Below are 288,358 nucleotides of genomic sequence, written 5' to 3' on the forward strand. Positions count from 1 at the left end.
TTGCCTTCCCTCTGCATCCTCATTTTTTCCATGCCAATCAAGAGACATCACATACTTTCAAATCCCCCAGTTTTCTGTGTAGGATTTATTTTGTGAGAATAAGCCTATTGATATTACCTATCGAGCGATCAGTTGCTCCCTCATGTGGGGATCTGCTAATACCATGTATAGTTCATATAAACTTTCATTTACATACCATGAGTAAAATCAAGAGTTTAGAAGCTGAGGATCCATTTTAAATGCAAATATGTGAGTAACTTGGTCTCATAAATGTTATTGCTTATTCCCCTCAAGTGAGCCACCCTGTTCCACAGCAGAACAGATGCTTTGCAGTACTGATAGGTCTGAGAAGTCTGCAAACCAAGAAGTAACCAGAGTGTTACTGTCACTGCATACTGTACTTGGGATCACTGTGTGGCTACTCTTGCTGTGTTTACAAATGGATGTTTTCTGTAGATCTAGCACTGAATTGTGGGTGTCACAGTAAAAGTTCCTGGTCTCATCATTCCATCCCATGCACATATCTGATAATGAACAATATATTTTGAACTGGCATTTTTTTTTGTATTCCAGGTTTCTTATTGCAATATATATGAAAGAGATTGTCAAATTCCAAAGGAAAAAAAATGCTGGGACTGTAAAACTTGCTTAAAACTATAATAGCATGTCTAGTGAGAAGTTAGGATAAAACAGCTGGTATGACAGGCCAGACATGAGTATAATTTAGTTGTTATTTCTGACTAGTGTTGCCCTGGGCCCATCACATCAACTTCTTCCTCTCAGAGGCACCTTTGATTGCTAGCACTGATCCACCCTGCATCATACTCCTGTATCCTAAGCATGCAAAAATTCTGCCATTGCTGATGATCATATCATAGAATGTTTGGAGTTGGAAGGGACATAAAAGATCATCTCATTCCAAATCCCCTGCCATGGGCAGGCATGCCACCCGCTAGACCAGGCTGCTCAAAGCCCTGTCAACCTGTTCCTGAACACTTCCAGCAATGGGGCACCTACAGTCTCTCTGGGCAGCCTATGCCACATCACCCTCACAGCAGAGAGTTTTTCAATAATACCTAATTTAAACCTTTTCAGTATAAAGCCATTCACAAATTTCCTATTACTACATGCCCTTGTAAAAAGACCCTCTCCAGCTCTTCCCTCATCCACCAGTGCTGTAGCCCCATCATGGAACATAAAATTTTTTGGGCACAATTTTCCATTAGAAAAGTCATGTCACCAATAATTTTGTTATTTTCCATGTGTCTTTGAATAATTTCCAGAAGCATGTGCCCCATGATCTTTAACTTCGTAAAAATGGGTATTATATTTGCATATTTCCAGTTTGTGGTAACTTCATTGCTACATCTTCTCAAATATGATGAATAGTAGCTTAGGCACTTCATATGCCAGTCCCTACAGGACCCACAGACACATTTCATTATGCCCAATGGATTTGTGCACCTTTAATTTCCTTAGAAGGTTCCTCTTCTGCAACTTCAAAAGGTCTGGCTTCAGTCTTGCCTGACAGGTCAAAACTTTTGCTTTGCATCAAAATAAGCAATATAAGTGATTTCAAGAATACTTTTAAAAGGCCATTTACATTTTTGCTTTTTACTCCTTTCAAATGTCTTTAGATTTGGATTTTTATTTTAGTCACTAGGTAGATCTCCAATTTGTAGACTCAGTCTCTCTAGGGTTTTACTTTCCTATAAGTGGTATTTATTTACAGAAGATTAGAGAAAAAATTAATGAAGGCATTTTATGCACAGCGTAATCCCATTGTTTTAATAAGGCAAGCCTGGTGAGAGATTAGATAACAAAACCTTGATTATTGAGGTGAACTCCCATGAGTATAGAAAACATACAAAAAATTGGCTTATAGTTAAGGTTATTGAGAGGAGACTATGTCCTATACAAGGATATATTTGATAGAGCTGTATTCCTATACATCTCAGTGTCCTGAATGCACTGGCATACAATCAGTAACTTATATATGCTGGTAAATTATATGTATTACTTTACATATAAAGACATAAAGGGAACTAGATATTTTGGTTATATTAAATAATCTTGATTCTGCTATTTGCCAACGTTATAAAAAAGAAAAAAAATTAAAATCTGATCTTTACTTTTTCCATCTGGCAAGATATGCAACATTGACATGCTGCATGGGACATTTCAGCTTTATTTATGTGGTGGACAGCTTGTATGAAAATTTCTCTCATAGATTGAATCTGAATTGAATTTTATTGCTCAAGTAGGAAGAAGAAAACTCAGAATGACCTTTGAGTATCATATCTTCTTTTAAAGTCAGATTGATGCCTTTGCTTCTTTTCACTCTCCTGTGCCTTTTTCTCAGTAAGGCATAAAAGCATGGAATAAAATCTCCAGTGTGTAATGCATAACTAATTTTATTTTTTTACTCCAAACTCTAGCAATTCAAAGCCAAGTAAACACCAGCAGGCTGCATTCACTTACTCTATGCATGTTGATGCTAATTGCAGTTCCCTAAACATTTTACATTGTTTGCACAAAATAGCATTGCTCTGCCTTCAAACAGTCAGTTCAGTGACAGCTGGAATGAGTTTATCTCATACTGCTTAGTGTCAGGTGCATTCTTACAGCTTTCCTGTCTCCTTTTGAGGGCTAATTAAGGCATTCTTCTCTCTTGTTTAACATTTACATTTAAACAGCTGCATCTCATTTGGATATAATGCAAAGATGGGCACCTGGCATTCTTTCCCTGAGATAATTCTGGGAGCTTTTTTTTTTTTTTGCTCCCCCTCCCCCTCCAAAATGGTTATTTTTGTGCTTATGTAGGGAAATGAACCGAAGTGGCTCATGGAAAGAGCTGCTCTTCATTCACAACCAGGGCGCATCTTCCCGGGATCCTTCACAGCTAGTCTCTGTAGGATACTCGGATGAGAGCAGAATGCAAAGCAGAGTCCTTGAGCCTTTCATCAGCCTTATGCCTTTGACAGGCTCTGGTCACCTCAGGGGCTCCTTCCTTGTTACAGTCCTTTTTGCATCTTGGGTTGTTTGGTCGTTTCTTCCCACATGAACAAAGAGTTTACAGGAAAAAGGAAAAAAAGGAACCAATTCTAAACATTATTCCAGCAGAAAAACATGGCAAATGTAACCATACCAGTTCCAAAAAACCTCTTGTTCCATGTTAGCAGCAAGGGCTGCAGAGGTCCACACAGGCCCGAGTTCTCCAAGGAGCACGCCAATATACAGAGAAGTGGCCAGGACTGCAGCCCAGCTCTCAGGCACTGAGCATATTGACAGAGTCAGCAGCACCTTTCACAACAATCTTGGTGAAGGTACAAGCCTGTCAGATTCAGCACCTTTTGTCGTTCCCTCCATACCTGCAGATCTCCATCTTCAATGAGGTGACTTAAGATTATGAAAAAAAGAAAGAAAAATGCTTCCAAGAAGTTATGGAAGCTCCAATGGCAAAGATCTATCTCCATAAATCTCTGAGGAACAAACACCATCATCTTTGCTCAACTTTTTATTAATTTTTCTTGTCAGTAAAAAATTACTAGGGACATTATATATTAATTCTGTGCTTTAAAGAAACAGTGTATTAGGCTGCAATAGTCCAGATAATAATAATAGTATATATATACACAAGAGAACTAATGAAATAGGAAAACTAGACTGTGATCATAAGTTTAAGGGCAATATCTTTATTGATACAAGTTAGTGATGTCATGTTCTTATTTCTATGCAATTGATCTTCATTTCTCAAAAGGAACAGGGCAGGAAAAGCCTTCACTTCTTGGGAAACACTCTAATGGGAAGCAAAGGAAGGCAGGAGGTGTGTCACAGGGTGCTGCCTGGGGCCAGCAGGACTGCCGTGCTGATGCTGCAGCCTTGCCCACTTGGGGACCCAGGATAACTGAGGGATCAGCAGGCTGGGACTCCAGCTGTATAGGACTGCACACAGAGATGACTTTTCACAAGACTTAATTGTGAAGCTATAGCAAGTATCAGCATGTGTAAATTGTATTTTTTCCCAAATGGTTTGTTACTGGGCAGGTTATTGAAAATTACAAATGGCACATCTGGTTTGGAAGCTAGAGACCTCCAATAAAATTTTCAAGTCTGTATATGCAATTATGGGACACTAGAGCATCTAAAGATGAAGAGTAGCCAGGAAATATTCATCTTACTACATATGAATGTCTTTATCTGAGCTTGCAGTCACTGAGCATTCAAAGTACTATAGAAAGAAAGAAAGAGGCATGTCTGCAACAGACTACTAAAGTAGTACAAGCATTCATTATAAATGTGTCCTAGGAGAATTATCTCACATACAAAACTCTAAAGTATAGATATCTGAAATAAGGTGAAATTGATATCAAAATTCAACTTGAGCATCCTCCTTTCCAACCTCCTACTTAAAAACACCCAATGGATATTTACTGAACCACCCTGTGCAGAGCAATGTGAGTCCTGAATATAAAACATTACTGAAGCATTGCATATGGAATGCACCAAGCAATCCTGAGAAGACAAGCTGCTTCTTATAGCATAGAATTTTATTATTCATTTTTTTACCTAAAAAAATCAACCTTTTATGTTACAGCAGAAGTACACTGTCTCTGAGGAACAGGACTGCACTGAAGACAGATTGTTCCTTCTCATAACCCATTTCTGCATACATAAGTTTTCTTTTTCTCAAATATATTAATGATAAAACCACAGGGAAACTATCTACATTGATTGCTGTGTAAAAACTGAAGCTTTTTAAACAGTCTATCCTTGCACAAAGGCTAATTATCAGCTTGGACAGTAGTGCAAAACTTGGAACAAGGACCTGGGTTTATTGCCAGATTTTATCATTAAAAAAAATTAAGACTAGATGAGCTGGTTGTCACTTTGTTCTGGTTTTAATAGAATATTCTTTCACTGGAAGAGTCAGCTCCTTCAGAACCTAAACTTGCCTCAGGAATTTATTGATTTTAACAAATAAGTATCAAAAGGCAGGTTTTAAATCTCTCAGTATAATTCAAGTGATGTTAAAGTGCTTCATGGAGACTTGAATAATTTCATTAAATTTCAGTAATTGCATTCAATGAAGAAGTATTTTACTTGGGCTTGTAATTTTTTTTTTTTTCAGTTCAAATTCTAAATTACAGCTTTCATATTGTGGCTGTGCTTTACATTTTCCTCTATCCAGCCTGGTTGATGTCTTTCACTGTAAGTCCTTTTTTTATTATTAATAATGGATCCTGACCTTGTCTCTTTTTGATAAACAGTTCAACCTGCATTAAGGCTAAACCTGGGAGAAATAATACATGATAATGTGTGATCCATGTTAAAAGACCATGGTAGTGTTTTCTTTGAGCCACAGTAAAGCCACTCTATGGGGCAAGAGATTACATCCCAGTGAAATTTTAACCAACTAGAAGTTTTTCAAATTTGTTTTTCACATGCACTAAAAGACACATTCTTGAATCTGTTTCAGCTTCTGAAACAGCTTCTGATGTCATCTGAGCCATACATCACTTCCCCACCCAGCACAGTTGTTCATGCCTCTCACCAGTACAGGGCACAAGGATGTCAGTTCTGTGACCAGAGATCAGATGAACACGTGCATACCAGAAGGAAATTGGCACTGAATTTGAGAGGTATTTTGTCCTTTTTGTGAATGTCTCTCAGGCACCAGTGTTCTTCAGATGAAGAAGCTGGTTTTGAGAACACAGAAAAGCAAAAGTGAGATGGGGAAAAATGTAGAAAGTGGGAGGATATTCAAGTGTGAAAAGAAACACAGATTTGGGCAGAAAATAAACTACTTTTAGGCATTACAGAAGAGGAAATTGGTCAGAGGGAGGAATAAGTATTGGACATGCAAACTGGGACTAAAAGCACTGGAGTGATTATATGACTAGCAGCTGATGAAGGTAACAGGATACCTATGTGGTAGGGAGAAACCAACCAATCTTTGGCAGTTCATGCCCATAAAACACATGGAAAAATGGTCAGAGAATGCCAAGGAGGTCAATAACGCCCCAAAGAACCAAGGGAGAAAATGAGGTGAGTGTGATGGAGTAGGACAAATATAGGGCTTGGGCTGTGCACAGGGGAGAAAAGATTAATGTCAGTAAAACACTGACAAGAGCAGTCTGAGAGGAACATGAAGGTTTCTTGAGTCAGGAGACCTATGCAAAGATTAGGAACTTCTGTGGGGTTCTATAATGACAGCTTGTAAGGATGATAGATTCTGTGGCGGCAAGTCCCTCATCTGAAGTCATGTGTTGAGTTCTGGTTTTTAATGCAGCAAAACCAGTACAACAACAAAAATGTGGTTCCAGAGAAAATGGCTTTCAGGAACCAAAAAAAAACCAAGAAAAAAATAAATGTGACACTTTATTTTACTGAAAGATAAAGAGAAGATAAATAAGAAGGTATAAAATAGAGACATGTAAACTAATGAGAAGCATTCAGGTGGTAAATTGAATGCTGCTCTGTACTTTCTTCATTATTTCCCTATAAAAAGGGGACATCTGGGGAAAGGCACAAGATGTAAAACCAGTAAAAGGAAGTGTGTTTTTCCTGCTTGGGTTCTAGAACACCTGCTCATGAGGCAGTAACACAGCCAGGAGCTCCGCATGACTGAAAAAGGGATTGAACATTTGCATGGATGAGGCAAAGTTACAGGCTTATAAACTGTAAACAAATTTTAAAAATTTGGAAAAGATAGAAGCCTCCTGCCTCTGGTTGTTTCCCAGCTTTTAAGAAAACAATGAGAAAGATGTTTCTTCCCTAGGGGCAGTTGTTTAGATTTCCAGTCTCATATAACTCAAGACAAGTTTATAATATAATAACATTAAAATACTCTTCTCTGATGTTGGTGATTCTCTATTGTCAGTAATTACCTACTCTTGCAGCTGTCTGTCGGTCACATGCACATTTCTGGCTATGTTTGGGCAGTCCCCATGATGTGCCAGTCACTGACTGATAACTCTTGTCTAAATGTGTGTTTACAGAGCCTACTACCTGTGGAAACCCAGCGCTCCGGGAATATTTCTGTTTGCTCTGGGGTGTCCTGACCCCCAGGGGGGGCACTGACTTTGACCCTCATTCATGGAGAAAGTTTCCTAGACTTCAAGATAGACTAGAATCCACAAAAGTGTGAAACAGATTATAGAGAGTAGTGTAGGTGTATCACTTGGTGAGAAATTTAGGTTTTGAGATTTTGAGTATGTTGTAGATAGAAGCAAAATGGAGGGCACAGGGTGTCATCCTGGGTTTCTTCTTCATGCTTCTTCTTCTTCTTGGGTTTGAGTGGCATTTTGTAATTGGGCAGAAAAATCTGCATTGTGGGCTCTGTGGGATTGGTTATTGGGTTAAAAGGGAAAATAATCGGGGTGTCAGTTGTTAATTGGACAGTTTAGTCTTAAAAGACCTCCTAACGAGAGATTGTTAGCCATTTTGTGCTTTGCTAATGAAAAGCAGCTGAACTCACAGCTGTGAGACTGTTTCAGTGATAAGAAATAATAAACACCTGGGTCCAAACACGAACTACTGTCTCAAGTGCCTTCAATCCTGACCCAGAGAAACCAACAACTGGCACTGCCACAACTACCCCTGGTCACTCGTGCTAGGGAGGGCATTTAACATTCCATTCGAACCTGGCTTGTACCCAGAGGGAGAACTGCTGTTGTTGGCACCCTGGAACAGGTGTCAGTCATGCATTAGTTGCAAATGTGATCTCTCTCACTGAAGTTAGGATTGGTGGTCTCATGCCGGGGGCAGACGGTTGCAGAGCCATCTACTGCAGGGGCTGCTCTGCCTCGCTCTGGGGAAGGCTCAACACCACTGCAGACAGCACGTGGGCCCAGCAGGCTCCCTGTTGGTATCCATACCTCAACATGTGGCCAAATTCACAGTAGGGAACAGATAGGTGAGGACCACCACAGAAAAGCATTATTGTAGATGCCCCAGCCTTTAAAAGTCTGAACTTTCCATGAGCACAGATTCAGCAAAAAAACTAAATAATGCGAGTTCTAGGAACTGTATATCCTTAGGTATGTTATTAAATCAATGTCTTTCATTCCAGCTCTCCCATCTCTATTTCTAGCTGCTACTTGCAAACCATAATGAAATAAGAATATTCCTTGCTGCTAAAAACAAGCCATTCAGTGCTTCAAAATGATATATGAGCTCCTCAGTGTGTGCCAGTACAGGATCTTCTGTTGAGTTAGAAACAGTACATTCCATCCAAGTCCCAGAGGGGTGCCTATTTTGGTGTTTCAATTTAAAGGAAGAGTGAGATTTTGAAACAAATTGCCTATTGTCTCTTTTTGTTGTGCTTTGATTTGCACCACAAAATGTTCTCGGAGCGAATGACCTGGATTCCTTCTGGATGGGACTAAATTGGAAGATGTGCTCCTGGGAGTGTACTTAATGCACTCCAGCTGTAAAGGACACTCAGGTCATGGGACCAGTTTAGTCCTAATATAAATGTGCATATTGCAGATGCAAGGCCCTAAACATCAACATTACTTCTACAGTCTTACTTGTCCACGTTACTTAATAATATAGACTAAGCAAAAGTCATCAAATAACACAGACAAATATAAGAGAAATGGCTACATAAAAACTATTGTCTTGCTCTCTTTCAGATTCAATATTCAGGAAAAATTACCATATACTGATGATCTACTTTTCCTCAGAGGTACCAAGGCATTTATCAACATGATATCTAAGCACTGTAAAAGACAAAAAAATGTTGTCAGCACTATTTTAAGACTCTAGTTTTCCTATTTCTTTTTTCCATCCTTTTTCTCCTCTCAATTTTTAAAAAGTTTTTTTTTAAATTACAGACACCTGCAATTAGGATTTCTATAGCACTCCCTTAGCAGGTGTACACCTAACTACTAAAAAGGATTCTCAATTTAGGTACAGTGCTTAGGGAATGTAAAGCATTATGTGACTGCTAAGTATTATTAAGATGAAGAGAAGGCAGATTAATGAGGAAGGCATTCTGCTCTGAGATGAAAGGGGCTGTATTAGCTTTTCATACAAAACCTTGTCAGGAAATCCTGTTTTTGTGAACACCACAAGCTCCTGATAATTTGTTTGTGTAATGCCATCAGAAACAAAACACCTTCCCTGTTCATCTTTAAGTGATTAAGCAGGTTACAACAAGATGCTGAGGTAGATGGATGGCATAGTACTTCATAAGACAAACAGAACAGGAACTACTGATTCTCTGGAAAATAAAGAGGAGAGCCTTGACTTGATTTTATTTCAGTATTGATGACACTTAGGATTATCACTGAAGTTTTGAAATGCTTGAAATGTTGACATTTTTCTTAAATTTATATTTCTTTATGTTCTGCTTTATTAAGAACAAATTTTAATAGTCCTGTTTGCAAATGCAGTTCTTTCAAAAGATGAAAAATTTACCAGCATATAAAAACCAAACCAATTAAAAAAAAAACAAAAAAAAAAAAAAAAAAAACCAACAAACATTTCCTTTAAAACTTTGCCATGACCACCCAAAGATATTTTGGATCAAACTGCTTGTGAAAAACACTGTACAATTGGACAGCTATAAGAAAAGCATTTGAATTAACTTCTTACATTCTGATTTATCTTTGAATTTCTAGAAATCAAAGCTCTGCTGTAGCTCAGTGCTCAGCCACTTCTCATCATCTTTACAAAGATACAGCTGGGCACTGTCTCAGTTAGCAGGTCAGAACCAGACCCATGGGGCACTCTTTCAGTTTGACCCCAATATTCTCACTGGCACTGTGGAACCTGGCATAGACTGAAAATGCCAGGGAGGACCAGAGATGGGCTATTCTAAATAATGGCTATTCTTCACTGAAAGAAGAATTCTCCAGAACATATGAATAAGTGCCTAAAATACATCAATATTTAGAGATAATGCCAAATATTAAACTGAAGTAAAGCATTTTTCAGATATATCGGTAAACAGAGTTTATTATTAATAAGTTACCCAATGTGCAAACGTTCTTTTTCAGCAGGGAATACACCACAGGGGAGATTTTATTCCGAAGTACCTTCATGTAAGCAAGAATTAAATGAAAACAAGATGGAAGTCTCTGAAAGATGGAAGTATCTGAAAAGCAGAAAATAACAGTGTCTGATTTTAATGATGACTCTATTTCAACTCAGTGGTACTGAGTCTGAAAAAATGAATCAAAATAATTTTTTTCCATAAAGGTCAACAACACATCTGTTAATTGAAATGTGAGGGGAGGTGGGGAGAAGAATATAGGCATATGTTGTAAGGCCAGAAAAAAAAAGCCTTGCATGTTATAAGGCTTTTTTCACACAGTCCTGCAGTACCTCAAGGTCTTCCAAATGTACCTTTGACTTCCAATGTTCTCTTATCTTTAATGCTAAGAATGGATTAAATAATCTCACTCTGAACAGATCTGACTTCACTCCAATGGAAACACTTGCATTCTGTTATCAAGTTGCTCTTAAAATTTCTCTCAGGTTGTCTAAATTGGATGAGTATATTATGACTCTGACTGTAGAAGGAGCCTCACTGGAATTACGCTGTAGGTCATTCAGGGAGCCCTTAACTCGGTGCACTTCTTGCAGTTCTTGGCCACAAAGTGGACCCTGGGCTCCCGTTCCTCATTTCTTCCCTACAGAGCAGCAGTACCAGATCTGTGCTCCTCCTCAGTCATACTTTCCCTGTGCATGTTAACTCCCTCAGCCATAACTGGCTGCTCCTTATTCAGCTGACTCTTTCCAGGCTGCTGCTTTCCACAGCACGGTCTTCCCACACTGCCAGTACAGTCTGTGCTGCTTGCAGATGTGTGATCTAGCACTAAACTGTTACAAGTTTTCAAAACTAATAAAAGTTTCCTAGCAAAGGTTTTTATATCATCTTCTAGAAGGTATCTCTGTGAATATTTACTGGGTGTAAATTTTAAAAAAGAAATTTAATTTTCTTTTCCTGAAAAACATTCCATGTAATCTCTGACCTAAAACTTTTTATTGTTACATTGTACAAATGAACCTGAAAGTAAGTAATTTGTGGTAATGTCCTGCTGATGCTGCCAAGATATATATCCTTAAACAAATACAGATTTCATTCCAAACCTTACTTTGGGATTTCAGACAGTCATGAGTTGGATTTTCCATACTGCTAACACCCAGGCTGTTCCAGTGGTTCAAACCTTGGACACAGCTATGCTGCCCAAGGACCAAGTCATAAAGTTTACATTTCTCAACTGGACTGGTGCTATACCATATCCTATAATCACTGTCCATCTGACAGGCCTCCTACCTGCCATAATGCTGGTATGGGCTTTGCCTCATTGTTGATATGCTTTTTCAAGAGAAAAATAGTCTTGCTACACAGCATAGCTTCTGATTATTCAGGCTTGATAAAACTCAATATTGTGTACTACAAATGGCTGCTTCTGACAGCTGCTATCAGTTCTTAAAAGTGCTGGCATTAGATGGGAAAATAGGCAATATTCCTATTTTCCTCTCACCCACATTAACATAGCAATGTATTACAGCAGTGGGAAGTTCTTTTTGGCCTTACAAATGATATTACAGAAGAAATATTAGCAATTTTCTTTGAGCATTAATTGAATTGATCTAGATCTGATTACCACAATCTGCAAGCAGCTTCCCCAATGTACAGAAGATCTAATTACTCCCAGAAGAAATGTCCTGTAAATCTGAGGTATAGTAAGTATGTGAGTGGACTAAATATTCTTGTAGTTCATAGCCCTGTTGGTATCTCCTTACATGGCAGAAAAGCAAACAGAAACATTAGAGGCACAAAAAAAGGGGCTGTATCTAGCAGACAAATGTACACCATGTAGCCCCATGTGCTTCTCTTTGAACTCTAAAGATGCTTGAGGATTTCAGAGCTTTGTAAGGAGAGTCAGAAAAGGACACCAGGGTACCTCACAAGGCTTCAGCAAAGAACAGATTGTTAAAAAAGTGGTTCGAGATTATTTCCTGCTTGACAAAGACAAGACTGTTTTGTAAAGGCAGCATCTAATGCCATGTGGCTGAGGATAAAAGAGCAGCAAGAGTCATCACCACAAGCAGCACATCGTCAGCTTTCTCAATATGCGTGTTCAATCCTTTAATTGTTTACCATACACTTGTATCTTAATGGGAATTCTGCCGAAGTATAAACTGTTAGATTAACTGCTACAAAATCTTGAAAAATTAGAACAAATGGTCTGTGCAGGAATGGTAATGCACAAAAAATATCAATAACTTTTGCATTGGCAGCTGAGCCAGAAAAGCCATAAGCAAGAAAAAAATAGGAAAGCCACTTGATCATGCCATTTACTTCATTAATATGCTCACTTTTTGCATGGACTATTTTCTGAGATGCTCCTACCATATTACCTGCTAAAACAAACCCACCCTAAATGTCCTGGGCACAATATCAGGTCTAAAAAGGAACAGTTTCCTGAACTTATCAGAATTCGATTAGGCAGAAAAAAATTATCTTTGTTTCATGATTTAATAGCATGCTACAGATATTGTGTATGTGGTAGAACTTATGTAAACCAGCATGGCATTTCTGAATTCATTTGCATACTCTGTAGTGCAGGAGTGACTACCATTGCTCACAAACATCATGTCAAAACCTGAGGTGTCTGGGATTCACACCTCCAAGGTCTGAGAGGAAGAGACATCAAGAGTAGCATTTGATAGGTGGACAATGACAATAGATTCCCAACTCTGTGTTGCAGAATAAGAACTGGCTGAACACTGATCTGAAATCCCATCAGCATCCACCTCATCACATCTTCTAGCCTACTACTTCCCATATTTGGAGATTTAGATTTCCTTCCATGTCAGCAAGGCCCCAGACCTCTCCTAACTTAGTGAGCCAACAAAATGATAAACAAAACAATATATAGGATCTTCCCCACTAAGCTTAAAACAAATTATACCAGTACTTCAACTAATTACCTTCCAAAGGGACTAGGATCTCGTAGAATCTCTAAAATGCCAAGAAGCAATTCTGCTGTGAGCACATTCATCTATGCTTTTGTATGCTAGATTATTCCGGTCAACAGCAAAGAGAACATTCCTGAGGCATGTGGAGGGAGAATCTAATCTAGACAGTCTATTTCTAGACATCTGGCCTTGCCTCATAACCAGTGAACCAACAAACAATTTTAGGGACTAATTGGTAGAATTCTGGCTATTAGTATAAACCTAAAGTATTTCACTGTAGAAGGGGCTATTTCTATCTGCTGTCTTGACTTTGGAATAGTGCCCTGGAGCAGCACCTTGCCTTCCTCCCCTTATGCAATGATGGGCTGTTTTGAACCTGTCACAGTCTCATTCTCACTTCCAAACGAGTTAGAAGAGGACATTAGATGCGCTGACTGCTGATTGTCTTGGTAAGCTTGAAATACAGTTAGAGGCCAGTTTAGGTAATCTTTGCTCACAGCTGTAACTCCTTACAGCCTGCTCTCCCATGATCCAAAAATATCAGCCAAGTGTTTGCTTAGAGCTTAATAACTAACCTTAAAATAATATATAGAAAGGATCACTGGCTGAGGAAGGGCATTAAATAATTTCACCCAGGGGATTTTGGTAGTTCGTTTTTCTATACAAAAGCAGAGTTTATAAACAAACTATAAAGAATTTCCTGTGCTGTAGCAAAGTGTCTACTTAGTTCTGTGAATAGGGACTTCTGGCAGTGATGACAATTGTTTCAACAGGATTTCCTCAAACAGTGAGAGCTTTCAGAACCATCTCTTATTGGTAAACTCCTGACTTCAGTTTGGTTACAACTGATGCCTTCCCACCTAATCATTCATAGGCTGATAGAAAGACAATTCTTTTTTTCTTTGCCTCCCCTGAAGCCAAAGTATGGTCATGTGTGTTATTTTAAAAACTTTTTTAAAAAAACAGAACACACTCTTCACTTGAGCATTAACGCAGTAGTATGATTGGTACATTTTTTCCCATTTCTAATGCTTTGCTTTTCATTCACCTCTGTTCTGTAGTCCCAGTAGTCCCAGCCTTTCGCAGGCTTCCAATAGGTAAATTTAAATGGCTAAGCTATATATCTGAGAGATGCAAAACCAACTTGGTATACTTTCTCTCAAAACTCTTTTTAATGGACAAAGGCAATCTATTTCAAAGGAAAACAAAAAAAATTCTTCCTTTGTAGGTGTTTGTCCGATATATTGAATAAACAAAGTTCAAATCAATGATTTCTTACAAATATATATCCATAAAATTGGTAAAAGAAATAAGTTACTTGTATTTTTTTTTCTGAAAACAGCACAAGTGGAATGAAAATCCAAGTCAAAATGGGACAAAAATAGAGTACTGAAACTGGTAGCCCAGATTTCATCCTTTATGCATTGAAAAGAAAAAGCCAACTCATCCAGAAGGAACAGGAAGGGAAGAGAGGATTGGAGGGGCAGACACTTGTGATTTGTGCCATTGTAAAAGAGACTCTGAAGTGTCTGATCCACTTATAGCACCTCACATTAAAGGAGACAAAGAATCCCTCCTGATATGTTGTCTCATCTCTCAAGAAAGCAGGAACCAAACCTTTTGCAGAAAAATCTTACACCAGGTTCTGGGCAATAGAAAGAATCTGGGGCTACCTTTGCTCACATCTCAGCTGGAAACAGCCCCCTGGGCTGGAGGGACTGAACTGCTGTCACCTCTGATGGCCCAGGGACACCAGTTTTTCCCCCAGGCTTCTGGTCTTGAGCTCTTGCCTCCTTCTCTTGGAGAACTCTCCTGTGTTCAGGGAGAGTATTTTCAGTATTTTCCTAACATGTGTCCCTCATTCTGCCTTGCTTTCTCTTCTGCAAGCCCTGCAGCACAGGTGTGGGTGGGAGCATGGCCTCTGCCAGCAGCACCAAGGATGAGCAGTCCTGACTCCTTGCAAATAGGAAGTCAAAGACAACATCAAGGCCTTGTTCACAGCACGAGACCTTTCTCACCCAAGAAGAGCACAAACACATTATTTATGCACATATGGAATTCCTGGATGGGTTCAGATTTTCTTCCTCTGCATCACTGAAAAATCTACTTTTTTCTAATATCATGTCCAGACAGTAATTGCCATTTGGTGTCCAGACAGAGGTAGGTTCTCTAATTCTTAACATTCTCAAATTCTTCTTTCTGCAGTGCCAACATTAAAGATCAGAAGATTAGCTCAAATACTAAGAGTAGCATAAAGGGCAAATGAATATCCAGAGGTACAAGGAGAGGCAGAGGGAAAAAGAAAGAAGGAATGTCTTGGTTCATGGTAGCTTGGTTGAAGTGTTTATCTTTAAAGAGTTCGAAAGAATATAATGGTGATCTAATGAAATTTCAGTCTTACCTTTCAAGTCCTCAAATATACCCTGAAGCAGAGTCAACTTTCTTTGTTGTTAAGTATCAAAATAAATGTTGCATGGTTTTGTTGGATTTTTTGGAGTTTTTTTACTTTTTTTTTTTCTTTTTTTTCCGGGATTTTTTCCCTCTTAAATGAACATTAGTTGTCAGTGTGCAAAAATTTTTCAGACAAGGGCTCATAACTGTGCTACTGAAATATTTTTTTAGAACTGTGTTCTCCAGATTAATTTTCAAAGGTTGACTTGACCTTCAAAAGACTATGTTATCTGTCCTTTTTCTTGTCATTTGATCAAAGAGGCTTTGCCTCTGTCTGGACAAGCAGAAATCACATACATGTTCCTTTCCTCTTTTCTTTTTTTTTTTTTTTTTTTTTTGTGGGTGTTTTTTCTGGGAGGTTCCACCTTAAATTTTGCTTTCTTGCCTTGCTGGACAAAAATTGGTGTCTGCATTCTAACTGCTGACACCAGCTTTCACATCCCTCCTGAAATTTATTCAGCTAATCATGCTTTTTCAGTTAATACACTTACATGGAACTAATAATATAATCAAAACACTGAGAGGTTCCTTGTAATAAAATATACCCTGCCTCACTATGTTTCTAGTCTGACCTTGACAGTGAGCTTTTTCTCTTGCTTAAAGTAATTAGTTAGATGGCTACTACTCCCTCCAGAAATTCCATTGCCTTTTGTGATCTGAGGGGTGTATGAAATAATTGCTTCAGTGTTTTGTGAGTTTTTCAAATCCTTGCCCAGCTGGGCTTTTTCTTTTCTTCATGGACACTAGTGTAAGGACTAATTTCTAACACAGATGGATGAGGATCCTGGATGAGGTGAGCAGGATCCATGGCAGTGGTCACCAATAAACTAAACTCATAAAAACCGAGGACATTCGAACCCCAAAATGGCACACATGCACCCAAATAACAAGAACCTGAGACATGACTAAGAATGAAAAAATAGAACTTTTTCCATGCAACTTTTCATCTATCTAAAAGTAAAAAAAAGTGTTGGTTAGAAAACCAACTGATACGTATTAATTTATAAGGTTGATTTTTTTTTTTTTTTTTATGGCTACTCAAGGCCATCACAGGGTAATGAGTTACAGTCCCATTTTCTTCTACAGTCTGGACCCCCAAATAGGACCACACTTTCCATGAAGCACTGTGGGAGAAGACAGTTCCTCACAGCTTCAGAGCTCAGAGCTGGTGAGGCTGTCAAGGAATGCAGATAGGGATAACCAAACCTCTACCCTGAGGTTCTGTGGCCACAAAATATTTCAAATTATCTATGCTCTTCTATCAAGGATTTTTTTCCCCAAAGGAAAACAGTGATATTTTCTGTGGAAAATCTATTTTACTGTATAAACAGTTTCATAATATTTTTTTCCCTACCTTAGTACTTTTCCCCTTTCTCAAATTCCTCAGGGAAAAAGAGCCTTGAAAATGGATAAGATGAGCAAGACTCCCTGATCATATTCTTTTTTTTTTTTTCTTTTGTACAAGAAAACTTGAATTTTCTTCAGCAGCTGCTATTACTTCCATCTGAGGGTCTTTTAGAAATATATTAGCCCTCAAGGAAACTGTATGTCCACATACAAGTTAAACATAGAGAAATTGTAGAGAAATTTGCAAAATAGTCATTGTCTGAAAGGACATCCTCTAGAAAACCAGATTTATGAAACATCAAGCTTTAAGCTAAAGCATCAAAATGTGATATTTTAGAAAATTTTGTCAGGTTGGACTAAGAAAAACAGTACCCTTAGCTCGCATAACTTAGGACCAGGAAAGAACATCTCATTCTTTCTTCTTTATAAACTTTTTTATTTTTAGAATAGTTCCTAATGTGTGACCCCATCATCTAATGTTTCATAACCTGAAACGATCTCTTTTTTATATTGATCATCTCTAGCCAAAGACTTGAACAGTATTCTCTGCTGTTGGATCTGCAATGTAAATGACCTTTTTTCTTTTCCTGTGCTAAATTTCTGATACAGCTGGTGCAAATTCTGTGCAGACAGGAGAATAGCAATCTGTTCTTACAGAAAAAAAATGCTGAGAAATGGAGAATATTTTCCTTATCATTATTTTACATGAAAATGCTACAGTACTAACAACAGGATAAGTTAGCATGCACAAAGACACCAACCCCTTTAAAATTTTCCCTTTACAAAAACATTTTTTGAAAGATGTTTTCCACCACTGAGCCTTTTTTGAAAGGATCTTTAGAAAGGAAATCTAAAAGACAGTTTGATCATCCATTTCAGAGAATATAAGGCTGAAAATATTCCATATGCTGCATTTTCAAAATGGCAATAAAATCCAGTTCATATTTAATTTTTCATTAAAGATATATAGAAATGAGTAACACTAGAGAGTTATATAAAGGTTGTGCCAGTAAAGCTTTCTTTCTGCCTTTATCACTTATTCTATGTAGGTCATATAATTTACAAAAATCTCAACTCAACTTTCAAAATGTGTCATCTCTCAAAATACTTATCAAAGCTTTTAATATCCTTCTTCATTTACAGACATACCTAGTACCCTAGGTCTGCCTAAGCAGACTTCTGGGAGACAGAGAAGAAAACCAAAATATAAGTTATATGCTTTAAAAATTGTGAACATCCATCCAAATCTTGGGTTATCCAAGTAATATATGTGTTTAACTTTATTACAAGCTTTTATGGGATAATTGTACCATTGGGAAGCTTTTGAGATGTTTAGTTAAACAGAAAACAACTTTAAAATCTCTGATACTGGCAAATGTTGATTATTGTTGAAGTGCTCACAACATGCAATAATGCTTATACTTCACATTTCTGTGATTAATTTGGACCAGAGTGACTGAATAAAGCAGCCTAAAACGAAAGCTAAGGATAACACTATGTGAGAACTCTAGAAAGGCCAACATGGCAAAATTTTATGAAAGATAGGATACCCCAAACTATTGCTCTCAAAGAAGATTTCAGTTTGTTTCAGAATTTGCTCAACTTAATAAATATGCTTCATGGAGTTTAAGTGATTGATTTCCTAGCTTTATGCACAGTTTTTCAGCCTGCCAATCTAGGATCATCACATACAGTACTAACCATCTATTTGTTTTTTAGTGTAGCTACTGCTGATAACTCCTTACTGAAAATGCTCCTGCTGTTCCACTTGGCATATAAAGAGAGAAACTTACCCAGTCCCAGGAACACCTAAGAAATTCACAATATCTTACACGGGGACTGTATCTCACAGATCTTACAAATAATTTGAACATCAAGAAATTAAAAAAAAAAATTAATTCTAAACCTTACAGAAGAAACTCTGAAGACAAGCTGACACTTTCTTTTTTATAGAGGATATTGCCTTTGTACTAGCTGTAAATCAGTCATTTCTTCTGTTGTACATGATGTGTAATTATTTATATTACAGAAAGATAAAGTCCAAAAAGTAATTCTGCATTGAGCTAAGCATTCACCTATTTAAAAGGTAATCATGCTTCTCCCTCCACCGCAAAAACCCCAATTTCAAATTTTAATTATTAACATTGACAGCTTGATCAATCTGAAATTCTATTCCCAGAAGAATTGAAGCAGAACTGAGTGAACAAAGTTAGGAGTCAAAATCATCTGTCTTTTAGCACAGGCTTATTCCTGAATGACAAAACTATCTTTCCTCTCTGACACTGGATGTGAGGTGAAGTGGACTCTGCTTTGTTGTCAAGCTCTGAATAATTAGTTTGTGAATTTTGCAATTCCAGAGGCTCAAGCACATCTGTGTAATTTGCACATAGCATACATAGTAAATAGATGGTACACTGAGCTCATCGGCAGGCTCCTGTTATTGTTGCATAAAGCTGTCTAAATAGAGGGGTTTTTTTCAGTGCAGCATTATTAATTCCTTCCCTATTATTGTGTAACATGAGGAACAGAAGGTCTTTATCTCCTTTGTTGGCTGCAGGCTTTCAGCAGAGTTTAAACATGTACTTTTTGTTCTGCAAGTACAATCTGGTTCAAACCTAATGCAAACAAATGCAGGTTGAAAAATGTTTTTCAAAAGAAACTTTCTCTAACAACCATCCTTCCCCATAACAATCAGATCCTAATTAGGACTGACTAGTCTTCACTCTTCTTTATGGATTTTGGAGTCTCATCTTCCTCAGCCTCATATTTTCTCTCTCTGCAGATATGCCAAGCTTTCTTTTTCAGACACATCCTAGTACTGCTCTCCTCCGACTAAAACTGGTGTAAGGCATGCAGAAGCCCCATGCCCCCAGCCCTTCCCACCAATCCAGGCAGCTCTGGTCCCAGTGTCCCTGTCCCTGTCCCCAGCAGGCTGCCTCCATTACTGGAGAAGCAGTACTATGGGACAGAGCACCAGTAAGGCTGGAGTTCTTTGGACACCCACCCAGCACTGGCCTGCCACACACGTACAGACTTGAGGGAAACCTCTCTGTACTGCTGAGAAAAGGATGAAAGGGAGTAATCCTGCCACCACAGCAAAACAAAAAGGGAGGAAGATACAAAAATTATTTAAGGGAATAAAAAATAGACAATAAAAAAATTTCCTCTTCTACATAATCCCTTTCTGGAGGCTTTACTTCTGAACATCTGGATTCAAAGCTATATTCCAGGTGTTTTTTCAGTCATTTGACCTTTGTGCATCTCATCCAGCATCTTGCTCGGTGAAGGCCCTTGTGTTTGTCTGATGGGTAAATAGAAGTAAGTGGTATTGGCATGAACCTGAAATAACTGCAGATACCACCAGTACATGTGAGAAACCACATTAAACTAATTTTAATCTGTGATCCTGCCCTTTCTCAATGGAAGTTCTCTCACTGCTTAATGAGGTGTGTGTCTAGAGAAATCTGCAACAAACTACTTATCTGATTAACCAGGCAAAAGGTATGGGAATTAAATACCAACAGACATTTCTTCTCATGCCTCAAGCTTAAACATCCTACTCCCCACCCTGAAATATACACTTTAATTCTGTATCTGGTGAGAACAGATGACAGCCTCTGCTGTAAGACTGAGAATCTTGTTAGTAGCATAATGCTTTCAAATAGCCAGGAAGCTGCCTTCTGTTCTGTGCTGGTGAGTAGAGGACTCAGTAGGCTGACATACATTTCACAGCTCTGCATATTAGAACTTCAGATTTCAATTACCACTTCAGGTACACATGAATGAGAAAAGAGGGCAGAATTGTAGTAAAAAGCTCTTGCAGGCATAATTTGTGCTTCTTAATGTGCTTGGTTATGAAAGAGAAGTACAAATGACCTAGACAACCCTATTTAGCAAATAAGAGACTAAAATGTTGGTGTGATGATTAGCCCTTGGTTTTCTAGCAAAGAAAAGTCTCCATTACTGTATTCTTTTATATTTTTTCCCCAAAAATTTCAGACTGTACCAGAGGTTCAGGTCAACAATCATAAACATGTACTAACCCTCTGTCACGGATGACTACCAGATTTCACCTCGATGACCATCAAAATCAAAGCTCAATCTTGTGAAAGAAAAGTGAGTACAGAATGAGGCCTAAAGAATTTTCAGCATTACTTCCTTTAAATTACTAATACTCTGAGCCATAGATATGCTGAAATCACTGGTCAAAGTTTGTCAGACTTCACCTTTGATATCAAGGGTATGGATTTTCTAATTTTCATTTTGGAGTGTAACAGAGCTTACACTCAAAAAGTCTCATAGGTGAGACGTGTAACTATATGTGTTTTTCAAAGGGAGGGAAAAGTTTGAATATATCTTTTGAAAATTAGTAGTTTGCCTAATGGTGAGTTTAGATTTCTTATTTATTTCCATGTGATTGCTGGCATACCATAATACAAGAATTCTAGACTAATTTTCTGTGCTTTGTTGTCTGTAAAAAAAAAAATTTAAAAATTGATTAAAAATTTATTTCTTTCCCCCTTTGTTTCTACTTCATCCTATACATACTTTGAACTGAAATCCTTAAAGAGGCAACTGTTGAACAGTTTCATCTTACCATGTAGGCTGCCAGAACAAATAAGCAAATCAAATGAGGAAAAAAATAATATAAACACCTACTGTTCAAAAATGTTGGCATACCTTATTGTTTTCCACCAGCTGGACATAATTTTTTTGGTGCTACACATCTTCATTTTTCATGTTAACAACAGTTATGTGTCTGGCTCCCCATCCTCTAGCAAATGAACTGAGAGCAGCCGTGATTTTCCTGACTCATTCTGGATGCCCATGGTGCAGGCCTGCACCTCTGAATGGAAATCATGGATATTTTAGTGTCAATAGAAATTGAGTTAATGCAGTCAGTGGAGTATAAATGCAATTCATTGTCTGCCAAGGTAGTCAATAAAGTTTGTTTGATTAGACCTTCACAGGATGATTACTTCAGATACAGATCCCCAGCGAACAACTTCAGTTACCTAAGTATAGATGTCTCATGTCATGTTACATCTCCTGGTGCTTCACAGAGCCATTTCAGAGAGGAGCAGATCTATTGGAACCCTTGGCTCAAACAAACCATCATTATTTAGAATTTCATGACAGTGTACAACAGCTTCAAACAGGCCTAGATGCTGCAGATTATAAAACTGCATCAGGCACCAAAAGTAAGATGAATCCCAATTGTGAGGATAGGAGAGCAAGTGAAAATACACAGGGCTTCTTCAGCTTAGCTCCAAGCCCTATAACAGAGTTTTCATGTGTCACACAATGGCAGTCAGACCTGAGCCCATGTCATACTACTGGCTTTTGGGAATTTTCCTACAAAATGTAGAAGAAACGCTTTTCTGTTGGGTGCTGTTGTTGTTGCTGTTGCTGTATTTTCATACTGTCTAATCAAAATAGCCAAGTATTAGATCAGCAGAAATCACAAGAGCAGAGTCTGGCTTTCTAAAATCTGATCTGAAGCCCAGACTTCGGGCCACATGGATTTTGTTCCAAGTTCTTCCCTCCAGTTTCCTATTCTTATTCTTTTCCTGAACACCACAGCAATGAAACAGCAACAGGGAATTAGACCCATTCTCTATTTTTTCTGACTTTCTTTCCTGACCCTAGATGAGCACACTTCTTGATTCCAGACTGGGACACATTTTTTGTGAAGTCGACCAGCTCTCCCTCTCCACTGAGCCCTTCCTGTCTGCCTGCTGCTGTGTTTGCCTGTAAAACACACTCTCCCCTGCTGACCCTAGCAGGCTAACTGCTGGCATAAATTTTCACATTTTCTCTATTGGATAATTACACAGAAGGACTCCATGCAACTAAAATTACCTGTCTCTAAAGATTTTCATTTTCCTGGGGTGCTGAAGCTAAAGCTGGACTTCCATCCATGATCCCACAGAATGAATGCCAGCTTTTTTTCCAGTCCCTGCCCTTGTGCAATCCAGGCTTCTCTTGCTGCATGCAGGTTCTAGATCATTCCATGGCACACTGGCTAAAGGCAACCTCAGACAGGCTCTGCTTCATTTCTACAAGAAACATAGTTTCTTGAATAAAATTGAAAAAATCACCCCAGAATTGAAAACATTAATTGGAAGTCCCTAGGAGCACGTACAGGGAACTACATACCTCCCTCGCTCCCAATTTAGACATCACTCACTGTCATAACTAATCTCATTGCTAGTTATGCACACAATGAGCATATCCTTGGAATCATGGTGGTAAAATATGGAAAACATTGATGGAGTGACAGAAAAATATCTTAATTGGTGTCATATTCCTAGATTTACCAGTGCCCCCTAATCTGCACAGTCACTGTGATGTACAGAAGGTTCATGGAAAGTAAGGAGAAATAAATGTTGGGGTAGGGTTGCTCTGAAGAATTTCCAATTTCAGAAAGGAAGCTGAAGCATTTAGATACTAAATTGAGAGGAGCTGTTGACTCCCTTGAAGGCTGAGAGGCCCTGAAGAAACACCTTGACAAATTAGGGAGCTGGGCAATTACCAGCCACATGAAGTTTCACAAAGAGAAGAGCCAGATTCTGCACCTGGTTGTGTGCATGGACTGGGGAATGAGATGCTGCAGAGCAGTGCCACACAAAGGGACCTGGGGGTCCTCGTTGATGACAAGTTGAACATGATCCAGCAGTGCCCTGGCAGCCAGGAGGGCCAACCCTGTCCTGGGGGCATCAGGCACAGCACGGCCAGCCGGGCAGGGGAGGGGATTGTCCTGCTCTGCTCTGCACTGGGGCAGCCTCACCTGCAGTGCTGGGGCAGTTCTGTGTGCCACCATATAAGACAGATATAAAACTCTTAGGAGGGTCAGGAAGATGGCAAAAGGCCATGACGGGAAGCCATGTGAGGAGTGGCTGAGGTCACTTGGTCTATTCAGCCTGGAGACGGGGAGAGAGGGGAGACCTCAATTTGTCACAACAGAATAAACACAAAATCCAAGTTGTGCTCTGTGTGGTGCAATCATGTCAAAAGGTCACTGGACTGATAAGTTTTTAAGATTCTCCTGCTAAATAATCCTCTCATGAGTTCTCCTTAATAGAAGAGATTTACACTTCATGTATGGAACAATGACAATAAAATGGTGGTCAGATAGAGAAAGTGTCAGGAATATGCTGATATTTTTATAACAAACATCAAATAAATCAATCCACCTACCCTTCTCTTGAGATGCCTCGGATAACTACCTTCAATATGTCAGTTGTTTAAAAGAAGTTGTGTGACATTGAGATATAGTAATCCAAGCATTCCACAGTTTCCACCCTCTCTCCCCCTGCTTTTTGCAGCACTGTGTTTGACCATGCCTGGCTGTCAGATCAGTGCAGGGCAGAAGGCCTGAGCTAAAGTTACTAAAGCTGGCACATTTGGCTAGAGCTTCTCTACTTCAGTGTATCTGTATGTGTTATATAGGCCTGTCACTAAAAAATAAATATACTGGATATCACGGTAATAATAACTCTGATACAATGTGACATTAGGCACAATCAGAATCATGATATGGTGTCTGCTCTGACCACATTACTCAGCGTCATATGAGGCTTTCACTCCTTACCTATCAAAGTATTAAATATTGATCAAGAAGCATCCCTGTTAGACCCAAACGCTCCACAGCCTCTGAATAAGGATACACTAGAATCTCTTTACTCCAAAATCTATTAGGCAAACTGAGAACATCAATACCAGCATCTCAGTCTTGTGAAAATTTCAATTACAGATCTTTTTGTTTTGAGGGGTCTTTTGGGTGATTTTTTTTAATCTTCTCCAGCTACACTTTTCTTCACCCACCTTGAACTAATTTCTGTATATGTTCATGGCAAAACAAATTTCAATTTCATGTGTCTAGAGTTGCTTCTGTAGCTATTTATTTGATAGCTGCTGACATGCTTATCCAATCAGAGAACAAATATAATTTCTTTTCAGTCTATGAAATTAAATGGTGGGGCCTAAATACCCAAAATGAACTAGTTTCAGATCCTTTTGAATCAGGTACATTAAAGTGAAAAATTAATACAGTGAAATAAGATATCCAGAGATGATGTGAGATTAAAAAAATTACTGTTGGCTAACATAATACAAAGTGAGTATAAATGACCTGGTACTTTTTAATAACAGCTACTGCTATTCACAGACACCGCAGAATCACTGTGATACCACACAGACAAGGCTGAACTACCTAGCAACCCATCATGGATGTTTCAGTCAATACAGATTACAGTACAGATGCAATGCAAAAGAGGTCCTTTATATATCAGCTGCTGGTGACTTGAAAAACACACACAAAAAAAAAAATCATGTCAACATAAGAAAATACTCTAAAGAATTAGAATAACATCATGCCTCTTTGCTTAATGTTTTTGACAATGTGTTAAAAGTGTGGCTAATTAGAGACAGAATAATGTAATCCATAAAATTTTTAGCTCTGCATTGGAAAACAGTCTTCTAATTTAGACTGAAGACACTGTTTGCAGAGAAAATTGAAAAGAAATGCAGTAAAGCATATTGAATCATCATCAGCTTCTTAGACATTTTAATAAAAGGAATTTTAGCTGGTTACAACTAATCTCTTGCTTTACAGACTAGTAATATTACTAGTAATGACTACCTGTTTTTACAGCAGTAAATTCACTTTTTCTTTTTAGAAGTTCCTACACTTTAAAAGACATCCTTCTGACTGGCATTCTTGGAAGAAAGTTTATTCAATATTTTGGATTTTATAACTGCACATGTAGATTATTCGGCACTGTTAGATATTTTGCAAGTACCTCTGAATCCAAATTCCCAAGGTGTACTGGATACAAAAACGTAAGGGAAGTACCAGAATTTCATATACAGTCATTGGGGACAGCCAGACATCAAAAGGACTTCCAATGTCAGCTTTGTGTGTACTAACAGGAAATGAGAGAAAATATTTTCTTTTTCTACTTCTTTCAATGCCTACGAGAAAAAATCATAGCCTGAAAACCCTTCCTGAATTTCTGCATTCCTTCCCCTTCCTCTCTCTCACAGCCTACTAGCCACAAACGTAGCAGGAGCGAGCAGTTTACTGCCGGAGATCAAGCCTGTATCTCCTCATCAACACTCTTGCAGAAGAGCTGAAGGCAAAGCCTAACCCATCCATTCTCCATTCAAAAGTGGAGCCAGAGACCAGAAAAGAAGGAGCCTGATTTCCTAACTTTGCAAGGATGACACCATCTTCCTACAAAGGAACGCTCTCTACTCCTGTACTACTTCAGAATATAAAGTTCTGATCCCATTAGTCTAAGAAATGCTGCAGTCCCTCATCATCAAACAGCAGTTTCAACATTCCTTCCACCTTCAAGGAGATTTGTAAGGTCACTCACTGCCATGTCAGATGCTAGGGGAAAACACAGGGAGCGGCAGGAAAGGAGGCAAATTGAGGGACATCATTTGTAATGTAAGATTTTTTTACCACGATGCTGATGAAGCAGATAAAGCTGGAAGTGGTGTAAAAGAAACACAAAATGAGGAGTGTCTTTGCACATTTACAGGGCTGGAAGCTTATTTTCTCAATAAAGAAAGGGCTGCAAGAATTTCTCAGGAATTGTGACCAAGTCTGTCACAGAGGTGCTCGAGAAAGCACTTATAATTTCCAAGAAACTGCAATTATTCTTTGGGCTATTGGGAGCTGGACCATTATTCTTTTCCAGAATAATTTTCTTCAACTCTCCAAATTCTGCAGAGTGCTTTTGTGAGTGGTCAAGGCTGGATGACAATTGTGATACACAGTGGCCTTGAAATCTGTGAGGTTCAGCCTCTCTATCATCAGTTTCGTAGATGAGCAGATGCTGTTTTCAGCCTTATCTGTATTTGGTCAACACTTGCATTTTCACTTGTGATGGCACTTCTAATACAGCATTCTTCTCTACAGCAGCTGATCCTCAGCTCATTTCAAACATTTCCAATATAGTGCTGTGATGAATGACTAAGCTGAAATGGTTCCAACTCTTTGAATGAGGGTCTTTAACTGGAACCAACTGGAATTTGGTACTTTCAGCAAAATTTGACCTGAGTATATTCGTAAAGAAAGATATTTTACAACCTGGTGTCATGATCAAGGAGTCAGAAGGTAGCCTGACTTATGCTTGGTTGATTTTGGCACACGACTCTCTGTCATGGTCTTCTGTCAATAGAAAGGATAGCAATCAATGTCTCCAGAGAAAAACAATATTGCAGTATGAAGTATTGAAGGCTCTAGCTGAGACCTACAAAAACACCTAGAATATGTTGCTAAGAAAAAACTTCCTTATAAGAAAAAAGTAGTTTTCATTAATTCTTTCCTAATGTCCAAGTCAACTCCGAGATTATATAGACATAAGGAAAACCTAGTCAAGAGTATTAGCAGTGTTTATCTGGAGCAATCTAACAAAAGTCTCAGAAAGAGAATTTAGTGTTATTTGTTATCTAAAGTCAATTAAGTTCTGTAGAGATAATATCTTTCATTAAATGAAAGTGTATAGTTTTTGAAAGGTAAAGATATTTGATTTTGGGCACCTGAGATGCTGAGATGTTCTCACATGCAAAAAAAAAAAAAAAAAATGCAGCATAAGACTTCACAGCTGTGGAGTGGAAGAACAACTTCTCTAATTGTTGCAAGTATGTCAATCAATCAGATAGGGCATCTGAGGGAAATAAAAATTGATACTTGCTTGAGAAATTACAGGAAGATGAGACGTGATTATGGCCACTCCCATAAAAAGCTGCTGATAGAAGACTTCTAGACTCTTTAAAGGAGCATTCAAATATGGAAAACCAAAATTCTTGTTCCATACATTGTTTCTCAAACATAATATCAAAGGAAGCTTTTCTGCACTTACCAGCTATGTTTGCAGGCTTAAAGAAGAGGGATTAAAATATTCTCATTACTCTCAGACACAACTTCTTATTTTATGTATGAAATCTGAAACATCATATTTTGTAAGTTATAGAATGTGACTTAGAAACCAAGCAGTAGTTTGTGAATTTGGGATTGGAAGCTAAAACCACTTTTATCCATATTTTCCTTGATATGATCATATTGGAAATCACAAAAAAAAAAATCATTGAGATGTCAAATTACATCTTTATTAACTAATATTAATTAGCCCAAGAATCTGCTTCAGAATTAGTATGCTAATTTCACACAAACTGCTAAAATTACTTTTTTAAAAGCTGTGCAAAAGATTGGATTTTGTTTTGCTTATCTGTAAAGGGCTCACATTTTCCCTTTCTTACTGGCTTGTTCACAGTTGGAATGCCACTGTTTTGTAAACATCCATCTCCATAACGTGTTATTACCACCCTGTCTTTCATTGTCATCTCATAGCACAAGATCCTCTAACTCCCAAACATACCAATAAAGAGTCCTTCCCCTTAGTGCAATTCAACAATAAAAGTTACTGAAATAAGAGGATGTTTCCCAAGCAAATGATTATAACAGTCTGGGTCAGGTAAGTAAATCTAGTTACTACAGCAAGTATCAGCACAAAGTAAAAGCACATTTGTATATCAGGGAACCAGATCTGAAGAAGACAGAGCAATGTTACACGTGCATAACTCCAGTCCGTGCCAAAAGTGTAGGAAACCACTGTATAAGTAAGGAGGAAAAGACTTTACTGAAAAGCATTATGAAGGTGAGAGATTTTATGATTTTACTAACATATACTCTTGCACATCCAAAGGCAACTCCTACCTTCAAAGTAATCTCAAAATCTATTGAGCATTCTTCCCTTGTGCTCTTTTAAGAAGCCTAACATGGTTTCTGTCTGGCCTATTTTGCCTGTTCCAATAGACTTACACACTGTGTTGTCACACCTGTATTGATGGAGGTAATATCTGAGCCCTACTAGTATTCTGCATCATTTATAATGATTTTGACAGGCAAAATGAGAAGAGTTCATATTTGTAGAAAACATTGGTTATAGTCAGCTGGCCTTGATTTTCTTATTCAGAAGGTTCTATTTTTCTCTTCTGCCTCCCTGAGCTTAGTGAGACAAATTGGATGTAACTAAATTGTGTTATCAGGTCAAACAGACTAGATATGATTATTCATGGGCCAGACAATTGTTCTGAGAAAATTTTATTGACATCTAAGCCTAGGAGCTTTTACATTTCATTTCATTTCATTTACTTCTGTTCTGCATAGAAGAGAATGAATATTTCTTATTGACAGAAAGAACCATTAAAACACCGTGGACACAGAACTTTCTTTCACACAACTGTCAGAAGAGACACGAGGTAACTGGTAGCCCTACCTACCCAGGACATCATCTCTCTGAAGCCAGCAGGATACAAGTCAGGATGCAATGCAACCTGGGGAGGCAGAAATGAGGTAAAACTGTCTTGCCCAACTCTGGCAGCTACTGCAGCAGGATGCAAACTGGAAGAAAGCAGAAAGCCCCTAAACTTCATTGTATGTCCATGCCTAGTGGTGAAACAGCTATGAAGAAGGGGAAGAAGCACAATCTGTAAGTCTGCACAGTAAGAGAGGGAAGATTTCAAGCATCTCTATTCTTCCTTCAGTTGTCAGATACAAATGCATTGCTTGCTCATGCGAAGCCACAGTTCTCTGTACCCAGACCCCTCCCACAGTACATTATTGTTCCTAAGCACAAATGTATTGAGTACACATCAGAAATTGCATTATCTTGAAGTAGCTACACTTTTCATCATCCTCCCTTCTCCCATCTTATGTCTGCCTTAATTGCTTCAATCTAAACAGCTCTTAGAAAGAAGCATAAGCTAGACTTAAGGTACTTAGCAAGATTTAGGTCCTTCTGTGTCCTCCCACATAATGTAAGCGGAAGAAAATAGATGGCCCTCTACAAACAGATGATCTCTGTGTTACCTGACATCATATTCCACTTTGTGACCAGAATGGGGCTGTTTGGGGCTTTTTATTCCCAAAATTTTAAAGAATGCTCCTTTTTCCTGAATCTTGCATTTTACGAGTGAGCTACCGTTCCCTTAGGTCAGAAAAAGGAAGCTTTGATAGCCAGAGACAGATGCAGCATAGCTGATATAGTATATCCATTATGAGTTTGGTTTAGTCACACATAAAAGTTCTGTTGATTTAAGTATTCACGTGTGTCTAATTCTGCTCCATGAGACAGAGTTTTCAGGCATCTGTGTGCAATATATCTTTCTATTTGCCTTCCATGTGAAATGAGGGAACAGTTTGTTGGTTTTGATCCTGATTTTTTTCCTCTGTAGTGTTCCACTTTGCCTTTTTCCATGCATGCATCCCTGCATCCCACTTTTCAATGCAATTTTATTTTGGCAAAGAAATCACCTCAATTGTCATTTACAGATGGTAAGAGGACAACTGGCAAGGAAATTTTTCAATTTGTATCACGCAGGTGCTCCTGGAAGCTTTACAGTTACTTTGTAACTTTAACTTTTTCCAACTTACTTTGAATCACCTTTCCTAGAGATCAAGTAAAATTGCATACTAATTAAGGGGGTTTCCCAGCTCCTTCTAAGCCCATGCATCTCCGATAAATCAAACAAGCTTCCCGAAGTTTAAAACAGCTGAAGCCCTGGTCCTGACTTTTTCTACTACAAAAAGCTAAGAAATGGGATAAAAGGCATATAAGAACAGATTTCTTGCACAAAGAGATGGAATTTTTAACCTCTAATCTGTCCAGGTGTTGAGTAAATCCTCCTTACCTCATATATTGCACCTATTTAAGTAGAAGAAGGGGCTGGAAGTAACACCACTGATATTGCAAAGCACACTACAGGATTCACCACATCATCTAGCTGTATCTTGGGCACTTGGGAAAAAATGAACTTATCCACACGCCTAAGATTTCACACTAAATTTCATTATATTCCCCATAAAATCAGTGCAGTTATTGGCTTTGATAACTGCAGAGTGGGCATTTATATAAACAATGGTTGTAGCTTGGTAGCACAAATACAAACAGGTCTCTCAGAGATCTGTTGGCTGAATGATACCTGTTGATATCCCAATAATTGCTAATTAATTGCAATATATTTAACACAGCATCTTACATAGCAATAGGTCAGAGGCATATAGCAAGGCTGTGGAAACTGAGCAATGAATTAAGCAAAACATTAATAAAATAATATAATATATAACTCCGTACATGTTAGAGAGGAGCTTCAGACAATGGGAATAAATGTAAAAATAAATGTAAAAATATGAAAAAGACAAGGAAAAAGAGAAGGCAGCAATTATCCTAATTAACATTGGTTTTGTTAAAAATAGGATTTCTTGGTACAGCAGGAATTGAAGAGAAAAAGAAAATTACACCATATTTGCTTTAGAACAGGCTATACAGGAAAATCCTGAGGTAGGTGTTAGACATACAAAATGAAGTGAGAACAAGTGTATATGGCACCTGGTACTTCCTTAAACACATTGCAGTTGAACCTTCTCTAGGCAAAGTAATATCTTACCATGGATGCTAAATATAGACTTCAAAGAGGCAATCATGGGACAAGAGCTCTTCTCTTACACAGCCTTTACTTCTTTTTAATAACATTTTTAATTAATTTTGACTTTGTACTGTCTGCAACTTCCATGCCTTGGGTGATTTTTTCTAAAACTGGTTTAGCAAAAATATACGATTTGTTAAAAAATATTTTAAAATTACAGAATGGCATCCCAAGAATCACCATTACATGAAAAGATCAGTGCCTTTTTAAGGAGGCAGTCCCTTCAACAAGGGCTTGATTTTTTTCTCTTTTTCTCTTTTATGGAATGAAAGTACTAAAGGACCACTAAAACACATTGCTGTATGAGAAGTGGCTGCTTTACAGAGTATGCAATGGTGCTCCACTTAGTCGTGAGATGCCTTGGACACTCTGCTAAAGCAAACCAGTAATACAGGACTGGGTTCATATGATGCAAGAGTCTGCAGAACTGCCTTGCACCCCACCATGCTCTTAAACTTATGGATACCACAGTCCATAGGGATATTTTGTCCACAATTTAAAAAGCTTGAGAAAACCTTCCAAAAGTCAGGGGCTGTATTTTGATTGATAGAAATAAATAATAGAAGAAGTAGAAAAAAATCAAAACTGTACCATTAATAGAAATGCAATAAAATTTTTTTAACCCTAAAAAAAAAAGTTTATTTGAAAGTTACTGTAGGAAGTATTTTCCCTTGTTCAAGAGAAAGTCACGTAAGCACAGCTGTGAGTGAATGGGATTGCACATAGCTCAATCCTGTCAGCCCAGTAACATACAGGAATTGTTTTCCACAGGCTTGGAACTTGGAAAGGGAATTATAGCTTCTGCCCTTATATTCTCTTAACAACTGCTACACCAGAAGACAAAGCCTTGGGTCAGTCTTGTCCCAGGGATAGATCTTCATCCCTTGAATGAACAAAGGGCTTTAATGAATCAAGTTCTTGAGTGGAAGTTTCAAAAAAGCATTAGACTTTCATTAATTTATTAAAATTTCTGTCTGCCTGATTTCTTACATGCAAGACTGTAGAGAGACATATATGCGATCTGGTAACATGTTATACTGCGTTTGCCTTTTATAATGTTCTCCAACAGAGATTATGGCCTACATACAAATCATGAGGTCAATGTCTAAATCATGGGGTCATGATATATCTATATATTTAATTAATGCAATTTATAGGCTTTAAAGTTAAGATGTATGCAGACTATTTGTTGTGGCCAGTAGAATTTTATGCATCCATCCACAAGAGCTGTAAATTGATTTTCTACTTGAACTCCCAAGGTTGCTCAGTAATTTGAAAGTATTATAGAAAGATAATTTTCATTATATTTTCAAGGATCTCATTAAAGAAGAAATTTGGGATTAACATCTTCTTGCTCTTCATTTTCACTAAGCATTTCTGTGAATCTTCTGTTGCACTTTTTAAAATGTAAAGAATATGCACACTGATTTATAATTTTTGTGCATATTGTCCATATGTATGCAACTGTGTGTGGAAAGGAAAAAATTAATTACTCCAAAGCTATAGTTTATCTGTTAAATATATTAGTTACATATGGATCACAGAACCAGGATCATAATTTTGTGTGAATTTTGTCTCAGTGTTTTGCAACCCCAGCAGGTGGCTGACATTGTTAACATTCTGTCAATTTGCACCTTCTGTTTTCAATGCTCTTTTTTTTATTATTATTTGTTTCAATCAAAATAGCATTAGACAATCTTTTACCTATCTTCCTTGCAGCCTCTCCAGGAAAACGCGCAGACTCCCACACTCTTATAATCAAAGCACAACTTAATCAAACTGTTTTTCAGATGAGAAAGCAGCAGAGATTGTCAGGGCAAATGCGTTACTAAACTATTGCAAAGCCGTGGGGAGAGTATGGTGAGTTATGCCAAGCCATTGTTGTTTAGGTCAGAGAGTGGGCGCAGATACCAAGGCAATCCTGAATTCAGGACTGCAGTCCTAAATCCTGTTAGCAAACAACTCATTGCAGCACAGATCTCTGTGCTTTTCACTGGTATTAATCAGCCTGGACAGACCCTTACGCTGCTCAGCCAGACTGCCTCCAGCTAGCCAGAGTAGTTTAGTCTGATGCTCACACACCTCTTGCCTGTGCAGCAATGTGTGCTACAGTCTATCTTTAGAGGAGCCAGAAAGAATGAAAATCAAGCCGAGTCATGAGATGAATTTATTTCAGTGATTTTTAAAAGCTCACCACAATTAAATTACTGTATGAATTTCTTCAGCATATAAATGAAATGCAGCTACGCAACTGAGGTTTTATTCTTTAAACTTCCAAGGAAAAATGTTATTTACATTCAGAGATATCTGCAATTATTTCTGTGCTGAAATTATGAATCTATTATTAAAAAAGAAAAAAAAAAAGATAAATATCATCAGTAAACAGACTACACCCTGTAATGATCATTTTATCATTTAGATGACTCCAAAGTAAAACCTATATATTTTCTTGCCTTCCCCCAGCTTTTTATATAATCCTTCTGTCACGATAACTTTCCTTAAAATCTGAAATACATATCAAGGTTTTATTTGCAAAGGTAGGAAAAAAAATTTCTTTGCACAGGAAAATTACCTTCCTAGCATAGATTAACAGATAATAAATGTTTCTACTTAAGAATTGCCTTTATGTCTATTAATCAGTATTTTCTACCTTTTTTTCCCCTCCTTTTGCTTTTAATATATTTTTTATTGCTACTAAATGGTTTAAAATACTGTTCTGCGTGCAAGCTTGTGCATGTGAAGCATTGATCCTGCAAGTGATACCAAATAATTGAAGCATGTACTGCCAAAGTCCTGAGTAATTTGTATGCAATGCAAATCCATACAATCACTTGCAGGAGTCTGTCATGGGAAAAAGCAGAAGTCTAGAAGCTATTCAGAAGCTTTTTTTATCAATCCATCTACCTATCTGTCTGCTTCAACACTTTAGCTTGCAGCAGTGCTCAAAATGATTGCAATAGTTAAATCTGTATCTTTGCTCTTACTTTAAATCCCAGTCTTAAAAGGATGAGAACTCAGAAAAATTCCCTCCAGGCTGGTTTGACATATGGTTTCTGACAACATTGCCAGTGCAGCATGGTAGAAGAAAGACCAGTTAAAATAATTTTCAGGAGGAATCTTGTACGCACCTAATCCCACCCAGGGACTCCACCCAGACAAGCTTGAAACCTGGGCTCATGGGAGTCTCCTCGTGTGCTTTAAACAAGGCCAACTACAAGGTGCTTCACCTGGGTCAGGGCAAGCCTCAGTGTAGCAGCACCGGCTGGGGGATGAACAGATCAGAGCAGCCCTGCTGAGAAGGGCTTGGGGGGGCTGGTGAATGAGAGGCTGGACACGACCCAGCAATGCACACTCATATCCTGGAAAGCCACTGGTATCCTGGGCTGCATCCAGAGCAGCGTGGGCAGCAGGGCCAGGGAGGGGATTCTGCCCCTCTGCTCTGCTCAGACCCCACCTGCAGGGCTGCTTCAGATCTGGGGTCCCAGCACAGGGAGGACAGGGACCTGCTGGAGTGAGTCCCTGCTGGAGCAAGTACAGAGGAGCCCACCAAGTTGATTAGAGGGATGGAGCACCTCTCACACAAGGAAAGATTGAGATAGTTGGCATTGTTCAGTCTGGGAAAGAGAAGGCTCTGGGGCTACCTAGTTGCAGCCTTACAGTACCTGAAGGGAACTACAAGAAAGATGGAGACAGACTATTTACAGGGGAATGTAGTGACAGGACAAGGGGGAATGGATTCAAACTGAAAAAGAGAGTAGGTTAGATTAGATATCAGGAAGAAATATTTTAGTGTGAGGGTGTTGAGGCACTGGAAAATGTTGTGGATGCCTATTCCTGGAAATGCTCAGGGTGACGTTGGATGGGGCTCTAAGCAACCTGGTCTAAGTGTCCCAGCCTTTTCTCTCTATTGCATCAAGCATTCTGTTTCCTTTTCCTGATGTCCAAGACTATTTCTCACTTTATTTTCACAGAAGCATTTTCATGCCTTCTCCATGACTGCTGTTCCTTTTAGAAAGAGTTTCCTGTGATTGTCAAAGCTACTTCCTTATCCTTCAAAGTTTCAAAATCATGCCTAGGTATCTTCTGGCTCTATCATTGTAAAATGTCACTGCTTTCTTGCACCCTCACACTTTGACTGTGTATTACAATATTATGAGATAGAGCTCTTTGGAGCAGGAGCCAGCCCTCTGCTGTGGTGGCACTGCAGCTGGGATCTAGAACTATCAGCAGGTGTTTAGGTGATACCGCCAGCAAAAATATTCTCACTGTGCTGAGCCATTATGGTGGAGTTTCTAAGGCTCCCAGAAACTAGCATGACATGCTCTAAGCCTTCAAAGGCACAGAAATGTCACTGAAAATTTAACTGAACTGCCAATCCTACTCAGGGTAGACATGGGTTTTGCTCCCCGTATCTCACTGAGTTTACCTTGGTCTGAATACATGACTTACTCTGTGTACTTAATGCATTAAGAAAAGAAGCCTGGTTTAGCCAGAATAAACTACAGGAGGTTGAAATGCAATGGATAAATCATCAGTAATTCCAACTTCATATCTCATTTCCCCTAGAATAACAAATGATTCTTCATTCTCATGTGGCCTAAGAAGCCTTCAAGTTGACTCCCTATGAGCCAAACTATGACTTTCTTTCCAGTACAATTACTAATTTGTTTCTTTGCATTGTGCCTAGAACATCACCAAATTCTGATTTTAGCAATCAGAATACTGTAGTCATAAGTATTTACTTACTATATCACTTTAAAATTTCATTGAGACACTGAGTCCTTACTACACTCTAAAATTAATGAGATCACCTCCCTGCCCTAAACAACTTTCAAGGAAAGAAAGAAGATACAAGCTGCAGCAAAACAAATTGAACAAAAAAAATGTTAGAAGCCCTCTTACCCACTGTTTTGAACAACACATTTTAAAAGGTTGACAAGGCTTCACAGAGGTAGATCAAGTCAGGAAATAAATAAGATACTGTTGGATATTTCACACCCAACCTTTTCTTTGTTTTTTGAACTGTCATGGTTCAACCCCAGCTGGCAACAAAGCACCAACCAGCCATGAACTCAATTCTTTCTCAGTGGGATAGGGCACAGGATTAGAAAAGTGAGAAAACTGGTGGATTGATATAAAGACAGCTTAATAGGCAAAGCATGGTGTGCAGCCATCCCCAGGAAATCAGGACTCCATCACACATAAAAGTTTCTTAGGAAGACAAATGCCATCATCCCAAACATCGTTCCATTCTTACTTCAGCCAGCTTTTTATTACCAAGCAAAACACCATATGGTCCTGAGTATCCCTTAGGTCAATTGGGTTCTGCTGTCCCAGCTGTGCGCCCTCCAAATTCCGTGTGCACCCCCAGCCTCCTCACTGGTAGGGTGGGGTGAGTCCTTAGCTCTGTGTAAGCCCTGCTCAGCAGTAACTAAAACTTCCCTGTGTTATCAGCTCTGTTTTCAGCACAAATCAAAAATGCAGCCCTGTAGTAGGTACCATGAAGAAAAATACCTACTTCAGCGAAAACCAGCATATTAACCTAAGGAAATAATTTCTCTTTCGCACTTGGCAACCAGTAGGAAAAACTAAATACAATTACAATTAACCCTCCACTCCTTTCCATATTTAACCATAAAAAAAATTAATGTTGTAGCTATGAGAAGCCATTCCATGCAGCATAATGCTACTAAGTTGCTCTCCACACATCAAAAAAAAAGTTTAAAATCACATGGGTCTGATTGCCATTTGCACAAAAGCCACTAATCGCCACTTTGGCAGTATAAAGGAGCTTTGAAGTGGGTACAAATTCTTGTTCTGCATTCTTATTAAGGCTCCTTTCATCTGTCAGAAAAATCTGAAAAAAGACAATGGTCATGTCTGTAAAATCTTCCTATCTCATTGTAAAGCACACTCAATCTCATAGTAGCTGTTTATCACAGTGTAAAATTCTGGGAACATACAACTCAAGAAACTTCATCAAAAGTGGCTGTGTCTTGTCTCCTCTAACACTTTACACTGAACTGTCTGTCTATAAAAGCAGTGCTAATAGAGTTTTCAGATAAGGATATAAAATCCTGAATCTTGTTAGATTCTATTAGATTTGAATAGGGTGCCAAGTTGTTATCTCTGGGTCTGGCAGTAATGATCACTTCACTATACAAAGGCAGGCTTTTTAATAGGAAAGGGCTCTGCTATTTCATCCTCATTTTAATCTTCCTGTCCCATTTCAGAAAAAACAGATATCTGTTTTGAAGAGGAACATGTGATTAAATCTTTATTAAGAAGTCCTGAATCAGAAATATCAGTAGAGGGATTCTTGTTCTATAAAAGATATTGGTGAGATGCTTGTGTGGATATATCTGTAGATATGAGGCACGCACCCATATAAGTCAAAACACTTTCAAATTATGTTGGGCATACAGGTGAATAACAGCTGATGTCACTGGGAACAGTCTGAGTGTACAAGCACAAATAAATGCTCTTTCAAGAAGCACAGGACTGACTGTGCTCTGACTTTTCTCTCATCTACCTTCACGACCTTTCCTTGGCCGGTGTTCTCTAATCATCCTGTAAAGTCTACAGGTCACAAAGCTCAGTGCTGCTTCCAAAGGTGTATTACCATCCACACTAAGTTTTTCTAGTTGTACTGCAACCCCCTTCCCCTGGTCATTCATGGCTGAGACAACACCAAAACAAGAAAATATTAAATGGGGGAAAAATGGTTTAGTTTCATTTGTCTTGTACTTGAGCAGTGAGATTGGTTCAGAAAACAATCTGCAAAGCTCCAGCCTGACATTGTACCAGGAAACTGCATGGCAAAACCCACACGAAACAGCTGAATTTCCGAGCATCACTTATCAAAAACAAAAAATCAATCCATTAATTTAAAGAGACATCAAAGAAACCAAGAAAACCAAGAATCCCCAATGACAACAAGAAAATCCAAACACCAAAAAACAAAACTGAAAGAAACCAGATGTAAATTTGAGTAGCAGTCATATTTGAATGAACCCTGACACCACTACAGTGTTTGAGAGAGAGCTCTTTGTGTTTGTGTTCTTACATGATGAATGAATGGTTTTAACAAGCCTGTTTCAGACAGTAGAGTGGGGTGAATAAACTCCAACAGTAGACTGGGGAGAATGCCACCAGCCAATGGGGTGTAGGGACAAACAAACAAGTTACTCAACTGAGAAAATTCAGGAAATTATTGCCTACATCCTGGATTAGTCTGTCTTGCTGTGTTTCTCCCAATTCTTAGCTATAGTTCCTTTGGCTAACATTAACATTTGCAGATGATTCTTCCCTAAGTGATTATGGATTACTACTTTGAGTATCATCCACTCATAGGTGACTACTTGCTGTGCCTGCCTAGCCATGTGCTGTTGCAATGGATGGGTTTCAATCCTAAGGGCTTTTTATGCTGATTTTTAGCTGTTGCCAATACAAGGAAGGCATCTAGGCACACAAATGGTATGCTCCATTTGTAGGAATACTCTGATATGAATATTCTATGAACTTGCTTGTCAAGGAAATTGGTTTTGCATGAATCTTAATTTTAAGTGACTAAAGGGATCACAAATATTATCTTGGTGATTGGTTTTGTATCATTCTTGCAGCTATATTTCTAGTTATATAGAAAGTTTTCTAGTCCCTGGATAACAGTGAACAATTCATCTCCATCCAAGGACCATATGCTTCTCAAATAATACCTGTAGATCATTATTAAAGGCAGAGTAATTGTAATTTAACCAATCAATATGTATCAAGTTATTTTAATCTTTTCTCATAAATCACTTATCCTAGCCATTTAATCAATTAGGTAGAACTCCACTAAAGGCCTGCTAATTTGAGAAAAATCTGCTGGTACAGAGACTTACAGTAGTTCAAAGTGTCCTCTAGACATTATTTTAGGAGTGGCAGATTGAAAAAAAGGTCTTTCCCCCAAGTAAGTGAGCTGCTCTGCACTGCTTTCTAGAGAATTTGGTTGACTAGCCCATAGCTATATCACAGCAAATGAAATTGAGGGGAACCAGAACACCGTAAAACTATGAATTTTGGTCTTCCAATGCTCACCAGTAACACAGACAATATACCCAAACAGTACCTCACTAGCCATATGCACTGCAAATTACATTTCCTTATCCCAAATTAGATAAATGTGCTCTGACTGTATATGAATGTTCTTCTACTGGTTAGCAAGCATATAATCTTATTCTTGGAGAATAGTTTATCAAGATAGACTGAATAAAATTGAATGAATATTTAAACTATTCAGTCATTTTTTTTTCTAAATTTTGGCAGGCTATTCTTTACTTAGAGATTTAGTAGTGCAACATGACAAGTCTTACCGTAGTGAGGGTAAGTTGCTTTTAACAGCAGTGTTGAGTTATTCAGGAGAGAAAACTTTCGCCTATAATTAGGGTAATAGAATTCTTTGCTGTCATAGCAGCATTGGAACATCTCACATGTTTTGTTTAAACAAATGTGTGCCACTTACATCATAGGAAATCTACCTTTCAGTTTGATCCTTCTGGATGTTTGCCAGCATAGAACCTGAGGGTTTGAAAAGTGAATATTTTAATGGTATATAATCCTGGCACCTAGTGTCTTTAAAACCATTGCCTGTCAAACCAGCAAGAACAGATGTTCCTGTCTGTTTGGCAGTGCTGTTGCAGGAGGTTAAACTGTCTGTATCTATCTTTATAAGGAAGAAAACCTTTATAATTTTTCTGATCACTATTTTTCTAAGAATCATTAATCTCCTTTGCAGTTTATATAATATGGAAAATACATGAGCCCTTCTTTTTGGCCATCCACATCTTATAATAAATGTGGTAAAAATTCCTTACAGTAATTATCCTGGGTTCTTGTAAGGAGAACTGACTTCAAATGATCTGCCACTCTTTACCTCATTCTCTTTTTATATTTTTTTTTTCATGGAGCGTGGATGGACTTAGTACAACTTGCAGGTTCAGCCAATGTTATCAGTCTAAACTATAGTATCAATCAATCCAGATGGTAAAATGCATAAATTTTCACCTCTGGCTCATCAAAAGCAGCTATCCTAAGAGGAGTATTGGCTATAACCATGGTGACCTACAAACACAAAACCTCTGCACTGTCTTATAACTGTGGTATTACAGTTATCTGTCATATCAACAGCAATCTGTCTCCCTTTCGCATTTATATTGTCAAGAAAAAGAAGCTTTAACCATAAACTCCTGTTAGAAGGATGTTCCATTCCCCTGATCATATCAGTAACTTTTCCCAGTATATGGCACTGAATAAGGAGAATTTCACAGGAGCTATGAGGGCAGCCACAGCTTTAATGTTTCCTTCTTTACAAAAAGAGCAACACTGAACCTGTTCCACTATGTTCTAAATGCATGATTGCATTTTTGTAGTGTCTTCACTTAGGAATACACACTCGTCCTGGTATCAACTTCTGAAATCCACTAACTCCAACACCACCCACCCGCTACTAAAGTTTTGTATCAAATGCACATTCATTGGGTCTAATAAAATTAATTCAACAGCACCTAAAGAAACAGCTGAAGCAGTATTAGAGCCATTAATGTTTCTATCTGAGAAATGACAGAGTGAAAAGGCAGCAAAATACTTGGAATGTGAAAAAAGACTGAATATTGTGCTGTTTTTAAAATAAGGAGCAAAATAAGAGATGATGGACTATACACTGACAATTTTGACTTAAATTCCCAGCAGATTTTGTAATAAATAAATAATCTAGACATTGGCAAACAGCTTGCAAAAGACATGCACAATGGCTACCATGTACTTCTCAATAACACCTTGTGTTAAATCAGTCTAATTGTCTTCTACAAACAAGAATACACAGATACCAAATAATCAAGTCTGGACATGAGCTATCTGATTTGACTCCAGGTAGCTCAAATGATGCTTTCACAATCAAGTTATGAGCATATGATCTAGATTTAAATATCATATTTTTGTTCATTTTTTTTCAAGAATATATTTTACCAGCAATCAAATAGAAGCATGTCTAGCATAAAGTTTCACCTGGGTTTGCATTTATCTTTCCCTTCATGACACAGATTTTGAAATAGAGTTTATGTTTATGAAATCTGCAAGAAATGTGAAAGTGGGAGTGGAGGACAGGATTCAAAGTAATCTTGACAAATTGGACACGGGGAGCAGAAATAATAAATAAAATTCAAAGGGCAATAAGGGGCAAGTTGTACACTTGTGCAGGAACAATCCATTTAAACAGAATACAGAACAACTGCTTAGGAAACACACTTCAGAGTAGGGTTTGAGATTACAGCAGATGACAGCTGAATATGAGTCAACAGTGCCACACTTGTGAAAAAAAGTAGCAGTCTGCAGGTCATACTGAAAGAATAAGAATCTGCAATTCTTGAAGAAATTTCATGCTGAGGTAGCTACAGCGTTTGTATCATTTTTGATCAAAACTTTCCAAATAAGAAATTCCAAGAGAGAATTAGCAGAATGATGAGAGGACAGGGAATTCACCTGTCATTTGTTTAGTTCATGGTGTGAGTTAAAATCAGGAAGACTGAAAAAAATGAAATTATTTTGTCTAAAGAGAAAAAGATTGAGGAGGGAGCTGATAACTAAGTATGGCTGTCAAACAGAGAGAATTTCATTTTAATGAGAGCTAGGATAGCTAGATAGGATATTGAAATTGTACTAAGGAAAATTCAAGAAGGACTTTAAAGACATCTAAAGATGATAAGATAGTGGTAAAGATAGTGAACTGCTGAAACAAACTGCAAAGAGGAAAGGGAGAAGTGGTTTAAGAATAAGTTAACTGAGTATTTGTCAAGACATGTCTTAGAAGATACAGTGGACTACCCTCTCCCCCTCCCTCCACCAAAATTATCTTCTAGCCTTATTTTTCTGTTATACTTTTTCCTCATTCTCTTACATTTCCTTTGTCTGGATAGAGACTGGACTATTTTTTCATTTGCTGTATAAGTGTTTTATGATATTAGCCAAATCCCATTAAATCATCCCTTGGGATGAGTTATCAATAATAGTATCAGCTTCTAAAAAGTTAATAAAATGTCCATTTCTTTGAGATATATAATTTCAGCTTTGCAGTTAACCATCCTGCATTTCAGCACTGCTGAGCTGTTTAATGTTGTATCTTTGGGATTTGACAGTTTTTATTTGATAGATGGTGATTTATTCTTTCAGCATATCAACATTATCCATTTAACTAAATAAATAATACTACAGATGAGTATTAAAGTATCAATGCCTTACACTGCTGCATGAATGAAACAATACTTTCTAGCAGGCCACATTCTTGATATAAAAAGAATAAATCATTATCATCAGTTCCAAAATTCCTAATAATTTACAAAATATATTCTGTGTTATCATTTACAGGGGTAACTTGAACAAAGTTTTGCTATTTTATTACCTGAACGCAAAAAGTAAACTACTAAATATAGTTCATATTGTACAATAGAAATGCCAATGAAAAATACCTACCTCAAAGAAGAATATTAAAATCAAATCTCCCATTTGAACAAGAGTTTGTGATTTAGAATAATAAGAGATGCAGTATTGCTTCTTGTGCAGATCACTTCTTTCAATATCAGTTGTCTACTTTATTGACACAATCACAAATCAGTGCAGAAAGGCAATGATGCCATCAGTTATTTATGCCTATAAAAACATTGCTGTAAGAACTTTAAAAAGAGCTAAGTACTGGTATTTAGGGAAAGCTGTAGTGCTTGTAGTCCAGCCAGTAAATGTAGGCATGAGTGGCACTTAGATGACCCAAAAGTCTGCTTGCTGGTGTTTGCATCACTTATCACACACAACATTAAACTCCCTTCTGAAGGCTCTCTTGATGTGGAAAAATTGTTCATGTGTGGAATTGATCGTCACTCTTTACTCCCAAAAATGGGGTGGCCAGAGCCAATTAAGCCAATTCTCACTGAGGGTGATCCTCAGCTCTTGTGAACCCCAAAATCATTCTTGCTCTCTGTCTGGAAGATTTTTGTTGGGCCTAGGCCCGGGCTATAATGGAGTCCAGACTGACAGACTTGGAACAGTGCCCTGTGGCTGGCGCTGGTAGCTTGCCTGTTGCAGGCTATACCCAACTCCTGTGGCACCAGTCAGGATTGGACTTGGTGTCTGATTTCAGATCTCCAGACTGAATCCAGTTTTACTGAGGCATTCAAAGGAAAACAGGAAACGGACAAAGATGCTTTATGTGCAGCCATTTGCAGTCACATATACTCCAGAACATGAGAGTCCAGACATCACTGTAGTGCCATCACTTCCTTTTATTTACCTGAAGAAAGCCTCAAAACACATATGGGGCTCCACTGAAAACTTCCATTGTTCACCACTGACTGCAAAATAAGGTTAGGGCGGTTTTATAGATCCTCTATATCATCTTGCAATGCCGTGTCCAAGTTAGAGGCTCTTGAGAAAACACTTTAGGTCTTTCTTAGACAAATGATAGAAGAACAGTTATTCCATAGTTCTGAAGCAACAGAGGAGAATTTGCTTTCAGGATTACTCTATAGAGTTATGACTTCTTTCCTGTGAGGGTAGTGTAACACTGGAGCAGGTTGCCCAGAGAAATTGTGGGTACCCAGTTCCTGGAGGTGTTCAAGGCCAGATTGGATGGGACTCTGAGAAAACTGATCTAGTGAAAGGTGTCCCTACCCCCATCAGGGGGGTTGGAACTAAATGATCTTTAAGGTCCCTTCCAAACCCTTCTATGATCCAATTTGAACAGAAGATACCTGAGAAACTTGAATAAATCTTCCCTGGATGTCTTTCCCTGTTTGCAATAACTACTGAAGGGGACTACAAAACTTCATGTAGCTTTTAAATTACAATATAAGGTTACATCAATTCCAATACATCCAACAGAACAAATAAATTTAACTACTACATTAAGGCCTTTTTCTCCCTACAGTCTCTCTGTACAAACCTCCTTTGACATGCTTGGCAGATGTGCTATCAACTCAAAGGAATACAAAGAACAGAGATACAACCTGTTCTGAATTAGTGTGAACCCCCTGCATTAATGCCATAGTTCCAGTTTCCCCCCAAAGTACTGTGACTTTTCCCAACTGATTTCCCTGAAGTTTTCCTGAGAACCTTCAGAACTTGAGAAAAAAAGAGCTCTCTCTGAGCACTTCATAGTACTGCTTCAGTACTGCAAACCTCACACTTGCCATTCCAATCTTAATTTGCATATTGATGAATATCACATTTCATGACCCAACTACTAATAATCCACAAAGAATTGCTTGCCATTGCTTTGTTTTCAAAATGAAAATATTCTTTTAAATTTGGTTTTTCTTTGTATGCCTCCCCTTTAGTCAACACTCATATACAGGTGATATTAAAGCAAACTATGTAATCCTTTAAGACTGCATTACCCATGGGTATGCACAAAGGAAAAGTAGTGTATTATGAAAAATGAATGTAATATACAGTAGAAATAACCTCTGAATCTCAATTAACTTGTCTTCTGAAGGATTACAGAGCAAAAATCAAAATTTATTTTATTTACTAATTTATTGACTCCAGTTAGCATGTGCTGTTCCAAGAGGCCTTGGAATTGCTGTCAATAAGAATTGAAAAAATCTGTCTGCATGTTGGGCCAGACTTTTTTTCCAGAAAAGATTGTCATACTGGAAGTCAAATCGTTTAGCCTTCTGAGTGTTCATTCAAATCATAAAAAATATTCGGGAGAAACTGATAACCTGACAATATCCATTCACAATATCCATTCCTCCTATCCCTGACACTGCTGCAAGTTCCCACTCGTTCCCACTTCTTTGGAAAGTCCATGAATCAGAGTGGCTCAAGATCATATTTGCAGAAATACGACAATTACCTAGGTATAGGTTTATTCAAGGAATGAAACCCTCATTAAGAATGTATAAGGCTCTAACGATACAACAGACACCATCACTAATATTTAAATGCACAACATCAATTTGATATGGCACGAAACAGCTTTGTAGAGAAGATGCACTTCTGAGTGGCTCTATATGTCTTTTTACCACCATGTTTGAAAATAGGCCTGGATGCAGTACCAGCAGCTTTTTGGTTTCATTCTTTGCAAGATGAAGTCTGAGGATGACAGCAGTAACTCTGAAATGCAAATTCCTAATAGCCACATGGGAACAATATAAACTGTATTCTAATGTGTTAAAGATATCTTAACTCACTTAAGTGAATACTCTACCAAACTTCTGACATACTGCTGGGAGTTGGAAGATCATATGATAAGCAGTGCAGTAGTCTTTTATTGCCCTGTTAATCCATCCTCATCCTCACCATTGTTTTCCATTTATTCAGTTGTCTCAGTGAGTCCCTGTAAGCCTTTTCATAAAATGGAATCCAGGGATTTTTCAGGCTCAGTTTATCCAGTAGAGTTTGAAACAGCATATCTTCCCCAGTAATTTATTGCTGTGTGACTAATAACTTTTTTTCAATGTCAGTGCAAACCCAGCCAAGATAGAAATATCACTAAGTTATGACCACTTGTCTAGGATACAAAACTTCCAAAAATGAGTTGATGGTTTCCGTAGATCACTGTTCTCAGCAAGACCCATTACAATAGACACTAATAACTCAAAGGTTAGACTGGGCTAGCAAAACTATATTCCTTAGTCTTCCTATGATTTCACATCACAGACATGCCACACCAGTTCTATCAATTTGACAGAATAAACAATTCAGGCTTCATGGAAGTGTGATGAAGATGTGGTCTTTCAAACACTGTTTTTTTTTCAGGAGACATAATTTTCAAAGACAAGATGCTAAAGCAAATGTTATATTAATGGTTTTAATACTGATGTTAATTGTATGCATAGAGGCAGAATTTTTATGTATTTCTATGGCCAGATATAATATATAATATTCATGTATTTCATGCATTTCTATGGCCAGATATAATCATCACATATAATTTCCTTGACTAACTAGGTGTGTGGCACACTGAATATGTATACTTTATGTGCTTGATGTCTGCAGTATTGCATGCATTGTTACAGGTGGTATTGTGGTTTCACCTGCTAAACATTTTTTGTGCAGTATTCAGCGCTTGTATAGTCCTTCACTGTGCAAAACCACTTCATGTTAACTGTAAATACCAACCAGGTTAATTAAACCTGATATGCAGCATACTGAATATCGACTTGCAATACAATTAGTAAATAGCACTTACATCTAGGAAACATTGGTTTTACTCCTGATTGCTCTGGATTCTGTGGTTCTTGGCAATGTCTCTTAATGTTTAGTCTTCCTGAGTGACATAATTACAGATTTATAACAGCCTACATAGGTCTTAATTTTAAGGGTCAGTTGGTTCAGCTGGTTACAAGTTCTTCTAGTCATAGATGCTCCCTGAGATGGAATCATGTTGCCAGAAAAACTCACTGTATCCCATTGGAGTTAAAGTAGTCAGTAAGAAAAATTAAATTGCCTAAAGCTCCAAGGAGAAATAGGATAAGCAAAGGCGACTGGTAAACACAGAGAGCGGACACTTAATTTTTTACCAGTAATTGCATCCTTAAAAGATATATTATTTAATGTAATTTAATCATTTTAGTGAATTTTATCTTCTTAAAACCTATTTATATTTCTTGTGGAAACTTTTCAGTTTTATAGATTAAAAATTGCTTGATATATGTTTTGTTCTTAAAAAAACTAAGAATAGTCACTTTTTCCTTCCTTCAGTCTCACTCACTAGATAAAGTGTTTTACAGAAAACCTGCATGAAATGTAAAGAAGCACTAATTTGTCCAAAGTGCAGGCATTAATGGCTTCTGCAAAAGTTTGACAACTTTTCCCATGCCTCCTACATACAGTTTATTTGTTTATGGCTTATCAGGAAACTGAACCTTCTGAAGGTGCTTGAAGTTGTGTTACTGAAGACAGGCAACAGCTGACAGCAAGCAAGCTGACAGATTCTTTGCTCAGAGTGCAAGAGACAGCTTTTCAGCTGAATGATGAAGGTATCTGGTTCCACTGTTAGCCTAGAACTTTCCACCTCAGCAAAATGCTTTAGTTTGACCCTCTGCTGTGAAGTAGAATGTGTCATTCCATCCAGGAAATTCAGGGATCAAGCCTACATACATATTGCCAGAAAATGCTCTAATTGAAGAGCTCTGCTGCAAAAAGCAGGCAGTGGCTTGTTCTCCCATTGAGTGTGCTTTTTACACTCATGTTCCTAGCTGTAGTGGCATGGAAGTCAAGGAGAAAGGTGGTTTTACTGGATACAGCCCCTTTGGCACTCCCTCTTTGCTTGTTCAGCCATTCCCTGTTTAGTGGAACACCGCCGCAAGACTCATTTTTGACATCCACCTTTCCCCATTCACTGTCCTTCAGCTTTGTCTCAAATGTATTCTTGAAGCCAGGCAACAACAGCTTTGTGCTGTCATCCTGGCTGCCAGGGCAGGAAAGGCATTTGGGGGCCCTTATGCATGTGCATTGTCCCTGTTTGTATTTTTCTCTTTTTTTTCACAATTTGTTTTTCTGTTCACTGACTAGTTTCAAAACCTGCTTTATGGAAAGGTGAACACCTGAACAACATCTGTATATACAACACTTGGAGTAGTGATCAAGCAGATCGTCAAGCATTTGATGAAGCAGAGAAGAAAGAACCCATTAACATTCCAAATAAATGGTATGGTGATACAGGAACTAAAGATGTCATTGGTGTTAGAAAACATAAGGGGGATGAAGTTCCTCCTTTCTCCTCTCCTTTCCTCGACGTACTAACCATGAGAAAGCTTCACTCGGATCTCACAAAGAGACACACCAAAATCAAACAGTCATGGGGCACAAATCTGCACGAAGCCAAGATTTTTAGTTTCCTATATTCAAAACACTACTTGGACCACTCTACTCCTGATAACACTTTCACACAAGAGTATCAGAAGCAGCCATCATGTAGGCACAAGGACTAATTGTCAACAGAAAATTTATGGGAAAGGTTTTGATTTGTTCTGCTCACATGTTGTCAGTTCACAGCCAGATTCCTACTAATGAGGTAATTCGCCAGGTATTTTTCACTGTTTAAGGGTGGATAGGATATTCACACATTCACACTAGAAAAGAGTAAATGGTTTTATCTTTTATCCCACAGTTGACTGTAGCAGTTCCTTTGGATAGAAAAAAATCAATCAATCCCACATGTTTTCACAGGAGGCATAAAAAGTTTCCAAACTTGTAGTGAAGAACTTGAAAATGCCTCACTGAATATTTTCACTTTTTCTGTCTCTAGGGCTAGTCAAGCAGGATGTTCTGGCATACAGCTGGCAGGATGATGGCCAACACTTGTACTATTGTGCTCTGGCCCCTAAAAGCATGTGTTCTAAAAAGACAAATGCACTTTATAGACACAGAGGTTATCAGGGTTATTGGAAAGCAACAAATGTTAAGAAAAGTTGTAGCTTGTATAACAACAGCTTCGGTTTTCTATCTGGAAGAAAAAGAAGTAGACCCATTACTGAATTTCAGAACAAGATCAAAATGAAGAATGTTACTTAGATCCCACAGCAAAAAAAGAAAAAGAAGTAGACCCATTACTGAATTTCAGAACAAGATCAAAATGGGATTTTTGACAGCAAAATCTGAAAGAATGTTACTTAGATCCCGCAGCAAAAATAAAAATAAAATAAATAAAAAAAAAAAAAAAGAAAGAAGACATAAGAAGCCACCACATGAAATACCAGAAAAAAAAGAGGTAGTGTTTCAGTTTGTTGCAGGCATAGAATCATAGTATCATAGAATGGTTTGGCTTGGAAGGGACCCTTAATATCATCTGGTTCCAGCCCTCTTGCCGTGGGAAGGGAACCTTTCACAAGACTAGGTTACTCAGAGCCTCATCCAGCCTTGAACACTGCCAGGGATGGAAAGTTCACAAAATCTGTTGATTTATAGATTTTTATTTTTTTGTTGAGTACAGGTGCACAGTAGAGGATGAACAGAGAGGACACTAAGAAAAAAGGAACTGTCTAAAAGTCATGCAGCTATCACTAAATGTCCAGAGGCTTGACTAGACCTCTTCTTTTTAGGTTGGCCAGAAAAATGAACTAATGAAGGCAAAACTGAAGCAACAGATGTACTGAATGTATACCCTAACAAGCTTGTTTACAAATAAATTTAAAATTTGCTTTTAGCTTTGAGTGGTGGAAAGCAAAAGTTTAATAAAGAATGATGCTTTGTCATTGCCTTGCTTTGCTCATGACTGAGTGTAGGAATTACATACTCTGCCTCAGATTCACATGGAGTATTTTCATTTTATTTTCTCAGCCATGAAAAGAAATATTTATGAAAAGCAATATAATGTTTGTCTTCAGTACTTAGGATTTTTTCACCTCTATGCAATAACTGATACCATGTAGAAACTCATCAGTGTACCCCTGCTAAGACAGGAAACAAGGCCTTATAACTCACTATATTGAATTTTCCAAAAGACACCAGTGACAGGCTGATTTTTCATTAAAGTGGAGTAGTATAAAAAACTAAGGAATTGCTCTTCCCACTGAGGTCCTACCCATGCAGTGCAACAGTTGCCTGTAGTGCTTTGTTTAAAGATGCATATTTGCAAAGGCTTCCAAACATTCAAAATACAACTTCTTTTTCAATCATTTCAATTTCAGTAGAATCTGCAGTGCTATTTTTTCTTCCAAAGTCAGAAGAAATCATGGTTCTGCCTATAAGAAATCTAAACAAGCCAACAAGACAAGATTCCTCTGATGCTGAATTACATTGCACTGGTGAAGTTATTACTCACTCTGAAGGACCAGGCAGACTCAGGAGTGGATAATGTGATGATCATTCATGATGCTCATGCAGGGGGATGAGAAAAGCCAGTAGCTTGCTTGTTGGTGAGCTACTCCCAGAGGTCAGCGGCCAGCTGGATCTAGTGCCCATCTGAAAAGTTCTGGGCATTGGCTCAGACTGTGAAGCCAGCAAGTCCAAGCAGCTCAACCCAACAGCGCTTAGCACCAGCCCTCTCTACTTACCTAAGAGCAAAGCAATGTCCCAGTGCTTCAAATAATTTTCTGGCTTGCTTGTTTTGTGCTTGAATTACCTTGACAGACACACTGCACAACACTTTGATCTCTCTATCCCTGTAACCTCCTACAATGAAAGCAAAACTGAGAGATCATACAGCACATTGATTATGAGCAGAGGCTGGAAACACAGGAGTCACACTTTTTTCAACATGCATGCTGAGAATCACCAGTTCTTGACACCAGCAAGAGCAGATGTATGACAAAATATTGCTCCTTAAGGTTGAGTTACTATTGAAAAAAAAATGTTTGTTTGTTTTCCCCAAGGCTTCTTCTAAAGGAGTTAGGCCTACCTATTTCCTGGAAGAAAGGACTGCAGTTTCACTCGCCTTTGACAACTAACCGGCCTACTGAGAGAATGAAAATAATAGAGAGGAACCTGGTTTCCATTTCTCTTTTACCAATTTACAGACACTATAAATTCCAATTTGCAGCCACAGCTGCAGAATAAAAAGATGCCTGTTTTCTGTATCAGGCATCCTTCACCCCTAAATTGTTCCAAAGCTAAACTCAGTAACCACAAAATGAAAGGAAAGGTGCAACACGAGGATTTCATACTCATTAATTTAATGTGAAAAGTATCAACCCCATTGCACTTATACTACGAATTGGGGGCCCCAAAGTAAAGCTCTGCCAAGGGAAGAGCCCTCACCTCAAAATTTCTGGGAAAGCCCAGGTCTTTCTTGAGATCATCTGTACAACACTGAGGTCATTTAAGCTCTCCATCTAAAATAACATACAAATAAAAGTACTACAGGAACTCATAAGGGCAGCAGAAAGAAAAGGCCCTCTGAAGCATCCAGATCCTACCAGATCCTATGTGATCATACAGAGAAAGAAGGAGAATAAATTTTGGATTTTTTTGTCAAAAAAAGCTAGAAGAGAGTAGAACTGGGTTTTCTGTTTTTAGTTTTTGGGTTTGGGCTTTTTTTCTTTTTTTGAGAGTTTGTTGGGTTTTTTTGTTTTGTTTTTTTTTTGTTTTGTTTTGTTTGTTTGTTTGTTTTCTTTACCAAGCATAAAGCTTTTTCTAAGTTCTTAGGGAAACAAAGCAAAGAAAAAGTCTTTCCAATCTCAAACTAGGTAAAAATGTCAACCAATGTAAAAATTAACTAAGTCCTTTCTCGAGTACAGTTTCACAATGAAACACATCATGCAGGCAGTGACCTCACTGAAAACCACATATTTTTGACTGTTGAATATATAACATTTTAACATTCAGTTTAAAATATCTTCTTACTGGTCTACCATTTTTTTCCATCTTTTAGGTTTTCTTTTGGTGGGGGGGTGCAGGAGCAAAAAAACCCTAAACATTAGAGCTGCCGATGGCTTACTGAAGCAGAGTCAGGTGAACTCAGCTGAATTTGTGGAAAAGCAATCCCCTTATGGGCATCACAGAATGACTGAAAACTACCACTGGTCTTATAGCTCAAATGCAGCTTCTCAGCATGTCTTTCTCCCTGTGCATACTAATGTCAGAGACCAATTTTTTTCATGCCAGAAGCCCATAACTCACCAAGAGCTATTTTCAAATTTTCTTTATGGGGTGAAGAAAGGGGTGATGAAAATGTGAGTTAATCATTGGAGGAGTAAGCAAAACAAACAAAAAAAATGGAAGGGAGGTTTGGGCTAAATTATTTCTGAATATTTCTAAATAAGTTACAATTAGCATCTTAGATAGTTTTCATTTTATGTGCTGTGCCACTGATTAGACATAACTTCACTGAAATAAAATCAAACCAGAAATGTAGCCTATTGTAACAGATCTTGTCATTCTCAAAGGACATTTTCCAATGTTTCCAGCCTATTTGATGTTCAAGTTTATTTTGTCATTCAGTATAGGATGACCTTGGCTACCAGTTAACAAGGGACCTTGTCTACTTAATAGAGCTGACAAAAGGCACATAAAAGACAGCGGAATATACATAATACTTACTAACTGTGACTAAATCCCACATGGCACAACTTTAAGAAAGAACACTTGTGTAGTGTAATCTTTCGTTATGACTGGGGGGTTTTATTTCTACTATAGTGTCACCAAAAAAAACCCAAAAAACTGGCATGCAAAGTCTTGGCCTCGATGAAGTGTATAAATCTAAATGAAATTTCCTTATATACCAAGATTACAAGCTAGGAAAAAAAAATGGACAAAACAGCCAACTAACATAATGGAAATTTAAAAGCTAGACAAGCTAAGAAAATGAAGAATGTAACTCTTGGCAGTATTTGAGAGAAGTCACCTAAAAAAATGGTGAGGAAAATAGACTAGCAGAAGAAACTTGGCTGCACCACAAATTCTGGCCTTGCAAAGGCAGACATCACTTCTCAGTTTCACCATAATAAATTGTGTGATAAATGTGGTTTATACATATAAAAGATTGTTCAACAAGAAGGAAAATAATCTGCTTTGTGAAAGGAAGGGTTAAAGGATTTCTCTTCCCGTTACTTCACATTATTTGTCCTGTGTGAAGAAGCTCACTTGAGTATTCCATGGACTACATTTACGAAGGGAAAATAAATATTTTGGATGTAATCCCAAACAGAGAAGGAAACAAGAAGGTGAGCTGGCAGTATGTGACCTGGCTTCTGAATGTAGAATGGGGGACAATAACTCAGAGACACCACAGTCTTCAAAACCCACATTGTTATTGCTGAAGATATGATTTTTGATAATTCAAATTTTGGTATATCTTCTGTGTGTCCAGGGAGATCCAAAGGAGTCCCACTGTGATATTTTATAACTTGAAAGGTAGGTGCAATCTCCAGAGGTGCTGATGGCATTATCTGACATAAGAGCTGCAGAAGCTTGTTTTCCAAAAACTGTGCATAATTTAACCTACTATTTTCCTGCAGTCTGTTTTCTAGATGGGAGATTTTTTAAGCTTCAGACAGAAAGAGAACAAAAGTGTTTATTATATCTGAGAGAGATAAATCCTTTTCTACCAGATGACATTTACACTCGTGTGTATGTATTGCCCAAAAATTCAAGTGGGAAAATACAAATTATTTAAGCTGCAGTACAACCAATATAATTTATTTCCCTTCCATAAGAGTTGTTGTCAATACTACAGAAACTTGAAGCAGGTTCAGAAATTAAATTAATGTTAACAATGATTCTATGGCTCAAGTGAGTAAGTTATCACATTCTTATAGGCCCAAACTCTCCTCTTTTTAAACAGAGTTTAAATTTTCTGAATTCTACTTCCAGTTCCATGAAGGCTGATGCATGCATAAAAATTAAATAGTTGAACAATTATTTGCATATCTAAAGCCTAAAATGTAGCCTAAGTGAAGGCTGACATTACACTCAAAAGGACATTGCAGTCAACACCTTTTAAATGCCTGTTTTCAACAATCTAGACTTTGATAGTGTTTAAGACCCTCTTGTAGAGCAAAAGAAAGCAGAGATTTTAAAAAAGCATTTTTAAAAAATTCATTCCTATGCAATCCTTGTTTTTTAGTATGTTTAGCTATGCACATGAAAACATGCAACTCATTTTTTTCCAGCTTGCTCTTCAAGACTGGCACAGTTACAGGTTTAACTACCTCTCCTAGACCAAGACAAATTGCTCTATCATTACTATTTTATTTTTATAGTCATTCCAACCTAAAATTTTGTCTCAGCAGTGTGGATTTTTATTAGCCTTTTGAAAACACTGGGTCAGAAAATTCAAACTATAAAGCAGCCATTACTAGGTTATTGATGCTAACTCTTTGATAGGTCTGAGGAAGTCAGGTACATTACATCTGGGCCTTTGAGCATTTTTTTTTCCTTTTCATTTCAGCAAGCATTAACATCAGAGACACCAAGCTAATCCTTTCAGTTTCTAATCAGTGTAGTGGACACTTTTATTTCAGCAACTGAGCCTCTCTTCAGATACGGAGAATTTCAAGTTGAAATGTTAATGATTCTAAAAATGTCACTGAGATGGCATAGTGTCCCTTCTTGCTGCCTACAGTTTTGTAGGAAAACAAAGTTACTAGAAGTAGCACTTGTTGGTGCTGGGGAAGTACAACACTACTGCAACCATCCTACATGTGTAAACTGACTTTATAGAAAAGACACTATCCTAAACTACTGCTGTTGCTAGTCAGCATAGATCTGCTTGCTCTGGTCAGTGCCCTCTTTCCATATCTTCCAGGAAGTGTGTGTACCTTCTGGTGTTCAATGGTTTCACTAACCATGTCCTTTCTGGTGAGCTTCCCTAATGACCTCAGCGAGATTCCCTGAGAATCTCAGACCTCAAGACTAGATTTTTCCTATGGTGTTATTTTTACCTCCTATAGAAGATACCTGTGTTGTCCACCAGAGAGATGCCACAGAGAAGTCAGAGTGAAAGAGTTATTTTCTGACGGAACATGTTGAAAGTTAGCATTTGTTCTTAAATAATCAAGTTCAGCTCTGCTTTCTGTTCTTCCTCTCTTGTGACCAAACAGCACGAAATAAAAGTGAAGAGAGTGCTTTTAATTTCTTTTTGAGCAAGATGGAATTGCTATAGATCACACTTTAAACCCCCAGGAAAAGAAAAGGAAAAAAAAAAAAAAACCAAAAACAAAAGAAAAACAAACACAAAACCAAAACAAAAATTCCTTTGGTATAAGCCAGGATTTTCATATAAGTTCCAAAGTCCCAGATCTCAAAATCCAAAGTGAATATTAAAGCTTATTATGATTAACTCCCCCTAAAATTTACAAAAATCACAAGACTTGACAATACTAAAAAATTTAAAACTTTTGTCCATTATAGAAGTGCACTAAAGATCTTTAAAAGTTTTCTTATTTTTGCAGGGGAATAAACTCTTTATCTTCTATCTGCAAAAAAAACTTTGATTCAGAGTGAAGGGAGAGACAGCTACTGATGCTTGCTAACTAAATGAGGCAGAGAAATTACTCATTTTTCCTACTCATAAAGGCACAGACACTGCTAGAAAGAATATCAAAATAATAATTGTTCAAGATTTCTAAAGCCATTAACAAATTTCAAAATGTTATTGTATTCAAACATTGGTCAAATCTTTTTTGCTTACTAACTCTTTTCTTATAACAACTCCAGAATACTTCAGTACCAGTGGAATATTTTGACCAACCTGACTGAAAGTATATATGCAAAACACTTAATGCAGAATTATGGAACCCAGAAACCATTATAAACCCAGGATTTTCATCTCTAATCTGTGCTGCTAAATATTTTTAAAAGGCTTTGATAATAATGTCTGCACTCAAAATCAGCAGCAAATCCATTTTTTACAATTCTAATTGGTGTAACATCTGCAAAATCTTATCAGCGCTCAGTCTTGCTAAGACTGAGCACTGATAAGCAACACCACTATCCCTCCATCACACTTTTTCATACAGAATCAATGTTTAGCAAAAAGGAGTGGGGTTAGTGATCGTTATCTGCCATATTACAGGCCATTTTGATATATAATCATAGGTCAAGCTCTTAAAATAGACATCGTGCTTCAGAGTTTAGAAACTTCTAAATTTTATGACATTGATACACTTTAATTGATACATTTCTAAAGAACCAAGTCCCCTTTCATATCACTGATTTTCTTATATGAACAGTTGGGCCTGCAACTCAGATTCTGGATGGGCAAGGCAGGTACATCCCTACTAAAACAAGTGGGCACTGGTGTTTCATTCCCTTCCACTGTACACTGTATATGGTCTACAGCAGAAACTGTCTTCATTTTGCCTGCATCTTTCTAGATGGGTGGTTGTGGTTATTTAATGACTGAATTTGGACTTGCTTATAATTTATGTACTTCACAGTTCTCAACAAAATACTAAATTTTATTTCCAAGCATTTCTTGGAGTAATTCCAAAGGAATATGGGTGCACAACTCACAGAATTATGTTGATTCTTAAGTGACATTTGTCATTGGTAAAAGAGTGTTTTGGATTTATTCACAAGTTCCTCTCTAAGTAGGGGCAGGCCTGGTTTCACAAACCTCCTTGGTAAAACATAAGACACACAGACTGGATCTTTCTGGATTCATGTTTGAATTTTCTTGAATTGTCACTATTCTGACTTAAAGACGGACCCTGTATTTTTCCCAAGATGGATAAAGTTGGATAGCTTTTTTTCTGCCATTTTTTAATGCACCTTGGTCCTCTGCTTATGAAACACTCTATTTCAATTAGGTAAATATGTGCATACAATGACCAGTTTTGTCTTCAAAGCATTTTGAGGATATTCCAGCCTTTTAGAGCATTAGCCTTTTCTTGATTAATTTGGAATTCCAGTATTAACATTTGGTTTATTCTTTTTTAAATAAGGAAAAAAATCCTCAATGATCTCTATTGACTGAAATTTCCAAAATAATGTTTACTTTCTCATCTTTGCAGTTAAATTAAAAGTCAGCACTAACACAAGCAATAGTTTGTCAATACATGCAAACTACTGTGGCCTTTCCTGGGTCCTTCTAAGACAGCTGAATCCTAGAATAAATGACAGTAGCATTTTCAAAGCTGCTAAATTATTCCAATCCTACTGAAGCAGATACTGTCTGGCATGAAAGATCCTAAGACTGGTGAATCTGAACAGACAGGAGTAACTGAGTGAGCAGGATTCACTGTTAAAACTGTGATAAAGAGCTTAAGATAAAAGGAGAGATTTATATTGAAATAGCAGCTTACAGTAGCAGATCAGTTTAATTTACACCACCATGTAGTAAGCAAAAAGCGTGTAAAAGGTGGGTAGACAGATTTGACTTGTGGATCAATATTCTGTTGATCTCTGGCCACAAAACAATTAATCTCTGCAGTGCAGGACAAAAGTAAAGGGGAATTTAATGTCAAATCAGTTAACCACAATCTGAAATTGAAAAAGCAGTATTGATAATGATGGTTAGCACAAGTTCCTCCTATTAAGTGATATCATCCAGTGCATTCATGGCAATGTATTAATTACACAGTGCAGCCAGCTGGATCTCCTAGGCTAACATCATAGCAATCAATTCCAGCAGTGTCTCCACCATTCTGGTAAGAACTACATTTCCTTAACTGATTCTGAACTTCTTCGAAAAAAATTTAATTTCAGCTATCTGCCATAAGCTCTCTTTATCTACATAGCTCATGTTTTGGAGGGAACACAAATCTTTGGAAAATAAATTTAGACACAATACCATCATTATTTTAATATATGTGGAAATTCCATTTGGAGACCAGCTGTATGTGTCAGGTGAGACTTTAAGAAACACAAATAGATTCAGTCTCCTTGAAAAAGAAAAAAAAAAAAAAAAAGCATGCAGGGATTGATAGCACAGGGGATGATAGTAAAAAAGAGAAAAGGAGAGGAAACAGATAATTTAGCTCTCCCAAGAACAGGATCATTTTTAAGGAACAGACACAAACACAGTGTGCATATTAAATTACTAATGGCGATGAAGAACCAGAACCAGTTCCACTTGGGTGTACTTGGAACAGAGCACCTTCCCTTTGTCAGAGCCACTGCTCTAAAACTAAGCCAGGTAACATCAAAACTCATGTCGTGGGACACCTCAGTAATGTCTGCCCTGAAACTAGTCACTCAAGGATCTCCCTGTAAATAAACAGAAAATGGGTTTTTTTTAAGGTTTGGTTCATCTGATCTATTTTAGCTGTCTACAAGCTAAATCTCAGAAGCTCCTGTTTCTCTCCACTGACTACAAAACAAGCTTCAACAGCCACCTGAGGTGTAAGAAACCACAAGAAATATGAATTTGGTCAGATTGTCTCCTCCTTTCACTGGCTCTTCACGTATCATCCTATATCCTACTGCAACTTCTCAAAAAAGCATTCTTCCCTATCATGTACTCTTTTTTTTTTTTTTTTTTTTTTTTTTAGAACCAGTTATTTACCTCCAACCTCTGCTGTTACTGATCCTTGAAATGAACAGGATAGAAACAAAAATATTTCAGAAAGACTTTTTTGCATGAGTTAAATGTATTTGTTTTGAAACTGCTCAGCTGCATCAATTACATCAGTCATTAGGGATTAAAGAAATGTTCTTAACCCACTGTAATTTATTGTCTGCATCTATAATCTACCTTGAAGAAGAGACATGAACCAGAGCTACAAATGCTTGAAAGTTGCAGTGGAAGACCAAAAGACGTAAAGGGGAAGTACAGTCAATTAGAACTAATTTTTCAACGAAAACCTCTTTCAGTGTAAATATTCACACTACAAAGTATGTACATACTCTATTAAAGAGAGTATGTACATATTTGTAGATTCACTGGGGGAGGTAGAGAAAAAGAATTGTTGATCCTTCATCATGATCTGCCATTATTGACTACACTAAAAATGAATTACAGCATTTTAAGATACTTACTGATATTGGCAAAACTCTTCCTGAATGAATAACTGCACTAGAAACCAGGGAAGAACTATTTAATCAAGATCAGTGGTTCAAATGCAGGTAAAGCCCAAATGAGTAATTTCTAAACTGAAGCATATTGGTAAGCCAAAAAATTAATTACTCCTGAATGAATTACAACTTAAATTAAAGTAACGCTACTGAGTACCTGCAAGACATGAACATTCTTAAGTGCATCTTGTTAGCATGGCAATGTCACGACCCTATTCCCACTTCAGAGGCACTCACAGCTCAGCTCTGCAGGGCATCTTTTTTCCCCCAGTTGCCTCAAAATGTCAAAGGAGGTGTCAAACATATAAGTACCTCCTCCAAAGTGCCAAAGGAAATGTTACAAGGGTGTCTCTAGAGTCGAACAGTGATATCAGAGAAGTAACCAGGTTAACTCAGGCAGCTCTCAGCAGAGAGCAATGCTTAACAAACTCTTTTACACCAGCTACTGATGTATAGTCAGTGGTGATTAGCTTATCAGTGGTTACAGGCAATGTAGGCTTCAAAACAGCTACGCCCATACCTCTGCCAAAGGGGCTCGAGTCAGATGTACAAAGGGGATGCCCACAGAAGAAACAGACAAAGCAAACAGTTAAAATTCAAACCTATCTCCAGTGCTTCAGTTTTAGACTAGATCTCATTGTTTATATTCCAGGTGTTTTCCTTTGTTGTCACAATGTGAGCTGGAGACATCGGAAAACATGTAGATGGTTCAAATATTCTATAAAGTTAATTGATGGACGTAGACTTGTTTTCTCTGAACTGTGTATCAAACCATTAAACATTTGATGTTACATTCTCTGCTGCTGTAAAGACAAGTAGTTCTACTTAATCCCAGAGAATTGCACCCACTCAGACCTGTAAAACAACCTAACCTCCTTCAGCGATGAGTTTGCCTGCACATCGCTCAGGTCAGAAGCACTTGTCTGTGTTTTCTCGGTTTTTACCTTTTAATGGCTGCACTTTGCCCTTTTTGCCAAGAGGGAGCTAGCAAGTGAACTCAGAGCAAGATATTATTTTTGAGTATGAATAATGTTTATATCCCACCAGTCCAGCAACCCTTCCTTTTACACTAATGAGCCATTACAATCTGTGTTAGAGGATCACTAATCTTTCAGGAGGTTAACATGTAGCTCATCCAATTCTAACACTTTGATCACAGAAGCAGGAATTTGGGAACAGAGCATGTTTTATTAAAAAGAAAAGGAAACACATGGAAAGAGAAATGCATTGTTAAGACTTAGGAGTGTCTGTGTTATTTCAGATATTTATACAGGAATAAAAGCTTTGACTTTGACCCCATTTTTTCCACTGTTTTGTCCTGCAATGACATCAGCCTTCTGACATGATTATAGTCTAGAAAATGCGCAGTAGTATAAGGCCAAAGATGGGGCAGAGAAGCAAACATTAATAGCAGTGATCCATCATGACAGCACCTCCTAAGAGGCATCTGCAGTGCATCTTCAAGACAACAAGCATGGACTGAGAGAGGCCCCCTTTGGCACAAAGGAGGTCACCAAGAGGCTCCCAAGTATGGGGGCTCACCAAAAGCCCAGGTCACCAAGTGAAGCATGGTAGACATAGATGGTGAAACTGGTACTTAAGACTCTGTAACCTGAGTTTTAGCCACCAGGAAGAAAAATATCTCCAGTGCAAACATGAAGCTCAGAGGGCTCATACAGTGCAGTGGGTAGAATGCGTATGTTCTCAGCAATTCTCAGCAGTATGCAGTTCAGAAATCAAATCTTCTGCAGAGATAAAGGCGGGATGTGCCCTTTTTTCAGCAGGAAAAAGAGGGGTGGTTTGGTCTCCTGCCCTCTCCTGGTGTTAATACATGTTTGTGCCCTTGGTGGCCTCAGCAGACATATTTATCAACAGCCAGTGAAAAAATAGCCTCCAGATCACAACATCCCACAGTCATATGCACTAAAACCTCCTTTCTCAAATGCAATCATTCCTTCTTCAGTTACATCTCATCCTTTGAGATGGATCTTTACATTTTAATTCATCTATGAAATTCACTGGAATTATTCACAATATAGAAGAGAGTGCAGGGTACCCAGCTACGCTGCACGTAGTACAAGAAAATTGAAAATCAAACAGGCTTACCAACAGCTCTCTGCTCTCTACAGTAACCTGTCAGCGCCGCTTCTCTGCAGCAAGTGACAGCAACAGGAAATGATGGGATGCTGACTGCTCTCTGCACTGCTGGGACACAATAATATAATATTTCCTTTGTGGTACCAGAGGAGCTACCTAGACCTCAGAGATTAATTCTCTAAGGAACTTGCAAAATATTAGCAGCCTCTTTCTGAGACATTTGGAAAAACACTGAAAAAATAATTGAGTGATCTCCTGCTGCCTGTAGCTGATGCACAATTTTGTGAGCTCTGCAGAACTATGCTAAACAGAAGCATCTGTACATTTCCTGCTACTGCTATTCTAGCTTGGCTGTTTCACTGTAGCAATGTAACAAAACACATACCAAACAGGAAATCTGACTGTGGGCTGTTATGGAGATCGCTTTATATCATATCTTCACAAATTATCACAAATTATTATTAGCAGATCATGGAGTTTTTTTCAGTGGTCCAGTCACTATTCAAAGCTCTTTGTTAGATAATTTCCAATTACCTATTCTGAATGTCAATTAGGAGTGTTCAAAATAGGATTGGTTTTGGCTGAGTAGTGAGCACACTGTCTCAGTTCCCAAACAATCCAAATTCAACTCATTGCAGGCACTCATCAGAAAAAACATTGATCTTTAACTTCTCAAATTTTTTATGGCACAGTGTCTTGGTTTGAAAGACCGGTGTCTGCTAAGGAAGGCAGGAGCTCCCCTTGGAATGGAAAAATATGATCCCCTTCCGAATTATTATAATTTTGAAATTAAGGGGCTTTCAGGCAAATTTATGGGAATAGGAATAACAGTTCTTTACCAGCATGTATAACAAGGCAAACCAACAACAACAACTACGGCATTAACACCAAACAGACCCGGCAGCCCACCGACATCCTTCCGCCTGGGGTACCTTTCCCGTCGGTGCAGTTCCCGTCACGGCCGGCAGGGGCGCTGGCGGCTCCCGGTGGGCGGGGCAGGTGCTGTGATTCCCCCGGGGCTGCAGGGGGCGCTGTGGCGCGGGGAGCACGCGGTGATGGCGGAAGCAGCCGGCGGGAAGGGATGGAGAAGGGGTTTCTTTTGCGGATCTCCAGAGGGCACTGGGATCACCCACCCCTCTGGATAGCAAAAGAAGCTGTAGCAGGAAACCTCTGGAGAAGCAAGCTGGAATGGCAGGGTGCCCGGCAGGCAGAGGGTGAAAAGCTGCAGTGCAGCACAAATCCAGAGCAATGGCTACGGTGCGGGTTGGGCAGTAGCAGTCCAGCTCTGGGATGCAGTAAAGGCTCCTCGGGCTTTTCTCACCTGTGCTGGAGGTCCCAGGTCCTGCTGGGGCATCCACTGGCTCTGGGCTCCCTGAAAGAAAAACAGCAAAAGAAGCCAAGCAGGCAGTCACAGTGTTGAAGCAAAAAACAAAAACCAACCACAACCAAAAAAAAAAAAAACCCACACACATAAAGACCCCCCCCCAAACAACAACAACAAAGCCACACCAAAAAAAAAAACCAAAAACGAACAACAACAACAACAAAAAACAAAAACAAAAAGAAGCAGACAAAACTCAAAGAAACAGCAGGATCCCTGGTCAGAGATACCAGCCACGTGTGTCCAGTCAAATCACCTGCTGGAAGAGAGCAGACTGCCTCTTCCCAAAAACCCCAGCTCAGCTTCCATTTGTCACGACAGCCCAGAACCAGGGAGGATGGGGAGTGAGGCAGGGACAGCTGCCACCCCTGAGCACACAACCAAGCAAAAGAGATCAGAGACACCAAAAACAGGATGGGATAATAAACAATCCCCAAGACACATAGCTTGATTTATGCATAAGAAAACCAAATCTCTTTATGTTGCAGAATAGAGAGAAAAAAGAATCAGTTCAAAAGCCACTCTATGCACTTTCCATATGGATATGGCAGTGAACAGTGTGGTAGAAAGAAACCTCTGTTCTGCTGTCTCTTGGTTTCTACAAGGAAGGAGAGGCAAAACACAAGAACAGCAAATAGATCAAAAGTCCCAGAAACTCACAAAGAAGGATGAGTAGATTTAGCTCAGAGGAAAAAAAGAAACAAGAGGTGTTCTAGTAATGCCGTGCAATCAAGGAGGGTTAAGATTGGGTGGATTACACTTTCTCTTTTGTAAACAAATGTGTGAAAACCAAGTTTTTCCTTGTTGTGCTCAGTGTCACCTGGGAGAACACACCAGGGCTTCAGAAGCCCCTTTTGGTCCATGTGCAGGACATAGCAACAGCACCCTGCTCTTGCCTCTGCTTCCAAGTAAAACCATGTCATTGTTTCTGCAAATGCTCTAGCAAAGGGCTATGAAAAGAATGCATATTAATGTCCAGACTAGGCCTTGTCCAGTAGTTGCCCAGTTGCTCTGACAGCATTATTTTGCTGTTAAACAGCTCTAGCAAATCTTTGAGATTTGCCCACAACAATGCAAAAAATTTTAAAAGCACCAATAAAATAAAATAAAATAAACCTTCAGCACTGAGCAGGTGACTAGAATATTTTTTATATATTTATTTGATAAGAGATAAACAAGACTACTTTGTAGGCAGAAACACCTTCTGTTTCTGTTTCTTCAGAAATATTTTCTACAAAGCAGGAAGGAGTTTCAGCCATTTCTTATCCATAACTGAAGCTAAATTGCACAAAGAACATCTGTTTTAAAAATACCCTACATCATATCATAGACTTCAGTGAAAAAAAAAATTTAAAAATCACTTGCAACTGGATGTCTAAGAGATTATAAATCTAAGGATACACACACAAGGAGAGATAACTGGCTGTGGTTTAATACTGTAGTTAATTTTGTCAAACTGCCCATTTCGACACACATTTTACTAGTCATTGAGTTACAGCTTGTTCAGCATTTTTATTGATAAGAATCAAATGATCATTTAAGTTCACTCTTAACTGGCATTACTGTTGAAAGACTGTGAACTTCAGTATGACTGAAACAATGATAAATTATTAAACTATTTGCTCCTTATTACATAAACGTTCAGATGCTATTTTTACTCCCAGACTTCAAAAATTTTAGGAAAAGTCAGCCAAAAAATCTTTAAAAGTGGAGTATGGAGAAGGAGGGGGGTGGGGTGGTGGGAAAGGCAACCTAAGTGTAATCTGTCTAGCACATCTAGAATACAGACAAATGCAGTGAGCTGGTAGCAGTTTATAGTGCAACTCCATAAACAGTTGGCATGTAGATGGCATAACAGTACCACTAGTCAAGTAAATCTATGTGCACTATGTTCTGACTGCAGCTAAGAAACTTTAACTATCAAGACTACAATGGAACAATGAGTAGCTTTACTGAAATATAAGCATCAAAACCCTCTTTTTCCCCATGAAGAAAAAAAAAAAAATCCTGATCCTTGTATTATATTTCATATGGCTTAGAATGCCTATAGTAGTTTTTCTGTGATTCCAGCAAATGCACTAAAGAAGACTCATGGCTGTTTTAAGCCCATACACCTTGATATACTAACCCACCTCACTTACTGGGACTGTTACAGAAAAGTCTGCATCTATATTTGATATCTTGGCAGAAAATACTCCAGTTCACAAAAAGTCATTAGCTGTTTATCAGAAGCATGTGTCAAGCAGACTTGAGAGGCATGCAGTAAATGAGCAGTTGTTACATGTGAATTAAGTGAAGCCAGAACAAGATACATGATCCCTTATTCCAACCTTTTCTATAGTTCTTCCTATGATTCTCCTTCCCATTATTTACCTGAAATAAAGTATACAGACTTTCAATATCCAAAAAGGTGAAAAATCCATCACTCCTCATGGAAGCCACTCACCAGTTTTTGTCAGAAAAAAGTTTTAAACAAAGTTGTCTTCCCCTCACAGCCTTTGGCTTTTTCCTCTTCCCTACATCACTGATACACCTTAAAGGTGTCTCCCTGTCACTGCTTCAAAACCATGAGTAAAATTCTGTCATCACCTGCTTAGCTCCTGCAACCTGACTGACATTGTAATTTAACAGTAGGTACAGGTGTTGGGTGTTACTGAAGAACAAGGCACTGGGAGGCAGGCAGACATTCAAAGCTCTGGCCACAAAAACCATCAGGCATTTATGAGGAAAGGAACTCTGAAACCCTCAAGCTGTGTCCCCCCAGGCTGTGCTTTCAGCAGCCAACAGGCTGTGTTCTCCCTGGGGCTCCTTCCTGTAGACTCCTGGATTTTGCTGAAGAACAACCATCCGAGTTTCATGGCGTGATTACTTACTGGCTCACTATCAGAAATGGTAAAAGGTAAATGTGGCTTTGGGCAACACTGCTACTTGGAAGTATGTATTTTGTCAAATTTTCCTGCTTTTAATGGAAAAGTTACCAACAAGGTATCTGAAGAGATAACAGCAACTCTACTGGACTGCAGAGAAACTTCCAAAATGCTATACAGAGTCTGAACCCATCTACTTTCAAATTCATGATGTTTATGCCTTCTTCAGTAATAATTACTCTCATAGTTATCTAATATTCCTCCTAGAACACCTTTAAGTTATACTGGTTTTAAGTCTGGACACTCCAGGTACTTCATCTTACTGTAATTCTTACTTCTATACTTCTTTTAAAAAATAGTAATTATTTTCTTAAAATGCATTGAGAACAGATGTTTCTAGTTTAAAAATTCAGCTAGTAACTGCATTTGGTAGAAGGAGAGAAGTGGGGGAAAGACCCACCTAAAGGCACAGGGAAGGAGGAAAAATGCTCATTTTTGTAGCAATCTTAAACAGCACTTGCATGTTTTCAGACTTCTAGTCTTGACATGTTAACAAATGTTAATGGGTTCAATTGCAGACAATTTTTTAAATTCTTTTTGTGTTTTTAAAGGGGGTGTCTGTGTCAGGCAGAGTGAGTGTAGTCTGAAATATGTCTGAGAAAAAATAGCAGCACCATTAAATTCAGTCTGAGGTGCATTTGAAGAAAGAAAGTTAGGGGGTGGGTTTGATGATATTCTGTATGGCTAGCAGTATTTTGATAACATAGCTTGTCTTTTCATAAGATGTATCATGAGCTCTTAGCAGGCAAAAATAGTCAAAGTCTCTTGCAGTCACTGAGGCAGGCAGATTATATTCAAGAGATACATCACAGCTTTCCTCAACACAGCCCAGGATCATGGTATTGTACACATGCAGCTGACTATGGACATGGAAAAAAACTTCCTTTAACCAAGGTAAAAGGAAAATTTAAAATACTGTGTGTTCGTTCATAGTAAGAAAACAGCAGTTACTACATGAACAGCACACAAAAAGCCTGACATGAAGCCAATTAAGAGGTAATATGAAAATTTCTGCTGTCATAAACAAGTTTCAGATCTCACTTAAAGTGTTTTTGAAGTTCTTGATGAGACTTATCCCTGAAATTCTAACATAAAGAGAACAACTGTAGTTTTTATAAACATATATAAAAAAGCATAAGCTCTTCAAATTTTTTGCCAAATTTTGTGATTACTCTCTTGTAAAAATTACAGTGTTTCTAAAGTGCTTATAAAAAACCCAGAAATTCTGTCAAAGTCTCCTATAGACATGTTCCAAAGAAAGGCACCATTAAAATAAAATAAACTGCAGCTATACTGGTAAGACTCACTAGGAGCAGTCATTCTCCATACTCACATGATTCCTGGACTCCTCAAAGGTCATCAGTAAAGAGATACATAATTCATACAGGGAAGTCATGTAGTACATTCTGTCCCTGAGCACAATTATTTCTGCCTAAATCACTCCTGACCTATGTTTATTTACCCTAATCCTAAAAAAGGGAATGAAATCTTGTGATTTCAAGGAGGATCTAATGGGCAAGCTCTGGCCCATTTCCCTGCTCTTCATGTCATCCCATTGGCTTTTCTTGTTTTCTTTTTGTTTAGTATTTTTTCTTTCTATCAGTGGTATTTCATTTCTTCAGGTTTTTTTTCTCTGTCTCTTTGTTTGGATTTCTTCCCTAACTTCTGGATTTCAGTGGGAATTAATTTGGCAAGTTTTGGTCCTTTTCACTGCACCTTGTTTCATCTCAGTGCAATTGCTTTTGGTCTCTACATTTCAAATTTTCTGGTTTTTTACAATTGTATTTTTATTTGAGCATATCTCCTTTTCAGAGTGTTTTCCCCCCTTTTTTCCTGTGATTTAAGAAGAATTTTCTTTCAGGAAAGATAATGAAATCTTGCGATTTCAATAAGCATCAGCTGGGCAAACTTTGGTCTGTTTCTCTGCTCTTCACATCATCCCGTTGGCTTTTCTTGTTTTCACTTCATTTAAGAAATTTTTTTTTTTGTTGGTGGTGGTATTTAATTTCTTCAGGTTTTTTTCTTTCTCTTTGATTGGATTTCTTCCCGGATTTTTGTATTTCAATGGGAATAATTTTGGCAAATTTTGGTCTTTTTCACTGCACTGCATTTCCTCTCAAGACATTCATTTGATGTCACTTCATTTTAAATTTTCTTGGTTTTTTAAAAGTTTATTTTAATTTTATCATATCTCCTTTCCAGATTGTTTGTTCCCCTTTTTCCTGTGATTTCAAGATTTCATTCCCTTTCCTGAAAGGAAGAAATTTCTTTCAGGAAAGGTAATGTAATCTTGTGATTTCAATGAGGATCAATTGGGCAAGCATTAGTCCAGTTCCCTGCTCTTCATGTCATCCCATTGGCTTTTCTTGTTTTCACTTCATTCACTAATTTTTATTTTTTAATTTCTGTGGTATCTCATTTCTTCAGATTCTTCTTTGTCTCTTTGTTTACGTTCTTCAAGTTTTGGTCCTTTTCACTGCATGTCATTTCATCTCGGTACATTTGGTCATAATCACTGCATTTCAAATTTTCTGGTTTTTTCAATTGCATTTTAATTTGATCATATCTCCCTACCAGAGTGTTTGTTTTGCATGGTTGTCTGATTTCAGGATTTCAATTATTTTCCTGATAGGAATTATTTTACCATTTTAGTTATTTTCATAGGTACTTTAGGCGCATCGCAGAGCTGTTAACATTTTAAAGTGAGATGTTTGCTCTTGCCTCATCTCATGTCCCTAAGAATTTCTTTCTGTGTGGCTTAGGATCAGTATGTGCCATGTCTGGTTCTGTCCTTTTTTGTACCTGGATTTGTAAAATGCAGAACGGGCAATATTGCACCCATACTTCCTGGCCTTTGGCAACCAATTCCTATGGCTTTGCAAGTCTCTCCTTAACTTGGTGTCTGTGTCGTAAGAGAAGGTAGGGAACCTGTGGCTGTGTGGCTAAGGACTTAGGGCCAGAGCCTTGTGTGTGCCTCTGGCTCTGGAGAAGAGGGGCAGCTGCCATCTGTCACACCATGGGCAGCCCCTGAGCGCTGCATGGGCTCAGCCAGCCTGCCCTCCCCTCCCTCTCCTCTTGCCTCATGCACTGATTTCTTCACCTGCCCTCTGGGCCAGCACTCACACAGCCTTTTCTATACTCATCCCGAGCCCCTCTGTCATGGCAACCACCAGCATTCTCCCTGCTGCCACCATATCAATTTAAGGAGCCACAGCCAGAGGGAATGCCCATGCCTTGGCTGCCTGGAGGAAATGTGCTGTCGCTCTTCAGCCTTGTTAAATGCTGTGAGGTGGATAAGCCCCACAGCTCTGGCCCGTGGGGAAATGGCCAACATGCTGAGCTGCTGTCTCTTCTGTCTCTGTGGACAGCCTCTTGAGCCAGTGCTGTGGTCACCTCACAGTAGTTTAGCACTAGCAATGACCCTTTATTCTCTAAATAGAGCATTTCATCTCACAAGTCATAATTATATGAATGGGTGTTCAATCATTTATTACGGAATTCCTATATTTTAGTAAATACTGAAAACCTAATTACTGCCATGTTGGCTGTTACTGCACAGGATGAATTATACTCAGTTGGAGAATGATGACAAAATGTTATTCAGTTCACAGCCCTATAAGTTGTTTCTTGGCCAGGTACTTTTGTCCTGATCCAAAGCTAAGTGCACATTATTTCTTCTCTGGTCTACCTGTGACTATTGTTAAAATTACACAGATTTACAGACTTTATAACTGCCTTTCAAGGTAAATCAGCACTAATTTTATTCACAGGGATAGAAAAAATCTTTAGGAAGAGAAAGTTGAAAGCGTCTGCACTTTCACTGCCCAACCTCAAAATCTTGCGGCCTGGTTTTGCAGGTCTCCTAGCACAATATTTATCATTCATCTCATACTGACTCTGTTTTTGTAACATCTGTGTACCACCAAAATCCCTAGGGATTGGTATTTGTCTCCTTTGACCACTGGAAAATACACAACTGACATATATAGAGATGTCTGTCTCTATAGGTAGAGAGAAATTGAGTCAATGGAGAGTGATCAGTACATCCACAGCAGATGACCCCTTTGATGAAGATGAATAGCAACATTAAATGTTCCTGTTTCTCTCCACTGACTGTAACAAGAGTCTAACACAATCAGTCCTAAGGACAAAGGATGCCTCTTCAGCATCACAGACTGGTGGTTGTGGAGCAAGTCCTCTAACTGCATGAACTGTTCTTCTTCCTAAAGCCTTGATTCTGTGTGGTAATATTTTTAAACACTCACACAAGAGGGGAAGTTCTGGGTGTCACCAGGGCTATTTATGCAGTCTGCATGGGACATTTATTGAATAATACATATAAACAGTAGCATCAAAAGCCTTTTTTCTTCTAATTTATTATTTCTTATTCTACTCTAACATGACTAAGGGTCTCAAACAGCAAAAAATACTTCAGTACTATGTTTATAGCTCCCATGTAGCAACACCCTTTATTAGGGATAAAATCTGAGCAGGAAGGGAATAAGTCAGGACTTTATTATTAACAGATTTTCTCTCTGTATAATACTGAAAAATATTCTTTCAGCAGCAAGATGAATGCAAAGGTCAACAAAAATAAGCAATAGATTGTTTCTCAGACTTGCCAAATCTACTGTTCTGCCCTTACCATTCCCTTACCTTAAGAACAAGAGACCCTATTCCGGGTTTTTGAAGCCAAATTTCGCACAAAGAGATTTAACAGAAAAGATGTTTTAGTTTTGGGTTTTTTTCTAGTAGCTTTGGTCCCAGAAAATTTGACTTTTATTTTCCTGTGATCTCTTTTCAAACACCACCATTTAGATTATCCAAATGCAAGTTTCTTAGATTGTCCTACACATGTCAACAAAAAGTGTTTTTTCTCCCCAGGTATGTATAGCGTGTCATTCCCCAGACACCAAGCAACTCAGTATCCCTTCCACCCATTGAATGGCACAAAGTATGTTACAAAGTATGTGCATGCTGCAGGTCTTACCTGTTCCCACCTTTGCAAATCTTGGCAGAGATTATGCAGATTCTGCTTCCCTGCTGCTGGCATCCATCCCCTTGCACAAGAACATCAGCCCAGCAGTCATTGTCTGTATCCTCTGTCAAAAGTATGTTTGATCCCAAACAGCTTTGAAGCTAAATACAAGGCACATTAAGAGATGGTGTGTGGGAAATGATATCCCTCTCACTTTACAGAAGTCCACTTTTCTGCTGTACCCTATTTGAATGCAGTTCAACATAGGTCACAAATATTTCTTGTCTTCTCACTTCCCATAGTTTTTCCTTCCCTTCAGGAAAAACACCATGTGGTAGGAAACAGAAGAGTTATATGAAACCCAATAGATGTCACAGCCTTCTGACCTGGAGTAAGCCATTTCCCAGCACCTACAGTTCTGATCTTGCCATTTAATTAATACACATCAGCAGAACAAAACAGTCCTCTTCACCATTAATTGCAAACAGTTTGTGACCAGTTACTTGCAACTTATTTCAGGCAAGCTTATGAGAGGATGTTGGCAGATATAATTTGGTGGTAGACCTCAATATGGAGGACCTGACCCTGCACAGAATACCCGAAGAATCGCTCCATGTGCCTGAGACATTGTCCAAACACTCAGACAGGCTGGGTGCTATAACCACTTAACCACTTCCCTGGGAAGCCTGATTCCAGTGCTCAGCTACCTTCTGGGTGGAAAACCTTTTCCCAAAATCTAACTTACACCTCCTCTGATTCAGCTTCATGCTGTTTCCTCAAGTCCTGTCACTAGTCACGAGAGTGAAGAGACCAGTGCCTATCCCCCTCTTCTTGCCCTCACAAGGAACCTGCAGACTGCAATGTGGTCTCACCTCAGTTTTCTCCAGGTTGAAGACACCAACTGACCTCAGCTGTTCCTCAAACAGCTTCCCCTCAAGGCCCTTCACCATCTTTGTTGCCCTCCTTTGGACACTCTCTCTATTTTAATGTCTTTTTTCTATTGTGGTACCCAGAACTGCCCCAGCACTGGAGGTGAGGCTGCCCCAGAGCAGAGCAGAGCAGGACAATCCCCTCCCTTGCCCAGCTGGCCATGCTGTGCCTGATGCCCCCAGGACACGGTTGGCCCTCCTGGCTGCCAGGGCACTGCTGGCTCATGTTCCTTTCCATGGCATTTTTCTCCAGCTTCTCACTCCCCAGTCTATACACACATCCAGGGTTGCTCTGTCCCAGGTGCAGAATCCAGCACTTTCCCTTGCTGAACTTCATACAGTTGGTGATTGCCCATCTTTCTGATTTGTTGAGGTCTCTCTGCGGGGCCTTTCTTCCTTTGAGGCAGTCAACAGCTCCTCCCTATTTAGTGTCACTGACAAACTCAGTATTCCTTCAAGGCCTTCCTTCAAGATTTTCATGAAGATGTTGAAAAGAACTGGGCTGAGGATGAAGCCCTGTGGAATCCTCCTAGTGACTGGATGCCAGCCTGATGTCACCCCGTTTACTGTAACTCTTTGTGCCTCACCCATGTGACAGCTGCTCATCTATTACAAGAAACTAGGGTCATTCTTTTTTCATACCCTTACCCCTCAGATGCATTTCCTTCTTCTTAGACTAATACAAGACAGTCCATTAAAAGCTTCTAGCAACAGAAATAATTAATAATTTCTACTTCCCTAATATATAATTTCCTCTTGTTCACTATTCCTCCCTATTCCCTAGTGAGTTTGCACATCACTGCAGGACAGAAATTTATAGACAATCAGAAATACTGTGTTCTTCCTCTGTTTAAGTTCTTTAGGCATACTTATATTCTCTTTCATTCAGTTTCTTGCTCTTTCCTGATGGAAGATTTGGACTTATTAAGGGGAAAAACAGGAAAAACTCAATGCTATTTCATTGAATTAGTAACATCCAAAAATAATTTAATTTTTAACAATTAGTCTGTTCCCCTCCCTGGAATATTTCTGGATTGTTTTTTTGTCCTGGCTTTACTAGAAATAGTGCCCTGAAAAGCAGGCTGTGATAGATGGGGTTGTTCAGCGGGGAGAAGTCTCTGGGGTACCTTATTCTGCCCTTTCAAAATGTAAAGGGGACTAACAAGAAAGATGGAGAGAGACTTTTGGACAGGACCTGTAGTGACAGGACAAAGGGCTGGTTTTAGAGAAGGTAGGTTTATATTGGACATAAAGAAGAAATTTCCTATGATGGTGGTGAGACACTGGAATAGGCTGCTGAGAGAAGTTGTGGATGCCCCATCACTTTAAACATTAAAAGTCAGGTTGGATGCAGCTTTGAGCAGCCTAAACTAGTTGAAGGTATCTCTTCCTATGGCAAGGGAGTTGGACTAAGTTGTCTGTGATAGTCCCCTCTAGTCCAAACTATGAAATCTACAACTCCATCTACAACAACATATTTTATGGATTCACCTGTGTAATGAAAAGTACAGTGTACCAATGCAAAATCTGTCTCTCTTTGAGCACATCTCCACATCTGGAGACCTATTTATAAATTTTAGTACAAAAACTATGCACAATGTTGAAGAGACTAATTGCTAAAAATTAAAATTATAGAAGATGTAAATGTCACTACTGCCATGGCCAGCATAAATTTAGTCCTGAAAGTACCAAACAACATTTTGGAAAAAGCCTGTGCTTTCTCAGATTCTCAAACTAGTTCTTCAGCTCATCTCACTGTGAGAGTTTGAACTGGCAGAAGTGGGAGGTCTTGAGTACACATGCTGAACTAAATTTCACACAAAGTAAAAAAAAGTCCCAGAATGTTTAAGGGAAAGATTAGTGCTGTTATCTAACACAAAGATCTGGAAAACTGTTCATACTCTAATAATTCTTTTAGTAAAACAATAAAACTCTGGCTCTTCTATTTATATTTGGCTTTTGTTACCTCTATGCATATTCCATGTCCTGCCCAGAATTTACCTGCCTATCTCAGACAACATGAAACAGCTTCACTGAAATATCTGGCTGAGTACCCCATTCAGGAATATCTCTAATTTACATAGGTAAGACACTGTTACAATTCCCTCATATGGAAAAAAAAACTGAAGCTGTGTTTTACACATGTTGGATGAGTACAATAATCTAAGAATCTTTGAATAAAGTATGTTGAGTAGTTCTTTAGCCATGTTTTGTGAAATAAATTTGAGAGAAGCACTTCATTTGATGAATTTTTTTAAGATTATAAGTTTCTCCCAGACGAAGAAGGTTTCCTAGATCCTTGGGGAAGAAGAGTACAGTTTAAAGAAAACATCTGTTTAGGGAAGAAAATAATATTCTTGCTTTCTATAGGCAAGCTGCTGATCAGATATGGGCTTTTTCCAATCCCTTTCTTTTCCACCGATCGCTACATCTGAGTATTGTTCTTCAATGGTCATCTACAATCTTGGCAACTAAAATTCATAACTAGTGGAGTCATAGACTGAATAGGAACATAAGTTCACAACCCTTTACAATTTTCCAGTCTCTTCTTCCCTCCACCCACAGTCTGTTTTTTCTCTGGTGTTAAAATTATATCCATCTTAATTAATCACAGTTGCAATTTACTTTGATACTTACTGTGTTAGTCCTAGTGAAAAGCTTGTTCCTCTGAAAGCTTGTCTCCCTTTAGATACATATATATAGATATATATGTGTATACTCAAAAGCCAGACAAATACAAATATTCCTCATTCCCACAAACTTTTTACTAAGTGCTTTTCTGTCTTTTTGCTAGACAAATGAAACAAAGGCTTTATTACTCAGTGATTGTTTCAGATTATGGTTGTCAGCATGATTCATTGTCAAACTGACCCTGCATCAGGCTGTAATTTTTTTTTCCTTTGGACTGCTGGTTTCTGCACAAAATGGACATTGCTTGGTGTAGACAGGAATGCTCTAGCTCTGAATTGCAACTCTGTGGATTCAGCATGAGGGTGATCCATGAATTTATACATTTATATAGTTTTGTTTTCTCTTTTATACCAAATAATTTTCTTGTAGGTTCTGGGATGTGATCTGTTGATTTTGGTTTGGTGTTTCTTTTGCTTCTGTTGATTGGTTGTTCTGTCAGGTACTGAGTGCATTTTTCCACTGATCTATCTGTCATAACCTCAAGTCTTACTTTTATAGCATTAATGGTCACCTCAGACCCCGTCATTTTATACAGGAAACTGAGTGCCTTTCTCCTCACATACAACACTTCACATCTATCTACACCAAATTTCATCTTTCATTTTATCGCGCAGTCACTCAATCTCATAAGCGCCCTACATAGTTCTTCATAGTGATCTCCTGTCTTTTTTATTTTGAATAGATTCATGTCATCAGCAGATTTTGTGACCTCAGAGCTCACACTCTTCAGCTCATACTCTTTATGAGTATGTCTGGAGAACAAATGTATATTGCACAGAGAAGAGCTGTCAGTGGAAGGTACTGTGAACCTTCAACACTTTGGTAAAAAATGTGTCCACCTTGAAATTTTGTAGGACTTTCAAATGCCAGTGGTTGGAGGATTCCACAAATTGCCATTTGGATGTTCCCTATGGAGATGGGGGCACTAGGCTGCAGTGATGCAGGCAAGAGAAAGGATTTCTACTCACACATCAGAGGAGGTAAGGAAATAGTAATTCCCAGATAACATGGGAAGGTTTGTGCAATATGATGACTACATATAGGTTTTTTAAGTGCTGTAGTTATAATTTGTTAGAGTGAGGAAGATATAAACTAATACTGATGCTTGAAGTCAAGTAAAAGACTGTTGGGTCAAGTGGACTGTATTATTTAAAATATTTTGGTTGTGAGTTGGTATTTTTATACAATGATGATCTCACTGAAACAAGACACATTCCTGTTATGAAAGCTGGTTTGCATTTGATATTGCCTTTGTCATGCTTAGGGTTTTAAAATAGACAGAGGTATAGACTCAGCTTCAGACACAGTAGTAACTGCATCTGAGCTAATGTTTATGGAGAAGAGTTCAAAATATACATATACATAAAATTATATATATGAAATTTTTATTTCTAATTCTATATATATAAAATTATGCTGGATACACATACTTTATAAAGAGTCAGGATGTTCACAGACCCTTATTTCTACATCTCTGTGGCCAAACTGCAAAGTCATCACAATTGCGTGAAGCTTTCTATCCATTTCAATCACTTATTTGGTAAATAGTTCCATATTAGAATGAACCTCCATACCAGAATTTTAATGTCTAAGAATAATTTTATGCACAGTGTTAACTCTCTGGTACGCTTCACGCCAGAAATATCTTGGATATAACAAAGCAATCATTAGTGGGGTTTTATTCTGCTCTCAATTTAGGATCCAGTTTTTACATCTGAGCAGAAGGCAAGATACAGTTGTTGGTCTTACTGTAATGACTTATCTGAACAATAACTGAGACCCTCATATCTAATTATTCCTTAACTTTTCACTATTTTGTAGACCTAAATAAACCTCTTTCTGATGGGTCAGCTTGTACCCAACAGTCCCAGAACCAACACTGCAGTATCTTTCCAGATGATCTCATTTGAAAGACTTGTTCCATCAAACTACTTAATCATTACAGCTTTAAATGCTTTGGTAAAGTTTCATAATTTCATAATTACTCCATTAACTCCTTTGTTATATGATGTACTTCTTCTGTGAAAACTTTAATCCTAAGGGATTTTGATATTTGTATTAATATAATGGAAGCATGCACAATTTTGTCCTTGTCTTTAGTATTCCATTGACAAGTGTCATTTTGGAATGGATTGATTAGGTTTAATCACAGACACAGATTACGAAATATTACACATCCAGCATAAACAATTATTTTGCTCCCTGCTGTTTTATGCTGGCCATGAATAATGAATTATTTGTCACTATTTGTGGCACCAAAGGTAATGTTTTTTTTCACACAAAGACAGCTGACCACATTTTTCTTTGCTCTTATTAGTACCTGCAGCAACTTTCCATTTCTTACTTTTGCTTGTGAGTTTTAATGTGTCATATCTACTGTGCTAGGTCATCATGATGGCTTTTTTTTTTTTTTTTTGATCCCACAAAATAATCCTGCACATGACTAAAGCTGTGTGCCTGTGTTCTTAATGCTTCTGGGCATCCAAGGGCTCTGTCACACTTACCACAACATTACTTTTTAGTGACTACATTTCACTTGCAGGTCTAGGCATTGTTAAACCACAACCTTTTTTCCTGTGTGAATTATTGTCTTTCCAGAGATAGAACTAGTCTAGTTAAACTAGCACAGCTCTACTTATTTCAGTGAAAAAATTCTTTTTATTGCCATTCTTTCTTACTGTTAAAGCTTACTAAGGTCATCTAGTGAAGAAGATCCCACATAGGAATCGCTTGTCCAGCACAGTTATCAAAAACTAGGGGAATAAAACCCCAGCCACATAAAAGAATTCTGGTAGACTCCAGCTGTTTGCAAAATCATTTGTTATAGTTTGATTATGTGTTATTCCCAGGTGACATTTATGAGCCTCATGTTATTTTTTAATGTCTGTAATAATCCAACAGAAAGTGCACTTGAATAAATTCCACACTGCATTTTAGATGATGTTGCTTTCCTAGGAAAATTGCACCATTCCTCATAGTTTAAAATTTTTCTGATGTCTGACTTTTCCATTTTCTTGTTCTAAACTGATACCTGTGAACTTCATGCCTTTTTTCCCACCCACACATTTTCTCTGCTTCTTTTCTGCACTGGATCACAAAACCAATGGTACAAAGATCATGGCAGTGTTACTTGTGCTTTGGGAAGGGCTACCAACTGTCATAGGCAGTGATCAAATTAAATATTGTTTCAAATAGTCTTTTTTCCACTCTGTAGAAGCCAGGCTACCTAGGATATGATTCAGTAATGGGTGGTGTTGCAGTCACAGAAAGGCCTTTTCCCTTCTTCTTTGGATGTGAATTCCTCTCCTGTGTCCATTTTCCAGTGAATCCTAAATAGACATACTTTAAGGACATGCCCTGCTCCTGTAAATAAATGTAATTTTGAAGTATAAGAAAGTGAGTACTTCCCATGAAACATATAAATTACACTAATAAAGGAGAACCAGAACAGAGGATATAAGGGAATTTGTCTGTTTTATCTATTGGTTTTTCAGAACTGTGTACCAAAAGTACCCTAATAGACAGTCTTTTAAATACTGAGATCCTCTAACAGTAATTCCCAACAAGTTATGGTACTTATAATAAAAATTAAATTCAAAAAATATAATACAGCGTGATTTCATGAGAATATATTGTGTCTAAAAAAAGAAAACATTCAACCTCTGTGTGCAACAGTGATCAGAATGAAACTCCTATGTGATTTGCCAGGAAGTAATTTACATGGATATTGTAACAACTTAGAATTGTTAGAGGGTTTTTGGTTTTATTATGAGAGTAAGTTTGATCAAAGACAGTAAGTTTGTGATGATTTAAATCTGCTTTAAAATGACTGATTGGATGTTTTGCCCCAAAATCTGTCCTGTGGGAGTGGTGTTTTAGTGAGCCTGTGAACTTTGTGCCTTTTTTTCCACCCACCCCTTTTCAAGCCAGTGGGGCTTGTTTTCTAGAGGATTTGGTGCCATTTGAAATTCCTTCTGTATCCTGTTGGGCCCTCAGATGCTACTGCAGATGGGAACAGACTTCTACAAGCCCTGAGAGGTACCAGTAAGCTGCAATGAATTCTCTACCATGTTTCTAATCTTACATACATTTTAGATAACCAAATCATACTATGTATGCTCCAAATAAATAAAAAGAATTGGTGTGACCTCCAGAACAGTTTCTGCATCATTGCCATTTCTGTGCTACCAGGTTGTTAAGAGCATGAGGTCAGCTGGGTGCTAAGGAGAGCCTCAGACCACTTCAATAAACTTCTCCAGCCTCTGCATCTCAGTCTACTTGCAGACCTATAGAAGAGGTGCCACAATGATTGCTCTGTCAGCGGGGCAAGTTGCAGATTTGAGAGCTATAGAACTGCACAAAGTACTCCATAACATAGCCACAGAATGATTTGGATTGGAAAGCAACTTAATGAACACCTAGTCCAACATACCTGCCATAGGCAGGGACAGGTTTCACTGGATCATACTGCTCAAAGCCTCATACAACCTGACTTTTAACATTTCCAGTGGTGAGGCATCCACAAAGTCTCTCAGCAAACTGTTCCAGTGTCTCACCACCCTCATGGAAAAAAAAAAAAATCTTCACTACATCCATTCTAAACCACCCTTCTTTTGTTTTAAAATCACTGCCCCTTTTCCTGTCACTACAGGCCCTGTTGAAAATTCTCAATTTTTCTTATAAAACCCCTATACATTTCAAAGGACCACAATAAAATTCCACCTGAAGCCTTCTCCAGGCTGAAAAATCCCTGGACACATTACTTCAGGTGCTGTCTCACGAAATGAGAGATGAGTGTTAAAATTCTGTACATACTCTGTTCTTCCCTTTCTGCAGTAGCATCAATGAAGGAGTTGTTCTGTAAAACACTTTCCACTACTTAAAAAACTTCTCTTTTGCCCTTTACTTGATAACTTCTCCATTCCTAAGAAATCTTGTTCTTTTGCTTGTAGAGGACGATAATTCAGAATTGGTCAAGTAATTAAACCTCCAACCTCTTTGTTTTCTAAGTATTTTCTTATATTTTTATTTTAGAGGGTATAGTATACTTCTATAAATATAGCTAAATCAGTAGATTACATATTCTCAAGTCTTGTTGTGTGAACACAGAGATCATTTGTTCTGGTGCTGTGCTGATTCTGTAGATCCTCTTAAGAGAAGTGAAAGGCTCCCCTGCTGAGCTGGGCTGCTCCATGAGTATGGACTGTGGGAATTCCTGCTCTCTGGAAAGGGATTCTTACTGAGTCAGGAGCCAAACACTTCAGCCCCCATCAAAGACTGACATGTGTCTGGTCTTACCCAGGACAAGAACACAAAGCATCTGCTGAACTTTACCATTAGAGGGATGGGATTAGTACCTGCATTTCTGCACTGGAATGTTTAAATTTCATGCAGCCCTGGGAAGGTGTCCAAGACTTCCATAATTTGACCATAAATATTTCCATATATCAGTTCCACCTGAAAAATACTCGGGTTCTTCACTTAGAACCCTCATGTTCCAAAGCTGTACAGGAGGTACAATATTGACATGAGGAAATTCATAAAAAAAGATAACAGGGATGGATTTTTTCCTCTCATATCAGTGAGGCAGCCCAAAAACTTGGATCTTGACAGTGGTATCAATCAACCACCAAAAAAAAAAGTTATCACTTTTTAATCACATATCAAATTTCATAAAAAATCTATAGGAAGACTAAAATGAAAACAAGCAGAGAGATACACTTGGCACATCTAAAAGAGCACCTGGTAGATTTTCAGAGGAATTTGGAATTAGCTTAGCTCTTTTAAAATAATCAATTTTTAGTCACTACACCTTTTTTATTTTAATAGCACTTGAAATACATTTTAAATACCTTCATATTTCTCAAGACAATTATGTTTCACATAACATATCTGAAAACTAAAAAATATTTATTTATACATATTTTAAGCACTTTTCTTTGTAGAAACTGTGTATTTTTCTGTTTTGTTTTGTTTTGTTTGGTGGGGTTGGGGGGTTTGTTGCGCTGCATCCTTGGTGTTACAATATGCTGAGAAGCTGGGACACAGAGCAAAGCTGTATTAAAAGCTTTCAGTAAGATTTTTCTCTCTACTACTTCTGTGGTTCATCAGCATTCCCATTCCACAAAATAATTAAGTGGGTGCTTATACTTAGGCTTGTAAAGTAGTTCAATTTGAAGATGGATGCTGCAAGGTTTAAAATAAGGCTCAAGACATTTTTCAGACTCAGGGCCTCATTATTTTCCTTATATCTCAGGCGTGCTGAATCAAAGGGCCATGGAAAATCATCCAGCAGTAACGTAATCATAGCTGCCTGAGAAGACAGGCATGGAAAGGTCTGTACATAATGGCAAAGCTTTTCTTTAGTTGAAATAGTACAGCTGGAAAAGCCTTTACATAGAGTCTCTTACAATTTTATGGCTTGCCAGTGCTGTGGGATTTCTGCCTCCCTTGAGTGGATATGCAGTGAGAAAGCGAAGGTGACTTAGCTATCACTTACTGGAATGCAAGCTACTACAGCTGAACAGTATGCATTAACTTCTTTTACAAACTACGTATGGCTTTTCTTTGCCTACACAGAAAGTTCAAATAAAAATGCTTTATTTCTGAAATTGTCTTATGCATCTTGTATAATTTATACAGTTCAGAATGCCATTTAGCATTCAATGATAAGGTACTTTGCAATTGAGCTAATTTGTAATATCTCTTATAGAGTGAAAAAATAGAATTTTGTATCTTTTCTATTTTATTTTGTATCAAATAAAGTAAATTTTGCCATGTCTAAGCTTTGTCAGTGTCTTCCTGCTGTGATCCATAAAGCAAAAAAATCTGCACAGACCAGCTCCATATTCTCTGACAATAAGGATTAATAAATCATTGCACAAAAGACTGAGAAATAGCCCCAATAACTGAAAAGTCACAATAAACTTCGGCAGCAAGATGAACTTTGGAAAAATCCCATTTACTTATGCCTTAGGAAGTCATACTGAAACTCATATTTTTATTTCATTTGCTTTGACATCTAGGAAACCATCTATGTATTGAATCTCAAGTACAAGAGAATACTACAGAGAAATACACTAGAGATTAGTGACTACAAGAAATTTTATAAAAGTGCACATTTTTGGGGCTTTATATCTCATATATACAGGCAACTCCAGAAAGAAATGTTGACTGCAGAGGACTAGAATTTAAGTCTGATAGGTACTTGACACAGTGCTTCCACTGATGTGCCTCATCATCAAATTTAACACCTTTGAACGTGCATGTACTGGTCTTTAAAACAGCTTTCTAAAGTCTGCCAAACTCACAGGCCCTGAGAATTTTATAAATAGTATTTGCAAAGTAGATTCCTATCTTAGTGTTGGAATTGTTTGATAGATTATTGTGACTTGATTAGGAAAGATACTGGAGGACACAAGGGTAGAAATTAGGCACCCAAATATTTTCTAGAATCAGTCCCCTGCACTATATGCGTATCTTAATATAGATGTTTACATAGTGACTGAGACTGGGACAGTGATTGTTATACCAAGTGTGAAAATGTAATTTCTCAGAAAAATCACTCATGCTAAACTGCACCAAAGGAATAAGGAACGTCTACTTCATGAACAGCAATTTGGTTTTTGTGTTCTTACATTGTTCTACTTTAAATTATACTATAAATCTGATATTAAATCTGAGCTACTTTTAATTAGGAATATTTTCTGAAATACCAGTTCCAACCACTAGCTTTTTATCCCATTTCACAGCAAGAACTAATTTTATATAATAATTCAGTCTAACAGATCTTTTGCAGTCCTTTTCCACAATATTTGGGACACTTATCCTATCTTCATAGAATTTTTGCTTCAGTTTTGTGTACTAATAACAGATCAATTGATTAATGAACCGAATCAACCATTTTTGACTCAAAAGAGAGCCAAATTTCTCACCCTTTTAAATCTTGAATAGAAAGCAAAGTCCAGAGCAAATTTCTTAATGGAAAATACTGTTGAAAGCTATGTTGTGAGAAATAAATAACACTAATGCTCAGGGGGTCTTACAGAGCTTGCAATAGTAGTCTCTTTCAATGGTGGCTTGAGATAATATTATGCATTAAACTTCACGGTGGATCACACTGCTTTTCTGTGACTTATCAGTCAAGAATCACAAAATCACTGATTAATTTAGGCTGGAAAAGACTTCTAAGATCATCCAGTCCAACTGTTAACCAAGCACTTTCAAATTCCCACTGAACCATATCCCCAGAACCACATCTAACCTGGCCTTGAACACTTCCAGGCATGGGACATCCACAGCTTCTCCGGACTACTCATTCCAGTGCCTCACCACCTTCAGAGTAAAGATTTCTTCTAATATCTGATCTTACCTTGACATCTTTCAGTTTAAAGCTATTCCCCTATGTGCTGTCACTACATGTCCTTTTAAAAATCCCTCTCCAGTTTCCATCTAGGTTGTTTTTAGGTGCTACGAGGCTGCTGTATGCTTACTCACGAATCATCCAGTATTTTCTGTTTCCTCTTGAACTCTTAGCTTCACTACATTTTGTAGCAATGAGTAATACTGGTAGTTCGCTTGCTTATCTGCCTTTTTTTTTTTTTAATGTCAGCTTCACTCATGTTCATGTGTCAGCAGGTACACTTACTTCAACATCTCTTCAAGTCCTGTAAATTTGGAGTCGAACTCTGAAAGTTCTCCCCAGGGTATGGGATTAGCTTGGGGAAAGAATAAATTATGCACAAAAGCATTACATTCTTCTCCTGTGCATAATGATGCTAGCATGAGAGAAAAATTAGCTTATTAATGTCATATGAAGTCTAAGACTTTTAAGAGATAGTCCAACCTGGTATCACATTCTTTTCCTTTTTTATGCTGAAGAAGTGGTGTTCTCCGATGTAATGCTGCCAATCTGCCCTTTCAATTTTCTGTTACAGCCAGACTAATTTTTATGTATCTCATGCCCTTTGGGTCTAAAATCTGCTTAGTAGTACTAAGAAGCCAAGTTTCTAGGTGCCTTTGAAATGCTAGAGAAGAGAAAGCCAGAAAGATTGTCCAGGGTTCCATTTACCTTGTACCTATTTTAAAAGCACATTAAATCAAGAGCTTAAAGCACCCTTGCTAATTACTACTCGCTATAGTTAATCATAGGACAAGATGGTAAAATAGCCTACTGAATCATTTGGATAGACTGCACAAGGTTTTGATCTTCCATGGTACTATGTCTTGAATTTCAAATTGCTCAGAAAATTCAAATCCATGATCTAAATCAGCTAAACACTGCAGCCTTTGGGTTCAGAGCTAATACCTGTGTACAGAGGATAATAATCTCCTGCCTTCCTAAAATTTTTGAACACTAGCTGGCAAGTATAAGTTGCTTCAGTTATAGGACAGAAAGCCGAATATCTACAATATTACAATGGGATATGGTATCTACCTTGTAAGCAGTTAGAATGAGGACTGACTAAAAATTCCACTCTCCCTTTTAAATGGTAAATCAGTACCTTCTAAGAAATTTGTTCCCTCTTGCATGCATGATATTAGTCCTGTGATGCCACTGCAATGGTGGGCAAGAAATATGAGCACAGCCAGGGAAACAACATTCTGCTGCGGTGGATCTGAGGTCACAGCAGATAACAGTGCCTTTGGATGTACTTTAAAATGCAGGAGGTACTAGAAATTTTCCTACTGTGTAGAGAAGCTGGCTTACCCTAAACCTAGCCTTTGGATCACTCCTCATGAATAACAAGGGCAATTAGTGGATCTATTCTCAAAGAACAGCATACACAGAACCTCTGTTTTCCAGTTCTTCTGTAAAACAATGGCAAGTTATAATTAATAATGCATAGCAGAGGTATTATGGAAATGAACATATTTTGGAAATGGCTCAGATACTATTTTAGATGGGGAATTCCTGTAATTGCATCAGTTCCACGTAGTATATTACATAAATTGTATTAGAGATGTGGTAATTCATTATTATTTTTAGTACTACTAAGAGAACCCATACACAGTAACAAGGTGTTATCTGAATTTGCATAAGGACACCAAAGGAAATCTAATACTCCAGAAATGCATCCAAGTAGTGTAATCTCTAAATAATTCAGGTAAAAATCTTTATATTTGCTGGAATAAGATCTCAAACTTCTATGCCTATGTTCTTTGGTATTTACAACCTTAAAACCATAGACATGAAAATCATAATTTTGCTTACAAAAAGAACTTTAACTAAAAGTCTTTTTCACTTGCTGACTTTCTTACTCAAATACCTAGGGTCCAGCTGGGTTCATCCATGAAAACTTTTCCATATGCAAAAAAATTGGGTCTTCGAGTAGTAAAAAATGAATCACTGATGATGTCATAAACTGAACACAGGAGAGGATGGCTACAAGGTCTTCATTAAGTTGGTGATAGGCATCTGGCTGATAATAAGGTCAAAAAAAAAAAAAGTTTGTGAAGACCTCTTCTCCAACAAATACCTAATTTATCAATGTCAACATGACATACAGCCTACTAATCATATTAGTTCAACTGACTGAATTAGCCACACGTTTTTGGCTAAGGGAATGATAATGCACTGTGCTGAATAAGGTTGCTCTATTAGCTAAGGTTTAATGGTCTGAAATGACAAATGGTTTGGTTGGAATTTGGATTAAAAACTTAAAAAATATGTATTGAGGATGTTGGTTATATGTGATTTTCTCTTGGCCCACAATTAAACTGAATTTAACATTTTTTTCCTCTGCAGATTGCTGCTGAAAATTCATACCAAGATAACGAGGAACTGGTTTTCTTCTATATTATCTAGACCAGACCTCATTTTGCAACAGATGACACATGAAGAAAGAGCTGGACCATGCAAAAAATCAAATATAAACAACATGGGAATTTTCTTTTGTCTAGGAATAGCTTCTTTCCTTTAATAAAAAAAAAAAGTCATATATATTATGAGCTTTGAACTCATATATATTATGAGCCTTATAATGATGATGAAAACACAATGATCCCCAGTACAAAACCAAGATGATTTTCCATTACATTAAAGCTCATGAAAAAGCTATCTATTTTAAAACATGTTTTACAGAAATCATAGAATTGTTTAAGTTGGAAAAGATCTCTAAGATAATCAAGTTTAACCCAGCACTGCCAAGTGCTCCACTAAGCCATGTCCCTGTATGCGACATCTACACATCTTTTAAATACTTCCAGGAATGGTGACTCCACTACTGCTGTGGGGAGCCTGCTCCAGTGCTTGGCAACCCATTTAGTGAGAAATTTTTTTCCTAATATCCCATTGAAACCTCCAATGGCACAATTTGAGGCAATTTCCTCTTGTCTTGTCACCTGTTACCTTGGAGAAGAGACTGACACACACCCCACTGAAAACTCCATCCACCTCCACAGACTTATGCATGTCTGAGGAGTGCAGCAGTTGCTGACCATTTCCCCCTGGGTTACAGGGACTTCACTCTGCTCCTCATCCCTGTCTTCCAGCTCAGAGGACTGGGTACCGGGGAAACAACCAATCTTAGTGTTACAGACTGAGGCAAAGAAGGCATTAAGTACCTCAGCCTTTGTTGCTAAGTGTTCCTCTGCATCCAATAAAGGATGCAGACTCTTCTTGGCCCGACATTTTTTTTGCCAATGTATTTGAAAAAGCATTCTTTGTTGTCTTTTATGGCAGTAGAGAGATTAACTTCTAGTTGGGCTTTTGATCTTCTAATTTTCCCCTTCATAACCTCTCAACATCCTCACAGTTCTTGTGAGTTTGCCTGCCCCTTTTCCCAAAGTATTCCATAAACTCTCCTTTTCTTCCTGAGTTCCAGATAAATCTCCCTGTTTAGCCAGCCCCTCTGGCTTATCTTTTGGCACATGGGGACAGCCTTCCCCTGTGGCTTTTTAGATCTTCTTGAAGAATGTCCAGTCTTCCTGCACTACTTTGCCCTTCAGGTCTGCCTCCCAAGGGACTCTATCAACTGAACTCTGGAAAAGTCTGTGCTCTATCATGCCAGGGCACACAGTGGGTAGAGCAGTAATAGAGGAGCTGCCTTATGAGAGACCTATATGGAAACACGATGAGAGTACAATGTTCTGATTATGTATCACATCCTTTTCTTTAATGAATCAAATATAGGGTGGGAAATACAAAATAAAATGCTTTTTTTTCAAGAAAAAAAAAATAAGGCAATGAAAACAAGTTCACCAAAGCACTAAATCAGAATAAAATTAATGAAACCTTTAAATGTCATTTTTGTAACTACGTGCAACAATGGCCTTAACCAAAAAGAGTAGAGAAAAATATTAGAAAGGCCAAGCATGGGGATCTCAATATTTGGAGTTTGTCCTTTGTACCCTGTACACTGCAAATTAGAGGAAAGAAGGGGCAACACTCAAAGGCTAAAAATATGGTCTCTCAGCACAAAAAGAGCAAAAGGATAAAGAGAATGCAAAAGATGACAGCATTTGGATAAAAGCCAGTCATATAAAGATATCAGCACAGAATAATAAAAGAGACTGGCACACATCCCAAATCAATTACAGAAGATTAGTGCAGCATAGGCCAATATACCTGCCTTCAGAAAGACTAAGATGTGCATAACAAAGTTCAAGAATAGCTACAAAAAAGGGAAGAAAAAGTGAATTTTGGAGATAGCAGGAAAATGAAGGCAATGTTAATTATAAATCAAAGGAAAGCACAAATGTATTATTATTTCACTAGAACTGTTTGTCACCTCTGTATGAACTACACAGATCTGAATTTACTCATCACAGACTCTTCCTAAGACAGTAATTCAGTGGGTATGGAACATATTGAGACACCTCATCCTGTTACCAGGTAGATTGTCACTTGATATTCGGTACTTCTGAAAAGATACAGGTTGGTATAAGATCCCAAAGGCTTAATTTACCCAAAATGTGATATATTCTTACCAAACCAAGCATGTCTAATATGATATATTTCCATTTTTAAAATTAATGAAGTTTTATGGAGACTAGCAAAAAACTTCAAATAGACTACTGCTCACGAATCAGTACTGCTTGTAAATAAGCCCACGACCATTTCCATCACTTCCTCAGAAAGGGAAACATGATCACCTTGGGTACCTTAAAACTCAGGGTAAAGGTAAAGTAACACACAAATGCTGTGCAAGGTAGTTCAACATACATTAATAATTGGCTAGTGGGGCTACAACTAACAATTACTTGGACTACAGCTCAGCTGTCAATCACATTGAGACTGTCATTGAAAATACCGACAGGAAACCAAGCATTAAAATCACCTACTGTTCAACTTTTATGAACTACCATTGCTGATTTACTTCATTAAGCTATAGCTCCTTCCTCTGCAATTATGTACTGAATTCCAAGCTAAGTATGCTCATCTTCCTTGGATTCATTTTTTTTTTTTCCTTCATGCTTCTCAAACACCTAACATAAGAGCAAGCCTTCTAATTTTTCATCTAAATCTCTCTTTACACTATTTAAAGCATAACAGACCTTGAAGGGCATTTTCAGACAAACAGAAAATTCCACCTCATTTGGTTTTTCTTCTGTGTGTTCAGCAACAGAATTTAGAAGAATGCATTATTATTGCTTCTGTAGAGTTATTATTGTTATTTTGTTATGAAAACACTAAGAAAACATGATCGAAAAATAGTTAGATGGTAAATCATAGACTGGTCACTGTCACAAAGCTACATTACTAGAACTGAGGTCCTTTTCATTAGTGATTAGATCCAATGAGGAACATAAAATAGGATCTTTCTCATGCAAATATATGACTCTGTGTGTGTTTGTGCAGGTGTGAAGAGGTAAAAGTGTCACCTGTAAGAATAAAATAAAAATAGGCACATAGCTTCCATTTCAATTACCTAAACAAATTCCTTCTCTGTTAAAACTGTGAGATTTGATCAGAAAACATTGTTTGAATGCTTTTGTAAAACCTGCAGTAAGCCTTCTTTATCTTTTAATCCAAGAAAGAGACTGATCATTTTTCCTTTTACAAATTGCTCTTTTCAGATCTCAGTGACTCAGCTGATTTTGCTCCAGATTAGTTTACTTTGACACCTGACTGAAGACCAGAGCTGCAGATTCTGTAGTTCAAAGCAGGGATATTTCTTTCATCAGTAAATATCTGTAGATGACTTTGTTGAAGTTTTTTCTTAGTTTTGTCTTACATCTGCACCAGAACCATGATGTGCTCAGTCTAAAACAGCTGTCTGTGTATAGCATCACTATGTGACTTTTTGTCTTGTAGATCTGCATAGCGTAAATTCAGATATCAAATTGATAAATACAATTCATTCCCACCTCCAGTGACTTTTGATATAAACTAGCTGCCAGTATAGCCGCACAAAAAACAGTTCTCAAAAAAAACTTGGTTATTCAGTGAGTAGTCCTGTAGTCCTTATTTAAACAGTGGGTGGAGAATAGTAGTAATGCAAATACATCTAATAATGTGCAGATTTGGTCAGTGTTAATAGAATGACTAAAAAGTTCACAGTCCGTTTCTCTTTTTCTTTCCCAAGTAAATCTGCAACAGCAATAGAGATACAATTGTAATGGCTGAATATCTACTGTGGCTGAAGATGATGCACTCTTCTGAAAATCAGATTTCCAAAATAAGTAGGCAGTTTTGGAAGTTTGACCTTTATTTAAAGGTCAAAATCAGTTTTCTGTTGTCCTGTGGTAAACTAAATCAAGTCAGACTCAGAACTGATGTCTCCAAAGTCCTTTTACAATGTTAGATGTTTATGCCCTGCCTAGGAAGGTCACAACTTCTCATACACTGTTTAGTGGGTTCACAATGGCTAATAAGGAGCTCACATGGCCTACCCCTGCTTAAAGTAAGTTTGCAACACAGCCAGAGTGACCCTACAGCAGAGCCTATAATGCCTGATCTTACTTACTTCCCCCATCCAAGGCAGTTTCTAGTCAAGCAAAGTGCAGATGAAAAACTTAGGAAGGAAGTACAATGGTATCTAGTGCTGCTTGGTGAGATTGAAAGACTTTTCAATGCTCATAAAATATCCACAAGACTTACACCAGGAAGACACATGAAAGATGACTGGTAAGCTTAACATAAACTGTGTCTGAGGAACTGTGAATCAAGCTGTACAATCACCTCCCGCCAGACACTGTAATCCCTGAGCTGTTTTAAATGATCATATCACACAGTTTTCAGGGCTTAGTCAAGGTCCTTCTCCTTTTAGAGAAGCCTGTAACATCAGCATGCAAAGTCATTCCCCACATGCAATGGGACAGTGCAGCCTTGCCAGGAAGAAACAGAGAGAAAACTTTGTAAGGCATGTTAGCCTAATGAATTAAACACTGACTCGTACTTCCATTTGTTACCCAATAATTTCGTGCAATGTGACCCTGGACAAACAATTGCAGTCCATGTTTTCCCTATTTTTACAGTGTGAACGTTAGCAAACACCTAGATAATTTCCAGTTCCTGAGGATTAGGCCATTTTTGTGAAAACTCTTGGAAATTAAATGTCCTTACTAACCTTAGAGGAATGCTGAACATAATACTAGAGCTGAAACATGCACAGGCCTACAGGGCTGCCCTGCAAGCTCTGTTGCATGTCACAGGACTGAAAAATGATGGAAGTTTCTCAGGGAGAGCTGGTAAAATTGCCTATTATGAATTTGTTCTCTTTTCCTACTGTTCAACTCTCTTTTCAAACTTTAACTGTTTGAACAGAAATGCAACATTCCAAGTGTCTGCCTCAGGCTGATGTCTTTTCATTCCCACTGAATAACTATTATACTGCTATTAAGATTGCCACGCCAGACTTTCAGAAAACATTCTGTGCAAACTTAGTTTGGTCCCTTGTGCACAGCTATTACAAAGACAACTAACAAATAACATGATCTGAGACTATTTTTTCTTATCGTCTCTGCCTCATTCAGTGCCCAAAATGGAGGTCAGCACAGAAGGCAGGATTCACCTGTACTGCCTCCAGATACATGCAGCCCTGATGTCTACAGCTGAAGTAGACAGTTTGTTTCCCTTAGTTTCATGGGGGAAAAAAAAAAAAAAAAAGGTACTTCCAGGGTGCAACTCAGTTTATTCTTAGACAGACACATTAACCCTGTTCAAAAACTTTCAATTTTTGTCTGTGTTACAGACACATCTATGGTTAGATGCAGGATTTTATTTGGTAGATCATATACCAGTCATTAATTTGGGTGTTAGAGTGTATAGTGAAGTACACTATCCCTTTTCTCAAATGGGATTGAGGTGCAGAAAGATTAAGTTTCTGTTAGTTCTAGACACTGAGATTTATAATGTTTGGTATTATATAGCACTACACATATTCAAGAAACAGCGAACAGCAACTGTTAACTTCAAATATAGTTATGCATGCTCTGAACTTTTTCTAATGAGACTCTACTGTCTCCAGCTGGGCATCCAGAAAATGAGAAACATAGAGCTGAAGACCAGCTGTGAGAAATCTGGTTTGTGTCATCTGTGTAACAACACACAGGTGGGTGTAGAAACCCTTCCACGTCACTCAACTGCCTCAGGGATTCAGCTTTCTTTTCCATCTACCTCCTGCCCCATTCACTTCATGACTTTAAGCACAGCAACAAATGAAGTAAAGATTCTACAGACTATCTCCCTTTGTACTGCAAAGTCATGATTTATCTCCATTAGGTGTATTTAACCCTCTGAAAAAGGTAGTTTTCACACGTAGTAATTACAACATATGCCAAAAGGTGGCTGAATTAAGTTTCATAAAGTGTTTTATTTCAGAAATGTTCTAAGTCCTGATTGGTAACTTAGGTTTTCTTAAGATAAACATTTAAGTCTGTACTAATAATCTGCATTTGTCTTACTGGGCAAAAAGAAAGCCATTGGAGCTAGGGGAAGGGCAAGGGGAACTCAAAACTTCCTCAGTTAATTATAAAAATGGCATATTAGATCAAGCACCCTCTGGTGGCACCTGCAAATGGAATATACCATGTCTACATCAGATTTAGCCCTCAAAGTTTTGTTTACCCTTCTAAGTTTTGTTTTTAAAATCTGTTTAGAGCAGATTATTCCAGCATTTATTGATTTAATCAGTATTTTAAAATGTCCACCATTGCTGTAGGTGTGCACAAATCTTTATTTTCCTTGTAGTTTTCTACTGCATGTTTTTATCTTTTTCTGCCATTCCAGAGGTCTCTGGAGAGGCCTTGATATTTAATTTAATACTTGAATTAAAAATCGAGCTCAATAAATGACAAAATATATTTTAATGTACATATTACTTCCTAGGAATGCATTGAATTAGTATGCCTTGTTGGGTTCTCCCCCAGGAGACTGATTTAGTCTAATGATAGTGCAAGGTCATTAGCACAGTATCAGCATAAATTCTGCTTAACCAATGCCAGGTGATTAACTAGTTTGTGCTAATGTGTTGTGTGCATAAAACTGTGAACTCAACTCCTCTGAATGGCAATGTGATCTCAAGAAAGATTTGGGCAGCCTGAATGTGTTCCCACTAATCTGGAACCAGAGATAAGTCATTCTCACCGGTGCCCCTAAGAAAATGAAGACTCTCATTGCCATCCAAGGCAGATTCAAAATATTTTTTCTTAGCAAGCTGATTTAAAAACTGCATATATTTAAAAGAAAATCTTAAGCATGCTTGTCCTGGTTTAGGGTGAATTTGGGAGAAAACCTCCAAAGGGGATCCCCCCCAGAAAGCAAACCCACACAGCCCCTCCCCACAACCGGTTCAGGAAGGATTCCTTGAAGAGAAGTGGAAAGGACCTGTTTATTTAACAGGCAGAGCACTCCCCAGCACACAAAATTAACAATACCGGATGACAACACACTTTCACCACTGAAAAAGATGACAAATTCAGAAAGTCTTTCCTGGGAGTGGTCTCTCTGTTGTCGGTCCCTCCGGTGCTGGGAATGGCTGCTGCAGGACACAAGGTGCAAACTCTCGGTGTTTCCCAGGTCCCAGTCCAGAGGAGGCTCAAGTGGTTCCAAGAAAGGGGAAGAAAAACAGTCCAGGAAAAATTCGGACTGCTTAGCTAAACTAACTAATGAGAAGAAGCATAAGCAAGAGCAAAGCAGGAGCAAGAGCAAAGCAAAAGCAAATCAAAAAGCAAAAGCCGCACTATGTACTGCCCCATCTCTCCGTCCTGATGACCCTTGGGGGAGTGAGCAGGCTGATAACAAAACAAAACAAAACTTTGCTCTTCAGAGCCAGTCTTGAAAGCACAGAACATAATATCCAGCATAAACAGAACACATGACTGGGGATACAAGCATGACTCTAGGACAATGCTTCATGTGCTTTCTCCAATATTTATAAATCAATTCCATTTGAAAATCTGGTTGCTTGTATATTTTTATCAGTTATATAGGGTTCCGGGGGTTTTTTTATGATCTAAAACAATCTTCATTAAAGAAACCAAACCCAAATTGTAAGTGCAGAGGTATATTTTACAACAAGGATGACTGGAAGGCTCTGCACATGGGTCAGGGAAATGCACAGTATCAGTATGGACTGGAGGAATAAATGGATTGAGAGCAACCCTGGGAAGAAGGACTTTCATCGGTGGATGAAAAAATGGACACGACCTGTCAATGTGCGCTCATGGCCCAAAAAGCCAAACGCATCCTCAGCTGCATCAAAAGAAGCATAGCCAGCAAGGCAAGGGAGGTGTTTTCCCCCACAATTCCCCATTTGTGAGACCCTACCTGAAGTGTTGCATCCAGCTCTGGAGGTTCCAGTGCAAAAATAAAAAAGCAACCTATTAGAGCAGGTCAAGAAATGGACCCTGAAAATGGCCCAAGGGCTGGTATATATGCCTCTCCTATGGACAAAGGATTACAGAGATGGCAATATTTAGCCTGGAAAAGTCTCAGGGAGGACTTTATTGAATTCCTGCAATAACCAAACAGGGCTTGTAGAAAAGGTGAGGGAGACTTTTTATCAGGACCTGTAATGACAGGACAAGGGACAATGGTTTTAAAGCAAAAGAGGGGACGTTCAGAGTGGCTGAAGGAATAATTGTTTTGGTTTTTTCCATTGTGAGTGTGGTGAAGTACTGGAACAGGTCACTGATAGAAGTTCTGGTAGTCCCACTACAGTAGATGTTGAAAGTCAGGCAGATGAGGCTTTGAGCAACCTGATCTAGTGAGAGATGTCCCTGCTCATAGCAGGGAGGTTTCCCTATGTGATCATTATTGTTCTTTCCAACTCAAACCCTTCTATGATTCTATAATAAAAGCTCTGAATTTTGAGCATCGGAGTTTTACATTTTTTATTTTTATATTCTGGATTTTTCCATTTAATGATGTCAAGTTATTGATTGTGAAATTACTGAAAAGGCTTCATTTTGCTATGTCTATGAAATACAGGCAAATCAAGAGAAATATGAGAAGTTTGCTTTTCCAAAAACAGAACTAAATTCAGTACCAAGAGGGTCAGCAATGGAAAAATGGTTCTCCATTCTGCATTGCACATTTCTCACTGCAAGACAGAATCTTCCCTATTTATGAAGTGGTGTTGGAAAATTCTTGAGTGGGAAAGAAAAACAGAAAAAAAAATGGGCTGAGGTTCTTGGATGATCAAGTTTAGGAAGTATGTCCACTGAACATATGTGTCCAGACCTCAAAAAGGAATGAAATTACCCATGAAGGAATGAAAAAATATAAAAAAAAGCCCAGCATCATGGCTTGGAGGTTTTGGAACACTGTCAACAATATGAGTCAGTGATGTTCTGTTGAACTTAACAAAGGATTAAAGGCAAGCTGTAACTCAGGAGGACAATAAAGAATTTTGCATAACTAGAAGATTCAGTCCTTATAAAATCCTTAAAATAGTTCAATAAACTTCTGATTATCTAGGTGTAGAGGAATTTACATAGGACCGATATGTATGATGGCTGCTCAGAACTCCAGCCTTGGGAAATTGAGGGGAAATCTTCAATCACCAAAGGAAGGTGTTTCATCTCTTACACATATTCTGAATTGAACACAAACTGCAACACTGCAGATGAGAAGTTGTTCACGTGCCATCTTTGTTGTGCCAAGACATGAGTTACTACTCTCAGGCTTCAGCATCAAGATGCATTTCAGTCTTTACAACAATGCTTGGGTGATACCTCCTAAGTTGTTTACAAGATAAGTTACAGAATTTGAAAAATGTTCCCATGGTGAAAACATGCTGAAGAAAACATGCTGAAGTCAAAAGAAGGCAAATACATCCTACCGCAGAGAAGACAACACAGAGCAATCCAGAAGGAATGTCTGGGAAGTACTACACACAGAGAACCTACACCATTACTGTTCTTACTAAAACTTGTTGCTTTATTTGTAAAGTAGTATCTGCAACTTGCACACACAAAGCATGAATTATCATGAAAAATTCGGAGTCTGAAACCTCAGATCCTAGAAATCTCATACTAGCAGTTGTAAAATATTCCTAGAATTTCTCTAAAATTTTAGATGTCAGTTTTCTAACTCAAATGTATTTGAAGACAACATCTGACATCATTTTGACAGGAGCAAAGAAATTGATCACAGAAATAACACAAGTGGTTAGGTAGAAGATACAAGGGTTTGAGGACAGCTCTTTTACTAAATCCAAACTAATCATTCCAGCTTACTTACATCCAAATATTTAAGACCAAGCACAGGATCCTGATAAACCATTACTGTTCATTCACAACACAAGATCCAGAGAAAAAAAACCAACCAAATTAAACAGTCATTAATCACTTGAATTACCTAACACTGATGGTGGGCGATTCTGTGTCTTGAGATACTGTAAAATTGATTTCCTGTTTTAAAATCAAGTTTTGATCTTTTCTTTTTCTAAAAGATACCACACTTTTAAGCAAACAAAACAGGAGGTCAGACAGCAAAACAGTTTGGCTTATTAATGCAAGAAGTCAAACTATATCACGCCAGAAAGGTCTCTTCAGCTTTAAATCTAGAAACCTGGGAAGAAGGGCTACAGAAGAAATGCAGTCTTTTTGAAGTTGTTACTTTCTTATTATGAAAAATGTATGAGAAAACATAGCCCAGTATTTTTAAACCTGAATTTATGTCTAAATGCTGCTTTCACTGATATCAATGGGGGGTAAAAACCCTACTTGACCTCAGGAGGGCAACATTTCTTATTTCATTGTGGATTATATTCAGTTTTTGAAAGCATGACTCTGAATATTGCATGCACACTAGATACCAATTGATATTGTCACTAAGTATGAGGGCAACATGAGTGATATGGCACTTTCTCAAAATTTAATATTATCAGCATGTTCAGCTTGGGATAATTTTTTTCCCTTCCTATGTGCATATTAGTGCAATATTTGTTTCAACATTTGCAGTGGAAAACTATCCAAAAGTTACATAAAGCCAGCAAAAGTAATTTAAGAGCTGGGACCAGAAGCAGGTATACAAAAGGGAGGAGGGCACAGCACCTTGTAGCAGTGCAGGCACGAAAAGGAAAATCAGAAGACTGGATAAATCAAAGCTGCCTGCAGCTGTTCTCAAGAATGGGCCAGACAAGTGATCTTGCACAGCTGGTAGCTGGAGGAGGACAAACAGCAGCACCACTTGCAGGTCTGTGGCCCAGATCTAGTGTTCAGCGTTTTAACGTGAGGTTCCACAAATCAATGCTATGTTTGTAGTGATACCAGGCAGCAGTGCTTGAGCTTGTGTTTGATAGGTCTGGTCACCTAAAGTGACCAGTTTCACTGGGGTTTTTCTGCATGTGTTGTTGAATCACTGCCTGTAGGCTCAGGCAGTAAATCTGGCCATACATCCCTGTGATGCACTTTTTTCTTGAAGTCATGGTGCCTGGGGCAATTTTCTTAGTAACACTTGACTCCGCCTGTGTTTTCCAGATCCAGACATATAATGGCTTTGGTCTAATTTTCCTTACATTCTTTTGGTCTTCCATCATGGTTATAGTTGTTTACTTAAGACATATTTCAGCAATTTTGAGATGTTTCTCCATCCTGTTTTATGTACCTCTGCTCATTCTTACATCTTTGTCACAGATTATAAACTAGGGGATGAGGTCATTGCCCTCTCTTGACTGCCCTCCTATATAACAAAAATCACAGTGCCTGGAATTAATCCTTGGAGTTTTATTTTTTTAGTTGTTGTTTTCTAAGAAACTGCAAAATCACTTAAAAATTTATCTGTGGCTTGTAGTATAGAGCATATGAACATGCTTTCTTCTGTTGCCTTTACAGACTTTCTAGAAGTGATCAATAGATCCCAAGAATTCCTAAGCACAGCTTGAAACCACTTGAGTGGTTTTACGAAAACATCAAATCTTGCCTTTCAGATTTTCAGCGGTGAAGAACTTTGATAGTTCCATAGCTTTCCGCAGAGAAAAATGTGCCTTTTACTTCTAACCTTAATTTGTCTATCTCCAGCCTTCACCTTGATATGTCATTGTCCACTAGACAAAATAGCCTTCTCGAATCAATACCCTACCTCCGGGAGGAAGCTGTGACCCCTCTGATTTTCTCCTTGACAAGCTAAACGGCTTGTGATTTTTTAAGTTTTTCCCTGAGTGGCACGTTTCTCAACCTCCAGCTAACCCTGTGGTTTTCCTCTCACTGTTTCTCGCTTTATTATGATCCTTTCTTTATTCCTGACTTTATTCATAGGAACTTGAGGCAGCAGTGTAATAATAACGTAAGAAGGCACAATGCCCTTACTCTGTTATTCTCCTCTTTAAATAAGGAGTCAAGGATCCCAGAGAAAACTCACAGAGATCTTGGATTTTGCTACTTAATCAACATAGATCAAATGTTCTGGACAAACAGTGCATTTGTGCTCCATAGACAAACTGCATGACTCTGGAGCATCGCCCAGTCAACAAATGATAACAGAGATGGCTACAGCCCATTGACTTTCTTGATAATCCACCCCCATAATTTTTTTCCTGCATCAGTGCTTTCTAGAATTAAACACTCTATCCTATATCTATGGATGCATTTTTTCCTCTGTACTCTCTCCATAGTGGAGAGAAACTGGACCTTCCAAACCACCCCAGCATGACTGCCTAAAACCTCTGGGCTAGAGGATCCTCTGATGGGAACCCAATTCTCTCCATAAACAATGAGGACCTGTGTGACTAACACCAGGCACTTTCAGAGGACTAAAACAAGCTGAGGTGAATGCCACAGGCACTGGGAAGTGCTGCCAGTGTCTATTTTGATGCATAAGCTGGGCCAGGGCTCAGCTTTACACTTATATCCAGTAACTACACATCTGCCTCAATATATCACCAATGCTATAAGTCATCCTATTGTTACTCCCCCAAAGTTTTTGTCATCTTCAATACTCATCTATAATAGCTGCAATTTTACAGGTCATTGTTAGAAATGTATGTTGCAGCATATGAGACAGCCACAATACACAGAACATTACAATTTCAGAAAGCATCAACCCATACAGAGCAACACCATGCCACACCTGAAGGCTTCCAGGGCTGCTCTTCAGCCCCTTTTACACCCCTAATTGTTCATGCATTGCACCTGTACGCCCTCTGTTCCCTTTGTGATTGCTCAGTGCACCTCAGCACTCTGTATCTCATTACCGTCAATGCTGCTCCCCTGCCCTGCACAGCTGCAGCCCACTGGGGATGAGGCTCGGCCGCAGCCCCACTCCCAATTATCACAAACTGTGTGCCTACAAATGTAAACCAATGCAAAAGTAAAAAATTAGCCTAAGTAGCACTTTCTCAAAGAGATTCCATGTAACGATGTTTCCCTTTCTCATAAACATTTTTAAGCCTGTCATTTAAGAAGTTTTGAAAACCTTTAGTATGCATGGCTTTCAATTCAAATGATTCAAATCATGCAGTACCAATTGGTATGTTATGACAGCTACAATGGGATGCTATTCTGCTTGTCAGCCAGATTTCCAAGTTGGCATGGTAAGATTTTCCAGGTTGATAGAAAACAATTATGTTATTTTCTTTTTAATTTCTATTAATTGACTTTTATGTGAAGACTTTTTTATTAGGGTCCCAGTTGAGCTGACAAATCTATAATTACCTAGGTTATCACACTTATACATCAGTGTGTCCTTTTATGCAGCAACCTTTTGTGATTTAGTATCGGTCTTCCTGTAGAAGCCACCTGATGCTTTATATTATTCCAAGCACTTAGAATGCAGATTAGCCAATGTGCTAGAATTTTTGCCAGAAAGTAAATACCCAGTGATATGCTTATTAAACTGTCTGAGTATAATCCAGACTTCTCTCTCTTTGATGGGAGTTCTATGACACCTTATTATAGAGATACTTTTCTCGCTTTTAGTGGGTCTAGTGGTTTTAAAAGTGAACTAAGCTGTAGCAACAGTCATTAGAATGCAGGCTTTTCCTCTAATACTCTACCAATGCATGTTAGTTTTGCTTCTCTGTCCCAAAATCTTTCTGTCCACCTGTACATCGAATTGGAAAATCTGGGGGTTTTTTGATACTAGGGCTAAAATAAATATTTGATAATTCATAGATCTAGGCCTCTGTTTTGGACCCCACAATGTTATTCCCTGTTTTCTGACCTGAGAAAGAGACTTGTCTGCTACAGAAATAATTTTTGCTTTAAGAACAAAGAGTGGCACTATCCCATGCTTTGTACAGGGAGAAACAGAAATGTACCGTGAGCATATGATATGAGTGATACAGGGCTCCTCTTAGTATGTATCAAAGCCACAGGTGGTGGAATCCACTTGCCTATGTCCATCATCGTCTAGTTGATGAGGCCTCATGCTGTTTTGCTTGAGAATTCTCTAAGCAACCAGGTATCTCTGCTACATAAACAGAAATTTCATCTTATGTACCAAAACAGTATGTACTCTTAAAAAAAAAATAAAATAAAAAGAAGTGCTGAGGAAACCTCACTTCTGTGCCCTGGTCAGCTCGAGGAAGTTTAAACTTATAGTCCCTATCAAGCCAGGGAGCATGTCAGCCAAACAGCTGTGGAGTGTTAAAGACAAAAGGCTCTTTTACTCTTCTGTTAACGTTGGACCTTTGTAGCCAGGGAGGCATGGGGCCAGAGAGACTCTGTTTCTATACGCAGGTCTTGGGAAGATGTATGAATTTTATATAAGCAAATGTATATGGATGAATTTCAATACAGAAAGAGAAACAGCCTGGGAAATACTGCCATTTCTTGACTGAATTGTGCAATTGCTCAGATACTTTCAAAACATTTTTTGTCTGACTTTTTGCTGGAAGGTAATCTGTCCTTCTTTCTCTTTCGGTTTAAAATGGCCACTTCCCCAAAGAGAACCAATTACAGGTTCCAGCACCCTGAATCTAAAAGAGAAGGAGGTCCTGAACGCACTAAGAAAGGCAAGACTTCACCACGAGTTGTGCTAAAGGTCAGAAGAGAGCTGGGGAGCAGGGATTCTATTGGCATTTTCTGGTAGTTCCTTGCAAGGTAACTGGAGAGAGGCAGACACATTGACTGGCTGAAGAGAGAACATCTCCCAAGATCCCCCATACTCATTAATTCTGTGTCCTCTATTTGACATTCTGCTTCTATTAGGATGATTGAATTGGCCACCTTCCCTCTCTTCACCCAGCTCCCCCCCTGAAATGGGCACCTAAAATATAGTCACATCTGCTCACAAATGAAGCACTGTTGGAGCCTTTCCATTATCTACCACATGGGAGCAGGATTAGGTTCACTGTCAGTTTTGGGGAACATGAAAGGGATAAAGGAGCATGAATTATGCATAACAGAATTGCACCCTACTGGTTTCCTAAGACATACAAGATGTTTCAGTCCCATTGTCATCCTAGCATGCTCTTGGAGAAAATGCTTCACACAGCCAGAGGCAGAACTCACAGTGTAGCAGGACTCGTCCAAGACTCCTGATACAGCACCATATTGACATTCTTCTGCTAATGACGTATGTTTCATGTTGTTAAAGATCTGGCAGCAAGTTTGTTAGACTGGCTAAGACTGCATAAAATGTTGTAAGAAATAAACTGAGTAGGGAAAAATTTATTAGAGAACTGTTAAAACCTGAGTGTTTGTTTTTTGGTTTTTTTTTTTTTTTTTTAAAAAAATTTTAAAACCTGAGTTTTTTTTTTTTGTTTTTTTTTTTTTTTTTTTTTTGGTTGGGTTTTTTTTTTATCTTCCTTTTGATTATTTTCATTGCAACTAATGGAAAGAAAAAGAATATTAAACTAGCAATCTGATTACAACCCTCACATACCTTTGGTTTAGACCTAAACTCTTCCAGGTAGTAATACAATCTTTTAAAACCAGACCAATTTATTGAGGGTCTAAATTAATAAGAACGAACTTTTTATGAAAAGCTTTGGACAGTGCTTGGCATGACAAGAGGAGCCCATATATTTCTCCTAGGGACAACTGCGGATTATTCACCAGTTGTCCCACTAAGTTTTTTCACCCGCCCTGGCACAGCTCGGAGATTTGAGGCATTCGGCCCAGCGATGACTTTTACGTGGCCAACGCGAGCCCGAGTGTGACGGGACGGCCGGGTGCGTGGCCCCTGTGCAGGCGGAGAGCTCTTAGCACACGACTCCCGTCCTATCCAGTCGCCAGGAGACCGGCGTCCACTCCGCACCGCACCGGGGACAGCCCCCTCCTCGCACCATCCCTCCTGCCACTTTTTGTCCGGAGTGGAGACGGCGCGGCCGGTAGCTCAGGGAGGGCCTGGGCACCGCTCCCGCCCCCTTTCCTCCCCCGGCGCGGAGAGCGGGGCGCTCCCGGCGCTGCAGACCCCGGCGGCGGCTGCCTGGGCTCCCGCGGCGGGCGGGGGCGGTGCGAGGCGCGGTGCAGCGCGGCGGCGGCCGCGGGGGAGCGCGGCTGCGGCAGCCCCCGCCTGCTGCTGGGGCACGGCCGTGCTGGACGAGGGGAGCGGGCGGCGGTCCCGGCCCGGGCGCTCCGCACCTCTGCCGAGTTCGGCCGGCCCAGAAGGGCAGCCGAGAGTTCAGCATGCAGGAAGTTTTGAGGCAGCTCGGAGAGTAGCGCGGCGGCGGTGACCGCTGCTTCGCGTGCTCTGGGGTTTTGCGCTTTTTTTTTGCGGGGATTGTGCCTTTTTTGCCCCCTCCCCTCCCCTCCCGACCCCCGCCTACAACTCCCCCAAACACACAAGCAACCCGCAACAATCAAAAAGTCCGGTAAGGGGGAAGAGAACACGAGCGAGGGAAGCACCCTCGTCGGGAGAGGAGAGCCCGTTTCTTCGCAGAGACACGGTCCCGCTCTCAGCTGGTCCCAATGCAACTGCTCATCCTCCTCCTGCTCTACGCCGTCGTCTGTGCGAACTTCTGCAGCCGTCAGGGCACCACCGCCCCTGCCCAGAGCGGATCTATAAAAGCCCTGCGGGCTTCCAACATCAGGCGAGATGGTACGTGTCCTGCTGCTTTATTTATTCCCAAGGGCTACTTGTGCGGGGGGTAGCCCTTAAGCGCGCCTCGGGGCTACCGCTCTCCTGTCCCGGGAGCGAGGGCCGCGCACCCAGAGGGCGACTGGGGTCGGTCCGGGTGGGGTCCCGTCCCGGGGGGCTCAGCCAGGTCGTGGGGTCGGTCTCCGGGGTCCCGTTCCGGCGGCCGATCCGGGAGCGTATGGCCAGGTGGCAGGAGGGAGGTGTGGGCTGAGGGGGCTACTCTGCCCGGCGGCTGCACCTCCGGGCCGTCCCAAACTTCTCGGGGCAACTTCGGGGAGGTACCCCCAGCGTCCCGTCTGGGCTTCGGGGAGCACCTCGCCCCTGACAAGGCGGAGTGCTCGGTCCCGGCTGCCCAGGCGGGTCCCGCCGGGCATCCCTGGGCACCCCCGGGCCCGTGTCCCCCGTGTGCCTGCGATGTGCCGGCGGCGGGGCAGAGCGGGGCGAGCGGCGGCTTCGTGGCGTCTCCGGCCGCACGGCGGCCGCGGAGCGGGCTCTCATGGGCGGTGTGTCGGGGGCGCTGCCGTCGCCCCAGAGCTCCTTGGCCGGGAGCGGGATCGTCTCCCGGCCCTGCCACAGCCTCGCCGCCTTCGAGTCCTGTCGAAGGGCTGTCGGCGTGCTGCTCGGCGGGTTAGGGGACTTCCTCGAGCGGAGGATCTGAGCCCAGGGCTTGGTGTTCCCCTGGATCGGCTGGGCACTGCCCCACCAGGACTGGCCTCGTCCCTTGTGATGGCCGGGGACGCTGCGCACCCCTCAGGGCGGCAGCAGGCTCTCGGACACCGCCCGCCCCTGAGGCAGGGTGTTCTCCGCCTGAGCTCCGGTGCTGTTCCCTCCGGGCGCTGCGGCAGAGGATGTCCTGGACAGCCGAGGTGCTGCCCAGGGTCTGCAGCGCAGCAGTGCGGGACGCAGGTGCCTCCAGTGAACGTGGTCGTGTGCCGTGGCCCCACGGGCAGTGAACGGGGAGACTGCATGGAAATAGCGCTGCTGAAATTCACCTCTAGAATCCACGACTTTCAGTTTGGGAAGAGTGATGGGCCTTTGGCCAGGGAGCAGCCTGGAATGTTCCAGCCTCACGTGGGAGAGCTTGCTTTTGCACGGTGCCCTGTACCTGCTTAGACGACGAAATGCAGGATGTTCTCCTTGCAAATGAACAGAGTTAACATCAGTCTTCAAGTTAACATCTTCCAGTTGACAGCAGTTGTATATTTTATAAACCCTTTTCAAAAACCCAGGCCCTTGAGCCATTTCCAAGACTGTATTTGCCAGTGTTTATTTTCCAGCATGTATACAATGCATGTAATGGGTATACAGTTGATTTAGGAAGATGTTTTTGTTTAAAGTTTGGAGCCATATTGAACTTAATAATATTTTTTATGCCTTTCTAGTCACTGAAAGAGGACTTAGAGAAGGTGGAAGATTTTTTCATATAATGGAAATGTTGAGTGAGGAAGCAGGACAGAATTGCAGTTCTTTCTGACAGAAGTCAAATTTAATCTCATTAAAGAAAAAAAAAAGTTTGTGTTTGGAATAAAAGTACATATTTGTTATTTCTATTTCCTTCTTTAAAATGATTCTGTGTTCTATCAAGCTTCATGACTTGTTAGCCTGCCATCTTCATAGAAGAACTGAGACCATCTCTGAATAAGGCTAAGCAAGCTTCCATCCAGCTCAAACTTCAAACAAGCTTTTTCATTGAAAACTTACATACTTAGAACATCAAAATGTCTACTACTCTGATCATCTCTGTATAGACAATGAAGAAATCATTAACCCCTAATATAAATAAAGTTTTTATATTAGTGGAAGTATGATGGGTGTTTTACTCCTCAGAAGCCTTCCTGTGGTGAAATTGATTCTAGGACTGAAGAAGAGAACAAGCCTCTGAAATTATTACTTAATTGCTGTCTTCCTAGTTGTGATAATTTAACAATTTGATTAAGCTTTGCACCTTTAAAATTACCTGAGGCAGCTTGTAGTAGTTGATCTTTGTGGGTACCAGGTGGACTAACACTGGGGTTGTTGGAAGGTCTATGTGTAATTGCATCCTACCTTTCATCTTTGCTGGGACATGTGCTGGTGAGCCTTGCAGCCTACAGTGAATGTGCCCGTGCTAAAGTCAGACGCTTCTGCAATTCTTGAGTGGATGTTCCGAATGTACTGAAGAGGTCACAGGCTTTGATGGAGAGTACATGCAGACCCCTAGCATGCTGCAGCCTTGCTCTCTCCCTGTGCTTGGGAATCATGTTGCTTTTTCTCTGCAAAGGATGGTGTGTTCTGGTGTGGGGTTTCAATATTTAAAGCAGATCAGCTGCTGATCTCCCTGATTTTACACAAATGAAACTGTTGCTTGAGTTCCTTGACTGAGGGTCTCTATTTCTACAGCCAAAGGTTTTGAGCAGTATTCCAAATGTTGCATGCATGTGACAGACTCACAAGCAAATGCTTAGACCACAGTTGGCTGTAGGCCACTAATAGTATTTCTGTCTTTTGTAATTCGCAGTGGTGTTTTTGTGTTGTTTTGGTCTGAGGCAATTATATGGAACAGCATGAAAGACATGTGAGTTGTGTTGCTGAGTCAGACAGTACTTTTTGCTTTGTAAATATTTGCAGACATGACAATACAGAATGGGATCTGAGAGCATGCAGTACATTGGGGTAAATGTGTTACAACAGTCTCTCTCAAAACACACAGCAAAGATAAAAAGTAGTTTAATGTTATGTTCTGGGTTGATGATCATGATTATTAGGTTTTGAAATTAAAAGAGAAGAGGAAAAAAGGCCTATTCAGCTTCAAAAAAATATCTTGGTAAGTTCAAGACCACCTGCACATTTTATTAAAAAAAAGCAACCCTTTGAGTTCCAATTCCAAGCAGGATAGCCTAGTGGTACTGCATACACAGAGTTTAATATGGAGGCTTGGTCTTGCTTCTGGCCAGAACAAACCTTTGCAGTGTGCATGATTCAGTATTGCCTTTCTTCTTTCAGACTAAAAGAAGTTGGCCTATTTGTAATTGCTCTTACTTAAGACTGAAGTTGATCTGATAAGAAATCTATGGAGGAGGGCAGCTCATACAAAAATTGCCATTTAATGACTACCAAACCTAACCAGACTGTACTTTCTGCTGAAGATATTAAGAATATAAATAACTTGCTTCCAAGACATCCTCTTGTCCTAGTTGAAGGACGGTCATTGGTGACTCAGCAGTCCAGTGTAGCACTAATCAATTTTTTAGTGTCCTGGAGGTGCCAGAGACATTTATAGCACAAGTACTGGTATTCACTTAGAGTGTTTATTAATGCTATTAAGTTAAGTACTTTGAAGTCCATCAGAATAACACAGAGGTCTTCCAGATGCTTCCATTGTTCTATTTTGACTCAGTTTCCCAGTTTGCAGTATGCAGGTAATACGGCCTAATTACAAGAAGTATGATATTTTGCTTCTTCTGTTTTGATTGTTTATGTGTACTTGGAGATGAACAGTGGAAGATAAAAAGTGCTAAATAATATTATTTACTATATAATGTCTAACTGAAACATCACATGGTTTTTCTTATCAGTTATTGAACAAACATCTGCTTAGTATAGGGAAGTATGCCTAGGCTGTATCTTCAGACTAAGCATCACCATACATACTTTAAACTTGAAACTCCAGAGTTCAAAGAAAAAACAGAACAGACAGCATAGTGTCAGGTCATTTCAGTATGTAAACAACTGAAAGCCATGGAATCAGTATCTTCTGATGTGGGTTTGAAACCATAACATCAGATGACTCATGATAAGATTCTACACTCTTGTGGTTTTCATTATGAATCCAAAAAAACCTGGAATTTTCAAACTTTGCTTTGCTTGTGCACCACCAAAATACAAGGAAAATACTGTACTTTATAATTCTGGAGAACTGCCAATAGCTTTTAGCTCTTTAAGGCCTGGTCCAAATGGATGTATGCCATTAACTCTACCCTCTTCTTCCCTGTGTTGGCTGATGCCTAATCACAGGGAAAAGTATATGGTGATTTGGGCAGTATTCTCTCACCAAACAAATGTTAAGTGCCTGTTTTGGGGAGAAAATTGTGTTCTTTTCTGTTTTTTGGTTGTTTGGTTGGTTTTATAAAGAGGATAGATTTAGATTAGATGCTTTAAGGTCCCTTCCAACCCAAGCCATCTTACGATTTTATGGTATTAGGAGGAATTCTTTACTGTGGATGTGGTGAGGCCCTGGCACAGGTTACCCAGAGAGGTCTGTTCAAGGGGTTTCATCAGGCTGGTCTAGTGCAAAGTGTCCCTGCTCATGGCAGAGGGATTGGAACTAGATGACCCTCAAGGTTCCTTTCAACCTAAACCATTCCATGACTCTGTGATTTTATGTTTCTGTGATTCTATGAAATGTCTCTGGTATCACTAGTGATTTAGAACATCACTTTTGGAATGCACTTGCTGAGTTCTTTTATAATAGGCTTGTATACATTTTTAGAGGACTCTGGTAACATAAAATTGTGTCAACTGTAAAATGGCCAAAATAAATTGTTTTTTACAGGCTTTATTTCCTTGTTTTCTATATTTTGTATAGCAATATGTATTTCAGGCTTCATCAGTTAAAAAAAAAAAGCCTTACTAATTTCCCTGCAGTAATGCACTTTGGTCTACAATTATGTGACTTTGATGGTGTTTCTTATCTGTATAATTAACAGTTTGGACTGAAATATCAAAGCATATTGCATGAGAATTCCAACCCTGACTCAGCAGCAAGCAGCACAGAGGAATTCTCTAAAGGAACTTGAAATATGTTTTATCAGGTAGATGTATACCATAGTGTAAGTCACTATAAATTCTTCAGACAGTCTCTTGAAACTTCTTGGTTTTCATTCTGGGCTTTTTAAAGTATTACTGTGAAGCTGAATTAGGCCAGCTAATTCTTAAAGGGCTGGAAGAGAAAACTTAGTTGTATTGCTTTGATTTGTGGAAACTGGACAGTGCAGAAAATCTAAAATAATAATGGGAGTTCTTTTCCACTGTTGTGCCAGCCACATAGATGTTGTGTTTCATAAAACATCTAGGAATAGGCGTAAATAGAAAATTCACAGAGGATCATTAGTGCAGTAATATTCATCATGTGCTTAACTTTGACCATCTTCATAATTCTGCTAAAGTCAAGGGGTTCAAGTCATACAGGACAGTGTAATAAGAAAGCTCAAATAGCTTTTATGTAAATGAGGTGAGTCAAAATAACTATATATTTTTTATGAATCAAGTGTACCAAGGATTTGCAAAATTAGGAATCATAGAATTGTTTCGGTCGGAAAAGACCTCCAAGATCATCAAGCCCAGCTGTTTACTGAGCACTCACACAATTGGCCTTGGGCCCTCGATCCAGCCTGTCCAGATCCCTCTGCAGTGCCTTCCTACCCTGCAGCAAACCAACACTCCTGCCCAGCTTGCTTTTGTCTGCAGGCTTGCTGAGGGTGCACTCACTCATCCAGGGCATCAATAAAGATACTGAACAGGACTGGCCCCAGTACCGAGCTTGTAACTCCATTCAGCACCACTCTCTGGACTTGGACAATAGGATAGTCTTCTATACAGGAAATAATGCACCTCTCCTAGCCGTTTTTGCAGGATAATTCTGTGAGATATGGTGTCAGAAGCTTTACTAAAGTGTCTTGGCTGAGATGGAGTTAAATTTTCCCCACATCAGCCCTCAGTGCTGTGCTCTACTTTGGTAGTTAGGAAGGTGTGAATGAAACAGCAGTGTTGTGGCTACTGCTGAGCAGTGCTGGCACAGCACCAGGGCTGTCTCTCTAACATTCTGCCCCTCTCAAGTGGCTGGGAGTGGGAAAGGTCCTGGGATGGGGAACAACCGGGCCCAAATGACCCAAACGGGTATTCCATACCATATGACATCAGCTCAGATATAAAAGCTAAAGGAGGGAGCAGGAATGGGGGATATTTGTTATTTTACAGTGTTTGCCTTCTGGAGCAATCATTACATGTGCTGCAACTTTGGGAAGTGGCTGGATATCACTCCCTGATGAAAAGTAGAGAATAAGCTTTTTTTCTCTTTGTTTATATGCACCAAATTTTTGCCTTTGTTTTTTGTTTAGTGAAATGCCTTACATCAAGCTACAAGTTGTTTTCCATCTTACTTTCTCTCCCTTGCCCCACTGAGAAGGGGAGTGATAGAGAGGCTTGATGGGCACTTGGTGTCCAGTCAAGGTAAACCCACTACATAAAGTCCAGGCAGACCACATCCACAGCCTTTCCCTCATCCATTGAGCGGATCACCAGACCTTCTTCTGGTCGCAGAAGGAGATCAGGTTGGTCAATCAGGACCTTCCTTTCCTACAGCCATGCTGACTGGGCCTGATCCCCTGGCTGTCATGCATGTTCTGTGTGATGATACTCTGTTGACAAGCTGTGCTATGACTTTCCCCTGCACTGAGCTCAGGCTGATAGGCTGGTATTTCCCTGTATCCTTCTGGCCATTCTTATACATGGGTGCCACATTTGCTGACCTCCAGTTAACTGGACCTTTCAGATTTGCTAGGACTGTTGGTAAAGGGTGGAATGTGGTTTGGTGAGGACTTCTGCCAGCTCTCAAGACCCTTGGGTGGATCCCATCTGTCCCCATAGACTAATGTCTAAGTGGTGTAGCAAGTCACTGATAATTTCCTTTTGGATTGTGGGGGCTTTGTTCTGCTCCCTGTCCCTCTCTTCCAGCACAGGAGGCTGGATACCCAAAGCAAATTAATCTTACTATCAAAGTCTGAGGCAAAGAAGGCATGTGTAACTTCGGCTTTTCTACAGGCGTTGTTGCTATGTGTTTGTCAGTTGTATTTAGTCTATCAGAATAAAAAAGTATGTGTATATATATATATATGTCATAGGCATCAGTCTTTTTTACATGCATTTGCAGATTAAATAAAATTTTTATCTTTAGAATATCATCAAATGTCGCAAAATATTCACCTATCACAGAATCACAAAATATGTTTAGATGGAAGGGACCAAGAATGATCATTGAGTCCAGCTCAATGATTTTAATTCTTAAAAGTTTTTAGCATGATCCCAACCCCAAAGAAGGGGCTACCTGGCCTTCTCTGACTTTTGTGCACCTGCAGGGATTTGACATCAGGATACTAAAAGAGTCCTATGAAATACCATGAAGGCTCTGTGTTGGCATTCTCTGTAGTATGACTTTGCCTACTAATGCAGAGAAATTTAGTAGTAATCTTTTTAGTCATTTGATTCAAGCTATATTCAATAATTGCCTCCAAAATTCCACTATTGTATTTATGAGGTTGATTACATAATACCACATTTTGGATAAAAGAGAGCGCTTCTGGTGAGGTTCTCTTGGCTGAAATACTGGATTGCATAGAGTTGTTTGGCAGTTTGTTTCAAATCAGTCTCCTGTTTACAAAGCTAAGGAAGTGTCCTGTTTAGTGTGAAACTGGAGATACTTTCTCTTGGGAGTTTGGGTTTGGCTCTAATATTTTTGGTAGTGAATAAATCCTCCATGATCTTGAGCTTCCTATTGAACTTAAGTAATCTTCAGTTTCATGTTTCCTTTTTGATCTGTATCCCACACTGTGAAGGCCAACATCCCATGTTCCTGCTTTGTTAATTAGAGCTCTACATATTTGGAGATGGTGCAGGAGGACACACTTAACCTTCTGTTCAAACTTCATGCCAGTGTGTTTTAACCCTGCTGTGCCTTGGAACTTGATGTTGAGACTCTGTAAAACTATTTATTAAGCAGTTAGTCCTTGAAAAATAGCCATCTTGAATTTTGTTCCACTAAAATCAATGACAAAAATTCCATTAGCCTGGCACACAGTTCACATGAATTAGTACAGGATAAAATAAAATGTGTAGGAATTCAGTGATGAGTTTGTAATACAATCACTCTTAGAAATATTTAATTTGAAAAAGACCCTAAGATTGAGTGGTTACACCCTCCTTTCAGGGAGTTGTAGAGGGTGATAAGATCCCCCTGAGCTTCCTGTTCTCTAGGCTGAAAATCCCCAGTTCCCTCGGCCACTCCTCATCAGACTTGTGCTCCAGACCCTTCCTGAGCTTTCCCTTTGTTTCTCTTTGGATGTGCCTCAGCACCTCATTGTCTTTCTTGTAGTGAGGGGCTTGTATATAGTACTCAAAGTTAGGATGTTTGGTTAGTGTCCATGCACTGAGACAAACCAAACAAATCCTTTGCACTGATAGAGATGGAGGGGTAACTGACGTAGTTACAGATTGTGTAGCAAAAATACAGAACAAAGCCTTGTATTCAAATGTCCAGTTTCTTTTTCTCCTACTTTACGTGTCACCCACAGGATATCCTACAAGTGACTTCAGCTGCGGTACATTTCTAAACAAGACCATAAGGAAACCTGTCCATATTTTTTAGTGTCTTGCATTGTTTCTGCTTGTTTTTTAAAGAGGCTCCAAATGTAATATGCGGGGGTTTCTGTTATTGTTTCTTTTTGGATCAGTTGCAAAAGATTTTTCTCATAGTTGAATGCATTTCTAATCTGATGTGACTCACGAAAAAAGTGGATTGAGGATGAAGCAGAGACCCAGACTGGCTAGAGAGAAGGAATAAAAATAGATACACAGAAGGTTGATCACTGGATGTACTGTGAGATCTAGAAACCCTTTATGTACTGTTCTGCCCTTAATTTTTCAGCCAGTTTTCTTGAAAGATAAATCCTTTGCCTTAGCAAACCAGTGGCAGTAATGCTGAGTGAGAACAGCAAATAGGTGGTGATAGTGCCTTGGCATTCTTCGTGGAGATGGACCAACACAGCTTCTTAATCATGATTCCACAGCAGGGATAATCACTGATAGGAGTGATTTCACTCACACATCCAGATGTCAGTAAAAGGATTTAAGACCTCCTTGTAGAAGCCTACGGGGAATTTTCTCCTTTGAAATTGATAGAAAGCCCCAAAGTTATGGCACTGTTTCCCTTTGTAGATCAAGTTGTAAGCCTGTTCCCTTGCTCCATTAGCCACATTCATATTGCTTTGTTAGGTTTCTGAATGTTTGGCAGTTCACACAGGAAGATGCTGGATTGCTTCGTCGCTGACCATATGGTGTGACCTGGGGTTCCCAAACCCCCAGGTATGCATGTATCACTGCTACTCTAGTAAGATGTCTTTGAAATTGTGAGAAGGGGAAAGGGATTCTTTGGGTTTTTTTCATCCTCCTAATGGAAGAAAACTGTTCTGTACCTGAATAGGCTTGGCTTTATTTTTGTTTGGAATTAATACTTGTCACCCAGGAGAGCTTATTGACATGATATGCATTTCTCACCAGTTCCTGGCATTTATAAGATCCTGGAAAATTAAACTCTTCTTTGAAGCAAAATACAAAATTCTACCATCATATATAGTAGTGATCTGGCTGCTCCTAGTATGTGTGTGGACTGCTGCTACATAATTAGCCTGTGCAAACGTTTGAACCTCTAGAGTCAGTTCAGTGCAGATGCCCTGTTTACAGTATACTCAGGGTGTCTTGAGTGGTGCCTCCGAGAAATGGCTGCAGTGACATCCCCATCTTTGCAGAACCCTTGTGTAGTGTTAAGGTGAGTCTGTTCTGGGACCTGCATGGCAAAGCCTGATCTCCATACATACAGCCTTGCCTCCCAACAGACTTCAAGAAATGAGGAATTCTCTTGGCCATGTGACAACATAGAAACAAACATCACTCCAGAAATAAACTTACTTGCACCACAGAGGAACCTCATGCTATACTTTAGCATGCATCTGAGGACTGATCCTCTACCTGTGTTGCTCCCACACTGGCAAGCAAAGGAGGATGAGATGTGGATCAGTATGGCTGATCTTGCTCTTTCCCCAGTCTCCTCACCAGTCACAGCATACACAGTAAGCCTTTCCTGGGCAGTGCACATGCGTTTGACAATATTTTCCTGCAGGCAATATCACTGTATGTAAATTCCTTTAGTTTCAATGTCAGTGTTGAGCCCTGGCAGCTTGGAGAGGCAGAAGTGCCACCCACAGCCAAAGTGGCACATGGGCAAAGACTGGAGATCCTTATCAGGGTGCATCTGTCCTTAAAATGCTGTGGCCTTGCTATCTGTGCTGTTCTACCTCGTGTCTGCTTTCCTGCTCAGAGCTGCCACTGTTTTTGCAGACTGAGAGCCATATGCCATGCATAAGGTAAAATTACAGGCCACATGAATAGTCAGTTTTGGGGAACAAAGAATTACACAAAGTGACAGTGTGATGTCCTGTATAAAAATCAAATATCTTGGTTTTCACATGCTTGCCTGAATATGACTTCAGTGGCGTGGTAGTTAAATAGCAGTCTCTTCTCTAAAGAAACCCTGGAACAAAACAGGGAAAGCTATTATTCTGGTTTTGTTACTTTGCACTTTTGTTCCCTGGGTTTGGTTTCATCTAGTGCATAAGGATATAGAGGAAGGTCACGAAGAAGAAATCACAATGACTGGATATGTCAGTTCAGTTTATTTTTTTGAAGAATGAATTTAAAGGTCTTTTTATCAATGTGTGCAGGATATTTTTCAAGGCTTGCAGGAGCTCCCTTTTATTTTTGTACAGGGATCTTCTCTCAGGATTTGTCTCCAATGACTGTGCCATTTCCTGATTCTCCTGCTATCTTTTGTGCCATCACCAACCTTTGCAGGATCTAAAGTTAAACCTTGTCAAGCAGATTGCTTTTAAAGCTTACCTTAGGCAAGGGAAAAAGTGTCACCTGTTTTTCTTTCAGAAGTCAGACAAAATGTATTTCTATATATGCTTTTACAGTGAAGTGATTGCAAATTTACGTACATGTCATTGCAGTTTTGACAATGAATTGCTAGCACATCAATTTCAAAAAGGTATTTGAAGGTAGCTTCAAAGGTATTTGGCCAAACCAGAACAAAAATACTGTAAGCTGCCTTGTTTCATTCTAGGAAAATACTCAGCCTTGTCACCTAATGCAGCTTCTCCTTCCCTTCTCTTACCAAAGCTGGGATAGAAGCATTTCCTTCAGTTATTTATTATAAATCAGTATTTTAGAATTTTTTAAATTTTTATTTTACAGTTACTGTGGCTAACGCGAAACCTGTTCTTAAAAGACAAACCACTATGAACTACATTATTGAACAGTATTATCATTATCTTGCTGACTTGACGTTCTTTCCAGTTAAAAGTTGCTTAAAATTGCCAGACAAAATAGAGGATCTGATGCCAGCACGTGAAGCCAGTTCTCTAAATTGGTTTTGACAGAGGTTCTGTGTGTGCAGCAGCAGCTGGCAGAGCTTTTCACAGAGCATGAGTGGGCCTGGTGAAGGAGCTGACTTGTGGAAACCCAGCGAGCTCCCACTGGGGGCTTGGCTGAGCCTCTGTCAGAGAGCTACCTGAGACATACACCGTACTTGCTTATGATGGACACTAACAAAGAGTTCTTACCCATAATGGTTGCTGAATAGTTTCACATGGAATGTCCACTTTTTCCTGCACGTATGCACAGCATTTCTGTTAAAAAGCTGGTAAATTTTGACCAGCTGGTGCTGGCATCTGAGGTTCAGAAAAAGAAATTTGAGAGTAGACTGGCAATACTTGAAGCTAAAGATTCCTAGAACCTGTCAAATCCCCACATTTACTGCATTCAAAACAAAGCACTGCTCTCACAAACTTTTCACTAAATATTTCCTTTTAAAATAAAGCAAAGGAAAGCAGCCAGAAAGAAAGAAAGCATCAGAGACATTTTCATTTTGCTTTTTGCCAGGAGACAAAAAAACCCAAAAAAATAAAAGCACTGTCAGATCGCTGAACATGTGGGTTTAGCCTGAAACATACTTTTTAAAAAAAGAAATTCAAAATCACATTAGGTATAAAGTTGAATTGACTACACAGCCTTGTTAAATGTTCAAAATAAAGAAAACAAATGAACTAAAAGTCTTGAAGTTTTTTTTGTGGTGGTGGCAGTTTTTATGTCTTGGGTTTTTTTGTTAGATGCATTGTAGGGCCAGACACAACAGGAGTAAAGGGTGAAATCATGCATGTTCAGCCAGGTGCATTACCAGCCATGTAGTGAGTGTCATAGGGAAGATGAAGGATCTTCAGCCCTGCCTCGCTTTCCCAAATAGTCTTCCCTTTGGGTACCAGCACAGTGCGGTAGAAGGGGGAGGGATGATTGTAAATGACTGGTAAGGCAGAGGGGTCAGAAGAAGTTGGATAGTGTGCCAAGACTCCTCCTTACTTCCTGCTGGAAGTAACTGCTCCATCTCTTGCTGGTGAATGTGGAAGGGCATCTTCTTGTTCCAGTATGCACTGGATGGGGCTCGCTCCTGCCTCCCCCTCTGTCTGTATAACTGAAGCCCCATCTTAGCCCTGTGTCAGCAAGCAATCTTATATATTGCCAGATTTGTCTTTTCCCAGTTCCTCCCTGTGGTACTGCAACTCTTGCTAAGAAAAAATGTCCCTGATCATTGCAGGGTGATTGGACTAGATGACATTCAGAAGTCCATTCCAACCAATTTACGCTTAGATGATTCTATGAAAAACAAATGATGTGTTCAGACTCTGTATTCCTCAATGAGCTGTGTGGGAGAGACTGTCCGTGTGCACCTCATGTGAGATATATGTATATTTTATGCATTTGTTTGTCAGTGCATGCCATTTTTACTTCCTGTGTAAAATGGGCACTAGGTGTAGATCCTATCTTCACTTTTTTCCCACGACTGGGAGTAATGCAATTTTAAGTATTGTGTGATTGTGTTCAGTTTGCAAAAAAGTAATTTATGTAATTGTGACCTTATTAATGCAGTGTGATTTCAGCTGCAACTCACCTCTTAATAATGAACGGTAAATAAAATGCTAATCTCTTTTACAGTTTTTGTGTTGCGAAAGTTCAGGTACTCAGATAACTTAATTAGCACTAATTTCTCCAGTACACTGATTAGTTTCTCAAATTTGTCAATTTTTAGACATCTTAGCTAAAAGTAGTCAAATTATAATGACACTGGTATTGCCACTATGGCTTGAGGTCTGTCTCTTCAGTATTAACTGGTATCATCTTTACATTCATACTCTATGAATCCATATTTGACTTTCAGTAGAGAAGGGAAGGAATAGTATATTATAACAATTATGGCTTTTCTCCCTTGTGGTTGACAGAGGAGAAAGGAACATTACAGAAAACATGAGAGGGAATGTCTTTATGTGTGCTCCCCTCTAGATTTATGTGTGTATGCAAAGAAACATTTGACTGAGGAATACAGTGTCTAGCATTGTACCTCGTAAATCCATCAGGATCACTCAGTCAATACTGGGGCAGCAGCTGATTCTGTCTAATTTTAAGTATGTAAATGATGAGTTACTCTTTTATTATCCTTTAGTGATTACTGTCTCTGTCCTCATGATTATTCTGGTAACTTCTAAACTGAAAAAGGAATACCTCAGACAGCTCCTCATAAAGAAATCCTCTGCTGCAATATGATTCAGGCTTGCATTCATCATGCCAGTTCTGGGGATGTCAAGTGGAACTCTTAGCAATTCTCTGGAGTTCTCTGGTTTCTAGTGCTCTAAAGGATCTGGTTTTAAGACCTTAACCATATTCTGCCACCTTCTCCCACGTCCTGTTTGTCTCGGAGAGGTGGTTCCTGTGCCCATGTGCATAGCAGCTAGTCTGTCTGTGGAAAGGTAATCAAACAGTGTGCAGTCTTGCTTGATTCTAGTGCAAATACCTGTTTCCACAGAGCATTACAAAGATAATAGGCAGTATCTATGCTGTAACATTTTAGTTTTTTCTTTTGGCTCTTCATGCCAGAACAATTTCAGAATAATCCTTTTCCGTTTGCCTCTGTTTTGCAAAGAATTCCTGATGGACCGAGTGACATTGTCAACCAGTGAGAAAGTTTATATGTCACATATAGTTAGGATTTCTCTCAAATAAGTGCAAAGTTTTAAAGATTCATTTCGTTTCACAATCCTTGGTAGTATGCAAGGTCTTAAGCTGATGCTGTTCTCTCAGTACCTGAGACCTAGCTCTGAATTCAGGTGTCAAAATGGTACAATTTTGTTAAGGCCCTACAACCTTCTATTTAAAATCTATGCAGGACTTCTTATTGTTCTGATAGATATTGAAAAGCAGCTCATGCTTTTTTTGCTTTGACAGTTTTGGACTTATCTGGACATAAAACTTTAATGCTACAATCCTAAATGTGTTGTTCTTAGATATAATATTGGTTTATATTTCAGTGAAAATCTTTCTAATTCTATGTTGTTTTGAAGAATTGGTATCATATGGTATTGATGAAATTTGTAGCTTTTTGAAGGTCTGTTTACTTTTCCTGTATTGTTTACATCTGTTGCATTGCAAACTGAATGCTGGTGGTGCTGCTACTCTCCGCATATTATTCTTCACAAATCTCCATAAAATCTGTAAAATTTTCTTTGTGATTATAGATATTTTTCTTTAACTTAGAGCTCCATTGTGTAATAAAAACATTCTTAATAAAAAATGTATGCTATCTAGCTTGAAAAAGAAACCCATTTGAAATCATGACAGCTTATTTGAAGATGTGAGCGAAATGTAATACTTTGCAAAATGTAAGACACATACACTGCAAAAAGCTTTCATTGGAATCTGTTAAATTCTACTTGAAATATTGCTGTTTTCGTAATTATGTATGGAATTGAAGAACTATTTTTATCTCTTGAGGTCAGCCCAAGTTTTTCAACTATAGCACTGTGAGATGCAGTTCATTACATTTCAGTATGGACCACATTTACAGTAGGTTGAATAATAGTTTTGGCAAAGTAGGTTTAAAAAAAATTTTTGGTTTTTTTTTTTTTTTTTTTTTTTTTTTTTTTTTTTCCCAAGATCTGCAATCTTCAATTGCTACTGTATAGAAATTTTGCTTTCATCATACCTGTTAGCAATTTACCTGACAATTGTAGAGTGAATATTCGTTTTTCATTTTGTTCTCTTCACTCAAAATTGAGAAGTTAGTTTGGGCATAAGAAAGTGCCTGAACCAAACAGATCACAAACAGAACATCTGGCTTTCTCTTTCAGTCAATAAGTAAAAACCAAATGTACAAAGTCAGCACTGCAGAGAAAAACATCCAGAATAAAAATAGGAACACACCTGCACAGATGCTTTCAAAAAGATTTAAATTTTCATTTTATTTTGGGGCCCATGAATAATTTCAGAAATATGGCTGTTATTGGTGAGTAGAAGCAGTTGGAGTTGATTAATCGGCAAATTTTCTTTCTAAGTCAAACATGTTATGGTAATTCTTTTTCTGATATTTTCAACACAATTAGGTGCTTTTTCTTCACTAAGAACTATTTAAAATGCTGAGATATACACATTTTAATTGAATTCTGATTCCTGTCTAAATGGAGCTTACCATAGTCAAAACAACTTTATTATGAATATGTTCTCTGACATCTTAAAAAATCATAAAATTCAGGCTGCACAATGTATGTATGATGAGACAAAATAGATTTAAATATTATTAAACATAGCTAATCTTCCTGGGGAGCAGAACTACTTGATCTTGTGCTAGTTATATTTAATTGTAGACAGTGTGTTCTTGATGGTGGTGTCTTTAAATATTCTTTTAAAACAAGCAATCTCGAAAAGTAAAAATGAAAACTCAGAATAAAATAAAGATATACAGCTAGGTTTCCTACCTGTACCTTTAGAACCGAGCTGAAATCTCAGATGTGATTTGATCCATCTGCCTATCTGCACAATAGATCAGAAAATCTGTCATGAAGTCAGTCACTTCATCTCAGGTCCTGGCTGCAGGCCTTTGCAAAGTGTGTGTGTATCTATGTACAGCCATCTGTATCTATGTGTTGGTTTGCTGTGTGCTTAAAGGGATTCATACACATTTACATTTATATTGTGTGCCTTACCTTTTAAATGAGGCTGAAATGCAATTGGTAGAGAAAAAAAAAAGTTCATTTTAAAAAACTTTGGTGGTTTGAAAAATGGGATCTCTTGCTAAAGCTTTGCTTATAATTGAGGGGGAGAGAAAGACACCTGCAGAGAACTGCTCATTCCATTTGTTTTAGATGTCTGCCTTCAGGTGGGATGAATTACCTTCTGCATGTGTCTTGTTTTTGCACTCAGAGCAAGTCTAGGGCAAGTAGGTCACTAGCACAGCAAGCTCACAAAATTACCTAAAAATATTTCTGTTTTTATTGCTGTCTGAGAAACATGGTTTGAATCTTCTAGATCTCTTCAAAATGCTGCATTTATAGGATAAGATTAAAGATTTCTTTAGAGTGATGAGCAATGACATTATAGTAGTTATTTCTGACTAGCAAGTCGTAACAGTCCATTACTCTGCAAAATTATGCTTCAAGAATAAACATTCACTACCACTGCTTCTGGGATAAAATGTGGAGGGTTGACACTACTGTTGGAGTATGAGAAGATTTAGGATTAGATTTGGCTTCCTTTTTTTTTTTTTTTTTTTCCCCCAGGATCTCAGGCAGTTATTAAATAGACTAAGACCAGCATATACTTCACAAGATCTTATGTTAGCAATTTTTTATGTGTACAGAGGTCAACTGAGATTAATACATCTCATTCCTGTCAGCTGGTTTAGACCTTATAATGGTATTAGTGTCTGACTCATGGAGAATGAATTTATCAGAGGTTTCTGGCAAGGTCGAAAATCACTGCTTGTAAGAAAGCAGCTCTTGGCCACACCTGGTTGAAGGTACATAGTCACAAAAATAGAGCCAGGGGTTGCTGCAGAGTTGCAAGTGCTGGAGGGAAAAGGGATTGATTGAATACTGCAAAGAACATAATAAATCTTGTTTGGGTAACATTCGTAGGAATATACTTTGGGTGTGGGTTGGTTGCATGAGCATGTAAGTGCAAACATGAATTTACATATTTTGAGCCCAGTAGCTTTCTACCTTCTGAATCTTTTCAATTGTCTTTGTCTCATTGCTCAGCCAGCTCTTTTCCTTTTCTCTTTCCCCCTCCTAACTCATCCTGACCAAACCCACTCAGGCATAGTGCTGACTGACAGATCTGCACCTGCAGACCTCCTCTCTGGAGCAGCTGTAGTGCATGTAATCATTGACTCCTACATGTGTTCCTGCACCTCAGACTGTGTAGTGGGAGATATTTGGTACTTATCTGCTGCTCACATGTTGTAAGATACTGTTTTCCCTTGTTGATCAGAAGGTATGAAGCAAATAAAAATAAATAATCCCAAATGTATTTTATGTTTTAGCAATTTCTTCCTTAAATTACCTAAATGCAGATGCAAAATGTCTAAATCTTGCTGTGTTAAGGCTCAAACATAATTTATTTAGTTCAAATCAAGTGTAATTCTTTGTACATTTGAAGTGTTGCAAACTTAAGGCTTTTTACCTCATTGGTAGGCTGCCTTACAGAGTTCCAGGAGTGTTTGGACAATATTTTGAGGCACATGCTCTGGCTCTTGAGGATGGTCCTGTGCTGGGAGTTGTACTCCTTGATCTTGGTCTTCCAACTCAGCTGATTCTGTGATTCCATTATTCTGTGATTCCGTGAATGTGAGCTGCATTCTAAACTTCTCCCAGTGTTGAGGCATACTGTAATGTTCTCCCTCTGGATTGACTGCTGAACAGTGAGGATGAGGCTCTTCCCAGCTCCCTGGGAGACATTAATACAGTCTCTCTTCTCTCTCTTTTCCTGCTAGCCTTCAGAAGGCTTACAGAATTGAAATACGTTTGAGGCTTTATCCTCAATTTAGCCAACAGGTTCAAGTTATTAGAGAAACTCACAAGTGGGAATATAGGCATAGAGCAAATCCACACTGGTGATGTTATTGAGTGCTTATGGATTAAAAATAGATTTTGTGTATACCTAGAAGTCCATTTATGGAAACATTACAGCATGAAATCAGGCTTCAGTGCTGCCTAAGCTCTCATTTCACAGGAGTGTGGAATAAACTAGCAGTGACTTCAATGGGAATAGAGTATTGGGAGCTTTCAGAAATCCCCATCCAGTCATATTTTTATTTCTCAGAGAGTTATGAGTATTTCAGATACTAGAATTTAAACACATAAAGGAACAAAGTCAGAGTCATAGAAGTAGGGAATTTCTCTTGTTCAAGCAGAGAAAATGAATGTCTCTTTAAAATGGTAAGTCAAAAGAAATGAAAGCAAGAGCCTGGAGAGATTCTGTTCCATTAAGAATGAACATAAGGTTGTATATCTAAACTTGCCAGTGAAGGTAATTAATGTATAATTCCTATCTAAAAGTAGAACAGATGCATAATATAAATGGCTGTTTGCATGGGAGAAGTAGTAGAGAGGTAAATCACATTTTGGATATTAGACTGAGATTTATATTGTGTTAGGAACACTATGAGTCTCTAAGGTTTGTTTAGCACTGTGCAATAGTTCTGAAACCAAAATAATTGCATCTAGAAACTGAGTATTCTCTGACCATCCAAATACTGTTTCTGGTTCACACATACAGAATTTACAACACAACTAAAATTTTATAACTCAGCATGCTCCATTTCTTTCTTTTCAAGAAAAGACATGGGCAGTTCTTACCCACCCCTTTACATTATTTTCTTTCAGCTACTCATATTAAAAACAACTTATTTGCAACTTGGATGTTTGTCTCCACAAATAATTTGTAGTATTTGTAGTTTAAATAGTATAAATGGTGTGTGTATATATATATATATATATATAAATACATAAATACATATATATAAATGGTTTAAATGGTATATTTGTCTAGTTGTCTTCTCAAACTTAAGCATGAAAAGCTGATATACAGAAACATTCAGTAGGGACTTTGAATGCTGCTTTTTGTGTCTTACTGCATTTATCTGGTTAAACGAACTGCACCAAAAAGAAAAAAAAAATTTTGTGTGTGTATATATATATATATATAATAATAATAATAATAGTAAAAGACCTAGTAAGTAGAAATGCAGAAGTGAGAGGATGTATAAATGGCACAATACTGAAAAGCTAACATGGGGTTCTTTCTTTGACTCTCTTTGGGAATATGGTGGAACCCTATTTAAATGAAAAACAGTAATTCTATAGAGGTCTCATAAGGATTTATTTACTTAATAAATTCACTCACAGAAGTTCATGTGGTAGAAGGCTTGATTCAGAATATTTCTAGAGAGTATTTGATTGCATCTAGTGTGAGAGAAATGGTTTAATATGTTTTGAGCAATGCTAAGACACTTCTGGACTTGACCGTATGCCCTGTGTGTGTATATCTATATATAAAATACATAAATACATATATATAAATGGTTTAAATGGTATATTTGTCTAGTTGTCTTCTCAAACTTAAGCATGAAAAGCTGATATACAGAAACATTCAGTAGGGACTTTGAATGCTGCTTTTTGTGTCTTACTGCATTTATCTGGTTAAACGAACTGCACCAAAAAGAAAAAAAAAATTTTGTGTGTGTATATATATATATATATAATAATAATAATAATAGTAAAAGACCTAGTAAGTAGAAATGCAGAAGTGAGAGGATGTATAAATGGCACAATACTGAAAAGCTAACATGGGGTTCTTTCTTTGACTCTCTTTGGGAATATGGTGGAACCCTATTTAAATGAAAAACAGTAATTCTATAGAGGTCTCATAAGGATTTATTTACTTAATAAATTCACTCACAGAAGTTCATGTGGTAGAAGGCTTGATTCAGAATATTTCTAGAGAGTATTTGATTGCATCTAGTGTGAGAGAAATGGTTTAATATGTTTTGAGCAATGCTAAGACACTTCTGGACTTGACCGTATGCCCTGGAAGATAAAGACATTGCTATCTTTTTTTCCAAAGTTCAGTACTGGACCCTGAATGAAATTGTATAGAAACTGTCATTAAATTAAACAAATGTTTATAGGGCTAGGAGTCCAAATAGAATTTAAAAAAAAATAAAGCCATGAACTACAAGATGTTTTTCTTTGTTATCTAATATTACAGAATTGCTTATTCCTGTTGTTGTTTTAAGTTGCCCTTTGAGGAACTTGGCACAAGGACTATCAGTAGAGAGTTATCAGACTGAGTGACTGATTTGACCTGTTTCATCAGAGTTCCTTCTTGGCTTCTATTATTATTGTGCTTAGATTAAACAGAAAAGCAAAGGCAGATGTATGTAATATATTGGAGATAATGGTTTCGACAAGCTGTGGCTGGTTTTCCTCTCATCAGGTTACTATCCATTGACATACTGAAAAATTCACTTGGGAGTGATCAGAACCAAAGGATTTTAGCATCAGTCCTCTCTTGGACTGAATAGCTGTCCACTGGGGGAAAGGCTAGTTCAGAATGAAGGAACTGAAGAGAATAATAGCATTTCATATCTAAATTTTAGTCTGCAAATTGAAGGCTTTCAACATGAATTAAAAGTAAAGCTAAGGTACTCCTTTCTCTTCCTGCAGCTCTTCATCTTTTCAGTGACATCTTCATGAGGTTCACAATTATTAGGTGGCTTTTTCCTCCTCCTTTCTGGCTTGATCTTAAAAATGCTGAGAGTTCTGGCTCAGATATAACAACAAATTTAAATGTGTTGAATCCTGGGTGCAGATTACTTGGTGTCCTTCACATTTTGCAAACCTGTGGTCTCTCTACCCTAAGCAGTAGTCCACTTTCAGAGACTTGTTTTGCCTTACGTCTGGAGTTTCCTCATCTTGATTGTCCTCTCCCATTCTTTGACGGAACTATTTCTGTCCTTCATTTTCCTGTGCCACTCATTCCACTTTGTATCCTTCAGCAGGGATAAGTATCACCTCACACTACCTACAGGTTGTCTTTCTCTTCTCTTGCCTTTTTTATTATGCTGTATTAAACTAATTTTTCTAGGGTATGAGGTTTTGCCCATTAACAAAGCTGCATCTGTCTTCCTGCTAGGCAGTATTCTTGAGGTTTTCTCCTGCTCTTCACACTTTCTATAAAATCCTTTGCTAAAATTTACATACTTCATTTGTGCCAGTACTTCACCTTTGTCCCTTTTTTTGCTGACACAGCATCTGAAAGGGTTGCCTCAGTCCAAGTATCTGTGTACAGGTCAAGTGAGCTCCATCTTAAAAATAGTATATTCTTTACTACTGCTGGTACTACTTGGGGGCTGTAACAAAGCTGTTCAGCAGCCTTCGTACCATTCTGGCCATGACTTGTATGTGCCAAGTTTTCATCTGTTTGCTCCCAGATGAACTCTTCCCTCCATGTTGGGTGTTTCTCTTTCTTTGAAATTAACACCATGGTGTATTTATAGAAAATGAGCATGTTGTATACTGATAAACTGACCCTTGCTAATGGGAAGATGTTCTGAGTAGTTTTGTTTCCTAGTCCCTTCTGGAATGCAGAACTAGCACCCTGGTCTCCAGTTTTAGCACATGAAAGCTATTCTGCTGTTCAAGTACTGGTCAGCATATTAAAAGTGGCTGAAGACTTATAGAGATGACAGATGAATTAGGTTTTGGGTGCTAAACTATTAAAATTCTTTCCTGAATGACAATAAGTAGTTTTATGAGCAGTGAACCAGTAAAGATTGGTTTCTTTAGGGTTTTCAGCCTTTATGGTGGGAGCCAGTGTGGATTTCCTGATACCTGGTAAGGGTCCTCTGATTGTGCAGCCTTTTCCTGAACCATTGTCATTAGCAGAACCCCTGTTGCTAGCTGGCATCCTGTTTTCTCTTAACTTGCAGAAATACTGTACTTTGCAGCCTCTTTTCCTACCTCACATTGGTTCCAATGGTACTGAAGGTTAAAAATCCAGTAGTGAGTATTGATAAGGAGGCATGGAGACTTAGTATGCTTCCATGGGTAACCAGCTCTAAAATTCTGCATGTAAATGTCTGCCTTGTACAGGATCCCTTTGGCTATTGAATGCTATTGTGCATGCTTCAATCGAAGTGTAATTACTAAATAATAGCTCACCAAGTGAATGTGTCACATACTTAAAAGTAGTAAGGTAGTTTGACAATAAATATATACAACTAAAGAGTTTTTGTGGAAACAGTCTGAAGGCTCGTCTCCTATCTCTGTCTGTTTATCACAGTTCTTGGTGGAAGGTGGAGATAATGTTTATACTCTTGAAATACCAGGCATACACACCCCATTGAGGTGGTGTTAGAGCCCTAAAGCTTTACACCTCGGGGATTTTCTTTTGGCTTAAGTGGAAGAAACTGAGCAAGAGCCTTTGATGCTCATTATTTACTGGATGTTAAATACTTAGAATAATTCTCCATCAGAGTGAGTCTCAACTTCCAATCCATTTTTTGAACCTCGTGTTTTCAAGAGGCCTATTTTTTGGCCCTGAATTGAGATAATACTCAAGCACATACTTCCATCCCATTGACTTCAGTAGCATTAAGCTTCTTTGTGTCCATGTGCGTACATCCTAAACAAAGGGCTAATTGCAGAAGTTATATGAACTAGTAGCCTAAAAGTGAAAATCTCCTTCTGAGATGCACTGTCAAATCCTCATACTTGGGATATCACAGTGCTGCTGTGTGCCAGCAGCTAGAACTAGAGGGACTCTTGGCAAAAGTTTCATGTTACTGCAGGGTGAAATATGCTCAATGCTTGCATTTTTTTCAGAATTACCGAATATATTTGATATTATTAGGTGGTGGGTTGGTTTGTTTTTTTTTTTTCTGTGGAGGGGTGATAATGCGTTTTAAGAATGAATGAGGTTAACATAAACAGTATAATAAAAGAAACTTGAATACTGTTTTAGGGTAGAAAGACTGACAAATTTTTCTCTTACACTGAAATCTCTTTCCACACCATCTGTGTATTATTGTAATTTCCATTGTGGTTGCTGATCACCATGTGGATGTTGAATTGAAACACTGATCTCACCATCTCTCTGATTTCTAAACAAAGGCTAAGTTTTTTTGAGTCTTGGAGACCTTTTTCTTATTTCACACCACTGTAGCTTGAACGATTTCAGCAGAAGTAGGGTACTACAAAGGAGAGGCCTGATGCATTACAGCTGTAATGATGACAGTGGCCTTTCAAATAATGCCATTGTGGTGGGCTCACATGATTGGTATAAATGCAGGGGGTTTTATCCCAGGGTAGTTATTCTACAAGAAGAGTTCTTGCAGAACTGGTAAGCAAGTTATAGACCAGAAAAAACCACTAGATTGATTCTGGCATTCTTCATTAAACAGAGTGCAGTATTTCAGCAAATGGTTACTTCATTGCAATGACATATTTCTGAAGAGGGTTAGAGGAATTTTTTTGTTTCATTACTTAAAAATTCTTTTTAAAAACATTTAAACTTGCTAGAATCCGTTGTTATGTTATTCCACTGGTTTGGAGTTAATTTAATCTCATTCTCAGTCTGAATTTGTCTAGGCTTGTCTGAACTGCAGCAGCTTGCTGTGCCTCAAATATAAATATTTGTGATAATGGTAATGAGAATAGAAGATGTGTACTGGCTAAGAAAATTTTCAGTCTGTGAATTTGCTCTAGTGTGAGAGACTATTCTCAGCATTTTAAAGCAATAAAAAAAGTTGTTCTTAATGTCCATTTTATACAGTTTTGTCACTTAAGAGACTGACTGGAATTCAGATTTTTCACGATAGCTTTACATTTTATTACTAAACTTTAAAATAAGATGTGACATGAAGTCAAATAGCCCTTCTATACTTATGTGAGGTATGTGTCAGAATGATTTCCAGACTCAGAGCAACTTATGATCTACCAGTGAAAATCATGGTTGTAACACAGCTGGTTTGCCAAAAATACATACCTTGCTTTATATCCTGGATCCTCCATGAAGGTTGTTGTTTTGAGAAGAATTTTTTCCCCCACGAAGTTGTGTCTGTTCTTTTCCATATGGGAGAACTCTGCAATTAACTATTTTTCAGCTGATAAAAGAGGACCTCTATCTCCTGTCTCCTACCTGTTAGGGCATGTTGTGTTCCCTCTGACGTCTGCTGCCCTCTGCCCTCCTTACTGCTGAAGAAAGTCTCACATAAAACTTTAAAAGGCAGACATGGTTTTATGTGTAAAATTGTCTTCCTTTTTTTTTTTCCTATCATAAAGAGAGAGGTTTAAGTTTTGTTTGGGAAATACTTGAATCCAACCACTGTCTCCAGTGGTGGTAACCTTTCAGATTTGGTGTAGCTTTATGATACTTCATTAGCTCCATTCATTAGTCTGAGCTGTTACCTCTTGCTTAACAGAAGCATGGGATTGTGGTTTAGAGTGTCATTATGAAAAAAGGAAGTAGTGAAGTTCACTGGAAATTATATTAATCTATTAATTGTTGTAATGAAGCTTTCAAAAACCAAGGTAATACTCCAGAGAGTGTGAGAGTCTTGCAGAGTCAGGAAAGAGTGAATATCAAGTAGTTTTCCAGAGGAAAAAAAAGAGTAGTTTGTGGAAGTGGCAGGCTTCCTGGTTGGAGAATATTTCTAGCATTATCTAGCATGCCAATAAGACAGTGAAACTTTGGCAGAGATCTCTCTGCATACAGTGTTAAATATTGTGCTAAAAATGCTAACATGTGTTGTCAGTTAGTGATTACAGGAGAAATGCTGATGAAATAGTTTGCCAGAGAGGATGAAAATAGAAAGTGATATCATCTTGTTTACAGGGAGATGCAGTGGAACACAGACTTGCAGTGGGTTCAGAGTCACACACTTGCACAGGTGTTCCCTGAGGTCACCTTACAGATAGATTTTTTTCCTCACTGAAGAACATCCCGCTGAAATGGGGCAGAGTTGGTGACACCTTTCAATTCATCTCACTCAATGATTTAAACAATGTGCATGTGAAGTTGTTCATCTGGGTTCTGTCTGCAGGCAGTGAACAGTGGCAGGCTCATCCTGAGAGGTCTTTACCACACCTCAGACTGATGTTAAGGCAAGATGATACTAATCCCCTCATCTTTCCTTTTTTTCTTTTTCCCTAACATTCTGACTGTCCTGTGGGACTGGTTTTGCGCAACAGAAGTCTGTGTCCCACTGTTAGCATTTCAAAGCATGCTAGCTGTTTCTGACTTTCCATTCAATTAAAAACTTTGGTTAGGGTATTTCTTTGATCTGTGACCTGTCTTCTTCCTTCTTTTCCTCATTTTATTTGCCCTAGTCCCCAGGGAAAATATATTAGTTCACATTATTTTTTCAACTTCCTTTCTTTCTCTTTGTAAATGAATAGGCTAGGCCTTGTGTTGCTCTGAAGAGCACATGAAAGCTGTTGCACAACTAGGACCAAAAATTGCTGGAAAAACTTAAAGCTGTGTTAAGCTGCCAATTGCTGTGTTTGTGTCTTGTTGCTAGAGAGAAGTTAATACATTTAATATATGGTAAAAAAATTTGTGAAAAGACGCAGAGTAGAGAATAAATGAAAAATCACTGTGAATGTAGAATGTTTACTGAGAGTCCGTCCCTCATAATTTTAGCAACTTAGGTTAAATTGGACTTTCCATGTAATTTAGCAGAAGCAACTCTGGTGACATAACTCTTGCACAGCACAGGCTGGAGAAAATTGTGCAGCAAAAGTGGGTTAATATGAGCGGTAGCAGAAGTTGCAGAGTGGAATGAAGGGATTTCAGTAGGTGTGATCATGAGTGACCTCGCTCCTTCACATCCTCAGGAGAGCCACACTATAACCAGAATGGATGCTAGATAGTTGCATAAAAGTAATTATTAATGGGGTTTTTTTTCGCCCCCCAAGGAGAGTGAACTGACCTTTCATTCAGGGGTCTGTTATTTGCTGGACTACTACTATTCTGTAGTACATATGTATTTCTTTCTAAGTATACCAATGATAATAGCAAGTAGCAACGTTCAGCAAAAGGTCCTGAAGGTCAGGAAGCTATGAGCTGGGGAGGGAAGAATGGCCTGTGCTGTAGCTGGGCTTGGTGAGAGGAAAGCAGGAGTAGGAGCAGAGCAGGAGGGGAGCGGAGCTCCTTTCCAAGCACTTGCACAGGAGATGGGTGTTAGACCTGACTGTCAGCATCTTGAGGTGCCAGCTGCAGTCAGTGTCCGGCTGGGGAGAGCTCTGCTGGACAGAGGATGTGCTTCTGCACCCCATTTGCTACCATGTGATGCTTGTCTGCTAGGAAATTCCCTGAATTTAAAATATTCAAAGTTCGCTAAATGGCTGCGGTGGCGACACTTCCCTGTGAGTAATAGCTGTGCCTTTTGACATCATTCAGTAACACTGCAGTCATTCAATTCTCTCCTTCTCTTTTGCATAAAGGAGAGGAGATTGCAGTGCCTTGGGGATGAATGTGGACATTTCTCTTTCTTACCCTTATTGATTTCCTGTTATAACTTGTAGCATAATAGTGGTAATAGCTTGAATGCACTGTTTTTCTCAGCAATAAATGATGTGATAAAGTACTGGTCCTTTTGTCTCTTAATTTGCTCTGGCAGCCACATTAAGGCTTTTTACATAGCACCGTGAGACTTTTATTACTTTATTCAATTAGAACAGCAGACAACCTGAATGAAGTATGGAGGTACAAAGGTAGTTCACATTTGGTACCCAGAAAATCTCATGTCCAGAACTGGATATTTATTATTACACACAAAATGTCAGCTTTAGTCCGTGCTTGGACATTCCAGCTCTTTTGACTATGGAGGAAACCCAAACATTGAATTAGGTGGGGTAGGAAGCTTCAGATGGCTTATCCCACCTAGTAAGTTCTTTGACTGTAGGAACTGCATTTGTGTATACCCAGTGTAACATTGGACTACCTTGATTATGTTTTGCCATCAGCATATGTATAGAGCTCTGGATAGATGGGGAAGCTTTCCAAAGGAACTGGGCAAATGCCTTGCACTGTTATTTCACCTTAAGCTTTATGGTGCTGCACCTGTGCTGTTATAGGTATCCAGACTTAGGTGTAGTTTGAAAGATAACGCAGGGGTTTCCATGAATTACTATCGCATCAGACTGTGGCATAGTCATGTCTGTGTTCTGCAGTCTCTGAGACAAGATTGATCTGGAAGATACTGCTTATGTAGTGTCTCATCTCCACAAATTTCTGGCGAGATCCATGTAAACTTAGTACTGTGACTTTGAAGCTAGTACTGTGTAACAATTGAGAAGTGGCTATGTCACCTACATCTCACCCTCAAAGCTGTACAACTTTAATACAATATTTTATTATACTGATGATTTTTGTTTTTTTTTTCATGTCAGGTTGCTGTACTAGAAGCTGTAACTAGAAGCTACTAGTTCAGGTTGCTGTACTAGAAGCTACTTCTTTGTACAAGTTCCTAAAGAAAATGAACTTTTAATAAATATTTTTCTTTGGGGTTTGTAAAATGAGATTAACTGCTGATATGTAGAATATGATATGTAGGATCTTTGCAGGCACATTATCAGGGCTCATTGAGTGACCTTTAAACTAGATTTGAAGGGGAAAAGATTAAAGCCTGGGGACATCACACTGATGTTTGAGAGATGGTGTGCTAGCAAGGTAATTCTGTCTGCCATCTCAGTGGAAGTTGTGGAGGGACATCCAATCAGCAGCAAAGATGGAAGGGTTGATGATGGTCACATTGGAGTTAGGACTTCTCCCCCCAGAAATGCAGTGGGATCAGTAGCCTGTGAAGTGCATCAACAGCAATGCACACACCATGGGCAACAAGCAGGAGGAAATGGAAACTGTGGCCTAGCAGGAAAACTCTGACATTGCCTTCACAGAAATGCGGCATGACTCACACAACTGGTGTGGTGCAGTGGACAGCTACAAGTTCTTGAGAAGGGATAGGCCAGGAGTGAGAGATGGTGGGGTAGCCCTGTATGTTGGGAGTGTCTCCATTGTCTGGAGCATAACGATAGTGACCCTAGGGTTGAGCATTTGTGGCTAAGAACCAGGGGGAAGGCCAGGAGGGCAGCTATCCTGGTGGAAGTCTTTTACAGGTCACCCAGCCAGGATGAGGGAGCACGTAAAATATTCTGGGAGAATATTTTCTGGGAGAAAAATATTCTGGGAGAATAAGCTGGGAGAAATTTCACAATCACTAGTCCTTGTTCTTGTGGGGGATTTCAACTTAACAGATAAGTAAGTTGGAAGTACAACACAGCAGAGAGGAAACTGTCCAGGGTGTTCCTGGAATCTGTGGAAAAGACTTTCCTGAAATAGCTGGTGAGGGAGCAAACTAGGGAAGGTGTCCCCCTGGACCACGTGTTTGTGAGCAGAGAGGGACTGGTGGGTGGTGTAGTGGTTGGAGGCTGTCCAAGGCACAGCAGTCATGTTTTTGGTTCCAGGAGAATTTGGACTTCAGAGGGCAGACTTTGATCCATTTTAGAAGCCCAGCCGAAAGAGTTGTTGGGAGTGACTCATAAAGACCATAGGAATCTAAAAAGGGTGGATGTGCTTTGAGAAGGAAATCTTAAAGATGCAGGAGCAGGCTGCCCCAGATATCAAAAAACAGACCAGTGGGGAATGGTGATTATTGGATGGCTGAATGGAGAGATCTGGATGGAACTTGGGAAGAAAAGGAGAGTTTGTTGTAACCCTTAGGAGAAGAGGAAAACAGCTCAAGAGGACTACAAGTAAGTACCACGAGGTTATGCAGGGAGAAAGTGAAAAGAGCCAAAGCCCAGCTAGAACTTAGGCTAGTGCCATAAAAGACAACAAAAAAATATGTTTTCAAATACCTTAGCAGCAGAAGAAAGGGTCAAGGAGAATCTCTGTCATCTACCAGATATCGGGGGGAAATACAAGCTCTCCAGGGAAATGGTGGAGTCACCACCCCAGGAGGTATTAGAAAGACATGGTGCTTAGGGACATGATTTATAGTGGTGAACTTGGGAGTGCGGGGTTGATGGTTGAACTTGATGATCTTAAAGCTATTTTAAAATCTAAATGATTCTATAATTCTGTTTCATGGTTAAGACATATCAACATTAGCTAACTATTTGTTGACAAACTATTTGCACTTTGGTGATGGCAGAACGACAGCTGAGGTCACATGTCTTCCCAGGGGCCATAAAGGCATTCAGTGCCTAATATAAGGTAGTTTCTGGCTTTCTTGGTGTAGCCTCTTGCATGCAGAGAGGCTCTTTACAGTTGTGCAAAGACTGCAATAACACAAGGTCGAGCCAAGGAATATAAAATCAGAGGAAAGCTGGAGACATTTCCTCTGCTACACTCTCCCAACTTGCAGTAATCAATATCACTATGGAGGCTTGCTGAGCCATAGTTTGCATCCAAACCATCATATTTTACAGCTTATGATGGATCCATACTCTACAAATGTCTAATATTTTTTAAATTCATGTAAACCTTTTCCATTTCTGTTACAGTGAGGTGTACAAGGTAATTATGTGCTGCATGGAAGCTATTTGATTTTGCTGCCTGTAAATGTTCTGCTTATATTGCACAATATCCATTTTTCTCACTGTGATGTGATTTTCATCCTGTCCCTGTGCAGAGGGTAAGAGGTTTTGGAGAGTGTGGCTCAGAGTACCTGGCTGAGCATGGGCACATGGTGACCATCCTTTTGCCTCTTCTCCTGTGTGTGACTGGAGTGATTGGCTTCTTTACATGACATTCCTTGGCTATAGGAAAGCAAAGGAATATCCTTTTCATTTTAAGTCCAACCCAACCATTTCTTGGTCTGCTTTCTTTTGGCAGAAAAAGGTGTCAGTGGCACTTTTGCTCACTTCCTGGAAAGAGACCAAAGTGAAGTTATATTCAGTGAAGTGTCTGACCTTCTCCACACCCTCTGTGTTGCTAACATGCTGTCCCATTTTCAGCCTAGGAATAGAAAAGCATTCAATTCTTAAAACCACCAGCCAATTATTTCAGTTAGTTTTAGTTAAGCCTCCTAAACACACTTACTCCTGCTAATTAAAAAAGAGAAACTTAAAAGTCACATGTAAAGTATTTTTTAATACACAACCAATTGTATTTTAAATGGTGGATAGCAGTAGTATATAAGGTGAAAATTAATATCCGTTTAGATCTGAGTGGTTTCTATTGTTTCTTTTCAATGCAAAGTTGAGGGGAAGGGGTGTGTGTTTGGTATTGTGTTTGAATGCTGGACTGGTTTCTTAGCTTCCACAAGAGAAAGGAGCAGGGAGGAGGCGGCATTCTCTCTTAAACCCACTGTGACTGTGGTGCTCCTTGCAGAGCTGGTGCAGGTCTTTGTGCAGTAACAGGTCCCTCCAGCAGGAGAGGGACCCTACAAGTGCAGCAGCATCACCTTTGCAGTACAACATCTTCCCAGGTCTGCCAGCATTGCTCAGAAATGTTCAAAAGCCCTAAATGCAACTTTTCAAGGTCTTTCTGAGTTGTTCACTTTTTAGGTGGAATTCCCTTTTGCCTGAGGATGGCACTTTTCCTGATTCCTTTTGATTGTTCATTGGAGACCTTCCCACATGTCTTCCCACAGCAGCCATCCACAATAGCACATCTATGCAGCTCAGCTCATGCTCTTTAGGAAAGCTTTCCTTTTCTCTTCTCCTTAAAGAAATAGGAGGGGAGGTGGCAGGTGCTTCATCTCTTTCCTGTGCTGGGCAGCTAGCCAGCAGTTTGTGGAGAATGTGTCACCTTTTGCAGAGATCTGACAGTAGAGAGAAAAATGTCATTGAGAAACCTTTCAAGTGCTTTTGGACCACCACTGGACTAACAGATAAGGATCTCAAACTCTATAGGAATAAAATGCTTGCTGAAAGCTCATGAAACCTTTAATAGAAAATAAGAAAAAAAAAAGTTATATTGGGAACATGCTCTCAAAAGCTGCATACCTATAGTATTATTTTATATGTGATAGGTCAAAATGCTAACAGAAAGTTTAACACCTAATAAATCCTGTGGCTCTTTAGAGTAATTCCTCTTGAACTCCTAACATTTCTGTAGGTCCTAGATGTAGAATACCTGTTCTGCAGGACTGCTCTGCTACAGCCTGTCTTGCTTTGTAGTGTTTTTTTTTTTATTTTATTTTTTTATGGTGCACCGATTATCCATGGTGCTGTCTCCTGGTATCTCCCCAAGTAACTTTTTTCCCCACCTCAGAGACTAAATCCTGTCTTAAGTTGATGATTCTCAATGAGATAATTGATGATCTTGTAGGATAGAGCTTGGCCTTGGGGGATACTGATTTTTCAAGTTCAGCTGGGCGGAGCAGCTTGGGTGTTGGCGAGGAATGGCTCCACACCCACCAGAAATACTCTCGCAGGCGCAGGAACATTGTCTGTGTTTGTGCAACTCCTTGTGCTCAAGACACACCACACAGGGCCACCCGGGCAGAAGCCAAGAAAATAAACTAAACAGCTAACTCCTGCTTTGTCCTGGGAAGCCAAGATGCTTTGGCAGCTTCTGTTTCCTCACTGAGGACTCGGAAATAAATTAAGGATCCTTGAGTTCAGACCTCCTGTGTTGTGTGGGTAACATTGCAGCAATCGTGATGCTGCAGATCATGAGAGCAGCGAGGGGTCTGTGGCAGGTATCTGGAAGTGCCTGTGGTGGCAGCATGGGGAGTCAGGTGGAATCAGGGTTGCCCAAGATTCCCAGTTTTGGGGTTGCAACTCTCTCTGCACTGGGAGCTGGAGTTGATTGATGAACCACTTGTTCTCCTTCTGACCCCCAAAATGCAGCTGGGCAGCTCAGTGTGTGGAGAGTGGTGGGGTATGTGGGCACTGTTCCTCTCCTCTCCAGAGTCTCAGGAATAGCAAAGTCGTGTTGTAGCCGTATGCTGTGAAGTAAACCCTCTTGTTTTACTTTTTTGGTATGAAGCATTGAAATAGGTTGTTTATACAGGTATGGTGATGGATAATCGCTGGTTTCTGCTAGTGGAAATAAAGCAGGCCAGCATTGTTTTAGCTTTTGTGACCCACTGCTGACGAATTCTTCTTGGTGTTTCTCTCCTTGCAGTACAGAAAGGGGTTGGGATTTTTCTACTGCCAAACCATGCAATTCAGGCAGACTTTCTTGTCTGTCACAACAGCAGTCTTTTTCTTGTGCCCAAACAGTGTTTGACATGACCAGACTTCATTTGTATATTGAAGTTTTAATGAAGTGATCTCTTTGAAGAAAACTGCTTAGTCTTTCCAGCAATTGAATCTTTGCATATAGTGGCCAGGCACTCCTGGAGTCTGCTAGCCCTTCATTTCCAGCACAACTTTGGGGGAAGCTGTTGCAGAGCTGTTCAAGGACAAGCACCCAGGAGGCTGTTCGCTACATTGAAGCATTCAAAGCTTCAGCAGTGATGGTATTTTATCTCTTTTATGCAGTAATACAGCAGAGCTAAGAAAAGACTGCGTGACTGAGTGTCAGGTGAAGCTTTTTTGCCTTCATTTCTTCTGGATAAAAAATTAAGCAGTGTAAATTTGTCTTCTCAGAGTGATAAAGGACCTGTGATATTTTAAATTCACAGTTTGAAGAATTTTAACAGAAAACAAATACTTCAACAACATAATCTCTGAAAGAGGAATTCTTCACATTGACTTTCTTAATTTTGTTCTTTTTTGCACTTAGTTATAGTAATTGTTTACAGGTTTGAATCTGCTTCTACAGGAACAAGAAGTGGTTTTGAACACCTTCTTTTTCTGGTTTATTTAAGTACAATTTCTTCAGTCAATTAAAGTATACGATGTACATGTTTATCTATTTTTTATGCAAGTTTTATAATTTATAACAAAGTGATTAAACAAAAGAACATTTTAATTATTGATTTGATGTGTTTATTTCTAGTAGCTGCATTCAAGGCTTCAGAACTGCAGTGCTCATCCTCTCACCCTGTGCTTTTATGCACAAGATGAAGTTAGAAAGCAAGTTATCTCTGAAGCTTTTTGTTTTGGTTCTTATTTCCTCAACTCTTTGCTGGTTTCAGCTTTTAATGAATTATTCAGTGAACCAAAAATACTTAAATAAACTGTCAAGAAAGATACATTATCTGTATTTGCTGAAGAGACTAGTGCTGTCAGAATCAGTTTCAGCACTTTGTATTCTAGGTGCTTAACCACTGTCTTCCATTTAACTTGTTACTAATAAACCACTTTAGGTATTTGACTTTGAAACTTTAGCAACAAGCACGTATTATTTCAATTGTCCAGTGAAAGTAAAACAGTATTAATGTTATATGTTTTAATAGACATAATTGTTCTCATTTTGAGTTTAAATAGGGTTAATAGAGACAGGTGAATTCAAATGCAATAGCATATTTCAAAAATACAGTGTTTATGTTCTCCTTGGTCCTTTCTTAATTGACCTTTACTCACCTGTAGTTGGACAAGAGGCACCCTGGAGACCCAAGTTCAGTCTAGTTCTTGGGTCAGAGACAGCTGAAGCTTGTGCAGGGTCTTGAGAACCCTAAGCACCCACTCATGGAATCATAGAGCCCTTTAGATTGGAAAAGAGCCTCCTTTTCTCCAGGCTGAGCACCCCCAGCTCCCTCAGCTGCTCCTCACAGCACTTGTGCTCCAGACCCTTCCCCAGCTCCGCTGCCCTTCCCTGGACACGCTCCAGCCCCTCAATGTCTTTCCTGCAGTGAGGGGCCCAGAGCTGAGCACAGGATTGGAGCTGTGGCCTCAGCAGTGCTGAGTACAGGGGGACGGTCACTGCCCTGCTCCTGCTGCCACACCAGGGCTGATCCAGGCCAGGATGCCATCGGCCTTCTTGGATCACCTTCTTGGTGCGTTGCTGGCTCATGCTCTGCTGCTGCCGACTAACACTGTCAGGTTCTTTTCTGCTAGACAGCTTTTCAGTGACTCTTCCCAGTTCAGTTACTGTTGATTTTTTATTTTAATGAGTTAGTGTTTTCTGTTTAGATCTCCTCTTCATTGTAGCCTTTCCTATCCTTTATGAGGCTTTAAAATTGTTCTGTTTCAGGGATCATGTATCAACTCCAGCTCACTTTTTATTATGATACATAAAAACTGCTCTCGAAGTATCTTGATGTGTATTCTACATTCAAGGTACCATTTTAGTCTTCCTTCTTCACTTCCGTTCATGGAAAAGGGAAGGTTCTGAATCTTGTGGTCTACAGTTCAGGTGAAGCCACGTCTTTTTCCAGTTTTTGCTCTTTTCTTCTGTATTATTTGTCATTCTTTCTTCTGCAGTACTTTGCTGGGGATCCCGGAAGTTCATCAGGAATGGTTGTGTTGTGAGAGTCCCTGCAAAACAACCAATCTGGGAAAACAATAGTTGATTAAATTTGATAGATTGTGCAAACATTTAATGAGGACCAAGGGAGCAGAGGAGTGAGGCTGCAAGGAATATCTAAAGTAGTGCATTTCCCCTCTGTCTCACTTCTCCATCACTTCACTTGGCATGAAAGAGCTGAAGCCAGCTGCCTTCTAACATCTAAACACAGCAAATTATAGTGGATGATTCTCGTCCCAGTCTGTGTATGCTCTCCTGCCAGCATAGAAGTGCCACAAACACACTGCAGTGGGGTTAGGAGAGCAATCCTATGACACAGAAACATCTTGGTAGCTTGGTCACAAGACCACAGATCTCACTGTGAAATCCAGAGAGCGCCAATTCACTGCTACAGAAATTTCATCATCTTAGGCCTCATCTGAAGCTGGGATTAGCCTGAACTGATGCGGACCACTTCTATTTCAGTATTATTTTGGCAACGATTTCTCTTCTCACAGTTGTCTTATTCTTGTGTAGGAAAGAAGGTACCTGAAAAATGGCACACTTAGTCTAATGGAAATTTGTTATCCAGTTTTGTCCATTTAAGAAAAAAAGTAAAATGGACACCTGTAAGTAAATGGACACCTGTTCTAAGGTGTGTGGAGGTTGAGCTCCTTTCCAAGGCAGCCTCTCTTGGGCTCCAGCTACAGAAAAAGCCTTGAGGTGACAGAGATACCTTTGCTTTAGATGACTGTACTTGGATGAACCCCACCTTGGGTAACATAACATGCATTTATTTTCTACTGCTTAGAGGTAGAGAGGAGAGAAAATTACCTGTGTGGGTTCAAGCTGGTAAGTATCTTGGACTCAAAGCGGGAAGAGGGTGGGAGTGGTCCATTGCCCTCTGGGAGCCATTTGAGCCAGGGATAGTTGCATGACATAAAGAACCAAGTTCAATCTTTGTGTTCAGAAAGCATCAGCAACCAAGTAAGTGTCAGCTTTGCCTTCTTTTTGTGGAATTTTTTACTTAGAAATCCTGGATCTTTGTAAAGGCCTGCATTCCTCTCTATTGCAATGTTGATTTCATTGTGGCTTTTCTTGTTGAGAAACTTTATTGATGATCTTTCCGTTTCCAAACATCTGAGCAAAGAGTGGCCAGAATATCTGTTTCAAATCTTGTTTAATGGCAGAACTGCCACATTTCTCACTGGGGTTGCTCTGAAAGCTCCAGCCTTTCCACCTCTGTCATAGGTCCCAGCTGTCACGCCTGCTGCCGAGGTCTCTGCTGGGGTCTGTGCCAGACCTGAGCTTTGCTGAGGGCTGGCAGCCTCTGCTCTGACCTGGAGCCAATCTCTGCCTCCAGCTCAAGCCCAGTGAGACCAAGAATGAGGAGAGCTCAGCTCAAGGGTAGACAGTGAATTTCATTTGGCCCGAAGCAGGCTTTTGGGTTTGGTATTTTTTTTTTTTTTTTTTTTTTCACAAGCAGCATACTATTTGCACATTTCAATCCCCGGATAATACCAGATAGTTGCAGTGAGTGAAACCACAGAAGTGGCCAGAGTTAAGAAAAGCCTGTCAAAAGCAAAACAGTATCAAGTTGTGGTACTTTGCCAAAATGTGTTAGGCCCAGATTGTATCTAAGTCAATATAAAAGATTAAAGTAGGGGTCAGGGACAGGGTCAGGCATCAGGCTGAAGGTTCGCTTTAGCTAAGAGGCAGCAATTACAGCCTGTCAATAGGCAGAAAGGATTTGCCAGACAATTCAAAAGCTTTATGAACAACCATGGCTTGTTTTCAGAGGAATATGTGCTACAACTGTTGCTTGTTTTTATGTTCATGAGACGAGAATTACTCACATCTTGGTGAGTAATTGGAGTGAATAGTGTGTCTTGGGTTTCTCTTCTTGCTTAAATATATAGAGCTAAACACTCTGTCAGATATGAGAAAGTTGGCACTGATGCAAAGGCACTTTCCAGTCCTCTAATAAACTAATCATAGGGCTCTCACAGCCTCAGACAGCTGAAATTGCTGTGCTACTCTTGTAGACATCTTTTGCATTTGGGATCAAGGAAGTGACATTTATTTGTGTGAGCAACTCCTACTGGAAGGAGTGGCCTCACAGTGGCCTCACTGACATGATGTGAGTTCAGGTTATTTGGAGGGAACAACACAAGAAACTGCAGCAGGATTGTGTTGGTGCCATTGACATCCATTACCCAAAGAAATTGGTGTCAGTAGCATCTGGGGAGTCAAGTGCATTGTTCAGTTATATATTAGCATGTGGGAGGGGAAAACAGATTGCAAAGAGGACAGATGGTAAAACGATTTTGGATAGTCAGGGAATGATGAAACTGACTTGATGTGTAAGGGTTGTTTTTTTTAAGGATCATACACACCTTTTTATTGAGTGTCTGTTGTACCCCACATCCTTCTGTGGCTTCCCTTAAGTTATTATGGAGTTGTGTTGAACAGCCAGTATTTCTGAGAAGTCAGAGCTGTAAATGTCCCAGTAGGGCTGGTCCTTGCCCCAGGAAGTGTAGCCCAGTGACTGTCCTGGGCCTTCTACCCGCCAGCCCTGGGTGACTGCTGTGCTCTGACATTCCTCTGTGACAAGTGCCAGATCTCTTTCCTGGTCATACTGGTATCCATCTGGTTTGGGAGATTTTAAAATTGCACATCAAACCTAGGGAAGGCTTTATCAGTCTTTCTCCACAATGGATGGAAAGAGTTATCCACCTCTGTAAGGGGGTCCATCCAGTCCTAGCATCAATATCTCTGGTGAGTGGTGTGAACCATCCTCTGTGTATTTCTGGTACTCTGGTGGCAACAAGGGAAGCTTCAGTCTGATTTCATAGGAGTAAGGTTTAGCCTTCATTCTCTTTGAGATGACAAGAATAAAGCTGGGTTCTAGCAAGGGCATAAGAGTATGGCTGTGTGGGTGGTGTGGAGCAATGATTTAGATACTGCCTTGCATGGAAAGAAAACAAAGCACAGTCATATTCAAAACCTGTTGGTTTCAGAGGTAGAGATACAGGTTTCCTCTGCATTTCATCAAGTGCGAAGTAAATAAATTTTAAATATATTCAGTTTTCTTTTCAGTTTTTGAGTAAGATTTTCATTGTTAAAGAAACTAAAAGCTTAAATGGTTTTATTTTTAATTTAGTCTTTTAATAGGAATAGGTAGAGATACTATCATTACATTTTGTTTGCTGCAAGGTTTTTTTAAGTCCCATTTTTAAATAGGAAATACTCTTAAGTTCTTTACCATTTTTGTACTAAAATTTAATACTACTTTAATAGTTAGCTGTGATCAAGAAGAAATTGTACCCACTGTGCAAGAATTGTTAATCCGAAGCAAAAGACCAGGGTACTTAACACCTTTTGACAAAGCTGTTTTAAACATAAGGTAGTAAAAGCTGACTCTGTTATTGGAGTCCTCCTGAAGTTCTATAGCTGCATGTAAAAATGTGTGTTAGAACTGTGTCATTGCCTCAGGCAGAGGCATCCCTCTGCTTTGTGACTGATGAATGTCGTCTTTGCCTGTGACATCCTGTCCTTCAGCCCCATAAATGCACTGCTCAGACATAGTGAATTTTCAAAAGTATTGTGATTGTACAAAAAGCATAAATGTTTGAAATATTTGAAATATCTGAATTAGATTGTAGTGGAAATAACTGTGTGTTATAACTGAGACTCTGCCAATGTCTCTGCTGCAAGTGTGTTCTGTTTTACATTCCCGAACGCATGCCAGACTTCAACCACAATACATTTTTCTTTTATCCTTAACATAACCATGCTATTTAGATATGTACTTTTTTTTTTTTTAATGGCCTAGCTTTTGCCGTAGTTTTTGACACTTCGCACAAATTATCCTTAATGCATTTAGGCAGTAGACTGTAACTGAGGTATCTTCTCTTTTAGTGTAGAAACACTCATTATAAGGCAAAAGATGCCAGACATAAACTGGAAATCAAAATGCAGTTCCACATTAATTTCCTAGGTTCTTTCTCCTTCCTCATTAAAAACTTAAAAGAGGCTTGAGTTCCTGATACAAGTTCCCCTTTCTCTTCTTAAACTAATAATTATGGGGGAACAGTAGTTCTCTAATAACAGTTTGCTGTGAAGTCCTCTATGCAGATGGCAAATACAGGTAGCTCAGAGGAGGTTTGAAGGTAGTAAATACTAGATCTGCATAAGTAGGGTGGGAGAGGAGTATGGCTGCTTTAAAAGGGATTGTCTGGATGGTTGCATTCAAGGAGTTATGGTCAGTGGCTCAGTGTCCAAGAGGAGACAGTGGGATTTAGTGCGCTCTCAGAAAGCTTGCCATCGACACCAAGCTGTGTGATGCTGTTGAAAAACTGGAGATTTATTTTCTTGTAGTTTTGTATAATGACCTAACTACAACTGCCATTTAAAAATTAATACTGTGTTTGGTGTCAAGAGTAAATGTACATTGTAGGTTGAGATAATGTCAGTGTCTGATCTGTGGTGTATTGTTGTTTTGAAACAGAATGAATTGCAACAGATCAGACTAGTTTTATGCCATCAAAATAGCTCTACTGATAAATTTATCTGCAAGGTTTTGTTGTGAACTAACCAAATTATACAAGAAGGTTATGCAATTTAGAAGCTCCAAGATTTCTGTTTGGAGCTTGAAAGTAGATGAAGCAGTGCAAGCAAAATCATTCCTGTGTTGTACTTTATCACGTCATTGATCTCAGTTTAGTTGGTAATTGCTTTTAATGCACTGAAGATTCCCTCATATTTTTTCCTTCAGTCTTATACAATGTTCAGTATTACAGTGTTCATCACCCAAAAATTCAGTGATATTCTTGTGGGGCATTATAGTGGAGCATCTTATTGAACTAGTATATAATTTCATCATAGATAATATTTTTAGAAATTGAAGCTCTTAATTTAGTTTTCTCCGATCACAATCACAAAACATTTTGCAATTTTAAAAATGTCTCGAAACCAGTAGATATTATGGCTTTTATTTCAGAAGAAGCTTTTGCAATGTTAAAGGGACAATGCAAGTTTAAAGTTTTTGTTGTAGTAAAGTAGTTCACCTTTTACTGTGGGTAGACATTTCAATCCTGTAGAAATGTGGTTTGTAAGTTGGTTACATTCTGCAAATGTACTGAGGGTGAAAGGATCAATGACAAGGATCAGTCCCTGTTCAAAGTCTGGCCTCTGGTTCCTGCACAAGCGAATAATGTTGCTGTGCTCATGTTCGTGATACAATAGAAAAAAGGTTAATAGGGTGCAGAATTTCTCAGTAAGAAAAAATAAAAGCTGTTTTACTGAAGTGTGTGGAACAAGCTGACATGAAAATGTACCCAGGTTTTATAAAACCTTCTCAACTTCAAATATACCTACAAATAGACCTTCTAGTTTTACTATGACGAGTGAGTGCTCTTGGGCTCAGATTTGTATACTACATGACATGTCTGGAGGAGTTACAAGCTCTTGAAATGGGAATGGTTTGCTGTTTGTTCTGTGTGTATGTATTGAGGGGTGTAGGTAATTGCACATTGACCTTTTGATATAGCAGCCCTAACTATTGCTGCTATAATAATCATCCTCCTTTCAATTCCATGGGAGAATGGAAATTGCAGTTCTACAGATGGCTTCCAATTTTATATATGAGTTTGTTTAGGGTCATCTATCATTGAAGAACATGCTGTCTCCTCATTGTGGCTTTTAAAAAGTCTGTATTTGACTGACTGTATTTGATGACATACTGTCAATGCTGGATACAGGCAGATCAAGTCATCATCACATGTGCATCCTGGCAGCAGCCAAATTGAGTTGCTTGACTCCTCTGCCCATGATGAGGGGTGCTGGTGAACACTACTGCTTTTCCAAGTGAGGGTGAGTGATGGCCCTGCCCTATGTGCTGGCCAGGTGTGCAGTGGGGCTTCCTTCTGTAAGGATTGTTCCCTGCAACCTTTCTTTCAACGTTCCAGTCGCTGTGGTGACTGGAAATAAATTAGCTCCTGCTGATGTGATGTGGCTCGATGTTGCTCAAAAGGTATGGTATTACCTTTAGGGGCAGAGATGTCTTTGAGAACAGTTCTTGACTTTTCAAAGGTCTGCTTTGGTTTGGTTTGATTTTGGTTGGGTTGAGTTTTTTTGCTTGTTTGGGTTTTGAGTTTGGAGTAAGGAGAGAGTGTAATCTGGTTGTCTGTGGTGACAAGAGAAGTCGGTGCCCTTCTGTGACACTAATTCAAGAAATACCTTTTATCCACGTATCAGTTTTAGTGTTCTGGCACTGTGCCTAAATCCATGAGCTGGTTTCTGCTGGAGGTGTGTAATCTCAATGAGCCAAATCCAGAGCTTCTGGCAAAGCTCATATTCAAGTAATAGTCCCATGGCTTTTCTGTAAATGTTAATGGTGTTAAACCAACAGAATGACTTCAGAAGAGTTCAAAGTGCCAGGAGGCTGGAATGGGGGTCCATGGAGCTGAAGGAACGCTTGACACTGGGACTGTGCTGTTTGGAAACATGAAGGCAGAATTGTTAACATGGTGGGGAGAGAAAGTCATGGGCAGATTTTGAGGGGGATCAAAGACAAGGTGAGAGAGTCAACCATGTGAGAGAACTTCCTGCAGATGTTAGTGATAGGCTAGAAAAAAAGTAATGAATATTTTATAAGACAGAAAATAACAGGAAAGGTACTACATCATGATCAGGGAATAGTCATGCTGACGTCGCCATGTGCCTCACTTCAGAGGCCTCAACATGAATGATTACAGACATTGAGTTATCTTTGTGCTCTATGCTCCTAGAATTGACTCCAGTGGATCCAGGAGGTAGTGTATTCTGAGTGTGGAGAATGTTTGCATTGTGTGCATGCATATTGCCAGTTTAAATACAACAAAAGCAGTTAATAAGATTTTACAGGTTATTGTTTTGAATTTCTTTCTTTTCTCAGCTTTTCAAAGTCTTCATCTTTCCCTATATCCACCTTAGGACTCCTGAATTAAGATGTGCAAAAGTGGTCTTTGTTTCCCTGGTATATAATGAGTGTTTTTGTAAAAAAGAAATAGGTACTGCTAAGAAGAATCCAAGAGAACAGCTTTTTCCACACCTTAAAAAAACTACAGCAAATTCATTCCAAAAAAGAGGCTAAAAGAAATGTGGAGGACTCAGAGGAACTAATTGAAATTTGGCTTCAGTTATATTAATGGTAAAACTTCTCAGATAGCCATGGAGCCAGTGTTGCAGCTTTGGATTTAGTTTCCATTACTGCCATTAGAAGTACTGCTGTTCCCCTGATGTAAAATGAACACTGTGGCACTTTCCCATCATTGTACAATACTGCAAGGGTCACTGGAAAGAAAGCCCACACTAAATCCAGGTATTTGCTTCGTTTACAAAGCGTAGTTTTATTGCTGATTTATCATGGGGTAGAAAGTGTGGGGAGGTTTCCCAGCTGTTTCCAGACACCTCCTGTAGGGACTCTCCCCTTCCTGACAGCTGAGGCCATATCCCCCCTGTCTGGCATAACAGTTGTACTGGCAAACAAGAAAGATAGCCACACAAAACTCAGTGTCTTTAGTGTGTGGCTTTAATTCCCCATCTGTCTAGCATCCTGCAGCTATTAGAAATGGATAATCTTTCTGCAGGGTAGAAAACATTCCCTGGAGCTATGGATCATAAGGGATTAGGGGTGCCATTAGAGGGCCACTACCTAGAGAGGGTCTTTACATCTCAGGCAGGCCCTTTGGTTTGTTATCAGAAATGCCTGGGGTTTTGTAGTGACTTTTCTGATATAACTTGTCTTAATTTATACTGTTCTCAGTTACTGTCTCAAAAAGTTTTTCTAGCAGCTGTTTTATCATTGTGGAAGTGTATCTCCAGTGGAGAGCAGCAGATGGGCACCTCACTTCAGACTCTCTGGGGAATTAGCTTTGTGAGTCTGTCTTATAAGCAAGTTGGCTTTAGAATTTGCCTTTGTTTTGAAAGCAGACTTAGGCATTTGGCCGGAGTAGTACCCTGCCTAGGAGTGATGAGGTTAGCATGGGCCCAGTAAGTGTGTAGAATTTGAGCTTCAAATACATTTTCCTCTTGATTGTCCCTGTCCAACACATTCTCTCTTGGGTTAATCAAGTTACTAACTATATTTTAATACGAATTCTGATGCTGATACTTCTGCTTCTGTCTGATACTTCGTATGTCCATGTATCTAGATAAGTTCGTATGCACTGGTGGAAAATTACCTCATAATTTTGCATAGCTGTAGTAAACTAAACTTAAGCTGAAAAATTGACTTGAGAGGAACAGGAAACTGCTAGTAAAAGTTACTAATTGGTAGAGAAAAAGCTAATGCCTCTTCTTCATATTTACAGGAATCTTCCTGTTTACAGGCTTCGGGCAAAGCACCGAAGGTGCTTAAGCAATATCATGTCAAAGAAGTGAGTATATAAGGAAGGAATGTGCAGGTTTGGAAGAGTCTTGCCAGACTGGTAGCTCCATCCTTGTGATCTTGCATGCATGGTTGCTTGGCAGAGTGGCTGCAGTTGTGAGTGTAGCAGAGAAGCTGGGCATCGACCAGGGCAGGGCAGTGATGTGTGCACACCCGAGTGGGAAGGTGGAAATTGCATAGCGTAGGACTGTGATACTAGAAACAAAGCATTTCATCGCTAGTGCTGTTAGAAGGAATTTATGGAGATGCACTTGTGCAGAGTGATCTTGACAGCTGGATCCGTTCTGTGTTATCCCAGAGAGGGCCACTCCCTGTTTCTCCACCTGAAACACCTGCCACTCTTTTAAACAGTATCTTCCCATATCCACACTTCCTGCACAAGATCCTGCCTTCCCCATCACCCCAAGGCAGCAGACATCAGCTGCGACCCACTTGCACCTTTCCCTCCTTAGATATGCTTCCCACCTCATGGGCAACCAGAGATTATTCCTTCTCTCTCTCACCCCCAGAAACAGAAACTCTTCCCATCTGCTCCCTCAGAGCCAGGCAGAGGAGCCCAGAGGCCTGTGAGCTGGCGTGGGAGGAGGGTTGGCTGCTCAGCCAGCTATTCTTTGTGCTGCCCTGGGAAAAGGCAGCCAGCTGAATGTAGGCACTGGGTTTGACACTCCAGCTGCCAATTGGGCCATGCTGCTGCAGCACATTCCAGCCATGAGCAGTGTAAAATGATACACCAGGAGTACAGATGTGGTTTGATGGCTGGCGCTTGCTTCCCAGCATTCCTGATCTGTGCAGCATGCTCATCACACTTTCTCTCTTTTCATTTGATTGAAAAATGATGAATACACTGCTTTTCTGCTGTGTAGAAATTTGGGTCAGTTCTCTCTCTTGGCACTAGAACAGAGGTTGTGGTACAACTTCCACACAGCACTGCAAGCCTGTAAAGGCATTTGCTATTCTGTTTGTGTAGACTGCTTGTGTGCGTGCAAACATTTACGCACTTGGTGCGTTTGTGGTCTTAAAATGCTGTGGAAGGCAACTATCAGGATACTAGGAGAAACAGAATTGCAGTCACAGGATAGTTGAGGTCAGAAGGCACCTCTGAAAATCATCAAGACCATTCAAAGCAAGGTCAGCTGGACCAGATAACCTAGGGCTGTGACCAGCTGCATTTTGAATATATATAAAGATAAAACTCTGCACTTTCTTTGGGCAGCCCTTTATAAAATTTGACCATTCCTGAGACTAAGTTGTTTTTTTTTTATGATGTCTAAATGAAGTTGCATGCATTTCAGTTTGTGATCATTACCTCTTTTTTTTTGGTAGTGCACCAGTAACAAGATTCTAGCTTCATCTTCTTTACACCCCCATCAGGTATTTAGATTCATAGATAAGAGCCTTTCCTTCTCTAGGCTGAGCAGAACCAGCTCTTACAGCCTCTCATGATATGACAGGTGCTTCAAGACCGCAGTCACCTTTGTGTACCTTTGCTGGATTCTCTCAGTATGTCCATGTCTCCCTTGAACTAAGAACCCCAGCACAGGGCACAGCACTCCAGGTGTGTCTCAGCAGTGCTGTGCAGCGGGGCAAGGCCTCCTGCTGGCAGTGCTCTGCTGATGGAGCTGTTGGCCTTTGTCACAGGGACACATTGCTGGCTTATGTTGAACTAGGTGCTTACCAGGACCTTCTCTGAAGAGCTGCTTTTCAGTTGTTTGATCAGTCTCTCCTGGTCTTTGGCATTATTCCCTCGCAGATTCTTTGTTGAACTTCATGGGGTCCTAGTCAGCTGATTTCTCCTTTTTTTTGAGGTGTCTCAGAATAGCAGCAAATCCATCGGATGTATCAGCCACTCCTCCCAATTTTGTATCATCTGCAAACTTTCTGGTGCCCTCTCCTTCATCATCCAAGTGATTAATGAAAATACTAGGAAGTATTCAGTAGATGCCAATATGAACTGTAGGGTCAACCACTGGTGGCTTGTCTGGATTTCATGTTACTGACCACAGCCCTGTGAGCTTAACAGTTTTCAGTCACACTCACTGTCCACTTACCTAGCTATGCTTCATCTGTTTATAGATAGAAAATGCAGCTGTTTCCTTGTCCTTTGTCAGCAGATCTCAACTCCTATTCAGCAGTAGGCTTACATTTTCCTTAACTTTTCTGTTGTGGATATACTTTTGGAAGCTTTTGCTGTTGCCTATAATCACATTAAACTCCAGTTTGGGCTTTAGTTTTTCACAACCCCATTCCTGCACGTTCAAGCTGTTTCGGCATTTCTTCTGTCCCTGTTTCTACGTCTTATACTCTTCCTTTTTATGTTTGAGCAGGACCTTAATCGTCCATGGAGGCTGCCTGCCACCTGCACTTGACTTCCTGCATTTTAGGAATGGACTAATTTTGAGTTTGAAGGAGGTGATCCTTGGAAGTCAACAAGCTCTTGGACACCTTTTTGCTTCGGGATGATACCCCATGAAGTTCTTCCAAGCAGATCTCCTAACAGGCCAAAGTTGATTCTCTCGAAGTCCAGGGTTATGATCCTGCTGTTTGCCATGATCCATCTTCTCAGGAGCCTGACTTGTACCATTTCATGGTCCTGCAGCCAAGGCTGCCCCCAGCCTTCACATTTCTGGTCAGTCCTTGTTGATGAAGACCTGGTCCAGCAGTGCTGGACATAACTAAATAACCCTCAGACACAGGGGTTTTAAAGTTTGCCTGTGAAATTAGTTACATTTTATTGAGCCATTGGTATCTTGTATTTGATACTTTTTATTAAGTATTATCCTGTATTTCTATGCAGTGGCACTTACGGAAGCAGAGCCACAGTATGGTTATTCCTGGCCAAAATTTTTAACATTATTTGGAGACAATGTGGCCTTGAACTAGAGCATGTGAGCACCGTTCTTTTTAAAGATAAGCCAAAATTAAAGACATAAGGAAAATCATGTCTTTGTTCCCTCACATTGCAGAGAAGTTAAGTTGGTTCTGTTGTCTTTTGTGTGTGCTTGTCACATTGATCTCTTCCTGGCCTGTTGCCTGTGCCAGTATGGACATGTTTTCCTGAAACTGGGCTTTGGGAAGAGACATTAGTACACAAATACCTCAAGTCTTTCATCTGACACTGCTTTTACCAGGTTTAGTTTGACTTTTTTCTTAGGCTTGAATTCTTGCCCAAGGACAAGCCAATGTTTGGCTCTTGATTTTTTTAGAAAGTGCTGGTGGTGATATAATCACTTCCTTACTGTCAGTGTGTCACTTTTCAGTTGGCTAGCACACCAATAGATTGAAAACTTAAGTGGATGGAAAACCAGCTTTAATTAATTAAGATGGTTCATAATTATTTCTAATGTTGCTGTTCTCTGAGGACATAGTCACCCATGAATATGCTGCATTAGTTTAAAAAAGACTAATTTCTCCAAAAGAGAAAGATAATTTTATATTAAAAAGCTAACCACTAACAGTCTATGTAGATATTTCCATTTACTTTTTTTTATTGCAAGTGGATGTTGTTAGCATAGTTCATAAATGATGAATTGCAGTGAATAACATAATCCTGCCTTTTTCTGCATTTGTCTCAACTCATGGGCCTCAGTTGAGTGGCTTTGGTGAAGCTGGGGAGAATATTTGCGCTGGATATGTTTAGGTAAGTAAATATTTTATTGATAAGCTGTACAGACCAAAGGACAACATGGAATATTGTGTTATTCAGTATTATCCCGTTCCCCCAGAACATTTTTATGACTGTCCAAGCTTTTGATCACCATCTTTTTACATTATCAAATTCACTTTCTATGTCTAGAAGCTACAGAGATTAAAAAACTGATATCTCTTAGAAAATTAAGTTTCAACATTCATCTTTGGTATCTCTTCCTAGATCTGTGGCACTCCCTCTGGTGAATACTTGCCAGGAATGCTTTTCATGGGTATTTATAGCAGTATTTTTTTTTAACTAAATCTTTTATGATAGACTTTGGCTTTTGGGCTCATTTTTATTCCATATCTCTACTTTAGTTGCACAAGACCTGTGACATGTGGCAATCCAGTGGAATGAGAAGAGTTTTCGGTTTACTATAGGTTTACACAAGTTTTGAGGCTTTGTGCATGTTTTGGAATATAATTCAAACAACTTTTTTCAGTAGCATTATTAAAGTGTTCCAGATATTTCATAATATACTCTGATAATTCTTGGCTTTATAACATACTGATCATTAAAGTTACCTACCTAAGGAAACAATCTGGGTGAAAATGAAGATTAGGTGAATCAGATATTGAAAATGCATCAGTAGGGATATTTCTTCAAGAAAAGCAGATAGATCAAAGGTCTCAAAAGAGGAGGAGAGGGAACTGACTGACAGCTCATCTGTCTGTGTATACTCCCTTGGGTGAAGGTCTCTGATCCAGAACACTGGGTCACTAAGATAGTGGTTTAAGTCAAACAAGGCTCACCAGTAAGAAATTTCAAAGTTTGTTTTGCAAGTTATATTGTCAATTCACTGATATTCTTTCTGTTTTGTACATGATGCCTGATATGAATTTCCACATGTGGGCAATTTACCAGCACTAATAGCTTGGAAGTGTGCTTATCTTGAAGAAGCAAATAGTTTTAGATGTTTCTTGCATCATACCTGAGGGCCTCCCCCATCTCTATTAATTCTGCTGACCAGTCCTCAGTCACCTGAAAAGTCATCCCTCTCTCACCTGAAAGTTAGCGTATGCTTTCTTGGTTTTCTGGGAGAATTCAAGCAAATGTGTAAGAGTCCATTTACATAACTGCAAATTTAGCTTCTTTCATAGTCCTAAGTTTTACTAAAAGTAATGACTTTCCAAACTTCCTATCATTTGTCATCACATTTCTATGTAGTTCCCAGCCCTGGGAAGTCACTCAACTTGATATTGTCATCCCATTAATTTTCTTTGTGTTTTTTAAAAATTTTTGGCTGTTGACTTCAATTTGAGCAGATCTAGGCCAAAACATTGTTTTACCTGTTAATATGGTAAAAATAGTACTTAGTAACCTGAATGACTTAAGGGATGAAGAAGCCTGTTTTTTGTTTTCTCCCTTCAGCTAATTCATGTTGGTTTTCATCCTTTCTTCTCATTATTTCATTATTCTCCCTTCTTCATTTGTAAACTTAAAATAGTTACAGCAAATATGGAAAAAAAAATAAAAGAACCCCTCATTACAAATGCTGCTGAGGTTGTAGCTCTCTTAGAAATACCTGTGGTAAATTTCAAGGAGCTGCAATATTCGGCATGCTGTGATGTGCTGTGTGCTGTGATAGCTACCCTGCTATCAGTACTGAGATAGCTAATTTAAAGATAGCTCCATATGTTCCCTTGAGCTCTGGTGACTCCCGGAGTGTTGACTGTGAATAAGTACTCTGATTACACAGTGAATGAGTGTTCTATATAATATATGGGGTATACCCAACAAGATAATGGGAAATAGAAAATGGAAAATGGAAAAAGAAGAGTGCTTTTCTCTATTTGCAGGTATTCAGTTTGACTGTAGGAAATGAAAAAGGTGAAGGAAATTATGTAAGGGAGGTGCAGGACACCATCATAAAAATTACTGTCTGTTTCTTCTTCTGAAAGGGCAGCATTAAAATTCAGACCATCCCAGCAGCTGGAGCAGCATCAGTGTCTTTCAGGAATGGGAAAATGCAATTCAACAGTGCTTGCATTTGTCAGCAGATCATGGGCTTGGGGAGGGGGAACCCACATTAAAGGTGTCAGCATTTCTGCACTGACTTCAGGTTCCAGAATAGTATATTGTATCATAATTATTTCCTTTACATTTGATCCAGTGAACTTTACTCCACTTCTGCAGTCCCACATCTGTTTTGTTGCACAGCTGTAACTGGTTTAGAGTCCTCATAATAAAAAGGAAACCTGTTTTCTTTCAAAGCAGTCTGTAGTTTGGCAGGCAATAAAATGGCTACTTCAGCACTGGTGAGAGAAAAATCTGCCTTTCATTGACAGAAATAATTTTCTCCAGACTCTTTTAGGCACACTGTCTGCAAATATATACCCTTAAGTACCTTAGGGGTTAATATGTACCATAGAAATACAGTTTAATCTTTCATGCTTTGTAATAATTTTCTTTACTGTGTTTCTCTGTGAATTCTTCTCCCTCTTATACTGCAGTGTTTCATTCAATTTCATGCATTTCTCTGCTGCAATGCTGTATTGTAGTTTCACTTCATCTTTTGCAGTAAAGCACTTACTTTTCTTTATAAATAATTTGAGTTTCTCTGCTAGTATTTTTTCCAAAACCCTCATTTCCAATTCTGAACAGAAATTGTATGTAGTAGGGTGGTTTTACAGTCCAAGAAGTTCTAGAAACCCAGACCTGACCTGCAAAAATTTTGGGTTTGTAACTCAGAAATATAACATTAATAAATTTGGAGAGCAAAATGTTATTTGGTGAGCCAAACACAGCACAGCCTCTGAATGCTCTCTTCCTACTCTCAAACCAATGCAGAAAACAGGGACAAGACACATTGCACCATTTTTGTCTTGCATCCTGAAATATTTTTCGAATTTCTAGTTCCTTCTCAAGCTGCAGACTCAGCCTTTGGTGAGAAAGAACATGAAGTTGCCTGTGGGCAGTGGGATGGCAGATTTCTGCAGCAGTTGTCTTCTTCAGCCATTCTGTCTCCCTCTGCTTTCCACAAGTTCACCTCAAGCCATTCAGCAGGGAATTTACAAGCTATAAAACTGCATTATTCAGTTATGAAGTAACAACCTCATCATCATGACTTCAGCAAGGGCTCGTAAAAGGCAGCGTCAGATTTATAAGCAGAAGGAGTTGCCAGCTGTGTCTAACAGATGGTTTGCCATGACAGACTTGCTTGTTTTTGTAACTCAAGAAGGTAAAATTCTGACTAGGTGTTCGTTGATAGTCTTTCTTTGTAAATTATTAAATGGGTTAAAAATAAAGCCAAATACTTCATGTGGAGCACTTTTTTTGGGGACATAGGATAGTCCCCTTGGATATGATTTTCTACATTGCAAATGAACATCCATGTTCTTTATTGCTTTTGCAAAAACAGTCGTGATGCAGAAAAACACTGTTCTTCCATGTCACAGTTTCGTCATTGTCCCATGTCCAGTTTGTCAATTTTCTGTTCTTTTGATGCTTTTTCAATATGAAACCAAGTAGTATGTTCACCTGTGGGTCAAGTAGACGGCTGGGGACTCAGCTGCCTGCCTTTGGAAGAGTAAGAGGCACGTTGCTTTGCTCTCCAGGTACTTGTTAACTCTATTTTTGAAAAACAGAGGCCACATTTTCCTTTTTCTCATTTTTTGGGAGCTCGCCAGATCTACGTGATCTTTCAAAACTAATTGCCAGTGGCTCAGAAAGTTCATTTATTTCCCTCTCACTTGAGGCTGTATTTAATAGCATTTATTAGTGAACTGAAAAATATTAATGAAGGCATCAATTTTTATTTTTTTCCCTCACAGAAGCATGAAAAAAGGTTAAAGATGAGATTGCTTATATCACCCACACATATCAGACTGAGTATTTGGAATATCTTAGGAATTGTTCTAAGACACAAAAACTGTTAGTGCAGTCTGGACCTATTATTAAGGACAAGCTGGAACAGAGATGTTGAGAGGGCTTTCACCTTACTTCAGAATAGCTGTTTCCCATTAACCCTACCAGCACCCTCTAATATTGCAGAAGTTGTTAAAACGTATTTAGAGATCATTAAAAGATTAGGCATTTAAAGATCATTTTGAAGGCACAGAGTCATCTGCATGAACCTGGAGATCTTAGTAAGTCCATGACTGCCTGCATGGACACTTCTTTTTTACAAATTAGCCCTGTAGTATTTCAGTAGTCATGAAATTATGACATATTTAATTAGAAACATGGAGACTTCATGATAATATGAACATAGTTCCTATGATATCCTATAATTTTTCCTGTAGCTTGTGGAAGAGTGGGATGTTGTCTCATTTTGGCACCATTGGTGTTCTGGTGGCATGAGTCAGCGACAGTTTAAACAGGGACCGTGTCTGCTTCTGCTTGCTGTGATTGCCCATCTGTTTCTTCTCTATCATTTGCAATTATTTATCTTCAAATTGAGGAAATATAAAAATGGCTATTCTGGTTTGTAATAATGGTATTCAAAGTCTGATTCCACAGCATTCTGAAAATAATAGAATCCTGAGTATAACATTATGCAGTGCGAGATTACAAACAAGAATAATTTCAAGAAATACACTCAATGCATAATGAACTTAGCACAGTTAATAGTTGCTGACATTAGTGTTTGCCTGAAGGTCGGAGTGACAAGTCTGGTTGGACAGAGGGACACTGTGTATCATCATAGGCCTGGGGTGGCATGGACGTGTCAGTGTTGCCAGCCCATTGGTGTACTGAAAACTATTTAATTCTGAGGTTGCACAGACCGTTGCTGTGTGGGGGTGATGCTGAAATGTGTTTCAAAAGAAAAATATTTTGAACATCAAAAGAGGAGTGGAAGCAGCTCTTCAGCAGGTGGCTTCAGAGGTGAGAGGTGTGAGACACGGACAGGGCAGTGATCCATGCTTAGAGGCAGCGTGAGCATTGCCCATGGTCCCTTGGAAGTGGTCAGAGTGAATTGTTCACCTCTTGGTGAATGGATGCTTGGGAGAAAATGGAAGAAGTCCCCTCTCCTGACTGCTTTTAACCTTCGCTCTAGGAGTGCCTTTTGAATAGCAATGTCACAAAGATACTTTAACACATAAAAAAATCATGGTATTAAAAAGAAAAAAGAAAAAAGAAAAGGAACAATTCTGTGAAAATGCATTAGGGGAATGACATGCCCAAAACCACCATGTTAAATCAATAACATTGCTCACCAATGCAACGTGAAAATGTGGTAGTATTTTAATCAGCTAAAACATTACTTTGATACTTCTGACCATCCTGTAAGTGCTATGGTAGTCCTGGAAACACGGGTAGATGTTGCTGCACACCTTCACTTTCTCATTGTAACTTAACAGATTTTGTATAAGGAACGATGACAAAGTCTATTGCAGCCCTATCAGGTAGTATTGTCATTTAGTGGTTCCAAATTACTCCAGTAGCATTTGTAGGCTTTGCAATTATTTACTCTTGATTAGTATCAATTGAGATTATACAAATCCATAGATATCACAGCACTCTAGTCAAGGGTTGAATTAATAGATAAGGAGGTCGTTGGTGTAAATCACAGAATCACAGAGTCATTAAAGTTGGAAAAAACCTCCAAGATCAAGTCTAACCTGTGACTGAGCACCTCCCTGTCAAGTAGACAATGACACTAAGTCACACATCTTGTCATTTCTTGAACACCTCCAAGGTGTTCAAGACTCCACCACCTCCCTGGGCAGTCCATTCCAATGCTTGTGAACCCTTTCAGAGAAAGAAACTCTTCCGGATGTCTGATGTGAACCTCTGCTGGTGCAGTGCGACTCCATTTGCTTTGGTACTGTCACTGGTTGCCTGCAGGAAGAGGCTGACTCCCACCTTGATGCAGCTTCCTTGGGTTTGTGCCAGCTGTGCAGGCTGCTTTTGCACATGTGGAGGCTAAAGCTTGTTAGCTTTTGTACAGATTGATGAATGCAATATGTGCTTGGGCCCTGCTGGGTTTGAGTACAATTAACAATAATGATGCATGCTATTAAAACCTGACATTTATTAAGCACAGACAGACTTCCAAGTCTGCTGCAGCTGTGGGCTTGGGTGTGCCCTCTCCCGTGGGGTGCGTGTCATCTTCCTGAGCCACACCAGCACTGGTGGGAAAACAGGGGAGGCTGCAGGAACTACCAAGAGACCACTTAAACTCCCTTTCCAAGACAGTTGTCAGGATCGTGGGAACAGGAAGCTCAAATCTTCCCTCAGTCTAAAATTCCAGGTAGATGCTGAACCCATTGAATTCAAGAAGCCTCACTGAGTTCAAGAATTTGTCATTAATTTTTGAAATTGTTAACTGCATTTATCTAAAAGATTGTATACATTTTCTAGTGATTTTTTTTGTCAGGGCTTTCATTTAATATGAGACAATTCCTACTTATTTCTTTCATTAGAAATTGCTCAGAAGTCAGTTTTATGCTGGCACATCAGAAAATGAGAACAGTTGTACTTGAAAACAACACTTCAAAGGTTTTATTGATTTTTGGGTTTTTTTTCAGAGGAATGTTTCGTCAAGGGCTTTCAGTGAAGTTCTTTCTTCAACACTTCTTGTAATATACAGTGCTCTGAAGAGTCATAATATTGTCTTCTTAAATGATTAACCTTTGAGGGCAAAAGCATCAATGCCTGAGGAGTAGAATAAGTCGAGACTGATGTATATTAGTTAGTAATGCAGGTTTTTCTACTTAGATTTACAGCATTTAGAACTATATCCTGGCAGGAAGCAAGATAGGAAGGCAATTTTCAGTTCAAGGTGTCTTCTCTGGGAGTACCTGTTCAGCTTCTCAGTTTGTGTGGATGTGTGCACACATATTTTATTCAGTCTTAATCTACAATATCTGAATGTTGTAATGTGATCAGCACCTCATGGTGGTCTTTTTAAAGTTTTATACAAGATTACACTCATGAGCTGCATGTGTTTATAGGTAGAGAGAAGGGTGAGAGGGAACAAGGGGAAAAAAGGTGTTCTGTGGGGTATGAGATAAGAATTTTATTGTGAGTCTTACGGGGTCTCTCTGTATTGCTGGAGATGAGCCATGGCACAATTATGCACTTTTCTTGGAAGAGTGCTGATAAACCCTTGTGTCACACCAAAGCAGGAGGGGGTCTGTGGTGGAGATGGATCAGGGCAGCTCCTGAACAAACAGTTAGAGCGCTCTTTAAAAATATCTGTAGGATTGCTCATATCCATTTTCTTTTAAAGCTACACTCGATTCACTTATGTGGCCTGGAGTTTATCCTTGTAATTCTGTGCTTGTAGAGAGAGCTCAAGTGCTGACCACCATGCCCCCGAGGGCAGCCACCACTCAGCACACCCCGGAGCTGGCTGGCACTCCACCCAGCATGCGGTTTGCACCACCCACCAAACACCACCCAGCGTGTCTTGGAAGGAAGGACTGGCTCAGCTCAGGTCCACTCACAGTCCCACTGAGCATTCTTAGGAGTGACGTCTCTTATGAAGACTTCCTTTACTTCCTCCCTTTTCTTTGTCTCTTTTTTTTTCTTCCCTTAAGATTGATGACTATGCTACACTTTGACAGCCTGGGATGAGTTTTTCCAAGATGAATATCTGCCCTAAGCCATATTATTTTAATTATTTGCTTTAGAAAAATTATGATCGGAAAATGTCAAGAATTTCTGGGAATAAAGCAGGGGAAAAAAGAGTTTATTTTCTGATCTTGATAAATGTGTTGACTTTGAGTAGCTGTAACTTCTCTGTATTTTGATAAAGGCTTGAAATTTGTCAGGGGGTGGTTGGTGGTGGGGATGAGGGACTGAGTTTCCTATAAACAAGTAGTTTTTGTTGTGTTACTCTTACACATATCCAAGAGAAAAGCTGTGTGTTTGTCTGTGCTGAGTGGATACTCTATGGAGCTCCTGTGAGTGAAGCCACATGGAGCATCTCCTGGTTGAGGCTGAAGATGAATTTGCCTGTGGTCACACCAGGGCTTCTGTGGGGAACACAGGGCTGCCTGTGCTTTCTGTGACATCCCAGATGGCTGGGTAGTGTAAAATAATGCTGTCTTGTGTAGGGGGAGCACTGGATTTACCAATGATCACCAGGAGGAAGGGACGGCTCAGCAGGGAGCCCCACACTATGCTCCTCCATCTCCAAGCAGTGGGTGATGTGCTGCCCCGTGTCAGGTGTATTGTCTCCAGCACAGGAACTGGAGCATGCAGCCGTGCATCGTTGGCTTCTACAGCATTTGGGGTCTCTGGTTCACTCCTCACTGACTGGTGACTCCCAAGTCATGGTACTCAGAATACCCAAAACTGTGGCAGAGTGAGGTTGGAAATCACACTCCTGCCACTGAACCCAGCAGTGGTCACTGATGGTGGAAGTCCCATTTTGGTGTGTGCCCTGTTAAAAGTTTGTTTCTAACCTATGTAAATGCTTAGTGGCTGTATCTTGAGGGTGAGGTAACTGATACACACCCCAGGAGTGATTTTAGATGAACTAGGCACTTTGTCTCATGTTTGCAGATGAGTTTTTTCAGACGTAAAGAATGATCACATGGTTTGGGGGCTGGCCATCACATTTATGTTAATATAAAAAAGACAAAGAGCCAAGGTTTGTGATGTCACAGCAGCACCAAATGGTGGAAGGGGAAAAAAAAAAAAAACCATAAATCAAGCTGTACTCTTTTTAACCTCTTTATTCCTCCTAAGCTGTTCCAATTTGGGAAGGCTTACAGATAAGAAACAAGGAGGAGGAAATGGCTGCATATCCAAGCTTGTGCTACTCAGTGAGAACACAGAATCAAACCTGGTTTTCAAGAACGAGTCAGAAACAATATATTTCTACAAAATCAGATAAAGTCAGTGTTGTCAAGTATTGTAGTGTATATCAGATTTTGTCAAGTCTGTTACAGGCATGAGTGCTGTCTCTCTGGTTTTGAGTTAATGGAGGGGAAGAAAAAGACGTGAAATGTGTGGTCTTGTCCAGAAGAAAAAGAATATTGAATCTTTTTAAAATTTCTGCAGTCCCCAGTTAGGCATGATCAAAGTACTCCTGAGGTAGTTTAGCTCCCTGCCTCTCACTAAAACTTAATACAAACCATTCACTTCAAGCTGTGAGTGAGAAGCCCCCTGCGCTCCAGTGAGTGCAGTGTATTGACAGCAGGGCAGGCAGACCAGAGAGCCAATTAATCTTTCCTGAAATCCCACTTGCTGTTGTTGTAGAAGCTATGTTAAATTCTAGTAGATGGTTAAAACTTGTGGCAGTGGTCTCCAAAGTCCTCAGCCCTCTTGGTAACACCAATTGCTGTGATGGTTCAGGTCTAGGTACCCAACTGTGATGAAGGGGACTTAAGCAAAGAAGGTTGTTGGACCTTGCCCAGGTGTGAGCAGGTCCTCAGTGGATGGGATGGGTGCTCCCCAGAGTCCCCAGAGTGGGGTTGGAGAAAGCAACAGCCCCATGCCCTCGTCTGTAGCCTCCTACTTCAAGGTGGACATTGCCACACCAAACAATGAGTGTCTTAAAGTGAGATGATCACATGCTCCTGCCAGCAGATAAATATCTTAATTAATTCTAATTAATTAGAATCACTAATCAGAATCCACTGAATGTAAATGGAGCTTATGAGATGATCACATGCTCCTGCCAGCAGATAAATATCTTAATTAATTCTGAATCCACTGAATGTAAATGGAGCTTACGTGGCAGGTTTAGTGGGATTTTCATCAGCAAAGGTATGACCTTCTTCAGCACGTTCGTATTCCAGTCTTCGTTCTGCTTAGGTCACATTTTCCAAAGATAAACCAGTCTTATCCTCTGCCATCAGTGCTGTTGGGCATCTTTTTTTGTCCTGAGTGTGGCATAAATGAAAAAGAAGAGGAGGTTACTTTGACCAGATGGAGTCCAACACAAGCAGTGTCAGATTAAATTTACAAACTGTTGAGAGCAGTCCTGTGGCGAGGGACTTCAAGGTTCTGGTGGCTAAAAGATTAAAAATGACCTGGCAATGTGCACTCACAACCCAGAAAGCCAGTCGTGTTCTGGGCTGCATCCAAAGCAGCATGTCCAGCAGGTTGAGATAATACCTCACCTGAAGTGCTGCAACCATCTCTGAGGCCCTGAGCCCATAAAGAAAAGCATGGATCTGTTACAGCAAGTCTGGAGAATGGCCCTGAAAATGATCCAAGGGGTGGAACACAACTCCAGTGAATATAGGCTGAAAGGGTTGGAAATGTTCAGTCTTGGGAACAGAAAGCTAGGGGAGATATTACTGCAGCTTTTCAACACATAAAGGGGGCTTATAAGAAAAAGAGAAACTTTTTACCAGGGCATGTCATGACAGTTCAAGGGACAGTAGTTTTAAACTGAAAAGAGGGTAAGTTTGTATTGGATGTGAGGAATATATTTCTGCAGTAATGATGGTGAGATGCTGGAACATGTTGGTGAGAGAATTTGTGAATATCCCATCATGGGTAGTTTCCAAGGCCAGGTTGCATGGAGTCTTGAGCAACCTGATCTAATGACAGGTGTCCCTGGCAATGGCAGGGGGATTGGACTAGATGATCTTGGGAAGATCATCTCCATTGCAGTTCTAAAACAAGGTAGCATAATAGCCAGCATCTGGTCTGACCTGGTTGTAAAGTTTCTGTGGGTATTACATGCAGGAGAGTGTAAGGGAGCTGGTGGCTGGTGGGGACATGCATGTTTCTAAGTTACATGGCAAACTAATTATGACAGTCAAGGGCTGCAGATCATAGGGCACAGTTTGTAATCAAGAGTTGATAGCACATAAGAAGTTACGAGTAAGCCATAATAAATTATACAGCCTTTGGAAGTCAGGACAAGTACTGTGTATGTGCTGCCACGGAGTAGAGTGGGTCAGTAAGTGATGTATAGGTGACGTGATGTGGTCAAAGGCATAGGCCTGAGAAAATGATGTCTGCAGGGGTTTTCAGGATAGATATGAATGGTGCACAAGTCCATGTGATGAAGGTAAAGATGACAGCTTAGACCAGATTTCGGCTATACAGCTTGCTGTGAGACAACAGGTACAGCTTATGCGTGGCAAACATAACAAATAGAGGACCTGGAGTGAGAAGATGCTGCCAACACTACAGACCAGAAATACGGTGGTAGAACCCCAGTAAATGAGATGTAAGGGACTACCTGTTTCTTTTTCTCCTTATTAGTAGATCTTTTGTCATAGATATCTACTTTATTGGATACAGCGAAGCTCAGCATGTCAGCTCTTAATTGAAATGAATTATCCCAGGCTTGGAGTGTGCAGCAAGGCTTTGATGTCTCACTGCCTGGCAGTGATGGTTTCTTAATGGCTGCTGTTGTATTATGTGAAAAAGTACGCAGAGAAGTCTGTGAGCATTGTAGTGTCAGGTTTGGTGATTTACTCCATTTTCTTGTTTAGAATTGCAGAATATCAATGTTTTCAGTCCTCAGAAATGTGACACTTGTACATGATTTGTGACTGTCGCATTAGAAAGGAGCTTGGCACTATGTCAGCTTGGCACACTGTTGACTCTGCAACAAACTCTTGAATGAGGGAAAGCAGGCAAACAAGGAATTTCAGACTCTGGTCCCTGAAAACCGTGAGCACGGTCTTGCTCGTGGTTTGTCATAAGTTTGGTTTTGAAGCACTTCAAAAGGACTTACATGACTAATAAAACTTGAAGTTGTTTTTATTAGAGTTTTACCTTTGGAACAAAGCAAGTCTTCCATAAAGATCCTATTTGTTCCTGAAATCAAAAAACCAAATCCTCTTCTCTGGGCTATTTCTGAGCTTGGAAAATTTTTTTCTTGCATTGTTGCTCTAAATAACTTTTTAAAAGCTGCTCTTTTTTTTGCTGACTATAGCAATCAGAGCTCCCTGACCTGAAGTCCAGCATGCTGTTCAGTTCCATTATAGAGCCTTGCTTGTTTTGAGTGCATGTAGACATGGGTCTGCAGGACTACATGGTTCCACCAAGACAACTCTGTTAGATTGGCATCCTGACCTGGCTCTGGACCTCAGGACCCAGAGCAAACCAAACAAATTGTCAGTGGCAGAATGCCACCATCCCATGGTCCATTGCTGGGCTGGCTGAGCTACACGCAGTCCTTCCAGCAAGCATGGGCTACACATACGGTATAGCCCATTATTTAATTTTTGACAACCAAATGCACACAACCTTATCTCTGCTAGGACAGATAATCCTGAGAGGGCAGGGAGTGAATTTTGCATATATTGTTCATGCTTGTTAGAAAACAAAGGTAATGCAGTGACACTTGTCTCGTTCCAGGCGTTCAGGTCCATATGTAACTTCAGAGACATGAGAGATTGCACCAAGTGCTGTTGGGGGGCTTCAGTCCCTTTGGCAAAGGACAGGAACTCCCTTCACCTCAGTCTCTCCCTGAGCATGAGTGAAGCTCTGTGAATAGCTAGCTGGTTCTCAAGGTTAAAAGTTCTGCTTATGGAATGTGGACTTAGGAAAACAGCTTATTTAAAAATATATATATTTTCCATGCTATATGTGTGACTAAGTGTGATCTGAATGTCTTCAGAATATTAAGGAGCAGCTGCTGGGTCCCATAGGAGTTTTATCTGACTCACATTATAAAGCCAAGGTGCTACTGCAAAGGAAAAATTCTGCAAGGTTCCTGGAATTTTTAGAGGGTCACAGAAAAGTATCTCCCCTGTAGTTGAACTGTACATATCTGTCTTGCAAATTGGAAATTTTTGCTTCATTTGTATAAAATGAGGGGTTTGGAGAAAAAAAATAAAACTCACAAAAAAGACTGCAAACAAAAGCCTTCTTATCTCATAGTAATTGACATCTTTATTGCTTGTTTTCTTCTACTACTGCTGTTTTAAGACATTGTCTAGATTGCACAAAATTTCACAATGTTGCCACCATAACTATGAGTTTGATTATTTGTTCTAACCCTCTTTCTTTACCCAATATTGTTATTGGCTTCTTTTGCTAAGTTGACCCTTCCTTTTTTCTAAATGTGGGTTCCCTATGAAGGATACATTAAAAGTACTTATGACAGAAAGATTAGACAATACTCTTTTAGCAACTTCTTCTGTACACATTGACCTTTTCCATCAGCAGAACAGCCATTTACAGACATGCTCCTTCCAATGCTTAAGATCCAAAGTGGAATAAATTGATACAGTTGCTGATCTATTTTTCTGCTTTTTTGGTATGTGTGTCCTTTCAAAGCAGCAAGTAGAAGTGGTTGGGCTCCAAAATGAATGGTGACAAGTAATGATCCTCATACCTGTCAAACACATAAACATGCTGTCACACTGGATGAAACTGAAGTAGAGATGTTGTCTGCTTTGCTAGATAATTTCTGGGGAAGGACAGGGTTAGAAATTGAGGCAGCTTGGAACTACTTTCTCTGCATTCCTTTTCCATTCTTTATTTTGCTGGTTTGAAAGATACTTCAGATACCATGTGCAATCTCTGAGATGTGGTTACATCATTCTCAGAGTCCATCATTGACACAGCATTTGGAGAATTAAATTCATACCTGAATTTAGTGGAAAAAGAATGCCAGTACTTTTTTGATGTAGTTTTAATTAGTTTTGCTCATGATCCCTGGAGGCATCTAGAAGAAATCAGATTAATGAAGATATATTCCATCCTGCTGCTGGAATCAAGCTGGGAGACTCCTGTGTGTTGAGTTGTTAATATTTCCCTGTAAGTAGCCAAGTGCCATATCTCGTTCCCATATGCAGGTGTCAGTTATCACAAATATTTGTGTCTCCCAGGCTGTTCCTCTCACATGTTCTCATTCTGCTTTTCTCTGGCCACAATTATACCTGTGCCATAACTTTTATTTTCTTCTTAAAAACGTTACTGTAGAGGTGCTATCACCATTTCTAATTGCCCCAGCCTTGGCCAGCAGCAGCCCCATCTGATTTAGGGTTGCCAGGGATTGGCTCTGCCAGACATGGGGGAGGCATCTGGCAGCTTCTCACAGAAGCCACCCCTGCTACCAAAACTTGGCCACGCAAAATCCAATGCGGCGTTTTGTCAGTTAACTCCTGATCTCTGATCTTCACATTTGAGGTTAAGAAAGGGCAATTTTGGCATTATCTGGTTTCCACAGATCTCTCTGATCCCTCTTATTAAGACACTCAGTCTGAAACTGAGAGTGGGGCTGGCCTTGGAAAATGCTCACCATGAACCCTTGAAGGTCAGGTGCTTGCTGTTCGTGTCAGGTTATTCTGCCCATTCTGCCAGTGTTTTACTGCATGACCTTGAAGGAATCAGTGAAGTGCCGCAGTCATAGCATCTTTGGGACCTCTTTGCTAGAGTGGTCTTTAGAATGCTGCCAAATGCTGTGAAGTAAAATGAATAAGGAGAAAGGCAAAGATAGCAGAATGTGTTAGTATAATTCAACTCAGAAGCTGAGCAAGCAAAAGAGAGACAGAAGGAAAGCAATCTTCATTTGTTCTGCTGTTTGCAGACCCATTGTTTCTAGTCTAATGCATTTGGACTGTGGGCTTGTATGCTGTCAAAGTTAAAATGGATGTTCACGATGCTCTGTTTTGATTTTATTATCTGTGAACTCTTTGTCTGGCAATAATGTATTTGTTGATTCTTGGATACATATTAATACTTATCTTGTCCCCATTTTTCTCTTTCCTTTTTTTTTTAACTGACATTGTGGTTAGAACCTGTAGATCATGGATTTAGATAACAATTTGGGTTTGGTGTGATTGGGTTATTAGTTTATTTATTTATTTATTAGATAGATAACTGTTGCCTGTTATCTCACAACTGCTCTGAAATCACCTCTTCAGTGAGGTGTTAAAGAAGGGGGATCCCAAATTTTACTTCCTTTGTCTGTGTATTTTACTCTAGCTTCAGCCATGGACTGAGGGTCATCCTGCGTGTTCTCAAGACCTGTCTAGGTATTACTGTAGTGTGTTTTAGCACCTTGAGGAACTAAAGGCATGAACAACAATTCTCTTCATACATTATCAAGTTTCTTTTTCACAGTAGTATTCACCAGTTCTTATATCAGTGATCCACGTAAAACACAGAGAAACAATACTGCTCTGAGCTTTGGTTATGACTAGATTGTTCTCTATAGAAATTCTTCCTCTTTGGGAATTATTTATCTTAGTTCTCCATAAAGCTTTTTGGTTGTCGCAAAAAAATATTTAATCCCAATTGTTAACTTCTATTTCTGGAAATTTGGTATTGTGCAAAGACTTTGCTGAAGCAAACAGTGCAGGAGGGAGTGCATCAGGTTCAGATCTTGGGTCCCTAGTCAGTTCTGAATCTCTTTCTCTAATGTAATTGCAATATCTGGACATGGAAAATGTCATTGAAAATATTGCAGAAGAGCCTGATTGTTATAAAAAAAATGTTCTGAATTATTTGAATGCAGTCACAAATACATGTAAGACTAGAGTAAGCATAAGATTTTCACATTTTGGTGATGAAGTTAAGACCAAAATAGCGTTGCCCATAGTTCCTTTTTAGCAGAAATGAATTAGTATTGCATAAAAAAATTGTATTCTGAAGAGGAGCAAGTCCTTCTTCTTACATAGTGCATAATGCTTATGCACGATCAGTAATTTTTGATATTATGAATTCTGTCCACTGCTTCTCTTCTCTTTAATTTCTTTGCCTGTATTCCATGTATTTTTTAAAGAAAGGTTTGGAAGTTTTTAAAATAAATGCTGATATTAATAAATGGTTTTAGCAACCACTTTCTTGTGGTAAATTATTCACAAAAATAAAAAATAAAATGCTGAAATAAAAGTTATTGATTTAATGCTGGAGTGTTTTTCCTTTACAGGTTTAGGAAAAGGTCTGTTGAAAACACAGCTTTCTAAATAATAATTGAATCTTTATATTTCAGATCCGATGTCACTTTAAAAAGGAAACATTAGCATTTTTTCTTCCCATCTTTCTCTAACTACTTTTGCACTGCTTTTACTATAAGTGCAGCCTCATTTTCCAGCCTTTTCCCTTCAAAAGAATCAAAGTCAAGAGTCGATTGCATCCATACTGTTGCCATGGCTGGAATGCAATTTCTTTTTCTTCAATACTTTAAGCATGTGCAGCAACCCCTGAATGGACACAGATTATTGAACAATAGTAGGATAACACAGAGAAATCTTCAATCTCTCATTGTGTTGAAAACATTTGCTTTATTCTGCCTTTAATAGTTTTGCTGGGATATATTCAGTTCCTTTGATGTTTAAATATTAGAAGCTACAGCTCTTTCAGATAACGTTAAACAGAAGTGATATTTCTGTTGAAATCTTGATGGTTGACAGAATTCTCTCACTAATATGTGAACCAGCTGAAGGGACCTTGTACACCTTAATCTGATTCTCATACTAAAACACCTGGGTCCAGAGAATATGAGGTGTATAGTAGTTGGATTTTAAATGTGCTTTGGTCAAAGTTTTGGGTTTGGATTTGATTTTTTTTACCTTGGTTTTTTGATCTGTTTATTCCCTGGGGAGTTTTTGCATTGACTTTAGTAGCATTTGTACTGAGCACATAGGAGTCTGAATAACACGGTTACCTTGCCAAGGAGTTGTTTTCCTTGATCTGTTTAACCAAGCATTGATTTTGCTCCCCCATGTGCTCTGAATGCACTTCAGAATTAAAGCCTGCTTTTATTAGCAGTTTTTAAGGCAGGGAGCAGTGTGATGTCTTCCTGAGCATCTCTAGAGAACAGCAGCATCACAGCTCCTAGAAGATCTTTGCAATCTATGTGTGTTAATTACTGCTAAAAGTTCTTAAAATAAAGTAGGTATGATTCTACTTACAGGTTTTGCTAAAAAATGAAGTCCAGCCCTGACTTTTCTTTGGCATGCAGTAAGGAAGCCGGTTGTTTAAGTCAGGAATGGTTTAGCTCTTCTCCATTTCCTCAAGGTTTTCACTTCCAGAAGAAAAGCTCTGGTCCCAGTGGTCTGGAGAGTGTGTTTCATCTGCCCTTCATGCACTCCCAGCCTGGCATGAGAAGAAGGGAGATCTTAAAAAATCCACTTCTAAACCTCACCAGTGGGACTTGGACAAAAAAAACAGAGAGGATCAATGAAAATCCTATGTGTCCAAAGACTTTTTTTTTTAAGCCAATTCAGTTAGTCTAACTAAAAACGTTAATTTTTCTTGCAAACTTCCTTTTCTACCCTCAGACCACATAATGTTTTTCTGCTGGCAAATGATGGGCATATAATTATGTGATGTGACTATGATTTGCTTTTTATATGTTCTTCTCTTACTTGTCATTGTTGCACTTACCTGGTTTTTGTGCTCCATCTCCAGTTCTTTTCCTGTCCTGCCAGGAGAGACATCTTGTCACTGAAGGTGTCCCCAGATAGTTGTGGCATGCCCCTCTGCCTGCCCAGGAGGAGGGCTTCCAGGAAGCTGTGGGCACGTCTGTCCTGCATTGTGCACTGCACAGCAGGAAACAGTGCAGCGTTTTTTCCCGAGTATTGTGTAACTGTGGTTTAGTTAGGTGTGAAAACCTTCTGTAGACCTTACTATGTTCAAAGGGGGAAGCAGATTGAGAAATGTGTTGCCTGTCATCCTGACCAATGATATACAAGCAGTCTGCTGGGTTTTTTTTGTGTGATTGCAAAAAGGAGGGGAGGGAGGAGAAGGAAGGCTCACACAGCAGATGATGTGATTGATCAACATGTTAACTAGTGTAGCAAAATCCCATCTGTTTATGTGGTTTACATCTTTCCCAGCTATGAAGCAGGGATGAGAAGAAAAGAAGCACAGAAACTAAATCCATCATGAATGAAAAATTAGAGCCCAGTCCTGTTACTGATGAAACTAGCACAGTTTCAAGAAGAACAAGATCACGTCGTAAGAAAGAGTCTACATGAACATCCACTAATACTATCCTCCCCTAATTCTGCTTGGCAAGAAAATGGGGCTTTTTCTCTCCAGATCTCTCTTTTTTGTTCAAAATGTGGTTAAGCTACTGGGCATCTTCTGCAATAATCAGAATCTAGAATAAAGGATATTATAACAAGGGACCCTTTAATAACTAATTGCTACTTAATTGTGGTTGGAGTTTTTCAGTTTCTGTCTGCTTGGTTTCTCTTATTCCTGGCAATGGAAGTAAGTGGGATAGTAAAACATACTGAGATCCAGACCTATTCTGATAATTGCATTTCTTCCTATTAAAATATTATGACACTTAAAAATTATTTGTGCTGTGAGCAGATTCCGTGGAGTAACAGCATCATGTCTGCCTCGCTTCTCTCTGTAGTTTCTACGAAAGAAGTAGCTGAAGTGGCTTTAATTCTGAATGAAGCAATGTTTATGGTTTCTTTAATCACTGTTTACTTTCAGTAAGAGAGATTTTTCAAGTAATGGGAGTAAAATATATTCTTCTATCAATCTGTCTAAACATTAAGAATGCTATGTAGAAAACTATTATAATTTAATCATAGATGTACTCATCTAGGGGGAGGAAAAATCACCAGAGGCATGCATGCAGAAATGTCTTAGCTGTGTATGCAGATTCTTAAAAAAGGGCTGTGAATGTATAATTCTGCATGCACAGAAATTCAAACTATCAACATTTTGACTTCTGTCACAGTATGTGTGCTCCATGGCATGCCTGATGAAAAGCTTCTGTGATCTGCCAGAAAATAACTATGATCTCTTACAAACACAGAATCGGGGTAATTTATGTCCAGTCAGTCTGTCTTTGAGATCTCCTGGATGTGGGCTGGGGCAGGAAGTGTAAAGACTTGCAGAAGGTGTGATGCTCACAGATACCTAAGAAGAGAGGTGGCAATTTTACAGTGAGGTTAAGAAACACAATTTTGCCAGAATTGTAGAACAAATGTGATGCCCAAGTGGTATTTTTGGATCTAGACACAATTCGGAGTACAAATAATATGAGTAATGACAAATGTATTGGTTTCTCCTTATAAAGTAATCCAGTGTCCAGTCTCCCTGAATTGCAAATTTTGTCTGAATCCCAAGGTAATTTAGATTGCTTTGGTGAAATCTCTTCAACACAAGGCCTCCTAGGACTACAGTCTTTTTCCCATTCTGTTTGTCAACACCTGCCATAACAGAGCCTTGGTGTTAGTCTGCAGGAAGTACCTGTGTATTAACAATATTTCTGCTGCTATCGTGATGCTAATAATTTATAGCTCTAACATTCTCATATCTTTTCCAGAAGCCAAGAAAACTCCCTTCTCTTACCTGCCACTGTTTAATTTAGAGAGTAATACTTTCTTTCATGTTCTCCCACTAACCTTAGATATTTATGGTAGCATCAGATGCCTTGACAGTCTTTGTGTCCTGCTCCTTAATTTCTGAGAGAAGATACAGTCTTCTGGCTTCCCCATAATCGGCCATGTGTTGTGTTCAGGTAAAAAACCATTCTCTGCAAACCTTTTTCTCTCCAACAGTTGGTGCAGTTTATGAGCTCTTGTCTATTTGGAGGAGAAGTTAATCCCTACATCCCTTCTATTCATTTTCATTTAAAAAAAGAAATCCCTGCTTTTTAAAATTTTTCTTTTCATTGTTTATCTTTTTCAAACCTGTAGTTGGCTTGAGGTTTGGTTTTTTATTTCTGTTAATATTTCTTTTTTTAAAATGGCGTTGCCAGTGGACTTTTTTGAAACCACCTCCTCCAAAATTTTTTTTGAGCTATCTCCTTCAGCTCTTGGATTTCTTAATTAATTGTTATAGTACATAAAGACTGATAATTCTGCATCTTGACAAAACAGCAGCATGTATTTGGAGAATGTGAAGAACTCAGCACATATATAATTGATTCCTAGGCTTTTAATGACTAGTTAGCATTTCTTTCAGGACCTGCTTTTTAAAAGCAGTCTTTTTATAGCCGTATGGAAATATTTCATATGATTAAAGAAAGGGAGGCAAAAACTCCCTAAAGTCAAGTATCATATACAGGAATCTGGTATTGAAAAGATTTTAGGTGAATTTTGAAATAAGGCCCTGAAAATATCTATGTGTTTACATCCGTAACAGACATTACATTAGTTTTTAAACATCCACAAATGGTATAGCATCTGAGTGTTTTTGCAAATGGTAAACTCTGTATTTCAATTTCAAATTCTTACTTCAAAATCTGTGTTTCATCTCTGTGCAGTAGTGGCCATTTTGTTCAAAAGGTGTGACCAGGAAAGGAAAAAACCATGACAGGAACAATTGCCTGGGTGAAAGCTCCATTTGGGTCACATGAGCAAAACTGGTTTGCACTGGCTGAGGAGCTGACATTCTCTTGAATCACATGGGAGTCCCCAGAGCATGTGGCTGAGACTTTCAAAGGTGCCTGATTTGCTGATCCCAGCAAATTCTAACAGCACTAAAAGTGTGAAAAGAGGGAATGAAAATCACAAATTCTTTTCTGAATTCAAATCTTATGTTTATGTAGAGAATTTGGAAATGACAAAATAAATAACAATGTATTAATATTTGTGTAAAAATAAATGCAAATGTTTTCCTTTGAATTAAATAACTCAGTCCATGTTGATATAATTAGGAATCTTCCCCAACTCTACCTGCAAATATAAAAAAACATGCATAAGTTCTTCAACTCTGTTTAATATGTCAGACACACCTTGAATTTTCCCTATGAGCCAATTTAGTTCAATTTCTCATGAGTTCAGCGTATCACAGCACTGGGCACTTATTGCTGCTGGGCCTGCTCAGATTAAAGTTTTCTCTTCCTCTTTTCACCTGCTGCTCTGGTCAGATCCTCAGCTGGTGTAAATAGCTGTGATCACTGTAGGGATGCTGCTGATTTACGCAAGCAGGTGGTCTGGTTCCAGGCTGTCTCACTGCTCTGTGAAAATGCATTTGGTGAGAGCTTCTTCTGTAAATGTCTGAGCTGAGTTCATTAACATCTTAGTATGCCTCCGACAAGCAAGGGGTTTTTTTAGAGTGTTTTCATTTTATTTCTTAGGAGAATGTTATGTTTATTCTTTCTTTATTACTTGAAGGCTGCATTGGAGAAACAAATTGTCCATTGAGATGGGTTTAGTGGGGCATTTGTTTTGTTCTTGACAGAATGATTCTCTGCATCCATTAAAAAGTAGGAAGAAAAAAGAAAGGCATTTAATTTAAAGCTTTATGTATGAAATAACCAAGTAAATGTGTATGTGGCTAGACTTGAACTGGTAGGTGGGGGACCACCAGTCCCTTAATTAAAGTGAATGAATCAAGGAAGACTCTCAGCCTTTACCTTGCAGCTGTGTAGCAGACAAACCCTCAGCTGGTGAGAGCCTGGGGTTCTGCTGGGCTTTTAGGGTTTCTGGAAGCTTTTTGGGGAATGCCGCCACCTTCTGCCAGTGCATGCAAGGACTGACCCTTGCTGCTCCTGGGCAGGGAGGGGGAGAGAAAGGGAGGATTGCCTTCTCCTTGGCAAATATGTGCTGCACAAATCATGGTAGTGTTTGCATATGCCAGTGTGGGCTTCAAAAATTCCTACAAACCTGTAGCTGAGAGAAGTGCCTGGATGTGGGCAGCCTGTGCCATTGCATACTCCATCCTGTCCATGGCCCGTGATGCCCTTGGGGAGCGCAGTGAGAACGATGGCTCTGACACGCTGCCCCTCATTTTGGGCAATGAAAGGGCAAAGACTGGGTCGGCAAGTCTGCTGTGTGGGAAGCAAGTGGCATGAAATGTCTTGCTGTGATTCCACCAGTGCTCTTGGAGCCTCTCTTAGCTGGTGTCTGCTCCCCTACCCTACCGCTGTAGCCAAGTCCAGCATCTCACTGGTCCTTGCACCTATGAGCACAGAGGAGAAATGGCTAATCATGGAGTGTATCAGTGTCCTTAACAGCTCATCAGGTTTACCAGGTGGGAACTTTTTTTTTAGTAGCAAATGAGAACTGAAGGTCTGAGAAAGATGGAGCTGTTGTGAGATGGGGAGTGTCATGAAAATGCAAAAAATGAACTACTTTAAATAAAGTAAATCAGTACATAGGCCAGCAAATGATAGGACAGTAGTGCTTTGTAGAGTACTTAAACTGCTCACAGCTGATTTTAGTAACATGCAATGAAGCTGTCATTTACCAAAGTTGTCAGTTACTTAATTATAGTTTATACTAGATGTTATTTAAGGTCATACTTGTGTTATTTTCTTATTTACAGTCTAAACTATAAAAAGACCCAGAACATTTCACCCTAGGGAATCCAAAAATGGTTGCTGCTATGTAATCTAGAGTGTCTGCTGTAAAGTAGGACTTCTGAAGTCGATAAATCAAGAAAGATGTAAAATTTCATCCTTTGATGGACTGTTCTTCCATGACTTCCGTAGAAAAGACTAAGGACGAATAAATGAAACAAGTTGGAAGTTCAAATAAAAAAGGTGGTCTCTGGAATTCTTGCCAATAAATATAAATCAGAAAAATACAATTATGACACACCAAATTTGTCATTAATCCAACTTTCATATTTGTTTTTCCAATATTAATTTTTTTTTCTTTCTTGTGTCAAACACATGAATGAAAACATTTTTCTGACATTGTATATTCCATTGCTGTTATAAGTAGAGATGGTTCTTTTTGTCTTACGGGACTGTAATTCTAGATGCCAAAAAAATATGCAAAGCCAGTTGAGTAGAAGCCATTTGTTTGGGTAGTCCAGAGAGTGCCAAGGTATCCTTATGCATTTCAAGCATTAGTGTGGAAAACAGTTCTTGCCGGAAATGGTGCAGTTTGTCCCTGTTTCCCTTCAATAGCTCTGATACAGGGTGTTAATGAAATGATGTGCGAGTACTGTATTTACTGGACTTTCTCACCCTTTTTATCTCTGTTACATAAGCCTCTTATCTGCCTCCTCCTTGGCCAAACAGCTGCTCGGAGCTGTGTTTAATAGTCAACATACAGCTGTGCCCTCTGAAGGGTCAGGATCTCAGCACATGGTGTTCATCCAGATGTGCAACATCAGTATCAGCACAGAACTGGAGTGACGCAGGAGTAAAATAGTCCCCTCTGACCTCCCAGTCTGAAACAGATGGAGGTTAGACCTTCTCACCTGCAGGCTGCAAGCCTCGGTGGCTTGGTGTTGATCCCTTGGGTTTCACATGCTCTCAGGGACCTATTCTGGTCATGCCTCAGCCAAGCATCGAAGTCCTGCCTGCTGTGCTGGCACATGCATGCCACCATTGTGTGCATCTCTCCTTTTTTGCTGTGCAATCTACGTCAGGAAGTGTAAAGCAGAACCTGAGATGGCTCCCTTAAATCCTCTGCCATGATATCTACAGACATTTCTCCTCCCTATTATGCTTTCAGCAGGGTGGGGGCAAACTGGGTTTGGTTGGTTCACCATGTTTCTCTGGAAGCTTTAATGTGAGGGGCTGCTGGTGGTGTCTGCTGGTCAACCTTAAGTCATCTCATGTGTCTTCTGAAAGTTGGAGGAGTGAAATGTGTCCCATTGTGTTCCTGCTGGTGAGATCTGTAGCCAAAGCTGGCTGAATTTTTCATCATAACCACTCCATTTTTTTAGTCGGACATTTCACTGAATCCATGGTCAAAGGGTGACTTTTGAAGTTTGGCTTTGTCTCCAGTGCAATTGCATGGGGTACTCCAGCTTTCCATTTAAAAGTGAGAGTTCATTGAAGGTCTATGAAAGTGAAGGATTATTTAATTACATCCTGATTTGCCCGCAGTATCCTCAGCCTTGCTCAGAACATAAAGATACATAATGTCTGCTCCCCGTGGAGTCTTAGCAAAGTCCTGGTTATCATTGGCTCCATGCAGGTTTCAGTATGTTTTCATCTGCTCACATAGGATCTGTTGTGCCTCTAACTTAACAAACCTAAGAGTAAGTTAGGCTCTTCCTTTTTTTCATCAACATCCCCCCAATACAGCTGAGAAGGAATGTTTCCAATAACTTCTTCTTGGTTATGAGCCAAACAGCTGTTTTTTCAAGAAAAGACTTGGGAAGCTGAGGTGTATAAATCAAACGTTTGGAGATAGTCCTTTTTCCAGTTTTGATTTTGGCTTATGGTGGTCAGGTTGTGTCTGTGCCAGTATGAGAGATTGTTGCTGCCTGTGGTACAGCAGCTCTTGAGCTTGTGGGCTGTGCTGATACACACCAGTATCACCTTCCCAGACACTAGTCCCTAAATATCGGCAGTGAATTAGCTCTCCTGCACTCCAGCCACATGTAGCTTTGTTCCTAGGTGAAGGACTAAGGAAATGTCTAGATGATCCTTTGGTGCAAGATCATAACAGTAAAAGAAGGCCACAGCCAAGAATTTTATGTGCCTGGAAACTTTGTTGAATTGCAGTATCTATCCACATGACAGCTCTGCAGCATTCTGATGCCAAACCTCCAGAGAAAATCCTAAGCACTTACAGGAAAGATCCCCCGCACTTCAAGTTCTCAGTACTTTCAGTATGCATGACTTAAATTACTTTCCAGACTGGGAATTTTGTTTCTCAACATGGGTTTTATCTAAAGGATGTAAAGCCGCCCCGGTGGCCCTACTCGTGTTCTGCCTTCATTCCAGGAAAAGATCTCAATGTCTTCTGCTCTCCTTGCATCAGTGCTGTGGTTTTCAGCAGAGGGAAACTGAGACATGGGGGCAAAAAGGAGGCTATGGTATGCTCTGGTCTGGTCTGAACTGTCAGAGACTGATGACAGAGTGCCTTGGAGTTGAAAGTAGAAAAGCTGCTGGGTCTTTAATTTTTTGGCTTAATCTTGGGTCCTGGTCCTTGTGCCAAGAATTTCTCCTGCATTTTACCTCCATCTATTCCTTGGAAAATGGACAAGCCATTTTTGAAGCAATGTCCAGAACCTATCAGTCCATTGAGAAGAGACAGAAGTGGTCTGAATTTTCTTGAGCAAATAGAAGAATTACAACACAGGCTTCTGTTTCCTTGGAGGAGATTAAGCTGTGTCCTGATTTTGAGAATAGAGTTCATTTTTTAGCTGTTAGGCTACTGTACAAAAAGGAACAGACTACCAACAATCATACTTTAATGCAATGAGATCTGCCTTATTTAAAAAAAAAATTAGGTAACTTTATGGTATTAGGTGTACCTGCCTTAAAGGGACTGAAGTATCCCCACAAGCTTTTCTTTGTGCAGATATATGGACTCTAAGAGACAAAAAAACATGCCCAAGGCAAAAGCAGTCCAAGGAAAGGGTGTCTGTTAGAATACTTTTGCCAGACTTTCCATTGTAAGAAGTGACCTTTCACTCCCTTTCACAGATTTTAGATCTTCAATGCTGACATGGAGGATAAGGAAACATCACATCACAGAGAAAATTGCCTTGATTTGTCTTATGGAACAGATCTCCTTTTTCTGCCTAATGTCCCAGCATGTGACCTCCACTCTGTAATTGCCTATCTATCTGCTACAATATGTTCAACATGAGAAGATTTTCCCCATTTGATTGGACTTTCTTTTTCCTTCTATCAGCACTTTTTTTTCTGTAAGAAAATTCCATGTCTTGTTCAGGCGTAGAAGTGCTTGAATGAAACAGTTTCTAAAACAGTATTTTGAAACAAATTCTAAGACTTGATCTATGCTAGACTTACAAGGCAAAGTCTTTGGTTGTGAAAAACTGAAAAACAATGAAGAGAAAATGGAAAAGGAATATATTTTTGTATATATATGAAAATATATTTTCAGGAGAATTTGAAGGAAGCTTCCCATAAAGGTCTACTTTCTTGAAGCCACTGCCTAAACAGGAAAATTCAGAGTGTCTAAGTTCACAGCTTGCTATTTCTTTGCAAAACATTATGCGCCAGTGTCCAGTGTTTGTGCTTAATAGCAATTGTGTCTCTAATTGGCACCATCTTGTCCAAGGCACTACAGAGTTTTATGTACCAGCCTTCTTACAAAGATGTTGGCACTCACTGCAGACATCTGCTTCAGTTATCATGTTTCCCTTAAGCTCTTTGCAGCACCAGGAGAACCATTTCCTTCTGTATTTTTTTTCTCATGGTTTCTCAAGGTTTTATGTGTTTTTATGCTCACAATCATGAGGATATATGCATTAGTCGTACTGCACATCATTAGAGTTACACATTCTTGATATATGCATTTCCTTCTTTCATACTTAATTATAAAATCCCAAGGGAAAGAAATACATAAATATACAGCATTCAGCTTGCTGTTGGCTTAAGGGTCCAACAGAGGTGCATTGCAACACTACCACCCATCAGGAAAGAGCTAGCAGTTAACCAAGTGTTTTATATGTTGGCCTAACATATGTTACTTTTCTAAAGACACTTTTGCTTTACTATAAGACAGATAGGATGTTCTTTTGTGTAGAAGAAAATCTCTATCAAGAAGTCATATAAAAACAAGTAATACAAGTCACTGCTGAAAGCAAACTGATCTGAGTTCAGTATCTTTATAAACGTAATTAAGGAATTGTTTTCTCAGTATTCATCTGTGGAAGTCTGAGCAAGGCCCCCACTGCAACAGGTAACAGGAGAGCTTTCACCCCACCAAAATGCAGTCCCACCTGTTCTTCATTTCAGGACTGCTTTTTCAGTTCTGTATGCAAAATGCAGTTATGATGGTGACCATTTCACAGGAAAAACAGTATTATTAAATGCAAACAAAACTATGCTTATTACAGTGAGAAGCATAGAGACAGACTGTCTCTTTGAAATATGTGCCTGGACTTCCTTATCAAGTGGTCATTTAAAATTCTCATAAGTGGTCTTCGCTGAGGTCATGTTCAACCACAGATTGCATGGCACCAAGACTAGGGGTTGCTCTGCACAGAACCACAAGCAGACTACTAATCCTTCTGTTACCAAATGGATGATGGCTCTGAATTGAATTTTACATGTCTGGAGTACATCTGTACCTTCTGTATACCTTCTGATACCTTCTGTACTGGTGTTGTGCCCTGGCTAATTTTGTTTCTTTAAAATAAAGCTCAATTTTATTTCTTTTGTAAATCCTCTATGGATATATTTTTCTAGCAAAGATCTGCACACAGCTCAGGGACTTGGAGTGAGCTGATTACATGTGAGGTCTGAATTGAGCTGAACATGCAGAGAGCATCTTTTGATACTACCTCTGTGACAGAACAGGTCATGCTTTAGATTTGAACTGTGATGTTGCTTGGAGTGTCTTTCATGCTCCTGATAAAAAGAAGAAGCCTGTTAATAAGAGAAGGAGCAGGTACCTGGAGCTTCTTCTTTGAAGTCCAGTGGCAAACCAACCAAGTTGATAGTCTTTCATCAGCTCTTGTGGGATTTAGGTTCACTTTTTAAGTGTTCATTTTCTGGGTGGTAAGTAACATGTTAGGTGGTGTTAAAATGCTGTTTTCTTTTTTTGGGTCTTGATCCAGCAAACTCCTTAAGTATGAGCTTAACTATAAGTTTGTTGTGTTCTTGAAATAAATGGGGTTATTGAAGTTGAATAAAGCTGAAAGCAACTTGAAGTGATGTTTTGGATGTATCCACTGCCTTAATATATTCCTACATATACATCCTTATATCAGATTGGCTGTTTCTCATTTTAGTGCCTCTGTAAGAGACAATTTGGATCTTTTAGCCTGTCTGGAAGTGTGCTGTACCTCTTTTATCACTGACCATCCCAATCCTTTCCCTCCTTTGGTTTGCATTCTTAGAGAACTGCTGGTGAATAGTGATGGGAGCAGAGCTGACTTAGTTGAGTTGGGCCTCTGTTGTTAAAAGGACAGGGATGTGTAGGACTGGTACTACCATACAGGATTATATTTTGCATTAGAGAGCAGAAGTGTGATATTGTGTTCACTGTCAAGGATTCATTTTATTGTTTATATCCATTTAAACAAACAAACCCACAAAAACTAAAAAAAAAACAAGTCCAAAACCTGCTCTATTTTTAACAAGGAAAATGACCTTACTGTTTTACATCTTCCAACAAGCTGTGATCAGCTATGGCATACACTATTTTTACAAAGAACTCTTGTCATCTTTTCATCTGATTTACACAGAACCTTATGGATAACAAAGTTTCTGCTTATTGCAGGAGGGTAGGGAGTAAAAAAAAAGCCAGTGAACAGGCTATGATAAATACAACTCGCTTGGCATTCCTGTCCCTGAGATGAACTGATTTGTGGTCTGGGTTCAAAAGTATTTTACTGTTCTTTGCTTCTCTGTGGATTCAGCTATTTAGATCAGGCTAATTTTCAACTGGAGGAGCTGAAGAGCTATTATTCTCCCTGAAGGTTATCTCATTTGTTTAAAAACTGGTGGCAAACCACTGACTGCTGTATTTTTAAATTTTTTTTAAGACAACAGCAATGGGGGGAGGAGAGTTATATCTGGAAAACTCCCACGTGCAAAATCCTAAGGTCCTTCCCTGAAATAACAAATACTTTCATAAGTAATAAAATGAACTTCACCATGGTTCTCAGAAACTCTCTCCTCAGCTGTGCTAGAGGATGAGCTCATGAGGTTGCACTCCATGGCATTTCAGAGGGTGTATTTCTTGTCTATAAATAATACATTCAGAGTATGGTATTTTTTCAGCCTTTGCTGCTGTATCAAAGATGGTTGGCCAAATTTCCCAAGGGGAAGAAAGAGAGAAGCAAGCTTACAAACAAAACAACACCTTAGGAAGTGTTGGAAGTGTTGAAATTCCAGAAACCTTAGAATGGTAGAGCTGAGTATTCCATATTGTTGGTTAGGTCCTTAGACAAGGTCATTTTCGTAATTCTTATTCTTTCTAAAGGAATTGACACTTACAGACTCTCCTTGCTGGATATATCACAGAACAGATGTCCTATTAGCTATTATCAGTTAGAAATTACCTTTTAGGTTGGTTGGGATTTTATTATTATTACCATTGATTTAGTGAAGGAATTCATTGTCTGTTGAATGATGATGATACAAGCAGACTGCTGTCTGTAGTAATAGGCATGTCACTAAAAGCAAAGTGTTGATATCTTGCTAAAGCTCATAAGGAAGTGCAGGCATCCAGAGAAAACACAGGATGAAATGCTCTTTTCTGATTCTTGCTGCTCCTGCAGCATGGCCTCACTGGGAAAAGGAAACATTGGATGCACTGGCACCCATGGTGGGGACTGTCTTGAGACAAGCACATTTTCCTGAATATTGAACTGTACATCCCAGTTTCCACTCTGACAGCCAGCTGCACTCCTTGCAGGGGGAGGAAGCCAAGCACTTTGGAAAATGCAGTTGCCTTGAGCATTTAAATGGAAGCTCCTCTGGACAGCTGGACTATCATGTATGCCATTATGTTTAAAATTAGTGGTTGCGAAAAAATTAGGGGAAAAATAAAAGGAGAGATTAGTTCAGATAAATAAAATATAGAGCAAGCTGCTTCACCATTGGCACAGACTCTCTACAGGGAATTGCCTCACCAAAAAGGATGTCTTCCAGATTACTTCCCACTCGTCTTCCTTATGAGATAGTTTTTCTCTCCCAGTGCAAGGATGTGTTTGTGGCTTCTGCCATCTAGAATATCCTCCTTCTGTGTATGGTCTAAATGGCCTTTTTGCCTTATGACTTAGCACCTGCTTTTATTCATTGTGAAATGATTTTATATGCTTTTTAGTAAATGTGACAGGCAGTGCATTATGTACTGTCGTGTTTTATTTACTCCCATAAAGCATTATGGAATACAGTTAGAATGTGACATCCAGGACACGGTGTAGTGCTGCATTGTGTTGTGTTGCAACATGGGACAGTTCAGTGCCTTGAAAGATGCACTGTCTTTGCCTATATCTTTTATTAAATGTTTTTTATTCCAACTTTCCCCTTGGTGAATGTGTGATTTCCATGAGTTCCCCCAGTGTATCTTGTCTGCTTGGTAAGGTCTTATTTTAGTCTCATAGCTTTGTTGATACAAAAGGTGTGAGTGTTGCTCACATCTTTTCAAGCTGTTTCCCAGATGCTTGATGATTCATGAGGAGCCAACCTCCTGGGAGCGACTCTGTGCTGACTGTGATCTATCTGTGAAATCCTAATGAAAAGCACCTTAGAAAATTCTGTGGTGTTTGATCACAGTGCTGGCTACACCACTTCAGGTTGTAATTTAGTGCATGGTGAGGAGGGTGAGAGGGAATCAGGCTGTTTCAGAGCTCCTGAAAAGTCTGCTCCAGCATCGGGTGAAGGCTCCAAATAGCTTTAGATTTCATCCCATGTGGCTGTAGAAACAGTATTTATGGCCATTCTCATCAAACTTTTCCTCAGGGTGGAGTATTTGAATATCCCTTATTTTACTATAGAGACAGTTTTATCCCCATGCTTCTCTCCAACCTTTCCTCCACAATGACTTTATAATTGCCACGTTTACCATGATGAAAATAACAAGTTATTGTGCTTTGATTTTTAAGCTTCATAACACATGCAGCTCTATTGCTTCATGTACCTGTACAGCTTGGATACTGCAGAGCTGTGCCAGCCATGACATTTCAGCACTAGTCTTGGTCAGGTGTGACTCCCTTGCAGGCAGAGCGCTGTAGTCTGCACGATTCAGAGTTTAATTTAAATGAAAAGCTGTGACCCTCTTCTTGATGTACAAGAGAGAAGGTAGTGTTCATTCTCAGTTGGTGTGGTTGCACAGATGTTTTGTTTGGGGGTATGTGTATGAGCACATTTCAGAGATACTGTCCCCAGAACTCTAATTTCAGCAGCTGACGACATGAGACTAAAGCCTGTGCTAGGACTGCCTGGGAAAAGGGAACCTTTCCCTCAGAATAATGAACCAGATTGAACCACACAGTGAAGTGCATGGTGACAGAGGGAAAATGACCATAGTTTGCTGTTCGAGAAAGAAGAGTAATGGACTCTCAGCTACTGGATGAGTTTTGCCATGCTATACTGCAGTAACTTTTGCTCTGACTTAGGGAATGATTGTTTTTCACTAGAATTTGTTATCATCAAATCTGGTTTATTTTTATCCCATTTCTTGGATATTTTGGATAAAGTCCTGTGAAATAGTGTCCTCTTAGTGTACTGTGTGTTTTCAGAGTTCAGAGGTCCTCAGGATTTCAGTAAGAGCTCAGTAGTGTTGGCTGGACATTTTGTTTCATTCCAGATCAGGGGAAAAAAACCCCCGCAGATGTCTTTTTTGCCCTTTTTTTAGAGTAAAAGCAAATACAAAACAGACTTCAGCATAGATGTCCCTGATGAAAACAGCAACAAAACTAATAGGTGGGTGGTCTTTATTTTCACCAAATTGGCACTTTTCCAATGCAAATTGTTTGGTTAAAGCAGAATGAAACAAAACTGACTAGTTCTGCACTTTTTGAACCAGGGCTGTGTTTGCTTAGAAAGGGTGGCTCAGAGTGTGAAAGCATCTTAGAAAGATGTCACAATTAGGTCTGTGGAGATAGTTTTATAAGAAACATAGTACTTTTTTCTTCTGAGTTTCAGGTTGTTTGGAAGCTAGAATTACTGTGCTGTCAGAAGAGTACAATGAATAGTTAGACAACCGTGCTTTGTTTACAGCGGCATGCAGGGAGGTATTTACAGCCAGGAACCAGTGAAAAGCAACCTGAAAAATAGATGTACTAATCAAGAAGTTTGTACTGTTTGTCTGGATTCCTGGTTTCAATGAGCATTTATAAAACAAGTATATTTATTTCATATAAAGAACTTAGAAAAATTCAGTCACACAGTAGATTTTATTTCAAAAGTGAAGACTTAGATTAGTGTGTGTGACAGATGGCTGTGACTGGTTGCTTTGGTTTTGTATTTCCAGTGTTCACGGAGTGGCCTGGTGGAGATATTTTTCCCCCTTTTGTTCTTCCTCAGTAGCCAGATTCAGGAGAAGGGACCAGTTTTCTATTTCTGTTGCTTGCAGTAGAACTGGAGGTTGACGTGGCATTCAGCAAAGTGGAGTGATGTTCAGTTTAAGATAAAAACACCAGAGTTTGGGTGTTTACATGAAAACAAGTGTCCAAATTCATGTAGATCCCCACACATCATGTGGGCTAGGAAGGCTCAGAAGTGCGTGTCTTGACTGGGAACTAAAACCTGCTGTCATCTGAATGTTGCCTTGGAGCCTTCTGATCCTCAAAATTTCTCCATACTAAAGTTGTCAATGGACGGAAAAATGGTTATTTACAGTTCTTTGATGCAAACTGAACCAAATTCCAGTATCAGAAATGTCTGGGCAGTGCAAGTGCATGGTGCAACTGAGAAGACATTTTGACTTTAGAGATCTGAGTCTTGACACAGTTCCTATAATCCTTGGAGCCATGGATTTACAGCAGCAGAGGTTTTACCTCGGTAAAAGTAAACCTTAGGAACAATTAAATATTTGCTCAGGCAAAAGTTGTGGAATTTTAATTAAGTAAAGACTTGGCTATTTGTCTTGAAGTTACTGAGTAAGATGGTTGATGGGATAGGATCTGGCCTCAGTTACATTGGTATAAGCATGGAGTAGCTGTTTGAGTAACCAGACCATAGGCAGAAAATGGTTCAAACAATATAAATAAAATCAAAAATGACCTTTACATATTTTATATATATTTATAAATAAAATCAAAACATGACCTTACACATGTTTCTGGGAGGAAATACTTAAGCACAGTAAAGAAATTTTAATTCACCCATACTCATTTTCCTGCAGCCCTTCATTTCTGCTTTTGCTTAGAGGGCATTGCTCCCCAGAGCACAAAATTTGGGAAGCAGGACTATTTATTTTTTTTCATTGCAGTCTGTCTTACTTCATTGTTCTCAAGCTTTTATTATTTTATTGTTTTAAAACCAAAGTGGTGAGAATGAACTTATATAATCAATATAAATGTAAAAATATAATTGTACATTTCTTGTAAAATAAAGAGTTTATATACTTGAGCTCTCTTGTTCTTACTGTTTAATAGGGGATTGAATTAAGAGAAAATGCAGTACTTCCTATTTAATAATTACTGTTCCTAGACCAAACATTTTATAGACTTGAAATGCTAATAATTGTGCTGTGTTATAAACTGTTGTGTTTTTTGCCTTCCTGTAACTGGAACAACATACTAATTTCTACAAGTTGTGACTACTAACAGAGAGCAATCACCTCACAGACTTGTACCGAAAAGAAGAGACCATCAGCGTGGCAGGGAACGGCTGCATCCACAGTCCTCGCTTCCCCAGCAGCTACCCCAGGAACCTCCTGCTGACGTGGCGGCTCCACTCCCCAGAGAGCACCAGGATCCAACTGGCTTTTGATAATCAGTTTGGGCTGGAGGAACCCGAAAATGAGATCTGCAGGTGAGTGCCATGTGAAAGTTTTGCAAAGGGTTCTTAAGACCACTTTGAGCTCACTGGCATGAGACTGCAAAGCAAAATCAGGGCATCTCTGGATGGGTCTAGGATGTCCTTGCAAGGAGGACAGACCTTTAAGGGGCTCTCCCAGCTGAAATTGGTGTTTGAGTTCATAAATAAACTGAGCTGTCCTGGACCCAAAGCAGTTTTGTCAGGTTTTAGTCCTTCTATAACGTTTTAAGCACAAGGTACTTGTATGCTCAAATCCAGCTATCTAACAACATAGGTGCTACTTTAATAGGATTTTGTCCTCTGTCACCTCTGTTGCATTTCAGCTAGACAAGAAACATCTTTTTTAGTAGGTGGAGGGCTCTAGAAGGTTTGAATGAGTAGGTAAGCATTTATATTAGGGTGTGAGGGACAGATAAAAATGTATTGAAAAAATAGAATTATGTTCAAATTACTTGCTTATCTTTATTTTTACTCTTCACTGGTACAATTCCTTTTAAAACTTTCAAATGTAGGTCCACAAATGTCAGTGTACTGATGCATGCTGATGTATCTGTAAATCTGTTAAAGCCTACCCTATTATATCCCAGTTGCTTTGGTTCCCCTTTTAAGCAAAAGTGACCTTAAGCTAAGCTGATCTGGCTGATGAACCTGGGTGGATAAACTGTTTTGCATTAGTAGAGTACAGAGGTGAATCTTGCCAGCATTCACTAAAACAGTATAAATCCATGTATTTATATTTCTTTTATTCAGCTCTCTTTTCTGTGGGAGAAAACAGGCTCAGGATTCCCATGCCCTCCAAAAGGCAGATTGATGCTACTTGAAATGCTCAAGTCCCAGCCTCCAGCTCTGCGTGATCATGTTGTTACTTACACCTTATCTGTGCACAGAACTTGGTTGTTAGCGTTCCTGCACACCCAGCCTCTTCTTATCTTATCTTTGTCAATTAATTTGTGTTTGTAGGGCTTGGCATCTCTGCAGGCATTTTACAGGTTGGATTTTTTTCCTTATTTTTCTTTGTTAAAGTTTCTGCATTGCTGATAGAGAGAACCATTCCTGCAGGTTTGTTTTCCATATAGCAATAAAAGAATGCAGCTTAAAATTGGCTCTCCTTCCCTGCTCCTTGGCAGGTCTGCTCTGATGATGTTGGTCCAAGATCAGCAGCAGAGTCAGTAACAACAGTAACCTCCCAGTACCCCAAATGCTTTCCCAGATTCAGATCCTAATGCACACAGAAGCAGCCTGTTAATATTTACATAGTGGATAAACTGTGGCTGACCTTAAAGCATTGCAACTTTGAAACAGAGGACTAATTTACTGTGGAAAAAAAAAAAAAAAAGATGAAGTATTCTCTGTCAAAAGCCATTAAAGGTGGTGCCACACTGAGGGAAAGTCAAGCTGTTACTGGCATTATGTGCTTGGAGAGCATCTTGGAAGACAGTCTGCTTGCTTTTTCCAGAGTACCTAATTTAGAATGCAGAGAAAAGCAAAGACCTTCCATCATCCATAGTGCTTGAGAAATATCACATCCTTTTCTGCAGTAAAACTTTCCCTAGAGTTTCTGGAATACCTTTATTTGGGTGGTATTACTTCCAGAGCAAGGAATTTTTTGGTCAGACAGATTGTGATGGCTTTAAGTCTGTTAAATACTGTATGCAGTTGGATGTTTTGCTAATGCTCAATATATTTTCCAAAACTAGATCCTTTCTGCAGCTTCAGTCCCTGACAATCCCTGCAGTGCTGCTTTAGCAAGACAGCCAGGACTGTTTTAATTGAAATGAATGCCGAGAGCTAAGCATATGCTTGAAGGCTGGGCTTACTGGACAAGTAATTCAGCACCTCTGCACCTTATCTTGCCTTTGTATTTGCTTTTGACCTTAAGATTTTTTCTCCAGAAACTTCCTAGTGTTTTCTTTCAATTTTTCGTTAATGCTAATTATTGTAATTTGCATACTATTAAGTCTGAGCTGATTGAAATTCATTCAGGCTGAGGAATGAAAAGGTATATTTTAGCAGAGCTATATTTCTTCAGAGCTTCTGAAGAAGGAGAGGAAATATTCAAGGTCTTACAGAATGTTCAAGAAGTGCTGTTAGCATTTCCACAGGCACTTGATAAGAGATGATTCTGAAAAGCAATTAAATTACCCAGCCTCTGAGGCTCCTTGGATGCACAGAAGCAACTGAGAATACACCTACTTCCATGATCATTGCAGCAAAGCCTCTGCTGTTGAAAGCAGATATAATCCTTGAAAGTCCCTGGGTTTTCCCTGGTTTTGCTGCTGGGTCTGGCTTCTGGCATTCAAAAATGGCGAGGCCAGTCAGGACAGCTTTCACCAAAGCTTACAAGGTTATCTCCTGTCGAACACCACAACCCCTTGTGTTGCAGTAGGCATTCACAGTTCCCTGCTTCCCAGGGGGCTGGGGTGGATCCTTGGGAGCTCTGCTGGGTACCACATCCATCGCCACCAGGGAGTGGGAGCTTGGGTTGGTGGAGGGAGATTGAGACAAGTTTACTTCTGTCTGAAGCTAAATCTTGGTGTGCTTCAAAAAAAGAGTATTTCAGCAGAGTTTGGGCAGATTTAAGTGGTCATGGTGGGTCTGTTATTTTCTGTTCTGTGCAATTTGGCATTGGTGAATATAAAAGCAGCAGAGCTGATATTCTCAAACCACATAGTACTTGTGGTTTTTTTCTCATGGGCTCTCAGCAGAAAAAGAAAAGCAGGTCTGTTATTTACAGAGCTATTCAACTCCCACAAGTTGGGCAGGGAGGAGGGTGCTTGGCCCACAGACTTGGGGGTGGGAAGCAGTGCATTGCTAGCAAGGATCACTCAACAGTCCTGAGCTCCTTCTTTGGAGGGAGCAGATGCTTTGATAATAGAAAACATTCCTGGTAAAGACCTCCAGAGTTTTAAGGCTTAATTGTACTGTGAGGATGGCACTCAAGCTGCCCCTCTTGTCATCACCTCTGCCTCACTGGCAGCAATGTGTGGGGCCTAATTCTGGCTCCAAAGATATTGAGACACATTTTGTCATAGATGTAGTAAAGAGCAGAACTTCATTCTCTGTCCCCTTATTCTCCAGCTCAGTAACTTTACTCATTTATTTATTTATTTATCTGTATGGTCATTTATACCCAAGCGGGTGAATGCGCAGGCTGGAGCAGTGAGTGCTGCCACTGTGTCCCTTCATCCTTGGGGTTTCGTGCCTTCTGCTTCTGGCAGAGCCCTCTTTGGGCTCAGGCATCAGTGCTGTGGCAGGGGTGCCTGGCCAAAATGGGACTTTTCACAGAACAAAATGTGCTGTTTCATTTTCCCTGGTGACAGCATGCACATGAACTCCCCACTGCAGCACGCAGAGCAGCAGCACGCTTTCCTACTTGAAAGCTAGACATAAATCTTTCCAAACCAGCTGCAGGAGCAATGTTCTGCCTACAAAGAAGGTCTTGAAAAGCACCTTTCAGTATTATGCACTGCCCTGTGTCCCTCCAGCGTCTCCCTTTGCTCCTGGCACAGTGGCTGCCCCTCTCTAGCCCTCTGACTGACAGAGCAGGCGGGCGCCTGTGGCTGCTGCTGCTGCAGGGAGTTGGGTGACCACCAGAAAGTGCACAAGTGCTTGCAGCTGCTCAGGTTGGGCAGCTTGCCTTAAATAATATTTTATCAGGTCTTTAAATTATTTATCCACCACATGAAATGCAATGGGTATGCTTACTGTATACTAAGCACATGCAAGTGCCTCTTATTGCTCTTTTAACTTGGTAGCAAATACTGTCATGTTCCAGGAGCACAGAAATCAGTCATTTGAGCACTCAGGCAGTAGTTTGCAGCTTAGTGTATTTAGTGGCACACAAACTTGTCCACCATTTGTAATATTTAGTCTGATGTTTTGGAGTGGAGAACAAGGGACAGTTGTCTTTGTGTCTCCAGCTGTGCTCCTGTCAATTTGCAAACACTGTCTGTAAACAGAGTCAGCAGAAACTGAGTCTTCATACTCTTTGTCAGGTATGACTTCGTGGAAGTGGAAGATGTATCAGAGACCAGCACAGTTATTCGAGGACGGTGGTGTGGACACAAGGAAGTACCTCCAAGAATAACATCAAGGACAAATCACATAAAGATAACTTTCAAATCCGATGACTACTTTGTGGCTAAACCTGGATTCAAGATATGTTACTCTCTTGTGGTAAGTCTCCTAGGGGTAATAGGGGTAAGAGACAGCTTGCAGTGTAAAAGAGCATCAGTTCTTGAAGACTGGATGATGTAGCTAAACGTGGGATCAAAACACTAAATGACTGAAAGTAATTTTATTCCAGCAACTGCATTAATGCAGATCAAAGTATTTTTGACATTGTGTCATTAAATATAAAATAAAGTCAAGTTCAGTTCAAGATTTACTCTAATTACATGTTTCAGAAGCACTAACACTCTCTACACTAAAGCTGCACTGCCACTGCCTTGAGAGATGCTGCAGAAATAGCAAAGAAATGGCTGTTCTGTGAACCCCTTTTTCATGTTCATTCGAGGTCAGATAAAAATACCTTGAGGGGTTATGGCTGTGATTCTCAGATAAAGAGTAGTTTATCATGTATTCAGTAAAAGTATGCATGCAAGACAGTGTGCTAAGGCTCAGACTGTATTTTTAATCAGATATCAACATACCTCTGTATATGCAGAAGCATTAGTAGTGTGTCATGTACTATTACAATGAGATGAAAATCTCCTCTTTTTTTTTGCTTTTATTTTGGTTTTGCTTTTAGGGAGCGGGAATGCTCAGTACACTTAAGTAGATTTTGATACAAATATGTATTGCTTTGTGTTGCCCTGATTAATATTATAATGCTTTTGGTGCAGTGTAGCTCGAAAGAGGCAGATTTTGCAAACACTCAGGACATGGTAAGCAATAATTTATTATACTGTTATTGTTATATTTTCCTATCCATCACACTTCTTATTCCCTTTTTATTCAATCCACTGTCCTTTAACAAGAGTAAGAAAGCCTGGAATAGCAATAACGTTGTAACAGGAAGGATTAATTGTTTGAGTCATTTCACTTCCACCTCTTGGCTTTGCATGCATGTATGCCTGTGTATGCTAAAAAGAGTCCATAAACATATTGTCAAGACCGAGCAAAGCTATAAAGATTTTGCTCCCTTGCATTTAAATTGTTAGGCTTTTAGTGGAGTAAGGCATTAAATTGTAAGTACATCCTGAGCCCTAATTTGAAGATAATCTACTAAAACTGAAATTCAGGCAGAACAGTCTATGAAAGACCAATGTGCATAAAAATGAGAGTGAAGCAGCAGCCTTTCTTTACACTGTTTGTATTTCAGCACAGCCACAGCAAGTCTGCTGCATTTAGCAAGTTTTATTCCAGAGAATATACAGCTAGTCTGATAGTATTAGGCTTTCCAAAAATGAATGTTATCACTCATAAGACACAGGACTCTCTGCACTAGAAAGCTCAGAAAAGGCTACTGTATTTATCTAATTTCAAAACTAGGGAGTAAACTGAGCATTTGCAATCTTGCAAATCTGTTTAGAAGAATAATCTCTAAGTGCACCCTCTGAATGAAATACTGCTTTGTTTCAGAGAAGAGCCCTGATGATTAGTGGTATTTGTGAGATAGGGAGTGATTTTCAGTTAACTGCTCTTCAAATTCCGAACCATACAACCTAAAAGTGCAGCATTAATTCTGTGCAGAATCAGCCCTTATTCCATAGTCCCCACAGTTGCCTGTTCAGAGATATCCTGAGCACTGCTGACCCCTGAAGGTTGGACTCACTGTGTGTTTCTAGTCAGTAAACCAGGGAGCATTAATGAAGCATGCAAAAACATATGGTATTTTCTATGAGGTGAAATTAAGGACCTTTACATTGCCTTTTTTCCTTCACTTCATAACCTTCTCCAGCAAAGGGCTACTTTCTGGGGCCTTTCTTGGAACATGGTGCACAAGATATGCACAAATCTCTTAATTCCCTTGCTCTTTCATATATTTGAAGTTTGGATCTGCGTGGTAGTTGTTTATTTGTATACCAGACTCTGATAATTTTCCAGAGAAAATAGGTGATTTGGAATTTATTGATCAGCTCCATCTTCTGTGTATCATGCCAGAATGACTGGGTGAATTTCTCACAGTTACTCATGCAGCCAAGAAGCCTTGCAGCCTGACTCTTTGGCCTCTCATTAATAAATCTTCAAGGAAGTCAGTGAAGTTCACTACATTTGATGCAGATCAAGCTTTTACTTAGTTCAGCACTCTACATGAGGCACAAATAAGTCACCAGAGTGCTTAGCAGAAACATCCTTCACTATCTTTGTATATTTGTGTTTTTCTATTAACTGCACATCTCAGTGCCATTTAGCAAAACAAAAGGGGATTATTTTTCTAGAGAAGACATAAATTAGACTTGTATGACTTGTATCACATATGCCTTTGTAAAACAAGGTATAGAAAGTAAACACCCCATGTAGGATGAAAGGGCTCGATGGGATTAGAACTCAAGACTGATTCTGGAAAATTAGACCAAAAAGATTCAACAATGGTCTTTAACAGTATAAGATTGAAAACTGTATGGATACATGTGAATATTTAACTGTCCCAATATAAGATAAGAGACAAGGGACAGGGGAGAAAAATCTGTGAAATAAAGTCTGACCATCTAATTATAGCATTTAGCAACTTTTGCTTGTCAAGGCTGTCTCCCTCCACCTTCATCCACCCCTTCCCTCATCTTCTGTGTTTTGGCACCTCTGCCTCTCCCCTCTGTGGGTCTGAGGGACTCAGAGGGCTGGAAGTGGAGCAGTGGTGGTGGTCTTGAAGGCATGGGACGGGTCCAGCATGCTGCGGCATGCTGCCTGTCCCAGATCTGCTCTTCCCTCACAAAATTATACCATTCACTGGAGTGGGAGCTCCAGGGTGGACCTGACTCCAGGAGTTTGTTAATGAGTTTATTGTGTCCCACTTCCCACTGCTGAACTCAAGTTGCCTGAGTCAAAAGAGGTCCTAACCTCTCTGAAAAAAGTCCCTCCTCTTGTGTGCTGCTTGCAGGAGGAGGAAGGTGTGCACAGCTGGAGGCTGGTCTCTACACTCCACACGTCACGTTCAAAGCCCCCAGCTGTAGCTGTGTGGTTTGTTGGCTTGATCTGGGTATTTGCACAGAGAATTATTTCCCTTGAACCTCTTTAAAAATTGCCTTTTTCTTTAAGGTTCACAGATCTAGAGCAAAAATGGTCTGGAGTAAGACCTAGACAGCTATTAGGCATGAGCCTCATGTGATTGCAAATTTGTTTGAAACTCCTCCCTGCCATTATGACTTAAAGCCATTATTTCTTAATATTTTTTAATCCTTTTCTTGAGTTGCCTTAGAAATACTAAATTGTATTATAGAAAGAACCAAGGTATTCTAGGGTGGTGGGTTTTTTGTTTGTTTTTGTTTGTTTGTGGGGTTTGGGGTTTTTTGTTGCTTTTTGGTTTTTGTTACATTATTTTTACGCTAAGGACATAATCATTCACAACAAACAGTGTAGAAATCCACGAAGCAGAGGAGGATAAATTTATATAATCCCCTTTTTCCTTCTGAAGTTCTTTCAGTGTCATAATTCTGGAAAGGGATGTTAACAAGATTTGATCCCATGTTTTACAACTTCATTTGCATGGACATTTAGTGAAAGAGTCTAGGAACTCATTCAGGATCATGTTTCAGCAATAAAGGTGTATGTTAGGAATTCAAATTCCCAACTCTGCATCTAATTTCATTTTAATGAGACAGCTAGAAAATGTTGGATTCCATTTGCTAATTAGAAACATTATTTTAAGTTTATGTAAAAGGCACATATTTGTTATACATTTATAACGATAAATTCCTATTGCTGTACTAATTGCTTGATTAATCCTAAATTAAATCCATACTTTGGAATTTCGACTAAAATCTTTATTGGAAGCAAGGGCTACCAAAAATCTAGGAACATATGTATTTGTACTTGTATAAGCATGCATGTTTATAAAGGTGTAAGGTTACTTTTACATCTTTTTTACATGCATACACATATACTTGTGGACATGTGGTATTAAACAGGAGAACATAAGAGCATTTGTCCTAAGATAAGCTTATGCATCAAAATAAAAAGGTGTTAAATCCTAAGTAATTTTGACTTGTTTAAAAATTAAGGTTTTTTTAATAAGGGAGCCATAAAAAATTAATGCAATGGAGGAGGGAGGAACTTTGAGTTTGAATCCATATGTGAAATTTTATAGGGAATAGCTTTCTGCTAAACACCCTGTATATAGGTCACCACACCTATAATCGAAAAGAGAGCATTAGTCACAAACAGGGGTAAGACACCACAATAAAATTCAAACACTTTTCCATACAGAGAATATTGACCAGTCAAAATTTGCTCAAACTCTAGGTTTAAACTGTTTAATACTTGCCTATTAAGCTCAGAAGAAAACAAACCAAATTGTAAGAGCCATCAGAAAATGAAAATGGGAAAAATAAGAAGCTGATCCTGATACTTGTACTCACTGCTATCACTCTGAATTAAGTGACTGGTTCCCCATATTTTACTACACTTCCCTGCACAAGCAGTACAGCAGCAGGCTTAAGGGGTTTTTTTTAATAAGTCAATAAATAAATGCCCTTAAGAGTTAACACAATTACAAAAAGACTCACCAGTGGGAATACAGATCCATAAAGATCATAAGGAATGATTAATTCTAAGCTGAAGCCAGTCTGGAAGCCGCATGAGTCTGCTGCTATACTTCTGGCTTAGCTTGTCACTTCTTTCACAGAATGGATAGATAACTAATGTCTGTATCCAGGACAAAATATTCTGCCTAAAACTCTATGTAATATATCTCATGTGACAACAGGAGTGATAATGGTGCATCTATACCTGCCCTGCTATTAGATAATCCACAGAAGGAATCCCAGTAAATTGCTGGGAGTACAGAAGAAAGGGAATGGGGTGGAGTGGCATGTCTTAGTTAATAAAGTGAACATGTAATAGATTTCACAATGAAGAAAAAACTTAATTGTGACCTTTTATCAATTCTTCTGCTATTTTCTCTGATTTCAGTTTTGATTGCCTGTCTATGCTAGATAGCGAAGACTTTATAAATACAACCCATATGCAAAACAACAATCTATATGATGAAACATCTGTTTTCTTAAGTTTTGACATAAAACTATTTTCTGTGTTTTGCTCAAGGCATACTATCTCCATAAAATTATCTCCCAGAGGCTCATCTTTCAGGAGAGAAGTAATTAAGTCCTAGGCTCTAATTAGATAAGACTTGCTCAAAATCTTTAACATTACTTCTCGAACTTCACATAAGCAGGGAATTTAAGAGATTATCTATGCCCTTTTTTTTTTTTTAACTTTGGAAGATGTTAAAATTTTTAAACACCAACATAAGATGACAGCATGTTAAAAAGAGATATTACTTTTTGGTGCATCTTGAGACATGGAGTATCTCAGAGTAATTTTATATGGGGAGGAGGAATGCTTTCGATTTAATAAGGGTTCCTGAGAATCCAGCAATCCTCAACCTGCTACTTAATTAACAGGACATAACCTGTCCTTCAGCAAAGTTTGATGAAGAAAGGAAGGTGGCATGGTAGAAAAGCAAAGCAGTATGGTAGGCCAGCAAATTCTGGTTCTCCCAACGCTCAGAGCAGAACAAAAGATAGTGAAGGATACAAAAAAAAAATAAAAAGTGGGAGTCAGATAGCTTGGCAATAAGGAAAGGGTATTCTTAGATTCAGAGAGCATGTCTGGATGATCAGTTTCACAGGCAGCATTGGCTGCTCCAGGGACAGCCAAAGTTTCTAATTAAAAGATCCATGCTGACATTTGCATCAAACCAGGAGCTTTTTCTGCCTTCAGCATCCTGTCACACCTTCCAAAACCCTAAACCTTTACTGACTAACTCCTAAGTTTCATCCGCCTGATCGCTTTTCCTCCAGGGTGGAAAAACTTGCAGGTTTTCAAGTCTGAGATGCACCAGCTGAATGCAGCACATGAGTCACAGGGAGCCAGGGGGCTGCAGTCAGAGCAGCCAAACCTGACATGACCAAGCACTTCAGTCAGTTGTCCCGGACTGCATTGTTCCCCAGTGTTCCCTAGGCTGTGATCTTAACATAGTCCTTCTCTTGGCAGCTCTTCTGAAGGCCTGATGCCCCTTCCATGTTTACTCTTGTCTCAGACTCTAAGATTGGTTCCAATCCTTCTGCTGTGTGGCTCTCTAAACTTTAAACTTCATTGGAATCTCCCTGTTTTTTGTCTTAGTTTTTAAAACCATTCAAAATTCAGAGGTTTCGGGGAGAAGAGGAATCATCTGCCAGCTTGGCACTAGAGGATGCTACAAGTACTAGAGGGAAGGACTGATACAGGATCATCCAGGAATGGCAATGAAACAGTGGCAGCAGCAAAAACAGAGGGCAGTAAAATATAGTCCAAGTTCAGAAATAAAGGTTTTTGTGGGTAAGGCAAACACACACAGTAGAAGAGTCAAGTCCACAGAGAGAAGGCAGCAGAAGCAACAAAATGCCATGGTGGGACATGTAGGTGAAGCCCCAGACAAGCAAATATTCTTGAACGTGAAAGGAAAAATTACAAAACCGAAGGACGGGGAGGCTGTGACTAACAGTATCAAACTTGGCAAGCACACCATGAAAGAAAGAGCTTTCCCTCTTTGCTAGGAACATGTCACTTATTCATTATAGTCACATGAATGCAATTTCACTTTGACTGAAGAGTGTGAATGGATATAAGGAAACATTTTTAACAAGGCAATGAAGAGAAGGAAGGATTTGCATAACCCAGAAGAGTCATGGTGGCATGGTTCAGAAGGAAAAGAGGAAAACCAATGGGAGATATTAAAGAGGAAGTGGACTTGAAATAAGAAAGACTGTATTCAGGAAAGGAGGGAGTGCAGGTAGAAAGCAAGACAGAAGTAAGACCATTTTGCTATATCAACCTCTTTCAGCAGAACCTCTGGCTGTGAACTTGAGGACTGGGTTTGAATATATTTCAAAAGTGAAAAGGGTTGACTGGGAACATGAACGAGGAATTGAGTTATGGCCAGGGAAATACAGATCTTCTTGCAAGGAAGATAGAACCAGAAGCAGTGGGACCATATAAGCACACAGAAGCTCCCGGAAGCTGTCAGACTTCAACTGATAAAACAATTGTTTTAATCAGAAAGGAAAATAGACCTTAATGCCTGTGTTTTCTCAGCTGCAAGCATGTGTGCCTGGCAGTTTTGTTGTTTGAACAGCATGAGAGAGAACTGGCCATTTGCTTCTCTGTCCTTGATTTGTTGACAGCTCTGTTAAAGTGTGGCTTCTTTGCAGGATGTTGTCATTGATCTGTCTTAACTTAGCAGTAGTCCTGTTAATGTCCAATTCCTGCTGAAAATGCTCTATCTTAACTCCAGTCATGTGCTATACACTGGATGAGAATTCACCAAACTCGTGGTGGTGGCCAAGAAAGGGGAAATGCAGCACATTGCACCTTCAAAGTACTGTACAAGCACAAATGTGTTATTTTCAAATCCAGTATCCTGTCTCAAATAATCAATTCTAACAAGACTTAGAGGCATTTAGGTTCATTTAGGACAGCTTTAGATTTTGAAGAACTGCATTTCCTGCAGTCAGAACTTACCCGGTTAAAGAATTCCTGACAAAATTAGTGACCCAGAGGAAAATTCCACTTTTCCAAGATAAGTTAGAGGTATAAAAGACACGAACAGGAAAAGATGATCATGTGCAGTACAAGAGGGTTACTTACCCATGTTAGACAAAAATAATCAGAGACTCACAAGCCTCATTCAATATGAAGATGATTTCCTGCAAAATACAGCAGAAGCAAATTGGAAAATGCAAATTGCAAGAAGCACACATTCATATTAGCAATGAGATCGTAGCATGTAAGAATAACAGATAAGCACACATTTATATTAGCAATGAGATCGTAGCATGTAAGAATAACAGATAAGAGCCACAGGAATGTTGTAGTTGTTAGGAAGTGTGTAATACTGGCAGAATAGTGACTTCAGTATTTTCATTGAATGAAGGGAGCCATGGTATCATAGCAACTGGCCATTATCTTGCCACTGTATTTGACTAAGTGAGGGCATGTGTGAAGATTCACAGTAAATCTCCTGCCCTGTTAGCTTTCATGCTGTTGTGGTTTAAGCTCCAATGGAAATTAAGCGCCGCACAGCCGCTCACTCATGCCCCTCCTCTCTCCACCCTGGTGGAATGGGGAGGAGGATTGAAGTAAAACTTGTATGTTGAGATAGGAACAGTTTAATAATTGAAAATAAAGTAAAATACAGTAATAATGATGATAATAAAAAATAAACAAAAAGTGATGTTCTGTGGTGTGGTATATGCCCGTGGACAGTCTGGGTCGGCTGTCTCAGCTCCCTCCCAGTTTCTTTTGCATGTCTGCTCACTGGCATAGCATGAGACCAGGAGAGAAAAACAACTTCTTGGAGCTGACCATTAAGAAGACACCAGAAGGAAAGATGGCAAATGCAGTAGCAAACTGAGCCAACATAAACACACAGTCAGTGCTGCATGTAGACTTATGATCCTCTTTTGTATCTGCACTAAAGAGGAGGGTCCAACCATTGTCCCCTGTTAACTAACCCTAAACAGCACATCAGTATGCATGAGCATGAGGTGAGTTTACACTGTCAGACTTTTTAAAAAGCACTCATTATTAACCTGTCAATCACATTAGCTGTTTGTTTGAAAAGCAGAACTGTTTTAGACCTTTGACTTGAGGATGTAATGCTTTCTCTGTAAATCCATCTTCTGTCCTTTACTTCCAGTTCAGCAACAGTTGAATTTTGGTATGTGAAATGTTCATAACAATATATGAAGAACTTGGTTTGGTAAATCTGGAGGGTGTTTTCTAAAAATTTAGTTAAAATGGAAGAATTTTTGCGAGAAGAGAGGGCCTATGCTTGATTCTGTAAAAAGATTAATTCTATTGCAATGCTGCAAAGAGGTGTTAATTAACTTATCCTGGTTCTTCAGTGTGGCAGCACTAGTGTGACTTACTACCATGGCCACCAGGGAAGAGGAGATGACCTGTTCTTCCCAGGCCCTGTTCCTGTTGAGCAGCCTCTGCTGTAGATTTTCTACAAAAGACGAAGGTGCACAGCTTAATTTAAGTGTACCAACTGTGCTGGAGAAGAGTAGGAAGTCAGTCTGCTTCCTCTGGAAGTCTGTCAGAAGCAAATACCAAAAGTGGTATGATGCACTGAAACATGCTAGACCTCCAACTGCACTGAGGAACTTGTGAAAATCCATCACAGCAGGTGTTGGTTGCAAGTTGTCTTTTAAATCAAAACAAGGATTGCGTGTCTTCGCAGCCTTGTGTGGAGAGAGGCTTGAAGGCACAACTTCATGTTCTGTGCTCCTCCAATACTATTTATTTGACTGTGTGTCAGCACCTTGCAAAGCCTGGCAGCACAATCCTGCTCTTGTACTGTTCTAGCTGAGTTTGGGTTGCAGAGTCTCTTTCAACCTTAGCACTGTTCAATGTGTTTTTGTCATTCTTGGCAAGCCAGGGAACACAATGCATTGTGTATAATGGGTGTTTAATTGCTTACATAATAAATCTTTGCCTTGTTTGTTGCAGCAGCTGTAAATGCTGTAGACTACTTACATCTCTGGATCAGATGATACTGATTGTTTTAAGATTACTGAATCTAAATTTAGGCTTTTTTTTTTCCCCCAGTAATGTCTAATGCAGACAAACCTAGAATTCTGATGTGAGGTGATTCATTCAACTTTCCTTCAGGACAAGAATTTTCTGTATTGTAAATTCATTGCTTGATCATTTGGTATAATATAACAAGCACATACAGAACATTTATCCATGGAGTAATAAATCACTGTTGCAAAGACATTTTTTCTTTCATAATAAGTTTTAATTTCCTTTTTTTTTTAATGCCACACCATTGCCTGCAATTATATCTCTTATTGATTTATGATAAAGAAGTCTGTTCATTTTGTTATGGGTGTATATCTCCCTTAGATATTTGCAGTGTGCTTTCATGCTTCTTTGCTTTTTGCTTAGTCAAGCAATGATGTCCATATTTAGCTTTTAATCTTATCCAAAAAATCAGGCTATTTAATCCCCTCAGAGATTTTGATGTTCTTGTCAAAACTGCCCCAGATTTTCTTAACTTTTTACAATGTCTACAGTAGTGAACAGAGCTGGGTCTGGTGATTCAGGCATCACCAGGGCTGTGTTTTTGGTGGTGTTACTGTCAAAAATGATTTTGGCATCAGTGTCACCTGCCAGGTTACCCTTCTTAGGCAGGTCTGCATGACAGTTGCTGGCCTGTCTACCCTAACACTGGGAATGTGTCCTTTAATGGGTTTTCTTTTGTCAGCTCACACCATCTTTGGGCTCCCAAGTTTCCTATGCCCCTCCTTCCATTCAGCATTTAATCTAGAAACACAGGAAGTTGCAACTTTACACAGCAAACTTTCCTTGTGTTGGGTTAGGATACCCATGCAATGATTTTTGCATGTCCTCAATGAAGATGGTTGTGTGTGCAGTTGCAGTTTCCATGGGTTTGGATGCAGCATCATGACCGAAGGGAGGATGCTGGCTTCCAGGCCAGGCTCCACCACTGCCCTAACACCTTCTCACAGCCTGAGACCTTCTCACCTCAAAGACAGGCACATCAGTTGTAAAATGCCACAAAATTAACTTCTGAAAGAGAGTACAGAAGCAGGTGGTGGTGTTCCAGCTTCTAGTCTGGGACACTGCCGGCAGGGTGGGCTGCATGGTCAGACCAAGAGTGATGAGCAAAGGGGTTTGTCTGCTGTGCTGTTTTATTAGGATGCTCACTTTTCCTGTGCCTGCCAGATGTACCTGGGTCCTCTCTAGTGTAAGAAATTGCATGCCCACAAAATAGAGAACAGCAATCCCGGATTCCAAACCAGGAAAGTGAAAGAACAAAAATCAGCTTCAGACCACACTGAGCCACTGGTCTGGTGGGTGTGAGAAGGCTTGCCACTATTCTCATCCCCGCCTTCCTTCTTAGGTGGCAATGATGACTGGAGCACTTGGGATCTCCACACTTCCTTTTAACAATGCTTAGTTTTGTTCTGACTCTGTAGCCCCAGGCACAGGTCATCAGACATGGTCCTTCCTCCCTGCTGGGGAAGCTGGTTTGCTCCCAGGCTGCTGCTGCTTTTTGCTGAGCACAGTGGTTCTGGCTTCAATAAGCTTCACACTCTACACCACATTTCCAAAGACAGTCACTGCACTGTGTAAATCTGACTTGTGTTTTGTATGCATACATCTTTATTAAATTTACAACCTCTGATTTTGCCCTGAGCACTCGATAAAGTCCATGCATGTCTTCATAATAAATTAGGTGACAGACATGGCAGAGGGGTTTTGGTTTGCCCTTACACATGTATATTTACACGCACATCTTTTATTAGTTGCAGGGTTCCTGTCATTTTTAGACTTGATAGGATAAATCTTAGTTGAAAAATTTTGGCTAAATGGCACTGTTACCTAAAATAACCCCCTGCATGTTGCTGAGCTTTATGCTACTGAACTGAACACCTCTAGCCCGGGGCTTGCGTTATCATCATTCTTTGCCTGCAACCTTGTCTCTGTTTCAACCCACAGATTCCTCTCCATGTTGAACTGATTTTGAACATACATGGCATGCCATTAAAAAAAAAAAAAAAACAAACATATTTTCTATCTCTTGTAATACCAAGAAAAATGTGGTTCTGTTTTCCTCAGTTGTCAGTTTGATAACTAGTCAGAACTTAATTAGAGAATGTCTGAGCCTATAACACAGGGTCAGATTTTGCAACTCATCTGTAGCACTGAAAGCTAAAAATAGCTTTTAGGTTTGTGGAATTAGTGTATCTTGTTAGATCATTTTCAGCAGAATCAAATAACATTCAATTTTTCTGTGACCAGTAACAACAGGGTTTTTTTTTTCATTTTAATAGTTTTTGTTCAGGAATATAGCTTAATTGCACAAAATGGTGTTCTGTGGCAGATAAAACTTATTTTCCATGTTCCTTTCCTAACCTGAAGAAGCCTTTTTTTTTTTTTTAAATAACACTTCTGATCTTGGAAGCTATAAAAATGCTTCCTTTCAATCAATATTTATGTCCTGATGTAGTCCTTAGGTCATGTTTTGTGAAAAACAGTAATAAACTTTTTCTCAGACTGTAGGAATCAGGCGCTATGTGGTCTCATTTTGTGTTCCTGACTCTTGGCACCGTTGTTGTCCAGCCAGGAACCAAATAAATGAAGCTTAAATGCACAGTCTTGCAGGATCAGACCCTCTAATAAGGAAGTCTGTGTATCCAGAATTGTCAGCAGAGACTTTTCAATGGGATGTATGTAAGTCAAGGCATAGGCTCAAGGTTGTTTGCACCCATCACATTTTTAGCGTGGTTAGTTTGGAGCTAGCACGGGCCCCAGGCTGTTTTTAATGTGCAGCTTGTTGTGGCCACTCGGTTTTACAGGGCAGCAGTTCTGTCTGAAGACATGAGTCACACTGTATCTGATCAATCTCTACCTCATTTTACCACTTAATATAGATGTAGCCCAGAAGTTCTTATATGGAGGTCATCTTTTCTTTAATTTTCTTGTCACTCCTGCCTACACTGAGAGTGACACAGTTAACAGCATTTGCGAGCCCTGGGATTTAATGTTTGCAGACTTACAGGTAAGTTTGAAAAAGAATTTTATCTTTGAGGAAAGAAAAATGAAAATAACAGAAAAACCCTGAAACTTGAGAAAACAGCTTAGAAAGCATGAGGCTAATGTAGGGCAGAGTAAAAAAACCAACTTGGGACTGCAGAAATTTATCTCACACCAAGGTCTGGCCAATAAACTTGAAACAAAAAAAATTCCTGAAAGAACCTGGGCATCATGAGGACAAGTAGTCTGACTGCTCTGTGTGGTTTGTGTTGCATGCTGAAGAGGCCACTAGTGATAGAAACAGGCAGCTGAAAACTTCGCTTTCTCTACTCCCAGGAATTTGGAATTTGAAATGCTGTGTTGGTGTGGGAACCTAAACCAAGCACAAAGCAATTGCTGTTTTTTACACATGAGGTGGAACTTTTGTGCCTGGAAATGAGATCCTATTTCAAAATGTGCATTAAACTTACATGTGTGTATTAAACTCTGAACCACCTCTCCTCTAAGCAGCCGTGGTGTACTCAAGGTCTTGTGTGCTTATCTTGTGCTGGTGGTTAGGAAAGAACCTGAATGTATCAGTCATGTTCTTATTCAGGCCTTTCACCTCTTTTTGCATATGCATGAGTTTATACAGAAAAATTGGCATTACTAAGCTCTGAAGAGAGAGCAAAAAGACCAACTCCGAGAAGATAATGTAAGGCAGCAGAAATGGGACATTCTGCTCCCTATACATATAATTTATCTCTGTCAGAAATATGTGAAAATAAACACTCTGTTTTCCCACCTTAGCAGCAACTTTGTGTGCTGACAGTGCTAGCTCAGTGCTGGTTCAGGTACATTTTCCAGGTGCATTAAGGAACAGATTAAAAGCAGAGACAGTGCTTGTAATAGCAGCTGCTGAAATTAGGAGTATTGCATGGGTGCAGGCCTACTGCTGGTGCAGTCCAGGTCTAGTCCTCCTGGACAAAGTGGACCAAGATGGACAAAGTGACCAGGAGGGCTGTGCTAAAAACCAGCAGTAAAAACTAAACAGTCTGTGGGTCTGGTACTTTAAAAGTGCTGTCTGGTGTTCAGGAAATGTTCAAGAGTTTTTATACCATAGAGCAAGGTCTTTCTGCTGGAGTGTGTGAGAAGAGCGTTTTCTCTTCATAAGCCTGCATTGCTGATGGAGGTGGGCAGCTGAAATGCCTGGCCTGTGCAGACCAGCACTGCAAGGCCAGGGTGGCAGGGGTTTGGTGTCACCTTGGCATCTCCATAGATGGGCTATGTAGCTACTTCCTGCAATTTTTATCAATACTGATATCACACCATGCAGTATGAACCTAACTCAGCCTGTTGTCTTGAGAATACCCATCTTCAGTTTCCAGAAGAGCTGCTTCCACAAACAAACGTCATATTTTTTCTGAGCATAACCCTGTTCTGCACCCATAGGAGGGTGGTGAAGATGTGCAAATGCTCACACATCCCTGCAGTGAGGAGAAGTCCTACCTGTGCCTATGGTTCCCTGGGAGGTGGTGTTTTATGGTGATGTGGTATCCCCTTGGTGGTGATTTGCAGTAGTGGGTGTTCCCTTGGTATGGGGAGAGCATCTCCTTGTGCCTGGGGAAGATCTCTGTGTGTGCAGGCATAAGTCACCCTCCATGCTGTGCCACTGCGTTACATTTCAGATTAATGTCACGGTTTTTTATCTTGGTTCCATTCAGTCTCTTGGCACCAGTTCCTTTCAGAGTCCGTGTGTGCCATCAAATAGAGTTTATGGCTTTTACCTTTTTTCCACTTACATTCTTTAAAGTGAAACTTGTCTTTTCTTACCTGCCACTGCTTCTGACCTCTGGTAATCCTACCATTTTTCTTTGTATTAAATGATGTTTACAACTTTTTTTTACTTTTTTGCCAGCTCAATTTTCTGTGACATTTTCCATGTCATTAGTATAAAACTGAATTAAACTGTTTGTCTTGATTTTCATTGCTTGAAAATATTTAGCCTATTATAATTTTACAGCCACCCTTAGTCTGTTTGGTTATGCTTATGTTTAGTCAGAATTCAAATAAAATGTGTCACACACTAATTGTGGCCCAGTACACCCCTCCTGGTTCTGAGGTTATGGTCTCAGTTTGGTGTTTAGAAGGATTTTCAAGGCTGTTTTTTGGTAAGCTGATCCCAAAACTGATAACACGGTTTAGTTAGATTGTTTGCAAAAGGTGGTAAATGTAAAGTGCTCTTTACCTGGTCTTTACTCATAGTGTCACTTACTGTTGATATTTGTAAAATTATGCATAAGAGAAATGGAAGCTTAACTGCTCCTAAAGTACTTGTATTTAGCTTTAATAGCAGTGGTGTTTCTGAGAAATAGATCTGCATCTGGAAGTTCAGTTGCAATAGCTTGGTTTTTTCTTTAATTTAGCTGTTTGATGAAACTCATGTTAAAATCCCCAATAAGCAGTATCCTGTGCTGTATGCAGTAAATTGACTGCTTTTGATCACATCAAAAACCTGAAAATCTACGAGAAAATAGTTCTTTTATTCTTCAAAGATTAGGTTTTCTCACTATTTTTATGATTATTGCACATCTTAGAAAGCTTGGATAGCAGTCCTTTTTTGTTGTCCTAGAAAATGCAATGCCTTCCAGTCAAAGCAGGAGGGTGAACAAATTGCTTTGTTTTGCATTATCTGTGAAACATAACACATGCTCCTGCTGCATGCTTACTGCAGAATTAAACACCATCCTCTGACAGAGAGCTCAAAAACAAATGGATCCTTCACGAAAAATCAATAGGCTGGGATTACTGCTAGGACAGCTAATGTCCCTTACCAGTACCCTTCAGAATTAAATTTGCTTAGCTCCATTAGAGTTTTTTGTTATTATTATTATTGCTTCCATGTTTCTCCCAAATCACATCTGAAGATGTAAGTGTGCGTGTCCGAGCACTTAGTAGATCCTCCTGGTAGAACAATGGAAAACTTGGAATATTAAATGAAATTACACTGTATTTGTTAATGATTATTTTTCTGTGATTATGGACCGTGTTTAAGTTTATAAAAAATGTGTAGAAACCCAAGTGGAAAGAAGTCAGAAATTTAATAGCTTGCTCCTAGGAGGTTTTCTCTCATTAATATTTTTCCTTCTATCCTGAGTACTGGGGCCTTTCAGTGCATTCCCATTTGGTATGAGTCACACCAAGAAGGAGGACCTGAAATAACCAGCTGTCACTGCCTTCTGTTAACTCTGAAAGAGTTTTTTGCCCACCTGGACACTACTGAGCAAGTGAAGTATCAGCTTTTCAGTTTTGCTCAGGGCAGAGTCGCCTATTACCAGGGAGGCTGCTTCCAAAACCCTGCCAGTCAGTGTGGCAGAAGTTCACCAAAGTCCTCACAAGGGCACTAGATACTGACCTGACATCAAGTTTTTGGCTCATGGGATCATTCCTCCCAAACTGTTTTCCCACTGATCAGGATGTGGGAAAAGAACTTGGGAGGAGTGATCTCATGAGCCAAAAACTTGATGTCAGGTCAGTATCTAGTGCCTGCAGCATCACCCTGATCAGGACCCTTCTGGAAGTTTGCTTCCCACTGCCCTGGCAGAGCCAGCATGGGGCATCACAGGGGACCAGCAAGCCCTGCAAAATGGGATGCCACCATGGCCCAGGCATGCTTAGACACAGACCCAAGGTGAGCAAGGAGCCTAGTTGCCTTCAGACTGCTCCACTGTCACTGCCAGAAGATGGGCACTGCAGACCATAAGGCACCAAGAATCACTTCTGAAAGCAGGTGTCCTTTACGTACAATAGGAATAGAAAGGGGCTGAGGAGCAGATGCAGTGTTAGAGTAATGTATCTGGATTGCATCCCTGGATTGCAGTAAAGTGAGCCAGGGCTCTCATGGAGATGGTGAATGCAGTGGCAGCCTATAGGATCAATGGCAGGAATGTGGCCAGGGCACCTTCATGCTCCTAAGTCTGACCTAGAGTGCTTACAGAGCACTTGTCAGCAAAAAAGGTGGTTAAGGATGCAGGAATTTAGGAATAAATCTCCACATCTCTTTATAAAAGAAGCTCATTCCAGACTGAAGGATAGCCTGGAGTAGAAGGAAGTGCTGTGTAGCAAATGTAATTGGACTCCAGAGGAGCATCTCACCCCGTGTCACTCAGGAAACAGTCCCTTGTGCTGGAGAAGATGGCACGTGGCAGTCAAAGGGCAGGCAGTGTCCTGTACTGCTGAAGGGAGTATCCAGCCAGGGACAGCTTGCTAATAGGAGTTTCTAAAAGGTTAATCTTATGGTCAGTTATTTTTGGGATGTTTTAGGGACCAGAGAACAATCTGCAGAGTAGCATTTTAGTGGGTTTTGCAGCACACACAGTGCTGAAGTGCATTGCTCATGAATGGGAAAATCAGAGTATCGGAGAGGCAAGTTGGATGACCTTGAGCAGCACAGAATTGATTTGCAGTGAAATGGAACAGCCCAAAAATGAGCAAAGAGGTCACTCATGTAGAGATTAATAGCAAAAGTATTTGCTGTTAAAAGCATCTCACTGGTTATTGAAGAGGGGAAAAGAAAATTTCTCAGTGTACTAGGCATGTGACCAATAGGCTGTAGTTGCATCTCTTCTGGAATACTTTGTACAGTTCTGGTCTCCATGGTACAGAGCAACCACATTTTTCTTGGACTGAGTTCAGGGACAATGAGGGAGAAGAGGGCATTTCTTACTAAGGGCCAAGACAGCTTGGCTTGCTTAGTGTAATAAAACAGATGCTGAGAGGAGATATAACATCTCTTCAGAATTACTGCAGGAAGCAAACATGGGAGAGGAAGAAAAGGATAAAGCTGGTACTTACATAAGTGCAATAAAGATAAATTTAGCTTGGAAACAGCCAACCAGTCTGAGGGGTTTGGAAGAGACAGCCTGAGAGAACCTTTCAAGTTTTTTGTCCTGGTGTTTAACTGCAGAATCAAAATTTGCCATTCAGATAAAAATGGCAAAGGAGGAATTGCAGAATATTTACAATGAATGTTAGTTGATTTGTGTTTTGTTTACAGTTGCTTAACTGCAGTATGCAGCAGATTAGCTGTTAGCAAATCCCTTGTACATGGATATATGAGGACAGGTTTCTGTGATAAATGGAAAAAATAAAGGCAATGCACAATTTGCACAGCTTGGTATTGAAGTCCTTGTGGGTATGAGTAGCAAACAGGATGCTCATAGGCATAATAGTGTCAGATGACTCCTGATTTTTCAAAGGCATAACTATCATCTCATCTGAACAAGTATTATGTGACCTTTTAGACAGATCACTTAAAGTCAGTGTCTCGGACATTCTTCCAGTATGCACCCCGCAATGCCTGTTTCCAGAGCTAGGTGAAGGATGGAGTGTTGACAAAACATAACTTATTAAATATATTCTTCTGCTTCAGTTTTACTTCAGCTTTTCATAAATCAATGTAACAAACTGCAGTTAATCTAAGTCATTATTAGAGCCTTAAACTTTTGGAATTTTAAGTATCTTATGTTTCTCGTTCATTTATAGCTAGTAAATGTGTCATAAAAAATCAAGAGGGATTTTATATGTTACCTTGCACTAGTATTAACTTGGTTGATAAGGTTGTAACTACTGACATGTAGTGACAACTGGGCTTCAGAAACTCAATTTTTGTCTTTTTGAGGGGCAAGAATCACACTGTTACACTTGAGATCAGACAGTTTGGTGCCTGTCTGACCTTTTGGTACTGACTTTAAAATACTGTTGTCATGGATGCCCTGCCTTTATGGGACTGCATCAAAAAGCAGAAAAGAAAATTCTATATGATTAAAGTTATTTGTTAATTTCTTAGCTGTTCCAGAAATAGCCGGCATCAGTGGTAAAATTTGCTCTTACCTCCAGTTTGGATACTGATACTTGGGGTTTGTTAATGCTTGTACTGCCAAATGAAAGAGCTGGTTGACATTGGTAATAGGCTTTTTTAGCAGAGTATGGGTTATTATCTGGAGAAACGAGGTCAATTCACGTCTAACCTTTGTTAAAAACACTGGCCTGCACTTAATGTTTCATAGCAAGGCATGATTCCCAGACTATGAACCATCATTGTTGCTCGCTCTCCAAATTCAGTAACTTTTATTTTTATTAATGTCTGGTCACCAGAGCTGAACAGAGCAGCAGTGGTTTGACCATTGCTGTAAGAAAAACGCAGCCTCTGGCTTCCTAGTAGCCTGCTGTAGGTATCTTTCAGCATCCTTAGGAGGTGTTAATAAACATCATTCTGATACTAAATTAAAACCCAGCAATGTGACAAAGTAAAAGTATGGTGCAACAAAAAGGTATTTCAAAGTGTAAATCTATATGCTTATATTTACAGAAATTGGAGTGTCCTAAAATGCTACATGAGAAATTAAATTTAATCAGTTGAAGTGTACAAACTTGAATGTGTATCACAGCATTTTTTTGGATGGAACTATGATTTTTCTTTTATCTCTAACTTATATAACACCGTTTCTGTTATACAGTATGTTCTGAGTTTGGAGTTTATTTGCTTGAAATATGTGTTGCTTTGTATAGGAAATGTAATACCTGCAAATCTAATTGTTAGTGAGAATATAGGTACTATTGCTTGTGGCAGGAAAAAAATAATGATTTACGGGTTATTGTATTTTGTTGTTACTGTATACAAATACAAGTTTATCTGCTTATCAGCTACCTGTCTGCGCATGACTCTGAATGCAATAGATATATGTTGACTGTTGTTCAACAGTGAGTATCATTGAGTTTCTGTTTATTAATCTAAATGTTAGGATAATTTTGTCTCTTTTTTCTTCAAGTTGCAATTTACTTTAACTTTTCCTTACAGACCTTCCATGTCCTTCATCCCCAGTTATTTCATTCCAGGGAGAGCTCACAACTTCTTTTTGTTTCTGTACTGGACCTCTTTAAACATGCTCCATTTCACCCATGATTTGTTTTTGCAGGATCTTCTGTGTGTCTCAGGACACCCATTAGTCCAGTTCTTCTGTAAATTTCTAGAAACTGCTTTTCTTTTGCATCGTTTATAATTATGGTGTCTAAATACCACACATGGGGTGACCACAGGCCGAGCTCAACACTTCAGCTTCTTTGTCTTAATTTTTTCTTTGTTTACTTAATTCTTCCTATTTCTCATGCTTATTTCCCCAAGAACATGCCTGCATTTTGACCCTTTCCCCCTCACTTCTCTTCTGCGTAGAAGGGCACAGTAGAGAAGATGGCTCCTTTAGGAGAGGACCTTTCTGAACCAGTGGGCCCAAATCATCAGTCAGGGGCACTGCCTGGACTCTAATTCTTAATCCCAACTCCTTTGAGAACCTTTCCCACTCACTGAAGTGGAGAGCATCACCTCAGCTTTCATGAGCAATATTTTGTAGTTGTTTTGTCAGATTAACAATTTTTTACCAAATCTAGTCCAGTCACCCCAGAAACCTGCAGATTAAGGAAAAGAATTGACAGAGAAGCTTGTAGAAAAGTGGGGCTGCTTCTTTGCACTGAAGAGAACTGTCAGAGTGCTGTGCCCATCCTGTGGTGGTTACTGCCTATCCCAGGCATCCTTCCTCATAGTAGTCATGCACCAAGATGACAAAAGACTAACCTACAGTGAAAAAATACGTTAAAAAGGCGAAGAATCAGTGCTTCTTGCAATGAAGTGCTTCTTGCTTTTAATTTGAGGACCAGGCAGTAACTCAGTCTAGCTTGGAGGACTCACATATTTTGCCACATGGGTGGTACAACAAAGTGAGTCATGGCAAAATGCTTCTCAAACTGGCGAGCTTCCCAGCCACATCCCGGGTGTTTTCCTGGTGTCTCTCAGTTCCTACTGACCCTGCCAAGCCCTGTGGCTTCAACGCAGCAGAGCCTGTGCTGCTGCAGGTCATGGCTGCAAATCATCTTCCCCAGGAGCCAGTGCTATCTGGCTCTGCTCTCTCATATATCATTGATAGCTGTGATTTTGCATCATGATCTCCACTTGGAAAGTCCTGGCTGAAAAAGGGATTATTCCCTGTGACTCCTTGTCACTTAGTGGCCATCAGTGGTGGGAGACAGGCTATAAAGTCCGTCTGCAAAGCAGAGAGTGGCTTTTCTTTGTCTAAAACAGAGCCAGGAACAATATATCAGTGTCCATATATATATTTAACTCTGAGGACTGACACAGAATTTGTCTTGCTGAGGTGTAATTTTGGAAGTTGATGTTTGGAAGTAATTTTTCTTCACTGAGTGTAGCTGCTATCAGAAGGTGATTGGTAGTTCTGTTGTTTTGCCTGTATTTTTGCTGCTTGTGGAACAGTTAATTCAATGCTTTGCTGAAGTCTCTAGTAAAGTTTTTATGTTACCATGACACAAATACAAAAATAGAAGCACTGTTGTCAAGGTGATATAGCCAAATTATTACCACCCTGTTGTTCCTGATTCAGTAGGAAAAGGTATGAGAATTTTGATGGTTTTTTAATGTTTAAACTAAAAGTTTTAATGTTGTTTCAAGTAATTAAGAAACAACAGCAAAACAACAGCCAAAGCGATCACAGGCAAATTCACATGAACGAGGTAGAATGAATTGAACAGATAGCACTGAAAATAGATTTGTCCTTCAGCTTCTGCTAGGGGCAGTGGTGAGAAGGAGGAGAGGATTTTGTAATGATGAGAACCACTTTGATATTATTATTTGAAATAGCTGCAAGCAGAAGCCATAGATAATAATAATCTCCAAACTGTAGAGGTTGAAAGCGCCGAGAAGCCAAGAATGACTGCAGCTGCCTTGAGTGATGGTGGAACAAAGCCATAGAGTTGTGAATAGTTTATGCAGATTGAATATAATCACAGTTGAAATGTGCAGTCATCAGGTTTGAGATCCAAGAAGCAGGTGGTACACGTGTCTATATCAGGATTTTGGAGGGGTTTCCTGGCATGAACCAATTCAAAGAATCACAGACTAAAGAAACAGTTTTGATATCCACATTTAAAAGTGGTCCATCCCTATTAACGTAAGACTACAGTCTTCTCAAAACATTCAGCGAAGCAAATTGTTTCTGTTTTAAAATAATGCTTTAGAACTCAATGCCACTTTTTTTCCTGGAAGTGCTAAATGGAAGCTAATGACAGAGAGGAAATTATTTCCAAGTTCTGCAACTGGCAGACTTTACAAGAGGATTCATGAGCTTTTCAAATACATTTTTATTTGATTTAAATTGTTGCTTGTCAAGAACTGGGCAACCAAATGTGTAGAGAATATGGCCAAGGGAGGCATATTCAGAATGGTGTATGATCTGATTATAGCTTGCAGATCTCTTTACTAATTTTAAGAAAAAAATCTGCATTGAAAAGTTCACCAGTTTTTCTTCTGTATTCTTAGCAGAAAATGACCACAATTAATGTGTTTATTGCTCTGCAGCTTCAGTGGTCACTTAGTGATGGAATTTCTTAATTTCTATTAATCTTAAGTACTGAAGAAGAAGAAACAGTAACAGTTTTAAATAAACAATATTGTAACTTCTGAGGCATTTACATATTTTTCTATAGCAAATGAAAAACATTAAAAACCCAAGTATATTGATTCTGGATCTGAAAGCAGCTCTGTTCCTTCTTGAGTAAAGGAACATTTTATTGGTGAATTAGGAAATTATGAGATCAATTTTCTGTTTTCCATTCCTAAGAAATAATTTAATATATGCATATATATATATACATATATATATATATATATATATGTATGGTCCAATACAGGATCAAGTCTAGCAAGCATCAGCTGTGCGGTTTCCTTTCCATTTCCCCTTTCAGTTGCCAGCTTAAAAAAAAGCTGATCAGATACTGAGTCAGTATGAAATTGTCAGCAAAGGCATTGATCCATCTTCCTTAAACCTTTTAATTATAAATTCTATTATTAGAAATTAAAACCTTGGTATGCTGTCACTTCAGTCTGCTTTCCTTACCTGCTTATTCATGCCGATCATTAGCTATTCGCTGCATGTGTGTGTTTAATAACCATTCTGTAATGCTGCCTTTTTTTTCCATTTTTCACAGTTTAGTTATTCCAGTTGGAAATTAGTAAAGCTGCCAAAAGATTAAAGAAATGGCTTCTTCATTATTTAAGTAGTGATTGCTCATCACTGGTCATACAAGTGGATTGGGATTTAGGTGATCACATGTCAATATCTACAGTTTTGACATCTGTTTCTAAGATCAGCCTCCCAGGTTTCCTTTATAGAAACAATGAAGACAAAAATGCAGTTTCAGGGTGCACTGTCATCCCAAGTAAAGCTTCTAAAACAGATCAGATGATTTGCACCCCAGAAATGCCAGGTTTAGTTTATTGTAAATGAAAACAAGACTAACTAGCTTAGATGTTGGCTTCATAGTTGTCCAAAGGTAGATGATATGAATCCCACCCCTTGCTCAAATTAATCATAAATGCCCAGAGATTCTGTCCAATGGCACTGTTAATGGGAATGTACTGTGGCTGGGTTTTTTGATGTAACAAAACATAGTGCAGCGATGATCATGTACTGTTCAGCACAAGTATCAAAAGCAGTACAGTCATGTTAGGACTGCTTTTGAGATGGATTAGATTATCCTGCTTTTCACCTTGGCTAAGTAGTACCAGGGAATTAGCATGTTCACATTCTTTCCAACAGATCTGTTTGGCAACTGCATTAATAATCTGGTTGTAGACATACAGAGATGTTGTTAAATATTTATGTTGGCAGATGAATGTAATGTCCTTGACCAGATTAGGTCCTGCTATGCAAAGCAGCATATATCAGATTGGTACTATTATTACTGTTATTGTGTTTGATGATGATGATGATAATGATAATAACAATAACAATAATAATATTCACCCATTCTTGTCCAAGCAATCTCACAAGGAGTTTATAAACATTGAAAAGGGGACAACCTGAATGGAAGTAGCTTTATTGAGGAGTGACACATAGCGAGGGACTTTTGCATTAAAAAGGGTTAAAAAAAGTGACAGATGTTGAATGCTGAAACATTTTTTAGATTTTATAGTTAATTCAGAATATTGCCCTAATGGTGATTTTTCCGGTGTGTTCTTCCCCTTAGGATGATTTCCAGCATGCAGCCTCAGAAACCAACTGGGAGTCAGTCACAAGCTCTGTCTCAGTAAGTAATTTCTCACTGTTTTGCCCATCGATGGATTGATAGGGTGGCTTGAATCCAGCTCAATATAATGGCATCTGCACAGAGAAACCATGTGTTCACCTTTGAAAGAGGATGAATAAAGAATTTATCCAACTGATACTGGACTCAAACAGTATGTTTTTAGGGATAAACAATTCAGGATATGCCCTTTGCTGTTGTAAACACATGAGACAGCCATTGGGAAACATTTCTTGCTCTCGAACTCATCCTGCCAGTATGAAAATACCAGATACAAACCTAAATTTTTTATCATTGAATGTCTTGACTTGCATGGAAGACCATACGTAAAGCAGGCTGGCACGAAAATGGATCTGGCATTTCATTGTCAATACTGAGAATTTTTCTTTAAGCATTTCCAATGAAATATTATATCTGAAGTCAGATACAGTTACTCCATATTCAGCAGTGGATTGCAACTTGGGAGAAAAATCAAGAAAGAAAAAAAAACCCAAATAATCTAGTAAAAAAATTAATTTTCACTTCATTACATTTGATTTGTCTTGTTGGCAAAAAATCTGCCCTCTCTGCCATTTCCCAGTGCTGGGGAATGGCACAGTAGCATGAGAATTCATAATATGGGCAGCCCTCTTCTGTGTGCTTTGCTGCCTGCTCCACACCACGTCATGGTTCTTGTTAACTCCTCTTAAAACACATGAGATGAGGGTAAATGCTTAAAGCAGGCTTGAGACCAATGTCTGAGGCATTCATAGAAGAGAGCTTAGTGACAGCACCTTTGTTACAGTAGCTGCCAGGAGTAGCTAGTGAAGGAGCAGTAAATAAAATATGGGTTAATTCTACTGATCAGGGTCCAATCAAGGCAGCAAGTATAGAGAAAACTCTGTGCTGCCGAAATTAGAAGATGTTAAGCCAATCTTGCTTGTGTTTACTCTTGAATTTGCAAATGACTCTTGCCCTTCATGATACGATTCACTAATTGCCTGGAACCAACTGTGCTGAAAGTCTCGAGGAGTGATGTTAGCAGGGCTGAGATCTACTGGATGTGCCAAGCAGGAGATGCTAGAACAGGTTTATTAAAAGACACAAATCCATTTTTCGTTCTAATGTGGGCATGGGAAAAAAAAATGTAATGGAATATTTTGTTTAAAAATGTGGTAGGCTGATGTTTGAAAAAGTAAGCCTAGGGCTCCCTCATCAGGTACCTATGTAAATGAGACTAAGCCTATGGTAAACGCCATGTTAGCTATCATCCTTAATGTCATAAAATGCACAGTATACCAAACAATAACCCTGTATCCTTTTCATTTTGAAAAAACAAGTTCATCTTTTTGCTTCTATTTTTTTTGTCCTTAAAAATTGTTTTTAATGTGTTGGAGCTAAGGAAATTCAAATATTACAGGTAGCAAGCTGATGCCCAAGGTCACATGGAAATCTACAGCTAAACCAGAAGCAGAACCTTGGTTTCATTGGTTTTCCCCTGTCATTCCCTATCTATTACTTTCTCCAGCACATTGCACCCACAAGTCCTTTTTAATCCTTAGAGAAAATAAGGCAGGGAGATTGAGCAATTTTTCACAAAAGCACCAAGGAAAATGTCTGAGGACATCCAAGTTCTTCAGCAGAGAAAGATTCAGGGATTTTGTTATGGTCTTGAGAGGTAGAAGGACAAACTCAGACCTGTGAGTCAGTATTGGACAAGATGGCATACAATTCTGCTGATGCTCAGATAGCATGGCAGGTCTGAGATTCTTCTCTCAATCCCACAAGTAACCCAAAGACTCATTTTATGATATAGACACATTACAACTCTCAGAATAAGAATTTTAGAGTGAGCAAATTCTTTCTTCCATGTCTGAGGTCGTATTACAGAGTTATATTTTGGTTTGGTTTTTTGTTTGAGTTTTTTCTCAGAAAGTTAAAAAAAACCCTTCTACCCTTAACCCATCATGGCAAACCCAGGGAAAAAAAAAAGGAAACAAAATTGAACTCCTTATAAGGTTAACCTTATTATACACCTTTTATTATATGTATTATATTTATTATATGTATTATATTATTAAACACCTTTTATTATATGTAATATATCATTATTTTATGACCAACAAAAAACTGTGAGGCACACTGAATTGTCTGTCAGGCTCACAGTAGAGATAGGAAAGTGAAAAGAATGAATGAACAGAAATTAAGGGCAAGAGCACATACCAAAAAAAGATACCTTTGTGTTCCAGTAAATTAAAAATGTACTCAGTGCTTTTCAGAAGTGCAAAGGAGATACATAATGTGGAAGATCTTTGCTCCTCATTGCTTCTTATGTTTCCTCTTGCCCCCTCTTTGGATGTGATCTCAGAAGTCAGATTATGACAAGCACAAACTCTCCCAAAGCCAGTGCCTCATTCTTGGCAGGACAAAAGAGAGGCAGTTGGGTTGGCAGCTTTGAAGTTGCTTTTGGGCCTGTCACATGATGTTGCTGCCAGGAGGCTATCTCAGCTGTTGAAATAATTCCTCTTGATTTGGCTGTCACTGAGAAAAAGTTAAGCTTTCTTCTGTGTTTGAACGAGGCTGCACAAATGTCTTGAGTAGGAACTTTTATTTGAAAAGAAAATGGGGAATCCCAGCTGCCTGTATGAGTTTGAAATGCCCTGCATATTCGGAGTTTGTCCTTCACTTCTGTAATGAAACGTGCAGTTGAACATGTGGGAAAAAACCTCCTGTACTGAGTAAACCACACACTTGTGGCCTGATTTTTATGCTTTTGTTTCTTTAGCATCCTTGGAGCATCTCTCACACTTTTTAAAGGCAGTCAGGGGCTGATCTTTCCCTACTGGACTGCCATGAGCTCCAGCAAGCTCTCCTCAGTAAGAAAGCAGCATTTAGGTGCCTTTTCCTTTTGTAACCCAAGCCCCTGTGTTAGCACACTGCATGATGCTGGCTGCAGCACAGTCTCTCCTGCTTTAGATACCAGTGCTGTGTTGTTCACTTTGCTGGTGTGAGCTTTTCCACTGCTGGGACTTCCGCCTCTCCGACATTCTCTATTCCCAGCTATGTTGAAGTCAGGAGAGAGGCTTCAAGATTTGCCTTCCTTTTTAAGGGGTCATGAATTTTTACAGACCTCTGCACTGTGTCTTGGCACTGCACTAGAAAGGCACTGCAATCACAAGTGGGCCCACTGAAACTTCTCGGGCTGTTGGTGATGAGCTGTAAAGTGCAGTACGCTTTCTTGACTGCACTATTGTTATGTTTGCTGTTTCTTCTCTTCCTGATTTTTAATGATTAGCACTGTCCATATTTTCAGCAAACATGCAGGAAAATGTAGAGTTGTTAGTTCTGTGATATAGCCTACCATTGAAGACAAGTGTTTCATTTTAAAAGATAGATAGATATATATATATATACACACTTTAAAACCATTATAGGAGGAATTGAAAGACACAATCCTGCAAACAAGTGAGTGAATTTACTCAAATGAGTTGACCCTCCCATTATGACCCAACTGAGTGAAGTTAATCACAAAGATTAATAGTTTAACATATGCATTTACTTGGGAGATGAGGCAAAACAAATATTTTGGGAAGCCATTAATTTTAACTGGCAAATTTCTGCTGCATTACTTCAGAGCTGAGTTTTCATGAAACAATTTAGATTTCTAGGGGTTTCTCTCCAACGTTTCAACTTACAAGACCAAACAATTTGTGTGCTATACTATGCCTGGTTTTGGAAAAAATTTATTGTGGTCCTTTGGAAAGTAAGAGATCTGTATTAATAGTTTTTCTTGTACATACTTTACACACTATTTGGCCTTGTGCTTGGATAGGGGAAAAAGTGATATCAGGATAGTGAATATTGTGATTCTAAATTAAGAATTTTAACAAAGTTTCAAGTTCTCTCCAATAAAACTGAAAATGCCGCAATCAATCTGTCAAAGTCAAATTGTGCCAGAAGTTCAGTGGGAACACTCAGAGAATGGTACTTGGTCCTTACTGGTGGAAAATAATTATTCCATTTGGTGTTGTGATATAATTGAGAGGATACTACTATGTTAGTCATCCAAATATTCATTGTTGCTTTGCTGAGATCATAGAATTATAGAATGTCTAGGCTTGGAAGGTTCCTTAGAGATCACCTAGTTTCAGTCCCCTTGCAGTGAGCAGGGATGCCTTTCACTGGACCAGGCTGCTCACATCCCTCTCCATCCTGACTGTGAACACTGTCAGAGGTGGGGCATCCACAGACTCTTTCCAGAAATCTGTTCCAGTGTCTCACCCACCCTCACAGTAAAGAATTTCTTCCTCAAATCTAATCCAGACCTGCCTTCTTTCTTTTTAAAGCTGTTTCACCTTGTCTCATCACTACCTGCTCTTGTAAAAAGCTTTTTGTCTTTCTTGTAGGCACCCTTCAGATCACAGTTAGGTCACCCTGATGCCTTTTTTTTTCTAGGCTGAACAATTCCAATTCTCCTAGTCTTTTCTCTGTCCCGCTGTTCATCTTGGTGTCCTTCCTCTGCACTCGCTCCAACAGGTCCATGTCCTCCCTGTGCTGGATGCAGCCCTGCAGGTGGGGTCTCAGCAGAGCAGAGGGGTAGAATCCCCCTCTGGCCCTGCTGCCCACGCTGCATTGGACGCAGCCCAGGACACCATTGGCTTTCCTGGCTGCAAGCACATTGCCAGACCATGTCCAGACTCTCACCCACCAACATCTCCAAGATCCAAATATCATGTTTTTTCTGTTTGTTTAGTAAGTTGTATTTTTAGTAAAATGTCATTTCAATGTCAATTCGTCGTTGTTTTGTGATACATTTAATTTTGGGTAATAAAGGGTCATTTTTCCAAGTCTCTAACCATGCCAAAGTTGTTGTCCAAATCGACCAGAGAAAGATAGTCTAGTGGACTTCTCTGATGTGGTTTCTGATCTGCCTCATGTGAAATAAGCAGCAGGACTGCCATCTCCATTTCTGTGGCCATGGCCATCAAAAGATGGTTTCATTGCATCTTTGTATATATGCAAACCATCATTCCCTTTGAGGACTGCATGTGAATACTGACAGTCCACCAGTGGCAGTACTTTTGCTCCCTGCATATCCTCTGGGATTTACTTGGGAATTTCTTGGTATGTCTTCTTACAAAAAGAAAACACAGGTATAAGAAAGTCCTGGCCCAAAGACTTGAAAAGATGGCCCGAAGTAACTGTTTCACTCAATAATGAAACAAGCTTGTCAATAACTGTTTTCAGTTGTTTAAAGTGGTGCTGTAATTCATTCCAAGTGCACTGAGATGTATGTCACTCTTAGGGGGTATCCTATCCCTCTCCATCAGTGACTGACCCTACGCTCACGGCGGAAGCCCTGGATCAGACCATTGCCGCCTTTGACACGGTGGAGGATCTGCTCAAGCACTTCAACCCGGACTCCTGGCAAGAAGACCTTGAGAATCTGTACACAGACAGTGGGCACCATTATCGAGGCAGGAGCTACCATGACAGGAAGTCCAAAGGTAGGAAGAGACTTTGGGACATACTTACGCATACTTTGGGAAAAGGACAGGATATTCCTTCACTCCTCATAGGAAAGTCCATCAGTCAGGTATTACATTCTGGCACTCATATTCCTGTTGGAGTCACATGGCAAGGTACCACCTATTAAAACCAGGGGTGTGTCATTCAATCCTTAATCAGTTTCCAGGTAGGATCTCACTTGAGAAATCAGGCTGAAAACTGCCCTTTTTTATGGTAAATTCACAAATAAAAACACAGGTCCACATGTAAAGACAGATGGTTTCTAAGCATTATCCTCTTAATCATTGCTTTGTATCTGAAGCATGGGGCTGCTAATTACCTGTGTTATCATCCTTCTTTAAATACCCTGCTTAGGGACTGTTCTCTGTTGAGTGAGGAATAATCACTTTTATCACATTGTGCTTAGGGAAGCATCTGGTGCAGGCACCTGTATGTGCAGCTGGTTTTTTTAGGATGTGAGCATTTCACTGTTTTTCATTATGTTGGCAGGGAACATTATTATGGCTTAACATCTTTGTCTGTAATTGAGCAAAGCACACATTTCTGCGTTATGTTTCTTGTTTCCTTCTGTTAGTTCAAATCATCCACCAAATGGTAAAGCAAAGGGGTGTTTAGCTGGCAGTACAAAGCCATAATGATAAAGAAACACTACTGGGAAGTCACAGTTGTGCTCTGGGGTAACCATGCACTCAAGGGCCTGACAAAATTGCCCTTCATGTGCAGTACAGATGTAGGAGGTCTGTTAGGATTCTTCAGGATGACAGTCACTGTAGTTTTCGCAGCAGATCTGGAGTTAAGAATTTTATATTTCTCATGTTGTCATTTATTTTCAAGTTGTGTGATCACATGCATTCTTATTTGTAACTTTAAAATTATAATTCCCAAATCACAGTTCCAATTCTGTGCAATCTACCATTTATTTACATCTCAGATCCCATCCCCCCATACATTAACCATGTTCTAAGGAGGGAGAGGGAGTTGTAGTTCTGTGTTTGTAACTTGTTGTCAAATTATGAGGCTTTGCTCTTAAAAGGAATATACAGACTGCATCCGTATTAGGGAAAACTGTGTCAAGAAGTGTTCCCAGGCCCTGAAATACAATCACCATATTGCTAAATTGTGAGCCTGGTCATTGCTGGGCATGAACCAGGATCTGGCAGAGGCCACCTGCCATTCATGTGCCCACCCTGACTTGGAGAATGGTAGTAACATGGGCTGTCCTGTGGTTGTTGTCCTTGGAGCAGGAGAATAACCTCAGGCACATACAGTGTATTAGTAGACACAGTACTGGTGTAAAATTTCCAGGATAGGTTGGTTTTCTTTGTTTCTGCGCTCAGCACTTCAAAGGAATCTGTGATAAAGTCCTGAGCACCCATCCAGCAAAAAGTGAACCCCTTTACTTTGCTCCCTTTTGGCACATCAAAAATTTCAGGCAACCACCACAGCCATTGTTGGGGAGAAACTACACCTATGTGTCACTGCATGACTTTCAAGAGTGTTTTGATCTCTCTGTGGGTGTGTGGAACATGATCTCTGTGTCCCTTATTCATCCAGGCTGGATTTGTCTCCAGTAGATATGTCTAAAAAAGAAATAAAGGGTCTGTTCTGTTTTTAACAGGAGCTGATTATAATCCTGTATCTTATACTGGTTCTATTCTCCAGATATCGTTTCATTCTCAGATCCTGTTTGGCTCAGTATCCCATATATTTAAATAACCACATAAATATAAAATAGCATTTGATGCTTTATTGATGCTAATTATGCAGGCTGCAGGTATCAAACTGATCTGATAGTGCTCAGAAAATTCAGATGCATAACATTTTTCCAGTTACAGTTTTAATACTTGATTTATTTTAATAGGATTTTTGTTGGTGGTGGTTTGGTTACAGGAAAAAGAAAAAAGGTTTTATAACAGTTTTCCTTTTGTTTTCAAACTAAAGGCCAAATTCCCTGTCTGTTAGCAGTTCTCTGGGCTAAAGTACCTCACCACAGTGAAATCTTTTAAAAATTTCAGTTAAGAATTTTTATTTAGTCATAAACTTCTGACAAGATTAAAGGCTTGTTCTTGGAGGATCTGAGGAATAATGAATAGTTTTAACAAATCCTTAAATTAGAAATGTTTGGTGGCTTTTAAACACAGACAGAGTGGATCTCTGAGGAATGTTTATAGGCACTGGGGTAACCTTGCAGCAGAGAGAGCAGTAGATTATATCATAATTTATTTCAGATACCTATCTGTTTCAGCTTACAGCTTGGGTTTTATTTTTTTATGCTAAGTTAGAACAGCCCTGAGGCAGGTAAGAACAATTTGATGTAATCTCTGCCTATCTTTCACAGCATTTTCAGATCACACCATGTAAATGGTATAAATTAATCACTAATAATTTCACTCCTATTCCAACCTTCTACCCATACCAAACTCTGGCACAAAATTGAGCTAAGAGAGGCAGTGTTGCTGAATACTAATTCTGATAACAGGGATGGGTGATAAATGATACTTAAATTATATGTTTTCTTAATTCGCCACTTCATAATTTACAGCTATCAAGGTCAAGCAAATAAGAACTCAGTATTTTATCATAACTGAAACTCACAGAATCAGGGAATAGATGAAGTGGGAAGACTCCTCAAGAACTGAAATGCCCCTCCTCAAGGCAGGGCCATCAATAGAAGGTTGCTCATGACCATGTCAAGTCAAGTGTTTAATATCTCCTAGCATGGAGGCTGCTCGATCTCTCTGGAACCACTCTCTGAACAAAAACAAAAAAACAACGAAAACTCAATATCTAGTTGTCAGCATTTACATAGGTTTTCATATGTTAAAATTTGAGTCCAGAACCTTTTGTTCTTTAAAAGTAGTCTCCGGCTCTATTCTTGCTTCCTCCCATCATTGCTGCATTGATGCAAACTGTATGAGGCTCAGCAGGGCCAAGTTCTGCATCCTGCCCTTGGGTCACAGCAGCCCCAGGCAGTGCTACAGGCTGGGGACAGGAGCTGGAAAGCTGCCCAGTGAAAAAGGTGTGCTGATCAGGAGCAGCTGAACATGATCCAGTGTGTGCCCAGGTGGCCAAGAAGGCCGATGGCACCCTGGCCTGGATCAGCCCTGGTGTGGCAGCAGGAGCAGGGCAGTGACCGTCCCCCTGTACTCAGCACTGCTGAGGCCACAGCTCCAATCCTGTGCTCAGCTCTGGGCCCCTCACTGCAGGAAAGACATTGAGGGGCTGGAGCGTGTCCAGGGAAGGGCAACGGAGCTGGGGAAGGGTCTGGAGCACAAGTGCTGTGAGGAGCAGCTGAGGGAGCTGGGGGTGTTCAGCCTGGAGAAAAGGAGGCTCAGGGGAACCTCATCACTCTCTGCAGCTGCCTGACAGGAGGGTGCAGCTGAATTGGGATTGGTCTCCTCTCCCAGGCTACAAATGACATGACAAGAGGAAATGGGCTGAAGTTGCAACAGGGGAGGTTTAGATTGGATATTAAGGAAATGAATTTCACAGAAACGGTCATCAGGCATTGGAATGGATTGCCCAGGGAAAGCGGTGGAGTCACCATCCCAAGAAATGTTCAAAAGGTGTGTGGATGTGGCATATGGGGATATGGTTTAGAGATGATTATGGCAGTGCTTGATTTATGGTTGTATTTTTGATGTTTGAAGGTCTTTTCCAGGCCAAAGGATTCTATGATTTTTTTTTTATTTGTGCACATTAATATGTGCATATACAGATCAGTCTCTTCCTGGATATCTCTTGCAAGTACCTGAAAGTTGAAGAGTGTGTGGATTAAATACATATTTATGGTAACTCCATTCAGTCTGATCTCACACCTCTACAATACTGATGCAATTCTATTAAGTGCATTTCTTTCTACTGAAATAAAAATTGCATTTCTGTTGAAATTGCTATTGCATTTCTTAACATTGAAGTGAGATATTGGCATGAAATGTGTCTCACTAATAGCCACATGAAGTTTGAAATTTAATTCTCTATATGTTCAGCAAGATTTGCTGTTAACCAGTCCAGTGAAAGCTGACTATAAAATCACAATGCAATCCAGACTGGCAGAACAGGACGGAAAAGAAAGAAGATACATTCAGATTTTCACAATACTGAAATGAGAGGCCTTGTGTAAGCTATAAACTATGGTGCACACCTGTATGAAGATATGATAGTTATTTCTAATAACCTCTGCAGCTGGAAATATAAAGGTTTGCTACCAATTTCTGCATTTTAGAAACACTGAAAGTAAGAATATTAAGCTTTATGTTCATTCTAGACTCTTAGAAAAAAAAGCAGGTCATACCATATATATTTTAAAATAATTCCTTTTACATTGCTGTAATATATTGATGATCTCAGTGTCAGGTTATTACAAATATTAAGCATCTCCAGAAAGATACCACTGGCTCTTGGGCTATTTAATACTGTTCATGGCAAGAACACAGGGGAAGAAGTAAACATCCATGCTTCACAAGTATGTTGAACTTCTTCACAAACAGGTTTCTGTTCTTCTAGAGAGTCATGAGGAGAGTTCAGACATGTTTCAAGGAAGCATCTTCATCCTAGTTTAAATTTCTGAAAGCATGAATTTATCTGGCTAATAGCATTAGAAGAGCTTCTAGGAGATACCGTTGCAAGCAGTTCCATCCATCAATTAAACATTATTTAACTTTTCCCACATACTTGTTTGCATTTATGTTATGTTTTGTTTGTCTCTGATTTTTTACCTCCCATTGAATAAGGATTTTTAATTTAAAAAAGACCTCCACCTGTGAAATGGTTTCTGTACAAATGAAGAAAGAAAGGAAAAAGAACAAGGTCACTGTTTCTCATCATAGAATTAAATCCAAATGTCATGGGTCTGTTTACCCAAGGAAAGGTGTTGTCTTTAGAAAGGAATGGAGTGTTTTGTTTTGTTTTCCCATAAATAAACCTTGGAAGCAGGAGCACGTGTAGATAGATGCATTCTGGTAATTAGAAAGGCTACCCCTTCCTCTAAGCTCATTTTCATTTTTAGAAATAATACACAAGAAGCCTTTGGCTATGAGAGGAAATTAATCAGGTGGGACATTCTTGCAATAGCATCTGTCTCCAGTGACAGCTTTACAAGTTAAATAAATAAACGCTGGCATAGCCACACTGCTCTCCGGAAGGGGAATAGTGAGCTCAGACCATGGGTCTTCACAGAACGTTTCTGCTGTTCATTGCCAAATCAGTTCCCAAGATCAGGCAAGTTTCACCATGTCCTTAACAATAGTTTTTAATTGTCGTTACTTAAAATGGTCTAGCAACAAGTTAAAATTTTAATGTTATTTCTCGGAGGCTTGCAAGCAGTGGCCAATAAATTACTGCAAACGTCCATGCACTCTTCTTTGTAAGATTCTGGGACGGCTGCCAGCAAGTTTCAGTGCACCAGACAGGGAGTGCAGGCATCAAAAATGCTGAATGCTCCTTCTCATGGCAAATTTGAATATTCCAAGTACATGGAATACCTTCTTAAATTGCTGATAATTTAAAGTATTCCCTGTACCTCTAAACGAGAATATTTCTCCCACCCTTCTTCAGTTAGGAGCCAAGTTGTCTGTTGCATGCAAACTGCACACATTCCTTCATTTCACAATCTAATTTAGATCTGCATTCCTACCTTCCCTCTCTGTGACAAATGAGATTTTCCCTCGCATGTTCCACGATGTAATTGTTGGTCACTGCAGTGAAAGATTTTCTTATTAAACCCTTTTTTAAAATGCTATTGAAACTTATAGCATGTTATTTATCACTGGAATAAGCTGCTCTTTTTCATTGATTTCAGTGAAGCGGTGTCCAATAGTTTGGCCTGCTTTTGCTACTTGACCTGTACCACAGCTGGTAATTGGTTTGCCAGTCCATAATAGGCCTATATATTTTGCCCTTTGTTCCATAAAAACAGCTATAATCCTACTGAAATCTTGATCTCTCATTCCTCTAAAATAATGGCTGCTGTATTGAGGAGGTTTATATTGGTGCTGTGATTCTGCAGTAAATGCAAATGCCAAGATCTTCTTAGCTCCCATGAGAAGGATTTAGATAGCTCCCAAGTTTCCAGGTATATTTAACAAATTTTTTATTGTGATATTATTAAGCATGCACAGTGGAACAGTCAAAACCATCAGCCATATGTGTTGAAGTCTAAAGGCCACAGTATTTGGTCAAAATTTGGTATGGAGAAGAATTATTTCATCAGTGTCAGAGCATTTAGATGATTTAACCAGTGGAAGATGAGACTGGGAAATTATATTTCATTTGTTATTGCCATATAATTGTGAGGATAGCATTATTTTTGTAATCCAAATGTTCTTTGTTACATTGTTGAGATCATAGAAACACTGAATGGTTTGGATTGGAAGGGACCTTAGAGATCATCCAGTTCCATTGTCCTTGCTGAGGACAGAGACTTCTTTCACCTGACCAGGTTGCTCAAAACCCATCCAACCTAGAACACTTACAGGGATGGGGCATCCACAGCCTCTCTGGATAACCTTTTCCAGTGTCTCACCAGCATCACATTAAAGAATTTCTTCCTAATATCTAATCTAAACCTACCTTTTTTCAGTATGAAATAATGTCCCCTTGTCCTATCACTACTTGCCCTTGTAAAAAGTCCCTCTCCAGCTTATTTGTGAATTTTCCAACTCAAGTTCAGCCACACCATAGCTTCAGTCACATACAGCACTGCTCTGAATGTCTTTGATGGCTTTTACAGTGCCTCTAGTTTACCTGCAGATCTTTAGCAGTATTGACCCCAGCATTACCCTGTGGGGAACACAAATATTAACCAGCTGCCAGTTGTACTTGGAATTGCTGACCATTTTCATCAAGTCTCTCAAATATTCCACTTATCTACTGAATTTGTAGTCCACCTATTCCATTGCATCTCAGATATCTGGCTGCAAGGGTGCTATGGATCACTTTCAAAAATCAGCAGATGCCTCTGCTGCTTTCACCTCATCCAGCAAGACAGATGTCTTGTCATAGCCAGCTCTGAGGTTGGTCTTGTTAAATCTGTTCTGGGTGTTCCCAGTCACCCCCTTGTCTGTCATGTGTCTGGGCATTGCTTCCAAGAAGGATTTGCCCCTTAATTTTATCATAGGCTGACCAGTCTGTAGCTGCCCAAATCCTCCTTGCCTTGCTTGTAGATGGCTTTGACATGCAGTATAGGAATGCCATGGCAAGGTGGCTACCATCTCTTACACCTTAGCTCTGCTCTGTGACTGATACACAAAAAAAATGATGTTAAAACCATGTGTGAACTTGAAGCAAAGTGTTAAAAGAAACCCTAACAGACCACCTGTCTTTTTAAAATTAATCAGTGATCAGCAGCAGCGGTTTTCTCCTCAGTCTTTAAGGCCTCCCTTTTTCAGAATAAAACATGGCATTAGCTGCCATCTCTGATTTCAGTGCCTACCTCTGATTAAGATCATAGAATCATAGAATGTTTTGGTGAATGCTTCAAGGTAAACACATGCCATAAAGCTGTGTGAAATGAGGATGGTTTTAATCAGAGGATTTAAGGGAAGGAGGGGGTAAACATTGGGCCCCAAGTATCCAGTTTAGTGCTCCAGTGCATCTCTTTTATGTTTGCCTTACTTTTAAGCTGTCTCTGATGCAGACATTCTGCAATAATACTTAGGAATTATTTTCATCCAGTCTAAAGAACCTTTTCGTTCTAGTTTTAAATTAAGGACTCCAGTAGTTTCAGTCCTTGATAAGTAAAGCAGCTGGATTTCACACCAATCACACCAAGGCTCAGTTACATTTTAGTCACAGCAGTGAAGTGATGCATGAAACTGACTGTACTGTAAAATCACATTCCTATATGGATGAGGAAATGGACTAGCTCCAGACAGTAAAACAATCCAAAGACAGGAAAAAATGCATATTGAAGCTTTCAGCAGAGAGAGTTCTTTAGAATAAAATGTGCTCTTTTGTTGGGGAGCAATAACCTGTGGTCTAGAGTTTAGAATTTAATTAGGCATTGGGAACTGCTCTTGTGTGTCAGTGTGGTGCTACCAGAGTATGAGATACATTGTTCACTGAGTACTCCGCATGCCCACCTTTTTCCCACCAAGCGCTGCAGTTCTGTTGAACAGAGTGAAAAAGAATGTAGGTGTTCACTTCCAAATGAATTTTAATGGAGGATGACTTCTGTGTCTCTTAAATTGTTTATTTAGCTTTTCTTCTCTGCTTGAGAATAATTTTTGTTTTCAACATCACTAAAATAAGACCTTTCTGCTTATCTGAGTATGTCATAGATATTCCCCTGGACTGCTGCAGTGTCAGTGTAGATGATCCAGGTTTTCCCCTCAAGCAATCTCATTAGTGGTGAAGGGAGCAAATTTTCAGGCCTCTTCTTCCTTTAGTAGATTTCTCCTTCACATCAGTTGGCTGAAGTGAATAGTAGCCAGCTACTGCTTTGCTTTACCACTTAGCAAAGCTGATGGCAAAGGTCCTGGTGAGAATGTTTAGAGGTGTGGGAAACACTTTCTTGTGGAAAGAATTGGCCTGAAAGCCTGCAGTGAGAAGAGGGGGCTTTGAAGGATGACAGTGGAGAAGAAAATATCATCTGTTAAAACAAAGAAATCAATATACCCTGGACTTGCCAGTCCTGGCAAGTATTTTTCTCTCAGTGCATGAGTATACCACCAGTCCCATTGACTTTGTGCTTATAGAAGGAGGATGATCTATACCTCTTCTGGAGAGATGCTAGCTCTCTGGAAAGAACCACTGAGATTTCATGGGGGAATGTATCATAATTGCTGTAAAATAGCAATTTATCTGCTAAATTCCCATTGACTGAGATAGCACTTTGTCAGGAAAGTGAATCTGCTACGATTTTCTATAATAGCACTTCTGATATTTATGTACCCTTGTCTCTTTGCTATCAGCCTTGTGATTATCTCCAGGTTAGAATGTAAAGGTGCATGATGTTTACAAATCAACAGCTTTTTCTACGATTAACTTAATGATGTTGACAAGGCCTGAGTCACAGAAAGGCTGAAGTGTCTTTGTTGTAAGTTTTCACATATTTGTATTAAAGCACAAGCATAAATGTTCTCAGAACCAGAGGTTATGTTATCTTTTGAACATGCCCTGAAAATCTGATATGTTCACAAACTCTAGACTGTTACCTCAGTTCTCATTTGGGCCATCCCTGTTTTCTTGTTGATGCTTCTGTTAGCAAATACTGTTTGGAGTCGAACTCAACACAAGTTCACATGCCACCCACTCCTGAATGAATTACTGAGCTTTGAACACTTAGTTGGTGGACAGAATCCTAAAGGAAAGAGGACAGAAAAGGAAGGAAAAATAAATTTATTTCCATAGAAATAGAACTCATTAAATTTGTTACTTTGGTCTGTTTCACAGTTGTGGAAAATATATTTATAAAAGCGGGTAGCGGGTTTTGGTTTTGTTTTAGCTTTACAAGCTAAAGCTAGAAACAGCATTTAAACTCACATTTGATAGTCTATAAGTTCATTTTATGGCTGGCTTTACCACTTGTTTATATGACAGATCTCACATACTAGGCATTTAAACATAAACCAACTACTGGCATTCAATGGGCCTATTAATTTTCATTGTATTTATTTGTATGCCTATTATAGTGACATTTACCAGATTAAATTAATGCTGCTTAGATTGGTTTCTCTCCCATCTAAAAATGAATTATCTAAATTCTGTTCATAAACAGTATAGACAAGCAACTTGAGGAAGAATGCTCTCCTAAATGCTCTTGCCAAGGAAGGGATGAATCACTCCCCAAAAATGTTTCTCTAGTGACCACAGGAAGGGCCTTGTTTTTGCCCATAATAAAAAAAATAGATCTTAGCATCTAAGTAAGCCAGGTATAAACAGAGGAGGGAAGAGATTGGCAGAGGTGGAATCTCTTGCCCAAGGATCCAGTGTGGAGTGACAAAGCAAATAAAATGACCAGTCTTCAGCTTTCAGGCCAGTATTTTACTGCAAACCTTCCCTGCACCTTTGTAGTTGGTGTGATCTGTGCTGTGGCAGTCAGTGGGAGAAGGATGACAGGCTGGATGGCCACCTGTAATGATTTAAAATTGGTAGGTTTATGTTTATTTGTTTGGAAATCACTCCTATAGTTCACATATTTTTCAACCTGCACCCCATCACTCTGTGTTATTGACTGCTCGGGGAGCAGCATCAACCAGAGGAATGTCCCACACTAACCTCACTAATAAAACTTCTTTTGCATTGCAGTTGACCTGGACAGGTTGAATGATGATGTGAAGCGTTACAGCTGCACTCCAAGAAACTACTCTGTCAATTTAAGGGAGGAGCTGAAGCTGACAAATGTCGTTTTCTTCCCCCGCTGCCTCCTTGTCCAGCGCTGTGGCGGAAACTGTGGCTGTGGGACTCCAAACTGGAAATCCTGCACCTGCGTGTCAGGGAAAACAGTGAAAAAGTATCATGAGGTATTTTCATTCTTTCTTTGTTACTTCTTTTGGGTATTTTTTGCTTCCATGGATTCTGAAGTCTTTTCTCAGAGCTGTGTGTGCTGCTTGTTAAGAGACTATGTGTGTGAGAGAAAGGGATGTTGGCAGTATTTATGTGTAAGTTAACTTAGAAGTTGGAGAGAACTTTGGCCACCTCTGAGTAGATGCCACCACAGCATCCTAATGAACTTTGTTTCAAGAATGAGCCTTATGTTGGACTGATTTTTCCCAGTCAAGGACTAATACAAAGCAAATGTATATACCACTGGAAATACTCTTTTTAATAACACAGAGACATGGGTTCCTTAAGATATTTGATGTCATTTCCTCTTGCTTTAAACTTATGCTCACACTTGGAAATTGCAATTAAGTCCCTAGTAAACTCTGTTCCCTTCCAGATTTATTACTTATAGAAGGCAGCTGAATCATTCAGCCTTAGCATTTTTTTCCTCACTCAGCAATTTTTCAGGAAGGCAAAATTTTTGCATAGGAACAATGCCCATTATTTTAATCCATTCAGGATGCGTCTAGAGAGGAATAACACAATGAAAGAGCATTTTGTATTCTTTCCACTTACACAGTATTTTCAGATCAAGACATGAGCAGTGTTCCCTAAAGTGAGCATATGTAGGAAATTTACTTGGTAGTTGCCTTCCAGTTGTTGGAAGGTAGGGTAGCTGTATGCCATGCCAGCTTCTGACTTCTGACACATATCTCTTGTAAGAGTATGATTTACCACTTGGCTTAAGGCCCAAGTGAAAATGAACTTTATGAACTTCAAACCTGGATGCGATGTAGGTTCATAACATTAAGGCATTATCTTGAGAGACCCTGGGGCTGCAATTGAAGGCCAGAGCAGTGTGGTTACTCTTTTCAAAGGTAAGAGATATCTTCTCACACATAACTGCAGAATACAGCATACTCCACATGCTAGGACTGGAGAATAGTTAATATTTTCTCTAATTTTAAACAAGATGCAGGGGATGACCCTAGTAATTACAGAGCAGAAAGCCTTATCGCAGTGGTAGAAAAGTTAATTGGAAAAAGAAATTAATAATATAAAGCATCTAGATGACTGTGAGCTGATAAAATTAACACAGAATGCCTTATATATGAATAAATACTTATTCATTAGCACAGCACCACAATATTGCACAAGAATGCTAACAGGACTGGCACCTCCTGCAGAGAGCAAACAGTCAGCCAGACAAGATCAGACATGGATTAGAAGCTGGTTAAGAGATAAAAAGCAACGAGGTGGAAGAGACAAGCAATTTTCTAAATGGGAAAGGGCTATCTGAGGGTGCCCCCAGTACAAAGATTATTATTTCATGTGTGTTCAGTCTGGAGGAGTTGAACAGAGAGGTGGCAAAAATGACAGGTGGCACAGGAGATAACATACTTGAACAGCAGAGAAGGCTGTGAGGAATTTCAGAAGGTCTTTGTAACTGCTTATAAATGCAGGTTAGAAAAGCAGCAAGCATTAGGATGAGTGATCTCAACTATTTATTCATATAATACTGGGTGTGTGAGGGGAGGAGGAAGAAATGAGGGGTGGAAATTGGGCTAAAGGTCAAACAATGAATCCCTGTGAAGAGCTTCAGGAAAACAGTTTAGTGCAGTGATAAGAAAAAGACAAGTGACAGTCTTCTTCAGGAATGGAGGTGAAGGGGTAGTAACACAGTACATATTGTGGTCTGGATAAATTGGTGGGGGACTTGACCATTGGTGCTTAAAAAGAAAGTCAGGACTAGAAAAAATAAAGAGAAGCAGCAAGCATACATCATGAGAGATGTAGGGGAAGATACAGATCAAAAACATATTTAAGGAAAGTGGCTCAAAAGTTTTCGATCATTTCATTTAGGAAAAAAAAATCTAAAGAGAGGACACAGAGAAAGATAGAAAATAATGAATAGTAGCTAAAGGAAGATTAGACCTTCCTAAGTAATCTTTTTGTTAAGAAAAGAACAAGAGAGAGACTGGAAGGGAGCTAAATTAAAATTATAAAAAGGAATTGGGTTTTTTTTTCCAAAGTAAATCGGTATGGAATTTCAACACTTAAATATGAGTTGTGCATAATTCAGAAGATTTCTGAAAGAACTAGAAGTCAAATATAATTAGGAATCCTGTGTTACAGCTGTATCAGAAATTAAGTCAACTGTTGACAGTAGCTAGAAAGAAAAATGCTGATTATAAGTATGTTGTAAAGCACTTACTTTTTCAGGTGTTTTGAAATAGGTAGTGCTGGAATACCACAATATCGCACAAGCCAGGTATTGCTCAGCATCAGGATGTCATGAATTATGACTGCCCCAAATTAATCACTAAATTCAGGAAATTCAACATTCACTCAAATATATCACTGCTAATTTATTTTCCTACTAATTTCTACTCCAAATTCAATGTCTGAAACACTGTCTTGAATATGAATTCAAGACAGTGTTTCATCTTTAACATTAAATGGCCTTTGTAAGTTGAAATTTAAATTTTATCCCTTAGGGATGAATTAACAGCTCACTGAGCAGATATTTAGCCAAGTGTCTCCCATTAACATGAATGGAAGTCATGCAGATAAATTCTTGTATGACATACTAAAGATGTGTCCATTAATTTTAGTCCAAAATGTTTTCCACTTTATTATTATTATTAGCCACACACAGTTAATCAGTTTTATTCTTATTCTCCTTTGACACTTTAATTTTCCTTAAATACCAGGTGGAAAAGGCACATGCCAGTTTTAGAACCATAGAGCCAGTTTACTCATTTAAAAGCCAATTTGAAACCCACTAACCTTATCCAAAGAGCCTTTACTTGCATAACGAAGGATGGAGCTTCACACTTTATGAAATCCCCAGCACCATTAATTTGGTTAAAAAGTTCAGCCTTCTGCTGCAGGAGAACATAGGCCAGATTCAAACACAAGTCTCAGTTAATTTGATTTACAGAAGACACCAGAAGGAAATATTAGGTGGTGGAACAAAGAAAGTGTTTGAAGTAGCTGAAACTGAGTCCTGCAGACCCCAGACCCCTTCTCTTGTCAGACTGATTTTCCCTAACTTCTATCCTGGAGTTTCATCTGCTGAGCTCCTGAACCTGCAAGAGCTTTGTGTCCTGCACATGGATATGCTTGTCCTCAAAGGTAAAAATGTCTCTGGAGATCATTTAAAAATTCCCTGGCATTTCTGAGCTACCTAGTATTTCTGTGCAAGACAGGCAAATTTTCCAGAAGCGATAGGCTCCTTTTTGGCTTTGTGGCAAGTGCTGGAGTAGCTGCATGTTGGCAGCTGTGGGGACCTTAAAGTCCAGGGCGTTTCTTGAAAGAGAGGCTTCTAGTCCAGAGAAATTTCAAGGTTATCTTCTCCTTATGCACTTAATGCTTTTTAGTTCCCTCTCAGTTCCTGTTCAAAGCCTCCCACTGTAATCACTGAGCACTCTCTCCTGGCCTAGCCTCTCAGGACTAATAGCTGTCATGTGGAGCCTTTAATTTTCCCAAGCTGAGAGTGCTGCTCCAGTTCCCTGAATGGAATGTACAGCTCTTTTCTATCATGTCTGACTGTAGGAAGTGATGCAAAAGCAGGGAAAATGAGAACATGAGATGGCCACAGTAAGGGGTAGCTTTTTCCTTATTGCCCTGGGAGATGTCAATCATGAGATCTTTGGTCTTCTTTATAGCCTGGAAGTTTGCCATGACTTTACCAAAATACTCAGCAGTTTTTTAGAAATGAATGGGGTCATAACTTGGGTAAACAGATAGTTTTATTGGTGGGTTATTTTTTTTTCCTTGCAGGAGTCTTGTGATGCTCTGTGGTTTTCCATGGCTTCTGGGTTTGCTTTGGAGCAGAGCAAATACTCTGGACAAATACTCATGACTTACCACATAGTGTCACGAACCCTTCAAACCAAACAGGCCAAGTCCTGGCAGTGTCTGCAAACATCTCTCAGGCATAGTCTGCCATGAGTGATACTGAGTTATGTTGCAATGCTCTGTGCAAGGGAAAGACAAAGCAATACATGGAAGTGGATGCAGCACACCTTAATCAAAGCTCAGCCTACTTTATAAAGCGGACCTGATATAAAAATGTGTTTCCCACTACAGTTCATTTCCTTAAAAATGCCTGGAGTTTCTCTTTAAAGAGGCACAGGCTCTAAACCTGGAGATTACTCAGCTCAGAGCAGGTGTAGGGGAACTCAGGCCAGGACTCAGATCAGCTGGGGCTGTACTATCCAGCCAGCATGCACATATCTCAGAGAAACAAGAAATCAGTTTCCCCATCTCATTGCTGTACCTGATGAGATGTGAAGTGCGTTTCCCTGGGGAATATGTGCTCTTAAGGTAGCAACCAGAATTTGTCAGAATGTGTAAACCTCTGCAAACACAGTGCTGAGCTGCACAACTAAGGGACATACAAGGAAAAAATAAAAATGGTGCTAGCTGATTGCGATTTACCTACTTATTTGTCTCTCCTGTAAAGCCTGATGTGTTGTCAACTGTCTATAAGGTGCTTCTTCCCCCACTCCTTTTTGAAGAATTATGCCTCAATTCAAGTTCGATGTTGACTGCAGCTTGTCTGGTGCCTTCACAGGATGTACATTCAGTTGATTCTCAGAGAAAAGGTTTTGGTTAGTATTAGGGTGGCAATTTCATAACCTTTGGTTCCCTTGAGAGAGGCAGTAGGTACCCCAGAGCACACAACACTGTATCTTGGCACAAGTTTCTAGGGCATAAAAGCAGCTTCAACTGAACCCAACATTGCAAAGGGAAAACAAGGCAGAGGGAATATTACAGGGGAGACGAGAACATGGGAGCACAATAGAGAATTAAAAAGCAGAACTTCAGTAAGACAAACTTACTGCAGTGGAGTTAAGAAATGTAACTAATACAATTTGATGCTTTTGGGGCTTTTTTCTTTTCTTCTTTCGTTTTTCACAGAAATGGGAAGCAAACCTTAAGGAGGCACTTGAGAGAAAGGACAATAATTCTCAGCCTATCCTTACACAGGGAAAGATAAGATAAGTGGTCAAAAAATGCTGCTGACACAACAAAGGGAATTTGCTAAGGGATTAAAAAGAGCTAGAATCATCAAAGCAGTGTGCAAGGAATATGGGCTGATTGCTGTATGTCCTAGAGTTGATAGTACATGTTTAAAGGAGATAAAAGGTTGTTATGGTAATAAAGGCATAGAATTAGCCTGACAAAAGAGTTAATTCATGGAATATTGTACAAGAAGCAGCAATGGGATTTATTTGGAAAGCAAGTACAAGGAAACAAAATGAGTCAGAAATGACTGCTCGGTCACGGGATGAGCAGAGAGTGCACAGAAGTGCAGTGAGAGAAAAAGATTCATTTTTAGCTAGATGAAAAATGAAGTTTTTTGGTTGACATCTGGAAGTGAAGTGAGACATCCTGTGACATGTCAGGACAGAGGCAGTTTGTGAAGGAGGAACACCTGTGTCTGATCAGTGAGAAAACAACAGCTGTAGCATAATGCACACATAATTCCTGACAAGATCAGAATAAGTGAGGGTCTTGTTGATGTCCCATATGTCAAAAACATCATAGCTTTAGTGAGTGCTTCAGGTGCTTGAGTTTTAAGCCAATTCATTTTTTCCATGTTTGTTGTATTAAAAGCAGGTATTTCTTATGCATACAAATAAAAAAAACAAGAAACAATAATCCCATCTATATTTAATAATCCCTTACTTTGCTTGCTACCACTGATCAGCAAGCCAACTCATTTTTCTTGTTCCCAATACCCTGTAATTATCTCTGGTAAGAAAGCATATATCTTTGGGTCTATGTCATTGGTTTAGGCTATGTTCCTACTAGAGTAAAGGTCCTTGTGCTACATTATGAACCACATTCCCATAATACTTGGCTTCTTATACTCAGAGCACAGCTAAACCATGTGTGACCTTTGGATTAGATAACTTTCAAAAATTGCAGAGTAAGATTTTTTTCTGTCTATCAGAAGTTGGATCTATGTTGACTGTTTTGCACTTTTGATGCTTCCTCTTTCATGAATCTCAGACAAATATAATTTGGTTTTTATGCTAGAATGGTGTTATTTTTAGATGTGCAGAAGGAGATTAGATAATGCTGCATAGCAGAATTTTAAAATAAGTTCTGCAAAGTACAAATTTCACTATCTAAAATAGCATCCAGAGTTGCTCACCATCCTCTGTCACAAGAATATGAAGCTAATTAGATAGTGGATAAGCCATAGTCATATTATCGATTTTCTGTAGGCTTCTTAAGCTAATCAGAAAGAAAAAAAAAAAGCCGATTTTTGAGTGAGGCCTTGTTTTTCTGTTGGTGCTTAAAATACTGGTCAAGAATTTAAAAAAAACATGTTACTGTTGTTACGAATAAGTAAATGATAAGTCAAATTCCTCAGCCTGTGAGGAATTTTATTTTTTTTCTTTTTTAAGTTTTGACTGGGTTTGCTATCCCTGTTTGCTTTTTGATAAAACAGAAATCAGCCATCATGGACTGTCATGGCTAAATGTTGCCTGACCTCAAGGGTCAGTGATACCTGGCCAGGACCATCAGCAAATGCTGAAGGGATGGTTCACCTCATCTGGCTCTACCCATCTAACACTGTGAGTCCAAGCTTTGGGCTCCTTTCCTAGTCCCCAGAGGTAGCCCTGCCAGAGGTGGGTGTTCCAGGTGAATCATGCTCTGCAGTTCTACTGGAGACATGCCATCCATGGATCCGAGTGAACAAGTTCTCTCCAGCTGGGTCCTTTTCCTGGCAGTCACTGCCACTCTGCTGTTCTTAGCCCCAGACCCTGAAGTGCTAAGAGTTCTTAAGTGTTCTTACAGACCTGCTGAGATGATAGGGGCCATCAGCCCTGACTTTCTGTGCTCCACAGGCAACAGGAGAGCACCTGCTGCCCCCAAAGCACAACCCAAACTGGTACCATACACCTCCTGGAAAGGCAGCCCTCAAACAGGCTGGAAACGCCCCAGTTCCCTGGAGGGCTGTCCAAGTGGTGCATGGGTCTGACTTAAACATGTGTGCCCTGATTCCACTTGAAGTTTTTCTGCCTTCAGCTTCCAGATCCTGTTTTTTTGTCATGGCTTTGATCTCATTTAAACAGGCTTTCAGAAACTGGCATCCAAATTCAATACATGATCAATGAGCAAGATTGCTGGCAGGAAAACACGTGTGAGCATTTTCTTTATATTTCCAACATCACCACCCCCAAAGAAAGTTATGTGGAGGCTACAGTCATCTTACCTTGAAACTTCTCAGATGCTCAGGCACATCTACAAAGTAGAATGCCATCCAGCATATTGGTGTGATCCTGTGGGGATATCTGCACAGAAAATTCCTTGCTGCACTTTTTTTTTGTATCACCTGTAAGCACCAAATCCAGCTCCAAAGCAGAATAATCTGTCTTGATTTAATTTTAATTATTCTAATAGTTTGATGACCATAATTTACTCAGTGTTTGATGAGAGGGACATGGCTGTAGTTGCATGCTCTTTGTGAGGCAGTGATCTGCGTCTGAGGCACTGCAATTTGATGAGAGGTGACAGACACTGATCCTTTAATTTGAAAACTACAAGGTTGTTCCTTTTCACCCTTAAAAAAAAAAGCCCTTTGAGCATTCTAGACCTGTCATATCCATATTTTCTTGCAGCTCCTGATCCCATGAAAAAATGAGTCATTAAATGTCCTCAACAGAATTTATTTGAACTGTTCTCATTAATTCAGTAGTTCCTCAGTGTTAAGGCTGTGACCATGTGATAAATAAACAGCAGCTATTTGCAGAATAAAGGCTTGTCTTCCTTCTACTGTGGTCACCAGAAATGGCCTTATTTCCAGGTTCTTTTCAATTTCCTTGTACTTAGATGAAAATAAAACTACTAGGTGGGAGTGAGACAGGGAGCTTTGAATATCAGTTCTGTGATCAGCTATTAAAGTAGCTCTGGAGAAGGACCTGGACAGGCTGAATCTGAGACCACTTGTGTGAGGTTCAGCAGGGCCGAGTGCTGGGTCCTGCACTTGTGTCACCACAGCCCCAGGCAGTGCTACAGGATGTGGCAGGGTGTCTGGAAAGCTCTCTGGCAGAAAAGGCCCTGGGGGTGCTGGTTGACAGCAGCTGAACATCAGCCAAGGTGTGCCCAAGTGGCCAAGAAGGCCGATGGCATCCTGGCCTGGATCAGCCCTGGTGTGGCAGCAGGAGCAGGGCAGTGACCGTCCCCCTGTACTCAGCACTGCTGAGGCCACAGCTCCAACCCAGGGAAGGGGAACAGAGCTGGAGAAGGGTCTGGAGCACAAGGCTCACATCTGTGGGTGCTCAGGGTGTTTAGATTGGAGCAAAAGAGGCTCAGGGGGAACCTTATCACTCTCTCTGAGTGCCTGAAAGCAGGGTGTAGCAGGTGGGGTGTGCCTCTTCTCCCAGATAACAAGCATCAAAACAAGAGGATGTAGCCTCAAGTTGCAGCAGGGGAGATTTAGACTGGATATGAGGGAAATTTTCTTTACTGCAACGATGGTCAAATATTGAAACAGGGAAGTGCTAGAGTTGCTATTCCTGGAAGTATTCAAAAAGCATGTGAGATTTGGTGTTAGGGGACAGAAGTTAGTGATTGACTTGCTGGTGCTGGGATGAGGATTGGACACAATGATCTCAGAGGCCTTTTCCCACCTAAAGGACTCTATGATTTGATAATTTTAGCTGTGTTAAATCACTGTTTTCCTGTCTTGTCTGAGGAAGTGCCTGACAGTTAATTTTCTTATCAGCAAAGCCTACATACTGTGCTCATGCTTCTTAATAAAAAACATAGGGAAAGTCCCCAAGCTGTCAGATGGTCTGTTAACTTAAATACAGTCCACATCTTTGCTCTCATCCCACTGCATACTTTGATTTGCTCTAGCTGGAAAAAATCAGATCTACCTACCCTATGATTTTGCAAGCTGCCAGTCATCGGGATTGGTCATAATTTGCTGGAAGACTTCTTTAAATAAGGAATTTATCATGGGTTCAGTGTCAGCATCTGTACTTGATTTTTAAAGTACATTTTCTTTGAAAAAGCATTTTTGAAGTTGTGGTCTATTTTTAGCTCTGTAATAGTTGCAGCAACCTGACTGGGTTCAGTTCCTTTGTGCTTGGGATGACAGTGTGATACAGCAAATTGTCCTAGTGTCCATCAGGATTTATTGCATATGCAGATGTAAACAATGTTGGAAATCAGTTCAAAGATACTATATTTCTGTTGCTCAAAAAAAAAAAAAAATTTTCGTTTCCATATTTCTAACAGGGCAAAATAATTCTGTTTTCCCAACACAGAACAGCAGCGTGTCTGTACCTTGCTACCTTGCTTAGGCACAGTCCTTCCTTCCAGTATTACGTAGGCTAAATATAAATTTCATCACAAAACAGAGTACAAAATAATAGACTGTGTTCAGTGTTTATCACTTCTGTTATAGCTCATGACTTTTCTAGCCTCAAGGCATTAATGGCAGAGGTCTCATCCTGAGAGCTGCTAACCTGCCTGCCCTTCCTCACCCACCCTGCCCAGCATCTCTGGTTGTCCTTTGGCAAGTGCTTCACATTTACTTTCTGGGGCATTCTAATTCTGTTGAAAATGCTAATACTCTGTTGATCTGGAACACAGCCTCTTATTCCCTGTCATTTGTGGACCCATCTCAACTCTTGTATGGTGTTATGACATCAAAATAAACTGCTTTGAAAAAAGGAAAAAGAAAAAAGAATTGTTGAGTAACAGAGTGATCTGTTAGTTATAAACCAGTATGATCTGTTAGGACAGAAACATGAGTGCTTCAGTGGCTGAGGTGTTACAGATTTTTAGGTCCCACTTCCCAGTTGGCCACTGGCTTTGGGAGGTCATGCACTTAAAAAGACATCTCTCCATCTTTGAACAAGCAAGAGAAATCTAGCTGATCTGGCAGTCACTTGGGCAAGCTAGCTCCTTTTTGCAACCTTCCTAGGGGTCTTGAGATCATCTTCCCTAGACAGAATTTTTTTAGTAGTGTCTATTGTGATGCATATTTCCCTAGGAAGTAACTTTGTTTTCTTGTTTGCTTGACATTATTCACATTAAATTCTTCAGAAATCATTTAGGTTGAGGCAGATATTTTTGAGGTAAGCCAACAAAACTCAGATTCCACCAAAACTCAGTGGTATCTGACACATGTTTTGTGCAATCTGCTTCATCTCCTTCTGCCCTTCACAAGTATTTCAGTTTTGGACCAATTCTAATGATATGTGCTTCAGAAATTTCAAATTGTGTAAAAAAATGTTCCTTGTTCTTAAGAGCAGAAATATTCTACAAGGGAGAGGAGGGACAGGGCAACTCAAATAGGAATGGGACTGCAAAAATGAGCCAAAGGAAACCTGCTTGATAGTTCGCATGCAAAGGAGCAGCTCTGGACATGGTTAGGAAACTGCGTGATACAAAGATACCTGACGAGGGAAAAAATACAGTCTGTCCAAGCTCCAGGACAAACAATACAGCAGGATGTCAAAGTGTGCAAAGAAAAAGCTGGAAATAAAACAAAAATGTGTCCAAATTAATGATGGTCAGGGCCATTAAGGGCTGTTGGTGCCCTTGGGGCCCCAACATTCTCATCCTCAGGTCTCCAGCAGCGTTTTCTAATTCAGTGCATTTTTGTTGATCCTCCCAGGTGCTGAAGTTCGTCCCTGAGGCTGGGCATACCAGAAGAAGAGGCAGAATCAGGAACAACATGTCCTTGGTAGACATACAGCTGGATCACCATGAGCGCTGTGATTGTGTCTGCAGTTCAAGACCACCCCGATAAAAAAGGAAAAAAAAAGAAGGAAAAGAAAAAACCAGACACACTAATTGCATCTTACCGGACATTTACTTTCAAGCAGGATTGCTCTGAGGACCTTTACTCACTAATCATTTGAAATTTGCTACTAGCCTGCCTTAGCAATTAGCAAAAAATCATTGCTGTGCTGATTAGTGTCATGGCAACTAAACAGATATAGAATACATTTATGTATCAGCATCCAAGAATTTAGGATTGTGGTTATCTGTAGCTACATTCTGAGGATTGAGATTTTAAAAGCTCAGTTGCTGTCCTTAGGCACACAGTGCCCACTGAATTTTAATACCAGGTATGTAGGTATTTTTGGTAGCTGGCAATGAAATAGCATTGTGTTTCTTTTTCACTCACCAGTTCCTACACTCAGATTCTGTTCCCATTTCTACCTCCTCAGCTTTCCTGATGGTAGGTGGGGTTTTATGGTGGGTAAAAATGAGGCGAGAATTTGAGCCTGTAGGAGTGCAAAATGGTTTGCCCCACTCTCAGAGGGAACTTCCCAGCATTCTGGCCCAACAGAGTGAGATAGAATGCTTAAAGTCCATCATTACATAAAATCACACATCAGTAAAGTCAAATCTCGCTGTTTGTACTCGAGCAAATAGTGTGCTGAAGTTAGTAGATGCTTTGCATAAGCCAGGACACTGAGGGTGGTAGGGGGTGCTGAGGCTGGAGCTTTTGCCATGGTGGCTCCATGGCAGCCATCACCCAAGTGCTTCTGCAAGAGGGGGCTCCTGCCAGCTCCCCAGGTAAATAAAACCTGTGGGCTGGAACTGATTTTGGTCACTACCTACCTGATCTGGATCCCTGCCCCTTGCCCAGAGGGGCCCCACAGTTGCCCAAGAGGAGCCCCCTCTGCCCAAGAAGGGAGAGCCAGACCTCCCCTTGGATCCTCCTCGCAGCGTTTTGAGGAGTGCCATGCTTTCCTGTGGAGGAGATGAAAAGAGGGCACTTGTTTGTTGAAAATATTGATTTGTTTTGCAGTTGTGTTACTGGGAAACAAAACTGTGTTTGAGATTTAATTGTCATTATTTGGTTTGTGATTTCTTTATTTGTTTTTTAACTTCGTCATATATGCATTAATCTTAGTTATCTGAGGTTAGTTGTTTCGTTCCAGCTCTGCGTATTGCCATGGTTAAAGTGTTGACAGTGAATTTCTTTTTTTTTTTATTGCATTTTGCTGAAGCGTATTAGCTCATTAAGTATTGTCTGTCAGTCATCGAAAATGTGCATCAACTTCCAGAAAATTATTACTAAATACCACCTCATAATAAAATTAGCACTTTAAAAGCTACAGCATGGCTTTCTATGCCTTTTAAACTATTACAAAAGTGCTCTAGCTGAAATAAGAAAAAAGATCCTTCCAAACTAGCGTTAAGGATTTTCAAATGCTGCTCCAAAAATGTAAAAACCAGGCAGATGTAAGTTTTGCAAAGAATTGGAGTTTTGATCATGAATGTAACAGAGGGAATAGGGTGGCACATTTAATGGCTGAGGTTTTATGTTTTATAGTAGACATAGGCTGCATCAAATCATCTTGTCCATGTTGGCTCTTGTCTTTCTGCCTCTCTGAAAGAGTGAAGTAGGTTGACAGTAATGCATTATAATTAGTGGAAAATGGCATGTGCTATAAAATACAAGGCCTTCAAACCAGTATGTTTTAGTACTCCACAGGTTTGTTACAAAAGCACCCTAATGGTCTCATTTTCCCTCTTCATCAGCTCAAGTATTTTGTAAGTGCTTTTTTATAATTTTAGCAAAACTTCGCTGAAAGATCCCTTAGAAATGTTGTGTTACTTTCTTTCCTGTACTTTAACCTTGGAGATTCAGAAAATGTGGAGATTTTATTATTTATATTAATTTTTCCTCTCTGGCTCCCAGATGTCTGTTTAAAAATGCTCCTGAATGCTTACTTGGGAAGTGATTCATCATTTTTCAAAGCAACTCACATTTAAAGAACAGCCCTGTACCCAAAGATTACCACCTTCATTTTGTAGTTCAGGACTATTTAAAGAACATCTCATTCTTTTTCTGTCTCTAGCTCAATAACACGATTGACCCAGCCCTTCCATAAGTCTTAGCTAAGTTTGGAATAAATCTGCGTGCAAGACCTTGGCAGTACGGATTGTTTCTGAGATACTGAACTCCTGTTTGTATCTCTGACTGAGTCATGCCTAAGCACTCTGATTTCATAGCTAGCGTTGGTTGCAGGATACACAGATTTCACAAGGCTTTGTGCTCTAAGTGATCCTTTGATTCCCACCCTCCAAGGGGGACTGGGCAGCAGGCAGTGCTGTGCCACACCAGTGTGTGCCACGCAGCACCGCCTGCTTGCGCAGTCCCACCCCTTCAGCTGCGGGTTGTGCCTCCTGATCGGGGAATTTCAGCCTTGGCTGGGAGCTGAGTTACCCCTGGAGGCAACTGGGAGAGGCTCTGCCATAGTGTGCCTTCGTCCAAAGGTTGAAATCACACAGTTTGGGAGCATTCCTTTCTCTCCTTTGACTGTACAGAAAGATTAGAAATTTGATTTGGATATCTAAGTGGGATGCACAGAGGTAGATTGTATGAATAGTCCTTTTAAAGACTGAGCAGCTGAGAATTCAGCTGAGTCAGACAAAGGCAGCAGTGGATGCCAGGGTCCAACAGAAAAATTCAGATGCAAAGTAAAAAAAAATCCTCTTGCTTAATGATAGGTTTGCCTTCTTAAATGTAAGCTAAGCTTGTCACAAAGTTTAAAGTATTACTCCTGGGGCACTTACTAATTAATGGAACCATTCAGTGCTTCCTGCTGCCATACAGACACCATGCTCCCAGCCAGTGCAGGCAGGTCAAGGATGGGCTTTGTGTGGCAGTGTGGGGATGATAACATACATGTGAACTAAGGAAAACTCCCCAAAATCCAAGCCCCGGGATGCAGTGACCCTGTTGAACTCAAAAATCAGAAAAATTTTTCCTTTTTATCTGTTAGCAGAAATTGCAAAAGTGTACCTCCATACTTTTTTCCCTCTTTTGTCTTTGTATAAAATTGTTATGTTGTTTACATACTATTTTAAGTTAATGAGCAAAGATGTTACAAAACCCTAATCTGGTTCAGTTTTATTCGTGGAATTGGAAACCCCCCAAAATAAATACATTTTCAAAGGCAATTCAGAAAGAGTCCTAATTTTGAACTACTCGTCAGCTTTTTATTTACTATATTCTTCTGGGATAGAGCCTACTTTCTCAAGTGCAATCTATGTATATTTTTTTTTTATCTCAGTTAAATGCAGCTTTCCTAGCAGTACTTCTTACTTGATGCAGTATGTAATGTGTCTTATCTTGATGAAAAAATAAATACTGCTTTTGAAAGAAGATACTCTGAGTGATTATTCATATTTGGATGAAGAAAAACCTGTTATTTACTGAAAGACATTTCTACAATATGACATCATCCACACTCACAAGGTCTCCTTTTGAATTTTAGCAGTCATTCTCGGGAGCATCAGGGAAGGACCAAAGTGCAATTTTGGTATAATCGAGTTTGAACCCCCGAGCTGGCACAGCTTCCTTGTGGAGCAGCAGCAGTGTGACAGCAGCAGAGCATTTCTTAGAGCTGGATTAGGGCACCCCCCCGTATTTGGTGCTGATCTCAGCCTGCAGGCTTGGCTTGGCTCCAGGAGAGATGTCCGCACTCGTCTTGCTATAGCTGCTCCTTACTGCCGAAGGAAGCTGCTGCAGGAGCTCTGCATCTCACCTCAGCAAGGGCAGAGCTAAGCATCCAATGTGTGCCAGGCAGCTGAAGGAGCCTAGGGCCTCTCGAGCTGGGCAAATCTGAGCTGTGCTTCTGCGTTTGGGCATTTCCTCCAGCTTTGCCAGAAGCAACTTTTGCTCTGCTGTGGCAAATAACTTTCAAAGCTTTGGTAACTACTTTCAATTTAAGGTTCTTGTGTTAAGATGAAGCTGCCTTAGGCCTCCACTGGATCTTGGACTGAATAAGAACATTAAATTTTTGCGTAATTGATTATTCACCAGCCAGATCCCCTGTCTGATAAGGGAAATACAGACAGCGTACAGTAGCCTGGGAACCCCACTTTTTAGTCGGTCCTTGTGCATGAGCACCTTTTTCTGTACAGTAATGCAACTGATCTGAAACAGTCAGCCATACAGAGGATCTTATTTATCCTCTTTGGTCCTTGTTACTCAGAGCAAAAAAAAATACTGTATATTTTTTCCATTTTTTATTTTTTAAAGGCAGTCAGAAGAGATATTTGCTAACATTTGCTAACAAAGGAATCATTTCTCATTTCTCTTGCATACAGTGAACAGGGCCATAGTTAATGGGTAGAGGAGATATTTTTTGCCTTTTGGAAGAGCACTGAATAAACTTCATAGACAGCAACTCAGCAACTGCAAAATGTTCAAGGATGATATAAAGCTCCTCCCACCTGGCATTGCTACACACCTCCATAAGTAATGGCTAGCTAACACCAGTTTGTCCTTATGCTCACAGGACAAGGAGTGTGTGAGAGAAAGCTTTAATAAATCTGAAATTTGGAAAGCAGCTCTGCATCTCTCTTAGTCTGTAAAAGTATATGGTTCACAACATCATTCAGGAACTCACCATCACCTTTTTCTAAACACCTTTTTCTTTTTTTAAACATTCTTCTTCTCCTTTTTGAAGAACACAGAATCTTCCTCTAGCTAATTTTAAGATCTGTAACAGCTGTAGAAATATTTGCCTGTAAATTTAGTTAAGATTTCTCTTGTTCTTGCCCATACACACTGCTGTAATGTAAATTCAGCAGAAGTCCAATTTGTACTTATTCTCCCAGGGGCTCCAGTGCAGCACATAATGAAAATTTAGAAATCAGTATTCCTGTCTCTCATTCTAGGAGTTTTAACTTTGTTTATTGACAGTCTTGGTGAAGTATGCTGAAATAAAGATTCATAGTTTATTTAGTCATTCATTAACAGGCTGTGAAAATCTGCTTTAAATGTTCAAAGTACAAATTCAATTTTCCATTTCTTTTCAAAGAATCATAGAATGGCTTGGGTTGGAAGGGACCTTAAAGATCATCTAGTTCCAAATGCTTCTCCTAGAAATGGAATTTCCACACCAGCAAATGTTCTGCCATGAATAATAGGAGGGAAATATTCTAGGTTCAGTCTGTCTTTTAAAACTGATCTGACTTAGGATGGTCTGAAATTCTTGTGGCAAAAAATTGTATTTCAAAACTGAGTTTACATAACCTGATTTTTTTTTGAAACTGAGTTTCAAAGCCTCATTTATGTATTGCTTATAGAAACTTGCTGTGGCACAGACATGCTTTAATAAAAATGGAAATAGTTATGTAATAACAGTTAATGTATTTGATGCTCCAATTTCAAGCTGACAAAGATTTCTGCTTCACTTGAAAGAATTTCAGTTTCAGAACTAGTACAAAGCAAACAGGATAAAAACGACCTTCAAATATTTTGACATAAAGGGTCAGAAAATAACCCTTAACTTTTATTCATTGCATTTCCTTAGAAAAATTATAAGTGCAGATATCTTAACCTTTTTGTTCTGAGTGTGGAGAGTATCATCTCAAGTAGGGAATACACTGAAATGACCTCTCTCTGAAACCAATTTACCCTTTCTGAGATGAAGATGGTCTGGAGAACCACCCTTCATATCAATGCAATTCTGTCAAATCATTCTTTGTGCTCCCATTCTTATTGCCTTTTGTCAAAGAATAAAAAAAATTCATTTGGTTTGGTAATACTGTCCTTCCACTTGCATGTACTGTGGGAAGAAAGAGGATTCCCTCCCCCAAAATGGGGGACCACTTTACATTGCAGAATCCCAGGCTGGCTGAGGTGGGAAGGGACCTCTGGAGATGGTCTTGTCCAGCCCTCTGTTCAAAGCAGAGTCATCTACAGCACTACAGCAGTGCTCAGTCCTGTCCAGTTGGGTTTTGAATTTCTTCAAGGAAGGAGATTCAGCTCTTTTTACTAGATTATGTAGAGCAAAGGTGAGGCATTAGTTTTGACAAATTGTGTGGAGACAGAGAAAAGTCTGATGAACCCTTACTGTGGCCCACGGAAGACTCTCCAGTCTGTGATGACCAGGCCTTTCTCCCTGCCACATATATCCAATAGTATCACCAGGATGTTAAATTCCAGGACCAGAAAAAGTATCTTAGGTGGTGTGGGGAGAAGGGCTAAACATCCACGCTGGAGGATTTTCCCCCAAGGTACTGTAACAATTTTTTAGCTTAAATGTTTGAAGACTTCTACCAGTGCACAAGACGAGCAGAGGGACACATGGTACAGGAAGGAGCCCCAGTCACGTCACCACAGCAATGGAGACCCCACACCCTCACTCCGGGCTGTCCTGGAGAGTCTCAGGGATGTGGAATACCCATCACCAGAAGCCAAGAGGACAGAGTCCCCATCACCCCACAGAGGAGGAATGGTGACTGCCAGGGGACCATCATGGGAGGGTGAATGCGTCAGCCTCTATCTGGCTGCCAGGCTCAGGAGCCACTAACACTGTTCAGCAAGCAGGGATCCCTTATACATCAGGGAAAGACTGGAGACTGCAGTTATTTTGCAGCTTCCAGACAGATTCTCTCATTAAGGCACAGGAAAGCAAATTGTCCAGCTTTCCCAGAATATACAGGTCAGAGGCAGCGCAGAGCAGAGCCCCCAGAGCATCTTCCTGAACTTGCAGAGCACCTGATGTAAGAGGCCTTCATTAAATTGTTCTGATACCCAACAGATGGCATTCATTGCAACCTTTACATCAAAATACCAACCCTTGGATTCTGTTGCTAATTTATTTCAAAAGGTCAGGCAAGGATTTGTGTGCCCTCAAGGAATTGATCACATTATAGGAAGCAGCACTTTCAGTATTCAAATAACCTCACATTGGCAAAACACTGCAATTTTCTCAGTTAAACTGTATCTGAGCGCCAATTACACAACTGATTATTAAATGAAGATAAGCCATGTAGGCTTGCATGAAGAAGACTAATTGTTTTTTTTCAATTAAAATGAAGACACTTGGGTCCAAATTAGGACCCTGACAAGAAAAGGTAAGCAAATTAGTTTCACTGGAAAGTGCAGCTACCGCATACCTGAAATGTTCAGGAGCAAATGAGTCAGCGATTTTAATAATCAAAATGGAAGTATCCCTTGAAAAGTCCTTCTACATAAAGCTAATTCAAGGAGCAAATGAAAACTAGCCCTTGAATACCATAGCTGATTGCAATGAGCTATGGCCAGCATCAAGAGCTTATTATTTTATCGGAGTTCTGTCTGACAAGCATTTTAAGAAGCTATGCAATGTTCAGCAAATACCCAACTGCTGTTCTTTACCCCTCACAAAAGTGCTTATTGAAAAACAAAGACCAAAGGGTACTCATTGGATAGACCACAGCTCCCATGGACATGCAAATCTATACATTAAAAAAAGCCACAGCATGTTTAGAATGATTTGTGGGTGTGTGCTGAGGGAGTTTTCTCATGGCTGATGTGTTTACAGGCAGCAGTTTGCTTTTAGTTTCCAAAACACTATGTTGAATATTCATGGAGGACCCTACTGAATAATCAACAGCCGCTACAAGTAGGCAAAGTAATAAACCCACCTATCAGCTGAAAGTGATAACCCACCTATAAACCACATTTGAGGCACCTGCTAAGTCAACTGTTCCTCCCACTGGCATCTCCTGCCTTTTCCACTGCATCCTGACACTAAACCAGATTAACATTACACAAACTGCAGTGTCTGATTCCAGACGACATTGACCTTCAGGAACATGCAAGTAAACACTTGACAACTGGTTTGACCAAAGAACCAACCTGATAGATTTTAGCATATCAAAGTGAAGGCTGGCACAAAATATTGTTATTTACTCTTTATAAAATGTGTGTAAGCCACAAAATTACATGCAGCATAAAGCAGGTAAAAAGTTGCCTGTAGATAAATGCTGGAAATTTTAAAAACCATTCTAAAGCCTTAACTCAGAGAAAACTTATGGAGGCTGCATGCTACAGAAAAAAAAAAAAAAATTATCTATGTGGTCCTTGAAAACTGCAAAGGACCTTATGAACTTTCCTGCATGTAGAGCACCTGATAAGGTACCAAATAACAGAGAAACTTGCTGTACAATAGTGTGTAATAAATTACTCTTAAGTTCTAGTGATTTTTATGGTCTCAGGAATTTTCCAGAGTAATTTCTTTAACTTTCTTTAGCATTTTGTTCCAAGCAGCTGCTTCTCCTCAGTTTAATTAAAAAACCAACAATTCCCTGATCAAATGCATCTTGGGAACTTATCTGAGTATGCATGAATATAGCCACAATATATATAAATATTTTTTTTTCATATACAAGTATACAAACTATTCCATAACTCTATATTTAAAAATAAGCAGAAAACGTTCAAATCCTCCACTAAGATAAAATTCATCTTCAGGTAAAGAGAAATATTCTTACACTGTAGGTAAATTTCCTTTCTTTAAAAATCACTGAAGTCTTTTAATACAAAAGCTGTGCAAGACAGTCTCATTTTTCTCTCAGTCTTCTCTTCCAGGCTTCCATTGTTCACACAAGTAATCCTGAGATGTCTGCTCAGCACAGTTACTGAAGGTTGTTAGTTGTAGTTCATTGAAACTCTTCAGCTGAATTTCTTTCTGTGAATTTTGTAGTTTGGCTTTTCTGCACAAGGCTTGAAAGATTGCCAACAGCTACACTTTGTCTTTTGGGTGTTTAAGCCTACATCAAAGAAATGTGCCTTTGACAGAGAAATTCAGTGCACGAGAAAAGAGGAAACGCTACATATACCTCTGCCAAGGTCTTTGAATTCCAGGCATTGCTGTTGACCTCAGACCTCTGTTAGAAGAATCCCGAGGTCTTACAGTCTCAAGATATAGCAAAGCCTGAAGGTCCTAGGGAAATGGTGAACTGCATGAAAGCATGAACATCCTCCTTACCTTATTTCACTTGCAAGCAGCAACCTTGAGCTGTAACTCCTAGAAAACCCTCTAGCACTATCATCTTCATCTATGGTGGTAATTAGTCTCAGGTTCATAGGGCCACAACCTATGGAGAGAGGAGACCTTAAAGAAGTTATCCAATATGTACTACAGCAGTCTTGACAGAGTGGGAAAAGATACACAAGGATGAATGATGAATATGAGCCTTCTTTCCTCTAAAAGCAGCAAGATTAGTCTGGCTTTGAGACTTTGCTTCAATTCGATAACATGATTGTACACTGCTTAACAGATGTTAGCACTGGATAACTAAGGGAATCTTTGGCCCAGAAACCCAGCATCGTTAAAATGTCTGGTAATACGTCTCTGGCCTCGCCTTTTATCCTCTGACAGTCACAAGGGAGAATCAGGTCGATGCAGGGCAGCTTCCCTGACCATAACACAAAATCTAAACCAGGTCAGGCAAGAAGAACAGAGAGGAAGAAATGCTCCCTTGTCCAGGTCACCCAAAATTTCGCTTTGGTAGAACTTCTACAGCTTTGGTTCCTAATACATACGGCTAATTAGCAGGTGGTGCCATAAGAAGTAGGGGCTGGTGAGGCATGGAAAGAGTAGCTCACACAAGGCAATTCAGAGGGTTATGAAGTCTTTTTGATGAAGGTTGAAGGCTGGTCCCAGTAGACACATTTGTAGATGGAAAGTTGAATAATTGGACTGAGTTGTCACTGGTAACTAAACACACCTCTCCCTAAGCTTTGAATAAAGGTCACGTAGATTAACTGTTCCTACTTGATTGTGTAACCATTCCCCACCTCTTCCTTCTTAAACAGTGGTTTTACATGTTATTGCTACACAGGCCTGAACTGAATATGAGGTTAAATGCAGTTATATTTGTTAAATATGGCCTTGAGGCAGCATTTACATGACTAGAATGCAGATAAGTTGGCATGTTCTGTAGAGGGTAAGGTAAATTCAAGAACAAGCACACTATTGCATTGCAATTAAATAATTTTCCTTGTTGAAGAAAATTACTAATACAATGCTGTTTATTCACACTGCCTGGTCCAAGGCAGTTTTTGCCAACTAAACTGGCCGTGATGATGACATCATCCATTATTTCACACTAAATCCATTGAAACTAAAAATAAATGATAGATCACTGCAAAGTCCTCTCCCGTATCTATTGGCAAACAATGCTCTCTGTTCTTTCCAGTGATGACTGAATGGCAGGATGCAATGTAACAAGAAAGTCATAAAAACTGCAGAAAACAGAAACTTCCCGTCTATTAATTCTGAACTGCCTCTTCATTCTGAACAGTCAGGACAGAGTGAAGCAATGGGCAATTCTAAAGTACATTCTGACTAATAACAGGAAGACTGAGTTCCCTTAAAAGAATTATTATGAGAGAATGTACAAGTGGCTGGGAAACCTACCCTGCCCAACTGTTGTTTGGAATTCAGCTGAAATGGATTGTGTGAGGCAGAGGAAGCTATAGAAATTCCTCCTTCCTTCGGGAAGGATGGCAGATGGATTTATCATGCTTGTAGAGTACTAATTCTATTCAGGCATACAATGTCATATATCATGTCATTTGTGGTGTGGATCATTACAATTGTTTTGAGAGGTCGTTCTACAGGAAAATACCAATCCCTAAGCTCCCAAGTTTAGTTGGAGTACATGCTTAAATCTAATGGTTTGGTATTTCTATTATTTCTATTCCAACACAACCAGTTTGCTCCAGGTTTTTCAGGTCCCTCCATATCAGCTAGTGAGCAAAAGCAAGATTTAATTTTAACTCCATGTCCATGCCAGCTGTTTTCCCCAGTGGATTCACAGCCCAGGCTTTCAGTTTTCCCATATTTCCTGATGTGTGATATTATTTGGAAAAATTGTGAAACTTAGAATAAATAGATACCTTCCTCACAAATACTTATTTTCTGTTGTAGGGCTTTCCTGAGTTTTTGAAGATAAAATCCCACCTAAAACCAATTTTTTTTCTGAGAAAAAAGCCAATTTTTAAAGCAGGTTCCATTCCAACCTGTGCACAGCTGGTGATTTGCAACCCCTGATTCCACCTACTGTCCCTGCAGCAACATTGCTCAGTCAAACCTCATCAGCATCAGCCAGTGCTCATTCCTGAGCAATGGGTGCCAATAAAATGCACCAGAAGAAGCTGAACTGTTGAGCATTCCAGGAAACTGTAGATATTGCAGATGTAATGACAGAAAGCTGGCACTCACAGGATTATTTTTTTAAGAGACACAGATATGCTAATTCTGGTTCCATAAAAATAAAAATATTTCTTTAGCTGTCTAACATAGGTGATTATAAATTCTCAGTCACTTTAAAGACAAACTGAATATTGAAAATCACCTTTGAAATTCAGAATTTTTCATTTACTCAGTGTTGGGCATGTTGAAGGGTGTGGTGCATTAGTAAAATCCCAAAGAAATAATTCAGCAGATTAATATGGACAGGATAAGCAATATGAATTTGAGAAGAGATATTAGACTGAGACACCATGGTGCAGTACGCCTGGTGGGAACTTCACAATAGCCAAAAGCTCTGATGATTAACTCCCCATGACATTCAGGTATCACAGAGAGTAGAACTGGTCTTATTAGTTGATGAATGGGTCAAGAAGCATGCTATAAATTATGCTTTTGCTCTCTCAGAAATCTTCTCTGTGTTTCTTACCGTGCTAAAGAAATCCTAGATTGCAGAGAAACAAATGAAAGAAGCCTTGCAGGAATTATGTGCAAGATAGGTACTATGGCATCTTATTTCTAGTGCTGTATTTCTTAGCAGCACTGGCAGAATGATAGAGAAGATACCATTTAATTTAATGCTGCTTTCATACTGTAGAGAGAGACTGGATTAATTTTGTTTTGATCCAGCAAACAGAGACAGATTCTAAACACTAAAACAAATTTGTGCTGCAGTATATTTTGCAAAACATTTTAATTATAGACAGTAAATATCATAAGTGAGCTTAAAAATAATTACCTGTGCAGTTTTTGAGACAAAAACCAACATTATCCAGAAGGACCACTTGCAAGAACTGTTCTACAATGAGGTAGAAAGATTTATATTCAGAATATATAAAGTATCAGTTTCCTGCATTTGAAAGGATTTTGGGTTTAAGGTATAACATTAAAGAAAAAGAGAAGTGCCAGAGGGGTACAAGTGTCCCAAAGCTGGAAGCTGAGAAGAAAATTCATCATAAGCTGGAAAACAAGTTAATTTGTGTGTTGTTAATTCTGGTTTGGTTTCATGGATCTGAGCATGTCTAGAGGGTACATCTTCAATCTCTGAATCTCAAAGAGACTTGTTCACAGCGGAATTTCAGCAAAGCTTGTGTGTGCATGCTTAAGTTAATTTCTTGAAGGTAATGAGGTTTGGTAATGTTGTCACTTTGACTTAGGATGGTTTGTACTTCATCCAAAAAGCTAAGTTCCAGTAGCTTTGATATCAGTCTAGTGGACTTTAGCTTCTTCTGCTTGACCTCCACTGTTGCTAACACATAGTCATGAAGTGAGCTACGCCATGGAAGTATCTGCATTAAAATTAACTGAAAAGAAAAAAACCCAAAACCTCAGAATCATCACTTTAAGCTGTTAGGAAAGGCTGGCTGGGGAAGGCAGTATCACATTGTTCCCTGACAGCATATTATGGAGCTTATTCAGCTTTGCATTTTTGCAGTTGAAAGTAAATTCTTTATCACAAATTAGGTAATTTTAATAATTAATTGTTTTAGCTAGCTAAACTCAACTTTATTAGGAAGGAAGGAAGGAAGGAAGGAAGGAAGGAAGGAAGGAAGGAAGGAAGGAAGGAAGGAAGGAAGGAAGGAAGGAAGGAAGGAAGGAAGGAAGGAAGGAAGGAAGGAAGGAAGGAAGGAAGGAAGGAAGGAAGGAAGGAAGGAAGGAAGGAAGGAACACATAAATAAATTTAAAGAAATTAAAAATCTAGTGCCGAAGGAGAGAGATACAACTGCAGAAAATTATGCCTTGGCATGGAGTTGCAATGGCACAAAGTGAGACAATTCTGAAAAACAGCAAAAATCCTGCAAGTTGAAAAAAGTAAGTGTTCTGAAAATTATCAATCTTGCTTTAATGCCCTTTTGATTACAGCTTTGTGATCCTAGCAACACCACCTGCCACGAGGAACAATAGCCAGATCGTGAATTGGTGTTATTAATAAAATGTGATATTTTTCCTTGTTTGAATGTTCATAGCAGAACATGCAGGCATTTAAATATGTAATTAAATGTTACCTGCCACCCCTGCTGACTGCACAGTAAATAGTGCCAATTTTTCAACAATTTTTTTCTTTTGAATAATGCTGTGCTGCAGTCAGCAAATGATTCTTAAAACTCTGCAGTCAGAACAAATATGCTGTAAGTTTTACACAGTCTTTAAAAGAGGTGAAACTTTAATCACCTTGTTAGTTGCCAAAAGCATACATTACCACTTTGGATTTTGAGGCAAGAATCAACAGCTTGCCAGAGAAGAAATACTATCTGAGCAGTGCACACCAGCGCTTTCCATAGAACCTACAGAATTTTACTACACCAGGAGGGGTGTGTTTTACAGCCAATAAAAGCATGATTTCGTTAAGGAATTTTATCATATGCAACACCACATAAACTACCTCTTTTTTCACTATGAAAATTCCCACTGAGATCAACTGGGCAACTTTCCAATTCCCAGACTAGAATTCTATGTAACAAACAGAATATGAAACAGTAGAAAATAGTTTTATTTCAAACAAATTATGATTTCTAGGTAGTGGCTGGCATTGCCTTGTGAAGAATCCTGTTTCCCCACTGAAGTCTAAAGTTGTGGTTCCATAGCACAAAAAGGCCCGAGCGCTCTCAGGCTTATGTCAGGGCTCTTCTATGCTAGAACATTGCTGAGGGTTGCAAAAGAAGTTCCTCATCAAGCAGAAGCAAATTTTTCTGGGTAGCAGATCCCAAGTTACAAGAAATAGCTGAGAAAAAAGTAAGGACCCAAGGAAACAGCAACGAGCTGAGTTGGGGGAAACATATGTTATGGACATGTATGGACATGTGTGGACATCTCCATAACACAAGCATTCACAAGTAAATCAACAATAAGAACAGCACATGTATAACTAAGAGAGAGAAACAGACAACCTAAGGTGTATTTCTACATTTAGTCAGAAGAATTATGCCTGAAAATGCTGATTTCCCTACCGCAATTTTAACAGCATGCTCAGTATCTGCGTGTAGACCTGAATCCCACTGTAGGAGTCAAAGGTGCTTCTGAGGTGGGATGAAGAACCTGCTGGACAAAACTGTGTGTGGCTGGAGCTGTGCTTCTCTGTTCCTACCTTCCTATCTTCCTTTGCTAGATTTAGTAATGAGATGCAGCTTCTACTTTAGACATCTGTTAAGTATCTGACAATAGAGATTAGTGCATTCTCTGGGCATTGTACAAGCCATAAATTTCATTAATAATACGACATTTAATCACAAAAAATTAGTACCTAAGTCCATATTTAAACTAGTTTTTTTCTGTACTCTTTCAAAGTTACTGAGTTCACCCAGCTGTCTTTGTTTTCTGCAGGAAGTATATGTTCCCAGCACTTAGACCTTAATTGTCTGTTTTAATTTAAGAGGTCTATTGAGTTTAAGAATATGCAGTGCCGGTGTAATCTGATACATGTGAGCAAACAACAAAGTATTGACTGGGAAATAATGTAACCCAGATAACAGTTGTGAATTCTCTGCAGGACTGCAAACACGATACCCAAAGGCCAGTACAAAAGCAGTCTTGTTTAGTGTCTTCTTCGTTGTCCTGTACATGGAGAAGTAAAAACTTTTGCATATCTTTAAATGACAATACATAGGAGGTGAAAAAAAAGAAGGCATTATGAAGACAGTGCATTATAAAGTCTCATAAGGATCCTATTTCTGTCCAGAAGAAATTACATGGATTTCAGTAGTGGGAAGGAAAAATCTCTGTTCCCAGGTGGACTAACTGGATCCACCAATACAATCTGGGAGATAACCAGCTGAGTAGCAGTAATGATCAAAGGACAATTGCTGTTGGCACCAGGCTGAACATCAGCCAGCTGTGTGCTCTCAGTGCTAATAGTGCAAACTGCATCCTGAGATACTTTAGGGTGATTTTCATCAGCTGAAAAGAAGGTGGTGTCCCCCAACATTTACCACTGATGAGGCAACACCAGCAATCCCATGTCTAGATTTAGTCCCATTGAAAGACTGGAGAAAATACAAGATGGTGAGGAAAACTTGAGCTCATGGCCCATAGGGAAAGGCTGAGGAAATGGATTTGTTTGATCTGGTGGAGAGGAGAGTTAAGGGAAAACTAATAGCTGTCAGTGGCTGCTTGAAGGAGATTTAGAGAAGCAGCAGTGTGAAACTCATTTTGATATAAGATAGTGTAAGAAGGAGCAACAGTCACAGTTCCTGGCTTGAGACATTCTGCATGGACATGAGGAAATTTTTTTTTTTTTTTTTTTTTTGCAGCAGTGCAGCCCTGGCAAAGGCTGCCTAGAGAGTTTGTCAAACCTCCATCCTTGGAGGCTTTCAAGCCTCAGATGGGACCAGCAGATGTGAAACAAGGTCTGGACAGTCCCAAACCCTTGCAGAAAGGCAGCTTGAAACCTGTATTTAGAAGACTGCATGCCACTCTATTAGTCAAATAATTTGTCGAATTTCTGAGAAAGCACAGTGGCAGCATGGCTAGACTAATGTTTCAGTGAAGCTTTTTTGTTTAAATGTGTCAGTTGTGGCAGATATTAATGCTAGCAATAATTTGCTACTGCTGATTAAAACATAAAATTGCAATATCTCATTCAAAACAATTTTCAGGGGTCTTAGGGCACTTCCTTCTAATATTTTCATTCAATACACAGAAAGGGCTTTATAAATATCCTGGAGAGCACAACTACATTTTAAGCATTATTTTCCTTTAACCGTACAATCTGTGTATTCAAGACTGACACCAGTGATTATAAATAACCGTCATCCAAATTAATAACTGTAATACTACAAATTTAGGAAAAAAAGGAAGATACAGGATTATCTGGGCAGGTTTATAATTTGCTAGTGTGCAACTCAGAATTTGAAGGAGAAATTAAATATCCACAAAGAATAGAAGACAAGCATAGATGTTTTTTTTCAAGATTTTGTTCTTCAGCAGTTTTGACTGTTAAAAAAATGGAGCAACAACAGTTAGACAGCCAAGACATAAAAAAAATATCTATTATGAAAGACTCAAAATCACAACGAATTAGACAAATAGTTCTTATTATGCCCATGTTCCCGAGAGAAAAGGATTTCAGAAATTGCCAAAGACATTGAGGAAATATAAGGATTTAGCTGAGTCTAGGGACTTCTGGAACTTTTCTTTATTAATTCCATGTTGAATCACCTGTATTGTTTTTCTTCCTTTGGTTGTTGTTGGGTTTTCTTTGTTTTATTTATGTTGCTAAAATATCAATCATCAAGAAACCAACAAAAACATAAACAGTTAACTCAATCACTGCTTATATTATACCCAGCAGAAAGTACAAACACAGATATGCTGGTACACATTTGCATGTTCTTGTTGTCAGCTGTACTAATTAATCATCATGGGGTCATTTTCCTAAGATGTTTTAGTTCTGAGTTTTATTTGGTTAAATTAAATAGAAGGTATTCTCAGGAATTCAGGTCTTTTGTTTTACCAATTATTCACAGAGAATTTATTGGACCAGAATAAAGTGAACATCAGTCACAGTCAATTTTGTTGCCTGGAATGAGAACCCACAACACGCACGGCTCTATGGATGACCCCCAAAAGACATTAAAAACTTAGGAGAGCTAAAGACACTGAGAAAAAATCTCATCAGATAGGGATACCAAAAATTTAAAGTCACAATTGAAACATCAACCCAAACACTTGAACCTCTATACAGTCCCCAAACCAGTATTTACTTTTTAATATTTCTCTCCAAAGCTACAGCCAGTGAAAAGCAACTGCTAACTCTCAGTGACATTTAGCAACAGTGCTTCCATCTTTAGGGAATCAAAATTGATTTTCCATAGCTACCAGTGTAAAGACCTTTTGCCTGGGAACATAAAATGATACCAAGGTCAGATGATTTGTAGGCAGCAACTTTTAGAGGGTTGGACTTCAGCCATGTGGTCATTACAACTACTGATTAATGTCTCTCATTTTACATCCTGAAGTCACCTGCAGTTTCAAAACAGATTAAGCAAAGTGGTTCCTGCAAATTTGTGGAGGCTATTCTCTAAAGTCAAATATCAGGCTCAAAAGAATCTGGCAGGAGACAAGACAAAAATCAAAACTAATAATAAAATAGCACTGCACTTAGTGCTTGATCTGTAGTTGTAACATGGTACAGCCAACATACATGCTGTTCTCTTTAATCCTGCTGCTGTTGCTTTTTGGCGAAAGTGGGCTTATGCAAACAAGAAAAGGGAGTTGACCTGCTTGGTGGATAGGCTTCTGGCAGGGTCACATTGGTTTTTCCTTTATAAAGAATATTTTAGAGTCACATTTCTCTTTTTTTTCTCAGGGTCCCACCTTGTCTGAAGCAATACTTGCTCTTAGGTAGACAATTTATACACAGCATGCATCTTCTCTCCATCACTATTTTCTCCACATATCTTTGAAATTCTGAACCTCTTCTACTGCGAACCTTAAGTATCATTCAGCCAGACAAGAAGGCAGAAGAAGGAAAATTTTATATGGCACTGTACAAACCAATGCAGAGAAAGTGCTGCTCATACACACTAACAATGAAGTACCCTAAAACACACAGAAACAAGTTACTCTGTACCCTCCCTGCCTTGAAGTATAGCCCTTTGGATCTGAAAAAGAGCTGAGAACATGATAACAGTATATGGGGAGTTAACCCTGACTGGATACCAGGTGCCCACCAGAGCTCCATCATTCACCTCTGCAACTGGAGAGGAGAGAAAAAAATTAAAATAGAATTCTCATGGCTTAAAATAAGAACAGGGAGAGATCACTCACCAGTTACTGTTATGAGCTAAACAGACTTGGCTGAGGGAAATTATTTGAATTTATTAGTAATCAAAATCAGAGTAGAATAATGAGAAGTAAAACTGATTTTAAAGACACCCTTCCACCACTTTTTCCTCCTTCCTGAGCATCACTTAATTCCCATTTCTCTATCTCCTCCCCTCCAGTGACACAGGGAGACAAGAATGGGGTTTATGGTCAGTTCATACCATGTTGTTTCTTCTGCCCCTTCCTCCTCAGTGACCCCTTCCCACAGGCTACAGTTCCTCATGAACTGCCCCTGCATGGGTCCCTCCCACAGGGTGAAGTCTTTAGGAATGGGGTGCTCCAACCTGTGTCCCCCCCAGGACCACAAGTCCTGCCAGCAAATCTCCTCCCGTGTGGGCTTCTCTCTCTATGGGGCCACAGGTCCTGCCAGGGACGTTCTCCAATGTGGGCTCTCCACAGGGCCATAGCATTCTTTTGGACATCCACCCGCTCCAGTGGGGTTCCTCCAGGGGCTGCAGGTGGACCTCTGCTCCATCATGGATTTCCATGGGGAAACAGGGGCACAGCTGCCTCACCATAGTCTGCACCATGGGTTACAGGGAAATCTCAGCTCTGGTGACTGAAGCACATCTTTCCCTTCCATCTCCACTGACCTTTGGCTCTGCAAGGCTGATCCTCTCACATATTCTCACTCTTCTCTCTTCTGGTCACAATTACATCTGTGCAATAACTTCTTTTCCTTCATAAATCTGTTATCCCAAAGGCACTACCACCATTGCTGGTTGGCTTGGCCTTGCCCTGTGGCCCTATGTCCATCTTGGAGCCAGCTGGCATTGGCTCTCTCAGACATGGGAGAAGTACCTGGCAGCTTCTCACTGCTCCTGTGGTCCCTCCCAGCTCCAAAACCTGTCCATAAAAACCCAATACACTGTAATACACTTTGGAGACACATCCTTCCTTCACTTCCTTCCCATCCTGTGCTGAATACCAGGTTGTTGGAGTGGGTGCATTGCCTCACACCTGAGAACAAACATTGACAGCTTTCTATAGACTATTAGATACTGAAGTCAAGATAGGACTGAATGCCTTCAGGGTCTCTCTATTTTTAGTGGAAAGAAATCTGATTGAAGGAGAATCAGAAAGTAATTTATTGTATTCATGTCACCACACAATGTAAAACCCTGTAGGTACAGGAGTTATATGACTGATATAAAGGAATAAATTAATTTATGTATGAAATGTGGCTTCTTTAATTTTGTGAAGAGGCACTGACTTAATGCCTTTGCTATTCTTCTGAAGGTGTTGCACTGGGTATGTTGTTTATCCATAGTTATCGACTGCCCAGTAAAAGACTTTGAATTCAGAAGTGCTAAAGGGGCAGAGAAATCCATGAAAATATATTTTTGAAAATGAGTCTGCCCACTGTTAGAAAGATCTAAGTGGAAAAGCTCAGAGCTGCTAATTATTTGAACCATTTAAATGGCACGTGCTGGTTTTGTATTTAACAGTATTGCATTGCACTAATCTGTGCTAGCAGCAGAGTCAATGAAAGCTTTACAGAGAGTTTGAAGACAATGTGATTTTTCCTAGCCAGATAAATCTTACCTGTCCCCACTATCCTTATTATCCTCCTGACAATGCATCTAGCAATTGGAATAAATGTGTGATTGAGATATATGCGGCAGAGTGAACTTGCTCTGAAAACACTTTGCAGGAAACAGCCACAAGTGAAGGCTCAAGCTTTGTATGAGTTGTGTGTAGTTCTCATTGCTCTGGGGGACGGGCGTCTCATCTAGAAAACAGGAATGTGCATCAGTCAGGGAACTGTTTGACTTCCAAATTCATTTCTGATTCCAATTCAGTAGCTGTAAGGCTTTCCTAGAGAAAAAAAGAAATCCAATTGCTAACAGCTGTGGGATTATCTCAGGTGTTTATTGCCTGTGTTCCTCCTGATTGAAAACAAGAACAACAAAACCTGATCACAGGTATCACTTTGGATGAAAAGTGGAAATGAAATGGCAGAAACAAGAGGCAAAATTGACTGGATGAAAAATAGCAATTCCCTCATAATCTTCTCATGTAAGCTGCCAAGTCTTGCCCCAAAGGCGCTTGCTAAGATGATAGCTATAAGAATATAAACCAAAAAGTCTTCCTGATTCACTCAGTCCAGTCTCTTGGTGTTACATTCAGCCAAGTTCTAAGTTTCTCCTAATTATCTTTAACAAACTCTGCCTTAAAGAGTGTTGACTTTCTTTCCCCAGTTGGAGGAGCTTTGGAGAAATCTACCAAAGATTCAGTCTTTAGAAGTTTAGGAAATTTCTTGTAAATTCTGATCTATTTGTATTTATACATTTTTACATCTATTTGTATTTATACAATTTACTTATACCAATTAATTTTTCTGCCAGAGAAGTCCTAGAGTTCAAATGATTCTTACCCACCTTGGAGAAATATTACCCATATTTTCACAATGAGCCAGCATCAATTTATTTGCAACCTACCTTTAAACCCTTTCTATACACAATAGCACCTTTGACCATTCAAAATCTCCTCAGAAGAGATCTACTCTGGAAGACTACTTATCAACCAGACTTCTGCCTAGTAAAAAAGAAGAAGTTTGTGATTTTTTTCCTTCTCAGGCTTTGAGGGTTTGAATTCCTTATTCTTGGCTCCCTTCCCTTCCCAGAATATGCCCTTAGTTCACAAAAAAATTCCACAACACTAGCAGAACCTGGGGGTATTACACAAGAAGGCAAGTCAAATTCCAGCTGAAAGGACAGAATATATCTGGGAGGAAGCCTGACTCCTGCTTGCATTCAGTGACCTGAACATCAGCCTTTCCCTTTCCCACTGATAGAGAAGACTTGCTCAAAGTCAGAACAACCACCTGTGTCTGTCAGTAGCTGTGAAGATTTAATACCCCTTTATCTCTTCTCTTTGGAGGTCACTAGAGTTCTGTGACTGATATCACATGAGTTGGGCAGTGTGAGAAGATCACTTCAGTGTAAGGTGGTCACAGAAGTGTGGGACAGAGCATTTCAGCCTCAAAACACCTCTCCAAACACCTTTTTCTCAGCTATTGATGCATGTACTGGGGGTTATGTACCCTTTTTACTGTCCCAGCTCACTGGGAAGATGGTAATTTCTTCCAGCAGCACTACAGAGGGAATTTCTACATTTCTTTGTGAGATGGGAAGGTCTATTCTTCTGTCTATGACTCTTGGAAATGCTACAGGCAATGGGAAAGTGTCAGTAGAGGTAAATGAGTGCAAAGGAATAAGTCATGCTGGTCAGTGGACACAGAGGTCCTTTTCCTTGTGAGAATTAGGGATTCTTGTCTTAAGTGATTTATAAACTAGGTTTCTCTACCACAAATATTGGCAAGTCATCCTCTAGTAGCCTGCTTTTGATTCCTTCAGTTGGATTAATTACTGTGTAAGAAACAAGAGTACAGAATCAAATTTGGTCTGCACGTACCCTCTTCCAGCCCGACCCACACTGTTTTCAAGGTTTATGTAAGAGGATCCTGTCAGTAACACAGGTCTGCATCAAAAGTCACATCACTTCAGTGCACCAGCTCTAGTGCTGCATTGCAAGCTATCTCTCATTTGGTGAAATTATAGCACAATTAATGGCTGCATTAAAATAGAATTTTCATTGGGGTACTTCTGACATTCCCATTAAAATCACATTAGTTCATAATGATTAACACTCTTTTACTGAGCATGGAACAAATTGATCTGTGGATGCTTTGTTTTACCTGTGCCCAGGAAAGCAACTTGCAGAAGTAGATAGGGGACATGCATTGTCTCTGTTGTGGATAGCTATTCAGTGCCTGTTTCAAATCAGAGCAGGTGGAAAGGAAACCTTAACAGGGCTCTGTGTAAACAAGAACACAAGAAATTCGTAGTTCACAGGAATGGCCAAGTGACTCAAAACCACACTTACTTTCTCTGTGATGAAGAGAGCCATGACCATTTCCAAAATTAGTGCATTAGATTGTATTTTTTTTCAGTGATGCTAATTATTTTGAATTTGCTGAAATGATAACTTTTTAAGCCTGTGAGAGCAGAGATCAACTGATGCTGAACACAAAAATCCTTCACTTCTTCAGCCCATGCTTAGATGTGATCCATTGGTGTGGTGTTTCTAACTAAGCTTTGCAGAGTGCAAATCTTGATAGTGACGGGAAATAAAGCTGGTTTGTGTTTTGGAGCATCTGTCCTACTGGGAGAAGGTGAGTGAGCTGGCACTGCTCACCCTGGAAGAGACTGGAAAACAGGTGATGTTGTCTACAGTTATCTGATGGGCCATTACAGAGGAGATGGAGCCAGGCTATTCTCAGACCATCATGGTTTTTCATGTTCCAGATGAGATTGACATTAGCTTCTTAAGTCTGAGCCAAAACTGACCCCAAAACAGCACAAAAAACTCTGCTAGCAACTAGCTAGCCCAGAAGCCTTTCATCCTCTGCAGAAAATGCTTCTTTGATGCCATTATTTTGCCCAACTGACTTTAAAGAAAGTGAACATTGTCTCTGTACTTTTCATTTTGTTAGCTACTTGGTGGTAAAATATTCAAGGCTACTGGTGGGAAAGTGGTGTTTCCTAGCTGAGCTATATTGTTTCTTCTCCAAACCAAAATCCTATGAGTTGTTAAAAGAATATTAAAAGCAGTTCACTCTGAGGCTAAAATAAGGAGCACAGAGCTCTACAACTCAACACTTCAGGATATCAATACTCTTAAATAAAGGGTAGTTTGTTAATCTCCATATTTTTTAGTTAACTTAGTATTGCCTCTCACGTATACTTTACAGGAGATTTTTTAACTGGTCAGCAAGAGAGATCCTGAAAGATTAACTCCCTGAACATGGAGCAGAATACATTTTGATTAACAGGTTGCCTTGTTAACAAAATTAAGTAATTAGAGACAAAATATTCATAGATGCTACAGAAGCCCATTGCAAAGATGCAAACTGCAGCAGTAGATTAAAAAGCAAGTCTCCTCAATCATACTTTGAGATACACTGTTGGAGAAATCATGATTGATTTATTCATGGCAGGCATAAATAATTTGCATGGATTCCTTGCACAAAACTGATTTCACCTTCTGTCTTCTTCAGTAGCCACACAATCATCATGATGGCTTAAAACTGCCACACTGTTGGAGAAATACTGCAGAGAACCACTCAAAAATTGCTGATAACCTAAAATGGGTTTGATAAAGCCTAATCAACATCAGGAATCACCTTAATAAAAATATCATTATGTTCATAGTAGTCATGAATGCAAAGATGCAAAGACAAATCTGTGTTTTCAAAACCAAAAAAATAGTCCTAATTTATTGAAAAAGGCACTACATTTAAGGCTACGAATTTGGGAAACAATTATCATGCACTCCTCATTTTTTTCTCAAAAAGCTGTCTATAAACCTGTAGTTTCCAGTATTTATCTATGACAAGCAGAGCATTTGGAGAGAGTTTGAGCTAAATCACTTCAAGGTCATTAAACAGCTGTTGCTATTTGTTTTGTTTTATTATTAAAATATTCCATTCATATAAAACACTTTTAAAGAGATCAACATGTCTATGCATGATTCTTTACTTTTTTATGACAAATTTTAAAAGACCATGTAGTATAGACCAGTTAAATTCTTCTCCACAATAACTCATTTCTGATTCCTCAGAAATTTAGAAGCCAGACAAGCAGCTATTGTCTCTTGCTTTTCTCTGTTCTCTTTATGTTTGCACTAAAATTTGTTATACCTAATTTGTGTATATATAGTATAACCATTTATTGGCATATATAATGCAGCAATATGCTTTCCTTTCTTCCATTTTCTGCATAGCTATTTTTGTGTACAATAAATGAGGGTGGGTTTTTAAATATATCCTTGTGAATTTGGTAAATCTTGGCTGCAGTGTTCATGGTAAAATTTTCTGATTGTTACTTTGGATCACTGTGCAGTTTATGTGATCTCTTTAAAACCAGTTTCAGTATTTCAGTGCAAAATCAGAAAGCTGGTTTATATATTTGTCATAATAAAATAAAATCTGCAGAACTCTTCCACCTGATTCACCTCCCACTTATGAAATGGTATCTACTGTTAATATTTCTAGAGGTATTTTGAACATTTTCCTCCATGTGTGCATAGAAAACTAGCAGATTTTTCTCCCAAGTAACACTAAATATGCATTAATGTACAACTATACAGTAAAATAATGGCTAGCCTTTACTTAATCTTATCTACCAGTGCATTTCTAGATAACTTGGATGTGCAGAAAATGGAAGGATAATTTCTCAGGATAGGTTTTAAAGGACAGGCTAAGGGATATTTTGTCTGAGAGGGATTTCTTAACCACACCTTTTGCACCCGTAACTAGTAATAGGCTGCATGACATGGCCTAGGGAGGAAAAAACCTCCAGTTCTTAGGATTGGCACATTTTTGTGTAAGGAAATGGTGCAAAGCAAAAAGTACAAGTACAAGTCACCTCACAGTCTGAAAGGTGCTGCAAAATGTGATTCATGTGCTTAGGTCTGCATAGAACCCATCAAACTTGGCCTATCTTTATACCCACCACCACCCTTACTATGCACTGGCCAGTGAAAAAGTCCAGGAAAGCTGAGTTAACAGGGGGTTCCCAAATCTCCTGCAAAGATATGGGAAAATGTAGTGTGGTCTGTCGTTTTTTTACTCATGGGAGTAGGTCTAGGTCTCATGCTTTCTCTGCAAGCATCCTCAATTACAAGGCTAAACAGTGACAAACATTACAGCAATGACAACTATGCAGTGAAATTTCCATTCATTCTAGAGGAACAGCTCATATTTACTGGAAAAAAGAGGCCCATCTCTGGTTTATACAGCCTAAAAATGCTCACAGAAAAGGTACATTCATCCTAAAACGCTGTGGCTCTATAACTCTTGCTGTTGGATTTTGCTTTAAACCAGGGTATAACTCCTAAAACATGCTCATCACATTATTCTCTGTCCTCAACGGGATGTGCCATCAGACAAACAGTGCACTCTAACAGATAGAGAATCATCTCACCAACATCTACAAATGGCAGAGTGATAACATTTTGCAAATAACAGAAGAGAAAGAAATGTATTAGAGTGCTCGTTATATTAGCATCCCTGTTAGAAATACACCTCAGCTCCTAAAAAATCCCCCTGTGTATGCCTGATTACAAAATATGACACGGTGTCAGTCTGTACTTCACAGTGTAGTGTATTGCTTGACAGCTAATGTGCTGCACTGTTATTAGCTGTCTTGCTGCAATGCAGTATGTTACAGAGGGTAGCTCTGGTCTGTGTGCCTCTGACCTGCTCAGCCTCGAATTCACAGAGTTAATGCTGATTATCTTGGAATGGTAATGACATGATTTTCCAGTACACGCCACAAAAGCGATCATATAGTTAACAGGATCGGTGACTGTCAGCCAAATCGCACACTGAGCACAATTATTTGAGCCATTAATTGGGGTATAGCATTTCCTCTTGAGATAACAATGATTAAAATTTATGCTGATAGATAGCTCTAGAGTAGGACTGAAAAAGGAGATTTCTGAATGCACATGCAAGTCACACCTTTGACAAGAACTTGCTGATAAGCCTGACAGTTTATCACTGCCGTAACAAGAAGTGTAAGCAGCATCGATGTGAAACAGCAGCATCCAATGGACTGAACACCAACACTGAGTTTTCTAGGCAGCTCCTGAAAGATTTGTGCTGCTGTCCATCTGCAGATGGTCTGAGCACCTCTTATGTAAAATCAGCAGGCATAATGAGGCATTATTAGACACTCAGCAGGAGTCTCTGTCCTTGTTTTTCAGAGCAAAAGCTGCGCTTGCTGAGCTGATGAAGCTTAGGAGTCCATTGGCCCAGATCTTCAGAGCTGGTCAGATAACTAACAGGTATTGATTTCAGCAAAGCTCTGTGCATCTGGACACCCAGGCACTAAATCACTGTCACTGTATAGTCTCTCTGTCTCTAAGGGTTGTTAACCGTCATCTAATAATGAATCTGAGAGTGCCCATTGTGGCAATGTCAATACTATGAGATAAGATTTTGTGACTACGTAAGCTTCATGCCGTCAGCCACTGGTGCAAAGCAGTCCCTGCCTCTCTATAAAAGGTGATCTAAACCCAAGAATATCACAATCTGCATTTGCACAGGTCACCCTGATCTTAACCAGCTGTGAGTTCAGCTGTGCAGTGCAAGCTCAACTGCAGAGTCCTTGTGGGTGCCAGCAGCTCCCACTGCCCTGCTGCTGTCTGTGGATGGCCAAACCATAGGACAGGAGGCAGCACAGGGGGGCTGGAGGGACTGTGGTGTCCACAAAGAGCATCCCTCCTCACCTGAAATACTGAGAATATCACGGAAAATCCCCAAAGTGAAAAAGCTGCAGAATTAACATAGTGTTGTGCCCTCAGTGACCTGCACGTGCACACAAAAACAATGCAGCCGTGAGCATGGATCCGCACAAGTGGCAGCAGTCAGCAATACGCAGCACAGTTATTCCAAATGCTCTGCTGCAGGATGGGGATTGGGGAGATCAACTCTGTGCCACTTTTATTAACCTGTTTTAACCTTCTAAACTCAAAAATCTGTCAGTCATGAGGAGTCATCAAGAGCAAAAACACTGCTGATGTATTCTATTTTTTTTTTTCTGTGACTGATATTTTGGACCCAAACCCCTATCCTGTAACACAACTCTGTGTGAATGCTAATACCCAAGGCCTTCAGGTGCTGTAATCTGCATATTGTTTATTGGGCTTGAGTAACTGACTACCACACTGCCAGAGCAGAGAAAGCTTTGGTGATCCACTCCCATGTGATGTACAGATTCTAGGAAGTCAGGAAAAGGACAGGGAAGCATGGCTGTGCACTGCAGCAAAACATTTTTTCTTAAAGGCATTTTTTCTGAAAGCAAAAAAACCTTTCAGGGTGGTAATAAATTGCTTTAAGTTATAAATGTTAGAGTCCATCTTATAAATTGTGATGTCTTTGTGAGGGTCCTTGTCTCCTGTGCATTCCCTTGCCTTTGCTAATAACTCTCTGAACATTGCAGTATTGCACCACATATGGTAAGTTCACTAGGTGCACAAAAGACCCTCAGCCCCCACACCTTCTTCTATTTTTTGGCTTGTCCAAGCAGCTTGTGGGATGAACTGCATAGAAAGTCCAAGTGCCTTTCCCATGAGCAACATACCAATAAGCTGAATATATTCTTACTTGACCCTTATCTTCAAAAGAGTCTATCAACCAGCTCCTTCACCTCTCTTCAGTTCATAGTTTAGCATGAAGAACAAAGGTTCATGAGTTTGGATTTCTCTGGGCTCTGTAATTAAATAACAAACCACAACAGAGTAATCAGATGGCATGTCTAAGCATATTGTTATAAGTTTGAAAAATAGTACCTATGAGAGATACAGAGAAATAATCAAGAATACAGAATGTCAAAGAGGTGCTGTAGGGTCAGGATTTTCTTGTTATGGGGGACAAAACAATTATCCTTGATTCCTACAAGAAACATGAGGATTGCAAAGACAGAGCAATACACCCCAGTGCATTGTGAGACCCTGAGAAACAGGAAATCACTTGTCCTTTAATTTTAATACTTATTATTACATCACTGAATGTCCACTGCCCATTAGACACTAATTAGCAAATTGAACCAGAATCCATGGGCCATGTCTCACATGTAACTTCTTGCTATGTTTTTCTGCAACCTGGCTTGACTGGGAAAGAGTTGTGGCAGGTCTTTAAACAAGCACCAAACAATGCATAAAATGTGCCCATAAAATGACCCTCTAGAGCTTCTGTTTGGTGTTTGACAAACATTTCTTATAGATGTGTATCCCAGCCATCTGCTGGTTCCTGCTCTGTTTGTTTCCTCTCTCTGGGTAGGTTGTTGGTATTCTCCCCACACTGGCTCTGCTGCTCAAGCAATCCATCACAGCAATCCATCCCACCTCACATGTCAGTAATGTTGTTGCCATTCAGGCAGCAAGACATGGGTAGAAATATGAAATAGAAAATGACCCTCTTATGTCAAGGAAAAAAATAAACTGAAAATTGGTCATTGGCTAAATCTGGTGTTTTCAGTCCCAGGAATCATTCCCTATTGTCTGGTGTAGAGGAAGTTGTCACATCTGCACAGCTTGGGTACAGGACAGAAAAAAAAATCTTTGATAAATGTCAAAGCTGCTTTGACCCAAGAGTCACTGTCTAGGATTTCAGTTTTGTTTCCCAGCAATTACTGTAATTCTCCAGACAATTATTTGCACTGACTCATGAAACAAAATCTCAACACAGATAAGGAAATTAACAAAACTTAGTTTTTAAATTTGTAGAAAAGACTAGAGCTCAATAGCCATAACTTCCTCATGGTTTAAACTCTACCTGAGTTTCCAAGTGATTTCATTGAGATTGGCTCTGCACTGCTATTCCTGAAAACCAGATAATCTTATTCACCTGAACTGCCTGGTCTCACACCTCAGCTCAGATCAGAGACCACACAATCACAGAACCATAGATTGTTTTGAGTCCTTTGAACACCACATTTTTTGTTCCAAGTTAAAAATTGCTTAAGGACAACTTCTTTAATTTGAACTTTGTATGTTAGAGAACAGAGGACTGCCTTGCTATTGGCACTTACAGGAAGGTGAAGCTGCACACGATGTTAGGAGATTGCTAAATCCTGCAGCTTAACAGAGGCAAGATTGCCACATCTCCACAGCCCAGATCCAGCCATCAGTGAGGGTGCATTGGTGTCCCCAGAAGGTACATGTATGTATACAGCACATTTATCCATCATATGTACATATGTACATAGCTGGCCACACGGAGCAACAGAGATGGAGAATACAGCACTCCAAAAGACATAAAATGCACCAATATGGCCTCATTCCTCTGTCTGTCGGTTCAGGCAGAATGTTCTGTGCTGGGAAATGTGATTCTGCAAGGTGAATTCCTTCAGTAACTGGGCTGAGACCCTCAGCTGTTTCAGCAGTTGCCCTGGGTTCCCAGTTTCCCCAGCTGCTGGCACTTGGACATCCGAGCCTCTGAGGCTGCTGCCCTGCAGCTGCTGCTGTGGAAACTCTCTGATATGCAAACACACACACAGAGGTAGATCTCAGGTGACATCCCAGTTCCAGTTTCTCTGATCTGGACCCTCTGGTCCCTCCAGCAGCCAACTTGGTCTCTCCAGACACCAGAGTCTCTTTTCCACCAGACAGACAGGGCCCTCCAGCCCCTAGTCTCAGTCTGGGGGCTGTCACTGAGACCCCCCGCACAGAGGACAGGGCTGTTTGCCTGGAAAAATGGCTAGAAGTGTGGTTTAGTCAGAGTCCAGGATGGACTGCACTGGTCACACATGGGGCATAGCCTGGCAGGTGCACTGACAGCCCATTCTTGTACACTGCATCCCCTTATCCTCCTGCTTTCCCACTCATCTCTCTCCAAAACACTCAGTCCCCCTTTCCCCCATCCTTCACAGAACATCCTCTAAATCCCATTCAATCCTAAAATATCCTTTCCCTGCCCCTCAGTGGTCAGATCCTCACATCCCTGGCAGTGACCCCTTTGGCAGTGGGGTCTTCCTTTGGCTTGTGGTGATGAGGTGCTCCAGCCCAGGGCCTGAGGCTCCCCAGAACACCCCAGAGGGGTGATCTGGGGCTCGTGTCAGTGATGGGGACACCGGGAGTCTGCATAGCTCTGTGCCTTAGGGTCCTTCATGGTAGGGAACAAGCCTTCAGGGGGTAGTCATCCTCCTTTGATGCCCAAAGAGCAGCCACGTGGGACATATCTGGGATTCCCCACACTGATTCTGAGGGCTCCTCTATGTGTGGGACCAGCTTCATGCTGCATAACCCAGCACAAGAACAATTACATTATTTGCCAAAGGCTACGTCATTACAGTGCGTCAAATGCTTCACTTTAATCTTTGAGGTGTTTAAGTTCTTTTAAAAGCTTAGTCCTATGTTCAGTCACCAAAATGTGGATTAAAAAAAAAAAAAAACAAATTAGGTTTGAAAATACTCATCTGAAGGAAGTCACTTAACTGCTCATTTCCTAAAATATGGTCTCAGGCTTAAGTTTTTTTTTCGTGAAAATGCCACAATAGAGCATGTGTATTTCCTGTGGTATCATGTTTAGGACAAATGTGAAGTACCTGAAAACTCCACCTGTGCCTGAGCCCTCTAAACAGCCAAACCAACAGTTCAGGAGCAGGTTGTCAAAAATGAATCAATTCTGATGCAGCTGAACTCTAATTAAACCATATTTTTATATTCTTTTAAGCTCCTTTTAATAGAAAGTTATTTTTATATAAATAAAATAGAACAGGAAGCTGCTAATAGAATCATAATTTAGACATTGAAAAGAGCTTTACTGCAAATGATTCAGTGAAGAAAGTTTTTACTTAAACTGAAATGCTGTACTGCAAAGCTTGTATCATGGTATATAATACTACTAGTAAGAAATAAAACACATCATAGCCTTGCAAAGAATTATTACAATGTGTGAAACAGTCATATAGAAAGGGATAGGCTCCCCATAGTCTGAGGAACTTCAGTTGCTTTGCTGAAGCTAGGCTATTTTCAGAAACTCTGATACATTATTTATATTGTCAAGAATGATTACGAAAAGTCTTTTTCTCATATGTAATAAAAACTTACTCTTTCTGTTCTAAGCCATTCACCCTTGTCCTGTCACTACATGCCCTTGTAAACAACATCTCTCTGTCTTTCCTGTAGGCTCCCTTCAGGTACTTGAAGGCTGCAATTAGGTCACCCAAGAACCTTCCCTTTTCCAGGCTGAACAATCCCAGTTCTCAGCATTCCTCATATGAGAGGTGTTCCATCCCTCTGATCATTTTTGTGGCCTCCTCTGTACTAACTCCAACAGCTCCATGTCCTTTTTATGCTAGCAGATCCAGAGCTGAAGCAGCCCTGCAGCTGGGGTCTGAGCAGAGCAGAGGGGCAGAATCCCCTCCCTGGCCCTGCTGCCCACCGCTGGGTGCAGCCCAGGACACGTTTGGCTCTCTGGGATGTGAGAGCACACTGACAGCTCATGGCCAGCCTCTCACCCACCCCCAGGTCCCTCTCAGCAGGGCTGCTCTCCATCTCTTTCCAGCCTGTGTTGATACTGGGGGATGCCCTGACCCAGGTGCAGCACCTTGCACTTCATTTAGTGCAGCACCTCATGAGATTGCCATGGACCCACTTCTCAAGCTTGCCCAGGTCCCTCTGGATGGCATCCTGTCCTTCAGGTGTGTCAACAGCACCACTTAGCTTGGTGTCCTCTCAAAACCTGCCAAGGGTGCACTCAATCCCTTAATTTGTGTCATTAATGAAGGTATTAATTAACAGAGGTCCCAATATGGACCCCTGAGGGACACCACTTATCACTGATGTCCATAAGGACTCTGAGTCATTGACTACCGCCCTCTGGATGTGACCATCCAACCACTTTCCTATCCATCTCACAATCTACCCATCACATCCATTTCTCCACACTGTACACTAACCCAAATTAATACAGAAAAACTGCAACATCTTTAAAATATTTTATACAGAAAAAATGCAATATCTTTAAAATATTTTATATAGCAAAGCTTTCTTAGTATGTCCTCCTTTTCTTTGGTGTTATGCTCAGTCTGTCAGTGCTGTTCTGGGTACTAATGCTGACAGTCAATCAGGAGGGTGTCAGCATCCTGAGGTCTGTGCATGGAGATAGGCTGGGAGCAGATGTGTCTTCTTCCTTTTCTTCAGGAGAGGTTGGATGGTTATTCTGATTGTCTTGGGGTGCACACTGCATCATTTTTGTAATTTTTCTTATCCTTTTTCCTCAATTCCAAGTTATTTAGTTTTGGTCAGTTCTCTTTGGGACCTCAATAACTAATTTTCTGGAACAAGTCCCTTAGAGCAAGCCAAAGGTTTTTTCTCTCTCCATGTTGTCTATATAATGAGCTGTCCAGATGCTACCTTTTTAGGTTAACCATAATTTATGCTTATCTTTCTGAAAAAGAATATGGATTATGGGATGCATACTTTCTTTCCAGCCCCAAATCATTGATGGAGTTACATTTACATTCAAATCTCACCTTCTCTGCCATTTTTTTTCTTCCCTGCCTTAGTTTTTTCAGTTTAATTAGGGAATAAATTAAAGCATAATATCATTAAATTACTGGATGCACTGGCATTTAAATAAGTTATGAACATGTTGTTTGATACTCTGAATAAAACACTTGGGCAATGCAATGTTCCAGCACCAGGAACTTGCACTGCACTGTACACTTTATAATTGGCATCTGGACCTCATACAAATAAGATATTTGACTTAGGTTGGGAAGGGTAACAGCCATTGCTTTTCAACCTACTTAAATTTTAATATTATTTTAATTTTTTTAAATTGTAGTCCATTTTAAGTCAATAAGGATAAATATTCCTTATTCCTTTTGTTGAATAATAAGAAAAGAGTCCTACAACATGGGGAAATCATTGCTTAAAATACAAGTAGTCTTTACACAGCATTCTAATATTTATTTAAGCTCCTATACCTCCATGCTAGAACATTTTAACAGACTTATACAGTAATAAATGTGCAATCAGAAATACATTATATACGGTCAGCAGGTTGTGCAGCTTTGCCTAAACTGAACAAGCTGTTCAACTTACTCATCAGTGACCTGGATGTGGAGACAGAGTGCACCCCCAGCAAGTTTGCTGATGATACAGAACTGCGAGGAGAGAATGATACCCAAAGGCAAATGCAGGGTCCTGCACCTGGGGAGGAACAAACCCAGGCACCAGCACAGGCTGGGGCTGACCTGCTGGAGAGCAGCTCTGCAGAGAAGGACCTGGGGGTCCTGGAGGACAATGAACTGTCCATGAGCCAGCAGCGTCCCCGTGGCCAAGAAGGTCAGTGGGATCCTGGGGTGCATCAGGAAGAGCAGTGCCAGCAGGTCAGGGGAGGTTATCCTGTCCCTCTGCTCATCCATGGTGAGGCACATCTGGAGTGCTGTGTCCAGGACTGGGTTCCCCATTTCAAGAAAGACAAGCCTTCAACTGGCAGTCCTGCCCAGCGGTAGGGCCTGGCTTCAGCTTCCCAGAAAGCTGACAAGCTGGGGAAATGCTTAGCTGGCTTACTTTCTGCCAATGAGTAATGACTAAGACTGTGCACAAAGAATATCCTGATATACTTTCCCTTGTTTGTTGGGACCTCGTACACATTCAGAAAGATTCTATAAAGGATGTACACAATGTATGTATTTTTGTATTGAGGTGGTGGGTGTAATTACAGATTTTCTACTGCGTAATTCAGCAGAAAACAATTCCCTGGATTCAGATTTTGCCCATTTATTTTTGTCAATCTCTGTCTTTCAGCAGGTTTCATCTATCCACATGTGTGCTTTCAATCACTTTCAGGAGACTCATAATCATTAGAAGGCATTATCCTGACAGCATTCTCTAAAACAGAGAGGCACTGCAATCCATATTTTATAAATGAGGAAATGAGATGCAGTAGCTGACACAGACCATCTATGATGTCCATGATGAAGCTGTAGAATGATCCAGGTCCTTTGAGTCTCAACAGCTGTCCCAGGCTGTGGATACAATAACTCCCAGTGTTAAAAGCACTGTTAAAAGCACTGTTTTTCACACTTGAGAGGATACAGGTAACAGAGTGAAAAATACTTCCATCAACATCTTAATTTATATCAGAGAAATAAAAAAAAAACCAGAGCTAAAAAACAAAAAATCAGATATTTCATGAAATCTGTCCATTCCAAAACATGTTCTAGGTTTGGCAAAACTTTCATGAAATCCACTCACAAACTTACACTGACTAATTTTGATTCTGTTCCATCATTCCTGTTAAGGAGCAGAACTCTTGCTTTTCCCTTTGCTTTGCTGCATTTTGAGCTGTTATCGCTCTGTTGCCACACAACCTTTGAAGCATGGTCTCTGTGAACTCCCAAAGGATGCAGCAAAGCTTCTAAATACTTGCCTGAAGTCAGCAGGATAACTTGAGGTGCAAAGCTGGTCTATGTAGGTACCCTGAGGAGCTGTAGGTTTCAGGGCCAGTTTCCAGTATCCCCAGAAATAGGCAGGAATTTTTTCACCGACCACAGTGGGATTTGGTTCAAGTTCATTTTCACTTCAACTTGCAAAGACATGAAAGGAGTAGTACATGAGGGACATGTTTCAGCCCTTTTGCTCAGGCCAGTCGGCTCACCAGGTCCACGCTTGCAGTGGATGCTTACCCACAATTGCACAAAGCCATTCCCGTGCTGAGGGGCTGTCTGCACTTTCAGAGAAGCATTGAAAACCCGTGAACCAGAGCTCACTGAAATCATTGAAATAATTGAAAACCCATGAGCTCAGATGCTGCCAGCAGCTGCAGAGGCAGCAGAGGCACTGCAGAGTCTGAAGGACTGTAGTGGAGGTCTGCAGGGACACTTAACAGCCTTGAAATGATAAAGTGAGCTGTTGTCTATGAAGATGTATCATATCGATTATAGGAGAGCAAAAATCTTGTCCCAGACCAGCAAAATATAAGGCAAAGTGAAGAAAGAAAAATGCATATCAGTTCAAATGAATATGAACGATCAAATGAAGGCAGGTGCCACTTTATATCTCCCAGACATATTAATCTATCAAAAATTACATCAGGTATTGGTTTCAGCTGGGGCAGAGTTAATGCTCTTCCTAGTACCTGCTATGGGGCTGTGTTTTGGCTTTGTGCTGAAACTGTTGAAAACACAGACATGTTTTCATTCCTGCTGAGCAGAGCCAAGGCTTTTCTGCTCCTCACCCCACCCCACCAGTGAGGAGGCTGAGGGTGCACCAGGTGCTGGGAGGGGACACAGCTGGGACAGCTGGCCCCAACTGATCCAAAGGATGTTCCAGACCTTATGGCATCATGTTCAGCATGTCAAGCTGGGGGAGAAGAAGCAAGGGGGACACATTCAGAAGGATGAAGTTTGTCTTCCCAAAAATGGCTATGTGTGATGGAACTCTGCTTTCCTGGGGATGGCTGAACACCTGCCTGACCAAAGGAAGGGATGAATTAATTCCTTGTTTTAGTTTGTTTGCATGCACAGCTTTTGCTTTATCTATTAAACTGTCTTTAATCTCAGCCCAGGAGTTTTCTCACACTTACCTTTCTGATTCTCTCTCCTATGCCTCTAGAGGCAGTGAGCAAACAGCTGTGTGGGGGTTAGCTGCTGGCAGGGGTTAGGCCACAACAACATCAGGGAACATAGGACTTCTTTCTCTTTGTCACACATGTATCTTGCTTTGCTCATGTAGTGCAAGAGGAAAAGAAGTAAAACCTAGCAAACTTTTCATTTTCTTAAAGAGAAACAAAGGCCTGTTGCCCAGAGAAATGGTGGAGTCACTATCCCTGGAGTATTTAAAAGATGTGTGGGTGTAGCACTTAAGGACGTGCTTAAGCGGGGGATTTGGCAATGCTGGATTAATGACCAGATCAGTGATCTCATAGGTGTTTCCCAACCTACACAACTCCATGATTCTATAAAATCAGCACCTCTCCATCGCTGTTAGCAGACTTCCCCGTGCTCCTCGGTGCTGAGCAGGTTGCTCTTTGGCAGCACAGAGACCAGCACGGCAGCTGCCATGTCCAGGGCAGAGCACTGCAGGGGAAGCTGTGGAGACAAGGGAAGCAGCACAGACAGAGTTAGTCATGCTGGGAGGCAGGCAGAGGAAATGAGGCAGGAACGGAAACAAACAAGCAAACCCAGCTCAAGGCTAAGCTGCACCCAGAACAAAGGTTCAACTAAAAAATAATTTATAGCATTGTAAACAAGAAGGGAAAACATTCAGCACACAGAACGAGGGAAACAGCTGTGTCCATTGCTCTATTCTCACACCCTCCCAGCCAGCGACATCCCCTAGGAGAAGTTTCACAAGCATGCACGGAATTCCCCTGGGAGGGCAGTGGTGATTAGGACTGCGGCTTCGTTACTTCCCAACCTGTGCAGAACCTGGCATGGGCTGACATGCACTAATGCATTTGACATGTCTCAGCAACTGTGCCAGACCGTCTTGGGGCTCTACATACTCTGCATTTCCCTGTCCAACTCATGTTAAATGCTAAATGGAAAGAAGCAAACTTCAAAGTGCACTGGGTATGTCATAGGTTTTGATGAAGAGCCCTTGAGGAAGGGAGAATCTCTTTGATTCGGAAGGCATAGGAAAAAACTGCAGTCTGGACCATGAAAAAATGCATTCTGCTGCAAATTAGCACCTGAATCTCAGTGAAAAAGAAGTTGAAATGTTTTGTCTTCAAGGCTGATGATGTGGCTTTTCCATGTCCAAAGAACACATGTAATATCTCATGCAATGAGATAAATATATCTAAATAATCTAAAATAATGGTTAAGGACAAAAAAGCAGTGGCAATGTCTTGGCTAAAAGACACTGGCCTAGGAATTGAGTATTCTACACTTACCATATTCTTCCAAAGTACTTGTAAGTGAGCACCCCTCTGTAAGAGATTCAGAAGCCAATAGGACAGACAGCAGGTTGGATCCTGTTCGCTGGTTCCCACATTCAAGGCTTCTCATCCTCTAGGGTTGCTGGAGTATTCCCACTGACTTCACAGAGGCCAGGTGTCACCATAGACAGTGCTGTTTTGTGCAAAACCCCCTTCAGCTTCAAGAATAAATCTCTAACATGTAGAGTCACACAACCTTGTTACCACTATCAAAGTTTTTTTGTATGATCTACTTGGCTGTTGTGTTTCAGACCTTTTGGGGAGAAAATACAAAATTATTTTAAAGTTCTTGCATCACTTTTAATCCCCTTTCTCCCTCAAAAGGTTTGTTTTCCTTTCTACTCAAGGAATGTTTTCTCAGTTCCAGGAAACCAAATACCCACACCATGGCAGATACAGGTTTCAGGTCTCCAGAGACACACTGGACTGGCTGTCTAAGTACCATTTCAGTTCTCAAGCCCTCTGCCCAACTACAGCCTAACTTTACAGCAGCTGAGAGCCTGAACAGACAGCAGCATCCATTAGGTGCTTATGTTCATGTCTGCATTCTTGTTCCAGCCCACCAACAATGTGTCCCTGCTGAACTGCTGAGAGCTCTCATCACAGTCTCTGCTGCTGACCTCATCTGAGGCTAAACAGGGTCATTATCCTCACAAAACACAGTGAAGTACATTTCTTGGAGCAGGTTAAGTCCAAGAGCTCAGGGACCTGACAATTCCTTCTTTCTGGAAGAAAACACAGGAGTATGACAGGGAGTCATGAGTTATTTAACTACACTCTTCAGTAATTATGGGAAAGAAGAGGACACAGACCTCATCTATGGAGCACATTGGCAAGAGACTTTGCAGTCCTTCATGGTAAAGAGTTGACCTGGATACATTGACTGGGAATGCCAAGATATCCACTGCTTTTAAATGGCAGAGATTCCTGTTCCTATTAGACACATTATATTTATTTCACTGTGTTTTCTGAAAATTCCCTGCTTGCATGGCTCTATGTCTCCTTGCGTTGCACAGAGGAGTCCACAGGCCACACCGAAGGTAGAATTTTCCTGGCTGGCAGTAATAGCTGGTGACTACCATAGCTAAGGTCCTGATTGATACTGCCAGAGGAAATACATTAGAAATTATTACAACTTAACCTAAAAGGCTCAAATTTCAAGAAAAAAACAACTAAGTGTCAGAAGTTGAAGGATTTATACTTCAGTGCTGATGATTGTAACAATATTTTGCATTAATTTTAAGGGAGAAGAAGATACATTAAAAAAATTACAAAATTAAAAAAAAAAAAAAATTGGGTCTCAACCTGATATTTTAGTGTGATTTTCCTTGTAGCGAGGTCTACCAGGCTGAAAAGCCTCCCAAGGTAGGGGATGGCAGCTCCATCAATTGGGTGATATAATTGCTGCATTCTGTGCCTTTGGTAAAGCCTAAGAATCTCTCTCTGAACTGAATCCAGCCCAGGATATGCCTTTCTAGAGAAAGGAGAATGCCTAATAAAGATCCCAGAATATTTACTTTTTTTTTGCAGATTTAATAGCTGTGAGTTGAACAAGCGTGCCATATGCTTGTAAGTCAAAGCATCCCTTTTATGTTTTGAACTACAACCATTCCCTTGGGCATGAGCAAACTTGTGAAACACTTTCTTTATTTTCAGCCTCATAGTTGTTTTATTCTACCCCTTTCCAGTCCCTTATTTAATGAGGTGTTGGACTCCTAAGTAAATCTTTGCTAGGTTTGTTCTTCACGCTGCCAAGATCACAGCAGCCGGTGTTCACCAGTCAGATTCTGTTATACATTCAAGGTGATGATGAAAAAAATAATGCACAATGGTTACTAATGTTGGTCCTAAAGATATTGTAGTCAACATCTGGTACCTGTCTCTTCACATGTGCACGCAGGCATATCAAGTCAACACCATCAAAAAGTAATAAATAGTAATAAATATTAAATAAATAGTAATAAATTGTAATTTCAGCAAAATTTTTGGGGGAGTAAGGAATTACAGTAAGGATAACCATCTTTTGTCCATAGAGCTTGAAGCATATTGCAAAATTGGTATCAGAAGCTCACAATTTAAAACAGAGAATAAAATGAATAGAATACTCTGGTGTGCAGGGCATGTGAAGAGCGCATACTGTGGAGCCTTGTGGAAATGTTGTTCATGTGAAAACAGATTTTGTATTTTTAATCAATTTTTCAAATCTTTTTTTTCTTCTTTTCCAGAAGTTGGAAATTTCTACCAGCTCTGGTAAACTCTTAGCACAATGGCTTTACCATCCTCACTCAAAACAGCTCTGACTCTCTAATTTTGAGCACCAACCATGGAGTCAGGGCTGACCAGATTTCAAGCAGCTGTGGAAACTTGCCTCTGAACTGGTAGAATTTTTCACTGTAGGATGACATGGAGAGCTGGTTTTGTCCCAAATCCACTCTTACACAGAAGTACTGGAGCTTCTGATGATAGCTGCAAGCCTGGTGTGGCCCATGGCTCTGTCACCTTCTTTGACTGGCACACTTCTGGTGTATTTTGGGTTACTAAAGACAGGATTTACCTAATTCCATGCATCTTGAGTATGGTGTCCAGTCCAAGCTGGCTGTTTGAGCTTACTGAAAAAACGAAAAGTGCATCCAGAAAGAAATTTGTGGTATTTTTGAACAGTCCTCCATCCCTATAGTCACCCCAAAGGAAACTGAGATTACCAGAAACAAGATGCTTTGGACACCTGGAGTTAAGGGACTTGATTCCACCCCCTTATATGATTGCCAACAAGGTTTGTGAATGTCTGCACAATTCTTTGTTGCCACATCTAGGCTGAGAGAGCTCCTTACATTTCCCAGCTTATTTTGTTTTTTCAACCCTGAAAACTTCAAATAATTCCAAACAGCAGAAGGGCACCTGGTTTCTGTACAATGTTTGGGTCTTTCCTCCACAAGAACCCATGCTGAAGCTTTCTTACTGCCCTTGAGCTAGGCAGGATCCCATCACTCTGGTCAGGTTTTTGAAGGCTTTCCAATTAATTTCTGGAGGATGAGGGAGGAAATTAATTTCTTTCACTATTAGCATTTGGAATCCTGACCTCTCTCCTGACTTCTAGTGAGATTAATTCACAGACAAAAGCAGTTGACCATACTGTGTCAAGCAGCTCTTCACAGATGAAGGATGGTTCCACCCTGACAAAATCAGATGACTTTGTGTTTCATCATTTCTCCCAGATAGTTTCTATCTTGCTGCTGTCAGAGGTCCAGATTCTTTTTACACAAATGGAGGTGAGGTAGGACTTTCTATGACCTGCCCTACCTCCATTTCTAAGATCTTGACATTATTGTTGTTTAAATGTAAAGTAAACATGAATATGATCAGAACTGAACAAGAAAGACAAATAGGGGAAACAGATGCTGTTTCTTTCATTATCTTTCAGTATTTGGGAGAGGTTTTAATTATTTTTTGTAATTTATTCTAAAATATTAGGCTACAGTTTTGCTGTGTCAAAGCTTCTTCACTTACAACTCCACCACATTTCTCTGTCTTTACTCAGAGACACACACAAGAGTAATAAATTATTTTCCTTATGGGAACTGCAGCATCTCAGGACATCTCAGGACAATTGATTTAACCACTGCTCTTGGTTTTGTCTATATTACTCTGGCTCTCCACCAACATTCCTGCACTGATAACTTAGACAGAAGCTTTCTATGTCCCTGAATTGTTTTGGGTTTTGAGTTAATTTCGTATTCAATGCACAGTTATGACAAAGACAAATACATGGCTGTGCTCATTGTCATCTGTGTCTGCAGTATACTATTAATTTGAAGCAATATATTTTGTGTGCACAAAACATTCTGTTTTCCTGATTTTTTCACTATTAAATTACCCCTTAACTGAACTCAGAATATTTTTCTCCATATTTTACATCACTGTCATTTCATCTAAACACCTGTGCTTTTCCTAGGTGAATGAAATTCTGTGCATTAGATGGGCCCATTTCAGTGGAAGCAGAATCACTGCTAATGCACTTTTTTTGCATGCCTTTCCTTAGTTCCATAAAACAAATCCTGTTAATTACATGCAGCATAAGTTCCCTCATCACAGATTATCTTTAAAAAAGGCCTTCAGAGCTGGCAATTACTTATAAGAGGTAACTACATGAGATTTTTTAAATCTCAACCTTTTTTGCCAGTTTCCAGATATCAGAAACATCCAGATTCTGGTGAAGCTATTTCAACTGAGAGAGTGAAACTCATTTGGGATGAATGGGGGATCATTAGGAGGATACATTTGAAAAACCAAGCGAACAGAATGGAAGGAAGTATAGATGACTGGGAATGGATGGGTTCTCCAGCAGCAGCATGCAGAAATGGCCTTGCAGCTCACTGCCAGACACAAGCTGGAAGAACAGTGAGCAAAGATAATTTAAAAAATTGATATTCAGGTAGTATTCATACTGCTGAAGAGATTGTTTTGTCTCGGGTGTACTCTTGTATTGTGACTTAGGCCAGTATGGACCAGGGAGTGTTAGCAGAAATAATATTTTATTATGCTTTTGAATGGTAAAGCTGTTGGAAGGATTATCCTTTGTCCTGTGCTAGTAGGAGCCTGGCATTGTGAGGTGCTGATGTATGGCAGGTGTTCTTTGAGGTTGCTGCTGCAGTAACAGCAATTACAGCAGCAGTGGAACATTTGACTTTATTGGCTTTCTTCTGCCCACCTCTGGCAATGATGAAAGACTGCAAGCCAATCCCTTCTGCATGATCTGTACAAATAAACCCTTTTACTACACACTTTCTCCCACCTTTGTTGTGGGACAGAAGAAGGTGACTTCTGTCTGCGTTTCTTTCTGCTAAGAGCAAAAGCAGCAAGAAATTTTGTAGTTTTCTGTAACCTTTATTAGGACAAAGACCTTAGTTTTTTAACTAAGTGTTGACAGTCACACTGCTTGAGTCTAGATATTTGTAAATTTAGAATCTAATGTAAGCTAACTACCCAGGACTCCTGCAAGAAATAGGAAGAATTTCACCATTTCAATGAAATAGCATTGGGCTTGATCTTCCCTTACTTAATGTGTCTTGCCATGGGAATACAAGGTTTTCAGATCAGCCCCAAATCAGGGATCCCATAGGGAGGCCAAATGCACAAACTGCGATGGAGAATTATGGTTGTAAATAATCCTGTAGAGATAGTTTGCAATTAACATTATTTAGCATGTATAGGGTATCCTGTGTTAAATAGGCTTCACTTCATATTATCTTACCAAGTTTGGTTGCCAATATCATGTGTAGAAGAAGAAGGAAAAGTTTAAAACAAACTGAAAAATTACTTGTTGGACTAGAATTGTAAATGGGTGTTTATTTATGATGCTATACTGAGTTAATGGGTTCTAGATTTTGCTATTTGATCAGTCTTTAGATTTTGCTATTTGTCTGTTCAAGAAAAAAGTCTCAGCATAAAAATACCATCTTGCTGCTTCTGAATGGTGATGAGTTTCCATGTTATTGAGATCCTCACATTAAAGGCTGTAAGAATACTTAGCACTATTCACCTCTAGACATCAATTTATTTCATAGTTTTGAGTTTTACAAATCTTGAAACTGGAGATGGCTTGGGGTCTGTCTGTGCACAAAGACCCTGATGAAACCATGAGCTAAAGCAATCTGGTCCTGTCATGGTGAGCTGCCTCTTGTACCCATATTGTGCCTCTGCTGGGGGGACAGCAGTAGCTGCAGCATTCTCCACCTCTATCCTCCCTGTCTGGTGCAACCCTGTGCTATCATGCAGTGCCTCATCAATGACACAGCTGTATTTTTTTTTTCTGTGTGTCACAGAGAGGCATTTTGCCTGTTGACTTCCCCCAGCCTTTTCCAGGAATTATTTCTTGTGTGCCTGGTTTTGCACTGCTTCCCAACAATTTGAATCTGATTTCCCCTTTAACAACATTAATGCACTCAATATCATGTTTCAGAAAACATTTTGCTCATCAGCTTTTCATTGATTTGTGCTAATATGGTGATGGTCAGGAGATTTGTTCTCTGCTTACATTACTCTTACACAATCATGTCTTGACAGTGGGACTGACAAGAACAGTAGTCCTTAATGAGAAAATAAAGAGGCAGATGAGGATTCCACTTATGCAATCATGCATAGCACCCTAGCACCCCCTCTGCCAAAGCCACCTGGAGCTGGGAGATCCAGGGTGACAGTCTGCTCCATCCTCCCCATCTTGGGAAGTTACAGAGGGGTCTGACTCAGTAATGTACCAGTTAAGCACAGGGTGTGCACATATATGAGTAAATTAAATGTGCCCAGGGTCTTTCTTTGGCCCTGAGACCCACAGGGCTGAACTAACTTTTGTCCATAGAGTGAGCTGTCGGAGCTTCTAAGACCACATGTCTGTATCCAGGCAGCCCCTTGGAAATAGCCATTGTGTCATATCCAGGAATAGTGTGGGTGAGGGTACTGGCAAGAATGAAAAGCATATAGGGAACGCTACTAACAGGTCAATTTAGCTCTTGTGCCCGTAAATATCTTTTCACCACTGTTTAATCCACAGTCATCTCTGGTGGAGGAAGGGAAGAGAGGTATCTACTATATTTTTTGCAATATTCCATCACACAGGAGCTTCCTTTATCTTTATCCTGGAAGCAGCAAGAATGTGGAAGACGTTTAAGGCAAAATGGACTCCTAAACATGGCTTAGCTGCACTGAAAATTGCTAAAAAACATTTCTATCATGCCCTGCTCCATCTCTCAGTCTTCTGAGTAAAATCCCACCTGGTGTGCTGGCTGGTGCTGCACTAGCCTCCCTGCGTGGCTGTGGAGGGCCCTGCAAACCCTTGTACAAGACGTGACATCCTCCACAGCAGCAGTGCTGGTGGTGGGAGTCTGCCTGAGCTGGGAACAGGTTGGGCAACAGGCACTTTCAGAGGCAGCTGCCTGACTTTGACTCACAGCAAATCCTATGTGATGTCACATTGAAGAATTATCTGTAGTCCTTAATACGAAGCACTATCCCTTCATATCTGCTTCCAGTGTGCAAGGAATTAAACTTTCTTTTTAAACCTGTGCCTCTGTCTCAGTCAGGAAGGGTGCAGAGCTGGCCTTTAATCCCTGAAGGAAATATAAGTGAGAAATGTTTAACATTTTGCAATCACAGTAGAATTGTTCCTTATTGTTCATATTCTGTGAATACAGCTGAAGAGACTTAGACATCTAGCTCCCCAAAACACTTTCTACACAATAAAGGTGAATCACAGTTTCCAACTCCTGCAGCTAATGCCTGTTCACACTAGTCCATTTTGTGCATTGCTCACAAATCAGGTTTTTTTACTCCTCACTGCTCAGAGCTTTGGAAACAGGCTCGTACATAGGAAAAGCTTTTCTGATTCCTGCAGTTTGTATGAGAAGGATTCAGTGGAACTGTTTTTTCCTGTCTTTAATTGCTTCCTCATCAGCTCAGTTCACAAAGCTCCCAAAACACAGCAATACTGTCCTTCAGCATTTTACTTTATCTTCGTGTGAAAAGCTCTGATCTGACTCTACCCGTGGCTGAAAAGGATGGTGGTTTATTTTACTGCAGAATAATGACAGCATATGGATATAGAGACTTATCAAATGGTGTTCACTCATGAACAAGCAACTGCAAGTATTGGCACTGTCAAAGGAAAGCTGTCAGGGAAAGATCATGTCATAAACCAAGAGAAGCTAAAATTAAATTAGATGCCAAACATATTGAGCATACAACCAATAACAAAATGATTCTTTCCTTTTAAGAAACCTGAAATGGCTGTTTTTCATATGCTAAAACCCACACACCATTCAAATATTTAAATTGTTTATAATAATTAATAGATATTAAAAGCGTGGAACAGGTCTAAGCTGCACATGTAACAAATTGTTTTAAGTTCATCATGCACATAAATACATGAAATTGGCAAAACAATGAGCTGATAAGGTCTGTAATAATTCATTATTTATTTAAATAGTTATTAACCATCTATTAATCCTCTATACATAAATTTATATATGAATGTTTAATAAAAATTCCTTCTTTCCTAGTCATGCAGTAATGACTCAGAGCATAGCCTGCAATAGTATTTAATAATGTTTACTGTGGAGCAGTGCAGTACACGTTATGAGATGATCTGAGAGGAGTCTGTTATTAAGGATTTGTTTTACAGAGCTGAAAAAGAAAACACAGTTGGGTTTTGTGTTGATTTTCCATTACTAAGAGCTACACTATGAGGTTGGAGGAAAGCTAGGAAGAATAAGATGGGCTTTCTCTCTTCTGTATAATCCTATCACCTACTAGTAGAAACAACATTTCTGCTACATGTGGTCGCCTTGTTGTTTTTTATACCCGTACAAGGAATTTTAAAATAATAAATACTCCTGGAAAACACAAATAAAAATGAGTATTTGGAAACATTATGCAGTCTCCAGCAGGGTGCCTTCCCTTATCCAGTTAGATATATAATTCAGTCTCAGAGCTGTCATATATTTTGTGTTTGCTGGGGCACCTTGTGTTCCAGAAGCCCATTACAGATAGAACTACCCTTTCACAATAGGCTGGATGATTATATATTGGCGTTAATATTTCACAGAGTGATGAAGGAACCCAGCACCTTGCTTAGAGCCACACAGATGGCAGAGTGCTTTATGCCAGTGAAGATCAGTAGGATGCACCCTGCTCTCTGAGTATAGTGAGCAGGCTCCTGCCCAACATAAGGGCTGTCATGCCTCCTTCTTTTCTCAGATGTGATGCAAATGTCAAAAGAAAGAAGTTTTGCCTCCCAGTTGCTGGTCCTGCTGCATATTATTCCCCTTAATGATACATCAGGCACAATTACATCCCAAGGTCCCCCAGAAAATAGCCAGTGTGCTACTCACAGACGCATAAAAGGAGAAATATTATCTGTCTGCAGAAAGAAAAAGGGTTAACTACAGTAATTTACATCTCATCCCTACACCAAATAGACTATAAATGAGAGAATGAAATTGCAAAACGTGTTTGCATGGTTTAAGAAAAAGCAAATATACAAGAACTGCCTAATTATGCGAGAAGCTAGGATTGCACAGATGTTTTCATCTGTTCTCATGCCATCAGGAAGCATTGAACAACCCCACTACAGACACTGTGAGGTCATTTTTTCAGAGTTCTTTGTAATTATATAACAGATAGCCCTTTGGAAAACAGCCCTTATTAATGAACCACAAATAGACTCCTCCCTGAGGCCATGTTAAACACATTGTACTCATTGTGAATAGAGCACTGGAAAGATGGGATGAAAAAATTCTCTTATAAGCTCATACAAACTCCTCATAAAATATATATCTATTATTCAATTTTTATTACAGCAATGCTTATGAGGAATGCATTGAGACACTTGTAAACTCGTAAATAAACCTGTCTTTTAGACATGTGCAAAATCTGGTTCTAGATTCTATAGAAGACAATGGAGCTGCAAAATGCAGCTGTAAATAATTTGCATTTTTAAAGTTTTGTATTAGTCCAGGAAAGGTTTTATTAATTTTTTTTAAAGTATGTAACCATAGGATACTACAGCCATGGTAGCCTTTATAGTTCCATAGTTACTGTTCTTATAGATTCTTAGTTCTGGTCTTAGAGACATTTATGTTGAAATCTGTGAATGAGAGTTTCCATTGTGAAAAGGCCAGAAAGCTGACCAAGTCCCTCTGAAAGCCCTGAATTTCTGCATCAGTTCTGATTATGGTCACTTAATATCTCTCATCCCAGAAAGCTGTATTAGTTTAGAAAACCTACACATTCTTGCAGGCCAGGCTCTGTCTTCAGTGCCTGAAGTTAGTCCTTAAATCTCTTCTTTGCCTGGATATTAGAGACTCTGACTAAGAAGAAGCACTGAAATGTGAAGAAGCTTTAGGTGCTTGGCATATTTCAAGATGTCAGACCGCTTTTACCTAAATGCCAATTAAATATGTCAGACAAGGTAATGGAAATTCACAGAATTTGAAAATTATGGTTATCCTTGTTTTGGGTTACTGAAGAATATCCAAAGCCAAGCAAAAAGTATGGCCATCTACAGTTTTCTCATACATATAGCTAAAAATGACATTTGCATCTTTCACTTTTACACTTCTCCAAACAAAATCCTTCTCTCAGCCTTCCTTGTCAATCAAACCCAATCCATCCTTGGCTCTGAAACACCAGGGTTTTATGCTGTGTGAGACATCTGCCTGTCTGCTGAAGGTGATCATTCTGAGTACCACTTTGCTCTACCCTAGGCAGTAGAACAAATGATCAGATCACAACATGCACCAAGGGACTAATGAGTCATCTGAGTGAATGCCAATATCTTGAATTCAGATATGTATTGGCCTTAGACTCTTCTCATAATCAGCGGAAAAATTAGGGTGCCTGGTGTTTCTCTGATGGATTTTACCCTGAGTAGGTGTCTAGCATGGACCAGCTGATGCCCAGCACAGATTACCACTTTCCTCCAGTCATTATGAACACTCTAGAGACACGAACTCAGCTATAGCTATTAGTAGGGATGTCTGCAGCTAGTTAGGATGAATCCCTCCTGTGCTTCTGATGAATGACATAGAACAGGCAAGGCAGCTCTCCTACAATGAATTGAAACCTTGCAAGAGGGAGCTCCTTTGATCTTATACCTTTTAATAGCATAAGCATTGAATATTCAGCTAAAAGAAGGAAGACTCGGTGTATAGCAATGCGATAAACATACACAAGAATATGCTGGAGCATTGCAAAATAAAAGGACAACTCTTAATTCAAATTTTGGGTATGACTGCAAATTTTGTTGGAAAACATTTGTGATCATCACGCATGCACTTGACTGAGTAATCTACCTTTTCCTAAATAACATCACCCTTGATCACAAAATACAGAGGGCAAAAATGAGTTAACACTGGAACTCCTGCACAAAATAACCAGGGAAATGCAAGTCAGTCTAAATATTTTGTATGATCCTCTCTTAATAATCTCAAACATCCTCATGTTTTCAACGTGCCACTTAAGCCTACATATTCAGAAAGAATTCTCTGAAGAAACAAATATTTCTCTTGTATTTTTCAAACTACACTTGGCTCTTGAGTTTATATCTTTGTAATAGTAAAATCTAAGAAAAAATTTATATAAAACCAATACATTTATATGCAATTACTTTATTCTATCAGTTGGGTCCTTATACAATAATGCAGAACTGTTTCAAATCCTCAGGTGTAAATATCTAAACTTTTTTTTTTTTTTTGGTCTTGGAGTTAGAATGACCATCAACTGAGGCATTTTGAAAAGCATCTGTTTTTTGGTGCTATAAGGTAATAAATGTAACACATCCAACACTGTAAGAACAGCCAAAGCAGGAAGTCTGAAAGAAGTTTTTGGCATGAACCTTTTTCACTATATTCATATAAACATTATTTTTCAGTGGCCCCAAATTCTCTGTGAAATATGAGAACTTGTTTTGTTTATTTTGAAGCTGAGAGAAAGTTAGCCAACAAAGTAACAGCCAATGACAATGTGAAAAAATTCCATGGGCATTGAAGACTTCTCAAAAACTGGCCTTTATTTTCTTATGACTATAGCAGGATCACGGGATATTTAGCAATATGATGTAAGTAAGCATAATGTAAATCTGCACATGCAAATCAAACTTTTCTGATATAATAAATTGGTAGGACCTTGCCAAAATTTATGCTGAGGGGAACGTTTGGGTATGTGCTTCCCAGTAATGTGTGTGAAACTTATGCAATTGGCTCTCAAAAACATAAACTATCTATACATTAAGTAGGCCCTCCTTGAAAAAATTCCTCAAACATGCAGTTTTTACTTACTGGTAGTGACTGAACAAGGGAAGTAAAAAGAATTTCATGGCTGAGTATGGTTTACAAGCATTACTTAGAGTGGCTAATATTATTTTTATTATTAAATAATAAAAAATATCTGCTAGCTGAAGGTTCAAAAAACCTTGATAGTGTTGAATAAGAACCAATGTGGACTCAAAAGAGTTTTAGTGAAAAAGAAAAGAATATAGAAAAGATTTAGAACACTCTCAAACTGGATTTTAGTACTAAAAACCTATCTGTGGAAACCCAGGGCACCAGGAACGTTTCCCTCTCTGCTGTGGGGTGCCTTGACCCCCAGAGGAACATTGACTTTGACCCTCATTCATGGAGAAAGTTTCCTAAACTCCTGAACTAGTTTCCTAAACTAGAATAGACTAGAATCCACTAGGGTATGAAGTAGATTGTAGAGAGTAATGTAGGTGTATCACTTAGGTGGGAAATTTAGGTTTTGGGATTTTAGTATGTTGTAGGTGGAAGGACGATGGAGGGCACAAGGTGTCATCCTGGGTTTCTTCTTCATGCTTCTTCTTCCTTCTTCTTCATGGGTTTGGGTGGCATTTTGTAACTGGGTGGAAAAGTCCGCATTGTGGTCTTTTGGGGATCAGTTATTGGGTTAAAAGGAAAAATAATCTAGGTGTCAGTTCTTAATTGAATAGTTTAGCTTTAAAATAACTTGTAACGAAAGACTGTTAGCCATTTTTGTGGTGCTTTTCCAGTGCACTGAGCCTTGTGTGGACAGTGTGCAAAACTCTAGATAACACAACAATAAACAAGAACTGAAGACTGAAAAAAATCCAGTGAGACTCTCTTTCCTGACTCAAGACTGCTCCAGGAGGGTCTCCCCCTACAGGGGAGCCCCCTGGGAGGGCCCAGCCTGAGTCCCAGAAGTCAGGGAATCCGCAACAGGTACCCGACACCAATCCACAATGATTTCTGAATCTTCACATAAGGAAATGAATTTTCATTTTAATTGCTGTTGGACTATTATTTTTCTGGAAAGGTCTATTCTAAATACACCAGCACAGAACTCTGTCTCAAAACTGAGCAAAATTGTTTTGTCTAGGACAGTCTTAGCATGATGTTCTGAAATCCAGGTTGACTCATTGACTCACTGTGTCAAATGTATGTTACAAATGCTTAGATTTTTTGCTAGTGCCTTGGATACACTTCCAAAGATAAAAATGGTGCTTGTTTTTCTGCACTTTATCCAGTGTGACATTGCAATTTCAGAAGTCTTTTTTTTTTTTTCCACAGGAACACCACTAGGATATCTAAGAGAAGACCAAGCCAGCAACTGTCAGGTTTTCCTCTTCCTTAAAGCCTTTTTTGATGTGACTGACAGTATATAAAGTCCAAACCCACAACATTCATCAGCATCAACCAGATTAGGGAAGTTAATAAAGTCATGTAGTTGGGAGACTGCTGCCTGGATCAAATCTCTAGGCATGGTTCCAGGTTGTTACGAAGGAGCTGAACCCACTTTGTCCCAGCTTGTTTAAAATGGCAACAGACTCCTCAAATTATATACTATTTGTCAGTTACACCAACACCAAAACACCAAGCATGTAAATTTAAGGATTGATATATGTCTTCTCAATCTTTGATCTGTGGTCTTGACTAGTTCCCTCCAACCAGAGCTTTTCTAGAAACTGCCTCCGCCTGCAGTGCGTGTATGGTTATTGTCAGGCTATGCATGCGATTCATCAGCCTTGACACAAGAATATGGGCTTTTCATACAAAGTAACCAGATTTTGGCTTAAAAATAAATTTTCATAACAGCCATCGTTCTGCTGATTAAGTCATATACCTACCTAGCACAATCTATGCTTCTTGTTTAAATAACTGTTAAACTGAAAGAACTTTTACATCATTTAAACTAGGAATTTGGAGCTAGAAGAAAAAGTAGTGTAAAGTTTGCTGTTCTTCCTAATACAATAATTCTTGGAAAGAGTTTCAGAAGCAGGTGCAGCAGCTGTGAGCATCAGACCAGCTCTTTGATTTCCTGTAATTTTTGCAAAACTAGCCTCACCATTTGCTTTGCAGCTGTTAGGCAGTATTGGGTTGAATTTTTGGACGCAGATTTGTGTTAAGTGCTTCAGTGACCCATCCAACAGCAATAATCACATGTAACAGACGTTTAAAATCCCTTTCTGGTCTTCTTCTGTTCAAAAAAACAACCAAGCTCACAAAGGACCATATAGTGCTGCTGTGGTGTTGTCCATCTTATGAGGTCAGGGAATTTTATCTCAATTTATATGTGTAGCCAAATACAAAAGTCAAACAAGCTTTCAGCTTGCAGCTTATGAGGTCACTGAGCTCAAGGTAGTATATTTGATTTGCTCTGATAATTCCATCATAAATGATACCTAAATGCTTATGATGGTTACAATGTTTTTGTAGCAAGAAGCAAATGTGCATCAGGCAATCCTCTCTGCTTTCCCAGTAGGTTGCCCAGTTTAGGAGAATTCTCAGTATTTATGACAAAGCTAACATCAACAGGATGCCATTTCACAGCAGAACAGATCTTTCATGAGATAGTTATATACCACACCACAATTTTTGCCCTTCTGAGTATATACTCTCAGTCAGGAGGTCTTGTACATTTTCTGCTCTTAATTCTATTTCATCTTTACAGTTAATTTTAAATGCACCCTCACTCTCCTAGAGCATAAAAAAATAAGGAATGCAGTTTTTTATCAAAGGTCTAAAAGCAAAGAAGACTTATTCAGAAAAAATGGGGTGTTATAAGTTGATAATATCTGAAAAGACTTTCTGAATGAGTATGGTTTACTGCCAGCCTTCATCCAAGACAGATTTTAATCCAGAGGGTCATTTGAAAATTTATCCAAGCAATGGTCCATGAAATGATTGTAGGGAAATAAATAGAAAATTGCTAAATGAGGATCAGTGAAATTTAAAAGTATAAAGACCACAGAAGAAAAATAGGAAACAGTGGAATGAGACATAAGCAGCTGGAGATGCAGAATAGCATTAACTGACAAACTAATAAAGGACAGGAGCAACAGTGACCAATCATGCAATATCAATCAAGAAAATTTCATAATGAAGATTCCTCAAGAGCTCTCAGATCAACTTAAACTCAGCAGTTGGGGGCAAAAGATCAGAATCTGACCTTGCATGACATTCACAGAATAGAATGGAATAGAATAGTTCCAGTTGCAGGAGACCTACAACACTCTTCTGGTCCATCTGCCTGACTACTTCAGAGCTGATCAAAAATAAAAGCACACTACTATGGCCATTGTTCCGGTGCTTCTTAATGGCTTGGGGGATCTATCACCTCTGCAGGAAGCCTGCTCCAGTGTTTTTCCACCCTCTCAGTAAAAAAATGCTTCCTAATACCATGCTTGAACCTTCACTTCTTTTGTTGGGCTTTGGTTGTTTGGGTTTTTTGTTAAATGAAGGCCACCACTGGGCTTAATTTTTTAGGATTTCAAGTTGATATGCATCATGATGACATTGTACATGAAAGTTTGCTGAAGAAGAAATTCTTTCAAGAGCACTGTGCAGTACAAACACAAAAAAAAAAAAAGCAGATATGTTTAGACAGGAGAGTGGAATTACTTGCTGTGTGTCTTTAAACGTATCAGTAAAAGATATTTAAATACCAAGATCTTCCTGATATCCTCCTTAAAGTTCAAATTGAGAATTCCAGGCTCTCAGAAACAAGCTAGAGAGAAACTATATTGGGACAGGTACAGAAAACTATATTTTCACAGGATATAAATAAGACAGATTACAGAAGACATAAGGACATACTCAACATGGTCCCATCACACCCTATAGATTTAACCTGGGTTACACAAGGTACCTGTTTGCAGTGAGTGTGTTTCCTGTTTTCCACAGGCACACCAGACTTTCTTTGAGTGAAGCAAAAAGAATGTCTCTTAATGTAATACAAATTTTACTTTTGGTGCTTAAGACTTTTTAGCTCCATCCACTTTTCAAACCATCACTGCAGGTATTAGCCACTCAACAGCTTTCATTTGCATTGATCAGTTGACACAATCTATTCTCAAGAGAATTAATCATTAAATTACATCCTAAGAGATACAGGAACAGCAAGCTCTGTGTTAATTTTATGCCATTCTTAATTTTTCATATCTCCTAGGTGCTGCAGGCTGTGCACACGAGGGTGTTCATGCATCACTTAGTAATGAGACCTATTTGAGTTTCTGAAACTTCTTTCTCATTTTCTGTATTCAAGTAGTGTGAGAGCTGCAAAATGCCAGATGATTGCTGCACAACCAATTCTGCCTATGAATATATAAGCATGTCCTATCAAAATCAAAGAAAACCTCTTTGATTCATAAACTTTTAACTCATTTTGGTTTCCTTTTTCACCAGTTTAAATTGAGAGTAATTCCAGGGAAATTGGCATTTCATAAAGTCAAAATTCACACCCCAAAAGATGACATCAAGAAATATTAATATTCATTCCCTAGCAGATTAACCTGACCTATGTAATGAAAGCATTTTGAATAGCATAGAAAATACAAGGTATCAACGGGCTATTGTGATTCTTTGATAATAACAAACACATCTGAAATTTTGCCATCAAAGAAACTCTGATCACATCATATAAGTTAATACATCTGATTTCCCTTTCCATGAAGGTTGAAAAATAAATTTCTACAGTCATCAGAACGACTTTACAAGGCATGACAAAATGCCCTGGTTTTTTGTATGCTACATTGGACTCCACAAATACTGCCCAGACTTTTTTAATTTCCTAAGAGTTCTATGAACGAAAATGCATTGGAGATACTGGACTAGAGTTAAAGGTGATAGGGAAGCTATATGGTTGAGGAAAAGAGGATGCAGGAAGAGTGTGAACTGGAGTTCTTGATCCTGCATGGTGCTGCTGAGCCACCATACAGCCATGTGCAACCTGGAGGGAGAGGTACCCAAGTGCAAAGAGTTTTTACTCATCCACTGAGATTCTTCAAATGGGAGTAGAGCTCTCATAAATTTC

The 288,358-nt window shown here is 39.6% G+C and overlaps 1 protein-coding gene across 5 annotated transcripts; it reads left to right on the top strand.

The window, feature by feature from the left end:
• The first annotated feature begins 99,939 nt into the window (after positions 1-99,939).
• Positions 99,940-238,361, top strand: PDGFD (platelet derived growth factor D). 5 transcript variants are annotated; one of them, XM_041487342.1, is made up of 8 exons: positions 99,940-101,047; positions 180,148-180,352; positions 184,354-184,534; positions 185,203-185,244; positions 208,142-208,201; positions 213,483-213,684; positions 223,955-224,169; positions 234,849-238,361. In XM_041487342.1, the coding sequence occupies exons 1-8, from the start codon at positions 100,918-100,920 to the stop codon at positions 234,981-234,983; spliced, it is 1,170 nt and encodes a 389-aa protein (XP_041343276.1). In that variant the 5' UTR covers positions 99,940-100,917; the 3' UTR covers positions 234,984-238,361. The 5 variants fall into 5 exon arrangements, with proteins under 5 accessions (XP_041343276.1, XP_041343277.1, XP_041343279.1 ...); XM_041487343.1 differs by having other exon boundaries at positions 180,166-180,352; XM_041487346.1 differs by lacking the exon at positions 99,940-101,047 and adding an exon at positions 129,428-129,591 and having other exon boundaries at positions 180,166-180,352.
• Positions 238,362-288,358: the final 49,997 nt, after the last annotated feature.

Source organism: Pyrgilauda ruficollis, unplaced genomic scaffold (assembly GCF_017590135.1).
Source record: "Pyrgilauda ruficollis isolate IOZ18807 unplaced genomic scaffold, ASM1759013v1 scaffold8, whole genome shotgun sequence".
In the NCBI taxonomy this organism is placed as follows: Eukaryota; Metazoa; Chordata; class Aves; order Passeriformes; family Passeridae; genus Pyrgilauda; species Pyrgilauda ruficollis.

Excerpts from the sequence above, each read along its gene's own strand:
- PDGFD (XM_041487342.1), top strand. The coding sequence starts at position 100,918 with ATGCAACTGCTCATCCTCCTCCTGCTCTACGCCGTCGTCTGTGCGAAC. Across the intron at positions 184,535-185,202 it reads AGATATGTTACTCTCTTGTG|TGTAGCTCGAAAGAGGCAGA; the intron begins GTAAGTCTCCTA and ends CTTTTGGTGCAG. Across the intron at positions 224,170-234,848 it reads CAGTGAAAAAGTATCATGAG|GTGCTGAAGTTCGTCCCTGA; the intron begins GTATTTTCATTC and ends TGATCCTCCCAG.